General features: G+C 41.0%; 29 protein-coding genes across 55 annotated transcripts; 15 read left to right on the forward strand and 14 right to left on the reverse strand.

Annotated features, from left to right (window-relative positions):
- Window positions 1–4,893: 4,893 nt before the first annotated feature.
- Window positions 4,894–7,592, reverse strand: lyrm1 (LYR motif containing 1). The gene is made up of 5 exons (XM_026316492.1): window positions 7,261–7,592; window positions 5,947–6,137; window positions 5,810–5,870; window positions 5,572–5,603; window positions 4,894–5,469 (listed from the first exon to the last, which is right to left on the reverse strand). Exons 2-5 carry the CDS (start codon window positions 6,103–6,105, stop codon window positions 5,356–5,358), a joined length of 366 nt encoding a protein of 121 aa, XP_026172277.1. The 5' UTR covers window positions 6,106–6,137; window positions 7,261–7,592; the 3' UTR covers window positions 4,894–5,355.
- A 133-nt stretch (window positions 7,593–7,725) lies between these two features.
- Window positions 7,726–14,572, forward strand: dcun1d3 (defective in cullin neddylation 1 domain containing 3). The gene is made up of 5 exons (XM_026316491.1): window positions 7,726–8,059; window positions 9,046–9,129; window positions 9,983–10,033; window positions 10,203–10,743; window positions 12,554–14,572. Exons 4-5 carry the CDS (start codon window positions 10,307–10,309, stop codon window positions 13,095–13,097), a joined length of 981 nt encoding a protein of 326 aa, XP_026172276.1. The 5' UTR covers window positions 7,726–8,059; window positions 9,046–9,129; window positions 9,983–10,033; window positions 10,203–10,306; the 3' UTR covers window positions 13,098–14,572.
- Window positions 14,573–14,683: 111 nt separating this feature from the next.
- Window positions 14,684–29,640, forward strand: katnip (katanin interacting protein). Of its 2 annotated transcripts, XM_026316489.1 has the most exons (29): window positions 14,684–14,840; window positions 15,406–15,521; window positions 16,596–16,684; window positions 16,938–17,110; window positions 17,521–17,633; window positions 17,755–17,856; window positions 18,007–18,156; window positions 18,381–18,621; window positions 18,887–19,018; window positions 19,198–19,349; window positions 19,656–19,762; window positions 20,044–20,140; window positions 20,239–20,448; window positions 21,035–21,172; window positions 22,051–22,906; window positions 23,033–23,800; window positions 23,893–24,101; window positions 24,363–24,441; window positions 24,530–24,707; window positions 24,811–24,976; window positions 25,463–25,629; window positions 25,725–25,789; window positions 26,331–26,441; window positions 26,594–26,733; window positions 26,841–26,942; window positions 27,028–27,188; window positions 27,504–27,530; window positions 27,850–27,935; window positions 28,025–29,640. In XM_026316489.1, exons 2-29 carry the CDS (start codon window positions 15,504–15,506, stop codon window positions 28,078–28,080), a joined length of 4,893 nt encoding a protein of 1,630 aa, XP_026172274.1. In that variant the 5' UTR covers window positions 14,684–14,840; window positions 15,406–15,503; the 3' UTR covers window positions 28,081–29,640. The 2 variants fall into 2 exon arrangements, with proteins under 2 accessions (XP_026172274.1, XP_026172275.1); XM_026316490.1 differs by lacking the exon at window positions 27,504–27,530.
- A 120-nt stretch (window positions 29,641–29,760) lies between these two features.
- cox6b1 (cytochrome c oxidase subunit 6B1) lies at window positions 29,761–31,936 on the reverse strand. Its single transcript, XM_026316493.1, has 4 exons — window positions 31,780–31,936; window positions 30,988–31,101; window positions 30,596–30,696; window positions 29,761–30,026 (listed from the first exon to the last, which is right to left on the reverse strand). The coding sequence occupies exons 2-4, from the start codon at window positions 31,091–31,093 to the stop codon at window positions 29,973–29,975; spliced, it is 261 nt and encodes an 86-aa protein (XP_026172278.1). The 5' UTR covers window positions 31,094–31,101; window positions 31,780–31,936; the 3' UTR covers window positions 29,761–29,972.
- A 1,203-nt stretch (window positions 31,937–33,139) lies between these two features.
- On the reverse strand, window positions 33,140–38,537 carry fam234a (family with sequence similarity 234 member A). Of its 5 annotated transcripts, XM_026316340.2 has the most exons (13): window positions 38,206–38,407; window positions 37,963–38,102; window positions 37,214–37,519; window positions 37,021–37,131; window positions 36,719–36,901; window positions 36,228–36,346; window positions 35,910–36,045; window positions 35,443–35,575; window positions 35,210–35,347; window positions 34,903–34,984; window positions 34,632–34,784; window positions 34,419–34,521; window positions 33,140–34,331 (listed from the first exon to the last, which is right to left on the reverse strand). In XM_026316340.2, the coding sequence occupies exons 3-13, from the start codon at window positions 37,482–37,484 to the stop codon at window positions 34,120–34,122; spliced, it is 1,641 nt and encodes a 546-aa protein (XP_026172125.1). In that variant the 5' UTR covers window positions 37,485–37,519; window positions 37,963–38,102; window positions 38,206–38,407; the 3' UTR covers window positions 33,140–34,119. The 5 variants fall into 5 exon arrangements, with proteins under 5 accessions (XP_026172125.1, XP_026172128.1, XP_026172124.1 ...); XM_026316343.1 differs by lacking the exons at window positions 37,963–38,102; window positions 38,206–38,407 and adding an exon at window positions 38,484–38,537; XM_026316339.2 differs by having other exon boundaries at window positions 37,963–38,407.
- A 162-nt stretch (window positions 38,538–38,699) lies between these two features.
- luc7l (LUC7-like (S. cerevisiae)) lies at window positions 38,700–45,148 on the forward strand. 4 transcript variants are annotated; one of them, XM_026315277.1, is made up of 11 exons: window positions 38,774–38,910; window positions 40,212–40,282; window positions 40,597–41,439; window positions 41,677–41,775; window positions 42,137–42,247; window positions 42,361–42,504; window positions 42,621–42,797; window positions 42,980–43,068; window positions 43,240–43,269; window positions 43,384–43,545; window positions 43,986–45,148. In XM_026315277.1, the coding sequence occupies exons 4-11, from the start codon at window positions 41,680–41,682 to the stop codon at window positions 44,125–44,127; spliced, it is 951 nt and encodes a 316-aa protein (XP_026171062.1). In that variant the 5' UTR covers window positions 38,774–38,910; window positions 40,212–40,282; window positions 40,597–41,439; window positions 41,677–41,679; the 3' UTR covers window positions 44,128–45,148. The 4 variants fall into 4 exon arrangements, with proteins under 4 accessions (XP_026171060.1, XP_026171062.1, XP_026171063.1 ...); XM_026315278.1 differs by having other exon boundaries at window positions 41,345–41,439; XM_026315275.1 differs by lacking the exon at window positions 40,212–40,282 and having other exon boundaries at window positions 38,700–38,910; window positions 41,345–41,439.
- A 39-nt stretch (window positions 45,149–45,187) lies between these two features.
- On the reverse strand, window positions 45,188–53,855 carry LOC113135332 (epidermal growth factor receptor kinase substrate 8-like protein 1). Of its 2 annotated transcripts, none has more exons than XM_026315274.2 (19): window positions 53,787–53,855; window positions 52,799–52,843; window positions 52,530–52,688; window positions 52,252–52,401; window positions 52,053–52,135; window positions 50,863–50,975; window positions 50,565–50,623; window positions 50,364–50,487; window positions 50,141–50,229; window positions 49,984–50,058; window positions 48,691–48,839; window positions 48,233–48,365; window positions 47,633–47,679; window positions 47,442–47,550; window positions 47,149–47,277; window positions 46,877–47,027; window positions 46,358–46,523; window positions 45,993–46,125; window positions 45,188–45,624 (listed from the first exon to the last, which is right to left on the reverse strand). In XM_026315274.2, exons 2-19 carry the CDS (start codon window positions 52,826–52,828, stop codon window positions 45,538–45,540), a joined length of 1,986 nt encoding a protein of 661 aa, XP_026171059.1. In that variant the 5' UTR covers window positions 52,829–52,843; window positions 53,787–53,855; the 3' UTR covers window positions 45,188–45,537. The 2 variants fall into 2 exon arrangements, with proteins under 2 accessions (XP_026171059.1, XP_026171058.1); XM_026315273.2 differs by having other exon boundaries at window positions 46,877–47,030.
- A 545-nt stretch (window positions 53,856–54,400) lies between these two features.
- LOC113135694 (sodium-dependent neutral amino acid transporter B(0)AT2-like) lies at window positions 54,401–62,593 on the forward strand. 3 transcript variants are annotated; one of them, XM_026315909.1, is made up of 12 exons: window positions 54,401–54,506; window positions 56,302–56,521; window positions 56,686–56,843; window positions 57,306–57,426; window positions 57,550–57,725; window positions 58,730–58,840; window positions 58,958–59,199; window positions 59,385–59,568; window positions 59,681–59,882; window positions 60,409–60,568; window positions 60,652–60,814; window positions 60,922–62,593. In XM_026315909.1, exons 2-12 carry the CDS (start codon window positions 56,302–56,304, stop codon window positions 61,168–61,170), a joined length of 1,986 nt encoding a protein of 661 aa, XP_026171694.1. In that variant the 5' UTR covers window positions 54,401–54,506; the 3' UTR covers window positions 61,171–62,593. The 3 variants fall into 3 exon arrangements, with proteins under 3 accessions (XP_026171694.1, XP_026171695.1, XP_026171693.1); XM_026315910.1 differs by lacking the exon at window positions 54,401–54,506 and adding an exon at window positions 55,419–55,476; XM_026315908.1 differs by lacking the exon at window positions 54,401–54,506 and adding an exon at window positions 55,442–55,522.
- An 8,908-nt stretch (window positions 62,594–71,501) lies between these two features.
- LOC113136024 (vesicular glutamate transporter 1-like) lies at window positions 71,502–77,244 on the forward strand (the record flags this gene model as incomplete). Its single annotated transcript, XM_026316472.1, has 12 exons — window positions 71,502–71,765; window positions 71,892–72,010; window positions 72,108–72,222; window positions 72,308–72,395; window positions 72,644–72,730; window positions 73,246–73,382; window positions 73,933–74,082; window positions 74,222–74,354; window positions 74,939–75,049; window positions 75,195–75,322; window positions 75,892–75,961; window positions 76,169–77,244. Coding segments are annotated over 12 exons (1,692 nt in total), but the record flags the coding sequence as incomplete, so codon positions are not given.
- Window positions 77,245–80,668: 3,424 nt separating this feature from the next.
- On the reverse strand, window positions 80,669–86,999 carry LOC113135953 (uncharacterized). Its single transcript, XM_026316338.1, has 8 exons — window positions 86,882–86,999; window positions 84,193–84,231; window positions 83,807–84,022; window positions 83,418–83,699; window positions 82,795–83,073; window positions 82,423–82,647; window positions 82,004–82,120; window positions 80,669–81,910 (listed from the first exon to the last, which is right to left on the reverse strand). The coding sequence occupies exons 1-8, from the start codon at window positions 86,934–86,936 to the stop codon at window positions 81,390–81,392; spliced, it is 1,734 nt and encodes a 577-aa protein (XP_026172123.1). The 5' UTR covers window positions 86,937–86,999; the 3' UTR covers window positions 80,669–81,389.
- A 4,645-nt stretch (window positions 87,000–91,644) lies between these two features.
- On the forward strand, window positions 91,645–126,203 carry LOC113135912 (SH3 and multiple ankyrin repeat domains protein 1-like). Its single transcript, XM_026316262.1, has 27 exons — window positions 91,645–91,695; window positions 101,690–102,285; window positions 105,077–105,280; window positions 106,788–106,859; window positions 106,954–107,062; window positions 107,201–107,352; window positions 107,644–107,811; window positions 108,080–108,121; window positions 108,819–108,935; window positions 109,052–109,129; window positions 109,306–109,372; window positions 109,604–109,779; window positions 109,919–110,049; window positions 110,647–110,786; window positions 111,209–111,322; window positions 111,910–111,988; window positions 116,393–116,475; window positions 116,643–116,767; window positions 117,450–117,585; window positions 117,764–117,844; window positions 118,414–118,440; window positions 118,535–118,591; window positions 118,736–118,857; window positions 119,587–119,713; window positions 119,797–123,013; window positions 123,100–123,996; window positions 124,243–126,203. Exons 2-27 carry the CDS (start codon window positions 101,794–101,796, stop codon window positions 124,289–124,291), a joined length of 7,062 nt encoding a protein of 2,353 aa, XP_026172047.1. The 5' UTR covers window positions 91,645–91,695; window positions 101,690–101,793; the 3' UTR covers window positions 124,292–126,203.
- A 1,498-nt stretch (window positions 126,204–127,701) lies between these two features.
- Window positions 127,702–133,391, forward strand: LOC113136022 (protein kinase C and casein kinase substrate in neurons protein 2-like). Of its 4 annotated transcripts, none has more exons than XM_026316460.1 (11): window positions 127,702–127,899; window positions 127,989–128,250; window positions 129,317–129,387; window positions 129,513–129,669; window positions 129,912–130,147; window positions 130,281–130,436; window positions 130,800–130,975; window positions 131,060–131,180; window positions 131,799–131,866; window positions 131,982–132,061; window positions 132,595–133,391. In XM_026316460.1, exons 3-11 carry the CDS (start codon window positions 129,331–129,333, stop codon window positions 132,705–132,707), a joined length of 1,164 nt encoding a protein of 387 aa, XP_026172245.1. In that variant the 5' UTR covers window positions 127,702–127,899; window positions 127,989–128,250; window positions 129,317–129,330; the 3' UTR covers window positions 132,708–133,391. The 4 variants fall into 4 exon arrangements, with proteins under 4 accessions (XP_026172245.1, XP_026172246.1, XP_026172247.1 ...); XM_026316461.1 differs by having other exon boundaries at window positions 128,028–128,250; XM_026316462.1 differs by having other exon boundaries at window positions 128,048–128,250.
- A 1,769-nt stretch (window positions 133,392–135,160) lies between these two features.
- Window positions 135,161–143,547, forward strand: LOC113135260 (circularly permutated Ras protein 1-like). Of its 2 annotated transcripts, none has more exons than XM_026315124.1 (21): window positions 135,161–135,277; window positions 135,565–135,670; window positions 136,335–136,580; window positions 137,521–137,745; window positions 137,851–137,967; window positions 138,058–138,132; window positions 138,237–138,310; window positions 138,601–138,786; window positions 138,884–138,925; window positions 139,147–139,236; window positions 139,428–139,579; window positions 139,695–139,776; window positions 140,277–140,407; window positions 140,840–140,924; window positions 141,039–141,145; window positions 141,227–141,339; window positions 141,949–142,066; window positions 142,527–142,667; window positions 143,003–143,096; window positions 143,187–143,213; window positions 143,322–143,547. In XM_026315124.1, exons 2-21 carry the CDS (start codon window positions 135,580–135,582, stop codon window positions 143,409–143,411), a joined length of 2,286 nt encoding a protein of 761 aa, XP_026170909.1. In that variant the 5' UTR covers window positions 135,161–135,277; window positions 135,565–135,579; the 3' UTR covers window positions 143,412–143,547. The 2 variants fall into 2 exon arrangements, with proteins under 2 accessions (XP_026170909.1, XP_026170910.1); XM_026315125.1 differs by having other exon boundaries at window positions 138,061–138,132.
- Window positions 143,548–143,999: 452 nt separating this feature from the next.
- Window positions 144,000–147,399, reverse strand: znf668 (zinc finger protein 668). 2 transcript variants are annotated; one of them, XM_026315127.2, is made up of 3 exons: window positions 147,234–147,399; window positions 145,343–146,664; window positions 144,000–145,306 (listed from the first exon to the last, which is right to left on the reverse strand). In XM_026315127.2, the coding sequence occupies exons 2-3, from the start codon at window positions 146,654–146,656 to the stop codon at window positions 144,671–144,673; spliced, it is 1,950 nt and encodes a 649-aa protein (XP_026170912.1). In that variant the 5' UTR covers window positions 146,657–146,664; window positions 147,234–147,399; the 3' UTR covers window positions 144,000–144,670. The 2 variants fall into 2 exon arrangements, with proteins under 2 accessions (XP_026170912.1, XP_026170911.1); XM_026315126.2 differs by having other exon boundaries at window positions 144,001–146,664; window positions 147,234–147,397.
- On the forward strand, window positions 146,658–156,237 carry znf646 (zinc finger protein 646). Of its 5 annotated transcripts, XM_026315122.1 has the most exons (5): window positions 147,766–147,904; window positions 148,498–150,725; window positions 151,200–151,287; window positions 151,493–152,572; window positions 152,885–156,237. In XM_026315122.1, exons 2-5 carry the CDS (start codon window positions 148,694–148,696, stop codon window positions 153,777–153,779), a joined length of 4,095 nt encoding a protein of 1,364 aa, XP_026170907.1. In that variant the 5' UTR covers window positions 147,766–147,904; window positions 148,498–148,693; the 3' UTR covers window positions 153,780–156,237. The 5 variants fall into 5 exon arrangements, with proteins under 5 accessions (XP_026170905.1, XP_026170906.1, XP_026170907.1 ...); XM_026315120.2 differs by lacking the exon at window positions 147,766–147,904 and adding an exon at window positions 146,658–147,053 and having other exon boundaries at window positions 148,498–151,287; XM_026315121.1 differs by lacking the exon at window positions 147,766–147,904 and adding an exon at window positions 147,276–147,367 and having other exon boundaries at window positions 148,498–151,287.
- Window positions 156,238–156,400: 163 nt separating this feature from the next.
- Window positions 156,401–163,285, reverse strand: si:rp71-1c10.7 (tumor necrosis factor receptor superfamily member 12A). The gene is made up of 5 exons (XM_026314970.2): window positions 162,902–163,285; window positions 158,759–158,857; window positions 158,528–158,671; window positions 158,336–158,384; window positions 156,401–157,973 (listed from the first exon to the last, which is right to left on the reverse strand). The coding sequence occupies exons 1-4, from the start codon at window positions 162,981–162,983 to the stop codon at window positions 158,344–158,346; spliced, it is 366 nt and encodes a 121-aa protein (XP_026170755.1). The 5' UTR covers window positions 162,984–163,285; the 3' UTR covers window positions 156,401–157,973; window positions 158,336–158,343.
- A 1,846-nt stretch (window positions 163,286–165,131) lies between these two features.
- Window positions 165,132–174,893, reverse strand: rnf40 (ring finger protein 40). Its single transcript, XM_026314969.1, is given in 20 exon segments — window positions 165,132–165,308; window positions 165,526–165,627; window positions 165,761–165,901; window positions 166,516–166,641; window positions 166,740–166,952; window positions 169,151–169,300; window positions 169,396–169,513; window positions 169,762–170,027; window positions 170,169–170,290; window positions 170,680–170,815; window positions 171,048–171,227; window positions 171,408–171,527; window positions 171,657–171,731; window positions 172,305–172,451; window positions 173,119–173,240; window positions 173,438–173,638; window positions 173,958–174,021; window positions 174,023–174,268; window positions 174,484–174,651; window positions 174,756–174,893. Coding segments are annotated over 20 exon segments (3,012 nt in total).
- Window positions 174,894–175,584: 691 nt separating this feature from the next.
- Window positions 175,585–179,343, forward strand: phkg2 (phosphorylase kinase, gamma 2 (testis)). Its single transcript, XM_026316381.1, has 10 exons — window positions 175,585–175,812; window positions 176,043–176,154; window positions 176,250–176,425; window positions 176,529–176,583; window positions 176,687–176,752; window positions 177,201–177,364; window positions 177,492–177,582; window positions 177,713–177,866; window positions 178,082–178,207; window positions 178,308–179,343. The coding sequence occupies exons 2-10, from the start codon at window positions 176,060–176,062 to the stop codon at window positions 178,551–178,553; spliced, it is 1,173 nt and encodes a 390-aa protein (XP_026172166.1). The 5' UTR covers window positions 175,585–175,812; window positions 176,043–176,059; the 3' UTR covers window positions 178,554–179,343.
- cfap119 (cilia and flagella associated protein 119) lies at window positions 178,888–181,777 on the reverse strand. 3 transcript variants are annotated; one of them, XM_026316382.1, is made up of 9 exons: window positions 181,362–181,771; window positions 181,230–181,264; window positions 181,050–181,115; window positions 180,734–180,897; window positions 180,314–180,384; window positions 180,108–180,224; window positions 179,903–179,966; window positions 179,602–179,685; window positions 178,888–179,508 (listed from the first exon to the last, which is right to left on the reverse strand). In XM_026316382.1, exons 1-9 carry the CDS (start codon window positions 181,377–181,379, stop codon window positions 179,462–179,464), a joined length of 666 nt encoding a protein of 221 aa, XP_026172167.1. In that variant the 5' UTR covers window positions 181,380–181,771; the 3' UTR covers window positions 178,888–179,461. The 3 variants fall into 3 exon arrangements, with proteins under 3 accessions (XP_026172167.1, XP_026172168.1, XP_026172169.1); XM_026316383.1 differs by having other exon boundaries at window positions 181,564–181,770; XM_026316384.1 differs by lacking the exon at window positions 178,888–179,508 and having other exon boundaries at window positions 179,617–179,712; window positions 181,362–181,777.
- A 1,801-nt stretch (window positions 181,778–183,578) lies between these two features.
- LOC113135330 (tubby protein homolog) lies at window positions 183,579–186,971 on the forward strand. The gene is made up of 11 exons (XM_026315269.1): window positions 183,579–183,777; window positions 183,896–184,126; window positions 184,270–184,407; window positions 184,571–184,702; window positions 184,792–184,952; window positions 185,054–185,215; window positions 185,312–185,424; window positions 185,991–186,105; window positions 186,194–186,292; window positions 186,419–186,590; window positions 186,712–186,971. The coding sequence occupies exons 1-11, from the start codon at window positions 183,582–183,584 to the stop codon at window positions 186,843–186,845; spliced, it is 1,653 nt and encodes a 550-aa protein (XP_026171054.1). The 5' UTR covers window positions 183,579–183,581; the 3' UTR covers window positions 186,846–186,971.
- Window positions 186,972–188,876: 1,905 nt separating this feature from the next.
- On the forward strand, window positions 188,877–192,517 carry LOC113135327 (interleukin-21 receptor). The gene is made up of 8 exons (XM_026315266.1): window positions 188,877–189,277; window positions 190,276–190,405; window positions 190,545–190,744; window positions 190,839–190,996; window positions 191,193–191,370; window positions 191,525–191,630; window positions 191,736–191,814; window positions 191,889–192,517. Exons 1-8 carry the CDS (start codon window positions 189,157–189,159, stop codon window positions 192,309–192,311), a joined length of 1,395 nt encoding a protein of 464 aa, XP_026171051.1. The 5' UTR covers window positions 188,877–189,156; the 3' UTR covers window positions 192,312–192,517.
- ube2ib (ubiquitin-conjugating enzyme E2Ib) lies at window positions 190,914–198,090 on the reverse strand. Of its 2 annotated transcripts, none has more exons than XM_026315268.2 (7): window positions 197,934–198,090; window positions 196,494–196,572; window positions 196,288–196,371; window positions 195,861–195,933; window positions 194,655–194,764; window positions 193,748–193,827; window positions 190,914–190,971 (listed from the first exon to the last, which is right to left on the reverse strand). In XM_026315268.2, coding segments are annotated over exons 2-7 (414 nt in total). In that variant the 5' UTR covers window positions 196,560–196,572; window positions 197,934–198,090; the 3' UTR covers window positions 190,914–190,970. The 2 variants fall into 2 exon arrangements, with proteins under 2 accessions (XP_026171053.1, XP_026171052.1); XM_026315267.2 differs by lacking the exon at window positions 190,914–190,971 and adding an exon at window positions 192,605–193,396.
- Window positions 198,091–198,980: 890 nt separating this feature from the next.
- On the reverse strand, window positions 198,981–213,939 carry kctd5b (potassium channel tetramerization domain containing 5b). The gene is given in 7 exon segments (XM_026315554.1): window positions 198,981–201,954; window positions 204,187–204,312; window positions 206,808–206,903; window positions 207,006–207,097; window positions 207,310–207,418; window positions 213,614–213,882; window positions 213,885–213,939. Coding segments are annotated over 7 exon segments (777 nt in total). The 3' UTR covers window positions 198,981–201,924.
- A 414-nt stretch (window positions 213,940–214,353) lies between these two features.
- On the reverse strand, window positions 214,354–222,243 carry pdpk1b (3-phosphoinositide dependent protein kinase 1b). The gene is made up of 14 exons (XM_026315866.2): window positions 222,074–222,243; window positions 219,806–220,096; window positions 219,561–219,603; window positions 219,293–219,430; window positions 219,001–219,145; window positions 218,805–218,902; window positions 218,578–218,653; window positions 218,379–218,447; window positions 218,114–218,210; window positions 217,778–217,951; window positions 217,412–217,629; window positions 217,096–217,153; window positions 216,667–216,819; window positions 214,354–216,530 (listed from the first exon to the last, which is right to left on the reverse strand). Exons 1-14 carry the CDS (start codon window positions 222,095–222,097, stop codon window positions 216,417–216,419), a joined length of 1,698 nt encoding a protein of 565 aa, XP_026171651.1. The 5' UTR covers window positions 222,098–222,243; the 3' UTR covers window positions 214,354–216,416.
- A 276-nt stretch (window positions 222,244–222,519) lies between these two features.
- tsr3 (TSR3 ribosome maturation factor) lies at window positions 222,520–225,333 on the reverse strand. Its single transcript, XM_026315168.2, has 6 exons — window positions 224,888–225,333; window positions 224,405–224,615; window positions 223,901–224,094; window positions 223,628–223,795; window positions 223,107–223,161; window positions 222,520–222,877 (listed from the first exon to the last, which is right to left on the reverse strand). Exons 1-6 carry the CDS (start codon window positions 225,006–225,008, stop codon window positions 222,748–222,750), a joined length of 879 nt encoding a protein of 292 aa, XP_026170953.1. The 5' UTR covers window positions 225,009–225,333; the 3' UTR covers window positions 222,520–222,747.
- A 14-nt stretch (window positions 225,334–225,347) lies between these two features.
- On the forward strand, window positions 225,348–229,195 carry gnptg (N-acetylglucosamine-1-phosphate transferase subunit gamma). Its single transcript, XM_026315167.2, has 12 exons — window positions 225,348–225,506; window positions 225,614–225,668; window positions 225,741–225,808; window positions 225,932–225,986; window positions 226,087–226,170; window positions 226,261–226,354; window positions 226,529–226,643; window positions 226,734–226,816; window positions 227,052–227,180; window positions 227,286–227,367; window positions 227,450–227,679; window positions 229,060–229,195. Exons 1-11 carry the CDS (start codon window positions 225,440–225,442, stop codon window positions 227,527–227,529), a joined length of 912 nt encoding a protein of 303 aa, XP_026170952.1. The 5' UTR covers window positions 225,348–225,439; the 3' UTR covers window positions 227,530–227,679; window positions 229,060–229,195.
- On the reverse strand, window positions 228,886–236,448 carry chlsn (cholesin). Of its 3 annotated transcripts, none has more exons than XM_026315171.1 (6): window positions 236,375–236,448; window positions 235,969–236,121; window positions 235,781–235,879; window positions 229,931–230,142; window positions 229,481–229,562; window positions 228,886–229,249 (listed from the first exon to the last, which is right to left on the reverse strand). In XM_026315171.1, the coding sequence occupies exons 2-6, from the start codon at window positions 236,104–236,106 to the stop codon at window positions 229,070–229,072; spliced, it is 711 nt and encodes a 236-aa protein (XP_026170956.1). In that variant the 5' UTR covers window positions 236,107–236,121; window positions 236,375–236,448; the 3' UTR covers window positions 228,886–229,069. The 3 variants fall into 3 exon arrangements, with proteins under 3 accessions (XP_026170956.1, XP_026170954.1, XP_026170955.1); XM_026315169.1 differs by having other exon boundaries at window positions 235,781–235,882; XM_026315170.1 differs by having other exon boundaries at window positions 235,781–235,882; window positions 236,309–236,425.
- Window positions 230,626–233,145, forward strand: LOC117152777 (uncharacterized). The gene is made up of 2 exons (XM_033325749.1): window positions 230,626–231,083; window positions 231,547–233,145. Exon 2 carries the CDS (start codon window positions 231,600–231,602, stop codon window positions 232,581–232,583), a length of 984 nt encoding a protein of 327 aa, XP_033181640.1. The 5' UTR covers window positions 230,626–231,083; window positions 231,547–231,599; the 3' UTR covers window positions 232,584–233,145.
- On the forward strand, window positions 233,568–235,787 carry LOC113135277 (G-protein coupled estrogen receptor 1-like). 2 transcript variants are annotated; one of them, XM_033325747.1, is made up of 2 exons: window positions 233,568–233,802; window positions 234,356–235,787. In XM_033325747.1, the coding sequence occupies exon 2, from the start codon at window positions 234,523–234,525 to the stop codon at window positions 235,720–235,722; it is 1,200 nt and encodes a 399-aa protein (XP_033181638.1). In that variant the 5' UTR covers window positions 233,568–233,802; window positions 234,356–234,522; the 3' UTR covers window positions 235,723–235,787. The 2 variants fall into 2 exon arrangements, with proteins under 2 accessions (XP_033181638.1, XP_033181639.1); XM_033325748.1 differs by having other exon boundaries at window positions 234,361–235,787.
- Window positions 236,449–237,350: the final 902 nt, after the last annotated feature.

Here is a 237,350-nt window from a genome sequence, read left to right on the forward strand (position 1 = left end):
TAACCCCCCGCTCCACCCTCCGCCCGAGGAGGCACAACAGCACTCCATTGAGTGAAGATGTAAACTAAGCTAGCACAACACCAACACAGCCTCCTCCATTATTCATCTTCCCATTTAATGAGTTTTCCATCCGTCTTCCTGCATCTACTGAAGTTAAAAGAAGCACTTATTGTGTTTGATCACTTTACTTTCATTTAACTATTACTTTAGATGCTTTGCTATGTGTAAAGTAGATAAACTAAGAATGAAAGAAGCTAATAATGTCATGTTTTTATTTATCTGTCCAAAGTAATCTAATTTAGTCACTAGTGTGCTTACTTTACAGAAGCCAAGCTGTGTTCTAAAAAGTGCGTTTGCAAAAGTGCAACACTCCTAGCAGTGCAACCTTGAAGAAATTAATTTGATAATTAATCCTCCTCTGTGATGCTCTCTGCCTTTTACACTGAAGAGCTGTCTAAGCTTTCACTGTCGTGCCAGGCCAAAATATCGCATGTCAGCCACACAGATAATATGTTTGTTTACATACCGTGATCATGAAAAGGAGGCTTGTTAAATCTTTAATGGCTTCTTCAGGTTACCCAGGAACAGTCACCCTGTGACCCGACACAAGAGTTGCACCTTGGCACAAGCAGTCGTTGTTAAACACCTCTACAGAGCACTGGATCACATTTGTGGCCGCATGACTGGTTGGCAAATAATATAAAGCACTCTCAGGCTTCGTGCTCTCTCTGGTCTCTCTGTACTGGATGCAGTAAAGACTCTTAGCAACTAGTGGTCCTCAGTGTACCAAGTATCATCTCATTCAGTTATAGATGTTCAGCCGCAGTGTGTGAGGTGATTTTAAACCTTTAAGATTCCAGTCATGTTATTTATTTATTTATTTATTTTTTTACTAATTTCTCTTTAAAAATGTAGACTAAGCTTGACTGTTTAGATACTCACTCCCGTTTATTACGGGTTAACACCCCAACCTCACTTTGACTCCTCAACACACTTACATACATTTCACACACTTCCCATGTAGTGTCCTAGTGGACAGAGCTTAACCAAAGCTGCATCAGCAGTTGTCTGTACTCTCCATACTGCAGGCGTGCAGCGATCGCCACTATTTGAGTCAACCCACACACACCTCAGTCCTTCTCTAATCTCAGAGCAGCTCCTCTGTGAGCGGAGACAATGTGAAACGTAAAGTCCAAAAAAAAAAAAAGAGAGAAAGACAAAGAGTGAGTGGGACAGGAGTGAGCAAGAGAACTGGAGAGGAGACAGATGCTTGAGGCAACACGCAAGGGCAATTAAGTGCTTAGTCCTGAAAGAACATCTCGTCCTTTTATCGCCCATGTTGTGTCACTCCAAATATAACACTTTAAATGTATGACATATTTTATCAATGTGAATCATTTCCTTTTATAAACACTGTCTCCTTTGAAAAGTGTACCTCAAGATGAGCCATGGAGTTGCAGTTATGTTTTTTTTACATTTGAAAGCATGACAGGAAAGAGAGGACATATCAGCTGCTGAAACATTATGGCTGAAAAATAGTTTACAGTACTAGAATAGATAGAATAGCAGAATAGAAAGAAGTCAATTTAACTGCTTTAGACCCAGCTTTAAGCTTAGCAATAACTATACCTTTGGTATATTGAGGTCAGTAGACTGTGTGTTTTAAACATGACATTACAGTAGCACTATTATTTGCCGTATCTTGTGTGTTTTGACCATATTATAAAGTGAAAACAAGCTTGATATTTATTTAATGATGGTTCAAGTGCTGTCAGGAAAGCTGATAATGTGATCTGCAGCACAGCATTAGGGCAAGTTGACCAGACGAGGAGATGGATTTCCCCCATTTACAAGCATCTAATTACCTTTTCTTAGCTTTTTAAGTACAACATTAATGTCTAATTCCTGCATTATTCTTTAGCCGATCCTTTCCCTTTTTTTTTCTTGCTCCCACTGTTTCTTCCATCATATTTCCCCCAGGGTTTCTCTGAAACCCCTAAATAATGCACACCGAGTGAAGCCCTTAAAGGGGATGCATGATAGATCACTCTTCTCTTTCTGGAGCTGTTGTACTCTTCTTACGCTGAAGCTTATTTATCATTTCCATAATGACACTGTTCTCAGGTGAATCTCTAAACATCTATATTTACACCAGGCAACTTTTTACAAAGAAACACCTTCTTTTTTTTTTTTTTTTTTATATGATCCAGTTTTTAGTTCATGATCTCATAGTAAAAATGGGTCACATGCCTGCTTTGAGACTTTTATTTTGAAAGCTTATTTACAGACGGCCTGAAATCAACAATATGCCAGTGATTGTATAAGTCTTCATTTTGAGTGACATTTTTATATGAATTCTGTTTGTAATAGGGTTATAATACAAGTGTGAAAAACAGTTTTAAAGCATAGGGGGAATATATAATAAATAAATATCTTCATACCAATGAGCACTTTATACAAAGTGCAGCTGAGGCTGATGTGAATGTGGAAATGATGTGAATAACATGAGTTCCATAATAATTACAGGTACTGGACAAGTTGATATTTTGTCTTTGCTCTGTTTACTGAGTCAGATAACTTATATGCTATGATTAGTTAACATATATGTACCGACCCAGGGCCTTGGTCTTTAACTGATTGAAATCACGTCCCAGCAAAAATTCTGAGATAAGATGATTCATTGTTAAACATGAATGCTCTGTGTGAATGCAAAGAATGAATCACTACTCAACTTTAATGTTAACACTGCTTTCTGCTGCTGCATCGTTGGTAATTATAGTGAGGACAGTCACTTACCACTGAGGGAATGTAATCTGCAAAGAGAGCAGCAACAGCCCTGCACTGTGTTACTGTGCATCAGATAATTTAAGTGGTAATAAATGCAGCACGGTGCTCAGAGGACAAAAGAATCTGATTATTTTTTGTGGAAATAAATAATATTTTATGCTGAGTTAAAGTTAAAGGCTGCATTTCTGATTCACTGGCTGGTTTTCACTTCTCATCAAAGTGCATATTTTGACCACCTTAACACCAAGCATCAGGTTTCTGTCACCTGAGAGATTTTGTCACAGATACTTCAAATGCCTGTGGTGCACCAACACTGGTTATGGTTTTGAGGAATGAACTCACTGACATATACTATACAAAGCTTCAGTACCAAATATGGTGTGCCCCCTGCTGGATAAATAGAGCACAGACTGTTTTCAGCCATTCCTGAGCTGTTTTAAGTTTGTTTGCCTAGTTTTACACATTCATATTGCACTTCACTGTAAAGCAGAGGATCCTTCCAGTGTGGCCATTCCCAAGGTTTCATTGTGAGACCATAATCTATTAACGCACTTGCTGTTATGTCATACAATTAACCAGTTTATCTGTCAATCAACCAGTTTGTCAACTCAAACACCAGAGCTGGTGTCCAGAATTTATCATGATAGTACTAATAGCCTATATATTTATAATAATTCCACTATGAATCGTACTGATTAACATTAGGTCTACTTTTTCTTTTTGTAGACAACCCAGTTTTGGTAGTCTTGATGTCAATGCAGGTTGGTCTTCCCACCGTGTCTCCTCGTCTGACTGCTTGTCATTCAGGAGATCATCTTGTGGACACACTCTTTTGAGGATTTCTTTACTTATTTTCTTTGTGTGTAACTCATTAGGTTCAATAGCTCTGTGTATAATCTGTCATGGAAACAGTAGCCACCGTAATATTTGAAGAAGCTGATCGGTGTGTGTTTATTTTATAATCAAGCAGGAAGCCACAAATGCTCTGTCCTTCTTAAAGCCAGTGTCAGTATTTTTTTCTCCTTCATATTTTTTATATTAAGACTTTTCTGTGCTCTTCAGTGGGAACACAGACTATTACTTATATAGGACATGTTATTTCCATGTTCCATACCAAGGACATTTAATTCAAAAAGGACTGTTCCTTTCTGAAGACACCACAGCCCTTGACGCCAGAGGCTGGAGTCTGGTGTGTCAGCCACTGGACTGACGTCAGCCAGTAAAACATGCACATTTCCCTTCACCCTGCATTCACTGGGCTCCATCATGTGGCTGCATGCAGACCAATGTGGTTCTGAAGGACAAAAAAACAGTGACCTCAAAAAGTCCTAAAATAGAGGAGACTGTGTTTGTTGAGGTGACTCAGCCAAATTGTAATGATGTGATAACGAGCTCTGGGGCGTTGCAGCTCAGCGATATATAGCACCGTAACACCAGAGAACAATGCTGAACTTTAAATGCGTGCCACACTGAGATTATGAGAAATGTTTGCTGTGCTACATTTTTGATTTTCCAGTCATTTCTGGAAAGTGGAATAGAACATAAAATATACTGTATACCCTCACAGCTGACAGGAGCTGTTGAAATACACTCACTGACATGTACACATTTTTTGAAGAGGTGGCCTATCACTGCAAACTCTGAGTTACCTGGCTGTTTGACACTGCTATAGCTTTTAATTATTGGTGGTCTTTTAATAATTACCAATTTAGGGAACAAATTAAATCTAAGAACATGTATGTTTTAGCTAACTCTAAATTAGAAATAATAGTGATTTTTCTTTTTTGCTGCCTATGCAACTTTAATCACTTCTCTTTCAATATTAATTGAAATTAACATCTTTAAGAGCCAGAGAGAACATTTGCCCCAAAATTCAAAGTGCATTCAGTGCACACATGTACTGTATATATTAAGAGTACATTTATGTTTAAAACACAAGTGCCATTACTTGCTATCACAAAGATCAGGCCCAAAATGAAATAAAGAAAGAAAAGAAGAAAAAAATTAAGAAAATGCAGTTTAACAATAGACATTAAATGAGACATACAGACATTTTAAAGTTTTTACATTTTAGTGCCATGTGTGATTGGTCTGCAGCAGCAAATACTGAGCTCAGTTTTCACTATGTTTTAATGTGACTTAAAATAAATATGAATCATCGACCACATCTGTAGAACAGTATCAGTTTTTCAGTATCTGAATGAATCAACAGGTACATGAGTAAAAAGCTGCTTTCATCTCCGATTTCTAAACAGAACTGAAAGATATGCAGCTGAACTCTCAGCACACTGGTCAAACTGAATTGCACAAAAGAAAAATCAACACAAACCTGATATTCTATAATCTGAATTTGGAATAACTGGTGAGATTTATGGACAAAGACACTCCTCAGCTAAGTAGGAACTTATTTTTATGCTGTTATCAGTGGGGACAAAAATGCTTTTCCTAAAAGATGTGTGTTCCTGTACTAATGTTTACAACACAGCCCATGAGATCAGCTTGTGACTGCACTCTAGTTTGCTGTCCTTGGTAACTTGAACCCTTGGTGACGATCAGGGATATGGAGCATCAGGTCTCATCATGTGACTGTAAGTAAATTGGCTTGGCCTGCTTCCTTAGGCGCTGCTGTACTCGCAGCTTCCTGCCCTTCTGAGTTGCCAGTCCCAGTGGTGGTAAGTAGGTCTACAGGAACATTCAGAGAACAAATGAAATGAATAATATGTCTCAACAACACAATAACCTGCAATACTGAAAGAAAAGGTTGCTTGATAAATGGCAACTTACAGCCCTTGGATATGGGTTCCTGTAATGCAGACCTGTGGGGAAAAAAAACAGATAATGTTGGCAGGAACTGTCAATATCATATAAATCTTTAAAAACATATCATTCTTTCAAAGCAGATACTACATTCCTGACAACAAGACAAGACAAAAACCCAGAAAACATCCTGAAATTCTTATTTTTTGTGCAGCACAAAACTCAGAGCAGAGGTATGTAAGCAAAAATATCTCTCCATCCTTACCTATTTCTATCCTTGCTTCACATTCTTCTATACACCTCTTTATTGATTCTTGTTCTGTGAGCTGAAAGAAACATAGAGAAGAAAGAATTAGTCATGAAACTGTGAAACGATGGTGAGCAGAGTATTGCTGTTCACACCTGCTGGTTTTGTCTGAACAGTGTCCGGGCCTCCTGAAGAATGTACTTTTTCTCAACCTCTGTGTCACTTGTCACTCCACTCTGTGCCTGCCAGGTACGGGCAATACGAAACACCCTCATGTACAGTGACAGCACCGTCCTGCGAGTGGAGGCCGTCATCTGGGATGAAACTCTGAGGAAATGGCAGATACCTGCACAAAAGGTAAATTACAAACTCTTTATAAAAAGTATTACTTTTTTAACAAGCCTTCTGGGTTGGACTAATCTAAAATTCACAAACAAAAATGTTCTCTTTAGGCCCCACTGATCAAATGTTCCACCTTCTGAGTTGTACGGTGTCACCTCCAGATTTCATTCAATGAAGATGCATTATTTTTTACCCAAAGGAAAAAGCTCCAGGTTTTTGTGTCTTCATTACTGTGACAGTCTGATTAACTGAAACTTCATGTGCCCAAACAACAGCCAGGTTATAACACAGAGTTCCTGGCTTATTACAAGAAGGGGACACAAGAAGCCTGCTCTAGTCAAAGTTGCACTGTAGTAGTGCAAATTATACAATGAATCTAGAAATTTTGGGGCTTCGATTAGTGGTTGTCACTGTTGCCTCACAGCAAGAAGGTTCCTGGTTTGAAATCCATCAGGGACCTTTCTGTGTGGAGTTTGCATGTTCTCCCTGGGCTTGTGTGGGTTTTCTCCAGGTACTCTGGTTTCCTCCCACAGTCCAAAAACATGTATGTCAGGTTGATTGGTGACTCTAAATTGCCCATAGGAGTGAGTGTGAGTGTGTGAGGTTGTTTGTCTCTATGTGGCCCTGTGATGGACTGGTGACCTGTCCAGGGTGTACCCCTGCCTTTCACCCAAAGAGAGCTGGGATAGGCTCCAGCAGATCCCTGTGACCCTGGTTAGGAATAAGCAGGTAAAGATAATGGATGGTTTATTATGCAGCTTTATGGTGTTCCCATTATCTAACACTAGATGTCACTAAACCTACACATAGGTGTATTTCCAAACATAACCTTAACTTATTTGACTGTTATATGACTGACTGTAAGATATGAATGCTGTTCTCAGATAATTGTTGAGATAAGAATAACACATTTATCGTATCTGCATTAAGAGAAAAAGCTGTATTTGGCATCACCCGTACAGATGCAGCTAGCTATCACTGAGCCTTGTCCTGGCAGCTCAAACTGAGGATCTACTGCTAAGAAATTGAGTTAAACTCGCAGCTGGACCAGTGTCGCTCACAGCTACTTGCATCATTGTTCTCGGTAAGTTTAGTTTTACAATTTAACACAACAGAACACTCCCTACCGACTATTTCTGAAGACGAAGCTAGTTCTCCAGCCGTTCGCTAGGACAACAAAAACACACGTGTCGCCTGATGATGACGTTTCAGACAGCACTAGCTTTTAAACGGGGGAGGTTGCAAAAAACCCAAATCACAACAAAACAACCACAGAAAAAATAACAAACAAATAAAACACACAACGTGCTTCTACTTTTCATTGTACATAAAGTTGGAGATGTCTTGACTCTTTAAATTATTTTCCTTATTTCTACACTTTACTATTTATAGACCGAGTTTAAGTCATTTCACAGTAGTTACCAATTGGCTTTGGTTACTTTCACAATATTAATTTTTCTAACAACATATCTACATTATCTGGTCTATATTAGTTAAAATTAGGAACCGAGCTTTTGTCGTTGCCTTCTCTGGGACGAAGATCAGCTGCTGGTTTCTTATAGGGAGGAAGTGATGCAGGAAAATGCCCATAATGTAGCTACACTCAATGACTAAAAGGGGGAAGCACAAAGAAATAGGCTGGTTTAGTCCGAGACTCTCTTTAACTCACGACAAACCGCGTACACCATCTATAATGCTCTGAAAAAGCACATTCCGGCTGTTGGATTTTTACTTATTTTTTCTAAAAGCAGACTAGAGTCCGATATTGATGTGGAAGTTTTAGTCAGCTGCCAGCTAGTTAGCTAGTTAGCTAGTTAGCAGCCTGAGTTAACGCGACGAGTTTGCCTCAGTTCGCTTCTGCTGGTTTACGCGACTTATAACAACTTAATGTGTACTGGCGTCCCAGCAGTGATATGCACAGCAGAGGTAAGTTTGTGGTGTTTGTCTGTGTCTTCATCGGAAGACTTAGCTTAGCCGAGAGCTAACTTTGAGTTAACTGATGCTAGCTAGCTGTGGCGACGTTGCCAGGGCCAGGCAGTTTTGATGTAAATGGCCCGATGGCGACAATTTGTTGTGAATTATTCATATTATAATTTAAAACGTGAGGTGTGAATGAGTGTCAAAACAACGTAAACGTGACATTTTGCCGTGTTGTGCTCGTCCGTCCCGTTTGGCTCAGCTGATCTTCGCCAAAGAGCATAACGTTAACTAGGTAAAATAACGTGACTGGTAACTAGTATTAGTTAAGGTTAGTTCATCTGACTTTAACCTAACCGAGGCTGTGCATTGACAACACTGTTGTACATATTCCCACATTCATTTTTTTAGCTCAACTTTATTTCTTGTCTGTGTTTGGACTCTCTAAAATAATGGCTGTATGCTGACAGTGTGTGCTCACCTGGTTTTTTGCAATATTGGACAATAATTATAATCGGTGGGTTAATTAATGAAAAGGCCTTCAGAAGTAAGTTACATTAAATGTTAGGCGAAGTTGGAAAGAGTGGACCTGTGAGAGATTTGCCTCTACATGCCCAGTGCAGTGATCAGTCAGGCAGACGATTCGCTCCCATGCTGAACATTTTCTACATTATTGGGAGAGAATAGCTGTGGCTTCACAAAAAAAGGGTTTGAGAAGTTGAGCTCCTAATTTGTGGTTTAGGACTGTGGGAGAGTATCTGTGCCCTGCGAGAGGTTCCTCGCTCTACATATAACATCAGAGGTCTGTGAGCCCTGCTCAACACAGCTCAGTGTGTTTTCAGTGCAAATGCTATGAACCATCCTTTGCAGTTTGTTTTGCAGTGACTGAATATTCATGAAATAAGGCAGGCTGTTGAGAAAAATGTGTTGTGCAGGCTGGGGAACGATGAGCTATCACTTTCTGCTTATGATGGCAAGATAATGTGTCTTTTCAGCTTTTGCGGATGTCAAGGTCACAGTGATGGAGCAGCATAGGAGGACACTTTGATCTGTGGCCAATGCCGTCTGAGGGACTGTCTGTAAGTAACCTCCTAACCTGCTACTCTATCAGTCATCAAATGCTTCAACAACTTGTACGTTTTATAAGCGTGGATTGGCAGCAGAATGATAAACTGCATTAACATAGACACATGAAATCAGCTCATTTTGAGTAATTGGGAATGTTGGAAAAAAAAAACATTTTACATATCCTCATAGCCTAATTCGTTATCTTGTTACTTTAAAAAAAATCACTTTGCATGCAGTTTGGTCAGTAATCAGTTTGTATCCTCCATAACAGTGTCTGTCATTACCTGCCGGTTGTGTGTTATCCACATTAAGCTCTCATTCTTCCTTATATTATCTTACTTGCCAATCTCAACCATAATGTGTGGATATGGATAAAATTTCCAACAGTGATGTTTCCACTCAGCATAACATTATTTTCTACATCTATTCCAAGCTTGCATGTGTGCTTTAAAAATACCTAAAAAGCAGCACAAACAGGCATAGTAAGTTGATCATTTTTGTCACTGCTGCTATTACTGTCTGGATTTTGAAGGGGAGCAGTGTTTTTTTTTTTTTTGTTTTTTCTTTTTGTATTGACTACTGCACAATCCAGTCAAACTTCCTTTGTCAGGTAGGAAATGTATGGTAGAACATTTTCATTCTTGATGCCATGTAAACATAAACACATGTACACAAGCCATTTATGGAGAAGAAGAAACCCTAAAGAGGGCATGTTACTAATAGTGCCTGTGTGTAACCAAACCGATTCTACCTCAGTAGCTTTCGCCAATACAGTGTTATTTTAGAAGTGTCTGTGGTCATTTGCACCACGTACGCATTGCATTTACACATATAGACTGTTATTTCTTTGTTCTTGACTTTTAGGTTTTTTAAGTCTGGCAGTACAAGACTTGGATTGTGGCAGATTTGGCACAGGTAGCTTTGCTTCTTGACCTTCTGTTAAAAGAAATGCTAATAGTTTCATTCATTTCTGCTAAGATCGACAGAAATGTGGATCTTGACCTTTTGATTGTGAGTAAGATTGTTTCAGGTATAAGCTACACACTTTCTGACAATGAATATTTGTAATTGTTTTTACCCTCAGGCCTGAGGGTATGTTGAGGCGTCTTGCCAGGCCAGAGCAGAGGCGTCTAGGTGGTTCGGACGGGGACTGAAGGCGAGGAGGAAAGACAGACGAGGGAGGAAGACATGGGCCAGTGTGTCACTAAGTGTAAGAATCCGACGTCCTCACTCGGCAGTAAGAGTGGCGACAAGGAGAGCAGCTCCAAGTCCCACAAGAAAGGTGGCAGTGGTGCTGGGGGCCACAAAGAAGAGCATAGTGCTCCTTGTAGCAAAGGCACCAGTGAGCTGTCGAATGGCACCAAAGCGTTGGAGGTTACAGTGGAGACACCCGTCATCCCTGCAGTGATCGGGGAAACGCGCAAGGATGAGTTACTGGATGGAGACGGGCTGTCATTGCTGCGCATCGAGGAGCTGTTCGGCTGCTACAAGGATGAGCAGGAAGATGCCATCTTGGAGGAAGGCATGGAGAGGTTTTGTAATGACCTCTGCGTGGACCCGGCAGAGTTTCGTGTGCTTGTTCTTGCCTGGAAGTTTCAAGCAGCCACCATGTGCAAGTTTACAAGGTAAGGTGACGTCACGGGGACTAGAGCGTGCTGTTTGTCAGGATAAACTGGCATAATTACTGCATAGCAATCAGCCATAGGCGTGAAGAGAAAGTTTTGACACATGTATTTCCTTATTTCAGATGACTAAAAAAATATGCTTTGAGTAGTGCCTACACTGATTTAATTTTCCAACATGCTGGTGTTTGTTTTTGCAATTACTCATTGTGTCCTGGTGTTTAGTAGTTAGGACACATACCATATTACCTGAGTACCAACTCTCTAGCCAAGCATCTTGTCTTTATGTTCACTCATGGCCTTTTCAGTTGAGGTAAAATTGGAAAAAAAAAAATCAGTTTCCCCTTTTAAATCTTGAGGAATTTTCCAGAAATAAGGTCTGTAAGGACATTGTTATTGTTACAGCTGTATTGTACTGTGTTCATTGTAACCAACCCATATGTAACCCATTTACTACATGCTCTCCTTGCACTTCATAAAATATTAAAACCTATTCCTAACACCCAGCATTGCAGTGACACATAGTGAGCAAAGCCATTTGTAGTTAAAAAAAAAAAAAAAAATCACTTTGTTTTATTGAGTGAAATTTTGCAGATCCATTGAGCTTCTCACGTGTTAGCTGGGAACTGTGATTAGAATTGAATATTTTGTTCAAAAGAGGTGAGGTCCAGATTTCCTGACACAACATTATTGACTTGCACTATGTACACTGTGTACACTATATGCTGTGTAAAGTTATTGTCTGTTTAAAATCATCTTTACTAAAGCAGATTGACTTACTATAAGTTCTGAGTGGTGTTAGGACAGCCCCCTACATGTTATGACAGACAGCTGACACATCTCCACATGACCAGCATTATGTGCAGATTCCTGTCGGGTTACACATTAGTGAGAATATCATCCCCTTTCTGACCAGTGGTGGTGCTGCCAATAAGCTGTAAATAAAATTTAGACAAACCTAGAAAAGTTTTTAAGATTTCTTTAAATTGTCCCATTGAGAAGAAAGTTTGATGTAGCTGCAACAAAGACCACACAGTTTTGCTTAACTTTTTCTGATAATTTTAGAATGGCTCCTGATGTTAACTTGTTTTTAAAATACTGTCTTATCATGCTAACCACAACATTGTGCAACCCTAGTAAACAGCTTGATACTAAACATCTAGCAATGTTAATAACAGCAACTGACCCTCCCTGTGCTACTCGACCTTCAAATTGTCACTGTCCAGCCATTCTGTTTCAAATACTGATCAACTAGAGACACGCACACATACGCACACACATACCGTTTCTGTCAGGTAGGGTGCACAGAGGAAATGAATACTACTCTACAGTTACAAATGAATGGTGCTGCCTGGTGGCTGGGTCACTTGTCACTGATCCCCCTCTCTGATTTTTAACTCAGCACTTTTCTATCCAGAGGCTTTGGACAATACCACACTCTGGTTACAAGCATGTTTCATTGTCACCTGATGCTTACTGATGCTCTTTATGTTACATTTGACTTTGAAAGCCTATATTGTTGTGGGGCTCAAATAACAAGTATATCTGCCTGGTTTGAAGCCCACAACACTGAAGTGAAAATACTGTTTGTGGAATTCTCATTCACAGAAAGAGCAGGTTTTTTTCAAGGTATTCCTAATTTCTTTGCTGTGCCTCCTTTCTCAGTGATCTCAGTGCTGTTAGAGACACATAGCCTTTTGTTTGAATTAGATCATGTCATGATTTATTGTTGCTCTTGTTAAATTTAACTGTTGAAATGGTGAAATAGTCCATTATCATTCTGACATCTGGTCCTCTTTTTTTGTGTCAACAGGAAAGAGTTTGTTGAGGGCTGCAAGGCCATCCAGGCTGACAGCCTTGAAGGGATCTGCTCACGTTTCCCCTGCATGCTGTTGGATGCTCAGGGCGAGGAGAACTTCAAGGACCTGTACCGCTTCACTTTCCAGTTTGGCCTGGACGCTGAGGAGGGCCAACGCTCTCTGCAGCGTGAAATCGCCATCGCCTTGTGGCGCCTGGTTTTCACTCAAGACACACCCACGATCCTAGAGCGCTGGCTGGACTTCCTATCAGAGAACCCTTCAGGTATTCGAGGCATCTCAAGGGACACGTGGAACATGTTCCTCAACTTTACCCAGGCAATTGGTCCTGACCTGAGCAACTACAGCGAGGACGAGGCCTGGCCCAGCCTTTTTGACACCTTTGTGGAGTGGGAGTTGGAGCGTAGGAAAAAGGAGGAGGAACAGGCACTGGTGGCAAAGGAGGAAGAGGGCAGGTGTACTGAGACAGAGTGTTCTCCCACCACAGGTAGACTTGAAACAGAGGGAAGTCGAGGCTCACAGACGTGGGGGGGCCACTGACTTGGAAACAGGAAATATATTGTGAGGGAAGAATACAACATATAAGTGAACTGTACATCTGTGAATCATTGAATGAATATTAGTATTACCATTACAGCTGTTCATTTCTCTCTCCTTTTCAGTTGGGGTGGGATTCCTGCTTTTGCAACATCTTTTTGTTTTTGAAAGGGCTCCAAAAACTGCTAGGTTTTAAGCACTTCTGTTTAAGTTATTACTTTGCTTTTTTCTCCCCCCACGTGTGTTTTTAGTGATCTGACATGGATGTGGTTCATTTTAACCTACCTACCATAACTCAGCGAAGTAAGTAAAGACTTGGTTTTTAAAAACAGGCAACAGAAAGCCATAACCCTTTCCCACAGTTAACTACTGCTATGTTTTATACACGAAAAGACTTAGTAACAGTAAAGTAAAAAGGGAAATTTGGGCTACTTGTCTAAAAATACATTTTTACTACCAAAATTGAGATTTAATACAAGGGTCGGGATAAGTGAAAACATCTCCAGTGAGCTACTCTTGTTGGATTGTTTGCTTTGTATATCTTGCAGTGCAGTGAGGTTGACTGGATTGCACTTTTATTGCCTTCACAGCTGTCAGCCTGCAATTACACGGCAAACAATAATGGATTACAACTTTGTCACAAGCGCATTTTATCACTGCAGATAGTACAAATGAGATTTGTAACTTTAATTCATCAAAGTTTTAATATTCTTTTAATATCCAAGTTGTTTTCCAGTGTAACAGACCCACCCTTTCTTCTGTGTTGAGTGTTTTTGAGTGCTACTAGTGCAGTGAGCAGCTTGGCTTGTTTAAGCAGCTGACTGTGCCCCCTTTTAACCTCTAGCATCTAAAATTTTAATGTCCACCTACTTTCAAGAAGCAGTTAAGTGTCTACAACACAATGATGCTGGCTTTTCTCAGATGCCTCGTTGATAACGTAAGAAGTCTGTAAGGACAACGAATTGGCAAAAATTAGTCCTGGTCATTTCTGAACAGAAGATGCCTAATCATACATCAGAGTACTGTTAAACTGGGCGTTACAAAGCTTACATTGTTTACTTTCAAGAGTGTAATAAGGGTCTTCACACCCTTGAACTGCTATACAAAAAATAGTGTGTGCATTTCACAATTAATGTTGATTGCTGCTGGTGATGGATTGCACAAAGACTAATGGCATGTTAAGTCATTGTACTTGCAACTTGCTTTGCAGAGAGATTGATGTCAATTTCCATTTTAACCCTTTTCCAAACTGTAGATTGATCTTAAGTATATACTAGGGTGTTTTGGAAGTTTCTGGAGTGTTAACTATACATGCTGGCTAATCAAGAGTCTGTAATATGGGCTTAGTGTGATAAGAGGGTGGCCATAACCTGATCTGTTTGGTTTACATCTATAATGGTTTTATTTCAGATCCCCTTTGTCCTTTTTTATATAAAATGTATTGATTTATAATAATAAAAACAGTGTTGAACTTTTAATGGTGACTAGGAAAGTGTGTGATTTCTTCGTACCTCACGCTTTGCTCATGCTAAATGGAGTCCCAAGCTCCAGAGGTGCAGGTTTTGCAGCGCCCGGATTTGTGCAGGCTGGACTGGGAGCAGCAGGCAGGGGGCGTGTCCGACCCCGGTGCGGCTCTTCCCATTGGTGGACAGCCGTCCTGGTTACCAGCCAACAACACACTGGGCACATGAGAAAACAGCACAGTTTTAAAGCTAACGGCTAATAAAGTACCGTTTCACATTGACAGTAAGTATTTTTCTAATATTTTAAGATACAAGATGAAAAAACAGTTTTGTGTCTTTTCTTGTTTTTTTTTTTTTACATGCTAAGTCGTTAGCCGTTCGCTTTGTCGTTAGCTTCATTGCTAGCTTAACCTGCCGCTTGCTAGCGGTGCTTCTGCTGTAAACCCGGAGTGAATTTATGCGACAAACGAGTAACCTAATGTTAACTAGTAATAGAAAGTGACAGAAAGCCCCAGCAGCTGCAACGTCAACACAATGGACAGCGGCTAGGATGTTAGCTATTGGACGTTACCACACATCTGTAAACTCCCTGCGCGTACCAGGCATGTTAACGTGCTTAAAACGGGTTTTATCAAGGCCTGGGTGAAGTATGATGGGGTCAGTTTAGGTTGGAAATTGCGTCTTGTGTACTCTGTGTGTGTGTGTGTGTGTGTGTGTGTGTGTGTGTGTGTGTGTGTGTGTGTGTGTTTGTTGTGCTGAGTCGCCCGGTGGGTGGGGCGACGTTTTAAACGAGCTGCATACAAGGCAATTTAATGTCACAGGTACATCTCATGTGTGTCCCTTTGCAGTGATAATCAAACACAACACAGATCTTAGCGATGTCTTTTGAAGCCCCCCTCTGAAATATGGGATAGGAAATGTGAACAGCATCACCTGCAGCCAGACAATGGATAACGTCAACGAGGTAAGCAAGGACTGCTTTATGTAATAGCTCATCTGCTCTGTCAGTAGTTTTATATTCGTGTCATTTGTTGTTTTACTTGTCATCAGACACTATCAGGATGCTGGCTTTAAATTTCAGAGCTTTAATCGCAACAAAGCATGACAGATTTTATAGTAGGATCTGAGCTGTCACCCTGTTTCTCTGTGCCCTGTCACTAACACGTTTTCTATTCTTCCTTTAAATGTCTTTGCCTCTTCTGATCCTGACACTGACAGATGCTGTAGCCTAGTTGACTTGTAGAAACTAAGTAAGAGCTTTGTGATTTCTTTGCTTCTCTTGCATGATGATTAATGAACATGTGGCATGAGCTGTTGGTGACTGTGTCATGCGACCTGCATGAAATTCTCCAAAGACACTGAATGAGTGTTTTAATGTTTATTTATTTATTTATTTATTTTTTTTAAATCCAGTCAACTCTACTATTGTATGTACAGTACAAAGTGCTTATTATGAGGATGTGAAACAGGTTTATGCATTTTGTTTTTGCTAAGTCTGGAGGGTTTTAGAGTTAATAATGTCATGATCCTGAAATCACCATGAAACAAATGATGTGTTTTTGAGCGGAGGTAGAATGAAAAACTATAAGGATCCACACATGGGTGCATCTGGACTCCACTGTTAAGGTTTGCAGCAGTGTTACAGTGGTTAGCAGTTCTTCTTTAATGTGTTTTTAAGAAAACCTTTTCAGGATTACATTACATTTATAATCTCAGCACTGACAGTGGCTGGATGTTTTTATGCGTTCTTGTACATTCAAACAAGCATATTTGCCACCAAAGGCCTATTTTTATAATCATATGCCATAAACGTAACATCTTGACATGCTGCATGTGGTGTATCGCTGCTTTATTTATACAAGTTGTTGAGGTGCAAGTCTGTATAAATTTGTGATGTACAAAATCAAGTGGGAATTGATTGTACTTCATGAATGTTAAGCTGTAAACATGTTTTCCTCAAACAGCTGACGTAGGCTTTTCTGACTGCCTTGTGTATTTCTTTGTGTGTGTACGCGTGTGTGCGCTTGCGTTCTTGAAGGAGAGCAAGACGTGCCAAAGAGAGAAGCTTGCCTTTGCTCTGGATGACACTGTGGATGAATATTTAATCGCCCTCCAGCACAAAAACAGGTGAAGTGTGAGCACAGGCTGTAAGGGAAGAACAGATTAGATTTCACAGAGGAGATACACAACTCCTCTATGACTTTCAGTGCTGTCTAATATGAGCACTGATTGGTTCCTTATTTTGAGACAAGAAATGTGTTAAATACAGGAAATATGAGTCCCAAATCTTGATTTTAGCTATCTCGAACCAATTATACCATGTTTACCAGAATTCTATTCATATTTGCAGAGGTATTCACTAGATTTCTTTACTCAATAGGATCCTAAAGCGCCTTAAAGTCAAAGACCCCAGGGAAATTGAATTGGAACGACTTGAGCAAGGTTTTTCCATTTATCTTAACGGAGCCAATGCTGAAGCCAGTAGGAAGCAGGCCAAGAGCTCCAACCACAAGTCTGTCTCTCCACCTGCCTGGAGGCCTACATGTACAGCAGGTATGTTGTTGTCAGACCATAGCAAAACTACACATGCTCAAAACCTAAAAGAATATACAAGACCTCATGTTTTCTACCTCTCTATTGTGCAGGGGGGGAATATTGTTGATTGATTGTTGCACTGAAATGAAAGGTACTGCCTTATACTCTATTGTTGCATTTGTCATCCCCAGACCATATGGAAACCAGCTATTAGCCACCACTCCACAGCTTGTAGTTTGCATGGCATGATCCCATGCCCAGTCTCAGTGAATAAATGATAGTGACAGTTGTAGCTGGCAGCCGGTTTTTCGTTCTTCCTCTATGTGCTGAGGACCATCTGTGTATGTGACTGTGTGTTCCTTCTCCTCTGAGGCAGTAGTCTGCTCCTCGCTGCTCATGTTCATTTCTGTGTTGTGACTCATCGGCAGATGCCTGTAGAAGCGCCCACCAGCTAACTGAAGATAGCTGTAATCTAGAGCAGACCCAGAGGAAGAGGAGCTACACTGCCCCAGGGAAGGTCCAAAGGAAAGAATGGGTGCAGGTAAAATGATCCTAAATTTTTAATATTTTTAAAAATTGATTGTGTTTGATTAAAAAAACAATGCATATTTTAGAATGAAAGTACACATATTAAATGTATCTTTTTTTTGTCATGTACATAGGATTCTGTCAAAATTCGAGCAGAGGAAGGACCAAGTTTGATAATATCTCCAGAGAAGCACTACTGGGAGGATTTTGAGCCATATGAAAGCGTAGACATGGAGGTAGAATGGAGGCCTTACAATGCTTACTAAGCCTGTGTGTGTGGGTGTTTTTTAGGGGAGGGGCTATGTGTCAGTTGCATCTGTCTGTACTATTTAGTGTCTTTCCATCTCTGCTATTTCTCCTTTTTCCATTTGCCATGTTTTATGCAGAGTTCCAGTCCACGCTCACCTCGTAGTCCCTGCTCCCCAAGGGACACCTGCAAGGTGTCACGCTCTTTCAGCTCCAGGCCTGAGATCCAAGGAGGCCAGTCAGATCAGGAGCACAATGAGAAGGTGCTTCTCAACCTTGAGGAAGTGAAGGTTAGCAGAAAAAAGAAATATGTACATTATTTTATCTCACCTTGTTAAAGTAGCATGAGATACAGTGAATCATCTAAATGTATTACTTGCTTGTTGTAACGACAGTTTCTCAGTATTAGTCGCACAAATCAAGCATGTGTGTGGATATGTTAGTGTCTTTGAGTGCTTACACTGATGGCCATGTGCACCGATGTGTTCTTAATTGCTGACCTTTTGTAAACTAGGTTCTGCGTCGAAGCCTGGAGGTTAGCATGCGACGGAGCAACCGCGGCTCAGCGGGGGAGGAGTCAGATGAAGAGTGGGTGGAGGAGCAGATTGAAAGGGAGGACAGCATCGAGAGCCTGGACGAGCTGGGGCTGCCCCTCTCTTCCTCCAAGCCATCCTCTAACTCTCAGCCCAGTACCTCCCATAGCCATTTTGATTCAGCAAAACTCATTGTCCTGGACTTTGGACCCTCACCCACAGGTAACTTTTAACATCCACTTTAATATGTAAATTCATTATGGATTTTTAGGATGAGTCTTAATTGTCCTGAATGGTTCCATCTCCTGTTTAGCTCATTTATCAGCACTGACCTGTATACAAGGAGAATAGGCGAGTACATTAGCTGTCTGTGCAGTTCAAGAATTAGCCAGCACATTGAATGTAGAAGGACACTGACGTTTATGCTTGCTGCCAGCTACTTCTAATATCAACATTTTCCCTGCATTTGCATTCTCCATTGTTTCAGGCCGTAAAATTGAACGCTCTCTGTCTGCAAAAAGGAAAGAAAATATTGACACCTTTATACCCACCAAGCCTATGATGGTGAGGAGCAAAACACTGGACAGACCATCTTCAAAGGAGAGCTGGGATGGTCAGAGTAAGTCTTCTAACCTTTTACAGACATGTTCTATGCTAATTGTACATGTTTTAAATGTATAATCTGAGAATCAGGGTTTAAGAATGCTGATTTCCCATTTTGAGAACACTTTATACAAACTCTTTGAAAACTGTGTGTAAAGGTTAGGAAGCTGAAACAATGTGTGCTTCTTGCAAAAGGGCCAAAGAGTCGAGTGGAGAGGCCCCTGTCTGCAGCCAGAAAGCCTTCTGTTGAGGACCGAGACTCAGAGGAGATGGCATGGAGAGTACAACAAGCCATTCAGAGAGAAAATGACCCTGTGCGGAGTCCGGAGCTCCTCAACCGTAACATGGTCCACCTGCCGCACAATGCACTTCACCCACTTTTTACTCAATCTTGGATATTACATATTAGAAAAAAAAAACTCTTAACTTTGTCTCATGGTGATCCAGAACATAGAACAGTCTACTGTATATTCTTATAGCCTGATTTTTTTTTTTTTCTTTTTTTTCTGTTTACTGTGTCCAATCAGAACTCTACATATGTACTCTCTGTGCTCCCAGTTTTAATATTATGACAGTGTTCTGGATTTGACAAGCACATAAACCTTGTCTCTAAAGCTGTTTTTCTCTGACACTTTTACTTCCTTTTCATCCAGGGCAGGGGACATCAGATGATGAATGGCTTAGTGCATGATCACACTCAGGACAAGGATGAGAACAGTGTCAATTTAGCCATGCAGAGGATCACACTTATGGGCCCCAGGTATGCTGTATATACATTATACTGTATACACATTCTGTTTTCAGGTGGTTGGAAGACACCCGGTACTTGTGCTGATCTTCATCATAAAGTGTCAGACCTAACATAACATTGTTCTAGAGACATGGATAGGAGCAGAAATTTATGGTGCATACATGGTGTGACTTTGAAGAATTATTTATCAGTGTAGATTCCACAGTGCTCAGCCGTTCCACACCAATAACGTGAAGGTCAGGGACAAAAGACAAAGCAGCAGAGATGAGGATGTCATCCTTCTGTTTTAGGCAACAACAGAAACTGCTGAAAGCCTTGGAGAAGCTTGAAGCTGGACCAAGCTACAATATTCCTCATGGTGTGAAAGCAGACTATAGCAGGCAGCTGGTGAGTCAGTAACACAGTCTCAGAGTCCAGAATCAATAATCCTTATATTGCTGGGAGTGTAATTGTGAATTTGTGAATGTTTTGTGTTGTCGTTGCAGAGAAGGCAGTCCTCAGCAGAGGTCACTCCTGCTTTATATGTCACCATGGAGATCCTGTCAAACTGGGGGAATGCTTTGCAGGTCGGGCTAACTGAGTTGCAGTTTTCCTGCCTCAGAAGCAAGAAGCTGTATGTGTCACCTCATGACCTAGACATCAGAAACGTCGACTATCCCGGGAATCTGGGGGCTCTCGTCAACGGAAAGGTGAAAGTAAGTCTTTGCTGCCTCAGCATCCTACTTGCATGATTCCTGCTGGTTTGTAGCCAGAAATTAAATTTTCACCAATTAAACTCTGTCCTCTGACATTTGAATATTCCCAGCCTTGTATAGCACATTGTCCTTTGTGAGTCCTTTCCATTGCCCAGCACATTTACATATTTGTACTCAAGTGTGTCAAAATGGTATTTAATGCTTTGTCTTACAATAGTTACACATATATTTTACGTTTTTATCTTTAATATAGTTATATTTACAAAATGAGCTTTGTATGAATTGCTTAAATGTGTGGTACAACAGACTTCTTTCACATTTAGCTTTGTCATAGCAACAAAAGGAAAGCTGTAACTAACAATATTAATTATGGCGCTGCTCCTTTTCGTTTTCCACGACAGTAGAGTAGCGTCCATAATATCAAGACCCTGAATGCTCAAACACATTAATAGGATGCAGCTTACATCTCTGTAGTGTGAGAGGCCTATAAATTACAGGTTTGAGGTGGTTGACATTTGTTAACGAACTGCATTATTTATTTTTCACGGACAAAGAGTTGATTGTGTCTTTTGTTTTGGGCTGACAGACCACCAAAGAACGTCACATGTGGACGTGTCCATTCCATCCTCCCATCCAGCTCTATTTCATCATCAGGAACACAGAGCGCTCCCCAGACTTTGGCATATCTCGCATCAAAATCTGGAACTACAACAGAAGCCTCAGTGTATGTGTTCTTTATTTGTATGTGTTTGTTACTGTTTTTAAGTTAAATTGTTCCACACATCTTTTGATTTGTACCTCTCGAGTTAATCCAATGTTAATTTCTGTGTCTATAGTGACCCCATATAATCCAATATGATTGTGTGTTTTCATAACTGTATCGGTGTGGTTACGTCAGTGGGTGTGGTTCTCTTTAAGTAGGGGCTGGCTGAGCTTCCTGTCAGTCTGTCCAAATGTGGAACAGTAAGAGATTAGCCTCAGGAGATTAGTCCTAGGGAAATGTGTGCTTCTGCCTTTCTGATGTTCATATAGGGGTACAAAGACCCCTATTTCTCAATCTGTGTTACTCTATCTACAATACTTGATGTCTTGAATCTGGAAGGTAAGTTTTTGTTGGTAGGAAATCAGTTCTAATCTGACCTGGGTTTAGAGCAGTTTTCTGTCTGGAGGATTGAACAGATTTGTGTTGGGCTTTAGCCATTTCTCCAAGGCAGCTATGACTTTAAAATGTGTGAGAGCACTAATTACTGCAGGTTTGACTCTGCGTTCACACTTAGGTAATGAATCAATTTATCGTGTGGTTATGAAACTTCTCAGGTGATGTACTTTTTGCACCTTATGCTTTGTTGTTTTGCATGAATTAATACTGTTCAGTGTGCTAAATGCTAATGCTGCCCTGTAATACAATTTAACCTTAAATCCTTTTTGTTTGGTTTATTTGCCTGAATATATAGGATTTCTTTTGTATAGCTTTAGGATATTAAAATGAATAATGTGGACATAAGTTAGCACAAACTGGTACTAAAATCAAATGTTGTTAAACTGTTAAACATGGGTGTCATTTCAGGGTATGAATGTAAAAAGGCTCTTTTTCTTCTTCAGGAGCTTGACATTGGTGCACGGCATATAAAGCTTTACCTGAACAGCACGTTGGTGTTTGAAGGTGAGCTGGAAAAGGGCTGCGGTAACCAAATCTTCGACTATAGCACCACAATTGACCTCCAGGATTTCCAGGTCTCTGATTCCTTGTATTCCAGCCCTGTGTCTTCAGGACACAGCCTGCGGGGTGTCAGTCCCCAGCGTCATGAGGACAGGAAGGGTGGGGAGGGCACCCAGCGACACCACATTTTGAATCCACAGACCTTTGACACAGCAGGCCTGGCTATGATGGACATGCAAGAGAAATCACATACACCGCTACCACCCATCACTCCTTCAGCAGTGGGAGTTTCATCCTCCACTCGTCACTCATCCACACACAGAAACTCTTTTGACCTCCCTGCCTCAGAAGACCCCCTCTCTCTTAGGCAGCAGGTAGAACAGCAAGCACCCATGGAACAGACAGTCACCACCCAGCCGTCGTCTTCACGTGTGGCGCCTCAGTGGCTGCAGCCCCTGAATAGAGGAGCTCCAGAGGGCTGTGAGGCCATTAGGGAAAGGCCCCGGTGGCTGGTGCCTCAGCACTCCACAGAGCCCAAATCACCATCAGCCTCATCTTCAATGCTCTCGGACCTGCCATGCAACCCAGGGCGGGTGTGCAGAGGAGTGGAAAAGACAGTGAATGGGGGTCAGTGGAAGGCTGACTCTCTGAACCTGAGCTGTGATCTGCTGGAGGAGCTCAGGGAGCAAAAACCAGACAGGCCGATTAGTGGACGCAGGAGCTCATTCCGAAACACTGCAGTAAATGCTAGGCAGGCAGAGGAGCAACAGCTCAGAGTCACTGCATTGTCAAATACAGGTAGGGCAGGCTACTAGCCCCCATGTGTACGCTGAAACAAACTGTCTTGGGTTTTTTGAGATGTATTTCACTAATATGTTTTCTTTGACTTGTTAGTAATTCCTAACTAATGTCTGTATTTTCCAGAGGAGCCGATGTCATTGGTAAACAGCAGCAGGAGGCAGTGCTCATCTCGGGCCCAGTTGCACAGCCAGCAGGACAACACCCTCATGGAGTCCTGGGACTCCCTCACAAAGTTTAACCAGTGTCAACGTGGACGGATCTCCAACATGGGTTTTGAAGGTGACATCTTTGACGAGTTCCTCCAGCGGCAGGGCCGTGGTCCAGCCACAGTCCCACTCAATGCCTCTACAGCATCCAGGGTCCTACTTTCCTCCCTCTCCACTCAGGGGGCAGAATGTGAAGGCCCTGATGATGATCCGTCCATGGAGCGGGAGGATGAGTTTGAAATCCCGGTGCTGCCACAAGGCCAAAGACTAGTCATCAACATCCTGTCCACCTGGGGTGATCGCCACTATGTGGGCCTCAATGGCCTGGAGGTGTTTAGCTCTAGTGGAGAGCCCCTTCGACCTGCTCACATCCATGCTGACCCTCCAGACATCAACATTCTCCCAGCGTATGGCAAAGATCCCCGTGTTGTCACCAACTTAATCGATAGCATTAATCGTACCCAGGATGACATGCACCTCTGGCTAGCACCGTTTACCCCTGGTTGCAGCCACACCATCTTCTTAGACTTTGGAGCTCCCTACCAAGTGGCCATGATCCGTGTGTGGAACTACAACAAGTCACGCATCCACTCTTTTCGAGGGGTGAAAGAGGTGGAAATGCTGCTTGATGGCAGGTGCATATTTAGGGGAGAGATTGCCAAGGCATCAGGGACCCTGTCTGGAGGTACGTAAATAAACCAGCCACACAAGCATTTATGCTGCATCATGTGTCACGTGATCAACATTTCCATTTTCTTTAACCTTTTGCCACTTCAGGACTGGACCAGTTTGGGGACACTATCCTATTCACTACTGATGATGAGATCCTGGAGGCTATGTCTCGATATGATGAAACCTTCCTTAGTGAAGCTGAGGGTCCTGAGAGTCTGGTGTATGAAGAGGAGCTTCAGAGACCGCGCACTGCTGATGGAGAGGGAGAAGAAAGACCTTTCACGCAGGCCGGTTTCCGAGAAGAAGACCTCACTGTAAGTAATGGCCTAACCAGCAGCAGGTTCAGGTTTTTACAGAGGTTTTCATGAGATTTGAATGTCAGTCAAATGCTTGTAAATTTGAGCACCTTATTCTCAACTGACTAGCCAAACACAAACCAGGACATTTCATGTTTTTCATGAGTGATGGGTAGTGATATCTCATAGTCTAACAGGCATGAAGAGTAAGCTACGCATCACACCATCATCAGGACAGTTGTAATACAGTTGTGCTTAAATGAATTCACGTTTCCGTAGTTGAAACTTCACCTTAACCCCACTGTGAGCCAGTCTGAGGAGAGCATGGAACATATTCCTGGGATGTACACTGGAAAGTGTGAGTACATAAACAGTAGTATGTCATTGTTTCGTCTGTTCTTGCCTCAGCTTTGGATAGTTACAATAAAAACGTCTGCTCATCCCAGGCCTTAGACTAGAGCTGGCATTGACCTGGGGGGACTCCCACTATATGGGCCTCACTGGATTGGAGGTGGTGGGGAAGGATGGGGAAAGTGTATCTTTAGACCTCAGTATGCTGGCTGCCTCACCAAGGGACCTCAACGACCTGCCTGATTATGGACATGACCTGCGCACACTCGATAAGTACGTCTGACACAAAATCTGCTATATGTCCCGTCACAATCAGAATCCAGAATCATCATGATTGTTTCAAGTACAACATTATGTGTATGCTTTCATTACCCAGGATTATAGATGGGCACAATATTACCACTGATGACCTGCACATGTGGCTAATCCCTTTCTCCTATGGAGAGCCCCATACATTGAACATTAACTTCAGTAAGGCCCAAACCATCGCTGGGCTTCGTATCTGGAACTACAACAAGTCTCCTGAGGACTCTTACAGAGGGGTGAGACACGTTAGACAGTATTTGCTATAGTTTCATGTAATTAATAATAATAGTCCTTCTGAAATTATGGAATACTGCACATAATAAACTGTGAAAAAAACTCAATATTATAAATAGATGTCAGTCGCTTTTAGATTGGCTTAAAGAGCAATTGCTGTTTTTTTGTTTTTTGGTACAGAAAACATCAGATCAGAATACAATTCACCCTTTAAAAACTACTTCTATGAATATTTGTAATACCCCAGGCTTTTAAACATGCTCAAACATGCTACTACGAGGAATGAATTAGTTATCACAAGCTGTTATGTTTGACCAAAAAATGGAGGAGGTTGACCTGTCCAGGGTGTACCCCTGCCTTTAATCCAAAAAGAGCTGGGATAGGCTCCCGCAGATCCCTGTGACCCTAAATAGGGTATTGATGATGGATGGATGGATGGATGGAGGTTGTATACAACATGTAAATGTTACAAATCTCTACATGCTCAGGTGAAGATGATCCATGTGTTCATGGATGATGTCGCAATCTCTCCAAGGGAGGGGTTCCTGATCAGGAAAGGACCAGGCAACTGCCACTTTGACTTTGCCCAGGAGATCCTTTTTGTAGATTTCCTCCAGACGCCCACTGATATCAAGAGTGCTGAGGACTACCACAAGTAGGAGTCTAAGTGTGAACTTCCTTGTACTGCTGTTTCATGAGAATGTTTGAAAATTACATTCCTTAAAATATCTTTTTTATTTTCTAATACAGAGGAAATTCTAGAAAGCAAGAGCAGGCCAGCATGGACTATGAATCTCCCATAATGCCTTGTGGCTGTATCCTTTCATGTACTGATTTACAACTGAGGTATGGTGTGGACAGCTGTGTTTATTGGTCCTGTCTGTATAGTCAGTGCAAAGGTAATCTTTAGATATGTGCCAATAAAAACATCAGATTTGCGGGTTCTGGCACCATTGACCCATCTGCATCAGTGGCTTTGGTTACAACATGCACATGTTCACTAACAGGTTTTTTTTGTATATCAAAGCAAAGCAGCAGGTTGTAGACAGCAGGGTAAAGATGTAAACAGTAATGGGTGCACATCCTGATCATTTCATAGTGTAGTAATATTCAGCCACAGTGCAAAAACTCAGGTGGCGCTGTGGATACTGTAAATGCAGCTATGTTTTAGAGGAAGTGTCACAGATGACTAACAGGCTAACGGCACTGCGGTTGTAACACTGCTGCAGCAGTATTTTTGTAAACTGAGTTTTTCTTTATAAGTTGGGATCGGCCAGTCCAACCATAGCCTGTGCATGATTATGAATTAATCAGAGGTGACCCCATGTTGTATATTCCTTGAACTTCACCTGTCAGTCATTTTTCAGCTGCAGCTGTTAACAACCTGGGGAGATCCATACTACATCGGTCTGAACGGCCTTGAGTTTTATGACCAGAACCATGAGAAGATCCATCTCAGTGACAACAGTATCCTTTCAAATTGACCTTCCTGTGTCTTTCCTCACAAACCTGTACTCTCAAATGGAACTCATGTTTAATTGGTGGTAAATTAATAGCAGCTGTTGAAGGATTAGAGTGGGTATTTATACACGTCTGTTCCTCAACATTACGTCCAACAGACATTGCTGCTTTTCCAGACAGTGTGAACGTACTGGACAATGTGAGTGGTGATGTGAGGACTCCAGATAAATTAATAGATGGCGTCAACAGTATCCACGATGGAAGACACATGTGGTTAGCCCCTGTGCTCCCTGGACTGGTGAGGAAGTGTGTGAAAGAGAGAAATGAGAGGCATCACTCCAGTCAGTTAATACGCCCGGATAAAAGCTCGCAGCTGGATTCAGTGTGTTGTATGTTCCTGTGTAGGTGAACCGTGTGTATGTCATCTTTGATCAACCAGTGACAGTGTCTATGATTAAGTTGTGGAACTACTCGAAGACACCACAGAGAGGAGTGAAGGAGTTTGGGGTAAGCCACTCCCACCTGTGTTGTGCATTCAGGTCTTAAAAGTTGCACCGTAAACGGTGAAACGTGTAAGTCTCTGTGTGTACAGCTGCTGGTGGATGACCTCCTGGTGTACAATGGCATCTTGGACAGTGTAAGCCACATGGCGCGAGGCATTCTGCCTACGTGTGATCCAGTCGTGCCCTATCACACCATCCTGTTCACAGACAATGCCTACATTGCACATCGAGAGAGGAACACTGTCATCAGGTACTCCACCTTTTTTAGGAATTGGATATTTCGGTTTTCCGACTACTTGGTTTATTAGCTGATTGTTATGTGGTGCCTTTTGCAAAAAACATAATTCCTATTGGCCATGCTTCTTTTCCAGAACATGTTGCCATTTAGTAATGATGCACCTTCTGTACCAGTTTGGAAATTAGATGCAAATCATGAATTGCTGTTAATTGCTTCACAAGGCAGTCTGATAGAGAAACTAATGTCTTGATAAAGAAGGTTGGGTTAAACCCCAATGAACCAGAAAGTGAGTTGTTTTAAACAGAGCTGTGCTCTTCTCCACTTCAGCCCCCGTGGCAGCAGACACAACAAACAGTGAGTAACAGACCCTGTGATAGCCCCGTCAGCACCTCCCTGTGGTCAGTCCCTGTGTTCAAGATACCTCCAGTGCCCTCAAATGTCCCCCAGCCATGCCACATCCTCCTTACCACTCGCTTGACTTGTGATGCCTCAGTCCGTCCTTTCTTCCTTTCTCACCCTGTAGCTCCTTTTTTGGTCTAAAGTCCTGGAGCTGCTGGCTTTAAGCTTTGTTATAAACCCTCCATTTTGTGTTATTGGCTGTTCCACTTTCATAGGTGCAACCAAGTTAAAATAAACGTATCTGCTGTGTCTTTGTTTTCTTGCTGTGTTGCAGTAATTATGTGGAAGACCAGGATGTCAAAATGACCAATGAGAATCAGATAGTCCATCATAACAAGAAGAAGCAGACAGCAGATCCAGGTAAACCAGGCCTGCATTTACTTCTTAGGTACATATACTAATTAGTTTGAAAATGTTAATGTAAAACTGTTTGTTTTCTCTCTGTGCAGCTCTTAGGCCTAAAACCTGCATGACTGATGGGAAACATGGAAAGAGGAGGTACTGACAGACTGCACAAACAGATCTGGATTCAGTGTTTGTACAATGTTACGGAGTTGTAGGGAGAAACTATGGCTGACTGTTTTTACCCACTTTCTAATGGGTGATTATTTTGAAAACCTCCTTTACATTGAGATTACTGGCAATGTGACAGTGGCTCCCATGGTTGTATTACGGTGGGTTTACACACACACATAGGATTCCACTTTATGGTTGGATTAGTCCCTCTCCCTTTGCTGTGCAAACACAGCCACACATACATGTAACCCTGAACACATACTGTATAGTTGCTCTAGTTGTCCCTCCCATTGTGCCAGGATAAACCTGAGAGGCTGCATTTTTATCAGCCTCATTATTGTGCCTAGTACTTAACACTTTATCTGTGGCTGCTACTTGTGATTTTTGTGCTGCATATATATTGAATTGCTGCTTGTGGCATGTAAATACTGGGAAAAAAAAGCTCCAAGGCCACAGAAACACACTGTCACATCAGGATGTGGCTGATGCTACATTTATTAATGAATTTTATCCACTGACGAGCTTAGACCATCAGCTCTTTGCCTAATCGGTATGAGAACTGACTAACACTCCACCAGTGCACCAACCAACACTAATGCTATGCAGACACTAATTTCTATCTATTAATAATTCATATCTCTTGGCTTATATGTTTCAAGGTCTAATGGTTTCACTTGTGGAAGTGCTTCCAGAGAGGCTTGCACTTTTGGAAAATTTATATTGATGGCTAAAATGGTAGTTGAAAACATGGCCTAATCAGATGTTTTTTTATAAATCTCAGCTTGAATAAAATGAAAACTGATGCTGTTCAAAGCCTCAGAGGATGTTAACAGAAATCAACTAGACTTTTTTTGAAATACTCTGTATTTGGCTTGACAAAATTAGGTCAGGATATTTTTTTTTTCTGCTTAGCATCAGGTAGAAAAACTTTTGCATCAAAGTGACCTTTATGGAAGTTGCCATAAAGCTTTTTGGAGGCAAACATTTGTTGAACTGGCAAAGCTGTTTTAGGAATTTGGTTGTAAATAGTAGAAAGTATTTGCCAGTTTAGATTTTGAATAGATTCAGAAATAGGCAACTTCTAATATGCAAATACTATAATCTTACCTCAAAGTAAAGCTTATCTTTAAAAAGGGAAAAAAACTTCATTAGTATAATTGGTAGTTGATGTTGTATTAGTCATTTATTCAATATTTAACTTACTGACTTGCATGGGAAGTTTCCTCAGCATTAGCTGTCACCATCTAAACTGTTAGGTACTTCTGTTTGGAGAAGTTTTTACTGCGTCATTGAGCCCCAATATAAACTATTTCATACTCCTTACACCTGATGGGAGTAATTGTATATGAAATGCAGTTTTATGTATTTAATTTCAATATGTCCTGCAGCAACAATAGTCATTACTCTGTATCTCTGTCTGCTCTGTGGGGTGGTGGCTATTTTTGTACATGTGACATTTAGTGATTTGAAATATTTAATTATTTTTCTAATCTTGATTAAATCTGTATATTTGATGTAGGTTTATTTGGATGAATAAAATTGTAAAAAAAATATCTCCCACCAGTTTTCTGTAAATGATAAGCTTGTTTTTTTTCATCTGTTGTCATGAGTGTTCTCAGCTTTGCACCCCAGCTAATGATAAAGAGAAAAAAAAACAAGATAACAGTGCTCCATAAATATATCCTGAGATATTTTAATGCAGAATCTGCTATACATTTTATATTTGTTAGGAATGACCATTCATTTTCGGTGTGCTCATAGGACAGAGCAGCAATAGTGGAAAGGTGTTGATGGAGCATGTGGTCTCCCACCACATATACAAACATTTAGCTGAAAAGATTGCATCATCTTTGCAGTCGAACGGCTTTGAAGATGGCAGTCTTAGATTTTTCCTGGGAAGGTTCCCTCTGCTCTCTGGTCATCCCATTTCTGGATCTAAAGGAACACAGTTTTGAGTCAAACGTACTTTGTAACATCAATATAGCTTACTTTTGTTTTGTTGTTGTTCAGAGTCAAACTTTTTACAAATAGCATAAGTTTTTGCTGTGACCTAAAGTACAACATGCATGGAAGTTTCTGCCCATCAAGAGAAATGCCCCAGCAGTTTTTCTACCCACTATAATTATGCGTTGATTTAAGAGCCCATATAAGAGAAGCAAAAGCATAACAAGCGATTCTGTGTAATGTATGAAACATATTACTGAAAGTGGTAATGTGGAAAATCTTGTACCTAGATTCTGGCTTAAGAATACTTAAGCTGGGTTTTTTTTTATAAGGGGGATCTCCTATCTCTAATTTTGGACTCAAACTCTTCCTGTTGTTTTGATTCTCAAGACTTAGCAGAGACTCTCAGGAATGTGAGGACCGATAAAGTTGTTTGACCCCTGCTAGACAGACTCAGCCCCTATCAGACGGAATACTGTGTAATCAGCAATTACTTTTCAACTGCATGCCTTTGTAAAACAGCTTATATCAAGAAGTTTGAGATGTGATGAAGTATTTACCCAGGACATGGGGCAAATTGATTTGTAGACCCTCCTGTACCATTCGCAAGGGGTGTTGTCTACTCCTTTAGCATCCAGAGCTTTCTGGCAGCGGTGGTAGTCTATTAACAGAGAGACCACAACAATGAACTTTAAAAAAGACCATGGTTTCAAGGGGAAGTATCATTTCAGCCCAGTCAACACACTTTCAAACACCTTAGTGGAGAGGCTGTATTGGCTTTAGACAAGAGTGTGTTTTACCTGACATTTAGGAGTATTAAGTAATCAGGGGTATAATAATAAGCTAAATAGAGCAAAGTATCTTTTAAAGGTTTTTTAATTGGTGTTTTACTTTTCATTCAGGAAGGTCTGGAGCCACTGTTGACTGTTTTGACCTTGAGGTGCAGTCTTACCCAGATAGTTGGACCAGCAGTTTCTGGTCTGGTTCTGGTTGGGGAATCTGGCATCAAAGGGAGCAGTGCGGTAATTCTCTAGTTTGGCCTTAATGTCCTCAGCCATTTTCACCTCTGTCAAGAGAACATTAGTAGATACTGTGAGGTGCCAAACATAAAGCCTTTTCTGCTTTAGTGGTTAAGTTCAGACATAGTCAGTCATGAGTCAGGTGTTTTCCCCACATACATCAGTACAGCTATGGATAGGTACCTCCTGAGTACGGCCTAAGGACTGACTTCAGATCTTAGCTGGATTGTTGAAGATATGCACCGACTGTGGAGGACTGGAGGACTGCTGCATACAGGGCGACTATGGTATAATCCTTCACTGAGGAAATCTATACCATAAGACTATAGAGCTACCAGTCAAGGTTCTCATATGTATTTCAGACGCAAATACGTAAATAAAATTAGCAAAACAAAAAAAACATGTTAACTGATATTGGCAGATAGCTTATCAATAGCTTCGATCATTCGGCCTTCATTTCCTCATGACACAACTCAGTTTCTCTTTTTTTTTCCACACACACAGGTAAAATCCTGCGTTGTTATTTCATTAGTCTGATTATTATTGTTCGCCTACACGGTGAAATAAAGTCTGAAATGTTAATTTATAAGCGCAAATTAATGCAATTTCACCGCGCGGCGACTGAGTCTGTCTGGTAACTGTATCATCACATATGTGATATATAATATATAATATATATGTGTGAGTAAAAAGAGCAGAGATGGAGTCGTGCAGGTGGACGGTACCTTTGAAGCAGCGTTGGGCTCGAGCTCGCGGTGACTTTCACACCCGACGGTGAACGTGGCTCGTTCCGCGCGCGCCGGGCTCTGAAGCTATTGCAGCCGTGCAGCCCCTTCATAACGATATGGCGGACTCAGGTCACATTGGAGAGAGAGAGAGAGGCGCCCGCACGGTCCCGCAGCTCCAGCTGCCGACACCGCGCCGCTTTAAGGGATGTGCGGTGTGTGTGTGCGTGTGTGAGATGGACCTGAGGGAACCGCGGTTTATTTTTAATCGTGTTTTATTTCACATTTCTCTCAGATGTGAACTTGTCCCGTCGAGGCGGAAGTATTGTGCCATTTATTGTTTTGTGTGTGCGTGTGCGTGCGTGCGTGTTAATCATTGATAGATGCTTACACGGTGTTAAAAGTATCTCCAGTGCTTTGCGCGGAGCGGACTTCATGAGGCAGCCGCTCGTCGTTACTCTGCTCCCGCAGTGACTGAGCTTTGGATGTGGAGACATGGTGAGAGCAGACGCTCCGTTTGGCCAAAACACAGTCGCTTTCTAGGAACTACAGTTATCAGGTCATGTGAGGTGGAGCGGCGACGTGTTGTTGATGAGGCGCGCCAGGTGCATAACAGGGACCAGAAGAGCTCGAACCTAATTACAGCAGCCGCTTGGTTATGCGGAGTATGTGCCCTGATGAGCAGATTGACGAGGCACTTTCACACTGACTAAAACCCACTGAAATGGTAGAAATTGGGCTTTATGTGACAAATTAACGCCGCTGTAGTGGAGGTTTGTCGTCATGACGACCCGGCAGCGTGCTGTTTGTGCGCCTTTGCGCGCTCCATGCGGCTCCAGCCCCGTCCCAGAGCCTTTTCCTGCCGTGCGCGGTTAAAACCAGGTACGGCAGGGGGTACGTGCCTCGCGATCCAGCTATTTCCCTACAAGGACCGACTTTCCATTCCCCAAAATTAATTCAGGAAGGCTGGAGCCTGTCGGCAGGCGTGCGTCACGGTGAACAAATGACGCGCTGAAATTATTTGGGGAGTGAACTGTACGTGACTGACTTCACTATATCCATGGACCGCACATCAGACAGGAGGCAGGATGCGCTTTATTGCGCATGGCAGCTAAAGCATTTTCTGCTGCAACGCATTTAAGAGTCTACATTACAACACAAGAGGGCAGCAAAAGGGTTAATTCCATAAAACTATTGTTTTATTTATTTTTATTGTCCACAAACTATTGTTTCCTGGATATATGGGGTTACAGAATAAAATTATCTTCTTGCTTTTAGGCTTCCAACTTTCATTTCCACTAAAAGAAACATGTGCCTGGTATTTTATACAGAAGACAACACTGCAAATAGACAAAAGCAGTAATTTTAAAATTGTTTAATAATGCTCGAATTCAAATTCAAGTCAGAAAAAAAGCCAGTTTCAGCTTCAACAAAATGCCCTTCCCCAGGTTCAACGTATTCATGTACAGCAAAAACAAGAAATTCATCTTCACATATCTAACTAATAAAACTCACTAAGAAAAGAATCAGCCATATAAGGAACTGCATATTCACAGCAACAACACAGTATTATGGTGAATCAGTGATCACTGAGTGGATTGAAGGTTTACTCGGTGTGCCTCAAAGAGCATCATCAGTTACAGCATCTTGGATTAAGTAAGGACACACAGATCTTGATTATCAGCAGTATCAATAACTAAAAGCCTGCCTTTCGCATACATTTGTCAATAGGATTTGTAAAAAAAAATGTACCCACACGGTGTGTACATTAAGGTTGCAAACATTTATCGTATAGTTGTAAAAAATGTACCAAGAACAAATGACTGACTGTAAAGCTATTAGGATTTGAAACACAGGAGCTACCACCTGTGGTAGGTGTTTGTTATTTTTAAGTGCGACATACAGTTGCATAGATCCAAATAATAATAATCCAGCCTCTGCAATCAAAAATATAAAAAAACAGCACAACTTGGATACATGAAAGTGCTAGAAACAACACAGCAAGGTGTGTCCTAATGATCTCAGCAAGAGAGCAAAAATCAGTCTGAGGTGATTGTCAGGGAACAGTAGCCCTTTGGAAACTGGATAAAAATAAACTAGTGATAGTGTTTATGAAGAGGGTTAATTCCCTGCTTGTCCAGCAGATATGAATAGAAGAATCCTATCAAATAAAGATAATCACATGCCTCAAGAAAAGGGGATTTTTGGTTGTCAGCAGTTGTATAGTCATAACTAGTGTACAAACTTTGGTTAATAAAGTCGATTTAACCCCCCGTAAGGTACACTGTGCCAAAACAGTTTAACACTGAGGCTGTACTGTACATGTTAGACTTGGTCCTTTCACCAGTCGCTGAAGCGGAGTCGGTTGAAGGCCTCTTTGATGTCTTCGTTGGTGTCTGAACCTCCGTCGGTGCCGATATGGATCACTTTGCTGTCAGGGACTTCCTGCTTCAGCTTCTGCTTACTGAGGACAACGGTGCCTTCAGCTCCTTCTGTGCTAGGACCTGTCAGCAGAATGTAGGCAGCATGACGCCCTCGCTCCAGCAGTGTGGCTGAGATAAAAACACAAATACGGTCACACATTGTTGTAGTTAAAAGATATGATTTCAGAGCGTAGGAAATTAAAAGGCAAAAATCACCTTTAAATGTTACGATGTGATCCATGACGCTGTTGGACTCGAGGAGGACTTTTGAGTAGAGAGGATGCAGCATGTAAAAACGTCGGTCACTAGTTAACGGTACCTGGAAGGAAACGTTTAAGTCATATCAGTGTTCCATAAATCTTTTAAATAGTTAAAGTAAATGAGTGAGAAATCTGCAACATGCATCTTTCCATAAGGGAGTGTACTTACTGAAGAGTTGGTCTCTGAGGGAATCAGGCCCCAAAAGACAAAGATTGAGACAGAGTTGGTGGTGTGTATTGAGGCAGGTCTTGGTGAATTAGAAGGGACCAAAAAGCTGACTTCCCACAGCACCCCACCAGACTTCCCATCCAGAATAACCACCTATATTAACAGGGGTACACTTCATGTATGAGTCATATCAAACTCCATATCAGAGGATCTGGACATAGAAAATACAATTTAGGTATCACAGCAGTGTTTGTACATAGATCCAACTTACCTTCTTTGTAAAATTGCCCACATCCTCCTCAATTACAATATCAAGTAAACCATCTTTGTTAAAATGACCAAAGGAGGGCGCACTAAATAAATGAGAAGACAAAGAGAAGATTTATTTTATTCCACTTAAAAACAAGTGATGATGGTATTTCTGGCTTTACAAGGAATGACTGTGTGCACTATTTGATTCCCATCCAGAAACACTGTTTTGGTTTTTGATCTGTTGTTTCATGAGTAAACATTTTAAAAAACACAACTAGTATATTCATTTTTACAGGGAATATAAAACAAACAAACAGATGAGTTACCTGATGACTGAGCTGGTATTGAACCTCCACTGCAGATTTTGTCCTTTAATTAAAACAACTTCCCTCTCAGTCACAAGCAGCAGGTCAGATGAATCATCAGTTTCTTCTGTTCTTACCACTTGTTTAACTGAGTCAGACCTACGAAGTACAAATATTAGCCAAAACCCTGATAACAACAAGCAGATTTGTGAAATATGTGTTTGTGAAGTAACACAAGCTGAATGTAGCCTTACTTGTAGATAGGTACAAGGCCAGATCTGGCACTGGCATTTTTCTCCCAGTGCTTATCCTTCTTGAGACCAACCTCCATCCCTGCTTTGGCTTTCGCAGCAATGCTCCACAGTGCCAGTCCGTACAAGCCAGAGTCTGCAAATTAACGTTCTTAGGACAGACAACCGCTAACATCTGTGTACAATAGTTGTACCAGAACTTGAAGTAAGTTTACTTTTCCTTGTCCTAGTATCAACACAGGAAAACCAAAACCAAGCTGCTTAAAACTGTGTAAACATAGAATATAATGTAGCCTTTTATTATAACAATAGTGCTTCACACGGTTATGAAAAACAAATAATAAGATGTAAGTCATCTTCGTAAGTACTTTGATAGAGTACGGCACTCCACCACTGAAGACTGTTAAGTTGCTCTTAATGCAGATATGCAGTAACATGTGAGACTGTTAAAGCTAATTTCAGATACTAACCTTGTTGGAGCAGTACATAGTAAGCTCCATCTGTCGTGCGATGGAGAAGATGACCGATGGCTGGCTCTGCGGGATCAAGAACCACCACAGATCCAATCTGGACTCCCGTCTTCCCTGAGAGGAATACCAGCTCAGTCTGCAGTTACGAAGTGAGACATACTCAATTTAATGCTTTTCATTTTGCAGCTTCTTCAACAGATTATTTTAGTGCTGAATGTTTTTACTTGAATATATGAATTCTGTTACAGCAGATACACAAATATAATGCGACAACAGCAAACAGCTGTAGTTGTAATCACGAACATCACTCCAGCGTACCCGCGTGTCCTTTGATGCAACTAGAGCCACATCTCCGACTTTGTCCCCATCCATATCTGGGACACTAAGAACAGGCAGGGAGCTGTTCAGACCATGAGGCTGCTGCCACCTGATTTCACCTGTATACCAACACACCGCACAGCAACAGAGCGCTCAATCAGACTGTTGGTCTTGATTTGATATCAAAAGCTTCAATTTTACTTTAATATAAAAGTTCCTTCTTTACCAGATTTGACAAAATAATTGTAACTCAACGTCCACCAACTAATTTTTCTCTGAGTATATTGAGATAAACTACAACAATTTTTACAAAAACATTAAAAAGACAAAAAAAACAAAGCAGAGAAATGTCAAAGGTTCTATTCTACACACAGAGGCTAAAAGATTTATATGTGTAAAAGACAACAACTTAAGTGTTCTGTCTATTATACATAATGAAAATGTGATGTAATTTATACTATCTGTAATAAACAAAGTAATGGGTGACAAACCAGAGTATTTGTCGATGGCTGTGAAATGGTCAGAATGGGACAACAGACAATCCCAGTTTCTGCCTGTTTCTTTCTCCAGACCACACTGGGCCCAGAGTAACTCAGGATGCACTGGACGTTCCCACAGGGTCTCTCCATCTGTCCCATCCACTGCTAAAACAAACACACACGGCGAGGGCAGGCCTGGAAAACACACAGAGTGCTTTTGAATTATAAACAACCGGAATCACATAAAGCCCCATAAAGTGACCAATCCAACTCCTTTTCCTTCATGCTTAAGTAAAATCCAAACCGAGCGATACCTGCATCAGCACACGTATTGTTCTGACTGCCTTCTCTCATTCTGACGACAAACAGGACATCCATCACCTTGTCGTCACTTGCACGTTCAATAGCTAAGAAGTCATAGGTTACTGCGGCAGAGAAACAGAAAAATGTAGTTAGCCCCACATTTCAGGTGCTACTGAGCAGTGAAAAACACACTGTTGTACACACCAGCTTCAGTGAAAGTCCTGTTCCAAGAAATGAGATACTGTGGTCTCACAGGACACGGGATGACGAAAGAGAAGGAAAACACTATGGTGAGGCAGATGAACAAGGAGAGGAAGAAGACTGCGGTTCGCCAGTGGGTCAGTTTGGCGAAACCCAACACTTCCTTACAACTCTTCTTCTTCAGCTCCGTTGGTGATGGTCCCGATCCTGTCTCCACACCGTCCTCTCCCCTCTTCAGTGGGTCACCCTCGGTGCCACGGTCTGTGTTCTCCATTGTGGCCTCAGTACATTACCGACCCAATGATCTACCTTTCAGGGCAAAGAGCTTAGATTAAAAGTCTGCCTTGACTTAATGATAGTCTTAAATTGGACTCTACAAACACGATTTACTAGACAGGGAATATTCCCACTGTGGTGTGTAGTTTGCTCTGTGTCTGTTCCAGTGTGACCTCCAAACCTCCTTTATGTGTCAAAATAACCAACAATAATAAACAAAAACTCGCTGGCAGTGTCAGTCCAGCTGTTTGTGGATTTGAGCCTATTCAGACGTGCCAACTGTGACTCCAGAGATTTCACAGCACAAAAACAACAAACCCATACTGAACAAGCACCATGTCCCACACTCTGCCGCTTGTTGTCTGGCCACAGGCATATTGGTCCACTGCTAATTATTAGCAATCACAGCAAGCATACCTGATGTCAACATTAACATAAATAACCAGCAAATAATAGTAATAAAATAATAACCATACGGTGTTAGCTAAGAAGCCCAAGGTTGATGGTTTCTGTGAACAGGTCAATGTCGGATATCCGGCTTTATTAGCAAGCTTTGGTTTGGAAAGTCCACGGTCAACACCGGGTTATCTAGTTTGCTAACTTGTTGAACAGAAGCCTGAGCATAAAAGCAGAAAAAATGGGTAATGTTATCACGAAAGAGACACCGTTTGAATTCCAATAATGAGTTTACACTTGACTAAGTTTTTGTTTTTTCTTACTTTGCCCTCCCCTGTCGTCTCTTGGTGACTAGCTAACTTCAGGTAGTAGGCCTGACACATATCAACAAAGCTAAAGTTACGTAAATACATCATAGACAAGCCTACTTTAAACTAGCGTTTTAGTGCCCTGAGTTATGTATAGCAGGTAGCGCGCTCTCGGGGTCAAAGTTGAAGATTTTTAGACTCAAACGATATCAAAACCCTGACGTACGACACAAACATTAACATTAATCGAATCTAATCTATTTCAATATTAAATCTATAGTTAGAGGAGCTACCAGGAGATGATGACACGAGACTGGCTAATGCCTGAGAGATTAATTTCAGGGCAAAATAATAATGGTTGAGCTACCGGATGGTTCACACCGCTCTGATTGGTTAGTTTACTTTGCAAAGAAGCGTTGTGATAGGCTGATTGCAGGCTGATGGCCCGCCCCTTAGCAACAGTTAAACGGAACTTCCAAACAACAGACCCTCTCGTCATTTCCGGCGTATAAAACGGAAACTGGCCAGTCCACGAAATTGAGAAAACCAGCGGGAGGTGATGCTTGGACGAATAAATAATCAAATAACCTAGCAAAGACACTAAGGAACTTTATTCAGCTGCTTATCTGTGTAGCGCTATCGACGGAAGACCCACAACCATGTCTGCCCAAGCTCAAATGAGAGCTTTGCTCGACCAGCTGATGGGAACAGCAAGGGACGGTGAGTCGCTGTAGCATGCTAGCCGAATTAGCTAGCTAGCCAAGATGGAGCCACTGCTGAGGTTGTGGCGGCGTGTGATGGACAGAGCTGCATGAATGGATGTGTTGCAGAGGGCTGTGCAAACACTGTAAGCTTAGATTAAACTGGCCTTTGCCGATTAAAGCCAGGATTTAATGTTTGCATCCATGGTGGCTACTTTTACTTCAACGTAAACAACACATTCAGTTTGGTTTTTGCCACTTTATCTGTTTGTTGTGAAGTTATCTTACGGACGCGTTACTGCTATAACCATTTATTAAGCACTTTGTTTAATCCATTTGTGACCTTCCACTTTTTTCTTTTATGACCTTTCACTTTTTTTCATTTCGCACACTTATTCAATTCAATTCAATTCAATTTTATTTGTATAGCGCCAAATCACAATACAAATCATCTCAAGGCACTTTACAAAAACTAAAACTAAAAACCCAACAATTCCCTTATGAGCAAGCACTTGGCGACAATGGAGAGGAAAAAACTCCCTTATGTTTTAATTAAAATGTAGTAATTTATTAACCTAGGCTGTACTATATTTAGTTTTTTTTTTTAAACTATCCCATATGAAATGACTAAATATTAAGTAAAATTACATGCATGTTTATGCAAAGACAAAAATTAAAATTATTAAAATAAAAAACATTAAGCCTTATTCTATTGGTGATAGATTTAAGGCAGGACCAATCTTTTCAGTATTATATCGCATATGTTTATCATATGTTTTGTATGTATAATAGTGATTAGTGAACTGCACCTCTTTAATAAATGTAAGGTTTAGTACAGTCTCACGGTATATACAGGTATGTCCAGTACAATCATAAATACAGATCACTGTTTTGTTTGCTTAATATTTAAATATTATTGGAATTTAGTTTCAAATTGTTTCTGTGACCCATAGTGAATCTGACATATGCAAATTAGATGAAAAAATATAATAATGTGGTTCTCCTGCTACAACTTTAGTAACAGCTACCAGCCATTTGGATACAAACATTAAAAGTAATATGTGATTGTCATTGGCTGAAAACGGCAGTGTATTGCTGTCCTGCCCGTTTATAAATTTGACGTTCATCCTGACAGTTTATTTGAATAAAATTGCAGCCCTGTGGATGGTCTTTTAACAAGCTAAGTCGATCTGTATAGTAAGAGTGAATTTATGTTGTGAGTTTGTGGGTGTATGTGTGATGAGATTGATAGCAAATTCTTCCCATACATTTGTTGCATACAAACTGAACAATTGTGGCCCCTTTATTTTATTCATTAAGGTTCAGTGTATCTTTGCCAGCCTACATCAATCTGCAAAGGAGTTGCAGAAAAGCCTCATGTTCATCGAGCCGTGAGTCACACATAATTTTTAAAGCTGTTATGATGAATATCCAAAAGTATCCAAATGTTTGCCTTCCGGAAGTTATTTTAGCCTTTTTTTAATCACACAAATGGGTAACTCTTCAGTGGCACTAGAATTACAATTTGGAGTAGTGTTATCAGCTTGAGCTAAAACGTCTGATCGCGCTGAATCCAAACGAACAGTTCTCAGTGTTCCATTAGACGTCTGTTTTCAGAAGGCAATTGTAGCAATCATCGAAACAAAACCTTTGCACACATCATTTACAATCTGACTTGTGTATGACTCCCAACTTCTTACTACAGGTATGGGCAAGAAAACTGTTCCCATTTATACTTTTCTTCAGCGGGTTTAAAATTCTGCAGCTGAGGTCTTGAAGATGCAGAAGGGTACAGTATGTGGTGCAGATCGCAGTGTGTATAAACACAATTTATTTCCTTGGATTACTTTTTGTATTTTTGTTTTCAGTTTTTCATATTTTGTAAAAGGCCTGGCTGGAACATTTGTCTGAATTGTTTACTTTTGTTATCACAGTCTGCGTAGTCCATTTCCAAATAATGTGGTGACGTGATAAAAACAAAAAGTAGTTTGCTAGATAACTGGAACAACAGCTTTAAAGCCATTTTCAGTGTTGTGCCCTGACTAGCTTAATCCTTTGATGCTCCACATCTACACAAATCTATTAAGCCTTATCACAAGTTAAACATTTCCACATTTTTAGTTCTTGATTGGGTAAGGTAAGCATCATCAATAACACATTCATTCAGAGCCACATGGAACTAAATAATGAACGCAGTAAAGACAGTTTCTCTTTTACTGGTAAATATTATATTACATTAATGAAATATATAAAATAGGTTGACAATTCAAAATTTAACATTTGGTTTTCTCTCATTTAGCTGGGTGCAAAAATCTATATGCAGTTATTGTGACACATGTCTGCCCAATTAATGTTGTGTAATTAGATTAATATATATTAAAGCACTGGATACCTCGCCTCTGCTATCAAGTATGTGAGGTCTTTCTCACTGGTTGTATTTTGTACTGTTTCAGGGGATGAGACGCGGCAGAGGGTCAAGTTCACTGATGAGCGAGTCTGCAAAAGTCATCTTCTCAACTGCTGTCCACATGACATCCTGTCTGGAACTGTAAGTAGGCTATGATTTAGGTCTGACCTAACAAAATGGTGCTAACATCTAGGTGTTTAAAGTTTTAAACAAAATTTAATTCTTTACAGAAGAGACTGTATTCTTGTCAGTAAAATACTGAACACAAAGAAATCTGCATATGTACTATCATCTAGTGTCATGAATTATTCACTATTATTTATTTGTATTGAAGTTTGGGCGGTTTTGGTCATGTGTGTGTTTGTGTTTTGGTGGTAGCGTATGGACCTGGGAGAGTGCACGAAGATCCATGATTTGGCACTTCGGGCAGATTATGAAATTGCCTCCAAAGAGAGAGATCTGTTCTTCGAGCTTGACGTAAGTGAAGCTTCTCTATAAGTAAGACGTGAAGATTGTAGAATTGTTAGTTATCAGAATGACTGGCGGTGTAGGGGGAGGGGTGCTTTACACGTGCTGTATAATTTTGCTTTGAGTATTGAGTATTGAAGCCTACCTGTTTTGGCTACTTTAATAGCACATAGACAAAGTATACGCAGAGGCAACTATAAAGTAGAGCACTGAAAGCGTCCCCTCTGCCTTTTTGAGAATTGTCTATAATGCTCAGTCAGATGATTATTAAAAAAATCAACATAGCCCAGTGGGCTTATGAAAACATATCAACATCAAGTCTTATTTTTTTGTTTGGTTTTCTGTTAATACATTTTTCTCACTTCCGAAGGCGGTGGATCACCTGGAGTCATTCATTGCTGACTGCGACCGGAGGACAGAACTAGCCAAGAAACGCCTGGCTGAGACCCAAGAAGAGATCAGTGCGGAGGTGGCAGCAAAGGTAAGTCATAAAATATTTTTAGTCCCACTGTGTGAAGTGTCTCTCAAATTTTTATGCACCATTCAGTTTGCTAGATTAAAGATGTGAATTGTGTTGCTTCGTTTGTATTACAGGCAGAAAAGGTTCATGAGCTGAATGAAGAAATAGGAAAGCTCCTGGCCAAGGCGGAGCAGCTCGGAGCTGAGGGCAACGTTGACGAGGCCCAGAAAGTGCTACAGGAAGTGGAGAAGGTCCGCACTCGGAAGAAGGATGCAGAGGTGAGGCAGGAGCACTTGGGAATTGCTTCAGTTTAGTGCAGTTCAGTGTGGTGTTTAGGTTTGTATTGATACGTCATCTTCCCATGCTTTAATGCCTCGGTTTTGGATCTCCTCAGGAAGAGTACAGAAACTCGATGCCTGCCTCCAGTTTCCAGCAGCAGAAGCTTCGGGTGTGCGAGGTGTGTTCTGCTTACCTGGGCCTCCATGACAATGACCGTCGTTTGGCCGACCATTTTGGTGGGAAGCTTCACCTGGGCTTCATCCAGATCAGAGAGAAACTGGACCAACTAAAGGTATGGAACATCTCACTTCACCATGTGGACTTCAAACCCATTACTACAAAAATCCTACTTGAATTAAAAGAATATCTGGAAGAGACCATGGGCTGATTATTACAAAACATACAGAAAGAAAACATGGTCTGGATAAAGGTGGGTTTATGTCTAAGTAGGTACTGTGTTTTTATTCTGCTCAGAAAACTGTGGTCGACAAACAGGAGAAAAGGAACCAGGAGCGCTTAAAGAGACGAGAAGAGAGGGAGAAAGAAGAAAGGATGAGGAAAAGGTGAGTAAAAACATTTCAAATCTTAACAGTCGTGTAGTTACATAGATAGATAGATACTTTTTTCATCCCCCCATGGGGGAAATTCAGAATGAGTTTTTTTTATTTATTTGTTGTATCAAATGTATTTTTGGCTGTTCAAACTTATGGTTTTGCCACGTTCTTATTTTATAGGACCAGATCACGAAGCAGAGAGCATAGAAGGTAAGGATGACACCTCTTCTATCTCATCTTTGTAGACTATCATATTATTTTAAATTAGTGTTGTTCTGCGAGATTCATTATAAACTTAAGAGTTCTCTTTTTTTCTTTTTTCAGGTCTCGTTCTCGTGACCGTAGGAGGAAGCGCTCACGCTCCTCATCACGAGACAAGCGTCGCACACGCTCTCGCTCCAGGGAGAGGAGGAGGCGACATCGCAGCCGGTCCCGCTCCCGCAGCCGCGGCCACCGTCACAGCCATGAGCAGAGCTCCAGACACAAGTAATTACACAACAAATGTCCACAGAATTTTCCTTTAGTTTGTTTTACCTAAGGTCAACATAGAAAATCTGCTGTCCTGCTATATTCAGACAATTAAAAATCTGAAATGTGACAATTTGATTCTTGCTAAAACTTCATAATAAACTGCCATTTCATATTAGACTTCATCACTCAACACTCAGTCTCACATGTGATATAAATAAAAATCAATTAAATAATTGGAATATGGTAGTATTTATTTTTTGGCCAAAACCTTCCAAGTGTATTGGCTTCCTTTAGAATATTTCACATGTATCTTGTTAGGAATTTAAAATGAAACCCCCTTGAGACTGATCTGACCCTGAGGATCTTCATCCCATTGCAGCGTGCACATCAGTTGTCTACACTTCCTCCTGTGTTGTATTCATTATCTGAATCTCTTGGCTGGTCTTGTCACCCAGGTCATCCAGGGACCGGGAACGCTCATCCAGGGACCGTGAGCGTGCGTCCAGAGACAGGTCACGGGATCGAGACAGGAGAGACGGTATGAATGGCAGGTCGGACTCCCGCCGGGCAGATGACAGGGACATGGGAGACCTTTGAAATCCATCCACCATTATCCTACAGCCTCCTACTGTCTTTCTCACCTGTCTGTTCAATTATAATAACCCAATGTTACACACAGTCCTTGCCTTGACCCCTTTGTTTCCTGTCTCCTGTCTTTGCTTTAACCGTAAATGCAGCTGACCCAGAGTGTACACATACCCACATACTGTATGGAGTAAATTTTCTAGCATCCAGATATATTGGATTCTCTTTGGATGGGGGGGTTAGTTCTTGATCAGTAGCAGACAGCATTGTAATACCCACGTCTGTAATTCAATGGACATCTGTATTCAACACATACTGTGTCTTGTTATAAACTGCCCTGCACTAATTCCAACAGAACAAGCAAACAAAGTAATGGTTTCCTGGACTGATGCATAAAATCAAGCTGATTCATATTCTTTTATTATTAAGTGGTGGTCTTTTGATACAGAATCTCTGTAAATATGTTTTTGGATGGACTGACTCGTCATGGTCTGAACACCCTCGTACTTTCAACTCTTCCTCCTGCTTGAGTGCGGTTATTGAATGTCTGTCCTCATAGTTTGCTGAAGCCCAGTCAGAGTGTTAGGAGCTCAGTTCAAAACCTGAAGGTTTTAAAGTTGCTAGTTTTAGTATCAACCTTGTGTGTCCCAGTTCTACTAAATCATTTTTATTTGATGTTGCCACCAGTGAAGGGAATCTGTTGGGTTGAGTTTGGTCAGTTTAAGTAAATGCTTGTTTAGACTTGGAACGGTGGCAAGTCTTTTAAATTAGTTTTTGTCTTGGTTTCTTTAATTTAAAACAATGAATATAAATGGTAACTTCAGAGTTAGTGTTGGCATGTGAAATAGTAGATTCCAAAATGATACAATGGACTGTACACACCTTTTATTAGTCACAATTCTGGCCCAAATTGGACAAATTCCTTCGAATAGGTTTATAATGGATACAGTACTTTTCCTCATGTGTGAAGTCATCTGTTTATGTTCTGCTGGAAATCTTACTTTAAAGTCTCAATTAAAAAAGCTTCCAATGATTTTATTTGTACGTGTTGACCTTCGGTGTCGAGGTGTAGTCATTGTCAAGCCGCTTTAATCAGATTTCAATTATTACAAGTATTTTACAAAGATAAATACGTGTCATTTAAGTTAGTCTTTACATACTAGGCAGAAATGAGATGGGTAAGAGAACATTTACATTAAGGCTACATTGCAAATGGTGTACCTTAATGTTAACGTTGAACATGCACAGCACCGGTTCGCATTAAAAGCCTCAATTTCTGATCTGTCGAACACTTTGGTTTTAAGGTAAAGATGTCAGAGTTCATAGAAAAATGTCTGATGGTCAAGTCACTGTCACTTTTGTTCTCTAGTAAATGTAACTAATGTACGTGACAGCAGTAGAAGAAGAACTCAGCGCCCCTGCTCACAATGTGCTGCTCTCCACTTTCACATCGACCTTCATTTTCTGTTTCTCCATGATTGTCTCCAACTCTGTTGCCCTTTTGGCGTCCTGTAGAAAAGAATTAGGACAAGTGAAGCTGAGGGTGTCCATGTTTTAATCAGTAGATTAAAAGACGTAGGCGTTGCAGAGATAGGTTTTAATGTTTATGTTGGTGTGAAGAGAGGCCTTGGCAGTTAACAATTTATGACACAAGTACATAATTTAACCTGCAGCTTTCAAATGACAAACTAGTTCACTGAATACAGTTTTATTCCTCGAAATGAATACTGGACTTTTAACTACCGATCAGTTATTCAGCTGTACTGTACTTTTGTGCTTACTCAAAGATTTTATTATTGATAAACCTGCATTAAAAAAAGGAAAGCAAAAGAGAAATCAGGCTCATCTTGATAAGTAACAGTTTAACTTAAATTTACCTCCAGCAGTGCTTTCTGCACAGTGAGCTGACTGTACACTCTGGCGCCCTCATCTGGAATCACAGCTCGTAGCTCGTCCTTGTTGAGGGAGAAGAGCTGGGCGCCTGTCAGCACTCCCAAACATGCCACCGTCCTGAGGGACACAAAACACTGAGGACTCTGCTGGAGCTGCTACACTACAGACTTTCCAACCGTGTAACCTTTGCATGTTGGTAACCCTGTGCACTGATACACAAGAGCTAACTTCCATTTAAATTAATGTTAATTGGTGATTGCCATTTATCTGGACCTCTTCGTGAATGCGTAAGCAAAGTGGCAGCAGGATGTGATTCAACAGTGTCAGCCTGAAGGTGTGATTTACTCACGGTTCACTGAAGCCTTTCCCTCTGAGCCATTCAGCCACTTCCTCTGGAGGAGAGTGATAGTCCAGAGGGGCTGATGTGTCTGAGGAACGAGGGATGACCAGAGGTTTGTTCAGACTGGCCTTTCCATTAGTCAGCCTCTGGAGCAGCTCGTCATTCACCAACATCACTGAAAACATGGATGATGGGGTTTTTTTATTAAACTTACTGTACTGCAACATTTTTGGCCATAAATATAACAGGCCACAAGCGATATGCTTTTATTTACAGATCTATAAAGTGCTCTGAACATTTGAACTTAAACATTACAAGTCAATGACAATTGGACAAACTCTTGAGTAAGATTGTGTCACATGCTCAAAAGATCCAGAATGGCTAATAAATGAACCTTGTGTTCGTTTAAGATTTTCTCAGCTGTTTTTATTTAGTTTGAGCCCTTGAGAAACATTATCTGCTCCCTGTACTCAAGCCACCTTATGAAGGGATTAATGCTACACACCCAGGCATCCCACAGTTTGGTACCTTTATCTGCGTCCTCTGCAGCTGGCATATGTTGGCTGTATGCTGGTAAACTCACTGGGCGCTTGGAAGTGTGCGCAGGGGCCTGGGGCAGATTAGGAGGGCTGGGTGGGACTACTGACATTGTCTTGGCGAGTGGAGGCGGGGCGGGAATCTGCTGGAATGTAAAGTGGAGAGAATCTAATACTGGAATTCACTCAGGTATGAAGAGGTGAGAGCATACCTCTGTTCTTGCATGATTCACGTGTGTGTGCGCGGGCGTGTCTGTGTCTTACACTGGCAGGAGGTTTGGTGACGACGGGGCTGTCTATGTGAGCCACGGGCTCCAGGATATTGAAGGGGACAAATCCAACCTGGCTGAACCGATTCCGGCACTTCCACCAACGCTTGGAGGATTCAATCACCTGTTAGACAGAGGACTTACTGTCAACACAGCACACCCATGCGTGCATCATCAGCAAATGAATACAGTATGAATACAATATGATGTTGTTGCTATTGGGCAACACAAACACATTAACTGTATAATGTATGATGTAATTAAACATGAATTCCTTCACTTTGTTACCTCCAGTGTCTCCCCATGCTGCACTGAAAGCTCGCTGTTGTTTCTGGCTATGAAGTCGTAGCTGCAGATATAGAGTCTCTCCGCCTCAGGTGGTCGTGCGCTGCCTTCTCTGAGAGGACAGGAGGCAGGTGGTGTTATCACTGAGTCAGGGTAAGCACGACCTAATGTTCTGCTTTTTGAAAGTGACTTACGTTTCAGCACTGACGCGCATATCAGCTGGACCGACCGGCTGTTGCTGCTGTGGGTGAAAACAACGTGGACTTAGATGAATGTGGAAAGGACGCACAGACGCCGGTATAAACAGGTAAGCCATCATACACAGGGATGGGTGAGGTTGACAAAATAGGGCTCAAACATTTGAGAAACACCTGCACTGCTTATACAGCAAGAACTTTCACAGCGTGTGAGCTTTCCAAGGAACAGTTAGGCATCTAGCCAAGAGGGTAGAGATGACTCAAGTTATTTTCCTCAACCCGATGCTTGAACTTCAAGTGCACTCATCAGCAAAACAAGCCTTACTTCTAGCAGCAGGAATACTGTTAATCATAATGTGCAAAACATAAGCTCGAGCTGAAGTTTGAATTTACTGCCACTTTCAAAACAGCCCATAGCTCATATAACAATAAATTCGTAGAATAGTAGGCTATTTGCCTTTTATACATTATTGCTTGTCTTGTGTTTAATCCCTGTTATAGTTTTACACACTTATGTTTTCAGTGCTTCTTTTAACAAACAGTCAAGAAAGCGTCAAGCCCAAATCATGTGCAGGTATTGTGTACGTCATGCTTTACTTGGAGGGCTTCTTGTTTGTGCTGTGACTCGACTGGATCCTCCCAAACCTGCCCGTTTGCCCTCGAGGCTTCCGGCTTCCAACCGTCCAAGAACACAGGGGTGTACGGAGCTATATGCTCTCTGAGCTGAGACCTGACAGAGCACAAAGATTTGTGAAGTGCAATAAGTGCGAGATTTTTTTCGGTATTAAGAAGCTCCTTAAAATCAAAATGCAAGTGTGGTCAGTGAAGAATCTCCATCATATCACAGCTAAACAGATATTTGAGATATTGTTGAGGAAAATGAATCTAATTATCTGATGGGATACGTTTAAAAAAATGCCTTAATTAAACCAAGAAATGTGCAACTTTTTCATGACCAGAGTAAAATAGGGATCTCATCAGAAGCCAGGCAAAATAAAGTGAAGTAGGATTATTACTAGTGATATTTTGTATCACTAGTGCCTGTTGGTACTGACCGTGGGAGCGTCCAGTTAGGACCCAGCGATGTCCACAGCTGCCTCTCTCCCTCATTCAGGTTTTGTTGTAGCAGGGAAACAGCAGAGCTGGTCAGGGCAGGGCTGGACACTGAGGCTCCGAGACCTGGTCCCCCCGTTGTTTTCACCATCTGTACACACCCAGATACGACAGAGCCCATGTTCATCCTTTCAGACTGCACACAGCTCTGATATTCACAGCATCCAACGGTCACTGGAGCTGATTTTGAGTGTGTACATCAGTATCAGGCATTGGTTGATGAATTTGCACAGGCAGGCAGAACTTAACTTTGTTTTTCTTTTAGAGCACAGACAATCAAAAGTACGGATACACAAAAGCCAAACGAATGTGACCACATAGACCAATGCAAACATGCAAACACACAAGGAGCAGTGACATACACAATCCCAGAGATATGAGGCTGTGTGTTTCCATTCAGGTGTGCCTGTGTACACAAATCAAACACACCCATTCCACCCTTTGATTCTCTTTTGGACTGATTCATACCTGAACAGAAAAATTCAGGCACAGGCCTTTAATGTTATATCAAACAGACACACCTAGCTCCCAGTTTTCCACCTAGACATGCCATATATAATGATACACACTCATATCAATTTAGTTTAAATATTGGCATTTCATTAGAGGGCAATATTAAGACTGAGGGTATGTTATGGACATGTCTTTGATGAAAGGTAAATGTTATTAGAGCTTATATTTTTTGTTTGTATGTTTCTAAATCAGCATTCAGCAGAATAAAGTCTTTCTGGAAGGAGCTGTTTTTTTTTTTACAATACACTAAGTGCAGAGACAAGCTCAAATCTAAACCAAATGTGTTGAATACACACACCTGCCGCAAAAACAAGGTCAAACTAATTCTGCTTTGAGTCTCAGTCGTGGTTATCACACAGGGAGTTGCCCTGAGTAAACTTGAAGTTTCTGGCAACACTACTCAAGTACACTAAACGGCTTTTCATTATTTTGACATGACACACACTCTTTTTTTTTTTTTTTTTGTTAGGTCGTGTTCAGTGCCAGTTCAGGGACAAATATACTATCTATATCATGGCTATTCACCTTTATCCTCCAGCCCAACATCATAAACAATGTGTTATGTGTCTACATTATTATTTTAAGCTGTTCATCATGTCCTAACCCTGCTTTTTTTTTCCATCTGTGTTGCTGTAAAAGACGAAGCCTTGTGTTTACATCAATAGCAACAACAGGTGTTGTCCTCATGCCCGGTGGACGTAGAGATTATAACACCGACTCACCATATCCAGTGGTTTGAATACATGGTGGACGAGCTCCTCTGATGAGGGGTTGGTGATGGCTGATTTCAGACGGGCCTGTGAGGAAATAGTTTTTTTTTATAAAGAAACACAGTAAGGCGAACCAGAATACTGTAATATGACCTGGCTGAATGCACACCAGCAGGCTGAAGCTATATTTGAACTTCTGGAAGATATCGATGAATTCCTCCTCTGGTGGGGGTCGGGCCTTTGCAGCAAGTAAATCATCTGTTGTTTAGAATGATACACAAAATACAACAGCGTTAACATGACACACAGCTGTTTTATTTCAATGGGGATATATATATATATATATCCATATATATATACTATAGTATATATACTATATCCTGTCTTTTTACCTTCAGCGCTTTGCTTTTTACTTCTCTTCTTTTTCTTCTGGTTCAGCACCATCGCAGCCTCTGCCGTCTGCTGCAGCTTGGCCATGAAGGTCTCAATATCGTCGAAGCAGTGATTGAGGATCGCCTGAGGAAGGGAGAACCAGTTTGTTATGCTGTGATCAGATGTGACTGTAAAGGTGCAAAGTCGATGAGGAGGCGTACCACTTCTCTCTCTGCTCGCAGGAAAGTGATATCAGGCCCGCTGTTCACAGTGTTTGCTGCTGTAAGGGGGGAGAGGAGAGGTTTCAGTTCATTCACTCCAATTCATGAGTCTGATCTCAACTGCCCACTTTCACCCTTGAAACTGACCCCTCCTTCCAAACACTAACAGACAAAGCCGTCTCTGTGCTCCTGAGCCTCTCACTTTAAATACCTAACTGTGCCTCACTATTTAGTTTCCCTCAAAGAGTTTTATAGTCATTTCCAGACATTCATGTGAAGAGAAAGTCTTTTCTCTTACCTCTGGGCCCGGGGTAAGGTGGAGGGTTGGCTGGTGGGGCATTTGGTGCATGTGCGACAGGGAGACCTGGGATTTCGTGATGGTTGATCATCTTTCCCCTGGTTTGAGGAAGCCTGAAGGATGAGAGGACAGTGTCAAACCCTCTCACAGTATTAACATCCCAATAGTCTGCTGCTCACCCAACACCATCCCAAAAAAAAAAAACATTCAGTGAAGGCTTAAAGAAGATTTTGACTGTTGGACAGGCTCGTCCTCATTCTAAGAGTCTTGAATGGATGTGACTAGTTATAAAAGGGGAATCAGAGAATCCAGCCAAACAACACAGTCCTCTCTCAATAGACATAAGATAGTGTCTCTGAAATTCAACCCAGCAGCCCTTATTCCGCTGGTAAAATACAGTAAACAGAAAAAAAACAGACTGTGCATACTCACGGCTACGCCCTATACAACAATCATCAATCTAAATTCTCCTTTAAACAAATGACATAACGTCAAACCCTACAGTTTGCTGTAGGTCAAAATATCTGTGTACTTGCCTACTCTTGTCCAAGCTACAGAACAAGCTACTAGTTCAAGAGACTTTACTGTCATTTTATTGAATCAGCAACTAAACACAAAAATCCAAGCCATCTGTCCATCTTACCACAGGTGTCTATCCTTCACGCCCCTTAAAGAGAAATATTTCAGAGCAGGTATTCCGTTCAAGCTCTGGGCTGCTACTCCACCACCGTCATCTCTCCTCTGTCCTCTCTGCTCTCTGTCACAATGGTCTTGTTATCTCTGTCACACCTTCATAAGTTATGCAGAAACCGGTAAAACAAGTTGCTCTCTCAGCTGTTTATACTGTCCTTTCTCAGACAGGTGGATGGTGACACCAGGCTGCTTTGATTCAGTGGCAAAATGAGACATAATGGAAGTAAAAGAGGAAGAAAGCAAGTATTTTAATGGGGGATGGAGCTGAATATCATCTATTATTTGTGTGTCTTCTGTTTGTTTGCTATTATTTGAATGTTACCCAGCGGGCTTTTATATCATATGAATGCAGATGTTCACTTTCTTTCATTAAAAACATAGAACATGGAAAACGGACACTATAGTGAACCAACATCAACTCAGTGGCTTTCAGTTTTCAAGCCTTCATAAAAACCACTTTGATGTTTTTGTGAACTTGTGACCATGACATTCAGTACCTGAAGGTATCAGGGAGCTTCTCGCTCTGGCTGGTGGAGGAGGCCGAAACCATGTGTGTTATTTCGTCACAGATCTTTTCTGCCTGAAAGATTACGAATATAGAAGTGGCATCACTTGTAAAACCTGAATGTGGCTGACGATTCAAACTGACACACTGAGTCAGGCAGGACGAACTGGGAAGCAAGTGATATTACTCACCCTCACAGCCTCACAGTTGAAGAAGTGAATGTCTGGCTTTTTCTTATCTGCAATCTGGCAGATTAACATGAGGAGGGATGGGAAGTGTTTTTCAGTATTAATGGCACTGCAGCGGTAGATGGACTTAAAAGTGTAGTTCTCCAGTTCATCCTGCAGGGATAGATGGGTTACTATGCAAGCAAATATGAATGAAATTTCTCAGTCAAGCACATGAAAACCTGTTCTTTATCCATCGCTCTCCATCTACAGCCCTGATGACCGTCATTATCTGTTCTCACCTGGCTCTGAATGTCCCGTAAACAAATGGCCTCGGCGCCAACGTCCAGGAACATCTGTTGACTCCACAGTTTTTTGTTTGCAGCCAGGAAGGAGAGACGTGACTGGGCTTCCTCCACGCTCTGCACATCCCCGTCCTGGAGTGAGAACGTCAGCAGATGCTGCAAACAAGGAGTGAGAAGTGACGATGAGGGCGTGAGGAAGACTGCATCTTAAAAGAACATTTTTGAGGAAAAACCTTGCGTTAATTTGTGCAGCAGTTAAGACTCACTGTAACAAGATGCCGTGAAATGTTTGTCATCCTTTGTGCACTGCCCTGGTGTGAAAAAATGAGGATGTTTAAGTCAGAGCAGCCTTCTCTGAATACACACCTGGAGAAAGGACGTCAGAAAACATTTAAGGTGCAACTACAAGAGGTGTTTTCAAAGGACTCACATGTAGTTTGTCTTGTACTTGTGGTGCTGATTTAACACGAGCAGCAGTTTAATCTTAGCTAGCGTTTTTCTAAATCAACACATCTTGGGCCAGTACCTATAAAAGCAACATCCTCATTCAAACATTCCCTCACCCTGTTTCACTCTCTCGCTTTCTGGGATTTACACGCTGAGTGAGCCGCCTAACCAGTCTGACCACAGCAGGCACAGTGTGTGTCACCATTCAGTCTCTCTGATCTTCTCTGACCATCAGTACTGGCGTCACCGGTGTCAAGACAACAAATGTCCGCTGTCACTTACACTTCCTCATGACTAGTTTCATCCGAAGTACTTGACCAATGTTTTGAAATTACAAACTCTATGTGTATTTTCAAAATAAAACTCAGACATTGCAGTGATATGGCAATTTGTGTGTATTTTTCAAGTGAATTAACCATTTGATGAACACAAAAATGTGCTTGGGTGCATCAAAATTCCGACACTACTTTGTGTGAAAAACGCACACATTATCAGCCAGATGTACACTTCATATTTCCTATGACTGACTTGATTCAATGAAGATGACAGAGTTTTTTTTCCTTTCAGAAAATATTTATAAGCAGCTTGAAATGACAAATATTGAATTAGGCATGTGTGTTTTTGTTCCAGGTTGACAAATCACCATACATAAATACTAGAGGCAGAATAACATATTCATCATGTGACTGTCACACATCTTTCGGAACATTTTTTAATAGGTGCTTACGCGCCCAAAATCAAAATACCAAGTTTTTAAGGTTCCAACAACTAGAGAGGTGACTGAAAATGGATGTTGGATCCACTTACCAAGGTTGGTACTGGGCTTCTAATACTCCTGATGTTAACAGCTGTGCGTGCGTAAAGCCTGCTCTGTGTCTCAGTGTGACTGCTGGTGCCTCAGCTCCTCTCCTGAGCCTTTACAGTGCAGAGGTGTGTCACCTTGTGGAGTCCTGCCTAGTCTACCACCCCACCTTAGAGATAAACATATTTGCTCATGTTCATACTAAGTGCATAATACGCATGGAGAAAAAAGAGCAGGGTGAGTGTTTTATTGCAGTTTCTAATCTTTTTATGTGGAATATAAACCTATTTAATTAGTTAATTTATAAAATATTATTTGGGAAAGGATGGTGAAGGTTTTCAACAACATACAAATATTAAAGTTAAAATATTATTGGAACAGATGTCTTGTGTTTGGGGATTTCAGCAAGTTACTGATTGTAACTTCATAAATAAAGTGAATAAAAGAATGAATAAAGTAATCATCCATACAGGACACACACACACACACACACACACACAGACACACACACAGACACACAGAGCAGGTTTCGGTTGTGTGCGGGTCGTCCATTTGTAAATGGAAAAGTAAGGTGTCACATTTCATAACAATGACCAATTCGTTTTATTCTCCAGGCTCCACCGAATAGGCGGGGTTTGGTGAAGTGGCAACAAGCGCTTTGACTTTGGTTTAAGGACACTTGGATTACTTTTATTTGAGAATTTCTACTATTTTCACATCAGAAGGTATTTTTCATTTATTAATATGCTGTTATTTCCCGGATCATACTGCAGTGTTACAGGCAGCGGCAGGATCTTCGTGTTTTAGTTGTCCAAGGCAGGTACACGTGGCAGACCTTGAATTGTATCTGCGACTAAATAATAAGTGTCAGTGTTGTGAGTGTGTATAGATGTGTGCAGAGAATCCTGAAGGACTAACTTTCTTAGGCTTCTGGATCTGAACTTTGATGCTGTTAGAGCACAGGGACACTGATAAAAAATCATTTTAATAACAGGATCATATCACCAGCTTAGATTTATTTATTCTTTAATACAGTTTACATGGTAAAACTGGATGGTATTGCACAGGCGAGAGAGTGACTGTTTGCCACGTCCACAGGGAAACGTGGATCGAGATCAACTGCGTCAGCTTTGACAAATTTACTAATCAAAGTGTGTTAAAATATTAGACGACCAGTGCTTTAACCATCAATGGTAAAGACTCCCACCCAATCCTGCGGACTATTTAGGTTAAACTACCGGCTGAAAATATAGTAAACATCAATTATCATAATCATTTTAATTGCAGGGTGGAGTTTGAAGGATATGTCGTATTTCTACTTTTACTTATGTAAAAGATCTGAATCAAAGTACTGGCTCAAAAGTAATTAATAAAAAGTAAAATGTCATTTTTCAACGTTATATGACATTCAGTTGTTTTTTAACAAATGTCATAGTTTAGACGTTTACGTCTAATGCGTGTAGTGGAGGAGGACATGAGGATAGTTGGTGTGGGTGAGGAGGATACAGAGGATAGGGTTAATAAATGGAGGCAGATGAGGATTCGCTGTGGCGACCCCTGAAGGGAGCAGCCCAAAGGAGAGGAAGACGTTTACGTACGTACGTGCTGACGTAATTTTCGGGTACATACGCTCAGGCGTTGAATGTTACATCAGATATCAGACAAGACAAGCCCCTCGGTTTCCACCAATAAAACGTGAGTAGTTATAACTGGGCGATCGAAGATTTATTATATTTAAGCGGTAAGTATTAGTCTGTGCGTCTTTTTTTATTATAGAGGGTTTAATGTGGGCGTCAAGGGTGTTATGTTTGATTTGAGAAACATTAAGGGGTGGTTGACTTGGCGCTAGAGACGGAGCATCAGCCACGTGTGCTCGTTTTGACGGGAACTGAAAGTGACAGAAAGATAAAAGATTATTTCCCGCCATTCTTGTCGTCTCTTCTATCCTTTTGTTGTCGACATTTGTTGGTGCACCGGTTAATTTGGTTCATAGAGGTTTTTTCTTCTTCGTTAGTGAGTCCCGAAGAAAGCGCAGTTGCTATCGCTAGCCACAGCTCAGTCCTCAAAACGAAGATGTTATGAGCTTTTGTTAGGAACTAAACCCTCCTGGTAATGTGAAGGCCTTATTTAACACCTAAAGGTCATTAAGTGGAATTGACCACCTGTTGTTGGGAGCAGCTGTTTACTCAAATGCCAGTTTATTCATAGCACCTAGCTAAGGCTCATTGATTAGAGTGGACAGCTTGTTTCAGTCCAGCAACACCAACACTGCCGCCTTATAAACTGTACACAAAGTGAGTTACAGTAACACCAGAGTTAGTGAATTAGTTAGTATGTGTAACAGTGTCATTGCTTGTAAACTCAGAGAAGTATGTTTATGGCTCATCACAAATGACAACAATCTGTTCATCTGCATAAAAGTCCTCAGGGGCCATGTCTGGGTAGTTAAATCCACCACAGCCAGGCTTCATGGTCATGTGCTTATGTACTGCTTCAATGTTTTCTCCCCTCCTGTGGCAGATGGAGAAGCAGCCACTGCCAGCTGACAATGAGATGACAGGAGCTGCGGCGTCAGAGGTCAACATCTATGCTGAGGAACAGAGCCAGGAGGCGTCTCCTGAGCCTGCCGCTCGAGCAGGGTGGAACAGTAAGATGGAGTATTTCTTGGCTCAGGTGGGATTCAGCGTTGGGCTCGGAAATGTCTGGAGGTTTCCATATTTGTGCCATCAAAATGGAGGAGGTGAGTACCTGTAAGTGTCATCTGTATTAGATTAGAGGCATTTTCGTATATAAAGTAAGAAACAAACTTAGCACATGCACCTGCTTCTCGTTTCCACAGTTTTTGTTTCGAGTATCAAACTGAGGTACTCATTGACCAACTAATTGCTGGCCTTCTGTCCTCAGGGGCTTTTCTCCTTCTGTATGTGCTGCTGATGCTGATTGTTGGCATTCCCCTTTTCTTCCTGGAGCTGGCGGCTGGTCAGGCCATCCGACAGGGCAGCATCGGAGTGTGGAAGTACATCTCACCCAAACTTGCAGGGATTGGCTACTCAAGCTGTGTGGTAAGATAACAATTTGTGAAGTGGTTGACTCACCTTGTTATGCTATTAGGTTGTTCACTGCTTGATGTTACATACCTTCATGCTGTCAGTTTGTGTTTGCCAGAATAACTTTTGCCTATATAAAGAAAATCCCATTCCTAGTGCTGTATGTGGAGGGCAGGGAGCTGTTGTGTATTTAATTAATAGAAACTCTTTGGACAATAAGCTGTCAAGTGATGAACCAGTTGTTCAGAGTAACTGGATGATGAAGTAACTGCCAAGAGACAAGCTGTTTATTTTTATCACTATCATATATCAGTGCCATTGGTTGGTGGTGTTTTCCTCTACCTCTTGAATATCGCTCTGCAGCTGTGGCGTGACTGGCACCACAGTAACGTCGACAGGCATTTTTGACATATGGTAAATAATATTTGTACAGTAAAATACCAAATTTTCTTATGAACCTGTTATGCATGTTCTCAGGTGTGTTTCTTCGTGGCTCTCTACTACAATGTGATCCTTGCATGGAGCATTTTCTATCTTGGTAATTCATTCCAGTTCCCATTACCTTGGCAAGACTGTCCAGAACAGGGGAATGTAACAGGTAAACACTTATCATAAAGGTTAAAAACTGACAAGACATGGACATTCGTTAACCTATAACCTATAATTAGCTTTATGTCACATGTAAGACAAGTCGTTTATCTTTTGTATTCCTTTTTTGTAGTACAAGAATGTAAAAAGAGCTCTGCCACGTCATATTTCTGGTACCGCAAAGCTCTGGATATCACAGACTCAATTGATGAGATGGGCTCTTTCAACATTTACATCGTGTGCTGTCTGCTGGTGGCCTGGACCGTTGTGTGCCTGGGAATGTTCAAGGGAATTAAGACCTCTGTCAAGGTAACTGCATCAAGTGCTCAGCTAAGAGAGCTTCACTGTTTTTAAAAAAAAAAAAAAAAAAGGTATTTTTTTGTTAAAGTTAACAGCTCTCAGAGGTTTGAGGAGAGTTGTGATAATCAGAATCTTTTATTGTGCCTACTGACTGAGCCATCCAGTCCATTAATAAATGAGTTAATTCAGACCTCACGGTTTTTAAATGAGTCAGGATTTATGGGAACAAAAGGTGAAGGTACAGACGGTGAAAGATATTGTGAAGGAGGGGAAGGTTTTATTCTTTATGTATTTGAAATAAATAATTTCGAATAAAGAGAAAAGTTTGATATCTAAAACAGCAGTTACATGATTTTGATTTAAAAGTAACTACAAGGTAAAGTCAAGTAAAAAAACACTGACTTGTTGACAAAGTTGCTAAATTGTCTGGATATTCTCAGATTGGTCAAATCCCAGTCATATGTTGGTCTTAGCTTTCAGGGTTGCTGTGCTCGGTAGAATCTCTGGAATGTCTGGCTTAGGTGTCGACACACTTCAAATGGCAAAATCCACATAATGTGTTAAAAGTATTATGGGTGGTTTGTTTCTCCTAACGCCAATTAGCCAGTCCCCTCTCAGCAGAGTTATACACTGTAATGAACAGCAAATAGTTTGAGACAAATATTTACTGGATGTCTGTCTAGATAACATTAGTATTCAGGTTTACTGAGAAAGCACAAGAAGTTTATCGTGCCTGGAGTAAACATGTTGAAAGTGGAGTTCATGTTTTACTGTATTTTATGTTTGAGTTAACATATTAGGGCAGGTTCAGTCCCACTCTGGCTGACACCAGGTGTTTGATGCAATTATTGACTATAGCACCTGGTATTTTAGGAAATAATATCTAAAAAACTGAGAGTTTTACCTTAATAACCAAAATGTGCACAGGCCATGCAAAACCAAATAATACACTTCCACTGATAATGCCACCTGGATTAACTTGGGAGTGTAATCATTTCTTTCTTCCTTCCCAGGTGATGTATTTCTCCTCCATCTTCCCCTACGTGGTGCTGTTCTGCTTTCTAATTCGAGGACTTCTGCTGGATGGGGCCTCAGAGGGAATCACCTTCATGTTCTACCCCAGGGTAAATACAGATAAAATATCTGGTTGAGTGTAGAGGAGACAGGCAGATGTGAATCATAGCCTGTATTTATGATGTGGATTTTACCCTGATGCACCTGTTCCCTCGATACATTTCTAGCTGGAAATTTGGGGAGACATACAAGTTTGGCGGCAGGCGGCCACACAGGTTTTCTTCGCTCTGGGCCTTGGCTTTGGGTCCATTATCGCATACTCCTCTTATAATCCCAAGAACAACAACTGCCACCGTGATGCCTTCACTGTCTCCTTTATAAACTTCCTCACATCTGTGCTGGCCACTCTGGTGGTGTTTGCTGTGCTTGGTTTTCGTGCCAAAAAGAATGTCACAGACTGTATAGAGAGGTATGTTTAAATAAAACGTGATATGTGTTTGAGTTAGACACACCACAGTTTTCAAAATACATTTTCAAATTCTTACATTGATCCTACAACAGTTACATCTTGAGGCCTCCCTGCCTCTGATCAGATTTTTATATGTTATTAAATATGTATGTTTACAATTGTACATTTTCTTGTCTTGTTCTTAGTAATCTGAAGTTGCTATTGGAGCAGTTTTACAGTGGCAATGTGGATGAAAACTTGATGCCAAACTTCAACCACTCTAATCCCAGTTCTATGAGTGTAAAGGACTACAGGGCTTGGTTTCAACTGCATGGAAATAGCACTCCTGCATATTTAACAGACTGTGATCTGGAGAAAGAGATGCAGAAGGTAAAGACTGTTTTTTTGTTTTTGTTTTTGTTTTGTTTTTTCTGTGTGTGTGTTTTGTTTTGTGTGCTGTACTGAGAAGTGAAAGCTGACACTCTTATGTGTGTGTGTTCAGGGTGTGGAGGGCACAGGCCTAGCTTTTATTGCTTTCACAGAGGCCATGACACACCTGCCGGGCAGTCCTTTCTGGTCAGCGCTCTTCTTCCTCATGCTGCTCAACCTGGGACTCAGCACCATGTTTGGCACTATGGAGGGCATCCTAGCCCCCCTCACTGATCGCTTCAAAACTCTGGCCAACAACAAGACCAAATTTACAAGTAAACACCAGTTTTATCTTCAAGTGTCGTTTTGTTTCTTTTAAGGATGGGAATGCCAATCCATTCGAGTCCTGATGCCACATTATTGACAAAACTCCAAAGTAGCTAGCTAACTGACCAGGACAAAATATAACTTGTGTACCTTCATAATCCTTTAAGAGATCCTTTCAAAATCTTATCTCTTCCAATTACTTTGTTAGAGATGTACATTCTGTTAAAATGTCAGTCAGTTTTATTTTGCCAAGAAAGGACTGTTGGACAGTTATGTCTGTAGTCACTACCCTGCTGGCAGGCATCTCATTCTGTGAAGTTACAGCCAGGACATCAGTGTCATGTCACATGTCGTTGAGTTGACGCTAAAAGCATCTCCTGCTAACCTAACAATCCCTCAGCTGATTCCACTGACACTGAGAAGCAGAGTGGGAGCGAACAAAATAAATGTAATGTTATTCAGGACAAACACAAATGATTGGTCCTTAATGTTCGACTGTGTGCTCTTTATTCTGACATGTCTGTTCTGTTGTAGTTTTCAGCTGCATCGTTGGTTTTGTGATCGGCCTGCTGTTCACGCAGCGCTGTGGGAACTACTTTGTGTCAATGTTTGATGACTACTCTGCAACTCTGCCCCTCATCATTGTGGTGGTGTTTGAGACGTTCAGTGTGTCTTGGCTGTATGGAGCTGATAGGTGAGACATATTTTCAGACTGTTTAATTCATTTAACTCTTAAACTTGTAAATGTTCTGAAAGATCAACACTGTGTTTCTGAAGGTTTCTTGATGACATCGAGGGAATGCTGGGCTGGCGTCCCAGTGTGGTTTACAAGTACCTGTGGAAATACATTTGCCTGCTTGCTATGCTGGGGCTATTGGGAGCCACTACAATTCGTATGTTCATCAAACGCCCTACTTATATGGCCTGGAACCAAGAGAGGGTAATGGAAATACTAGAAACAAATAATCTCTCTGCAGTTCACCTCGATGATGTAAAGCAGTTAAGACAGGTTAAGTTCTTGAGTGAATAATTTAATTCCTTTTTCAGGCTTCTGAGGAGACCCTGGATTACCCTGGCTGGGCTCTGGCAGTTCTGGCTCTACTGATCATATTTGCTATGCTGCCCGTCCCACTGGCCCTTATCCACGCCGTTCTCCAGGGTAGGACAACGCAAACATCCAGAGAGTTAGAGACCGTTCACTACAGCGTTGTAAACACTGATGACAAGTGTGAAACTCCTATGAGTGACATGTCTGACCTGAACCACGGGAATGGGTCCCCTGCTCCCCTTTTGTAAACTTTGGAGGTGAAATGTTACACGGTGGGGAAGTGGCCTTAGTATCCAGTCAAAATTGCACTGGTCCATTCTCTGGCAGTTTTGGGATTGCGCTTTTTAGGGTGCAGATGTGGAACAAAAACATCGTTATTTTTAATATTGTAAGAGACCTATTTTATAAAGTTAAATGAAGACCAGCCATATCCAGAGGATAACACTTTTTAATTAAAAAAAAGCTGCTGTTCAAGTACAACGTTCAAAATGTGTAACATGAAACAAATAGTTTATTGTTGCGTACCAACGTAAAGGTCAAGTTTCTACTAGATGTTGTTTTTAGAGTTGTTGAAATGAGAAACAACTGTTTCTCAATTTTCAAGATAAAATGCAGACATATCATAAGTTTATATCTATCATTCACTTGTCTATTTATCTACAGTTTTCATTTGAGTTTTTAAAACTTTGTAATGTTGGTGTTGGTTAACTAAGCCATACGGGATGAATTTCCCAAACATGTTATTAAGTTTTCAAAATCAGCAAGGTTTAAGTTTTTTTTTTTGGTTGTTTTTGGTTGTAAACAGAATTACAGCTTTGCACTATTATGCCACATACTTCACTGAAATATAAGAAACATGATTTGTAACTTTTCTGTAAAACTGTTACACCAGCGAAGAGTTACTTCAGTTATGCTGAGGTTAAGTACAGTTGTTAGGTACAGTATTAATGCTGCTCATTACACACGAGCCATATAATCATGATTACAGCAAAGAAAACAAAACACTGTGGCCTGAGACACATCGTTGGTTTCACTGTTTCATTTGCTAGTGTCCAGGTGTGTTATGTCGTTACACTATCGTACTGCACATGTATGTTAACTTTATGTGTTCAGACACACTCTCAGTGCAAGTTTACATCATCCTGCCATGCTCATTTCTGTGAGCACATTAAATCTGTAAGGACTTTAGCAACAACACTAATGTACTGGGCAGTGATTGACAATCATTTACCGTGTTTGTGAAACAAAACAGTGTTTTTTGTTTGTTTTTCTCCTTAAGTGGTTGGTCACGTGACAGCATGATACAAAAACAGGGAATAATATTTGTAATGTAAATATGTATATAATACATGTAAAAACAAATTGGTAATCAAATATGCATGAAGCTTATTTTATATTTTCAGTGTATTACCGTCCAAATGAATTGACCTTATGATCTGAAATGCTGGTGACTGTACAACTGTCAGTCATTCAGTCAAGGCTAAATGTTAAAAGCTTCCCTACATATGTACAGTTTGTAAAAAAAAAAAAAAAAGATTTAGGCAGATTCACTTTTGAACAGTGTATGTAGTCTGTATAAAAACGAATGTATTATATTGTCACTGCTCTGTAATATACATTGCCAATCTTTTGTTAAAAACTTTAAGCACAAAATTAAAACAATCTTTTGTCTGGTAAAGCCTTGACTATTTACTAATCCGACTTCTTATGAAACTTGGGGTGTTTGGCAGTTCCATTAAAAAAGAAAAGTACACATTCAAAGAAGCAGAGTTCCATGGATAGAGGAAACACTTAAGAAATATCTTATGTCGTAAGTTATGTCTAATTCAGAGAAACTGCAATTGTTTGAGAAAGTTGGCTTGTTGAAGCCTCTGAGCAGCTGCACAAGGTCAAAATGAAGCAGCAATATGAAGATTTGTTTTTCTTTGTGACCTGTCATTATATGGGTAGTAAATGAATCATGGGATCCCAGTTCTGACTAACTCTGTAGAGTTTGTGCGATAGTGTCTCTGTAAAGATGGGACTCATTGCATTAGCTTTAGACACTGCCAGTTCTTTCACATTTAAGCAGTGCATTTATGTGTCAGCAGGGAGCTCTGTTGCACAATTCTCTATTTGCTTAACTGGCTTCTAGTTTCATTCAGAGTTGATTTTAAATTGTTATTGTTTGTTTTTAAAGCTCTCAATAGCCTCGCCCCACCCTGTTTAACTGAGATTCTGGCTCTTTGTCAGCTAAACGGCCCCAAGGTCAACAAATCAACTTTTGCTGGAAGTCCCGAGGTCAGTGTAAAAACACTGGACTTTCTCTGTTACTCTGGAACAAGCTTCCCCCTGATATCTGCATCACTGACCTGGGCCTTTTTAAGTCCAGGCTTAAAACACTTATTCAGCCTGTAATATGTATTATATTACAGGCTGAATAAGTGTTTTAATATAATATAATATCTAGTAATGATATTGAAGAAGAAGTACTTTATTAATCTCCAGAGGAAATTCAGTTGTTACAGCAGTTATTCTAATTTAAAGTTATTAAATTTGTTTTTTTAATTATATTAATTCATAGTAATAAATGAAGTAATAAAGTAATTAACTTGTATGTGGAAAAGTAATAAAGTGTATAATAAATGAATAAATAAAATAACTTTGTATATATACTTGTACACTAAGCTGAAGCAGAACTAGCTTAAACAAAGCGTCTGGCACACACAAGAATTTTCTGATGCATGAATTAATTTTTTTCCTTTATTGAGATTGTTTTGTCTTGCTGTTATACTGCATCTGTGTAAGCCACTTTCAACATGTGTGCGCTTGTGTGGAACCGCACTCACAGGTGTCCCCTTGGACATATTAGGTGCCTGGGGACTTGAGTTGTCTTGGATGCAATCTTCCACTTGAGCCAGACGGTGAAGCAGAGAGAACAGGACCAACACCCGTTAAAAGAGACGCAAGCCATCCTCTCTTCGACTTCAGGTAAACGCAAATGACAAGATCCATTTAAAATGTTCCAGCTTTGCTTAGCATAATGTGAATGTGTGTTTTTGTACATCATAGGGAGGTTGCTGAATCATTTCAGGTGCAGTTTTTTAGGACAGGACCTGGTGGGGTTTGCTGGGTACAACTGGGAAATTCCAACTATAAGGTATGAAAAACAACTACAGTATTGTTTTGAGGATTACTGAGTTATGTTGCTACTTATGGTGAGTAAAGTAAAGACTGTCAAAATAAAAACACTTTAGTTAAATATACATGTGTTTTTGTTTTTTGTTTTTTTTTTTGCTAATTAACCTTCAGTAGCCAGTCAAGCAGTGAATGAACTACATGGCGGGCCTGGCAGCTCTGTGCCTCCTCTTGGTGTTTCCATTGAGCAGCTCCCAGAGCACCCTGCAGTCTGAGCAGATCAACGCCCAACAGGCTCCGGCAGCACCACCTCCCCCACCACAGATAAGGGACCTTCTCAGAAAAGAGGAAACCACAAATATAAATGCAATGTTGACATGTAAGTCTATTAACAGAGATCGACTGATAAACTGGTAAGTGTGAAAACTCTAATCGTGTTGGTCTTTGCCATGTGTTTGTGCCTCTGCAGATGCACATGGAGACAAAGACAATGCCAAAGTGCTTCTGTTCGTTGCTGCGGCCATGGGAACCTTCGCCCTGATGGCTGCGATGTACTGCATCTACAACAAGTTCTACACCAAACAGCAGTACCTGCACACCCAGCTCAGTGACGACCCAGGTAGATCAAGATCTTTATTCAGCTGTTTTTAAAGCTTCTCTGAGTGTTACATAAGGAACAACAGCCATTTAGCACTAAATGAAATGACTTACAGAGCATCTGACACCTTACTCTCTCTTATGGCCATATTTTTACACATGGAAAAATACACATCACTTGTATTTCCACACTACAAAACTGTCTAAAACAAAGCTAGAAACGTACAACCGTGGGCAAAGAAAGTTGTCTCACAAAGTGACAACATGATGCTAAAGATCGAAGTACAGACTGTCCAAAAAAAAAACAAAAACCTAATCCTCCTGCTTATCAGCATCAGCATCTTTGTCCCATCTGGTCTCCTCGGTATCGATCGTTAACTGGCTGTTAAACATGAGCATGCTGTGTTTACTGGCAATCGTGCAACATGACTACTGGATACTGAAGCACTTCCTCTTTACTGCCATTTAGAGGCACCACGGAATGATGTGGGACTGCTTTAATAGTAAAAGTAGCAAGTGTGCATATACAGTAGGTAAAATAAATGTTAAATATAGACAGAAACTTTGTGCCTTGAATGCAACTTGGTGGCATTTAGAATATTTAAGAAGTATCTATACATTTGAACTGCAAGTTTCTTATACAGTATCTCCATTTGCAGATTTAACCACAGACCCCATGGACCCTCCCCCCGTGTTTTTCCATGCCTCCATTGGCTCCAGTGCAGTAGATGTGCGGAAAGCCGGTTACGGCTCGCTCTCAGACACTCCATCGATCATCTCTGTCCCACCCAGTCTGTCCCCCCCTCCCTCTGCCATGCCCTTCCCTCCCCTCTTCCTCTCCTCTCACTCTCTGAGAACTATATCAGCTAAGGATCTGGAGAAGAGTTGCATCTGATGCTGAATGTTTAGTGAGCAGTTCGAGTGACAGTAAAAAAGTAGTTGTGCCTAAAATGTGCACGTTGTTTTCCATTATCTATAGACATCAAAGTTTTGCCGAAAATGTTTTATAGTAAAAAATAATGTGTCAGATTCACATTCAGGAGGGGATTTAGGGAACAACCCCATCCAGTCGAGGTTTCTGATCAGTAGAAAAATGCAGAAGAAGAGAAGGGACCTTTTTTAGTTACAACTGGTGGCTGTACCCACAGGAGAGTCATGTCATGTGATTGCTGTGATGAAAGTATCTCGTCCACCTGCCTCTGCTGCCAAATCTGTCATTTAGTGCCGTTGCCTGTGACCTCATAGCCCTCTCACCACGAATCTACCCAAACATCTGCCTGTGCATCCCAACCATATGTATGAACTGTAGTCATTTGTGCCGTATGTTTGTACTTCCACAACAAACTATGTCTTTCCCCCACCTTAACCAATTAACATCTATCCTTTCAGTAGATTTCCACTATACTGCCAGCAAAATAAACTGTCCAGTGATGGGAAAAAATGCCGCCTTGCTTGTTTCTGCTCCTTAGGGCTGATAGCTCGGACATGTTGGCACAATGCATACTTCGATCTGGATTTGAAGGGGAAACACACACACACACACACACACACACACACACCTCCACTGAAATCTTTTGCTTCATTCAGTAACATATTGAGATGACCCTGTGGTGACTATAGAGGTCTTTATACATCATTAACCTCTACGTCAATACAACACTAAGGAACACAACGGCCTGTGATTTGACTTACTGTAGTTAAACTTGTCGAGATTATCAGAGAAAGCAGATTGCTATTAGGTTTGATTAGTGTTATAGGTCACGTGTTCCACATTACTGAAGGTAGGGTGTATGGTGGCTCTGCAGCTGTTGGTATGAGGCACAAGGTGCATAGATCAAACCACAAGTCTGAACCAGCCTTATCTGTTACAAGTAAGAGTAACATTCCCTGACACAGCCCCTTTAATCTCGATGCTCATAAAATAATCGACAGTCTAACTGAGAGTCTGCGCTGGGAGCAGCCCGCCCCTCCCGCATTACAAATACCTGGGAACTTTGTTAATATGCTTCGATCGGACAGCGTTTACTCTAACAACCTCCATTCAAGGCTTGTGCGTTCCAAGAATAGCTGCTCCTTGGATAGTCAGGGCTTAAAACATCGGGCTGAGTGGAAGGAAGTGACATCCTACCTTCCACTCAGCGCACACACTTGGAGAGATTAGCGCAGGCAGCGGTAATCTGGTTTCAGGACCACGGCCAGAGGCACCATGAATCCGGTCGAAAGTTGCTTCCAACGCTTGTCGGACCTTTACGGACACCAAAGAGTGTAAAGAACTTCATTTGGACATTAAGGTCTCTGGCAAAGAGGGACTGAAAATGATTGTTAGGTCGATTTTAAATAAAGGAAGTTGAGGCAAATTAAATCTCTGGATAATCAGTATCGCCTAGAAGAAATCTGACCTCGACAGGAAACCTGGGGTTAAGGTGTCTGGTCATCAAAGTAAAATCAAGATATTTTTATGAGCGAGTGAGAAACACCAAGTGGAGGGAGTAGAGGGGAAGACGGTGCGCTCAGGCGGGAGCGCGTAAAGATTGCGCATTGATCGGACCGTGGATTCGTGAGGATGGAGATCCGGCCGGACAGGTTTAAGGCCGTTGCAGCCAAGACTCTCGGGAAAATATACGGGTATGTAAAATCCCTTTGGAGAAAACCACTTCACTCTCGTGTTAAAACATGAAAAGTTGATTTTTTTGCAATGAAATCGCTACTAATGGCTGTTTTTACTTTGTGGTTTTAATGTGAGGATTTCTCTTAAAACAGAAGCAAACTGCTCACGTTAAGATCAAGACACTCAGTGACCCGGATTAGTGAGGGTTGTGTGACCTGGCACAACATCTGTCTCTGTACAGGATACTGAATAATAGCGATCACATAATAAATGTGCACACATGTATACACTTTAAAATGGCTTTAAAGGGCAAATAATGGGTGATAAAAAAAAAGTTGCCAATATCTTCTGTGAGCGCTCAGATGCTCTGACATTTAAAATGCGTCTCGCAAAGTCTGTTTCATGAGTAAATTGTCCTGCTGTGCATCTGAGGAACAAATAAACAGAATTAGGTTTCATTTTAGGCCCAAAGTGTACCATCAGTGTAAGGTGAAGCGTTGGATCGATGGCTGGGATTCATTTCTTCCAGGCTTTTGTGCAACGCTGTTACATTGTCAAATTACAGCTGCAGAGCCGCAGCTTTATGTGGATGTTTATTTGAGGTTTATGACTGAGCAGTCAAACAATGTTTTTTATCATAATAATGTGGTCTATGTGCGCTGTTATTCTGCCACACCTGTCATTATGGAACAGTGAGTTTAGGAAGCCTTCCATTAGCCGCCACTCTAAAGGCTGCAGCTGTTTCCAAAACAAAGAAATGTCTTTTGGAGTGCGGGTTAGACAGCGGTGATGATGGACTGGGGGATATGGACCGAGACAGGAATAGAGATGGACGGGAATCTGACGTTTTCCACGTCATGGGGCATTTTAGAGTCTCAAAACACTTGCGCACTGTGACTTTCTGAGAACTTCCACAGCTCCATCGGCAATAAGCTGCACATTAAAAAAAAAAAAACCTCCCCCAGCGGAGAAAGAGGAGTGTGTCTAGTAACGTATGTCTTAAAGCACTGAGGTATTGATGGACTCTCCGTTCTTTCTCTCGGGATTTGATGTAGCGTCTAAACACTTAAATCCTCTCCAGAAATAGCCTCTCTTCGTCCAAGCTGTCGGCCCACGTAAATCCCTGCAGGCCGTACACCTTGGCCACCTCTCTGCCTCTCTACCCCCCTGTAAGTAGCAGGCTAGCTCGTCATCAAACCCCCCCCCCCCCCCCCCATCCTGCACAGCATCGATGCGGCCATTGGACTCATTGCGCTCTGGATTTCCGTAAAGCGCACGTGGTACCTTTCTTCCGTGCCTAACGCGCACCGACCCGTTCCCCGGTCCTGGTCTCTGCACGCAACGCGACAAGCAGACAGCTCTGCTCATAGATGTGGTGACTCAATGTTTTATTTATTTATTTATTTATTTTATTTATGGTCTTAAACTGTATCCGTCTAAAAGCCTCCACACCTGATGACTTATTATTAGTCATAAGTAGTTGATAACATTTCCTTTCACTTGATCTAATCCCTGAAATATTTCAATGAATGAACTGCCCTCCCTTTAAAACTAAAATCTACAGATATTGACATATTTTTGATCCATAACCTTGTGCTTCGTTTTATATAGTTGGTCAGTGGTTCAAGAGAAGATTATTCTTTTATATTACTAGTACAACCAGTATATTACTAATACAACCAGTAGCCTATATTACTAATACAACCAGTAGCCTATATTACTAATACAACCAGTGTTGGAGGACAGTGTGAAGGTCTTGCTTACTAATGTCATGAAGAACTTTGTAATTTCTTTTTACCCTTTTGACTCAGCTCTGGACTGAGCAGCTCAACTTCCCTGACATTTGTCTTTGGGATATGAATTAACAGCTTATCTAACACGGGGGATGATCACTGAGCAGGATGTGAGTTCAGCCTCGTGAAATATTGTAAAATAACAAATATTAAATAATAAAATTGAGCGTTTTTAAGTTGGTTCACAGTTGGACAGAGACATTTTGCTCACAGTGTGATGAGGCCAAGAGAAAGAAGGTCTGGTAGCTTGTAAGGATTACATCAGATTTTCTTTAACTCGGGGTCAATCATGAAAAGTCACTGCAGCAGAGACTCTATAGTTTATTTTCTTGCATTTTGGCCAAGAAAATAAATTGGTGTTGAAGAAGGAGGGAAACTTGTGAATTGTGTGTGAGGCTATGCGTGAGTCAGGGGAGCTGACAGTAAAAGGCAGGGTTAAAGAAGAAGAAGAGACAGGAAGAATGAAGAGAGAGGCCCACCCAGACAAAAATAGTCCAACAGAGAGCCGGCGATATTAATAATTCAAGATGGAGAATCATTAATACTTGATCAGTGTCGAAGCCTGTTAGAACCTCTGCTTTCAGTAACTAATAGAGCACATATGTTTTTGTAATCGTGTTGCTGTTATTTATCCGTCAGCTTACACTTGGAGGTTTTAGTTGAACCCACTGAGCGGGATGATTGACAGGAACGCAGTCCATCTCTAGAGTCTTGTTGTTACTTGATGCATTATTTTATTTACAGGAAGTACATTTATTGTATAAGGATAAGTTTTGTTGATCAGCTGGTGCTGTTCAGTTGTATATCAGAAATACGATTGTCCTGGTGACACGTTAGAGCTTAAAACATTCTGCTTTAGAAAAACACAAATAAACCTTCATATATATCCAGGCTGTCATGAGTTAAATATGTTTATAGTGCTCTGGCTCATCAACGTGACGCGCACACACAAACAGGATGTCTGGTCCAACAGTGGTCTACAGTGGTTTAAAACTGGTAAGAGAGTCTATGCCACATGTCACGTTCTTATAACAGCTGCTGTCTGGAGCTGATGGTACAGGCTAATGCAGTTTTGACATGTTAGTAGTAACAGTTTAGAGCAATGTTTCAACATGTCATTGAGGATCTACAGAGACCTCCAGTCTCCCATTAACACATGTGGTTGCAGGGTTGGTCTGTGAAGAAATGATATAATGATGCAGAGGAGATTCACGTACCACTGTGATGTATAAAAGAAAGGATGAGACCCATTCAGTCAAACAGAAGCTGCTAACCCAGCACATATGCCAAACAAGTTATCTATCACCTGTTCACTGAAGACATCTAGTTTCATTTCGTTTCATTTTTCACCCTGTGATTGATAAATGTTTGTCATATTCATCGTGTCATAATGTAAATCCTAGCACACAGCAGTGTGAGTGCTCTTCCAGGTAAACATTTTCATCCAAACTATGATGAATGATCGTCTTGACCACTGTGGGAGGACTGTTCCAGCTATAAAATACACCACATAGTCCAAACAAATGACGCCTGTTCAAGCTTTATTCATTAGCGTTGTGGTTTGGTTCCATGCTGCAGGGCTGAAACAGTCATACTTTACTCAAGCACAACAAGCATTGTTGTTAGCAAACAGAGACAATAAGGATATTTGCCTTTAACTGCACCTAGAGATAGATATAGCAGGAATAATAAAATGGAATCAGTTGAACTCGGCGAACTCATGTTATGTTTAAGAGATGATTTACTACATTTAGATACATATTTGATGTTCAGCTGGAAGTTGGCAGAGCTCATGGTTTCTCAGGGTTTCTAAGCATGCCGAAAAACACGTTATAAATAGAAAGGAGAAAAGGGGCCATTTATAGACCAGGATGAGACGACACTGTTGTCTTTGACTCACACTCTAGCTCTCACTATCAGTCAGCTCTTTCAGGAGATGAATGTTTGCACTACAAAAATGCCCAGTATATTAACACCTAAAGAAGACAGAGCTGTGCTTGCAGGGTTACATCAGCAGCCTCTGGTGGCTGTAGGCTGACAGGCACCGGTGCTGACTGTGTCTCATTAAGGCACTGGAGTTTCCAGTCAAACTGACAGTGAGAAATTCTGTCAGAATATTTAGCTCTGTGAGCTTTTATCAAGCCAGTCTGTCAGACTACAACAAGATCAGTTTTCACTGTGCCAACAAGAGCCTGGAAAACCTGGGGCAGCTCACTGACTGACTGCTTCACAACATAGACAGGATAGTTTTTTGTTATTATGGAGGACTCACTAGCTGTTATACTTCCTGTGATTTGGCAAATGTTTTGAGTTGTTCTTTTGCACAATACTACACCTGCCTGTGTGGGGATTTCAGCTCACTGGCATACCCGACAACCACACCATCACAGGCTGACATAAAGGAAAGTATAAAGAGTTTAACATGGAATATTTTTCATTCACTCACCTTTGGGGTTTCTGATCTCTTCTTGACAGAGCTCTTGAGAAGAAGCAGGAAAATGGCGAGACCATTGAGCTGTCGGCAGAGGGCCGGCCGGAGCTCATGGAGGAGAAGGAGTTGCCTGTGGTGGACTGCACGTGCTTTGGACTGCCCAGACGCTACATCATCGCCATCCTTTCTGGTATCGGCTTCTGCATCTCCTTCGGTATCCGATGTAACTTGGGCGTGGCCATCGTCAGCATGGTCAACAGCCACACCATCTTTAGAGACAACAAGGAGGTCATAGTGGTGAGTGGTGATGGTCTAGGATTTGTTCAGTGCCCCTTTCTTCCATTTTAGGGAACTCTTTAGGGTACAACAGTGAAGACTGTGCTCCAAACTTGTCTCAGTTAACTGTCATCTGTGTCCCAGCAGAAAGCTCAGTTTGACTGGGATCCAGAAACAGTGGGAATGATCCATGGATCATTTTTCTGGGGATACATAGTAACCCAGATCCCAGGAGGATTCATCTGTCAGAAATTTGCAGCAAACAGGTCTGTTGCTTCATTGTCCTGTTCTTCTTGTTTGAAGTGCTTCTATACAGTAGAATGGAATGTTAATTTTCTGTCTCTGTTTATTTTTCTTATCCAGAGTGTTTGGCTTTGCTGTTGTGGCCACATCCTGTCTCAACATGCTGATTCCTGCAGCAGCACGGATACACTTTGGCTGTGTTATAATCGTCAGGGTGTTTCAAGGACTTGTGGAGGTGTTTGACACTTCTTTTCAGAAATCATATATTTAAAACAGTTTATCATGGTTTAAATTCTTATTTTTAACTCTTTATCCTGCAGGGGGTTTCATATCCTGCCTGTCATGGTATTTGGGCAAAATGGGCACCACCTCTTGAGAGGAGTCGCCTGGCCACCACAGCCTTCTGTGGTACGTCCTTTGTCACATTTATGTCTGTGACACTCATTATTGTTATTATTATTATTAATATGTATTTGTTGGTTCCAGCTTTTCAATCATGAGGAGTTCCAGATTTTTGTTGCCATATATGACCGTATATAAAATGTCTTTGTGCTTTGGACTGTTGGTCTGACACAAACAAACAATTTAAATAGATAACCTCAGCCAGCAGGAGAGTGTCATGGCAGATTAATTAAAACACATTCCCTTTTCTCCAGGTTCTTATGCTGGTGCTGTGATTGCCATGCCATTAGCTGGAATCCTAGTCCAGTACTCAGGATGGTCATCAGTTTTCTATGTCTATGGTAAGAGACCCTTTACCCTCACGCTGGAGGTAAAGAAAATAAAACATATACCCTTTAACTATTTGTCAACTTATTATTTTTGAGTTTTTAAAGGTTGAACCATTTTGAGACTAAACTACAACTTGGAAAATTACACATTATCTTCTTAATGAAATACAACACAGTGTGATTGTTGCCATAATATGCAGGACAGCAGCTCTACAGTAATACATAAAAACACTGACTTCAGTACTTGTGCAGACAAGGCTGTTGCTCTGCATGGTATATTTTAGCACAGTAAGTTCTGACACATACTGAAACTGAAAGAAACGGCATCAAGGGCAACTCAGGCCAAAAAAACAGAAGAAAGAAAATAGCCATCACCGATTATGTATGAAGTGAACTTTCAAGCCCAGTCTGTACTGAGGCTGCAGCTACAGGCAAAGTTTTTTGCTGCCTGTTCTTTTTGACATTTCTTCCAGGTTTGACACCTGCTCTTGCCTGTTTGCCTATATGTTTTCCTTTACTGCCGACAGGAAGTTTTGGGGTCATGTGGTACTGCTTCTGGATCTTAGTGGCTTATGAGAGTCCAGCAGCCCATCCCACAATCACAGAGGAAGAGAGGAAATACATTGAAGAAAGCATTGGCGATTCAGCCCAACACACAATATCGGTCAGTACAGACGGCACGTTTCCTTAGGTACACTTAATCACTTACTGTACCAAATCAGGTTGGCCCTGCCATTGCATTTCCACTTCCTTCTATTCAGGTAACTAGTTTGCAATCTAAGTCTCTAAGCTGGTACTTTTTATGTATTATTCTAAATGTTAATATGAGAATGAGATCACATGCAGATTTGAACAGTGTAGTGGTCTACTAGCAAAGCCAAGTTAGAGTAGGAAGAAAGTTAAGTAGAACTTAAGGGAGTGTCAAACAATGTTATGTCACAAGCTTTATCACAAATTCTGAAATACCATTAACACGCTATCAACATAAAAGCACAGCAGAAAAAATGAGCTATCAGTGCGCTGCTGCTCACTCATGCATTCAAGCAAAACAATGTACTCCACCCATCACAATGACCTGGACTCTGATGTTTGTTTTTTTCTAAATAAAATCTTAAATAAAAAACAAAACTGGTCAATAATTCAGGTAAACAACTTTACATTTAACATTTCATTATAAAATCTGTGAAATAAACTATGCATTTTTTGGGTTGCAGAAATTCAACACACCATGGAGGGCCTTCTTTACGTCCATGCCAGTGTACGCCATTATTGTGGCTAATTTCTGCAGAAGCTGGACTTTCTACTTGCTCCTCATCAGCCAGCCTGCATATTTTGAAGAGGTGTTTGGTTTTGAGATTAGCAAGGTAACAGAAATAAATATTAGCGGTTTAAAGGTGTTGTAGTGTACCCAGAGCCAAAAGTTTCCAAATATGTAATACCATGACACCGCACAGCCACAGTCACAGTCACAGAAAATCATGCCTCTCTCTCTGTTCCGGCTAGGTGGGCATAGTTTCTGCACTTCCACATCTGGTTATGACCATAATTGTCCCAATCGGTGGTCAGCTCGCCGACCATCTGCGCTCCAACCAAATCATGACCACTACTAATGTCAGAAAACTAATGAACTGCGGAGGTAAGACAGGACCAAATAGAACAGATGGCAGAATTACCCTTACACAAATGAAACACATGGAGGCAGTATTAAAGAGGTATATCAGACTTGCTGAGCCCAGACTGGCTGATCTTTCACATTCAGAAGCCTAAACCAACATACTCACAATCTAACATATAATTTTATCAACTTTTCTAGAGATGATTGACGGGATTTTCCGAGTACTTTCCTTTCAGACTGAAGGTTCAGTCATATCAAAATGAGACTTAATGGTAACCCACCAACTCCAGTATTTAGTGGCATGAAGACATTTACTGCACTGTCAGCAGAATGGTGATTCAGTATAAAGCAGAAGCTCTACTGCTGTCTGCTATTTTTGAACTACATGCGAGAGATCAATAGCAAAATGAAATGGAGAAGTATGTAGTGCACATTTCACTGTGTGGGAAGCTATGTCATTATTAGGGTGAAATGAGGTTATTGCTTAGCCTGCAGAGTTTTATAAAAGGGAGAAAAAAGCAAATCAAAATGGCCATTATTTATTTAGATAAACATATTTTTTTTTACAAACCTCATGCTTTCTTTGTTTCTCTGATATTTCACAGGGTTTGGGATGGAGGCAACCCTGTTGCTTGTGGTGGGTTTCTCTCATACAAAAGGTGTTGCCATTACATTCCTGGTGCTGGCGGTGGGTTTCTCTGGGTTTGCCATTTCAGGTATACTACATAACTGTGATATATGTTTGTCTCTTTTCTTCTGTGGAGTACTAAGTGTGACATCAATAGATTTTGAAGCTCTGATGCTTTATTAAAATTCTGACTAAAATACATGATACTAATAATTTCTATTCTTCCTCATAAGGTTTCAATGTAAACCACCTGGACATTGCACCACGGTATGCTAGTATTCTCATGGGTATCTCCAATGGTGTGGGCACTTTGTCTGGTATGGTTTGCCCACTTATAGTTGGTACCATGACAAAGCACAAGGTGGGAACTGACTCTAAATATCTGTGATTCTCTAGTTCATAAAAACACTTATTTGCTCGGGCAGTGAACATTAACTAAAAATATAACTGTAGAAAGAATCTGATTGTGATTGGATACTGAAAAAATTTACTCCAAAACATTTTTTCTTTTATTTATGTTGTCTGAAGATGTACTGAAGGTTGTTTTTTTTTTGAAGACTAAGTGTGGTAATCTAAATGGTTTAGGTACCCATGACAACAGCAGAAGGGTCACTTCCTCAAATTCTTTTTGAGGAAGTGACCCATTTAGCATTTGCTATGTCCATACAGGCTTATCACTTAAGAGGGACAAATATTGCTTTCATTTGCACTGAGCGGAGCTCAACAGATCAAATGTATCTAGAGTTTAAAAACAATTATAAAAGTCATACAAACCTGTCATGGTGTGATTTAATGTGTGAATACCTTATCTTGAGCTTAATTTCACAATAATAATGGAAAATTTTAATAATAATTGAAAGTTTTTTTTTTCATATTCATCACTTCATATTTATCACTATGTTTTCTTTCTCACCCACCCTTATGTGGTAGACGCGGGAGGAGTGGCAGGGTGTGTTTCTTATTGCATCGCTTGTTCATTATGGAGGTGTTATATTCTATGGTGTGTATATTTTGTTCTGCATTTTCTACCCATTCTTCCAAACTGCATTAAGATGTTATGCAGTGATATGCAGCAAATATGCAGCAATCTATGTGTTGATCATGGAGCAATCAAACAGAAGATTCAGTTAAACATAGTAGATAGTATATTTGTTGTCTGTTATAAGTCTGAATGATCATAGACTTATCTTGTCTGTCTCTGCTACAGGCATTTTCGCTTCTGGAGAGAAGCAAGCTTGGGCTGAGCCAGAACAGCTGAGTGTTGAAAAATGTGGCATCCTGGATGAGGATGAGCTTGCAAATGAGACAGAAGAGCTGTATCGCACGAGCGGTGGGACAGGCTACGGAGCCATGAACCAGGGAGCAGATCCTAATGGAGGTGGGGGTGTGGGAGGAGGACGCTGGGTCTCAGACTGGGACAAAACTGAGGAGTATATACAGCCAGCTGGAACCAATAATTACCTTTATGGAGGAGACGGTGACAGAGAAGTAACATAAAACCAGCAGATCCGCTGAATGTAGCCGTTAGTGCGGAAACAGTACATCTGCAGTGTGAAGGTTCACCTGATTGCATGAAGAACTTTAAAAGTGCGCATTTTATGAAATGCAGGAAGGGACAATTTTCAGCAAGTGTGACTGTATTAATATAACTGAACTGAATTCAAAGAGACTGCACAGTTGAGATAAAGACAATAGTAAATGTAAAATGTGTGTTGTGTGTGACAATTGAAATAGTGTTTTAGTAACCATCAGCCTCCTTGTGATCAGTGGTGGAGAAGGGATGTGTTTTAGGCCTGATGTGGCTTTCTTTGATGTTTATCTATTGCAATAATTGTAGAAATGTCTAAATTAATTGGCAGCATTTGAATTTCATCTTTACAGCTCTCATTTATACTTGAAATGAGATTGAAATTATGAATCTTTGGGCACAGATTGGTCACAAGCACATTTGTGTTGTTGGAGTTTTTCCATGAATAGTTGTAGTGTTTTAATGACACCTAGCAGTGTATGCACCTCTTCTGAAATTAAACTCACCAAAAACATTTCTAAAAACAATGTTTTGTCTTTGATGTGCACACTTTTAAGATAACACATCTTGTGCCAATACATCATAATATTTTGTTCTATAGTACTGGCTGAGTTATTCAGTAGGAAGTAACTGAAGGCCTGCAAATATTATCCTGCACAGCTTTCTATGAATTTTACATAGCTCATACTGACATGTTTAGATGCAGCAATTTGATTTACTCATGCAAAAATGTTTTATATACTAACCCAGTAACCTGTATGCCTACTGACAAAATAAAATAAATACATAAAATAAATTATAAATAAAAATGCCTCATACAGGACTACAACAAATGTCAGAATCCAGGGAAAAAACTATCCTATATTAAGTAGTTCGCACCCACCCCTTTTTCCCCCCAGTCTCTTTGATATTGTTTTTTCAAAATCCAAGATCTGACTTTTGTTTAATTTGTTTAACATGCAAGGTATTTTTCAGTCATGTCATTCTGTGGTATTACTGTTGTATATTTAGGCTATTCATGATCCAAACAAAAACATCTGAAAAGGCATTTTTAAGTCACAATATAAGGTAGGAATCCTAACACCTGCCAGTCTCCAATCTCTGTCACACAAAAGAAACTCAACTGCGGCTGTTATGTGCCAATTTTGTAGCATATTTAAAAAACTGAAAATTTACTGAAACTGTAAGTCACATTTAACCATAAGATACTATACATCGTAATCTGCATTCACTTTATTTTGAAGCTATATTTAATGATCAGTAACCTAAAGATACATTAAAAATAAAAAGCAGATAATAGATAACAAAACGAAAATATTACACTGTAAGAGTATATATGTTTATGTATGTATGAGAAATTCATATTACTTTTGTCAGTAGATGTTGCATCTAGCTACCTGAATTTAAGGATTAGAGTGAAAAAGTATTGTTTTAGGTCATGGGATGATATCACTTTGGCTTCATTTGTAGAGTAATATTAAATATTAGGTTTTTTACTGGTACTTTTTCCTTTCATTTTATTATTAAATGTGTTGTTCTGGATTGTAAACTGCAAAAGTACAGTATCCTTCATATTCATATGGAAAATACTGGCTACAATAAAACCTAGGGAGGATAATTCTTGTATAACAATTATAGATATTCTTGACATTTTATGCTTATGATTTGTTCTGATTTTATATTTTAATATTTGTTATTAGATGGTACATAAACTATCTTGCTTTATATGTTATATGCTACACCTGTTTTTTCTTGTCTGAGCTGCCCTGCTCTCTAAGATTAATAGGCTTATCCTGCCTCCAGTTAGAGAACAAGCCAGAGAGAGAGAATAATATTAGTGATTTCTAATAGTACTGCAGTAAAGCATTCCTGGCAATTTGTCTGTACTTACATTCTGTTACAAGATGTGCAGGGGCAATAAACACAGTGAAAAAACGGACAGAAGAAATCAGGTGGAATCAGAAGAAGGACGGACATAGAGTAAAACAAGCTGTCGATTTAATGGGCCAACATGAGCTTTCTAATGATAAATTCAAATTCATAGCGTGTTAAACAATAGTTTGTACAATATAAAATAATAAAGTTAATACAAAAATAAAAAAGTTAATATTGACACTTAAGTTTTAATTAATTAGCTAGTTCATTCATGAACCTGTTAAAGTTCTATTAAAGCAGGATTTGAATAATGCCACATGGCAACAACCATGATTATTATATATTCCTCTCGATTTTTGGCAACACCCTATGTATAAATACTTTCAATTAAATACTTCAATAAAGACATCGCACATACTCTATATTTAACATGATATTTATGTTTTGTTGCGGTGACTGTTAAAACAACCATGTATGAAATATAATGGCGAACAAAGATAATAATTCCCAGCCTAATGTAATTTTACTTTATCAGCAGCACTAGCGTTAGCATTAGCTTGTATATTGGATGAAGCGGGGTTACCGTGGTAACGAAAAGCTAACGCTAGCCCTGTTAGCTCATTGCGTCGTCTTCGTATTTAATATCTTCTCTATTATCGTTAAAGGGGAGATTTTTGTTTTGAACATACTTCAAAAACACAAATCTCAATAAGTTTTACAGTGAGGCTAAAAAAGTATTATGTTTATTGTTCAGGCACATGATGGAAGCCTTAGAAAGTCGCCGAATTCTAACGTCATCCCTGACAAAACCAGTTTGTGGCTTAGCGTTAACTTTTGTCTTCGACTCCGTCCTTTGTTACATTTTTGTGGACAGGTGTGCTGCTGTCAGGAATGCACCACACAACACTTACACCGACACGTCAGCTAAACTCATGGGGTGAACTGTGGACGGCGGACGCAGGTGCGGTGGTGTGGGCTGAAGCTAACGGCCATGGCTAAAAGCAGCTAGCATGGCAAACAAAGCTACTAACCACAAACGGACACTCTGTCGCTAACAGGCTCGGATTGAAGGGAATTTCCTTACTTCATTAGAAGGTAAATCGAAAATAACATCACCAATCCCCATTTGTACTATTATTTTTTGTCCTTTATTTGACGTTTATTTAAGGTTATGTGCAGACTGCTGTAACATACTACCAAGGCCCTCCAATGTTACCGTGCACAGTTGTTGGATTCTCACGAGATTTGCAGTGTCAGGTTAACACCAATGTTTTTTTTTTAATAAAGAAGTCCATCCATCCATTTTCCATCATTTATACCTGCTTATTCCTATTTAGGCTCCCAGGGATCTGCTGGAGCCTATCCCAGCTCTCTATTGGGTGAAAGGCAGGGGTCCACCCTGGACAGGTCCCCAGTCCATCACAGGGCCACATAGAGACAAACAACCTCACACACTCACACTCACTCCTATGGGCAATTTAGAGTCACCAATCAACCTGACATACATGTTTTTGGACTGTGGGAGGAAACCAGAGTACCTGGAGAAAACCCACACAAGCACAGGGAGAACATGCAAACTCCACACAGAAAGGCCCCTTATTATGTGCTGGGTTTTGAATTAGGAAACGTCTTGCTGTGAGGCAACAGTGCTAACAACCAATCCTCTGTGCTTCCTCATTTGCAGAAACAGCTACTGTCATACAGGTACAGTACATACAGTATATGAAAGATTATGTGCATGAAGTCAACAGCGGATGTGCACAATGCAATGCATTTGCTAAAAGAAAAATGGTGTGTTTGTGTGTGTGTGTGTGTGTAATATTAAGAAGTAGCCACATTGCCACATGACTTTTAAAGAAGTGTGCATGGTTTTCTAAAATGTCCTCACTGAGAAGAGTGGTAGTATATCTAGAAGCAAACAATAATGTTCAAAGTGAGTCTAATGTGTGGAAATAAAGTGATGGTTCCTGGCCCAAAGTATTCCCTACAGACTATTGCCTGATCTTGTTCCAGAAAATATTCATGTGCTCCCCTAAACTGAATTTGTCTCTACCTTGGTCACTGCTCCCAATAGATGATGAATTCACTTTATGCCACTTTTTTTTAAAGATTAGCAATAACTTCTGTAAACCCCTTTGACCTTTATTTTCTCCTCTGTACTACAGACACCTTACATATATAATGTGTGGTGCCTTTTTTTCCTAATGGCTTTGGTTTGATATTTAATTCACTGTACAGATGTTGATCACTTTTCAACTTACATGATGTGATTTAAGTGATGGTACCAAAGAAAACAAAGCAAAATGATACAAAAAATAGTTTTATTTCAGCACAGCTTCCATCTTAGGGTACAACGCTTTAATGAATAATTAGCTACAAGTTTGATATCTTATCATGAGCATATGCATATAAAGCACTTTGCATTTGTATTGCAAAACAAGAACTTTGCAATGTTTAGTTTCACATCGTTATACAGCATTGCAGAAAATGCTAGTAATGCAATTCTTTTTTAAGAAGCAAAATCAGATCAGATTTCAATTCTTCTCTATCTCTGTACAAATGACATTATGTGACCTCAGAAGGAAACATAATCAAAATGCATTTTGGCTGAAAAAAAGTCCAAGTTCTGATCCTTTCCCCAACACTGGAGCTCATTCTGAGAATTTGATCAAGCACTTATATTTAAACTTTAGAAAACAGCCAAGTCATTATCATGAGAAAGTTCAATCTGACAATTTAGCTTGAGTGAGTTATGAATAGATGTGTAATGCTGTCAGTGCAAGTAAATATATGAGGAGTGTCACTGGCATTAGTAAAAAATGGTGAGTATAAAAACCTTTTGTTAACAAACCCAAACTGTAACTTCCCTATATGGAGACACATAGTCTTAGGAAGGTAAGTAACTTGCATTTTCTATCCTCTCTTCTCTCATCTTCTTCATTATCACATATTCTTTGTTGTTGTCCTATCCTGTTTCTTCATATCCTTTCTCTCCTCCACCTGTGCCCTCTGCTTCCAGAAAGTATTAAACCTCCTCTTTCATCCCCTCGTTTTTCACTGCTTCAGGTTTCCCTTCTCCTGCTTCTGCTTCCTCTGATTTCAGGGTGTGGTATACCCCCTCCTTCATTCCCTCTTTTTTCAGTGCTTCGTATCCCCCCTCTCCTCCTGCTGCTCCCTCTGCACCCAGGGTGTGGTATACCCCCTCCTTCATTCCCTCTTTTTTCAGAGCTTCATATCCCCCCTCTCCTCCTGCTGCTCCCTCTGCACCCAGGCTGTGGTATACACCCTCTTTCATTCCCTCCTTCTTCAGTGCTTCATATCCCCCCTCTCCTCCTGCTGCCCCTTCTGCTCCCAGGGTGTGGTATACCCCTTCTTTCATTTCCCCTGTCTTCAGTGGTTGATAGTCAGCCTCTTTCTTCTCTCTACCAGATGCTTCTGGGTGAAGGGTGTCATACTCAGCCTCCCTTTGGGCACCAGGTCCTAGCATCTCATATTTGTCCTCACCTTTTTCTCGTGACCTCAACCCCACATCCTCGTAAAGTGCTCCTAAAAAAAAAAAAAAAAAGATGATATGTGATGCAGTGTGTAAGTCGTTACAGAGGACTCTCCAAAGGTGAACAAGATAAAGTAGCTACCCACCTGTGGCATTTCTCCGCTTATACCTGAAATAAGCAAATGCTAAAATGATAATCACCACAAGGCACGCTGCCACAACCAAGAACAGGACTAGTAGAGTGGATGTGTCCTGAGGTTTATCTGAAACAGAGACAGAACACACATAACATTTTGTGGATATCTGAAATCCTGGTGACCCTGTGATAGTTCATATTAGCTGAAGCCCTTCTAGCAGCTTTTCTCAGTGTAAGACAGATCTGGCAATCAGTGTCAGGTTATTTTTACTAGATGCTGCCTCAACGGTCACTGAAGACAGTATACAGCAGTCATGACTAGCTGAGGTGGGATGAGTACATACTTCATGATAGGTTGACTTTTTTTATGTGTATTAATATGTCAAAGGAATGTGTTGCATTCCATTAGATCTTATTGCATGAACTCACAATCCATAATGTTGCTGAGAGAGGACCTCCAATTTTTCCACACAGCTCTACATGCATAAGTACCACTTTCTTCTGGTGTGATGCTGTATTCGCTGGATTCTGTAGGGCCCCATTCCTGACCAACTTTTCTGTAGTACTGATAACGACAGAAGGGATCACTGGAGCACTGTTCACAAGAACACTGGAGATATCTTTCTCCAGAGAGAACTGCCTTAACAGGAGGCGCTAAAAAAAAAAAGAACATATTAAAAGATGAACAGTTGCGACAAATGTTTGTTTAAAATATACTGTATCACATAAAAGAGAAATTTCATCCATTTCACCAACAGTCACTGCAGTGATAGACAAAAAGAGTTAGTGGAGTATGTATACCATGGACATAAATATCCTGATCTTCAGATTCCACTTTATCCGGGGGCCCTGCAGTGTAGCCAGGATATACGAAGGTGGCACGACATTTATAACGTGCTTTATTAGATACTGCCATGTTAGGAATCTTGTAGGTGTTACTGGAACCAGTCTGAAGGACTTTATCGTTTTCGTAGAAGACAGCTTCGCGAATTTGATCTGTGCCCCAGGCAAGGCACTTGAGAGTCAGGGCCTCGCCCTTTACAGCAGGCAGGGAATATGCTTCCAGTGCCACTTGGTTCTCTGAAAGAAGAAGATGCAGATAGTTCATTGACTAAATATGGATTATTTTACCCCTGTAAATTAAAGACCTTAAATGAAAATGAAGTTTCTCAAGGAAATATACAGAATAAAAACCATTTTTTCAAGTGGTTAATTCTGGCATTAGCTGCATTTCTGTTAAAATTAAACCAGGTCCCTAACAGACATTGTTAAATGAAAGAAGATAGAAACTAACAAAAGATATGTTGGAAAATAATATGAAGTAAAATTTGAAACCTTTAAAGTCATGCTTTGGAATAGCATATAACAGTGTTTATATTCATCTGCTATGGTACAACAGAGCATTAAAAGAACAGTGGACCTACCAGAAATCCTCACTGTGACTTGGTTACTTCTTTGGTTTTGAGTGTTATTACACCAGAATATGGTCTCGGTGACATTCAGTGGTCTGGGTTCAAAGAGGTGAGTATTTGTTTGATTGTTTTTCAAGCGCAGTACAATCTTCTTAACCTTGTCACCTCCCCTGTAGACATAGCACTTCCATCCATACAGACTTTCATCAGCCTGAAGCTGCAAAATAATCGACGCTCCAGGCTGCATCACTGGTTGGCCTGTCTTTATGGTGAGTGAGGCACTGGGAACATATTCTGAATGGTAAAGAAATGAATGAGACCATTATACATATGGATGGCGTATCTCCTGTTACGTATTTTGGAATCCAAACTCTAATAGTATGTTCTTGTGGTAAATTTACCGAGAACATCAATCGTGAGGTTGTCACTCTTTTGTCCGTTATCCTCACAGTAATAATCGCCTGAGTCACTGCGAGAAGCAAGTGCAATCTTGAAGATTTTGTTGCCTGAGCTTTTGTCCTCTTTGATGTACCATTTCACGGTGCTCCCACTGGGGTCACATCTCAAATAAATTAGGTCCCCAACAAAGATCTTACTTAAAGGGGGAAACATAGAAACTAAGGAGGCAGAAGGACAAAAGAGAAGATGACGTAGAGTTAAGTTTTTGTAGACATGATAACACTTCACACAGTTTGTGTCATTTCTGCAAGAAGCTACAAAGAACTGTACATGCTACAAATGCTGCCACTTGTTGTCTGACCCATTTGCATGTGTGAGCACTTATTACCTTTGGGCTTTTGCTGACATCTTACCAGGAGCAGACATGCTGTAAAAAAAATTGACAAAATGTTATATTTTAGTATAGATTACTTTTCTCTCTACATTAGTCTCTTAATTAGAGCGTGGCATTTCAAAAAGGTAGCCACACCAATACATAAACACTGAATACAACTCACCAAGCCTACGTTTTTCTTTTGGTGGAGTGACTTAAGACTTGTTTACTCAGCGCTCCTTTTTCCCACAGTCTCCCTCTGTATTTTTTTCTTTAATGTGAAGTGGTGCGCTAGCCCTTTAAATTCCAGGCTGTACTACACAGCTGTCATAGTCATTTGTAAACTACTACTTTTCATTCCGCCAGTTTTACTTGGCTATTACTTACAAATTTCTTCACTGCACTACATGATTAGAAGCCTGGAAATTAAAGGTTCACCAAAATGATTTAATTTTACTAATTTGAGAGCAAATAAGTTTAAGTGGGTCACCTGGAGTAATGTGCTAGAGAAAAAGTAAGAATTGACAGAAGTTAAATTCATTGTAAAGTAAAATGAACTTATTCCACTTGCTTCCTCATACATTCTTAATATTTTTTTTATTTCTGTATTACTGTATTTTATAGTATACCAGAACACTGTGAAATCCTACAGGATTTATTCTTAATTTACAGGGAAAATCTTTGTGTATTGATGGTGCACAAGCAACTCTGAACTATAGCCTGCATATACTGTGCATCGTGTACATATTGTCTAGCTGTATCCCACTGTTATGTAGATAGAACGTCTCAAATGCCATGTAGATGCATCTACATTAAATAAGTGGGGTTACTACATAAAGAATTTATCTGAAACTTTGCACATATATCATATTTTACATTGTTTTTGTTTGCTTTTTGTGTAGCTGTGAATGTCTTTTCCAACATGTTTTCAACATCTAATTGTTTTGCAGGATATTGCATTTTAGTTATTTAAATTATTTATTTAAATAATTAGCTAAATATCATGTTTTATATTTGCAATTAAAAGTGTTGATGAATCTTTACATATACATTCTGCAAATTTGAGGAAGGATGCAAAATTGAATAAATAGCCAAGCCTTTTCTTAACATTATTATTAATTTATCAATTTTCTACATGAAATACTTTTTTCAGTGCTTATTTCAATGCATTTTTAAAATCATTATACAAAATTTAAATGAACCCTAACATGATGAGTTGAATGTAGGGTTAGTGTAGTTAGCATTCAAAGACATGCAGGTTGGGGTTGGGTTAACTGGTGACACTAAATTACCTGTAGGTGTGACTGTGTCTCTGTGTGTTAGCCCTGTGATACACATTTGTCACAGTGTGCCATCTTAATGCCAGCCGGGATTGGCTCCCGCCCCAAACTCGAAATTCATTGCATTAAAAGCTGCACATAAATGAAATTCTAATGTCGAAATAGAATGTTAATTGTGTTAATTTTTTTTGTTTTTATTTAAGAGTTACTCTGTATGATCACAAATTGTATTTGTTTTCTGATTTTAAATTATTTATCCTGGCTAGAGACAATGAAAATAGGTTCTCATCAAACACCTTCCACACATCCATCTTCTTCCGCTTATCGGGGGCTGGGGGGCAGTAGTGTAAGAAGGGATCAAACACCCTGCTGAGAGTAATTATCACTGAGGAATACATGCCTTGCTAAAGGGCAGCTCAGTGGTAAAATCAGGTACATATTTTCCAAACTATGAGTCGCACTTTTTTACTCCTCTGGCTTGTCGACAGTGAAGCGACTCATATGTGTATATTTACTGTATATTTACAGGCATTTTGTCGAGCAGTCACTAGTGTTTGATGGCACTCTGGACTCAACTGAAGATAATACTGTACCACTGAAAAAGTAAGAACATTTATGATCAGGCTAAACTTTAACTAGTGTAACACAAGTGAAAGAAAGAGCTAGACTGCAGACATTAAAGTGCAAGTAATGAAGTCTGCAGCTGAAACATGAGTGTCAGCATTCATTCAACCCACGAGATGTGGGTGGGGACACGCTCAGTGCAGTTGTTTAACATTGCTTGACACAGATGAATTAATTCTGGAATGCACTTCTGCCTAGTCTACGTTCTTCGTAGGTTAATTTAGACTATAAGTCATTTAATTAGAAATGCAACTTATATATATATATATATATATATATATATATATATATATATATATATATATATATATATTTTTTTTTTTTTATATATATTATATATATATATATATATATATATATATATATATATATATATATATATATATATATATTTTTATATATATTATATATATATATATATATATATATATATATATATTTTTTTTTTTTTTTTTTTTTTATTTATTTTTTTCAACAGGGCTGTTTTTACTAAAATCAAGTTATAGCCCGGAAAATACATCAGTTTTAGTGTGTGCACTAAATTGCATATTTGATTAAATATCACTTAAAGATAAGACTGGACCCCACCCAAGACCTTGAATTTAGTTTCTATGCTATATTAACCTTCATACACTGCAAAATGTGAAATGTGGTGCTATATTACATCAATACATAAATATCTGCATCTGCATAAATATCTCATTAAAGTCCAGTTGAAAACATGACATAAATATAATAATACTAACAAAAAAGTAAAAGCTTGAACTGCCCTACTTAGTGTTTCATACAGACTGTCCTACCTGCCAGAAGCAGCAGATGTTTTACTCCCCCCATTGGATTACCAGAATAAGACATAAAAGAGAAACTGTCACTCTGACTGTTATTGCCTTAGAACTGACCAAACCCACGCTGGTTGTTTCAAATAACCAGTTTTGCTGAGGAAGTTGGTGGTGGGGAGGAGAATAAAGGAAGGATGGACATGCCCTTCTGTTGTTTTCCTAGTAGCCCTAGAAAAAACAGTTCTCACATGGAATTTAACTAGCATGTTTGACATTGTGACATATCAAGGAAGAAGGTAAAAAGAACTTTGCCTCAGAAAATACTGGATACAGTAATAAGGAACTTGGTTATTACTTGTGATGTAGTACTCAAGCTAATGGTTAATAGTGAGTCCAAAACAAATAAACATAAAAGATAAAGAGAAAAGGGAGAAACTGGAAGTTCATATATCTTTACAGAGCACAGTTCAAAGAGGCCTGCTGCAGATGAACTAAAGGTTAACAGAAAAACTATGAAATAGAGGATTACTTAACATGGCAGAGATGACAGAGAGGGACTAAGGAGTACTAACAACCAGAGTCCTAGGTTCATATTAACTGAGCCCAAGCTGAAAAGAAAGCAAATGTGAAACTAAAAGGAGACCAAAAAAAAGCCTCAATCTCTCCTAGTGAACCTGTAGAGCTCACATGAAAGTCACAGAAAGAGTTAGAAGTCACTCTTTAGTAGCCAATTACTGCATCGTGATTGTGGGGCTGGATTCTTTGAATTATAATGATAATGGAGCAAATGCATTAAAACTAGCTCAGGTACTAAATACAACATAGATATGTGATGATCTGGGATGATGTTTTCATGCTTATATGCAGTGCCCGTTATATACCATCTTCAAAAACAATTCAGCCTCAGTTTACGTCCACAAAGACAAGGATGTTAACCAGCTCCAGGGACGTCTTTAAGCCCCACTGAGCATTCTGCATTTGGCCTTTGGAGTCATCTCAGCTGGTTGCCCACTCCTCGCTCAGTCGCTCAGTACTATACCATATTCATTTAAATCATTTTCCCTGCCATGGATGAATATTGCAATTCTTTAATATTACTTTGTAACACTTTTTAAGTTGTGTGCAAGCCAACTATTTCTGATCTAAAGTCAATTTTTTGCAAATAGCAAACCCGAAATTTTGAATGTTTTCTACCTTAGCCCAAAGTTCCAAAAGTTGCTTGTTGTATTAAACTTCTGTTTATTTTTTAGTTTTCTGAGTAAATGGTTTCGGAGAAAAAAAGGAGAAACTGCTGTAACTGCTTACCACAACTGCTTACCAGTGCTGAAACCAAATAAGCTGTATGGCTGACCACTTGTTGCAAAAAGTGTGTGAATCAAACTGCAAGTAGGTCTGACGCTAAAATAAGAAAACGGTGTTGTGTTAAAATGACATGGCAATAACAACATATTCAAGATAGGACACTTTTAAAGCACTTAGTAGTGAGACTTTAATGTGCAGGTCATTCCAGGAAACTGCTGTAAGGAGATAAATTCTTTTGATTTCTGAAGATAAAGATTGAAGGAAAATAATTACAGTAACTTCTGCTTTTTGTGCAATGTAGTGTGAAAGAAAGCAAATTTTTTAAGTTCTGAAATTATAGTGGGCAGCTTTCTGTCCTGCACCTGAAAATGTTGCATAATAGATTATGTCATGAAAACAGTATGCTGATGTCTGGGCTTAGAGCTAATCTTCAGAAAATTCTGGCATGGTGTGACACGTTACGTAACCACAGTTGTTTAATTTCTGAGAATTTATCCCGGAAACTGTTTCACTTTGCACATTGGTGAAACTGTAGACTTCAGTTAACATGAATGTAAAAATATCTATAGAAACATACAGTACGTGCTTGTTTACAGTGTTGTGAAAAAGTATTAGCATTTTTTATAGCTGTTATAGCAGCTTTTAAAATGATGATTTCCTTTATTAAGGAGAAAAAGCTGTCCAAATCTAAATCATAGGGGAACTGTGATTAGCCACATTGTTTGGAAAGCTGTGATCAATTTTACTTGCTGTTTTTACAGCCCTGTGCATATGTGGGTATATGTAACTTTTATTAGAGGAAGATAAAACCAGCTCACGCCACAGTATGAATACTGAAAGAACTATATTTAAAAAGGTAAATAGGAAACAGTAAAACTAATCCACAGTTATAAGAGCAGCAACCTGAGATCAGTGTTTCAGTTACTTCAAACAACCACCAGAGTCCAGCACTGCAATGATTTTCAAAGAGAAAATATTGCATGAATGAGGCGGCACAACTGTTCAAAAGCCCGTATTTCACAGACAACACAAAGGTAAGATTGCACTTCATGTAACGTAAATAATGTTTGGTCTCAAGACCGAATAATTGTATTTAGGGCTGTAAATTTCCAAACCACTCTGTAAGTGCAGCAGTTACATGTAGTGCATCTCAAAATGTGGTTGCATTGTTTGAGTAACTTTAATATAAATTTGGTTTTCAATCATATTTTTAACAGAATACTCACACTGAGAATATCATTTTTTATCAAGCCACTGATACATAGTCTGCTTAACAGTTTCAACTTCAGAAATCAATAATGTCTCACTCATACTGCCCTCTGCTCTATTCTCATCTCATGCCTCTTGTGTTCCTTCTCATTCTGACTCTACTCAAACTAAACTAAAACCTAACCTGTCATGTTTAGTGTATTTAGCTGGTTTTTAGTTACTGGCCCCAGCAGCCTCCACTGTGTTTATTTGTTGTTTATTGCTGCTGTTCTTTTCTCTCTCCTCTGTTCACTAACCCCAACAGGTGGAGGCAGATGGCCGCCCCAAACTGAGCCCAGTTCTGCTGAAGGTTACATTAAACAAAGCTTTTCCTCTCCACTGTCACCAGGTTCTCTATGTAAAGTACCTTAAGATCATTTCTGTTTTGATTTGGTGCATCCAGGCACTATATCGAAGGTTTGGTGGAGGTGAACAGTGCGGTGTTGTCATATAAAAACCCCAGGTTCTCTTCCCCTTAGAGCTCCAGATTTTGCTGTGTAGGGATGTAATTTTTAAGAGGCTGTGTCAATAATTTGAGTGGCCCCTGATGAAAATTAGAAATGAGGCTGGAGCTCATTCACATATAAATGCAATAGTCCAAAGTTGTTCATACCTTTCAGGGAGAAAATCAACTCCATGGCAACGCACCTTCCCAAGTACCTCTGTTGACTTGATGTTCTGGGGATCTCACTACGATTTAACGCAAGTGAGATACTACAGAAACATACAGTACAGTATAGCTGCAGCTACAGGGGTAACTCTGCATTACTTTTATTTTACTGGACCAGTGACTGGATCGGCTGGACAGGAATGGACAGGAACCTGTGAGTAGACAGGCTGGACTGGCACACAGAATTAATTGGCACAATAAAAGTCCAAATCAGGAAGTCTGTGAGAGTCCTGATAGAACCAGCATGTTGTTTTTACTGCTCCATGCTCTGTATTTGTCCATGACCCACTTGTCTGTCCTTGACTTAGGTGTGAGAGGGGTTAACACAGAAAGTAAGAGAAAAGCTACTTTCTCAGAATAAGGACTTTGGGCAGAAAAGGCAGTGGAAGCACCAGCGTGTTGAATCTACACCGTGGAGTGGTGCACCATTAAAGAAGAGCACCCACTAGAGCTCTTATCAAGGGTTACAATGCCGGTGTGTCGTCCTTAAGAGGCTGGATATGGCAGGATTCATCTACATCTCCTCTTAACAGAGTGTATTATTATGTGCATTAATGTATTTGAGCTCACCTTTCTCAGTCCTCCGTCTTTCTCTTTGATGGATTATAAAAGCAACCACCACACCAGGGTTTTTCATTCAAACACTCTAAATGCAAAAATGCTGTTCGCAGAACCAAAATGATACATTCCCTGAACTTCCTGGACTTGGTACCGATACACATGTCCAACATTAGACTCCTGAATGTATCATTCCCTAAGTCATTTGTTTATGGAATTAGAAAAAACAACACAACAATGCATTAATCTTTATACTGCATAGGTAATAAAGGCACAATTTAAGGAGTCAGTGTTATAACCAAACCAAATTAAAAGCATTTTCTTTATTCTTTATTCTGTGGTGACCTCTGAGGATCAAATACACAATAGAGGAACAGCGAGCTGACCTGAATCCACCTGCTGTACATGTGAGATGGTTAAAAAAAAAAAAAAAAGAGGGAATCATCACGAGACGTGTGTGAGTGCATGTGATTGATGGAGTGACAGAACTCATGAGAGAGAAAGGGTGAGAAAGAGAGAGAGGGACGAGAGGGTGGAATGTGGTGGAGCGTTGAAAGACAAAAAGAAAGTGAGACAGTGTAATGAAGAATATTGAGGATAATTGAATAGAAGAGCACTTGGGTGTGAAAAAAAAAAGCAGAGAGAGCGTCTGATTCAGAGCACAGTGGAAGGAGAACGAAAGGGAGAGATCAATCTGGCAGCTGAAGTAAGAGAGAGGAAGGGTACGCTGCGCTGGAGGGGGAGTGCGTGAATGTGTGTGCAGTGTAGAGAGAGCGAGTGAGAGGCGGCTGTATCGGAGCTCAGAGCAGGTGAAAGTGTGTTTGTGTGAATGAGAAAGAGGCTGCATAATACAGAGAATCAGGCTGGCTGACATCGATGCACATGTTAAGACTAGAAGGCGTGAAAATGTGATTTTGAGAGAGAAAAAACAAATCACTGTCTGGATGTTTCTGTTATTTTCTAATCCCGGTCCTTTTTTTTACTCTCTTTGTGGTTTATTAAGGAGGTCACTGCGGATACAACGAGGAGCAACACCGCCTGAACTGCAGACTAAAAGGTATTTACTTTTTATGCCCATTTATTCTCTAAATTTTGACCTGAATTAACCTGCATGAGAACAGATGCTGTGTCAATGTAATCTAAAGTGTTTAAAATCAAAAAATAGAAAGACAATGACGATGAAAGGCTCGTGTGAATGAACTACGTTTTGTCAATGAAAGACATGAAATAAGAAGTATTGGACACACAGGAAGGAGAGAGGATCTTTAGCAGCAAGGTGTGTGAGAGTGGAAGTCACAGTGCTTCACATAAAGAGGTGGGTGCTGCTGAAATTTTGGCAGGAGGGGGGTGGTGGAGGGGTGCATGTTCTCTGAAGTCTGATTCACATGTTTTATGGTGCAGAGGAAGAGCAAATTGGGACGGAGAAAGATTTGCAAAATCACAAAACCTTCAAAGAAAACTTAATTGCTCGTATCCACGCAGCATAAGGCACCTGTGGTGAAAGTTATGTAGATTTGTTTGCTAGTGGATAATGCAAAATGTTCAATTCCAGAAGGACACACTGAGGTGACATTCTCACCAAGCGTACAGCTGCCAGATGTTCTGGACCGAACATGGCAGGCATTTCATTTCTCCAAATGAGGCTTTCCTGCTAAATGCAGCTTTATGGGTACAACAGAATCCATTGTGATTAGTTAAGACCCTGTTTCATGTAGGTTATTCCATGTTCATAATGAATCATAGTTGTATATTGCAAAATGTTACTGCTATTTTGCTGCTCCCTTAGTTACAAAGTAGTTTGTGACCTTTTGTATCACAGTGATACATGCACAGAGGTAATGGGGGAACAAATGACATGGAAAATATAAGCTAGAAGTCAGTCTAGGAGTTTGGAGGGAAAAAAGTATTAATACTTGCGCTTATGTAAAACCCACATTTATGTAATATCTATATTAATACCAACAAGACACTTACAACGTTGTTAGTGGATGAGTTTAAAGAGAAAAGGTGTTGAAATGAAAAGGTGAGCCGAATCAAACGAGAGCTCATCAACACCCACATTTTGCACACTTCTTTTGCTGCAACTTGTCAAAATCATTATCTGCTCACAGTATTTATGGTGTCAGTTGGAGGAAAGGTGGAAACCCTCTAAGGACCCCAGACAACTGACTCACATACATACAACCTAAGCGCCTCATTTATTCCAGGCCTGGTTGAAACAGGGTGTTATAGAATTACTGTAGTCTTTGCACTGTGCACCAGTGGTGTGTTCCTGCTCTGTGCACTTTCATCCTACAGATACAACATAATTGACTTTGCACAGTCTCCTAAGACCTGCCCCACACAGTGTAATGCACAACAAGCAATACTGGTTCTAAAGGCATATTTTTTATTGGAGATAGGGCACCTAGGGGAAGAGATCTGGAAAAGAAAGAAAATAAACAAACTGGGCAATTTAGAGCAGAGTGGGTACACTAAGATTAATGGCTCACAAACAGAACAATTGGTCGTAATGGAACAAAGAAAGCCGAGTGACGTTAACAATGCCAGAGAGAGACTGAATGATTATACGTAATGTGTGGGTAATGCCAAAAGAGAAAGTGATTATGAAACAGTTGAGTGGAAGATAAAAGACATGAAATATACTAAGCTGCCCAGAAAACTTGATGTGTCAATTGAAATGTGTCTCTTTTATTCAGAGAAGAGAGACTCATCCAGTCCTGTCTCATGCTGTTCTCTCCTGCCCGGTCCTGTTGTGTCCTGCCCGATCTCTGCAAGAAGAGCAGGACTCAGTAAACAGGCCGGTCAGTGTAGCAGATGTGACAGTGCTATATGGTCCAGTAATTCTCCTGCGTTTGGTATGGAGAGAGCGCAACAAAAGACAGACACTCTCAGCTCACTACAGCAGGCCTCTATTAGCTTCACACTGCTACTGTATCTATGAAGCAGAAATGCAAAATCTTCTTCATATCACTCCCATAGGAGTATTAAACTGGGTTGCAGCTGTATGGCACCATGAGAAACCAACATATAAGCAAAATACACACGTGCACCTTCAAATGCACACGCACGTTTATTAGCTTTTTAATTCAAGGAAAAATACCAGCAAATCTGTGCAAAGAGCCACAGAGCCTCTTCTGGCTGATTTAAAGTGACAACTTTAGATATCTTTGATTCATGTTTAAAAAAAAAAATCATCATCCAGCATGGTTTTTAATGACCTTCTAATTGTCACTTGTGGTACTAAGAGTGTCTCATCGTTGTGTTTGTTAAGATGGAACGAAAGAGAAGAGCAGTTTTTCCTGACTCTGCAGGCTTTTCGTTATTATATACAGGGAGGTTTCCCCCAGGGGAAAGATCTGGAGGACAGCCGTAAGCCATGAAAACCGCAACACATCCACCATTATCAAGCACTCAGATTGCTCCAATTTTACAATTTCTGAACATAACCTCAAATTAATGACTGAAAACTACAGCTGCACTCTTCTTGCACAGATAGATCAGGAAACAACAACTGGATTTTAGATGCATCAATTCCACTGTCCTTTATCAGAAAACACTACTGTACTACATGTACTTCACAAGTTATGTAATCTATCTAAAATATGTAAATCTTCAATGTGACATGCACAGGGAGTAATATATCATATTACGATAACGCTATAGCACAAGTAGGTGTTCATACAGCTAATTGCCTCACCTCATTAACCTTACAGTTTGCTGATGTAATCCTGTTTCTGCCGTAGCTGAACAGCCTGTTTCAAGCCCACAAGGTCAGATGGCCCTTTTGGTTTATTTTGGAGCTGTAACCAGGTAGTGAAGCACTGATTGGTGTTAGAGCAGATCTAAAGTACATTCTGTATTTTTTTGACAAAACATCATGGATATAAAGTGCATATTTACCACCTTCATTGTTTTTTTGTTTTTTTTTTAGTTTCTATATATGTGTGCTTTATAAATGGTAATGATAAATATCAGCGTTTACTACATGTATCTGAAAATTTCCTAACATTTTATCTTTCCCAAGGTTAAATGATGTTGGAGAATACAGCGTCAATAGTAGTGTAAAAGCCATAAGTACTGCATAAAGTTGCAGGCAATGTGAAGTGGTTCCTGTATGGAAGCACTCGCACACCATCATGTAGTAGGTGGACCAACTGTAATGGTGCCTGACAGGCATTAACATGGTCCTCACTTTGTCAGCCGTGTCTAACAGCATTTATTAGTGTCTTGTTGACTTTTGTCTCTCAGTGTTACCTTTATGTCAATGGACGTGCAAGGTAAGTGAAACTGTCACTGCTGGACAGTCTATTTGTGGCTGTTTATCTGCCAGAAAATCCACCCTAAAGCCTTAAACCCTCGCTCATCTTTGTCTGTCTGACTAGTGTGTCTGTGGCTGGTGTTTATTATATTTGAGGCTTGTGGTTTCTAATCAGAAGCTCCGGTTCGAGCATAAAAAGTAAAAGCAGTTCGGGAAATCTATAGATTCTCTGGTTTATTAGAAATGTTTTGATCCTGCATCTGCCCTCTGCTCGTTTTTTTTTTTTTGTTGGCTAGAGAAGGAAACCTTCTGCACAGCTGCCTTTTGAAGTCTCTGTTTTCATAACATTTTAATGCACTTGTGAAGAGTAGAAGGGAAGTGTCTGTTATATGAAAATAAGTCATTTACAAAGGAGAACAGATCCACGGTTGAGACATCACCTTTTCACAGTAGCTTACCATTTTTATGTATTTTAGATGATACAGTCAAAGCTATTTAGAGACAGGGCATAATGCACTGACACACACTGTTTGATGACTTCACCGCTCCTGCAGACGTGTAAATGGACCTGGGATCTGGTATCATATAAATCATTGCCAAAGAGAATGCTTTATTATTAAACAAACAAGAAGAAAAACATTGTGTCTCATGTAATGGCCCACAGAGACTAACTCCTTAATGAGCAACAATAACTTCCAGTAACACATGAAATATTAAGCTGTTCTCCGATGTTAAATCTACTTCATTAATATTCAATGAAGACTAAAGGTGCAAATGAAATCATGTTTTACTAGAAGACAACTTGGAATACATTTTATTTTCTGTATCATCTAATTAGATCTTGGAAATATAGTACAAAACTATACTATACTCAGATTCAGAGAAGTTTAGGTCATCTGAAATCTGGGGGGGGGGTCATCATCCAGAAAAGTTGAGCATCCATAATTCAGGGATTTCTGTTGCGTAGTCAAACAAAGAAACTTTAGCTTTTGAATCAAACAATGTTTATAGGAAGGAGGAAGTCTGAAAAATGGTGCACCCCTAAGTGTGTGCTGCATTGAGGTCTCCCAGCCCATTCAGCCAAGTTTAGCCAAAGCTAGACCATCAGCGCACGCTGCACCTGACCCACTTATATCCAGTCTGAGGGGAAAGATAGCCCAGTTTGATCCACACGGGCTAGCTGGTCTGGCACTTACTGCTGCTTTCTGCTTGACGTTTTTCCAGGCCAGATGTGTTTGAATGCAGCTTAAGTTTGAGTGTGTGTAAGATCATAGAGCATATGTAAATAAATGTGTATACACACGTGCTTGGAATCCTCAGGCATCAGCTTGTAATCTATGAAGCAAGTTGTGGCCCCTGAAAAAAAAAAAAATATATATATATATTGTCCTTGATGAGGTTGTGATGGGGAGGATTGAGCTGGAATGCAAACCAAAGGAGCAGGATGTTTACTGCAAAGTGGAGAGCTGGGGGTAATTAGTTTAATCATCCACTCAATTACTGATCAGTGGGGTTATCATTTTTGTTTGATTAGCATCAGAAATGCAGTTGATTAAAAAGTATCTGTTTGTGTCAAATAGACAAATGTCTCTCCATGCTGAAGGAAAAGCCAGAATCTCTTGGTGCATAGAGGATGAATATTTTGCTTGTATCCTTATCTGCGTATAATTAATCAAGGACACCATGATTGTCAATTAGGCATTTGCATTTCATCTGATGTTATCAAGCACAAATTTATTTTACACTCGAAAACTGAGCCTCATCATATCAACAAGAAAACATGCAAATAATATCAAATCAATTTTGACGTTTAAATCATATTTTTACATACAGAACACAGACATCAAAAGGATTTTCCATCCATGGAGTTGACTTCAATGAGTCCTGATGCATTATACAGCAGGGTATCTACTTACCATACCCCAGCTTAGCTCTTCCCCCTTAAACTCCTACGTCACGGCACCACCCCCGGACTCAGTGGCTAGTGACACACCATTCATATTAAACTGAGTGGCCTCTCCCCCAGTTTAGTGACTAACCCATCCATCCTGTGTTGGAAAAGGCCTAGACTGTTCTTGGCAACTGCTTGTCACTGGTAGTGTGAAAGAGACTGAAAGGTGGAGACCCAGTGAAGGCGAGGGATATAGAGGACAGAACTTGGCCGCTCCACTTTTGCAGGACGTAAAAGTGGGACAATCTGTTCCTTGGATGATCTCCAATTTTACTTTCTGGGGACCAACACACTGAAAATATATCTGTACACATGCTCTGTCCTACATAAGGAGAGAGTGACTGAGAGAGAGAGAGGCTGACAAAAAGAGATAGAAACATGAATATGAGTCAAACTGACTGTCCAAAAGGTCTTTACAGTACATTGTGCTGGGACTGTATTTAAAATCTGTTTTTGAGAAATCCTCTGAGACTGGTCAAGAGGAGAGGGAGGAGAGGCAACAAATTTCTATTACAACGAACGAAGAGTATAGCTAGATCATTTATGTAGCAGGATATTTTAACAGGAGATATAAACAACAAGATGACACAATCCCCTGCAGATCCACCACTGGTTTTCATTGTGCATAATCTGCAATACTGTAAACTCAAGTTTGACTTATTAGTCCGAAACATGCATAATGTTTTGTTTATATGGAACCCAAAGGACTAGGGCAACTAACTGTGCCCCAAAGTCATTATTGGAATTTAGCTACACTTTGCAAACTAAAAAAAAAAGATGTTGAGAAAATGTGTCTATAAAGGCAAAGATGGATGAAGACAAGTGATTGTGACCCTGATCCAAAAACCTCACCAGCCATTCATTTTTGCTTTCCAGGTGCTCAAGCCTTGTATGCATCTCTGTCCTCATTATCATGATTAATCACTCCCTGACTCTTCATCTTCATCAGTTTGACTTCATTGTCTTAGTGTCTGTGGACCCCCCTCGACTCCGAGCTACTGAAATTCTCTCTGCGTGGCTTCTGAGCATTGAAATTAAAGCTGCTAGCTGGGCTTCCTATGGGCACAGCAACCACCAGGCTCCCAAGAGGAAGAAAAGTGAAGCTTAGTTGGAGGAATGATGGGCATCATAGGGAGAGCCAAATACCTGGCAAAAGGAACTGACTAAGTCTCTGTTGTGGCAGAGTAGGAGTTGAGTGACATGATGGGAAAGGCAAAGTTGAGATGAGCTGCAACATCCACTGTGACTGAGGAGAGACTTTTAGGAGGTGTGATTTGAGTTGCCATAGTTAGAATATGAAATTAAACACTTTTCCTTTTACACATAACTCCTCACCCTGTTTTTAAGCTCCATGTTACTGTTGATTTGGGTTTCGTTCTCCATTCTTTCTTATCTGTCATCCAGCTGCAGTTGTCCTCATACTTCCCTTTTTTTCTCTCAGTCTGATTACTCTGCTTCATGTAAACTACGGCTATCTCCGTTTTCGTCTCTTGTGTATTCCTCTTTCGCTTTTACATCCCAATTATTTGGCTCCTGTCTACTCAGCCTGTCCTTCCTGTTCCTTATCTTGCCTCATGCAGACTCAGTGTTGTTCAATATTTGATGAGTCTTTGTTCGTAAATCAACCTCCTCTGTTCCCTTCTGGTGTACTTGAATGATAGTGTTAATCTCCGAAACCGTGTGAGCGCTTTGTCAGTTTTTGATAAGAGAGGGTTTTGGCCTCAGATTTGATATATGCTGTACGTTTTGGATGAGTAAATCACAAAACAATGCCTGGAGGTGGATTCTGTAGTGTGCTCTTCCCTCTGGTTAAATGTACATCCAGTATGAATTTGAAGCCACCGATAATTGAACAGCTTTGTTCTATAGCTATAAATAGGCAGTGTGACCCTTAAATTTACTAGCAGCACTTGTGTGGTATTTATTTCAGTGCCCATTCATTCATGAGATCATTTCACCCTAATGCTTCCTAAGTGGTTAGGTCCCTTTTCAACTGGTTAAGTTTTTTTTTTTTTTTTTTTCTAAATTTGTCCCTGCTATTGTTGCCTTCGTTGGTTTACTTGCTCTGACAGACACTGTGTTTGTGTTGAAGTGGCCCACCCTGTCACTCTGAGAGTGTCTTGGGGAATCAGCCATGGTCAGTACTCTTTCCTCTTTGCTATCCTGTTTTACCCAGAAGTGCTCAACTAGCAGACACAAGCAGACCAGGCGTGGATTGCTGACTGTCAGTCATTCAGACTCTGCTGTCCAGTTGTGGCCTTTGAAATATGGTTGTGTAGAAAGTCGTATTTGGTCTGTAGGATGAACTAACCACAATAGTGCAAAGCTGGGAAACTCAATTTCTAAGATAGCATTTCTCTGTCAGTCTCTCTCTCCTCATGGTTTTACTAAGTTGTGAAACATTGATTAATTGAACTTAAAAACTAACAGCAACCTAGTAGTTCCCAACCTGCACATCAGGAGACGAGTAACAGTAGAGAAAAACACTATAACCGATGATGAAGGGTCACAATTAGGCATTGCTTCATTTTTAAGGTGTTTAAGGTGTTGCTCTAACCCATAATCACAATCCTGAGCCTAATCTTACTTAATATATGAACTCTAACCTCAACCAACCAGCCAGCTTTCTACAGTTTTCTCCAGTATTTTGTGTAGATATTTGGTTCAGGTTCCAAGGCTTACAAACACACACATTAACACACACATTTATAACTGCAGTCAAAGGAGTAGCCAACCTCAGCAAACCAGAAACCACTTGTCACAGTATTTAGATTATGGTTATAGTGTTGTGACCTCATTGTCAGATGTTTATGTTGGATCTCTGGCTATTGGCTAGCTTCTTCATCTCTCCATTATTATTTATGTCAATTGCAGGCCACTGTACGCTGTGCCAGACACCTCTTGATGTTCCTGGTCACCGATAGAGGTTGATAAGTCCAAAGTCATAGATCACTTATTTTCTCTTTTACCTCCATTAACACCATTTTTCCTGCATATTTTATTATTAACCGATCAAGTCTAAGTATCTGCATGTCGGTAACCTGTGACTGATTGAGTTTAGATTTGTCCTAATTTGAGTTTGTTGTCATGAGTCCCATCTGTCCATCTGAGCTTTCTGATACTCATCTATTTCAGATTGCCAACTCATATGATATTCTGAGCACCAATCTGCCAGTAAGAAAGTGGGAGATTCCCTGCGTCATTCACCATCATTAAGGCAGCTGCTGGCAATGGTCCAGATCTGCATGATGGCAAAGCCCCTGTAGCCAGACTTCACCACAGAAAAACCAGGGCAGAACATATGGAGGCACCAGTATGCCAAGACTGAAGCACAACAAAGAAATGAAACAACCTTAAAGCAAAAATCCACCCAAAACAATTAGTGTTGGTGATGCAACTTGTATTTTTGGTCCTATGTTGGTGTTTGATGGTACTTTCCCCTCCCTGCAGCTAAAGGGTTAGATGCATCAAGTCAGTCAAGATATTGTTTTACATAATTCTAGTTAAGTTTTGCGGTACTCAATGTTTAAACCAAAACGATGACAGTAATAGTCATGTTTCAGTGCCCTGTTCATAGATTTTGAGCAGACGTTCATGACGGAAGAAATCAATTTGTACATAAAGCAATTTTTCCACTCAAGGGATTTCAGTAGACCAAAGCAACAGTCATTGGGTTTTAATCAAAGTTCGTGACTGTTGATAGCAAGAAGCATTTTTGCAGTAGCCTATACATCAAACTAACTCAAATTTGGTATATTTTCAAACAATTCATGTTCCATTTGAACATGGAGGAAACGTCAGTGTACTCAGCTGTTACTTCCTAGAATTGAGTTTACTGAGTTGTGTAAATAGAACTAGAACTGACGACATACTGGTGGAACTAGACTGATTATAAACAAACCCTGGATTTGTTAATTTAATGGTTTGCATTCTCACTGGGAAACTTTATGCAACTATATGTAACAAAACATTTCTCACCAAGTGCAGCTGAGGTGGAGTTGGACGGTGGTAAAAAATTCACTGTAGCGTGTGTGAAATATTCTTTTTTTTTGGCTTTCGACACACCAAAAATCAATTTGCTTTTGTTGCGGATCCACTACGTTGATTACGTTGCTTATGTAAATAATAAATTTATTTATTTATATAATATGTCCTAGCACACACAGACAGCCAGTGCTAGCCGTGCTTATTTTGTGCAACAAGTTCAGGCAAGTTTCTAGAAGTTGACATGAGGTGTCACTTTTCTGAACCATGGTGCCATGATCAAGGCAGACTGGAGAGTTTGGAGGGGCAGAAAGTACACCAAGAGGTTAATCTCAGCACCTCACTTAAAAATAGCACTTGCATCACCTTAATCATTAAGACTGACAATGTACTGTGTTATAGTGGACAAATAAAGGGTGGAATTTTCCTTTAAGGAGCTCACATTTACCTGTTAGCCCTGGATTGTACCTCAGACATAGACTGCTCTATTATCATCAAGTTGCGGTGATCTTGACCTCATGTGAAGCTAAATTGCAGAGTTCTGTCTTCCTTTCTTTCTTGCTTCTACAAAGAACCTGTGATGCAAATTCACAGAGTTTATATATAGCCCATCTTCTATCAGCCTGTTATTCCCCAATGCATTCCCAGTGGCTAAATGGAAAATGTAGACCAGCTCTGTGCTCATTCACACATGTGGACTTATTAGCATTGCCGGTGGCTAGTTTTTTTTTCTATTATTGCACGTGCCTTTTACACATTCTAATAACACAGATTCAAATTCTTTAAAACTCTGTCAGTGAAGTGATAAGAGTCAAATGACCAAAGTTTACTCCCTTCTCTACCTGTTTCCCACAGCATGTTTCTAAGGATGAAGCCAGTCTCATGGGATAGCCATGTTTTGTCTCCATGACAGCTATGTCACTCAGCCCTCTCTGCAGTGACCCCTGCACAGCAAAAGGATGCTGGGAAATAACGAGCACTTTTATCCCGGTCAGGATGACAAAGATGGGGAGGATGAAGAGGAGGAAGAGGAGCAGGGAAGAGAAAACGGAAAGGGAGAAGGTGGACGTGACACCGAGAATGGAGAGTTAGAGGGTCTGGAGGATAAAGAAATGATCGGAGGACGACAATCCTGGGAAGGGAAAGGTGGCGAGGTGATGAAACCAGCAGCTATTGTGGTCGGCAGACAGAGAGCAGACCGGCCGCTGAGGCCGGGCAACCTGGGCAACCGGGGTATTGCTTACATGTTCAATCAAGCTCCAGTTCTCCATCCAATAGCCAATAAGCAGCATCTCAGTGCAGCCAATCAGCAGCCTCATCACCCAGGCCTGAATGCACTGCAGAAGAGACGAGCTCTCATGGAGCGCAGCATGACCACGATGGCCCCACTAGAGGACACTTTCCTGACCATGATGGTGTTTCGTATTGGAATTCCTGACATCAAACAAACAGTAGGTGCATGCTTGCCTCAAGAGCACTGTGACGATGAAGTATGTGTGAATTACAGAAAATGTAGACACCTAGGCCTATAGTTTGTACTCCGATTACACAGGCAGTTCATATCTAAAAACTAAAAATTCAAAAGAATGAGAAAATCTTTCAAGCCAACAATGAAGCAGGAACAGATTTGTCTAATGTAACTATTACTGATGGTTGTGCAAAACATATACAGACAAGATTTCACTGTTTTTTTTAATCAATACCTCAGACACTGTTATTCTGGTACATTTGCTAGTACTGTATATAGATTTGTGACAAAAACCCTGACAGATTTTTGGTGTACCACCTTGGGCCTCAGTGGTCCCGCGAGGCCCCTCAGCAGGCATATCAGGTCAGCAGATGGTTGCTGTCATTGCTGCTGTTTTTAAGTTTCCTCTGACTTTGCTGAGGCATGCTGAAAGGAATCAAACCTGTTTACCTTTTAAACCTAGCATTTTGGCACCCCTACATTTTTTTTTTTTAGTCATTTCACTGCAGAGTTGACTCTACATCTGTTTCTAATAAGCCGTGGAAAATAACCTAGATGTACTTGATGAATATAGATTTTTTTTTACATTACACCAATACTACACACAACTGTACAAGCTCATCTCTTATTTCAAAGCATTTTCATTCCAGTCAGCCCACAAGCCCAGAGATGTGTCCCAGAAGAAAGTAGGAAAAAAAATACAGAGCTTCACTTGTGTTGAGCAACTTGCGAGTGCAAACATATTCAGTCAACAACACCATGTAAACCTCTGCCTTAGGTCAGGTAGAGTCCTAATTAGTTTCCAAAACTGAAGTTTGTATCAATTCACACTTGCGGCAGCTCTCAGCTGTATGGTGACAGCAGGCGAGAATTGGCCAGCCCACAAACACCATATCCAGGTGAGAATGGGTGCCCCGCTGTAAAACCTCCCCCCATCTTTCTTTCTCCGTTTTCAACTCCCTGAACATGCACACTGTTCTACATGTCAGCTAATCTGGCCTCAATATAACAGTAATTGCTAATTATCTAATAGGTTTTTAATGAGTTTGGGGAGAGCTGGGGAAGTGAGTGACTCTGAAAAGGAAAGAATATGTGGAATGCATCTCTGTTGCTCTTAGGTCTCCATCAGCCACGGGCAGCTCTGCACAACACTGACAAAGACTGAGCGCCCCAAACTTTGCAGCAGAAAAATTGCTGAGCTGAATTAGAGAGAGGTGGAGAGAGAGAGAGAGAGTGAGAGTGAATATTAGAGGCTACTTAAAGAGATTGAGAGAGAAAGTGAATGTTAAGAAGCAAGAGATGTGGAGTGAATAAGCAAAGAGGAAGATCTATGCATTTGCAAAAGCTACAATACTGCATGGCAAAAGTCTAACTAAGTCTCCTGAGTGGGGACGAGTACTGCCTGAAAGATCTCAGAAAATCCTTGATTGTATAAAACAGAACGATGGGGAGAGAAGTGCCACTGTAATATAGAGTTTACATTATATTAAGCTTCTCTCCCAGGTATTAGCCACTGAAGTTCTCCTCTCACACACACACATACACACACACATACACACATACTGCAGGAATATATACACTACACTGCAGTTACACTCCCATAAGAACCGACACACACATATTTTATAGCTCAGTTATATGCGTGCACATGCACACGCACATCCTCATCATGTGGTTTACCTCCCAGGGACCGACAAGACATTGCTACGGCAACGGGTGCCTGCCTCCACTAACGAATTGGTTGCCATGCCAATAGAGTTGGCTACACTATCAAATAGTGCAACCTAGCGGGGGGGTGGGGGGCCCAAAGGGGGGGCAGCAGGGACTTGGAAGTGTGCTGAGCTGTGCAATTTTTACTTACAGTTCTCTGAAATGGAACAATAGCATGGATGCATACATGTCATTCAGACCTCTCAGCCCTGTTGTTGAAGCACTACTCTCAGTCATCTCTGTCCTCCAGCCCCAGACTTCTATAAGAAAAGGACGAAAAAGGTGGTCTTCCTGTGAAATGCAAATAAATGGGATAATATGAGGAAATGGGCAGTGCACAAATCACTGTGAAATCTAGTTAGGCATACCACACACACACAGTGCATCCAAGGTATTTTTTCATTAGGGTCAGTGAGCCTCTAGTGTATCTTATACACACACACACACAGTAAGAGCCAAAGGATATTTCTACTCCAAGCTAATGTATTCTTTCTCTTCTAGATTGTGGTGCAAATAGGACATTATGTATGCAGAGATTAAAGAAAATAACAAAAAGGAAATCTTTATACCAGTATAGAATTTCTACTGGTTTATTGGATGAAAATGTGGCGTGAAAATAAGTCTGAGCTAAACCCAAATATCCTGATGGCATAGTCTACAAGGGTAGCATTAAATCATCTATTCACATGAATGTGGCATATAATTAAATATTAAAAGGTAGCGCATTCATATTCTGCACACACCATATTCTCATGCATTCATCATTCACCAACTGATGCTAAAGCTGTCATGCTTATTAACCCATAATAACAAAAGGCCTGCCATTGGCCAGGTAATGCTGTTTTAGATGTAAACATTTCATTAAATTGTTGACAGGTGGCCTTTGACTTTGTTATTTTAAATTTACACAAATATATTTAGTCACTTGGCTACCAAAGAGCCTTCCAGGTAACTAAACTACTACTAACAACTTTGTAACTATCAGATTTCTGCTTCCAGGGCAGATGTAGATGAGAGAAACACTAACAATAGCACATCACTCTGCCCTGTGCTCTATCTGTCAGAGGTGTATGCAGTTTGACCAGGACTGCACGGTGTGGAGCGCCAAGCAGCAGATCATCTGCTCTCTCAGTGAGTCGTTGTGGGACGCCTACAACTACGGCCTCTTCCAGCCGGCTGGAGATGGACGGGATGCCAAGTTCCTGGAGGAGGAGCGGGCCTTGCGAGACTACTCACAGACCTTTGAGAAAGGGGTGCCTTACCTGGAGGTATGGAGGTAGAGATGGAGGAGCAGTGACAGAGTGCAGGTCCCGTAACGGGAAATATCTCCCTAACACCAACACAACCTGGGAAATTTTCACCAGGCAAAAAAAATAAACAATCCAAAACAAAGATTGTTTAAATATTCAAAGCATTTATATTGCTTTTTATAGTTATTTTAGAACAAGCAGTTCAGTTGCATTGTTGTGCATTGTTTAATATTGTACATATAATTCATTTCTTGCATTCAGAAAGAAAAAGGTCCAGAACTGTAAGGAATACATGGCTGCAGACAAAGTACTGTTTACTTTCTGTGTAAGAATTCCCATAATTGAAACTCATAAATGAGTTGAGTAAGATACATCTTCACCAAAACAATATCCAGAACATGGATGGATTTAATTGCATTATGTTCATTATGTAACCTACAAATTATATTTCATTACTTCTGTGGGTTGTCTATGGTTCGTGCTGCGGTACCATTATCTGACAGTGCCCTCTGGTGGTCCAGCTGCGGTAATGTTAATGAGTTTGGTGTGGCTGAAACAATATCCTGCACTCAGGCTTTGGCTTCAACCCAGAGGGTTTACATTCTTCACAAGTTTCCAGATGAGGACATGTCTGCTTGCTGATGAGACCTTGAAACTAGATTCTGCTCCACAGCAGATCTCACGGCACCATGAGTGCATGTATTTAACATGAGTAATGTTAAGTTAGATATGAGCTTAGAGCTCCAGTTAATAATTTGTTCTCAGTACTGTACTGATGTGGAGGCAGCACTTCTAGTCAGGTGGTTTTCATTGACGCAGCCTCTCCTGCGAGAGAGGAAGTAGAAGGTAAAAGGTAAATCTGATTTCAGTTTACTCATTTTTGAGGCTCATTTTATTTATGAACCATGAACATTTGAATAATTTTTCTGTAGACATTATTTTCAGCCAGTTAATTTAATTTCCTCACTTGATGTTTGTTTTCCAGGCAGAATAAATAAAGCTCTGAAGCCTGTTCATATTATCATTTACAGAAAATAAAACAAAATAATTGACAGACTTTAGATTTTGACAGTTATTTATAGACTTTTAAGGACATCCTAAAACTATAAATATGAGCCTTATGCCAAAACTAATTTACTGCAAATTTTTTTTGCTGCACTTCACATTTTTCACATCAAATATAAATGTGTGTTTTCTACTTAACACCTTCAGGTTAGAGAGTGATTTTGTGCAAAGAAAGAGAGAATTTAGCTGGCACATGTTGTTATTTAGAGCTGCAATGCTACAATGAACAAAATTTAATTATTTGTCCAAAAAGAGCAAGCCAGCACTCTATAAATCTAAAAACTCCTGTTTAAATTCATTTTGATTCCCAGTTTTGCTCATATTGCTGGACTACAGCTTTATAATAGAAATAGTAATGCTTTATGGTTATTTTCACGATTGTCGACTGTCCGTGTTAAACTTAACTGTGTTACAGTAAGATGATTCACAGTTTTCACACATATCTTTTTCTGGTCCTCAGTTCAGGTACAAAACCAGAGTTTATAAACAAACAAATCTGGATGAAAAAGCTCTCGCCAAGCTCAGCACAAAGGTATTTCTGCTCTTATCTATTAGACGATACTGATGTACCGTAGTCATTTCTACTCGCTGACATCCTTTTCCTATTTCTCTTCTACCTTTGTCAGGCCAGTCTGAAGAAGTTTTTGGATTACATCCAGACTGGTGCAATTGAGAAGATGTCAAAAATCCTCGATAAAGGTCTTGATCCGAATTTTCACGACCCTGACAGTGGAGGTGAGTTTGTCACATATTGATTAATTACGTGGTTTTACAAAATTATATTGATAAGTGATGATATCAATTGGTGTGAGAATTTCACTTTTACCTTTCTTGCTGCCGTCCTACCTGACTCCACCCACCTCTATGGGTCAGAGACCCCGCTCTCTGTAGCCGTGCAGTCCAGCCTGCCGGTGGAGGGCATCAGGGTGCTGGTTCAGGGTGGTGCTCATTTGGACTTTAGAAGCAGAGACGGTTTGACAGCGGTGCACAAAGCTGTTAGGGCTCACAACCATGCTGGGCTGCTGGTGAGGACTTCAGACTAAAGGCGCATTCTTACAGATTACAAACACACTCCACTGGGTAATATGGAAATAAATTTAATGATTATTGTTAACACACATTAATTCATTTAAATAGTACTTTGTAAATGGATTGATAAGCAGCGATAAGGTCTTGCCATATTCCCATTCTCTTCTTCCTCCTTTCTCAGTTTGTCTCTTATTATTATATTTTATGTCTATTTCTCATCACAAATCGAATATGCACAATCACACCCATCAGGAAAACAGTGCTTTTCTTTGTTCTGTTCTCTCCAGGCTCTCCTCTCCTTTGGAGCATCTCCAAACTACAAAGACCGCTGTGGCCTGACCCCCCTGTACCACACAGTGCTGGTAGGGGGCGACACATCCTGTTGTGAGACATTGCTGTACTACAGGGCAAGGCTGGGGATGAGGGATGAGAATGGCTGGGATGAGTCTCATCAGGTAGAAATGGGCAGTTTAATGTTTCAGATTTCTGATAAACTCACCATCGGCCTACTGCATCTGTCCAGCTTCGATGCATTTGTTCCCATACATCTCATGGTCTCCTTTCATATTTTTATGTAAAGCACCACTGGTCTTTGTCTCACGCTCCGTGCACCTAAGCAATGCACCATCGTCAGTCTCACCCAGCATTTTCTCACACCCTTCTCGGCCTTCCTCACTCATCTCTCCATTCTCTCCTTCCTCCCCTCCTTCTCTCTTTTCATAGCACAGGGATGAAGAGGAGTTTGGAATGGAAGAAATACATAAGGTACCCTTCATCTTGCCATCTAACCATCCATATCAGCCTTTCAGAAGCAAAGGCTCTGTGAATCATATATATCATATATAGTGTACATGCAAATACACTGAAGTGAATGAGGCCAGGACACAGTTTCCTTAAACCCCATCAAATCTGAGTCATTTTGAGCTGAGTTCAGCGTAGAAAGAGAATTGGATATCATCTCTTTCTTACTGCAGATATGGGTGCATTGCCTACATTTACATCTCTGTGACAGTCTGGTAAATTTGCGTTTGTGCTTCGAGCCGGTTGTCATGGTATTTTATTTTGGTTTACCCGTGCTCTGTGTTTTCTTTCTTTACTTTGTGCGTATCTTGTGATATTTTCATCCCTGCAGAAAAATATGAGGAAACCTGACGCTGCTGACGGCTCATTTCTGTTGTTTTAATGTTTTTGTTTTCTTCCTTACCATGGTGGAATGTAATTGGCTCTGGCCTGTTTTTTTTTGTAAGAGTAATTATGGATCTAAATGTAGATGGAAGACATATTATTCCCATTCTCTTTGTGTGTGTGTTTTGCAGTATCTTCCTTTTTCTCCCCTTTTCTAATTCTTTTGCACCAACATCATGCTATATGAAATGATCCCCTTCACTTTAACTTGTCTCCTTCTGTACTTTATAATGTCGACAATTTATAGATATTTCTATCACACTCTTGACATTTAAAGGCCTGCCAAAATGGCTTTGCCCAGCACTTGGAGCATCTGCTGTTTTATGGGGCAGATACCACTTCTCAAAATGCCTCAGGGAACACCGCACTTCACATTTCTGCCCTGTACAACAAGGCAAGTATGGAAACAGATTAGTTATGAAAAACTATTATTACCATAATTACTTTTTGTGGGTTTTTTTTTTTTTTTCAAAAGGTGTTAATGATCATTTTCCCTCTCTGAATGACCAGGAGAGCTGCGTCCGCGTTCTTCTGTACAGGGGCGCCAATAAGGAAGCAAAGAATAAACATGGTCAGACCCCTTTTCAGGTAAACGGTTTAACAGCTCAACATTAAGAAACAGCGTTTGGCATTTCTGTTATGTTTTTAAAGTAAAATTACATTTCTACAGTGGCTTCAAAACAACAGCTTTGTTGTAGAAAGGAAATGTAGAAATAACTATAAATGTTAGAACAATGATCTAATTTTGTTTTCTGTATTTGCAGGTAGCTGTAATGTCTGGTCACTTTGAACTCGGGGAAATCATTAAAAACCACAAAGATTGTGACGTAGGTAAGCTTTCATGCCAAACTGCCTCTCCTGAACAGGCTACTTTTACATCAGTTCCCAACACCTGCCTTTTTTGGACTTTTCTGAATCTGACATTAATTTGCCCTTACAATCTCTCATCTTTTTGTTTGATCCTAACAATCTCCCCTAATTTCTGCCTCCATCTCATCCTGTCACATCCTCATTCTTACTCCTCATCCAAAAACCCCACCATCATGCCTCCACCACCTTCAGTGCCCTTTTTGGAATCGCCAAAGTACGTTCCCAAGAGAAAAGAGAGCGCCCACACCCTGCCTCTCCCCTTGCTTCATTCCCACCCCCTACTGCGTGCTAACAGTGATAACACCATGACCCAGTCTGACCCTCTGGTCCTGCCCAACAAGGCTGCAAACAATCCCAACCCAGTACAGGTACAGAAAACCAATAGGTAGATTGCCATCTACTGACCTCTGTGTTGTTAGACGTGATTAATGATGTTGCTTTGCTTCTCAGAATTTACTGAAATATCTTAGTCACACAGTCTTTATGGAATTTGATGTGTTTCTGCAGGCTCAGCGCAGGGCCTCCATAGGCTTGAGAAGCTCCAGCAGCCCCAGAAGTCGTACTCGCTCCCCATCCAGAGGGAGAGGAGGCCAGAGTGACACAGAGGAGAGGCACCGGCAGCCACGAGGCAGACAGGGGTAAGGAGGAAGCCGTGCTGAGGGAGTGTCATGGGTTCATATTCTTACAAGTTCCTTTAAGGTCATCGACTGCCAGGGAGTCACTAATCTCCAGATGCCATCAGCTATATGTAGATAAAACACTATTTGTGTCTCAGTTGCATACTGTATACTATATTTAACTGCAGGAATGTCACATATTTTAGGTGTGGTACGGGTGGACAGTGTTGTCCTTCAGAGCAGCAGAAATAGATGTGCTATTCACAGACTGATAAAAAGTTAAAAAAAAAAAAGTCCAATGGTGGCGCGCTAGCTCAAAGGTAACTAACTATAAGTCGATATGCTGATGTATACCATGTTGACCATTATTGATTAACACATTAATATGTTAGCGTTGCACTAGAAGCACACTGACTGTGTTAGTACTTTCTACATACCTGAAATACCCATGTACTGAATGATAGACACTGCTACTAAATACAAGACTGGTTTGTGTGACTCAGCTACTGATGGAGCCGCACAGTCTCACTTGGTCTCACTTGTTTTTCCTCAGTGGTGGACACAGTCTTATCTCCTGGTTTTCCGAGAGACTCTCTCTTTGTCTTTCTCCGTCTGTAGTGCAACCTCAGCGGGGAGTGGGGGAGGTCAGATGAAGCGTATGTACAGTGCTGTGCCAGGGAGGGTGTATGTGGCCACCCGTGCCCACTCTGCCAGTGGAGACAGAGAGCTCTCTCTTAACAAAGGGGACAAAGTTAAAGGTGACCAATCCAATATTTATTAATATGAGAATATGACAATTTAAACATACATACATACATTGGAATAAAATACACATTTCATATCATTAGCTAAATGTCAACTGCAGATAATTTGGTGTAAAGTTGAGATACTTCCAGAAAAATGTGTGTTATTGCACCTAAAATATCTACATGAGAGAGAAATAAGGATAATGAACAAAATATATGAGAAGCACCAGCACACACTCAGCGCAAAGCAATACCTCATCTCAATCTCTGTGGGTTCCACAGTGTTATTAAAGAAGTTAGCTCAAGATAAATAGTGAAGGTTGAGGGGAATATATATGTATTTATAACATGTATAACAGTGTATGTATATGCAGGAGTTGATTTACTACTCAAATTAAATTCTGTCCATTTATATGTGTGTGTATCTGTCTCAGTGTTAAGTGTAGGAGAGGGGGGATACTGGGAGGGAACAGTGAAAGGTCGCACTGGCTGGTTTCCTTCAGACTGTGTGGAAGAGGTGGGAGCTCTCGGCAAAGACAATCGATCAGGTAAGACAAGGCCAGAGAGAGCCTCACTTCTGGACTTGAGGATTTCATTTCAAGCGTCTGTTGAGAGATGGATTTTGTTGTAGTTTTATTTTTAAAAAATTGAAAAATCTTTTTCCAGATAGGAATGATATTAATTGTTGTGTGATTGTGTATTTTTAAATGCAATTCTATTGATTATTATCATAAAGTTAACAACGTTAAGGCATGGGTTCCTAAAAGACATAATAATCATAAGAAATCAGACTTAGATTGGAGAAAGGGTAAGCTGGAAATTGGGTTGCATGCTCCCTCAGGCTGGCATTATCCTTTAAGTCACTATAGCATCCAACGCATGTCACACTCATGTTTACTAGCAGCTCCTACAGTGGCACATGCAAAGACATTCACTTTTCTTCTATTTGCAGAGTTTAACTGTTCACCCAGTAAGCACACCATGTGCCATGTTGAAGGCACCAAAAACAGGGTGAAAATATATTTGATTTGTTTGTGCTGAAGACACAACACCTCTGCAAACAGCCACAGCAAGTGTCATGACAGAAGCTGAAAGTTTAAACTGAGCATATGTTTTGTCTGCATTTGCATTTCAGAGACGCGCAGTGAGAAAGCCAAGAGGAAGCTTTTCCGCAACGTCACCGTTGGAGCCTACGATGGGACTGATGGTCCCAGGTAAGTAAAGTTGCTCTGCGATCAATCAAAAGAGTAGTACATTAAAGTACACGTCAGTAAACCAAGCTGCGTCTAAGGAAAGCAGTGGAAGGTAAAGGCTAAATTGCTGGAAAAACATAAATGTGAATAAATTCTAATAAAATTAGAATTAAAGCTGGTTGGCTGTAGCGCCTGAGGACTGTCACTGACCTGTCTGCTGGGTTGTTATTGTAAAATAAGGCTGTGAGACCAGTCAAGGTGACTGAAATAGCTGACACTGTTTTGCAGGTAACAGGAAGCTGTCATGCGTGCATGGCCTCGCTTTGCTTCACCTATTATGTTTTTGTGTCTTCCTGCTTTGTGTGTCTCTTGTTTTCTGCTGGTCCTGAACGGCGCTTGTTCTCTATTGTTTGGCTGTATGAACATGTCAGCGCTGAAAGCACAAAGAGCAGCCATGTCATTTTCAGCTCTGCCCCTTTTGGCTTCATGAGACAAATGCACTTATCTCTTTGAAACCTCCATCTACATGCCTGATTCTCCTTTTTTGGCGCTTGTTTACACTGAATACAATAATGCTGTAATGAGAGCTGTTCTTGTGAAGCTCCAGGCAGCTGAAATAATGTATTATGAAACTAACTGTGCATGGTTTTGAATTGGAGTGCATGTGAATATGCCTGTGTGTGCATACATCATCCTGCTGGTGAGTCAGGAAGAGGATGAAACATCAAGCGTTGGTTACGTCCCTGGGAAGACTTCCCAGTGGCCACCCTGGGCTTTAACAGCCTCTTACAGACTGGAGCTGACATTACCCTTGTGCTGATCTGCTCTCACTGTCATTCAAAATAGGCATTCGCCTTAATGCAGCCGCACTTGTGTTCTACATGGAAATAGCAGCCACTGGGGTTATATTACCTGTGTTAAGTTGGTTAGGCATAATTTCCGCGCTGTGGTGAAGTGGTGCTCAATTAAGAGCAAGGTGATCCAGAGCATGTTACCTCACTGCAGCTAAGCATTTGAGAAAATGTCAATTACTATTTCAGGGAGCGACAGAGAAAGGAAGAGAGTTTGTTGGCGTGTATGGTGATGACAGCCCTGCATCAGAGGAGAGGAGGGAGAGGGAGGAAAGTTGGCAAATGTGTGTGTGCGGTGTGTGTGTGTGTGTGTGTGTGTGAGAGAGTGTGTGTGTGAGTGTGTGTGTGAGTGTGAGTGTGAGAGAGAGAGTAAATCCAGGCTGGGAATCAGCTGTTAATATATCTGTGATGTACCAGTCTGTGGATAAGCAAATACGAGCACTGTCTCTCACTCTCTCTCTGTCACCTTACATTTATACCCATCCCCCGCATACCCACCCCAAGAATTCATCTCTCCGTCCCCCTGTTTTTGCAACCAAAACCCATTCATGTCATCCACCATCACATACACCATACACCACACACACCCTGTTGCGATAATCGCTGGTATTCTCTTCCCCTCTTTTTCTTTCTTTCATATTGTCTTTCGTTTGTCTGAAGTATGCGGGGTGCAGATCAGCATGCTTTCTCTTTCCTTCTCATACCCCACCTCTCTCACTCTCTCTCCTCTGCTCTCGCGGCTCTCATCGGCTGAGCTCTCGCTGTAAGACCAGGAGGAGGAGGGAGGCGGGAGGAGGAGGAGGTGGTGGAGAGCATGCAAGAGAGAGGAGGGGGGGACATGGCAATGGGGGGATGCGGAGAGAGAGATTTCTCTCTCTCCCTCTCTTCTTCGTGGCCGTCACTGGGCCCCAGAAACAGGAGCGTGTGGTTCATTTACAGGTAGCGGCTGTTTCCTCATTCATTGGCTGGCTATGGATGTGAGGAGAGGACAATGGAGAGAGGGGAGAGGTAGATGATGCTATTGAGAGGCCTTGCCTTTTCAAAGCCAGAATAATAAGCTATGTATTCTGTGTGTGTGTGTCTGCGTGTGTGTGTGTGTGTGTGTGTGTGTGTGTGTGTGTGTATGTGTATCTTTGTGTGCGTGTGCGTGCGTCCGAGTATGTGTGTGTGTCTTAAATTTGTTTTTTTTCCTATGCATGTGAATATCTGTGGGATGGAAGTGGCTATTGAATGGAGACTCTGCAGCATGTTTATTTCTGTGTCTTCCTCCCGTGTGTCTCTGAACGCCGTGTGCGTGTGTCAGTGTGTGAAAGGGAACACATATTGATGCATTTCAGTCAGACAGTGTGGGTGTATTTCATTCTCTTTAAGTCATGATTTTTTTTTTTTTTTTTTTAAGCAGCTATTTTCCATTCACCAGAACTTCCCATTTATCCCTGCTCCCTTAAAATGCAGCCCATATTTTTCATTGTATTCCATTGTATCATCAAGTGTGTTGTATTTTGACTGTGCAGATGGACGATTGCAAATAAGTCAATAAGTGGCAAGAATGCGGTTTGTCAGTTCCTTTCAAGGTCTAATTTGAGATACCGGTCATTTCTGTGCATGTCGGTGTGTGGCTTGTATTTGTGCTTGTGTGTGAGCATGCAGCCATATACACAATGAAATACATGTAGTTGTCACATATAAGTGTATACAGTACGTCACAGTGCTTGATTGCTGTAGGAATATCTCTCCTGTACATATATCTGCATATATGTACAGTTCATCTATCTCCATCCACAGTGGGTGTCACTAACATCTGTCAGGTGCTTCACTTGTGGTGTGTGAGTACTGTCCCTCCATAGATAGTCGATCTGCATGTACATTCAGCATGTAAATGGTTAAAATGCAGCTTTTTTTTTCTCAGTAATTGTGGATAGAAGAGAGGATGACTCAGGAGGGCACATAACAACGCCTATCTCTTAGTAGGCTTACAGCTCCATTGCAGCCAGTTCAGAGAGAGTGTGTCCTGCTAGTCAACAGAGATTATCCAGGGACGTTTGTGCTTTTTGTGGCCCTAACTGGTCAGTACAGTGGTCAGCATGGTGACAGATGAGCTGAATAGCCTCATGTGTGTAATACTAAACCAGTTATGCTACTTCAAGCCAGAAACACACCTATGAATCACCCATAGGACCAGCAGTGGACATGTGGATTGATGAAGAACCTGATGGATCCGTCCGCCTACTCCATGTTACTTTGATCCTCAGAGAGGGAAAGCATGATGGAGGACAGGGTGAGAGAAAAAGGAATGAGGTGTGAGGAGCAGATGGCTGGAAGGCGGCTGTGCGTTGGCGAAACAGTAACATTGATGGAGAACACACAAGGGATGGACCTCAGTAGGGGAAACTAGCGATCGTCTGTTCAGCGCTAAAGTTACGGCTTGGTGTCGAAGTCTGGATCTTAAGGCCTGTATGCCAATGCTCGTGACTCCGCTGTGATTCCACAGCTGTGAAGACATACTCTGTAAGAACTCCCTCAGTCCGTACATGAAAACATACTTTGGGTCATAATATTTTATGGTTTATGTTATTTTAGTACCAGTATATACATGGGTCTAGGGTTGAATCAGAACTAGTAGAGGCAGGATGAAGGATCCACATCTTCTTCCTAAGATCCAGCACAAACTAACACAGAAATGAGCTGCCTAGGAAAGAAGTATCTGGAATTCCTCTTAAATCATACAGCTCTGCTCAAGCCCCAGGGTCTCTGACAGAAGCCGGGTGAATTGACATTGTTAGAAAGTCAATTCCAGAAATGAGTCATGAGATGTGGCTGTGTGTGGCAGTGTAGAGTCTATTTAACTAGTCCCCCACTAGAGAAAGGGTTTTAAAGCGGCTTGGCCAAAAGTTCCAGACATGATAATAGAATAATGAAAGCACTTCCTGGACCTGCCAATATCCGACTCCAACTGTCTCACAATGCGATTGTATTACAGATGTTTGTGGTTGCTGTTTCTGCCCTCCCAGGCTATAGGCTTTGAACAGGAGGAGCAATGTAGGGAGATTGGAGGCCTGTCTAACTTTCTCTTGTAAATAATTTCAAGTGTCATGTATGACCGATAGTGGTACACTGCAGTTAGTAAAGCAGTATCCTTGCAATAGCTGCCAGAGGTGGTGAAAGCTAATACAGCGATTTAGGTGGATTTGTAAGTTTCCATTATCAGTGAAGCGTATGTGCACATTTTTCTAATGTGTGGTTCCTCCTGGCCCAGTGCTTGTCAGCTCTATCTGGACAAGCCCATAGTATGGAATGTCATTTCATGTAGACTTGGTCCCATTGTGACACTAACTATATACCCGCCATCAACGCTTTTTACATGACATTCTCAAGACTACTGATCTATTGCTGCAATGTGATTTCATAATGTGATTCAGTATGGATGTTTTTCACATTCAGAAAATGCTTTATTTGCATGACAATACCACTTTTCTGTTGCTATAGAAGTCCTATAGCGCTCTTCGGCTCCAGTTTTCTTTTTTCTCCCTGTCTCTCTTCATCCTCTTTTCCCCTTCTCTGTGCTCTCTCTAAGTGACTACATCATTAAGGAGAAGACAGTGCTCCTACAGAAGAAAGACAATGAGGGCTTTGGCTTTGTGCTTAGGGGAGCCAAAGGTGAGCCACTTCTCCAAAACTCACCACATATTCCTCTGTCTCCATAGATTTCTATTATATGCTATCCTTATCTCCTTTGAATTACTTTGTCCCACTCTAATTTTCAAACCCACACTCTAATTATTTGTGTCCACCTGTGCTCATTCTTGTTGCCTTACCCCCTTTAGCTCAGACTCCTATAGAGGAGTTCACTCCAACACCAGCGTTCCCTGCGCTGCAGTACCTGGAGTCTGTCGATGAAGGGGGCGTGGCGTGGAGGGCAGGCCTGAGGATGGGGGATTTTCTCATCGAGGTAACGACAATTGGTTCATAAGTCAACGACAAGTGCAAACTGCAGGATATGCACCATAATGTTTTGAATAGTGGGTTTGGAGATGTCATATACTGAATGCAACAAGTGCAGCCATGTTCCTTTCAAAGTGTCAAATCTAACATCCTAGATTGATATTTGTGGGGTGGACAACAGAGAGATCTTACAATAGAATAGCCCTACTGTAAATGTCAATTTGATCAAGCACATTTTAGCTTGAGTTTTTTTTTTTTTCTTTCTGGCCATTTTGTACCTTTAAAAGTTCATGTATGTCGCCTTGAACACTCAGCTCTAAAATTGTCAAACCTCTATTAAAGCTGACACCTACAGCTAATTGGTATTCAACCTAATATGACTCACTTTACATAGCTGCCCAAGCCTTTCTAACTGTGATTTACTGTAGTCGCTGCCTGGATTGCTGGTGCAACCATCCAAAACACTGCAAATGTATGTACATTTGGAGCTAAGTCTTAAAAAAAAAAGCAGTGCAAAGCTACATTATGTATCAGTGGTCACAAGTAGAGCCTCACTAACTCTGTATAGCACAGTACTGAATATCTGTGCCCACCCTCTGTAACAGGAATTGCTATTTCATTTAAATGGAAATGAATGCAACATATCATCTCATTCTGCATTCAGCCCTGTGTGTCTTTGTGTCTGTCAGGTAAATGGCCAGAATGTAGTGAAGGTTGGCCACAGGCAGGTGGTCAACATGATCCGACAGGGCGGCAACAGTCTCATGGTGAAAGTTGTGATGGTTGCTCGAAACCCTGAACTGGAGGACACTGCTCGAAAGAGAGGTAAGAGTCCAGATTTAGCTGTATGTACCTTCCATCCTGTGTTTATAATGTGAAGAGAAGTCTGATTTCATTTTACTTCACCCTAAAAGCCTGTTGCAGTATGGTTGCCATTGGTGACCGCGTGTTTATACAAGAATACTAAACATTAAGTCTGCATTTGGCTGGCTTCCCTTGGCAGCACCGCAGCAGACTAAAAGACTGACTCCTCCTGCCATTGCCCTGCGCTCCAAGTCAATGACATCAGAGCTGGAAGACATGGGTAAGCCAATACAGGAGAATAAAGACTGAATGCAAAGAATGAAGCAGAGGGGAGAGCTGGAAAGATCATATAAAAAATAAATGAAATTTAAGACTCCCACAGTTTTACTGTAGGGTCACACTGAAAAGATTCTTTTAGGTCTGTGACTTCTCTGCAGGTTGATGATACAATACAGTGATGTTATTATGAAACACAACATTAAATATTGAGGTAGTTGCATACAGCAAGGCAAGAATATAATTAGAGATAATATAAAGTAGAGAGATATAGAAACATTTGCATGTTGTGAAATGATACTTGGCTGATGCCGACAGTCACAAACTGCTCCTTGTTTATCTTTCTTCTGATCCGACTGTGCTGCACACAGTGGACAAAGGTGGGAGAATCATGGATTTGTGTGCTCTCATTATCATTTCTCTACCCATCTCCATCGCTCTCATCACATCAACATTCACACCATCACATGTGTCTGAGTATGTATTTCATCCATTTCATTTGCTTTACACACATGACTACACAGCGGTTCTAGTCACACTTAATTTCTCTTTCCCGAATTTTGTATGCTACAGCTGCCTCTCCATGGAAGAAGAAAGCAGGTGAATATCGGCCTTTATCATTACCCCCATCAGCCTCTGAGCTTTAATTAAAAGTCCGCCAGTTTGATGGTCTTTTTTTTCTCCTCCTGTTCAGAGTATGAGTCCTCTCAGGGTCCTGATAAGAAGAGGACAGTCTATCAGATGGCACTAAGTAAGAAATCACCCTCTCACTCTCTTGTTGTACTGTAAGAGGGTCTTTTTAATTCTTGTCCTCCTTTTCATGTTTCTCCTTTCATTTTAGGCTCTCTCTCACTACCTGTCTCCACAAATTCTCTCTCTCTGCTTTTTGTTTTAGATAAACTGGATGAAATCTTGGCTGCCGCCCAACACACTATTACATCAGACAACCAGGGCCAGAGAGGTCATGGGGGCAAGAGGGACCGGAGCAAGAGCATTGTTCCAAATGTCTCCACTGAGGTACCGTTGGGACTTGGAAGAAAATGGTCCTGGTTATGGACATTAGCATAACTTGGGATCCTGTTGGCTTTTTAGACTCCATTTCTTGTATAATGTAATAATAATTAAATAATAAATAAAGTAGCCCTGTGATGGACTGGTGACCTGTCCAGGGTGTACCCCTGCCTTTCACCCAGAGAGAGCTGGGATAGGCTCCAGTAGATCCCTGTGACCCTAAAGAGGAATAAGCAGGTAGAGATGATGGATGGATAATAAGTAAAGTAATAATAATAATGTCTCTCTACCAGCAATACCAGATTAACATATAAGGCAGAGTTTCTCCACTGCTTTATGTATATATAGTCAAGTGACTAAAGCTAACAAAAAAAGAATTATTCTTATCTGTAAATCAGCTTGAGCTTCAGCTTTTTTTAGTCCTGTGTGTTCTCCTGGCCTCACTGCACTTCAGAGAAAATGACTGACAATGGACCACCCACACCAAAACATTTGTTTAACCATGAGTCAGGTTCTGTCCATTCATCTGTTGCCTGATACTCTAACACTTTAACTCCCTGGTTCCTCAATATGGCATTATACTGTACATCAAGTCAGTATCAGCTGCACAGCCAACAGACATTTTATTTTATTTATATCTGAGCAAATGTTTCCTCTATTCTCTTCTCTCCCTCCTTTGCTTCACATTCTCTTTTTTTCCCTTCTCTTCTTTTAAAAACGTTTCGACGCCTGAAGCAACCCTATGAGCAGCAGTCATCAGTGAGTATGGTGCAGCCTGGACCAGGTTATGGCTACAACCAAGCTCATTTTCAGCCAGGCCACGGTCATCAGCATGCAGTCATGATGCGTCAAAAGTCTATTGGTAATGGAAATTATCATAGACAGATTTCTGCCATCCCAATATTTGAGCATCTGTTTGTAACTGTTTGTGTCCCCTGTGCTCAGGTGTAACAGAGGAGGAGAGGCAGTACCTCCACCCACCTGCCATGAAGCTGGCTCGCAGCCTGTCAGTGCCAGGACCGGAAGAAATTCCTCCACCCCCTAACACATCCGCCCCAGAGCCACCTTTATCTGCAGGCCCTCATCCTGTGAGAGGGCCAGCTATGCCCATACCCCCCGTTTCTCAAGCCCACTTCCAGCTCCATACCCAGCCAGGGCATTCCACTCAAGCAGGCTGGGAGAGGGGAAGCCCTGGTGGGATGAACCAGCAGGTCATGGTTCCCACGCTCCGGAGACAATCAGAAGGACTGTGTGTCAGAGAGCCAGAGGCACCCAGGAGAGGTGGTGGCAAGATGGGGGGCTTAAGGAGAGGCTACAGCAGCGCTACACCACCAACAAGTGCTAAGCCTAAAGCCCAACAAGCACCACAACATCAGACCCAGATGGCTAACCAGCAGGGTGGAGGGGTTGGTAGGGGAGCGGCTAGGAGGGGTGGTCGAGGAGCTCTGATGAAGCAATCAAAAGTAGAAGATGGCTTGCGACAGCACAGAGGAAAAGGAGGTGCAGCTAAAGAGAAGAGCTCCATCCCCATCCCTACTATCATTGTCAAAGCGCCTTCCACCAGCAGCAGTGGTCGCAGCAGTCAGGGTAGCAGCATGGAAGCTGAGCCCTCACAGGATGTGGAAGACCACACCTCAGCAGAGACAACCCCAGACAGCCCCACTGCCAGTCTGCCCTCACCACTCACCCCTTCACCACCTCAGCCCCCTACGTCCACTTCCTTACCTTCATCAACTGTTGCCCATTCTGTTTCCTCACAGCAAAACTTAGAAAACTTGGACTACACTTCATCATTTGGTACAGGCTTTGGGGGAGGAGGGGCACGTAAGGAAAGAGAACGTTTTCGAGATATGAGAAGAAAGAGTGCTTCTTTTTTCCTCTCATCTGAGGAGGACATACAGGGAGAAGCAGGAGGAGGAGCAGGAGAGGGAGGAGGTGCACTAGGGACAAGAATTCAGCCTTTACAGGGCTCACAAATGGAAGTACCCACCCCCCGACTGCGACCATCAAAGTCTATAGATGAGGGCATGTTTTCTGGAGACAGCTACGTAAGCTATTCCAGCAGTATGCCCCCAGCCTTTGGCCTGCCTGAGTATTCTTCCCCTATTCTCAGTCAGGATGGGCAGCCCAAGTCAGCTCCCTCACTGTACGGCACCCAGCCGGCTACTACCTTCATCCATCCACTTACAGGGAAAGTTCTAGACCCCTCATCCCCACTTGGCCTGGCCCTAGCTGCAAGAGAAAGGGCCCTGAAGGATGACCGCAGGACACGCCGAGAGGAGAGACACTTTGGTCGGCAGTTGTCCACAGTAGGAGCATTCCCCACCCCCGTTCAGACCCCGACTCCTTCTCTTTTTGCAACCCCAACACAATCGGCCTACACTTCCCCAGTATCGCTCCACCTGAGCTCCCCCACTACTACCATCTCACCTGCGTCTCTGAGCCGGCCACAGTCACCAAGGATATTACGTTTGGGTGGAGGTGGGGAGAGGATGGAGAGAGAAAAAGAGGGAGGGCCTAGGGAGGGTCTTAGAGTTCGCTTCTCAGAGGACAGAACCAGTCAATATTCAACCCATTATTACCCACAGAGCCCCAGGGAGCGAGAAAGAGAAAAGGAAGTGTACGACAGCAGGCCTGCTCCACCCATACACCCTCCTCCACCCCCGGCTCAACCTGCCCCTCGCAGACCCTCTTTTCTGCAGATGGATAGTACACCCAACACCACCTATATCCCTCAGTACACTGTCCCCACAGCTCCAGCGCAGGCACATGAAGCTATGGTAGAAGAGAGAGCAGGGGCAGGTGGAGGTCTAGGACTGATGGTTCTTCCTCCACCAGCTCCTTCAATAGACGCAGATGATGAGTTTGTCTTTGCAGATCCCTTGCCCCCTCCTTTACAGTTTGCTAATGGTAAGAACGAGAGAGTCCAGAATTTTATCCAGCAGCACCAACACCCGGGTCAACACTCTGCTGCCATTGTTCCACCACCTCCACCCCCTCTTCCATCTCCCAAGCCCTCAAATGCCCCACAACCCTCTTCCCAGGGTGGCGACTCTGCTGCCTCCAGCCTTACCTCTTACGACAGCGAGGTGGCCAACCTCACCCAATCAGCTCTCTCTCCGTCCTATCCATCCCCACAGATATTTCCCTCTTCCTCCACCACCACAACCACCACCTCTGCTGCTGCTCTGCCTCCCACGTCACTACACAGACCCCAGCCCATGTCCCATTCTCATCCTTATTACAGCAGCCCTAATGACCCCTCAATAGGTGGTCCCACCCCAGGCCAGGACAGAGGCACAGCTGTCCTCACCACCACTATGACCTACGCTACCACTACCATGACAGCCACTGCTGCTGCCACCACCACAACGTCACCAGCATCCTCTGACTACAGCATGACCATGGCTGGGCCCAAGGCCGGCCTCAGCACGGGGGGCAAAGCTGACCACACTCATCATACTACTATTATATCCAAGAGTGGAGACTGGCAAGATGCTGTGGTGGATTCTGGGATTGAGGAGCTGGACAGTCACAGCAGTAGCGACCACCATCTAGAAATGCTGGGACTGAGTGGGCTGAGAGGAGAAAGGGGAGGGGTTGGAGGAGATGGACAAGGAGTGGAAGGAGAGAAAGGTGAACATCAAGATCCTTGCACTACCTACTCAGTTGGGCAAACCTTTGAGGTGCACAGCACCAAACTGGCAAACCCTGTGTTTCCAAAGATGACTCATTACAAGGAGGGGGGAGGGAGGGGTCCGCCTGTAGCACTACGTAGGCAGAACAGCACCAACCCTGCTCCCCTGCAGCTGCAGAGACAAAGCAATCCAGAAGACATCAGGTTAGATGGAGTTCTCGCAGATGAAAGAAGGCATAGGCAGAGTCGATCCAAATTGGAGGATGGCTTTAGCTCTGCTCTGGCTGCCTGCTTAGAGAGGCCGATGGACACTCGATCAGTGGACTGGGGTGAAGTTGAGGACCATGACCAAGGAGGAGGGGTCCAAAGAGGTAGTATAGTTTTGGAGGGGCGCAGGCTGCACTCACCTCTCTCTGGTGTGAAGGCCAGCATCATCAATGAACTAAGCTCCAAGCTGCAACAGATGAGTAGCATGAAGAGCATGGATGACTGGAGTCACACTCCCAAGTCACCCACCATGCATAGGTTTGTTTGTTGGCATATCTACTTCTTTTACCTAAATCATGTTGTTAGAAATTAAAATTCACAGGTTTGTTCTGTGTGTCTTTCAGGTATTCAGCAGATTTCACTGATGCATTTCACAGCCCTCCAACTGGACGCTCCACCTCACCATTACCCACCTCCTCCCCACAGCACCGTCAGATCCTAACACCCAACCTATCGGCCACCCCATCTGTCTCCCCTTCCCCTCAAGTACCAGTTCAGAGCAACTGGACTCGCTCCCCTTCTCCACAGATGCCTTCCTCCCCTGTTCACTCACACCCGCCTCATTCCCCAACTTACTGCCCGTACCCAACATCACCCAAGCATCGGTCGAAGTTCCGTAGGCAGACTTTTGATTTCCAGTGCAGCCCCACTAAGGAGATGCGGTCTTCAGTTTCCCGGCGCCGTGCTCCAAGCCCTCTTATCTATAACACTGAACAACCCAACCCATCTCCTCCCCGACCCTCCTCCCTCCCCATCCTTCCCAGCACGCCTGTCTACAGCAATCCCTTCGACTTCCCTGGCCCCCTCACTCCTCCTTCCCCAGGCCTCCCTCTAGGAGATTCCTTCAAGGCTTCAACTCCTCCACTGTTCTCCCCATCTGGTGTACCGAGTCCAAACCCTCTACTCGTTTCCCGCTCTCTTTCTCCCACTCATTTTCTCTCTGGAGCCTCCTCCCCCATGCACTTGCCCCCCAGCCCTTCTTGTCTCAATTATCCCCATCTCACCCCTCCTCCACCAGCCAAACCTTTCGCCGTCAAACCCCTGCCATACTGGACCAAGTATGACGTGGCAGACTGGCTGGCTTACCTAAACCTGGGTGAACACAGAGAGCGTTTTATAGACAATGAGATAGACGGATCACATCTGCCTTCGCTCACCAAGGACGACTTCTTGGATCTGGGAGTGACACGTGTGGGCCACAGAATGAACATCGAGAGGGCACTGAAGAAACTCACTGACAGGTGAGGGAGGACTAATAGACTCTGGAACACATAGAAGCAACGGGGTCAAAAAGGAAGCAAGGAAAGTCAGAGTGTCTCATTCCTGGCATACAAGTTAGCTGGGTCATCCCGTTTCTTCATCCCCTTAGACACATATAATTTGATAAGTTATCCCATCTTCCCTTCATCCACCTTTTTTAGTTTGCACCATCTTTATTTCATTTCCATCCATTCTTATTCCTTGATTTGCCCTCCTTCTCTCCCCAGGCGACTTTCTCCTTTGCATGTCACTACTTCTCCCCGAGACACAGACTGAGAGAGTGATGGGGTGAGAAACACATTGACAAAGGTGTACAATAGCAGAAGATGAGCACCAGAAGAAGTCTGGACATCAACAGGTTGAGCTGAACTAAGGGCTGGAAATGGGGGTGTAGTTTGTCGTACAAATTTGCTACACATGTAGACAATATTGTTATGAAATATGTGTGGAATGACTCCTGGGCAAGACTATGAAGAATGTCATGAAAATGGCTATCTTCAAATCAAAATATAGATTAAACTTGCTATGGACAGGCATTTAATTAACACATTGTTTTGTGCAGTAAAAGACAAACACGCTCACACACACACGGACAGATGGATCCTCACACCATCTGCTGCTTAGCAGCACTGAGAAAACTTCAGCCTGAGTTCAACCACAAGTTGCAGAGTTGCTGCTTAAAGGGTAACCCCAGATAAAATGTTTCTGATTATGACTGAGCCAGAAACTGGTGAAAATAGGAACATAAGCACCACATCTTAACATCCATTTTGTAGCTTTAAGCAGGTCAGAGTATCAAATGGCTGTGAATATTGGAGCCAAAGTCTGAATATGAGAGAAAAAGTTTGTTTGTAAATGATGATATCAAAATGATAGACAATAGTGTTCTTTTTATATATTTTCCATATTCCCCCAGAGGATGCCCCAGTATGCTTTGTATGTGTGTACTATGCGAAAACTAAATATATCTTACATGTTGAACAGGATTCACTATTAGTAGAATCATTTGTTTTGTACAAAGTGCAGATCGCAGTCATTCATTTCGAACAAATTGTTTGAATTCAAGTGGTGATTAATGAGGACATACAAATATTGAGAATATGTTGTGAAATAACCTGTTATCATTTTCCTGGTTCTTCTAGAGAAAGGAGAGCTAATCCTGGTGAGGAATTGAAAAGTGTTTGCACATCATTTCAAACAGCAAATCATCTTTTCTTAGATTTTATTGGTGTTTATGGCCATAGCACAGGTCAAAGGATGGAGCCCACTTCTTTGATGCCATAATGTTAACCGCTCGCTCACACAGCAGGTGCAGTGATCAAAAAAGGGCTTTTTACTGCTTCTGTGTCTGCCTGACTTCCTCAACCCTCAGCCTCTGTGAGTCTGTGCATCTGATTTTGTGCGTGTGTGTGTTCGTCAGCCTGTGTTGGTGGCCAAATGCTTTCCTTGACCGACACCTTTCTCTTTCTAATGCCTTTTCTAAAACATATTGATAATGGTCAGAAAACTTTTTTTTTTTCTTTTCTCACCAGTTGACAATCCAAACGTGACCCTATTCCACACATACAGTAAAACCTCAAAAATAAATACTCTAAGCCCACTTTTTTTATTTTTTTTTTTTTTTTTCAGAGTAACAAACAAAACAAATATATATCTTACATAGAGGTCAACATGCCCTGGATTTTTTTGTTTTCAACATATCACTTTAGCCATTCCCTGCAGTCAATTCAACTGTACGGCGAAAACCCATCATTTATAGATCTATATGTAATGAGGTTGATGACATCAATAACATAAAGTATAGTACAATAAAGATAATAATATTAGTTATGTAAACATTTTTAAGAATCTCTGTCTTCCAAATAGTGTGGACAAATTCTTTGACGCTTTGTTTCTGTTTTATTTGGGGTTTTCTGTAAATGCTTTCTATACTGCTCGCCCTGTGGTGACCCCCAGTGAAGCTGACACACATTAGTTAATGCATATTCTCTCTGTGTGAGTATAAAATTTTAACACTGTATTCTTACGCTGAGTTACCTCAAAGCTACGTCACGGTGGATGCTACTCCGAGAAGTAAAAGGACTGAGCAGTAGTGTAGAAAGCATTAAATACTATGATTTAAAAGTGTATTTTAGGTCTAGTGAAATGCATAATGAGTATGACTACATACAGTATGAGCATAGGTATGCCGAGATAAAAAGGTATATATATATAAATATATATATATATATAGTTTTGTTTTAAATAAAATACAGTATATACTGATAAACAATGATAGAGGTACAACTAAGGTGTTGAAATAAATGCTAAAATAAACTCTGGCCCTGTTGTGATTCTCATTTCTCCCCGGATTCACTCTTCTGACAGATTCACATAATGATCCAATTTAAAGGACTGTGTTTAAATTGAGTCATTTAGCAACAACCAGTCTCAGCCCTGCTGTGGTTGAACACAACATTGTTTTGTTCAGGTCCAGGATTATTTTCCCATCAGACTCGATGAGCTAATAGGACAAAAGAGTGGCGCTCTTGGGGAGGGAGAAGATGAGATGGCTTAATTCAAAACAAGCGGTGGCCGCATTAATGCAGCGAGCCCAAAGACGCCTGTAAGGCATGAAGAGCAATGGAAAACAACTTGGTAGAAGACAAGTGTGAGATTGTTTGCTAACATTGCGGCCTGTTTAGACCTATATGTAGAAACCCTCACAGGGAAAAAAAAGAAAATCTAATTTTGTCAGCTTTCTTTATTTTACTGACTTGGTGAGTTGACTTTTGTCAGGGACTTTTCCTTCATGCAAACTCCAGATGTGTGACAAATTAAAGGAGAAACCATCAAGTGTGGTGCTGACAATGTACACTATTCTTTATTAAGATATTTCCTCACTGTTTACTGTTTAAAGGATGGTGATGGAGAGCACTGTCTCCCAGAGGTCTGAGGCTACAGCACATCACCATCAAGCATCTGCATCTGTTGTTTCACTCATTTAATCATTTAATTTTTCACTCTTCTGTATTTTTGGTGGAAGCTGTTTACACCAAGGCCCATCAAATATGCACAGCAAACAGGGACAGTGGCTCTGGACACTGATGTTCCTTTTGAAAATTTAAAATGTCATTTTCCAGTGCTGTGAGCCTCACAGATAACACCTCCTTCCTCTTTCATTGTTCTGGGTGAATGCAGATGATTCAGGGACAGATATCTCAAAACCTGGGCACAAAAGGAAAAACTGTCTGCACGACTGGATTCCCTTAGTTAAAAGTGAAGAAAGGCATGTTTTTGTAAAGACCCTGATGTTATCAAGTATCATTTTAGCATAGTTCCGCTAAGATTTGTTCTTGAGGTAAACAGATGCAGGAGTTGAAGTGACTTCATACTATGAACCTGCTGTGTACAGTACAGTCTGTGGTGGGCTCTATTTCAAGACCTGACCAGAGAGGGAATGACAGGTCACAAAGGAGCACAGGCCTAACATGAAAGTTCCTGGGACACCCCTCGCCGTCCCCCTTTCGCTTTCACACACACTCACTAATAAGGTCACAAGACTCTGCGCCACAATGACATGATTCTGTGACCAGCGAACGGTCAAAATGAAAGTTCAGCATCTCATTAGCACCATATTGAGAGAGAGGCAGAGGGAGGGACGGCAGGGACAGAGAGAAGGAGGGGGGATTCTTCCAGCTGTTTTTCTAATAGCACAGTGTAGAGAAAGTCAGAGGGTTGATAGTCAAAGACGAGCAGGAGAACCAAACTGCCTGATAGGAGGAAGGTGGTGAGTTAATCATTGGGTTAAAGTAGGGAAACAGGAGAGAAAGTGGCAGAAAGGTTCAATGTAGAATGACTGTGACCTAGAATATCACATCTGAAGACTGAGGAGAGCAAGAAAGGTAAGTTTCTTCCTCCTCTTTGTTTGCCCTGGAGCTAATTACCAACAGAGTGATTACCAGGCAAATGTTGTTTTTTTCTTTTCTTTTAGTTTTTTTTCCCACCTCCTGCTTGCTTGCACTGTCTTCAGTGTTTCACGCCCACTTTCAGCTCAACAACGTGTGTGAGTGTAACTTTAAGTGCCTAGGGAAAATTGGGTCAGCAAGAGAGGGAGAGAGGAGCATGTGTTAGAGGAGGAGAGGCACACTGGGAGAGGGGGAGCCGGACAGAGAAATGGAGAGAAACCCTCAGCAGCCCTTGAACTACAGTAACAAGTGGTCACTTGAGTAATCACTGGTGATTCAGACAGAAATGTAAGTGCTGGTTGCTCACAGGCATGACTGCTCTGCTGCCACTTTTTTTTTTTTTTTTTTTGCTTCTTTTGGCTTGTGGATGGAGTGTTGTTAGTCTTAAAATACTTCGATACAAATGCTTCCGTTAAGTCCTGTTTTAAAACTCTTCCTCTCCTCTGCATGTGCAGGACAAAGACATGAAGTGACTCTTAAAGTAAAGCATTTGATAGTTCCACATGCAGAAGCTCATAGATAATGATGAAAAGATATGATAACGTATGTTTGACCAACCAACTGGGGGAAAGAAGGTCACAGATGAGCCTGACTCTCTGTCATGCTGAGTCTTGTGATATGTTGTGGTTAGTCATTTTCATATTACTCCAAAGGTCCAAATGTGACCGTGTCCTATGCACGTATGTCTGTGCATCTCCCTGCTGTTGTTCAGGCTGCCTTCTCCCTCCAAATATCTATCACATGTGACTATCTGTGCAAAATGCCTACTCTGTCAGTAGATGAATTTTAAAACGCCACATCAGAAATCTGCCCCTGTTGTGCTCTTACTGCCATGATCTCTGAATCATGGATCGAAGAGTCAGAGCGAGAGACTCTAATAGGCTTTCTATTAGTCAGAGTAAAGGGAAAGATGACCTTTCCCTGCTGTTTATTTTGGGAAGGCAACAGGAAGAATGCCGGAGCAGCTGTTCTATTTCTGCTGGCAGATCCCACCCCTGTGAATTCCAGTCTGCCACAGCAACGACACTCCCCTAACTCACTCAGCATGTTTGGATTTATCTGAGCACCATACAGCGTAAATAACACATCTTCAGTATTGTCTAAGTTGTTATGGCAATAACACAACACACCGCAGGGTTTCAGCCATCAATTATTTTCTGCCATACCGATGGAACAGCTCTGTTTTTGAGGAAATCAGCCTTCGCGTTACACAGTGCAGACATCTAACCTGTTGCATGATAATCAGTGCCTGCTGCCTGCCAATAAAAACTCTTTCCTTGCTTGTTATGCATCTTAACCAGTCTGGCAACTGTCTTGTATCACACAAATAGCTATCTTTTGCTTTCTGACACAGACACGTTCCTAATAATGGCGAGCCTCCCCAGAGAGCCACGCGAGGATGCCAAGAAACAGAGCTTCTGGATGGTGAGGATAATAATTATGATCAGATCTAAGAAAACTACCACCGCAGGAAGAGCTTGTTAATCCGAAACAGCACTCATATATGTTTGTCAGTGTTTGTCTCATCCTTTCCTCCTCTCCGCCTCAAGCCAGGGAATTATGTACGTACAGTGCACAGAACTGAACAGTCCTACCAGGCCTGCAATGACATTGTGGCCTGCTTCATGGAGAGAGCAAAGGTGGAGAAACAGTACGCCCAGCAGCTCAGTCAGTGGAGCAGCAAGTGGAAGTCCATAGTGGATTCTCGTAAGTAGAAGAAGCTGCCTGATGGTTTAAAAACAACATCAACATCAACATTAAAACAACAAAACATCTTAGCTGTTATCAAGTTCAATTTACATCTTTATTCTTATGAAATAACTGCATCTGTGCTGGATAGAAGTTTCCACTGAACAAAGCGAGTCATTATTCCTTTATTGGTTCCATGACTCATCTCTGTGCTCTTTGTTATTTTATTGCTCAGCCTGTGTATTTTTCGGCTCCCCCAGGGCCACTTTACGGCTCCCTCATGAGGGCGTGGCAGTGTTTCTTCAGCTCCACAGAGCGTTTGTCTGCGCTCCACAACTCCATCTCCCAGTCTCTCATCGCAGAGGAAGGGGACCGGGTGAAGACCTGGCAGAGGGAGACCTTTCCAAAGATAATCTTCTGTGGGTTCAGGGAGAGCTACGACAACAACACAAGTTTTTCACGAGCACAGAAACCCTGGTCCAAAAAGCTCATGAAGGTCCAGAACACCTTCTTCATTTACATGCATAAGTGTGTGTGTGTGTGTGTGTCATGGCAAGAAATTGATAAAACACATTTCTCAAAATATATGATGGAAATAAAATGCATATGGTTGAATGTGTGTTGTACAGCTGGAGAAGGCCCGAGTTGCATATCACAAGTCTTGCCAGAAGGAGCAAACAGCCCTTGAGAAAGAAAAACAAGCAAATGAAAATGCTGAGATGAGTCCAGGGAAAAAACAAAAGATCACAGACGCCAGGGAGAAGGCCACAGAGGAGAAGCAGAAGGTGAGGAGACACTGCGCCACCTCACCCATGTTGTCATCAGTGTGGAATAAAGGGTTCATTCAGAGCACATTTAAATTCCTCATCCATTACATGTCACAGGGTTAAATATGTCAAATTCCAAGTTTTTTTGGCTTGCTGCATGTAGTAATATTTATTCACTCGAGGAACTATCAACTCTAAACACCAGGCCAAACATTTCCCTTGTATGGAGATGTGTTATTGTTACTCTGCTCAGTGTTTATGGAGCCCAGCATGGGAGCAATGAAGATCGCCAGATAATTTATATATTTCAGGTCCTACATTAAAGAAACACCATAGATGTGGATGGTATTTTCATGCTAATACTGTCCTTATGTGCTGCAGACTAGAGAGCACTATGAGAACATGCTGGAGGACGCGACGTCCTACACACCTCGGTACATGGAGGAGATGGAGGCCATTTTCGAACAGTCTCAAGAGGAGGAGAGGAAAAGGATCAGCTTTCTCAAACAGGCTTTCCTCTCCATCCACAGACATTTGGACATCACCAACAACGAGAGGTGAGCAGCCGTTACGTACCCGGGGAGGTTAACACACAGCCAAAACGCTTATTGTGTTGTGACAGACTCTCTTTCCCTGGTTAGTGTGAAGGCAGTGTACAGTGAACTACACAACACTCTGATGTCCATCAGTGAGCAGGATGATCTCAAATGGTGGAAGAACAACCATGGCCCTGGTATGCCCACTGACTGGCCAAAGATTGATGTATGTTACCAAGTTTTACACTTTTTACAAAAATACATGCACTGTCATGACAACCAGATTAAAACATTTATACAAATATGGTATTTAGCACAACAATATGCTGCTTTTTGGTATTTCTTACATTACAAACATAATGAACTAAAGGTGGGCAGCCTGTTCGTTAGCACTGTTGCCTCACAGCAAGAAGGTTCTGGGTTCAAAACCCATCAGGGTCCTGTCTGTGTGGAGTCTGCATGTTCTCCCTGTGCTTGTGTGGGTTTTCTCCAGGTACTCTGGTTTCCTCCCACAGTCCAAAAACATGTATGTCAGGTTGATTGGTGACTCTAAATTGCCCATAGGAGTGAGTGTGAGTGTGTGAGGTTGTTTGTCTCTATGTGGCCCTGTGATGGACTGGGGACCTGTCCAGGGTGGACCCCTGCCTTTCACCCAAAGAGAGCTGGGATAGGCTCCAGCAGATCCATGTGACCCTAAATAGAAATAAGTGGGTGTAGATGATGGATGGATGGACTAAAGGTGATGATACTGAAAACCCATTCAAACATGGTTCTTGCAATGCACTCATCATTGTGTTCAAAGTGTTGATACATTTCAAACCCAAACTCTGATATCTTCCAACAGGAATGGGTCCCGCCTGTAAAAAAGCTAAATAGAAAGAAGAGAGATCAGAAAGGAAAAGAGAGCAGACCGTAAGTATCCAGTGCAGTGTTTGTCAAATCTGATAAGTAAATGCGTTAAAAAGACTTAACCCAGGGATGACCACAGATGTATCACTGTCACAACATGCGTTTCTTCCCCTGTCAGTGTGATGATTGGGGGTGTGAAGGTGCGAGCTCTGTACGACTACACGGGAGAGGAGGGTGATGAGCTGTCCTTTAAAGCAGGTGACACAAGTGTGATGTTACACAAGTGCATTGTGTTAGACATTTATGTCATTTATTTCCTAATGTTAAATCCAGAGCAGGGAAGATTTTTATACAAAACTGTATTGGTTTCATTAGTATAAACCTGTTCTGGAGGACAGAAGTGCAGCCTGTGACAGACAGACTGGTAAACATACTGCACTGTGTGCAGGTTACTGATGGTATTACATGATTCCTGAAATGGAAAGAAAAATACATGACAGGTCACTGAGTTTGTGTTTTTGGGGGGGAAACCAACTCTTGGGGAGTTTGGCCAACATCTTTTGTTTAGAGCAGTGCCCTTAAGAGGAAGTACACCTTAAGGCACTTTACATTAATTTGTTAGTACTTCTAGTCAAACTAAATTAAAACTGACTACACCAGTTTGTGAAGTATGCAAATCATGACCTGCTTTTGTTGAACAAAAGTTGTCAACATGTTGACTCACTGAAGCAGTATACTGCATTTTAAAAGGCTTTTATTTTGGTATTTTGTTTTATTTCCTTTGCTTTCAGGCGAAGTGTTCCTGAAGGTCGAGGAGGAGGATGACCAGGGTTGGTGTCGAGGAGTCCTGAGTGGAGGGAAGGAGGGCTTCTACCCGGCCAATTATGTTGAAATTGTTGAGTGACATCACACTGTCTAAAATATTGTGTCCTTAACCTATTTATCATACAGTTTTTAACTTTCCTAAAAACAAATAACAGTTAACATCAGATATTTTCTGTTTCCAGTCAAATGTAAAAGTTTGAGGCCTTAATATTCTAATGGACTCAATTAACTTATCAAAGACACAATGTATTGTGCAGGAGCTGTGTGTGTATACACTCAGTTGGCTGTTTATTAGGTACATCGGGCTAAAACTAATGCAGCCCGACTCAGCAGTCATGCATTCAATCTTCTCTTCATGAAGGCGATAATGTTTGGTTTGTGTTCAAGCTGTTAAAGAGGTTCAACTGTGCGCTCATACTGGAGGCTGTCGTTTGTGCCGCTCTTGCTAAGAGAGACCTAGCCTCATTGATGTAAATGGAGTGGACAAAACAACAGAAACACTTGCTGTGCCTCATAAATTGCCAAATCTGGGATGTACAGTATGTGTGAATGTGTACGTGTGTCTGCATGCATGTGTGCACAATAAGCAGACACAAACAGGTCACTGTAATGAAGATAACTGATAGTGATACATGAGGTTTACCCATGCACAGGTTTACAATGTTGTGTGCACACAAGGGGTTACTGTTTACTTAATATGTATTACGTAGGAGTTACGTTGACTGAGCGAATGGAGGTTCAAAATAAAAGAGTTTGTGTTTTGCCTGATATTTGTCTTGTTGACACATGCTGACTGTGTTGGTCTTTGGATGACCAGTCCATCACTTTGGTTCAGATCTCAGCAACTACAATGGATCGTCCTGAAATGTAGCCATTATTGTACTGACCCACTGGCTTTTCTTACAGTGCCATCATGAGTTTGGCACTTGTGGTTTTTTTAAATACTGCATATTAACATTAATCTAAGATCTACCAAGTGCAACACTGAAAGTAAAACAACAACTGATGGGACTGTGGAAAACAACCCTAGTAGCCAACCTCAAGCCGATAGCACAAGTCTCCATCAAGTGCGGCATCTACCAAGGAGATGCTCTGTCCCCGCTGCTGTTCTGCATAGGCCTGAACCCCCTCAGTCAGATCATCACTAAGACTGGCTTCGGATACCGACTGCGAAATGGGGCAACCATCAGCCACCTCCTGTACATGGATGACATCAAGCTGTCAGTCCTACATAGAACATATTTCACTGGTGAGCGTCAGAGCCACCATCCAAGATGAAACAGCCAAGATCCATGAGTATATCAGGAAGATGGCCCCAAGCGATGGAATACTTAGTGAATATCTCAGGCAACAGAAGCCTGATGCAGAGGAAGAAGAGCGAGAACCATCATGGCAGGACAAACCCCTGCACGGCATGTACCACCGACAGATACAAGAAGTGGCTGATATGAAAAAGTCCTACCGGTGGCTGGAAAAAGCTGGACTGAAAGACAGCACAGAGGCACTGATCGTAGCAGCACAAGAACAGGCCCTGAGCACAAGATCGATAGAGGCCGGGGTCTACCACACCAGGCAGGACCCCAGGTGCAGGCTGTGCAAAGATGCCCCTGAGACAATCCAGCACATAACAACAGGTTGTAAGATGCTAGCAGGCAGGGCGTACATGGAACGCCATAACCAAGTAGCCGGCATAGTGTACAGGAACATCTGTGCCGAGTATGGGCTGGAGGTCCCAAGGTCAAAAAATGGTACACACCTCCAAAGGTGGTGGAGAATGACAGAGCTAAGATCCTGTGGGACTTCCAGATACAGACCGACAAACAGGTGATGGCTAACCAACCGGACATAGTGGTGGACAAACAACAGAAGAAAGCCGTAGTGGTAGATGTAGCGATCCCAAGTGACAGCAACATCAGAAAGAAGGAACATGAGAAGCTGGAGAAATACCAAGGGCTTAAAGAAGAGCTAGAAAAGATGTGGAAGGTGAAGGCAACAGTGGTCCCCGTGGTAATCGGCACCCTCGGGGCTGTGACCCCCAAACTGGGAGAGTGGCTCCAACAGATCCCAGGAACAACATCAGAGATCTCAGTCCAGAAGAGCGCAGTGCTAGGAACAGCTAAGATACTGCGAAGAACCCTCAAACTCCCAGGCCTCTGGTAGAGGACCCGAGATTGAGGAAGACACACACACCACCCATAGGGGTGAGAAGGGAAATTTTATATATATATATATATATATATATATATATATATACTGTATAATATATATATATATATATGTATACTGTATAATATATATAGGAGGGTGATGGTGATGATATATATATATATATGTAATTTATATAAATTACCGTGACCCTTGACATTTTTACTGCCTGCTTTCAGCGTTACTTCCTCCACACCTCCCTTTTTATTTACATTCATCATTATTTAACTAGAGTTAGATAACGTGACAAATGTCTTACTAACCCCGCGGCTCTTTGAACGCACCACACTGGTATCATTGAGAACTCCTGAAAAACCTGTTGGATGAGACACAACTAATGAATAACCTGATGTCAAACAGCAGTTGAAACAGCTGCGAGATCTGGGAATACTTCCAGTTTATGGTTGTACTTTCTGGTCAGCATTCAACGGACTGTGTGTATGGGTAAGTACATTTTAGATGTGCTTATCGTTAGAAGGATTGTTTGTGTAATATTCCAGATACAATAGACATTGGCTGGGTTAAGGGTCCTTCACAGGAGCACTTTGAGTGTTAATATCCTACAAGCTGAATGTCCGCATGCTCTCCAGAGAAAATTGTACTGTAATTACTCTCATTGCTTTAGGTTGGATTTTAATTATTGCCACTGTGTTAAAACAGTAATCTCCCACTTTATTTTGTTATTGGGTGTCATGTTTTTTAGTTTTTTAATCCTATCCTTTCTCTCGCAGGCAGGTAGACTCACAATGGAATTTGCTTCTGAGTTTGTTTATGTGCCACCGTCAGCAAGTCAGAAGGACGTGCAACGATTTAATGGTCATGTCGTAAAACGCTCAGGTTTGATTACATTTGATTATTTTCAAGCACTCCCCAGCATCACGCGAAACAGTCTAATTTCACACTGTAACACAAATACTCATGTCAAGATAAGGATATCACATTTCTGGGTCTGCTGCACGTTTAGTTATTTATATTTCCTGTGCGGCTTTAATTAATATGATGTTTAAAAGTCTAAAACATGATCATGAAACAGAACATTTCAGGTTCAGTCTCAGTTTTAAAGACCTTTTGGTCCATTGTCTGGACAAAAAGCTTTCTGGGAATTGTTAGGAAGTTATTAACTGCAATATAAATCAAAAGGTTAGTAATTTCCAGTAATAAAATCACAAAAAAACTGTTAATTTTCTTTGAATATTTAAGAAGGTCATGATAAATAACACTGTGCATATATCTGCTTTACATTAGAGTTTTCTGTTTGGTTCAGTAGCGTTGTGTATTACACAACCAGCAACACACACAACCTGTTTTTCTTCAAGGAGATATTCCTTTCAGATACGCCGCTTTGCTCGGTAAAAGCCATCTGCCATCTGAGTCATATTTCTTCACAGCCCAAAGATCATCACTGCACCAGTTGTTTTATCTTTGCTCACATTTCTCTTCCTAGAAATCAAATTAACTGCCAGTGTATACATTTTTTTTTTTTTTTTTTTATCCCTTTCAGCTCTCCTCCCTCCTGTTAACTGGCTCCGTCCTCGAGTTCCTCCCCCTCCTCCTCCAACAGCAGAAGCCAAAACATCTAAATCCAGCCCATCTTCCCCAAAGATCAGTGAACGTCTGGACAAGAGCAAGGAGGTGAAGAAGGTTGAGAAGCTCACAGTCTTGGAAAAAGCAGAATTTCACAATAAAATTGGTGCAACTTCTTCCATCAGTACAGCACCTGAGCAGACAATGCCATCTCGGAAAATAGGTACTGTCAATGTGGCAAAATGCATGTGCACTAATAAAAATGTAGAGCTGGACACATGCAGTGTCTGTATTTTAAAGGAGTAATTCACTCCAAAATTGTGTTTTCAGTCAAACTCCACTCACGGCTACCAAACAAACAGAAAACATGGCTGCTGGAGTTATAATTTGAGTTATTAATATTAATGCAGATATGTTTCAAAAAGAAAAAAAGTTGTAATGTTTTGTTTATTCTGTAATGGCTCACTCAGACTCACAGTTACACACATACTCCTGGAAGCTGCCCAGTGTGACCACAATCTTATCTGGTGATCAGTGGAGGTCAAGGTCAAAGAGCTTCAGCAATTTGTTTCCTTGTAGTTTGCCATATGCTGCAACCCAAGAAAATGGGAGTCATGTAGTCGAGTCAGTATACAAAAAATGTGTATCTTCACATTACCCCTACTGGTATCTAATCATACAGAAGAGGTTATGGTGAAATTGAGGCAGAAACCACAAGTCCATCTAAAAATCTGAACGTATTTAAACCTATTTGCTTTGTTACAACATCTCAACCTTTTCTCTCCTGATACTGATTCTGATGCTTGTCACATGGTGCTGATACCAGTGCTTTCTTCTCTGAAATGTAAAATCTGTAAATTAACAGAATTTTATAATGACATTGGCAAAGAAAATGTATTTAACATGGTTAGGTCAGACACATATGGCTAATACCTAATGCAGTATCAGGGGAGGTGATGCAGTATATCGATCCATCCTTCCCCAGACAGAGAGAATATGTTTTTTATTAAAATTTGAGTAAACTAGTCCTTTAAAGCTGTATTTTTAGGACGCAGAAGCAGATAGGAGGCATGTCACTGTTAGCTTTTCAGTGCAGTCGTGCTTTCTGTAGCCAAGGAGATGAATGATAATTTCAAATCTTTTCACTTCCCTGTTTTATGCAGCTCTTCTTCCACCACACATGAGACATGCGTCAAACAACCAGACCCTTAGTTACAGCCAGCCGCTCAATGACAGCGAGGCATTACCTTATGACGTGCCAAGGAGTCATCCGGATTCAGATGCCCATCCCTGGGACCCAGATTACTGCTACACCACACCAGAAGGGAGTGGTGGTGACATGAAGCTACCAGATGCTGATACTAACAATTTGCCAGGCCATACACCAGGTAAACAGACATGCTGCCTCTTTGTATTCAATTCAATTTGATATGACATGATGCAAGCCAGAAGCAGCTCATCCAAGTTTCTTCTGCTGCTGTCTCAAACCCCAGCCCTCCCTCCGAGACCTTCATTCATGAAGTCAATTCCAGACTATGTGCTGGTGTTACCCCCCTCTTCTCTATCCTCTCAGAAATCCCCTTCGACCTCGTCGCCTTCACTGTCTCATGGTAAAGACAAACATAAATGGTCCCTGACATGCTTAAAATGGCTAATATAGATTATTTTGAATGCTCATGTTACTCTTGACTCGTGATCAGCAGATAAAGGGCCTCTTCCAGGGAATCCTAATGTGGTCCTTGTCAGTTTAGGAAAATTAGTCTCAGAGGACAGAGGTCAGTAAACTTTTATCACCACTATTAAAATCTAATTATCAGTCATCTAGTTAGTGTTTCAGCCCTATTAGCTTATGATGGTGATTATTTTTGCATATTTCCAGTGCAGCCCATACATGGAAAACCCACATCATGCTCCCATTGTGGCTCTGTGCTGGACTCCTGCTATCAAAATGAGGTAATTGCATCCTGACCTTTATTGCGACATTGATAAGTGGCAACATAATTAAGACTGGTTGATTTTTAAAGTGAATAACAACTGTAAATCTTCTCATAATTACTACTGGGAAAGACAGGCCATGACAACCTCTTAGGGGCAGCATAAGAATTATTGATCACAACAATGGGTGATTGGGATTGATTTGATTGATTCAGACTGCAGGCTGGTTTAGTCTCAGTGAGCGACTCAGCTAATGTTGGAAATGTTTCTCAGCCACGGCGATGTTCTCTCTTCATGCTGACCTTCAGGTTGGCAGGTGTTGCTTCTGTCAGGCCTGGGAGTTGACCAGCAGACCCAGTAAACCACAGAATCTTTCGAGAGGTTACCAGGACGGCCTTTTTCTCCTCAACCCCGATGAAACGCCCCAGTGTGACGGCCATGCTCTGGTGCTCTTCTGCATCGATATCTCAGGCTCCATGAGCATCACCTCCCAGGTAGAGACACACTAACGGCACTGTTCTCTTTACTCTTTTCTGACATTCACAAATACAGCCTGTGGCCATTTCACTCATCAATCTCTGTCGGTGTAAGGTGTCGGAGGGAGAGCACACTGTCCACAGAACCCGCCTCCAGGTGAGTTTTTTTCTCATTTCAAAATGTCCCTTTACCCTTTGTGCAACTGAAAATAAACACAAAGTCTAAACATAATGTAGGTTTATGTGTTCCCAGGAACACAATATTAAGTTGACTGGAAAATTAACTACCTGCTTGTGTACATGTAAAACATAAAATAACCAGCCCAGACATGCTATCAAGATGCCTACTGGTGATAAAAGCAATTGTGTTGAAACCAGTTTGTCCAGGAAGCCGTGCTGCAGTGTGTCCAGAGACTAAGTGAAGAACAACCTGACATAAGAGTGGGGCTCATCACCTTCAACTATCAGGTACATACATGCTCTAAATGACTACCAGGCAGCAACAGCTATTTTTTCTTTGATTCCTCTACATATGCTAATGTCCCACCTTTCATTATATACTGGTAATGGTATCCTTATTATTATATTGATTATCTCAGTATGAATAAAGTTGATTATTGCTGTTAATTTTATTCATCGCCTGGTGTTTGTGCTACCAGGTGACTCTGCATGGACATGAGAATGCCATGTCATGTTTCATCAGTGGTGCTGAGTTGACCGATGTAGATTATCTGAAAGAGGCTGCAGCCAGTTTCCCCAGTCCACCGCCACTCTCACACACCAAGGACCACTTACAGAGACAAATAACTGGGTAAGAAGGGAATGAATGACTTTTGATTAAACTGTCTTTTGTCTTTTAATATAGGATCTACAAGTTGTATAGTAAAATTACAAAAATATCCTCTTGATTCTGTGTTTTCAAAAAGATTATCTGAGAGTGGGACCACAGCTCTGGGCCCAGCTGCTCTCTTGGCTGTGTCAATGGCCTCCAGACAGCCTGGCTCAAAGGTAAGTTTGTATTTTATATTTTGTTTTAGCTCATATATGTTGCATGTTTCTGCAGCCTGGGCATTTAACAACTATCTACTCTAAGTATAGAGTCAACATACCTCATGCACATTATAGAGTCTACGTGTAAGGTGTGTAGACTCATAAATCAGGATTTCCAATTCTTCACTTACTATAATTCAATATTAACCTTTCCTTTGTTGACATACATCAGGATTTTAAATTATTTTTTCCTGATTTTATAAGCCTGCTTTAATTTCCACCCAGTCCTGTGCAGAATTCATTTATAACTCTGTGTTTTTTGGGTGAAAGTTACATTATTGTGGTGTGGTACTGCAGAGCAGAGCGTTCAAATCAGGCTGCACTTTGAACTGGGTGAGACATGATGTAAAGCTTGTCTTGCTCGTATTAAATGGGCAGGGACCTTTGCATACTCCTAAAGCAAACATACATCTTTTTTTTTTTTTTCTTAGAAAATAACAAATTCTGATCTCTCAAAGGTGATTATCTGTACAGATGGGAAGGCAAACACAGAGTTAGGAAACCTGGAGGAGGAGGATATTGATGCTCGCACACTCCTCACATCCACCATCTTTTACCAGGAGCTGGGGGAAAATGCTGCTAATCAGGGGTTGGTACACATGGCCTCATCAGTGTCAAATACTCACAAGCCTTTGATTTGGTGATTAGTGCAGTGGTGAATATGTTTCAGATGGCAACATTTAAACCTCAGTGATACAGTGAATAGATCCTCAGTTCTTAAACCACCATGAGTTGTAAACGTTGTGATGTTACATAAGGCTGTTGGAACAAAACCACGGTTAATGCACTCCATAATCAAAACCAAATGCAGCCCAGTGAAATATTAGTGTGTGAGTTTGTGTTTGGCCAGGCAGTGTATCATTCTGCTGCACAGGCAATGAGTGAACATACACATGCAGCCATTTATGTATTTGAAGTATACTGTTGCTTCTTAGACAAAAGCAACACTAGTGCAAACAGCATGAGTCCAGTTGTTGAGCTGATCTAAATGTATCATACTGAAATATCCTTCTTCCATTAGTGTGACAGTCTCTGTGCTGTCCATAGAGGGAACAGACTGCAGGCTGGATGAGGTGGGAAGGCTCGCTGATCGCACTGGAGGGCAAGTAAGAGCTTTATTGCGTGTGATTTGTTTCAACCATTGCGTCAGTATTTTTATTATGTATATTAATCATCAAATCTTGCATTTATAATGTCATTTGTGTGTGTTGCCTCTCTAGGTGGTAATAGCAAGTCCCAATAGGCTGCACCCAGAGTTTGAACAGATCATTGAGAACAGGACCATAGCTACACACTGTACTGTGACACTACTGCTGCCCACATCTCTGTAAGCAATATTTGTACCTCAAATACTAGTGTTTCTCAATGCTCCACATGAATCAGTGACAGGAAGATGTTTTTGTTTCAGGCGTTTGAGAGGGGAGAGGGAGGCAGGACACAAAGGGACCAGAGAGGTGGGGAATGTGGACCCCAATATAGAGATTACCTTCCAGTTTGGAGTCCATGAAGGGGACACAGAAGGTGAGACAAAAAAAAAAACAGTTTTGTTACCACTAGCAGGAGGATGGTATTGTTTTTTTCCTGTTTCATTGACAGATCTACTGGCTTTCTCAGTAATATCATAGGTGGATGAGTGATGTGCTGCCAGGGTTTGCAGGATGGTAGTTACTGTTTATTCCAACCAAAACAAAAACCAAAAAAAAGATGTCCCAACATGAGATTACTGTGTGTTTTGTGAATTGAATTAGAGCCAGAGTCATTACATCTGAAAACAATTAACAAAGCTGGACTGCAAAACAAGCAAAAAAAAAAAAAAAAAAAAAATACAAAATTGGCACAGTCAAAAAGCTGTTGGGCAACAACAGAAGTCTGTGTTTCACTTCTGGTGAAACAGAAATATTACATGTTTATCTGGACACACGTCACGCTACTACCTGTGACTTTAATCTGTCAGTAAGAAATGGATTTCCTCACTCTAAAATCAAACTAACTTCTTAGCTGATCTAGTGATGGTCATGTCAATCTGTCCTCCACTTTGACTGAAATATCTAAACAACTGGATGGATTAAGATGAGCTGTTACGCAAACATTTAAAGTGCCCAGGGGAGTCATGCTCGTGTTGTTTTTCAGTGCCTCCGCCATCGTCTGGCAGCTGTGTCCCCATCCAGCTGCAGATCAGGTACAGGCAGAGGAACGGACAGAGAATGCTCCGAGTGATAACGTCAGACAAAGATGTTACAGATGACAGGTGATAACAACATTTTTCTCTCTATCTTTCTTACATACACATCACTGCACTGAGCTGTCTGTATGCTTGTGGCCTCCTTGTAAGCTTAAACGAGTCATTATCTTGTGACATCATTAATCGACAAGGCGTTCTCACCCTGAGGACGACTATTTGATTAGGGGATTATTTTATATCGGACTCAGTAAGCCTTTAGGAAAATCCAAGAAGGCTGTTGCTGAGATACTGGGGCCTTCACATCATGCAGAAAATGATCGCACCATGTAAATCACATTCCTCATGCATTTTTAATAGTCACGCAGTAAATGACCCTCTCAGCTCAGACTACCTGCCTCACAAGGTCATCGTGTGAGCCTTTTAAAAGTGGCCTTTTAAGTGTGTTTATACAGAAATAGAATATCAAGGCTGGAGCTGTAAATGTTGAGAAGCACTCTTGTGATAAAAGTTCTCCCCTCCTTCGCAGCTCAGCAGTCCTGTCCTCTCTGTCTCTGGCCATCATCCAGCTCAACTCATCACAGGCCAGCGCCGCTCTGGCCGTCAGAGGCCGCTTTTTCGACGCTGTGAAGGAAGGAGAGCTACAGAGGGAACTGATCGAGAGAGCAATGTGAGTTACAGGAGCGACGGGGGGGGGGGTGACTGGCAGCAGGATTAGTGTGTGGGCAACATGTAGAATGAGAGCTAAATGATGACGTTCACACAAAAAGACATCATCTCAGAGTAAAATTCAAGCAGATGGAAAATTGTAAAGTAAATTGTTATGAAACAACTGCATCTATTTATTTTAGATGTGGTTTTGAGTTTAAGCTTTTTTAAAATTTTAAAATTTTCAGTAAAAAGTCTAAAACATGTCTGAAAGCTTGATGTTCAGTAGGTGTACAGTCCTTTTAGTATGCACTATACTGCTATTGCACTCTCCTAATAGTGTGTGTCTGTTTGCAGAGAGCATAATCGCAGTGCAGATGACAAACAGACATACCAAGACTGGGTTAAAACCATGGAGCCAATATACAACAACATACACAACTTCACAAGGGTGAGTTTCCACTGTGCATTTATTCCATTCAGTGCCTCAAATTGGTCAGAATCCCCACGCCTAAACTCCTAACTCTTTTGTGTTTTCTAGAGAAAATCTGTCATTTCAGACTCACAGGTAATTCATGTCACATCTTTAAACCACGTAGCATTTGAATACTCACTACATTACCCATTTTGCTGAATTTAGTTTCTGATAACTCTTCTATTCTTCTCCTGCCACCAGTCTCTAACAGATGCTGGTGCGGCACTGCTCTATACCATGAAGCACAGCAACAGGAAGTCCATATCACTAAAGAATAAACACAAACTCTAACCAAGTGTCAGCCTGCACCTTTTGTTGGCGGCAACACGGGTCATGAGGGACAAAAACAAACACTTCAGTTTGACTTTAAAAAAACATCCTTTAAGTATTTCACAATATAAATAAATTTAATAATTACTGCAAATCATCTGCAAACACCATCATCTGTGTCATTTCTTGCTGCGACATTAAATAATCCCCTTCGGTGTTACATATAAAATCTGCTGATAGTATCCAGTGTACATGGAAAGACTTGACACCATCCCTGCAGCAGAGATTGTGTTTAAAACACACAGGAAAAACCTGACTCAGACACACCATCATGTTTCCACTGGTGTCAGCAAAACAACGTTTCACAACATATGTAATCCTCTAACATAACACTTCATAGAATTTTTATGATTATGCATTTATGTCTTAATATATGGAATTAATTTGCACCAAACCTGACGACACAACAGTACATGGAATCACGCAAGAGCAGCTGAGCATCATAAACATAAGATACATGCACTGAACATTATTTAGAAGAATGCTAAGGACATCCGTAAAGTTTAAATCTCTGTGAAGATTTATGAGTTTTGGCCCTGGTGTCTGTGACCTGAGCCTCCTCTTGTCCCCGACCCTCCAGCACCACATCTACCTTCACCTGGAATCTCTCCTGGGCCAGGTTGTGCAGGTGGGAGGCGAGTGGCTACATGAGCAGGACCGAGAGGATAACGGGGCCAATGAAAAAGTTCCAAGCCACCATCAATTACACATTTTTATTGATATAGAAACTGAATTCCTCTAAATATTTTGGAATTCCACTCACTTTTTTTCCACTTGATAATTATAGAATTTAGTATTATTACACAGTAAAAGTTACAAATTGATTTGACAAAATGTAAATTTAAGCTGTAATTAAAAATGTAATACAAAAAATGTTTACCATAAAACATTTTAAGTGAGATGTCACAATGATCACAATATACTGTGTGCTTGCACACAACCTTTTATGGATTACAACATATAATATTATAGTTAGCTACTCAAAGTTCAGTATATATTTTAAAACAATTATAAGGAACATCTTTCAAATATCATGTTAATATAAAACAATGACAAAGTGCTAACAGTTAACATGTAGGACACTCCATTTTTTAACATTTTGAAGGATGTTAATTTGAAAACTTGAAAACATTTTTGCAAAATCTGACCAGTCATCTGAAAAGATTTAAGGCCACTGGCTAAATATTTGGGGAATCGAAGTTCCAAAAAGAAAAATAAACTTAAAGTCCCTCTTCTTTCACCAAGTACTCTGGCAGAGGCTGAAAAGCAGTCACAGGTACAGTCACTGGAACCGTCAGAGATATGGCACTGGGTTCAACAGTGGAGGGAGGAACCTCACTGGGGGGTGGAGGAGATGGAAGTGGGTCAGTGTGTATAATGTTTATGTCACTGATTTGATGAGAAGCGTCTGTGTGAGTCCGTAAGTGCTTGCGAAGGTAGGCAGCAAACAGAAAGGCTTTGCTACAGTGGGGGCAGCTGTGAGGTTTGCTGGTGGAGTGGATCTTCTGGTGTTTACGCAGTCCAGATTTGTTAAGGAAGCCTTTGCCGCAGCTGTTGCAGACATGAGGCCTCGGTTTGGGATGCTGCTTCTCGTGCTCCTGCAAGTCTTCCAGCTGTGCAAACTCTGCCTGGCAGGTTTCACAGACATGTGAGCCCAGTGGCAAGATTTTGGTAACAGTCGCAGAAGCGGAGTTGATTGAGTGAAGATTTTCATGAGCTTGAACTTCATCCCAGCTTCCAAATGTAGCATCACAGTGCGTACAGGAGAACTGAGGGAGAGTCGTGTGGGCAGTAAAGCCTGATGCTGACCCAGCCTCTGTCTCCTGTTGTTGCTGTTGCTGCTGCTGCTGCTGCTGTTGCTGCTGTTGGTGCTGCTGCTGCTGCTGCTGCTGCTCAGACTGCTCAGCTAAGTGAGTTCTCTCATGTTTGCGCAGGCTTGAGGACACAACAAATGACTTCAGACACTCCTCACATTTGAAAGGCCTCTCTCCAGAGTGTACACGCCGGTGCTTGTTGAGGCTGGAGCGCTCAGCGAATGACTTGTCGCACTCAGTGCATGAGAAGGGCCTGAGACCTGTGTGGACAAGCATGTGGCGCCGCAGATCCCAGGATGCCACAAAGGCTTTGTCACAGCTCTGGCATTTGTAAGGCCTCTCTCCAGAGTGAACGCGTTCATGCACAGCCAGATCAGCTGGCTGCCTGAACCTCTTGGAACACTTATCGCAGGGGTAAGGCTTAAAGCCCAAGTGAGCTCGCTGGTGGCGACGAAAACTGGATGGGTCAGAAAACATCTTGCCACACTGCGGACAGAGGAACGGCTTCTCACCAGAGTGAGTGCGCAGATGAGATTGGTAGGAGGACAGCTGAGTGAATCCTTTGCCACACTGCTCACACTGGTAGGGTTTATTCTGGGAGTGAATGCGCTGATGGCAGGCCAGAGAGGAGGAGCGGGAGAAGGCTTTGCCACAGTCTGAGCACAGGTAAGGCTTTTCTCCAGTGTGGGAGCGCTCGTGGTTTTTCAGGTCTTTCAGCTCTGTGTATGTTTTCCCACACTCATCACAAACATATGGTCGATGGCCCTGGTGGTTCCGTCTGTGTTTTCGGAACACAGAGGGGTCTGCAAAACTCTTACCGCACTCAGCACAGAAGTATGGCTTCTCTCCTGTGTGAGAGCGCATGTGCACCTTCAGTTTAGACAGGGTGGGGTAGCTCTTGGAGCACTGACGGCAAGAGTAGGGTCGTTCCCCACTGTGCTGTGTCATATGGATCCTTAGGCAAATAGCCTGCATGAAGGCCTTACCACATTCTGTGCACACGAAAGGTTTTTCCCCAGTATGAGAGCGGCTATGGTTGCGCAGCTCCGTGGGTGTCTTATAAGCCTTGTGGCAGTCGGGGCACTGAAAGGGTCGCTGGGCTGAGTGGGTGCGCTCATGCTTTGAGAGCTGAGCCTTGCTGGAGAACGTTTTAGCACACTGAGAACATGAGTGCTGCTGCTGGCGGTCCTTCACGTGTGCTGAAAGCTTGTGGCTCCGCAGAGCTGACAGACTCCTGAAAGCCTCTGTGCATGTACAGCATTTGAATAAAGGCTTGGCTTTCGGAGGCCTGCCTCTGCCACGTTTTTTAGCAGGGTGATCCCTGACCACTTCTTCCTCTTGCTGACTGTCATCTTCTTCAAGAGGTGGGATGCCCGGGGGTGAAGAGGCCATGTTTATATCTGCAAAGGGTAATTTAAAATACCTTTTGTTATAATCATGTAGCTAAATAGATCAGCAGCAGCATAAAGGACATGAGACTCAAAGATCGTTTCACAGACATCAAGTAAAAATCCGGTGAAAGAAATAAAGTAGGAGAGCAGGTCGCCAGAGGCAGTGACGGATGATGGACCAGAGAATAATGTGCATAATAACATCACAGAAATATGTGGGTGTGCATTAAAATCACAAAATGGCTGGCATTAGGACCTTAGGGACAATAAGCTAACCGCTTTGATGCCATAGGAAGCTGGCGATGCAATGCCAGAAACCACTGTGTGAATGACTGACATGGACCCAAGGAGCAAAGATCACAAGTCAGTGTGTCGGCGTTTACAGCCGGACACGACATGTGAGTATTTCTTTCTGCTAGCTTGCCTGCTAAATATTTTCACTTACTCAAAATGGCTGGCTTTAGGACCGGCTGCCGCAATTCACTCGATAGTGTCATCGTCATGACCGTCATTATACAGGATGGATTTAGCTAACATTTACACACTGCGTGCCGCAGAAAAACAACAGGTGCTCTTACCTGGGTTAGGGCATTAATAGCTGGTCGATAACACCGGGAGCAGTTCGTAGGTGCAGGACAGTGTCTGGTGCTGGGTGTCTGCAGGGAGTGGGTCGGCTCTAGGACCATGATGACGAAAGCTCTCTGCAAGCCAAGTGTGCAACATTTTTTAATGCGCTTAATGGTTAAAAATATCAAGCTAGGACCAGTAATACATGTATCTAAACCCCTGCTGAATCATGGTAGTTGTAATAAAGTTGGCAGTTTTTTAATTAATAAAAACATGAGAGCCAGTTTGAATCGAAGATCATTTAACCTTATAATGCTAAGCTAAGCTAACTGGGCTGTTTAAGTAGTTTGTTTGAAAAGTAGCAGGAATATCGTGGGATGGACATCTGTATAAGCTTTTGTTTTCATTTGTGTCCAGTTTGCTTTGTCACTATTTTAATGTCGTGTATAATTTAAAAAAAACACTCAACTTTTCATTTAGGTTGCTAGCTACTCGAGAGAGAGGGACGTCTTTTTCTGCTGCACATTTCCTGTTTCCTAGCAACAAGAGCAATGTGGAGATGGGGATGGAGGAAAAAAAGACAATTAGAAAAAGGGTTGCCCTTTATATAAAAGTGGCATTTTTAAAAATACCGAATGACAGAATTTCTTCGGAGACTTGCGTCGAATCCGTGCTGCTGCAGGTATTTTGTTTTTGACGCATTTACCGACGTTGTAGTTCCGCGTGTTAAAACGACTTCTTGGCTTTTTGGTGCAATGTTTGTTTAGCTAGCTAGGATGATGCTAGCTGGTAGCGCGGTAACGTTAGCTCAGTGCTCTGTTACAAACGTGCAATCTGCCTGCTAATCCAAAGAGGACGAGTAGGATTTATTCCGGTTTTAGTTTTTAATGCCGAAGAATATGGGTATTTGCAACGGGATTATATTAGTCGAGGGAGGCGTTTGTCTCCCGGTTTATTGACATAGCTAACGCTAGCTCCGTTAGTGTGCTGGTGCAGAGATGGAGCAAAATGTGACAGGCTGTGTAGCGTTACTGTTTCTAACTAAGCTCAAGTCTGTGTGGTTTGTGTTGAAGAATCCAGACCTTGTCAGTTTGTCTTGTAGATTGAAGAAAAGACTAGTAGCTTTAGGAAAATCGGTTATTAGAAATCTGTAGCTACGTGTGTTGTATTCATCACTTGATGCATAAAGCTGAGTACTGGATTGTCATAACTGAATACATATATAGTTAATGTACCTACAACAGCTCTAACTGGCATCTCCCCTTTCCTTGACAGCCCTGTTTACCTGCTTCTCCTAAACTCAAGTCATTTTCCTAATCGTGTGGAACTGCTTCTCAACTTTACCTCCTTGGACAGTCTTTGGACCTTATTATCTTCTTTTTATATGAACAAGAAAGGCATCTAATGCATTTCCCTTCTGCATATTTATACACTCTGTGTCTGGTGCACTTAATTCAACCATTTAATTGTAATGGCAGTGCAAGACCCTGGCAGGACAACAGGATTTCCCTGCAAACAATGTGGTATAGTGTTTCCCAGTATGCCCAGTCTGCTCGAGCACATGGATGCTCACCTTCAACAAGAGGAGGAACGCAAATTTAAATGTGATCAATGTGGGCGTGGTTATAGGCATGCTGGTAGCCTAGCTAACCACAAAAAGACTCACAAAGTGGGTTCTTTTCAGTGCAACATATGTGGTAAAGAGAACTCCAACGCGTGGGCCCTGAAGAGTCATCTGCGAAGCCACACGTCACAAAAAAAATACTCCTGTGCAGAATGTGGGAAGGGTTTTCGCCTGGCGTCACAGCTGGCTACACATGAGAGGGTTCATCTTGCCAGGCGAGCAAAGGAGCAGTCATACAGGAAGCTAGACATGGAATATCTTACACATGAAATTGAAAATGATCACCCACATCATCTCAATGAGCATTCAGCCAGCGTTGGGATTTCTACAGAAAACAGCCCAGCTGAGAACGAGATGGAAATTGTCTATAATGCACAAACTGAGACCTCTGATGATGCAGCAAATCGACCTTTCAGATGTGATTTGTGTGACAAATCCTACATACACCATCGAAGCCTGACCAATCATAAAAAGACTCACCAAGTAGGGATGTTTGAGTGCACCGTCTGTTTCAAACTGTTCAATAACATGGCTGCTCTCTACAGCCATCAGAGAACTCACAAGGCAAGAAGTGGAACAGACCCTGGTTCACTTGGTGGGTCATACACGGGCACACCGCCAGACCACCAGTTTTCACCTCGGAGCCAGAATGCTCCAGTAAATTTCTGCCACTTGTGTCAGGTACTACTCCCCAACGATGAGGAGTTCCAAGAACACATTCAAATGCATAACTCTTCATCTGTGTCATTTGGACTTCAAGATGCCTTGTTAGAGAAACATAATATATCATATGACAACAGTATTGCTTCACCTGAGTCTAATTTTTATGCATCTCCTGTAAATAATGTTCCTTCAGTGTCATCAATTGATAGTCATGGTGGTTTTGATCAGCAAGAGGTGCAGTTTAGAAGTAATAGTCACGTGTACTCAGACTGCTCCAATAATCAAACCCCATCTTCCAATAGCACTCAGGGAGAACCCCCAATCATAGACGCAAACGTTCTCAGTCCTGTCCTGATGCATACACAAAACACTGACAATGCAGCTGAAATGGAAGAGACTTCAACTGTAGATTCTGTTGAGCGCCCCTTCAAGTGTCAGATCTGTAGTAAAAGCTACCGGCACTCTGGAAGCCTCATTAACCACAAAAGGTCACATCAGGTTGGGATTTACCAGTGCTCCGTCTGCAGAAAGAGTTATCCTCACCTGGCTGCCCTCAAAAGTCATCTTCGTCTCCACAAAGCTCAGCCATCATGTTTTCGCCTCAACACAGAGGGAGACTGGCTCTCCTCAGAGCCTCTGACTCTGGACAACCAGCAAGGCTGCTTCTCCCCTCAGGAGGAGGAGGAGGACAGCGCTCATCCTGTGCTTGGTATTGATCAGGAGAATGGTGTTGACCACAGTAATGGAGTGCTGTACCATGAGCAGTTTAATCAGGACTTTTCCCAAGATATGACTGTGCATCTACCTCCCAATGAGCACCTGATGCAGAGGCACATGTGTGCAGACTGTGGTGAGACATTTGCAGATATTGCAGGGATTAAGTCCCACAGTTGCCCGTTGCTACAGCAGCAACATGACACTACTAGCAGTGACTATAACAGTAATATAAGCTTCCAGATCAGTAACGGTCACAGTGCCATTGGAAACACGGGGAGTAATGTAGAGTTCCATGGTGTGAATGGTAGCCATGACCAAAGTTACTTTGAACAGAATTTTCATGAAACTGTAAACTGTGATCAGCTGAACGGCAGCAGGGAAGGTGACAACGCTGAAGAGGATGATGATGGAGATCTTTATCAGTGCTCTATATGTGGAAACAACTACACCAGCATGAGGGCTCTCAGGAGCCATCTCCGAGGGCACACACATTCCCAAGGTACTCCTGCAAGCTCAGGGCCTTCTTCTATGTCCTCCCACGAGGAAGTGAAAGATGATGAGCTGGGAGAGATGATGATTTGTAGTACATGTGGGGAAAGTTTTGCCAGTAGGCAGGACTTGATTACCCATCAGCTTTTACACAAGGACCAGGTAGATGGTAATAATTTACATATGAATAACAGTGATGTATCTGGAGACAAGGATGTAGCACACAGTATTATCTGTGGTAGTTGTGGCATCTTCTGCTCAAGCTACCATCATCTTGAGAACCATGGCTGCACAGCTGAGACAAAAGATGAGCTGATGCATGGTAAAGAGGAAATGAAAGTGAGTGATGTGGCTCAGCATGAAGACATGAGTCACATCAAAGAAACTGCTGATATCAAAGCGCGACAGTACAAGTGTGATCAGTGTGGGCGGTCGTACAGACACGCCGGCTCCCTTCTTAACCACAAAAAATCTCACAAAACAGGTGTGTTCAGATGCCTTGTTTGCCAGAAACGCTTCTACAACCTGTTGGCCCTCAAAAACCATCAGAGGTCCCACTTTGATATTAAGAGGTTAGTTGCAAGAATGCCCTCCATTAATACATGTTACAAATTTAATGTTTGTTATTAATTAGGTCTTTATAAGCAACAATTACATTTTCTTTCTAGAGTCTGACTGTGTGTAACAGATATGTTTTGTCATCATGACCCGTTGCTTGTGTAGACTGTTCCCTGTTTAGTAAACTCGGAGACCTAATCATACCTTCTCTTTCCCCAGGCACACTTGTCATGAGTGTGGGAAAGCCTTCAAAATTCAGAAGCAGCTATTGAACCACCTGAGAAGGCACAAAGAAAACCAAGCCAAAATCCAGGAACTCAACAACCAGATCCAGGCCCTCATGCAAATGAATGGGACCAGGTCAGATGGAGGAATGCGGCCCTTAAGTTCAAATGCCAGCCAGGCTTCTACCACTGCTCAACGTTGCAAGCAACTGCCTGAAGGGAAGACAGAACAAACAAAGTCTGAGACCTTAGTGAAATCAGAGGACACAGGCGACCAACGGCCTTTTGCCTGTGACCAGTGTGGCCGTACATATCGCCACGCAGGAAGTCTGGTCAACCACAGGAACTCTCATAAAACAGGTGAATATTACTGTTCTGTTTGTAACAACACTTACTCCAATCAATTAGCAATGAAGAACCACTTGCGTACCCACTTTGCATATAGAAAGCACTCTTGCCAGAAATGTGGAAAAGGTTTTAGAGGAAAGAAGCAGCTAATAGCTCATGTGTGTGCAGACCTCAGAAAGGATGGGGCCACAGGCAGGAGGGGCCTGAAGTCTAGACCCTTTAAGTGTAAGGAATGTAAACAGACGTTTCTCTCTGTTGACCAACTGGAAACCCACACCTGTGAGGGACCTTCAGGCAGTAGTGATGCACAAACAAATATGTCTTCAAATAAGGAAGAGCGACCCTTCACGTGCAACATATGTAATCGCAGCTACCGCCATGCAGGCTCACTCCTGAACCACAAAAACACCCACAAGACGGGACACTTCAGTTGCACCTTCTGCTCTAAGCCTTTCACTAACCCCATGGCTTTACGTAATCACACACGTATCCATACACAGAAGAAAAAATATGTGTGTCTCACATGCGGAAAGGCCTTCCGCCTCGCCAGTATTCTGCACAACCACCAAAAGGTCCACAACCGGGTGGCGAGTCACTTCAGGTGTCCTGCATGTGGAAAGAGCTTCCAGGGCAGGTCTGGTCTGAAGAGACACCGCTGCTGCAAAGGTCAGGAAAACTCAGCAAGAGCTGGAGTCCCACAGTCCGAGAGAGGAGACAAGTGCTTCATGTGAGTTGGTGTCATGTGAGTCATGATTGGTGTAGATTCTGTATATTTTCAGATAATAACAAGCCAACATATTATGTCAGATATATGTCAGTGTATTATCCTGAATAATAAATGTGCATGTTTTGTTAAGGCAGTATCCTTAAAGTATACAGAGAATTATTTTAATACAGTAATGTTTAATAAGAGTAAATATAAGGATCATACATAAATAAATAGTCAATTTGCATTTTCATATGTCAGTTACAGTTGGTTTGAATGATCTGGTGTGCATTGTATTATTATGGATTGAATATAAATATCTTCCTTCTGCAGGTGTGACCTCTGTGGGCGCTCCTACCGCCATGCTGGCTCCCTCCTCAACCATAAAAAGATGCACTCTGAAAACCTCCACCACTGTACTTTATGTCTCCAGACATTCCCTGATCCTCTCACTCTGCAGATACACTCTCAGATGAGGCGTCACTGCTGCCCCGAGTGCGGGAAGACCTTCTGTCTGATCACACACCTGCAGAGCCACATGGAGGTGCACTCTAAGGAAAGGGCTGTGGTCTGCAGCCTATGCCAGCAGAGCTTTCCTGACACAGCCAGCTACCAGCAGCATCACGACATGCATCACAGGGCTCAGGACCCCTATCAACAAAATGTGAATGAACCTGTAGATAACAACCCTTGCTGGGACTCAGGAATAAACCAGACCATAGGGATGGACAGGGTGCACAAGCAGGTTCCACCACCTCTGTCCCATATTCCAGGAAGCATCACTAATTCACAGAAGAGTAATGATGCTGCGGGCACAGAGGAGAAAAGCCACGTCTGTGAGCACTGTGGCCGCACTTACCGCCACGCCGGCTCCCTCCTCAACCACAAGAACAGCCACAAGACGGGCTCCTTCTTCTGCTCCATCTGCCAGAAAGAGTTCACCAACCTCATGGCTCTCAAGAACCACCGGCGTATTCACACAGAGCCCAAGCGCTATCAGTGCCTGGAGTGTGGTAAAGCATTTCGTGTGTCCACTCAGCTCATATGTCATCGAAGGATCCACACCAAAGAGAAGCCCTTCGCCTGCCTGCTGTGCAACAAGAGCTTTTCCAGCAAGTCCAACCTGCGGCACCATCAGAAGATGCACCAGAACACCCAGACCTACGACTCCTCTTACAGCATGGATGCTAACACCTTCATGGACCTGGACATGGAGTCTTTCCTTTAATGTAGTACTCCAGAGTGTACTGTACAAGAAAAGAGGACAGGTGGCCCTCATATTTATCTGTTATTTATTCCTCTATCAGTAATTGTAAAACAGTATTTTTTCAGAAAGTGCTCTTTGGTCCTGACAGACGCTCCTTTGAAGACGCACATTTCATTACTGACTTCCAGTTTTACCTCCAGAACAGATGGCGACAGTCTCCAGAGACTTCATCAGTCAGCATGTAATAAGGCCTGAATGTTTTCCACGAATACAAAGGATCCCAGAATACAGAGCAGCTGATGAAAACATTAGCTGCCACTCACTCCTCAATGACAAACCAACCAACCAAAGCATACAGAAGAGTGCAGCCCAGGTCCACAAAAGAGCATTACATGTTTTTGTAAGACAGTACTGTTCTAAGGATAATCTCTCCTCTCTTGCTATGTATAATTGTGTTCAGTGCCTCTGTAAGTTCCTTAGGAAACAAAATATACAAAGTATTTATTTCTGACTCCTTTTGTTAGCTTTGCTGTCAGTGTTGAAGGACTGCTCACTTTCCTTTGGGATATCACATAGGGCAAGCCTGTTATTATTAAGTCAAATACCTCTGGGTGTGTCCAAAGGTCAGTGGCAAAGTGATTTACTGAAATCTTATTATGAAGTAAATAGTCGCACAGCTAACTATATTCACATGGAGTGACAGTGTATGCTAAAATGGATGTATTTAATAATTTATTCCTGTTACTTTATGTGCATATTTTAATAGAAAGATGATGTAAAAACAGTTTCTAAAACTCATGTAGCCTTTAAGGAACTCCGTAAGTCGATTTGTTCTCGGTTACAACAGGTAGGAATGAATGAGCCAAGGATGATGTGTTTTTGGCAGCACTCGGGGGAAACCTTCAAAAGGTACATACCTGATGTGTGAGACATTGTAGAGAATCAGTTTCTGAACTGAGCATTGTGCCATCTCACCACGCTTATACCTTAGCTCATGTAACTTTTAGTTGCACCTCCTCATGCAGTACACGCTGTAACCCATAATGGAACCTCTGAGATGCATCAGTAATGTTGAAGTGCCAGTGCCTCAAATGTAAATTGATTGTAGCAGTTTAATGTGAATTTATTATACTGTAAAAGACAAAGTTTGCTCTTTTAATTTTTGTTCTAATTAGAAAGTCTGTTCAGCCAGAGATTTTTAAAAGGTCATTGAGCTGGTCAGAAACTTTCACTGTCCTAAGGTGAAATCGGTTCTGTTCTTAGCATCTGTTCCCATGACTTTTTATTTTATTTTTTTTTTTTTTACCCCTCATGAATGCTGTGTATTAAGCAAATAGAATGACCTATGTATTTTCAAACAACCGTGTTTAAAATGCCTCATTCCTACTAAGCACAAGTATTAAACAAACATACTAGAGCTTTATGGATATACAATGACAAAACAATTTCATCTACAATGTCAAAATTCATGACCCCCTTGATGTTCAGTGAAAAATGTGCAATTATTGATTCTCTGGGGTTTTGTTTTGTTTTTTTTTTTTGCCAAGTCGTCTAATGTGCCTGGTGTTCTCGTAGGGGTTTCTTTTCACAAATCAGAAATCCAGTAAAAGTGAACACATGGCTGTTTTTGCCACAGTCTAAAATTAGATTTTCTTTATGCCTTACACATTACATTTAATGTACTAGTATGTTTGGCACTGGTCAGTATGAAATACCTCATGGAAAGCCCTGCCAAACTGGCAACTTCTACTTGATGCCTCATGCAGCTTATTTGTAGAGAATACACTGTAATCATATACACTCAGATAGTTATCAATTAAAAGACATATAGAAAGGACGAAGCATCAATTTTATGGTTTTACTTTGGAAAAGCTTATTTTCACCATGCAGGTGTTTGGTTTCAGAATTATCTTTGCACATATTAAGTTAAGACACTTGTAGCCTAAAGAGGACAGGAAGCCTATGACGGGTGTGAACAGGCAACAAAAACAGCTGCTTCACCTGAGCTAGTTTGCGTGTCCTAATATTTAAGCAATATGCTGAGAGTAGTGCATGAACTGAGTACATCTCATTTGCTTTGTCTTCAGCCTTGCCATCTGCCATTTTTCTACATTATTTAAAACTATCTGTATTAACAGTAATGATTTAAAAGATCACTGTAACATATTTTCATATGCCATGGTAGCCTGCGTGCACATTTTAGTTAAAACTGTAAACTGACTTATTTTTGTACAACATTCACATTTTCCTGTCATTGATCACAATCACAGCCTGGTAGTTGTGGCATGTGTTAATCTCAGAGCTCTTTCTGTAAATATTAGAAGGAAAATATCAGCTGGATCTCTGTACATTCAAGGCAAGCTTTTCTTCATCTGGAGAAAACAGCTAGATTAGCTACTCTGTAATAAAAAGCATATACCACATGTTGATTTATTGGAATTTCAGTGCTCAAAATGTCTGCTCAGTATTTAATTCATATTTATATAACTATTTTGTCACTCTGAAGCGTAGATTTTTACTTCTTTGTTAGAATTTAGCTTAGAGTTTAAGGAAATTATTGATAAAACTAGTTGAAATGAATTAAAAGACTTGGAAAATACAATGTTTGTTTCTTCCATGTTCAAGAAATTAATGAGTACGTCTTTTATCATTAATGAAAGTTGTCACTTTTATTGTGAAAATACATTTGGTACACAAAGCAGTTAATAAGATAGCATTAAGTAAGGGAAGCCAGTGTATGTACAGTATCTACAAGTGAAAAACGTAAGAAATAAGCAGGAAATGTTAGTTATTGCTCAGTAACGTCGTTGGCTGGCCTGGTGGAAGCTTTACAAAAAAATCTTCACTAGAGTCCCTTTAAAAATGTGCTTGTTCCTTGCAGTTATTGCAACGCAACACTGCAAGATACTTAAAAAATAAATAATATAAACATCTAAAAAAATAATGAAAGAAAGGAATCAGGTATGTGTATTTTGAGTCCCCAAATTCTTGCCAGAGGGCAAGTAGTTTACCCTTATGCAGACAGGTCCACAATATGACCTGAATCAACAAAATACTACGAGTCTCAATACCCACATATTGCATGATGGGGTAAAAACATTTTGTACTATCTAAAGTGGAAAACAACAACCCTGCCCATTATGTTTGTCACTGGTTTCAGTGGCCACAAAATTAAAAACAGACAACTAGACAAAAAAAAAAAAAAAAATTTTTTTTCTTTGTGGCCTTGTTCCAGATCTGAAAAGATTTGACAGGTCAGGATTAGCTCCACCTAAAACACTGTAGCTGAGATTTTCTTCGCTATAGGACATTCCTGGCAACATTCCCGCATGTTAGCGGTTTGGAATCACATGTCTAGTGTTTTAAACATCCTGTCCTACGCATGATGGGACTGTAACGTTGTGAATTCTGGAGCTGTAATAGACAAAAAACCAACATCTCTTAAAACTTTAGTAACATTGAAACAGATAAGACACTATTGAAATATCCTGCAGTAACGGGTCTGTGTTGGTCTCAGGAGACCCAGTAACAGTGTATTAATCAAAAGCTTTATCACTGTATCAGGCTACTAAAAAAAACAGGTACGAGGAGGTCCTGAAAGGGAATGAAGGCTGGAATACATTTCATCTAAAAGTAGCTACATTCAAACGGCCTTAATGTGCCCAACTATGTCTTACCCATGCGATTTGTCTTTAAGAGGCTGCTGTGCTAAATGACCAGCAGAGAGACCCCATCTAACCCCGCAGAACAGCAGGGGCTCGAGCTGCAGCCCAGCAGGCAGCAGTAGCTGTGTTACATTCATGGAGTCCTGCTGAAAAACAGCACAATGCAACACAGGAGCACGGACTATCATTATTTCTGCATCAAACACCTGTAAACCCACAAAGGTCTTCCAGATCAACATCTTATCTAAGTTGAATATAAAGGCACAAAAAAATCGGACAACGATAAGACTCTAGTAAAATATTGTTACTATTCCTACGGAGGTGTGAGCGTAGCTCGTTGTAAGTCCTGTAGTCACTATGGGACCTAAACTGAACGTGAGAGCTGAGCAAATCTCTTCCCTCGACAGTCTAATAAATTAAAATGGTCCAAATCTGGTCAGGAGATACCCTGCAGTCAGAGTATACAGTTCATGGTCCAGATGTTTCAACGTCAGGCTCTGAACCAGTCACTCGTTGGTTCGGTCACATCTGTTTTCAGAGGATGATGAGGCTGTGGAGGTTAGGAGTGTGTTAGGACCACAAGGACATAAAGCATTTTATACCAAATCATTTTCTAAATTCACATTTATTTTTTATTTTTTAGTCCTTGAGGGGAGGAGGTTTGTAGTAAAGGCCAAATCCTTTCCAAAACATTTTAAAATGACATGATTTCAGTTTTTTTCACAAGCAAAATGTTTGTAAAAGTGTCGTCACCATAGAAACGACAATATTTTACATTAAAAACATACACATACTTCATATACTGACACTGATTTTACACACTGGCTCAACTAAATCAAATCCCTTCAGATCAAATCAGGTTTTTGTGTATTGGTCTAATCAGTGTAATGACAAAATGAAAATTGTACCTACTGAAATGTTTAAGCTTGATAAAGTGGACCCGCAGTTTCTTCAATGGGTTCTGTAAAACAGGTAGAAGGAGAAACATAGAACTTTGTAAATAAATCACTAATGTACAGAGAATTGAGAGAATCATGGGAAACTCAGGCTCTGTGCATGTTCACAAAGACTAAGTCCATTTTTAGAGATTAGAGAGAACCTTACCACGTAGAGGCCGTTTGTGTGACTTGCGTCGATGCACCATGACCCCGATGATCAACGCAGCACCGACCAGCACCACGGCCAGCACCGAGAAACTGGTGATGGCTGCCAGTTTCCACACATCGGTCGTGTCTTCTACAGGTTTACCTATTGATAAAATTAAAAACTCTTACAAATGCAGCAATGAAAGAAACGATGTCTGTGTATGACTCAGTATCTGAGTCAGTGTCTTACATGTGTTGCATGAGGGAGTCTTTGGGTACTGCTTGCATGATGCACATGGCACGCAAACATCCAAATCTGAGTTCCAAAACTCTGAGCTGCCACACTGACCTGCACACAGAGAAACAGGAGAGATCCAATCTTAGTTATCATAATTCATACATCGCTGGGAGCCAGTTTGTCAAAGCTGGGCCCTGGAGAGTCTCTGGATAAAACGTTTCTCGTGATTTATAAAACATTTAACGCTCTTTGTCTATAAAATATTACGACCTGCTGGTAATATCCATAAACTTCATTTGAAACTGGTGCAAATGTTTTACAAACCAACCACAACTCATACAATAAAGTCATATTCAGGTGACTTGCAGGAGAGTTTCAGCTCAAATCAGTTGCTACAGATTTGAGGAACTTCGTGGTTTGCATCTTCTTATAAAATGAAACTGGGAAATTCCTTTGAGTCAGCCTGCTGATGCAAATGAATCTGCCTGCGAGAGAATTACTTAGTATCTTTGGGCGCAGGAGCAGATCTGTGCTGCATGAAGAGCAGGATGTTTTCACAGAGAGCTTCCTCTGAATTGTTGTTGCTGCTGTGTACATGCGCGGGTTCCAGAGAATAAAGTGAATGTGCCTATGAGAAAGAGGTTGACAGTGGTTACACTCAGAATGAGCGTCAACCTCTGCGGGCACGATGGAAACCTTCATCAGTTTTATGGCAGCCAGTCCACAGAACAATTAAAGCTGTATACACAGTCACAGATGTTAAGGAAGACTGACAATGTGGCAGCAGTTAATACCTGCAGCAAGGACGTCACATCCACAGGGGAACCAGAGAGCCCCCCCCCCCAAAAAAAAATCAAATACCTCCTTCAGCTATAAGAAAATAAATGCACTGACCTTCAAAAGTGTTAAACTGAATGTTCACTGCATGTCAATAACAGAATGGTCAGCATGTGCCAAAGGATTTCTCCAGTCCTGCACCCTGATCTCTCAGTCACTTATTTTAAATTTAAAGTCTGTTCCTGCTGCTTATCTCTGCGTCTGAGGATGATCTGAGTTTCGCCCTGTCACTTTTTGTGAACGAGATCTGTGGTCGACATCCAAACCAAAAACGTCACTTCCTACCCCGTAAGAAACTGTCACCAACACCTAACAGCTTTCAAACTGTTCAGCATCCTTTGCAGTTTGAAGGTTACAAGGCTGTTAAAAAGTTATGTATTTAATACATTTCATATTTATATTACCTATATGTCTTTTTTCCTTCTCTGATCACAGGCCCAGGGGCCCAAAGGGGGTCAGGGGGCCCCTAGACTAGAGAACCATAAAAGGACTGTTAACCTTTCTGATGTAAAGTCAAACAAATGACTATGTAATGACTGCAAACAGACACAAAATTAGAAAAAAAAATAGATGTGAAAATACAACGAATGACTAAAAAGAAACCCAAAACAACACCAAAGAGGAACGCAACTGCAGAAATCTGCTAAAAGCCTGAAGAAAGGACAAAAACGTCATCTAAGTGGAAGATGACTATAAAGATGTAAAATGAGTAAAAGTTGAACAAAACAACCACATGAAAACACAAAGTGACTGCAAGTCATGTGGTTGCTCAGTCTGTGAGTCTTGTTCTGAGGAGTGTAGGCGAAGTGGGGGCCTCTTACATGTCTGTGCCCAGGGGCCCATTGTTTCCTAATCCCAGCATAGACTAATAAACAATAAAACTCTCCATTCATGTTTAGACACCCCCCTAAACAAAAAAATCAGAATGAGGATGTCGCCTTAGATCAATCTGAGCGCAGAGGCTGTTTGACTGCTTTAATAAATAGCCTGTAGTTTTCTCTGCAGGTTTGACATCCTGGCTTTGGTTAAGAGCCATGCTTGCAACAAAAAGTCGCCCTAATGGGACGAATGAAATAATACCAGACACGGAAACAGTTTCTAAATATCTGATAGTCAAAATGATAGCAATCTTTCTTCCTTCTCAGGACCACATGTGTATTTGCATATAGGCAACTTCTTTTTTGCAGTTTTGTCCGCCCTGAGGCTGAATGGAGTCATCATTTGTGGTAACTAGTGTGTCATCAGTGAGAGTTTTTAGATACCAGAGGTGTGTTTGACAAGACCTCCGGAGCCGCATGAATAAGTGGGAAACCACAGCCGCTTCAGTGACAAGGACAGTAGTTAATGACTATTGTAACACCAAACAGTGAGTGTGGCTGGAGACTCAACTGTAACACGTCTACAACGGCCTTTGTTTACATGTTGACACACATTTATTCTACATCGCACTTGTACGATACATCCAGGTTATTTGGATTTACATGTCAAGGAAACTATCATGAAGCACAGTTTTCAACGCACACTATAGATTTTTGTGGGGTCAACATTTCTTAGCTGGCTCATGTCATATTTTTCTGTCTGGGAACACGAAGACAAGCTGGACGACCCTGAGATGGATCTAAGAACAATAACAGACATGGCAGAGTTACAGATAAATCCAATGAGGAAATGACCTTTGTTTGATAAAGTGATGAACATCGTCCTTTGTTCAGACAGGTTTGAACATAATTTATCTAAACAGCCAGGCACATGACCTATATATGATTGTGTCAGTGTTTTGGGGACAGTATGGAGAAGCACTGGTCTAACCTTTAATAATCTGGATGTATTTCATCAGTTTATCACGGGATGTTCCATTTTCTGCTGCTTAAGATTTTACAGTTTCCTTAAAACCTCAAGTCCAGAGGAACATGGGCTGAACTCAGCTGCACTGTCTGAGTTTCTACCTGCTTTTACACAGGACAACCAATCAGCAGAGCTACAGCCACAGGGCACCTGCTGCAGAAGTCGTGTCTGAGGCATTATGACTTATAACTCCGTGGTTCTGTTCCAGCCACATGTTCAGGCCCTCAGAGACTCTCAGAGAGAGAGAGAGCTGGACTGAGTCATCTTATAGCCACGGTCACAGTAAAAATGTGTCATAGTTCTTGTAAGCATTTCTCCTCATGGTTTCAGCCCTGCATCATCATCCCCAAAGTCCAGCTGCACTCAAGCTGGAGGGTTCAAAAAGTCACTGAAAGGAACTGAACCTTGACTGCCGGGTGACCCACATGCACACCACATCTGAGAAGCTGCGCGTTTGTTGCTGAAACCAGAAAAAAACAAAGCCTGAAACTGCTGAATAAACCGATAACAGCATCTCAACCACATTTCTGAGCCTGAATGAAATTTGAAGGTTGAAAATTGACATAATTATATAAAGGGAGTCTTTCGTTTGTTGATTTATTTATATTAAACAGGTTCGACTTATTTTCACTCATTCATGAAGTGCAACATCTGCTTCAGAAGCCACAGAGATAATAATCATTCACAAAGCAAAGCATCAAAGGATTTTCTGTGGTTCAGCGTCTAAAATGTAAGGAAAGAGAACATGTTTGCAGCATGTTACCGTCGGAGCTTGGCAGATCTCAGCACCTACTCTGACAGAGGGTGCTCTTGGGCGTGGGGGTGCTCTATTTTGTCATAAATTGGAAAGGGTGGGTGGACCCACAGATGATGTCCAGATGTGAAGATGGCTTCACACGGATAGAGTCAGGATCAAACGTGTTTTGAGTTTGGTTTGTTAAGAATGCATTCGTTAAGTTTAACTCCTGAGGAAATGATCATAACTCATGCCATTAGTCCAGACTTCTCTCAGTGCAGCCCGGGTCTGCTGTGCTCCGCTGGGATTAGACCTAAACTTCAAAGAGCTGTGGAAAAGAAGTCAAAAGCTCTTTTGTTTCTGTAAGACCGTAAGGAAAAAAAGTATCTCCGTGCAGGCGGTTCACCCTTTCCATGTGGCCTGTCCTTCTCACCCAGGGGCACGGATGGATGGGGTGAAATAAGGCGATCGGAATGCGGAACCGGTGAGAAATGCAGCTGGTAAAGGAAGCGGCTTTGTAAGCAGACCCGCTATCTGACTCCATTACAGGGAGACCACACCACCAGACTCGAATCCCCACAGAGAACAGGGACACCAACATTTTCTTACAAATCCAAGTGAGAGACGGAAAGAAAAGCGACGCAATCGCGGCCCCAAGTCACACAAATAACTCTTACGTTGCACATTTACGCACAGTTTGAATCATCATGCGGCTGAAAATTACTTGTTTTACTTACTTTTTTCTGCGCTTACACCATGGAGAGTGGTCACAGCCGCTATAATAAGTCCGCACAGTGCGCAGAGAGCGTTTGAAGCCATGATGTCTGCGGGGGAAAAGCTGCTCGCTGTCGGCTACACAATTCCCGAAAGTTCATCTGATTAAGAATCCGTGCTGGTTTTTCAGCATGGAAAAGCGAGCATCAGAGTGAGTCACCCGGAGGAGTCTGCGCCTTGTTTTAATAGCGCACACACCCACGCTAACAGTTCAACTCCTATGAGTCATTTCCTATGCGCTTGTACCGCTCGGATTCTCTGTGCGCACTCCCAGACTCACAGGAAACTCCACTACCATAGTATGTGGTTAGGTTGTTTCAGTTGAAGTGAAAGTTTCAATCAAACCACTTCAGGTAAGAGACTTTCAGTGCAGATATATTTTATTTTATAGCCACACCCTGCGAGGTTTTTTTTTTTTGTTACAGGCGAGTCTGTGTAGTCTGGACTTAATACTGTTCTCATTGTTATTACCACGCCTGTCGACGTCATGCGCTCGTTCCTGCCAAAAGACACAACTCTCTGGCATGACTCTGGGTCCCATACACAGAAAAGGGGGAAACAGCAACTGAGGCAAAAACAGATGACATTCACAGGAGAAACTATCTGCTTCTCAGGCCTTTTGGGAAAGTCTGCTGTTAAATAACCTTGATCTGTGCAGGAACACTATAAAAAAAAAATAGAAAAACAACAACAACTATGACGGTCTTGCTTATGGAAACTGACATGACCAGAGAGTGTCCCTGTTAATAACAGACGGCCTGGGTGTAGTCTGTTGCTGCAGAACACAAATATGCAATAACAAAGCCAGTGGACGCATGCCTGGAGTGCTATCAGGTTGGCCCATGTCACAGCTTTGCCTCATATATAATAATGAAGACCATCAGTTACTACAACAAACTTCATACTGCTGTACAAAATGATCACTGAGCACAAAGTGAAAATTACTCATTTATTTATGACAGGTTATGCACGTTCATATGAATAATCGACCACTGCCCATGTATTATTAACAATAAAACTATTCTTCTTTGTGCCAGTGTTACAGCCAATTCCTGGGGGGGGACTCTTAGCTAACTTTTCCCAAATGCCTGATAAACTTTTTCTTTTTTAAATGTATGAGCTCTTTTTTTTTCTCTCTCTCTCTGCAGCCTGGAACTTTTTATGTGTGCTACATGGTGTGAACCGCCTTTCCCACAAGAACTAACGTCAAACAGACGCGAACCAACCTCCCAGTGAATAGTTCACATCATCACAGCAGAGGAAAAGGGGTTTCACTGGCTCAGTTACGTTAGAAGCATGTTGTTAAACAGATGTTTTTGTACTCAACTGTCACGGCTAACCTTTAGGAAAGAAGCCTAAGAGGACCTGGATCAGCACAGCCCACTAAGGACACCCATATGAGCTGACTTTCCAGTGGAGTGATTTCATCAGTAATGAGGCACTATAAGCTGCAGATGTTGTGTCAAACTCTCTGGTGGGAACCATGGCAACAAGATGAACACACACACACAGAGGACCTTGCCCAAGGTGATCCAAACACTCCTGTATGTGCTGACTAAGTGCCAAACTAGCTGATGTCTCTCAGGCATTGTTAATAATATAGCCTCACCAAAGAAGTTCAGACAATTGTGGCTGTTGTATTTTATATATTAGAAACAGATTTCGTTTTACACTCGCAGTCTTTAGGTCTGTAAGGGATGGCTTCTTTTAATTTCGATGTTTAAATTTCAGCTTCACTGACTTTTCGGGATTTGTAAAACCAGCAGGACAAAGAAATGCTTCGGGGAAGATCAACCATACACCACTGCTGTTCCAAGTTCTTCAGTACATTAAAGGAATATTTTAAAGTGGACCCAGTCTGTCAAAACATGGCGAGAAATGACAGACAGAAAAACAGTGCAGAGCAGCTCGACATCAAAGAATATCACAGTGCACACAAACTCCTGTGTTTATTAACTACAGCACAACACACTCAGTCAGATGTGTCACTATCTGGTTTGGTCACCAAGTTAATCACCAACTGGCAATGATGCGGGAAACGAGTCTTTCCAAAGAAAGATTAAAATGGGGAAACAATGTTCTCCCCAAAAAATGTCTGCCTCTGAATAAATCTTCAGTTCCTGTGTCTTTTCTCTATCCTCGTCTCTCCTTTGGTTCTGTCTACCTTCTGCTTTTTTCACCTCTCTATGTGAATTAGGTGATGTAGATGCGGTGAAAGTCGTTGGCTCCGAAGGCACAGTTGCACTTGGGGCATTTCCTCTGTCGGGTGTCATAACGCATCTTCAGACACTCGTAGCAGAATACATGGAAACACTTGGTGAGCACCGTCTCCTTGTCCCGTGTGTTGCAGCAGGGGCAGCGCAGCTTGGCCTGCACACAGACAAACACATTCTATAGGGGCCAAATACCAACTTTCCAAAGCTGCTGTTATCTCCGTCCACTCAGTGGTGAGCAGCAAATACTTGACAGCGTAACAACATTCTTGACAACCCCAAAGCACAAAGTAACCATAATATTTGTAGAGATTTGAGCTCAAGTCATATTTTGCTGTAATGTAACACAATGTAAGTGTCTGTGTCTCTCTTACCTTGTACTGGTTGATCTCCTCCTGCAGGATTTCGTCAGCATCTGAGTACACCTCCACCTTCTTCTGTTTCTCCAGCTTCCGTCTCAGCCTGGACAGCTCCTCCTGGGAAGCATCAGGAAAAGGGGACATTTAACACACATTCCTGACGCCACCTTCCAATTAGAGCATCGGCAGCAACTTGTGTGAGCTTGGACAGAGTTTGGAGTGATACCGCCAATGCTGAATAACAACATACCTGTGCTCGTTTCAGGTTGCTGCTCTCCCTCTCCCGGGCGGTTCGGTTCTCAGCCACAGAGACCTGGATCTCCTTGAGTTTGGCCTGCGTGTGCTCCAGCTGCACCTTCAAGTCCTCTGCCAGCTGGGCAGCCTCCACCGCCTGCAGCAAAGGGAGGAACCGGACACACTCCATAAAAAACCCAGTGATGAAATTCCTGAGCTGTAATGTGCTGGTGGTACAGTGAGTTTGGATAAAACCTGACATTCCCAGTTGTGGAGTAACTTTAAACAGCAGTTAAAGTATGTTTTCAGTTAAAGAAAGCTGCATCTTTTGTGGTTTCTGTTTTCATTTTATTATTCTGGTTGTTCATAAAACAAGATCATATGTTAAAAAGTATTTCTAGTATTGTAATGTAGTCATAAGTGACTTCATTAACTTTACCCTCCTCCACATATTCGCAGTCTTATCAGGTACTTCACCAGAAATCTGTCACACAAGTAGGCACTTCTACAAAATGCATTGTGGGAACTGCTCATTAATTCAACATTTTGTGGCAACCACCCCCAAAATTCTGGGTCTCTGAACTTTTCACAAGCACCTGACAACATTAAATTGTACAAGCACAACTTATGGCAGATGCCATTACCCAGATCCTGTTCTAATGCGGCTCAAACTTTAGACCACAGACATCTGGCAGCAATCGAATCATCCTGTGATTAGCAGAGCTCGAGTGCATAAGCCCACGGTGTGATTGATGGCCTCTCTCTGCTCACCTTCCTCTTGTTGAGCTCTAGTGCTTGTGTCCGGACTGCCAGCTCTTTTTCCAGGGTGGCCAGTGTGCTCTGGAGGACGCCCTCTTTTTCCTCTAGCTTCTGCACAACCAGCAGCTGAGCATCAACCTGACAGAGGCAAAAACACAACCAGTTGACTTTACAGTGCCAGTGACACAATGAAATCACTCAGTATTGCATTTCCAGGATGTCAGATTCCACTTCACCTGGGTTTTGAATGTGAGGACTTGGTCAGCCAGCTCCTCCTTCTCCTCTTTCAGCAGCTTGTAGATCTGGTTAGATTTGATTCGCTCACTCATCAGCTTGAAATTGGCATCGTCCTTCTCCCGCAACTGCTGCAGCAGCCGGCTGTTCTGTTCCTGCATGTCCTCGAAGGCCTGGCCCGTCACATCCATCTCACTCAGCAGAGCCTCTTCCTCCTCGAGAGACACATGGGTGTGAGTTATTAAAGACAATGTCTTTAGTGCTGTTTCTAAACTCCAGTTTCAAAACCAGATGGGGCATCATTTCACCACCGTTTGGTGTAGACATTCATATAAAATAATATTCAAACAAATACTGTGGCCACAACTGAAAATAGCCTAAACTAATCCATGTGTATAAATTATGTTTGCAAAAATATTAGGACTTCTTTTGCTTTTATATGGATTCAAAAAGGAATCACCAACATCTCTGCCTAACTACATCCAAATGAACCAAAAATGCACATCATTACACACAGGAAATATAATTTCATTGCACATGAACACAGTATTTGTTTTAATAAACACATGCATCTATCTCTTTGAATCACAAATAGTGCTCAATCTAAGTAGCGTTCTTTAGCATGAGGCATCATAGAAGTGAGCTGTCATCACATTATGTGGTGCAATTAATTTAACTGCATCTTTATTGACCTGTTTATGATTATCCATCCCTGGGTGTGCTTGCACCTGGTTTGTTTTCCGGGCTACAAATTCTACTTTGCTGCTTCATTCTGGTTCATGGTGCCCACTTATAAGCCAGCCAGGGCCTATAAACAAGTCTCATGAGCTCACAATTAGTTTGTTTATGGGATATTTTGCCAGTATGTCATTCTGTGAAGTTAAATTATAGAGAGGAACAAATGAAACACATCTGGGTCCAAAACTGCACAGCCACTGCACCTAAACACCCCAGATAAATAAGCAAAAGTAAAGAATACAACATTATCAGTTAAGACTGTGTTTTCCCATTTGTTAATCATGTTCTGCTCAACCTCTCAAGCACAAAGCGTCAGGCTATCAGAGGTCAAAATTTGCCTGTTGCTCATAAAATGGTAGAGACAACACTTAACAACTTGAAACACAGTTGGAACAATATTACATTTGGTGTAATTTGCTGTACTTGATTAAATAACCATTTCAGTGCAACTGAACAAAGATATGCACTTTAGGTGGTGTTAGCACAGCTGTTAGTGCTGTAGTTCACCCCTATGGTGGGCTTGGTCAAAATGACTCATTTTAAGTGATAAAGATTTAAGATGGATCACATTCAAGGTATCAACAAATAAATGAATATTATTGCTACAAAACAGACGTATTACATTATCTAATGTGGGTGTGTCCGTCATTTATGCAAGTCACGTTTTAAATTTACGATGCCGTTACTTAACCCTCATTTGACCCAGGCCAGATAACAGTCTTATATTTTCCATCTTATGAAAGTCTGCTGTTACATTCCTTCTGTAAGTGTCTCATTAAATTGACAAGACGACACAGCTATGTGAGTGAGCTCAGCTCTGACAGTTTTCTACATAACTTATGATTTGTCAGGGTGGCTAACCCAGAGAGACTTGGCTCACCCAAAAGGTTTTCTGTGTATATTTCTTCACCCTTATATGTGAAAATATAATTTCTTATCATTCCTCCTTCAGGCTTAGGCACCAAAGATTTAAGACAGATTTAAGATTCATTTCTGTGTCTGGATTAAAGTAGCAAGGCTGAAATGATTTTAAGCAGTAATACAGATGTTTTAAATGCCTTTGCCTTTCAACTTACAAGGCCTTTTACAATCTCAACAGATTAACAGGGGGAAAAAAAAAAAAAAAACAAAAAAAAAATCAGTTAAATCGAACACTGGCAGACAAATAACAGCAAAGCAATGGTGATGAAAAATGAAACTTGAAGAAAAACAACATGGCTTGCATGGAAACGATTATGAAAGCTTTGAGTTGCTGCAGAAGATCAATATACAGTAACCAAGATAAAAAAATTTTAAAAAAAAATCTGTCAAAATGAAAAGGTAGAAAAAGAAACAGAATTTTCCAGCATCTTATCGAGAACAACTTTGAACATTATGAAATGTAACCAAAATACAAGAAATTATATTTAAATAAGAGGCCACAGCATCAGCTTTCAGTTCCTCTTTAGTGGTCTAAGATTAGGAGAAACTCTGTCTTACGCAAATGTGAAACGCATTGCACTACTCTAATTTTAATACAGCAGGCTTGATTATATGCATTTATGTTGCCGTCAGACAGTAACATAACTCTTCCCCCACCCCCCCAAAAAAACTCCTCATGATTAGTCTTTCCACCTTTGGTCCAACTTGACTCATAGCCCTGATATGTTATGGAGAGAACACCACACGCAGATACCTGTTTAGTGGCAGCCAGTTTCTTCTGCAGATGCTCAATGGTCTCTTCTGCAACTCTGATCTTCCTGAGGGCATCTTCATCAGCCAGCTTCTTGCTTTCCTTCCTCTCTCTCTCCTCTAGCTCTCGCACTCTCATCCTCAGCTCATCCACCTGATTTAAGACAGTGAAGAGCACCGTATGTAGCTAGCACTTTAAGTTTTAAAGAAAGAAATGGTAAAAGAAATGGCAGAGAGGCAAGAACAAACCTCGGCTTTAGATTTGCGCTCAGCTGCCATGAGCTGCACCTTGTCCCTCTGCTCCTTTGGGGCTGACTTATACATGTCCAACAAGAGTTTCATCTCTTTCTGGGACTCCTGGGCTTTCCTGGTGAGTTGGAGAAAAAGAGATCTCATCAACATAAGCAGTCTCATCAATGTGACTAGTTGATAGGTTCTAACACACTTTCTTAATGACAACAACAAGGCAAACAGATATTAACTATACAAAAGAGAACAGTATTACACTGTAAATATAAAATTTGGTATGAGGTCATACAGCAAAGTATGAAGAAGACCAGGTTAGATTTTTATTAGAAAGGGAGTTAAGAAGGGTGTTAAATATTAGTTTAGTACTTGAGTTCGACTCTGAGCATCTTCAGTGTGTCTGAGTCTTTTCTCTTCAGCTCGTCACTGCGCTGCCTCTCTCTCTCTCGCTCCCTCTCGCGTTCTCGCTCAGCCTCCCTCTCCCTTTCTCTCTCCCGGGCCCGCTGTCTCTCCAGCTCCTTCCTCCTCTCCTCCTCCTCCTCCTGGTCCTCATCCTCCTCTTTCTTTACATCGATACTGTCACTTGTCGTCTCTTCTAGAATAAGAACACCCGTGTCGCCACTCTGACAACGCAACTGTCGGTAAAGAAAAGAAAAAACAAAGCTGCTGGTTATAGGAAATGTATCACTATTAACGTTCGTTGACCGAAATAAGGTTTTGCTCAAAACAGCCCAGTAAAACTCTAAGAAACTCTAACACTCAATCACGTCATTTACCTTATTGATCTCCATCTGTGTCTCCCGCAGCTTCCTCTTGTAGCGCTGCACGTCACCTTTCAATTGCAAGTTGTGGTTCTGAAGGCTGCTGATTAAGTGTCGCATCTCCCTGTTGATTGGTCCTGAGAGAGGAGACACCAACGATGAAAGTGAAACATGCACTGAGCACAGTCAAGGTGTGATTTGGTTCTGAGTCATAAAAAATTGCCTGTTTTTGAAAATGTAAAGCACAACTGCATGTTGTACATGTTACAAAATTACATAATTTGCCGTTACTATTGAGCTGACGGCTAATAAAATTGTGTTGCTCTGCTAAAGTGTATGTATTCACAAATTATAATTCACACAAGAGCTTGCACTAATTTAATAACTGAGCCCTGACGTACATCAAACATCTTAAGAATACAGTGACGCATCACTGGAAAAAGTCTGTTCTCCACAGTCTGGCATCACTTCCCTTCCCTCTTCAGAGACGAACTAACTGATGTGTGCGTGTGTTCGAAGACGGTACCTGCTTGCTCGTTGGCTGCCAGGTTCTGCTCAAACTCAATGCGCAGCATCTCATACTCTTTGCGCACCTGGGCCAGAGTATCCTCTAGCTGGATGACCTCAGTCCGCAGCTTCTTCTGAAGGGACAGCTCGTCACTCTGAACAGTTGAAAACACACACATTGTTGATGTCATTATTGCCAAGCAGCAGCAATGGACCCAGACTAAAAGTGCTGGGTTAAAAAATTACAGTACACTGTAAAATTAATTTTGGGAAAGCAACAAAAAGCTAAAGTCAATATCCAGTTAAGCATTTAGGGAGTGTAATGTTTTCTCTTTTTGACTTCATGCAAATAACTTCACATAATTGCACAAACATAGCCTCAGTTACCTCCATGTGCTCAATCTGTCGGAGGTGGGCGTTCTTTGCAGTGAGCAACAGGGCCCGTGCCTCATCCAGCTGGGTTTTGACCCCAAGAGACTCATTGTACAGCAGGGAAAACTGAGACTGCAGACATTTGTACTCTAGAGTCTCTTTCACAACCTCTTCTGGAATATTACGCAAGTCCATCTGAAAAATTAGGACACAGAGTGAGAGGAAGGTGAAGGGTGAACAAGGTCAACTTTGAACCACATGACCGTAATACACAACATTTCACTTACAGACCAACAGCAGCACTTGTCTCAAGTATATGGTGTAGTTATAAAGATGCTTCTATCCTACTCTCCTCTCATAACACTTTATCTTTACCTTGAGCTTCTCACTCTCCCTCACAGCCTCCTGAAGCTCCACCTGCAGTTTCTCCAACTCAGCCATGCGGCTATTTGCTAACTCCTGATTGTGCTCCAACTCTGCGTTTAGACTCTCAAACTAAGACGAAAGCAAAGACATGTTATAGACATGACAACATGCATGGAAAACCCAGAAGAAAGTTACATGCAAATAAACATACAATGCACAAAACTGATCACAAAAGGGGTACTTCCTATGAATGCTCACCTTCTGAATGTTCAGTGTAATCTGCCCCCCAGCTAGTCCACCTGAGCTGCCAGTGCTGCTGTATCCAGACTTCAGCTGCAGACAGCAAACACAAATCATAAAAAAGAGCAAACAAGACAGAAGAACAACATGAAAGCACACAGCACACCAACACTCGGCTGGCAGTTTTTTACATAGACCAAGCTAAAATTAATGTAGTCTAATACAACAGTCCTGCAATAAATCCTCCCTTCAAAACTGTATAGAGAGAAGTGAAAGATTCCCAGAGAAACTGTAATGTGTGCTGCTGAAAGGTACTGCATTATACCAACACCTGTGTCTGATATTTAGCCTAGCTTCACTGATATAAATGGAGTTGACACAATAATACATACGCATTTGACATTAACATCTTATGACATCGCCATGACAATACTTATTTTCTTCATGATCAGATAACTGATGCAAATAGCACCAGAATCTCAATGCACACATCAACAGTGGGATGTACATCAATATGAGCAGCTGGCTTGACACGCTTTGACACTTACAGCCTTATCACTTTCAGCAAAAGCAGACACCTGCTCCTCATGGACAGATAAAATAAAGGACACACACAATGCAGAAAGAGACTCAAATGCAAACACAGACAGGATCATAGAAATGTACCTGCTCCATGGCCTCTGCTAGGTGTTTGTTGAGCTTTTGTTCCCTGTTGCGGAGTTTCTCAATGTCCCACTGCAGATCCTCCACTGTCGTCTCCATCTCAGACACCTTGGTCTCAGAACTGGTCACCTTGTCCACCAACTCATTGTACTGCAAGACAGTGAGACATTATCCCAGCTGTTTTATCTGTGACAAGCATACACAAACAGCTCAATATATGCTACTTTCTCATTCACATTCTCCATCAGTCTGTCTGACACACAAACTCATACCTAGGGATGGGAACTGATAAGATTTTATTGATACATTTGTTTAATTTCTATTACTTGCATTATCAGACCTGCTTCGCTTAGGGATTATTGTTCCACATGGACCGTAATCACAGTCACACAACACATTTTAGTATCAAAAGTTGGCGCTATGGCAGAGAGCAAAACCGTTTGTAAAGGACAGAATATGTGGGAGCATTTCAAACTTAAAAAAGATGAAACACTGCGCAATGCGTGTATTGTAAAGTAGAACTGGCGAACCACAACAGCACTTCATCAATACTTCAACATCTGAACAGACAGTATCCAGTTGTGGACCAGACAAGCTCACCCAGCAGAGCCATCACAAGGTAACATCATTTCAAAGAAACCTATCATTTCTGTCAAGTATTACACAACAGTATTATTGTTTAAAAATGCAAAAGTCTATTATTTCTGATTACTCGAGTAATCTCTGAAATATTCTGTAGAATACTCGACTCCAAAAATGATCGATAGCTGCAGCCCTACCACAGACACCCACAAACACAGAGAAAAGGACATCATACCTCCATGGACATCTTATGGTGTCGTCCCTGAAGGAGAGTGGCCAGGTCCCGCAACCGACTATTCTCATCCAGCAGAGTATGGTTCACACTGACGATGTCAGACTGGCTCTCGTTCTCACATGCTGCCAATAGAGATCAAGTCAGCAGTACCCAATAAGAGCAGAGAAGCCCGCTTATGTGCATGTAGTCAATAAGATATGAAAACCAATTAGTAACAAGTAATCAGTTTTAATGTAGAATATAAAATGTGCTGTATGTATGTGAACCAGTGGTTTATCATATACGAATTTGTCAGTAATGAGCATGTCTCCATAAATACCTGCATCTTGGATCTGCTTGCACATATCATCAATGCAGCTGTGCAGCCTGTCAAAGACACAAACCAAGCATCCGATGGCCTCTTTGCTGAACTGCATGCGGTCCTGTAGGTGCAGGGTGAGCTCCTCCTCGCTGCTGTGCTCCAGCGTGGCCAGGAAACCCTTGGCATTCTCACTAAGCGGAGGAGGGGGCGGCAATCCATCTGCACACATTTGGAAATGGTTACGCAGGATTGGTTATAATAAAATGACAAAACTCATAAACCTCAATTTCTAGAGAAACAGAAACTGTGTCTACCCTCACAACAAAAAAATCTGTAAAGATAAACTGAATTGGTGCAGCATCTGAGTGAGAGCTTGAGCTTATACAGACTTAGACCATTGTACGTTTATTTCATGAAATGCTTAAGATTTTCAAAAGAAGAATCTGCCATGAAATATAAGAGAAGGTTAAACAGTTGCCTTCATCACACCGCTGTCATTTCTGGTAGGTCTAGCTTTGTCACAAAAAACCCTGCTTACCTGTTGTTGAGCCCAGTGACGGTTCTGTCGGTGTCATCATCTCCTCTGACCTAGCAGGAGGGGGGGGGCTGCTGCTCTTCTTGATGCTCTTCCTGCTGCTCCTCCTGCTGCTGCTGTTCTGCCTGTTCCCCCTCAGTCTGGCCCTCTGGAAGCGGAGGAGGGGGCACAGCAGAAGTCGGTGAAGCCAGATTGACACCATCTTCTTCCATTGGTGTTGGTTCAGGGAGAGGGGCAAACGGCGGGGCAGGAGTAGATGTCACAGGCGTTTCTGGTTCAATACGTTTGCGTAGAACGTACACATTGTCTTCCAACTGCAAACCAGAAAGAGACGGATTGAAAGAAGTGTTAAACTTACACTAACTATTACAGTGGTGTTTCCACAGACTGAGCACTGCTAAATGGCTACTTTACACATAAACAAAATCCAAATATCCTTTATATTAATGTAGTTTAGCAAGTTAGGGCCGACAGCTGAGTTTACATGTACATTTGATTTAAAACTATTTAATCTGATGTGCAGAAGTACCTGTGACCAGTAGCGGTTGACAATCAGTAAGGTGGTGTCATCAGTGGCTTGTCTCTTCTCCAGCTTTTCAATTTTCTCTCGTAACTCATCCTCCATGGCCTGCCTCTGCTCCAAACGCTCACACAGCTTCTTATTCTTGAACTGGAGCACCTTCATGTCCATTTCCTCCTGCACACACCAAACACAGACACAGAGGTAAGATATTCTAACTGGATGCAGCACCAGATGAACAACAAATGCTGATTTGTGAGGGTCAACTTCAAATGACTGACCGTAGAAGAGACACCAGCTATCCGTATTGGCTCAATAAGAGTGGTAGTGGTCTTCTCCTCTTTTTTGCTTTTCTTCTCAGGTGGGCCAGGGGGACTGTCCCCTCCTGAGGGACGCTTTCCTCCCCCAGCACCTGACATCTTTCCTTCCCCTGCGTGAGATCAAACATGACATGAGAGCTTTGACACACCTTTAAGGAATTAATGACCAGCTCACAAACGGAGAACTCATTCATTTAACTCACTCAGAATACTACTCTGCTATGGTCCATGTGAAAATGTGTATTCCTAAGCTGTTGCACTGTAGGTTTTGTATAACCTACTACTCCAAAAGCCACAGACAATCTTTAATTCGGTATTTCTGCTAAGAAATGATAGCTATGCTAATGCTAACGTTAATTCTCCGAGACCTGGTTAGCTTCACCGCGCTTTTTGTCCAGCGTATTTAACGACTGGAGTTCGGAACCCGGCTTCATCGGCCACCACTACAAGCGCAGGATATTCTGTACATAAGCTCTACTTGCATATAAATGTAAAAAATAATTTCTGACAAATATTCACGTTACAAACCTTCACAAGGACCGACTGAAAATGTAACTCAGGGCATCAGAGAAGCTATAGGAAATGACGACAATGCACTTCCGCATAGTGTCATTTTTTTTTTGTTTCCCCGATAAATATTTTTATTGATAATACATGGTAGTATCGTGCTTTAAATATAATTTTATTATTTGTACTGTCACCAAAGAGTCATTACAATATTATCGTCGTGTTTTTAAAATATCAACCCTGTTACAGTCCCCACTCCGACCTCATGGTGGCAGGAGTGCGATAGTCAGTAACGACATGCTCCAGGTTGTTTCGAGGACTGGGACCAGAATGTAAACAGGCTTCAGGTTGTGGCTGGCTGTTTTTGCAATCATTAGTGCTGTACCTTGGTACGGGCGCCGCTAAACCGTACACCGTTATGGCCTCATGATCGATTCCTCGATTTAGGATGATAATGTTTTACTGATCCCGTGGGTTTCTTCTTCCTTTTTCTCGTTTGATCGCATATATGGTGAGTAGCATCCGGTCCGATCATTGAACCTGTTTTCAGCTAGGGCAAAGCTAAGTTAGCTAATCACGTCAAGGACACATTTCAACAACAGAAAGTTTTGCTAATGTTGGTGACACTGAAGAAAACCCAGCACGTCTTTGTCAGGGGCTACCTTGTAGTTCCTACGCAAATCATGCAGCGTTGTTAGCATTATTACTAGTATTGTGACCGAGAGTGTGTTGTTGTTTCAGATTTATTTACAGTCACCATGACCAAAGACATCCTAGTTGGAGATGAGTTGCCAGATTGGGTGGGGGCTACAGAGTTTTACCAGAAATATGACCCCAAAGAGGTGATTGGCAGGTGAGTCAACCAAAACAACTAGAAATGTAATCTCAGATCTCTGTTGGTGTGATTTAAAAAAACAAAAAAACAAACAATGCTATATTTTGTCCCAGGGGTGTGAGCAGTGTAGTGCGCAGGTGTGTGCACAGACACACGGGTCAGGAGCTGGCAGTGAAGATTATTGAGATCACAGCGGAGAAGATGACAGTCCAGCAACTTGAGGAGGTGAAAACCTCCACGCTGAAAGAGATTCAAGTCCTCAACATGGTCAAGGGACACTCCTCAATCAGTATGCAGGAATTTGACTCTTTTACACTTCTATCCACTACTGATTGTCTGTTCTCGCATATCCAACAATGTTGAAACTGTTTTATATCTTTGATTCCCTTTAGTTACTCTCAATGATTCCTATGAGTCTGCAACATTCATATTTTTGGTGTTTGACCTGTGAGTATGAAGTCAAATAGAAAACATATCATAATCTTTCCAACTCCATCCTGAAACTTAACATTTGAGAAGTCATTGTCTAACTTGATATGTTTCTTTTCAGCATGAGGCGAGGAGAGCTGTTTGACTACCTCACAGAAAAAGTTACTCTGAGTGAGAAAGAAACCAGGTGAGCGTCACAGCATCACGCCCCATGAGCTAACTGAACGTGTCTTTCCTTTCCACCAGTTCAATTCTACTCTGATGTTTTTTGTGTGTTTCAGGCTGTCATACACAATCATGTTTTCATCTGATCCCTGCTAAATATTTCCAAAATGTATTAATGGTTGTATGATTCCTTTCAGGCTGCTGTTACTTTTTTGCAGTATAAAAATGAACTTGTCAGTAAAGCTCTGAAACTTTTTGTTGTCACAAATCAAACCCAATGACAGAACAGCATTTACTGTGATAGATTATATTCAATCATATTCCATGTTTCTCTCCACATCCTACTGAAACCATCTGAACTCAGAGTCATGCTAGAACAAAGAACAAATGATTTCAAAACTCTAACCAAAAAAACTACTTTAGAACATGTTCAGCAGTAATGTAAATCATGCATTTTCCATACCCTACAGGAGTATAATGCGAGCTCTGCTGGAGGCGGTGCAGTACCTCCACTCCCTCAACATTGTGCATCGGGATCTGAAACCTGAAAACATTCTACTGGATGATCAAGGGCACATAAAACTGTCTGACTTTGGTTTCTCAGTGCAGCTACAACCTGGAGAGAAACTTAGAGGTACTGTTGAATAAAACAGATAAATGCAAATAAGAGTTAAAACATACATTTGTATAAATTTGTCTGTATGAGTTGTCACTTATACAGACAGAGATCTAAATATATTCCTTGTCTTTGTTATATTTAGAGCTTTGTGGGACACCTGGTTATTTAGCCCCTGAAATACTAAAATGTTCCATGGATGAAATGCACTCAGGCTACAGCCAGGAGGTTGATCTGTAAGTCTTTCGTCAATTACACAACATTTATCTTTATATGTATTTGCAAAGTGCCATCCTGGGTAGTTTTTATTTTTCTGTCATTTTACTGATATTCTTGCCTACTTGTTTTGATGTGTCTGTTGGTAAGCTGGGCATGTGGAGTGATCCTCTTCACCTTACTGGCTGGCTCACCACCGTTCTGGCATCGCAAACAGATGCTGATGCTGAGGATGATCATGGAAGGTCACTATCAGTTCAGCTCCCCAGAGTGGGATGACAGGTCTGACACCGTGAAAGATCTGGTAAGCTGAAATTCTGTCAACTGAGTCATAATAAATCTTAGCCTTTATTCTTAATATTGTACTCCAATTTCACTGGAGTTTAAAAGTATACATATACAAAGTTTCTATAGCGGGGACTGTTTTAACTATAGCTTTTTTCAGAAGGTGAGTTTCTACAGCATCACACTACTTATTTTCAGTTTTATTTTTACAATCCTTTTGCTTGTCATGGTCAGATATCCAGGCTTTTGGTGGTGGAACCAGCTGCCCGTCTCACTGCTGAACAAGCCTTGGCACATCCTTTCTTCAGACAGTACCAGAAAGAGGATGTGCGGCTCTTTAGTCCCAGAAAGACATTTAGGGTGAGTCACATTCTTGATGTCAAATTATTTTAGTCCAGCTGTATGTGCAGAAGCAAATAACCTCTGCGTTTTCATTTGTTTTTCTTTCTTGCATTCTCAGGTGTTGATAGTGAGCGTGCTGGCCTGTATCAGAATGTACAGCCGTTATAGGAAAGCTCGGCCATTGACTCGGGAGGTGCTGGCCAGGGATCCTTATTCCCTCCGCAGTGTACGCAAACTCATCGATGGCTGCGCTTTCCGTATCTACAGCCACTGGGTAAAGAAAGGGGAGCAGCAGAACCGAGCTGCCCTCTTTCAGAACACAGCTAAGATCATGCTGCTGGGCCTGGAGGACTTTGAAACATAAAAAATCAACCTCATTCCTACCTACCTTGATTTTATTTAACAATTTGCATGTTCTGTAATGTCTGTGTTCGTCTTGTCGAGTTACTGTTTAATTTTAAGATGAGGAATACAGGGTCTGGGACGTTTGTATGCCTTAATATGCACCATAGTTCTGCAAGTGCAAGATAAGCATGCACAACCTAATATTCCTTATCTGCCTTAGGATGCGAGTTTGTGGGTGTTTGAAACTCTTCTTGTCAGTTCATCATGTTTTCAGTGGACACAGTGCAATCATTTGATAAAACTCATTGGTGTTGATCTGTTGATCTTCAGTTGTAACTGAGAGGATAACGTTCTAAGCACTGTGATAATTTAATAGAATTATATAAACACATTGTATTTAAACTCAAATTTACAGATATTCTAGTGTTACAAATAAGTACCAGAGGATGTGTACAATATTTGACATTTATGACCAGAACATTCAAGTGCAGTATTAGGTTTTGGTAGAAAATAATTCAGCCATCATGCATGCAGACATTCCTCAATATGAAACCCACTTACAGCAGCTGTGGAGACCACTTGTGACTGTATGTTCTACTGAAACTAACCAACATCATTCCGTACACATTTCAGTCACAAAAGTGACACTTTTCCTGAAAGTACGTGTCTGGGAAACGCAGATATACATTGTACTGTATACAAAAAAGAAGGTTTTACTGAAAATAAAACATATTTGAATTATATTATGTTTTATGAGTGTGTAAAGAGAAGCAACAATTTGGTTGTTTGAATAAAAAAGCTAAAGGAAACGTACCATCTGTTATTTTTTGGCCTTGTGGTTGGACTGTAGAGAATTTAAAGAGCTGATGTGCAGATCTGCAATTTCTTTTATTTGCTGATCTAGTTGCCCAGACATAAACTTCATCTTCATCTGACTTCTTTCTCTACGAGTGTCTGAAGGTCTGATGTGGAATCTGAAAAGAAAAGAAAAACAAAGCATTTACAAATCATCATTTGACTACAAAAATATTTCAGCACAGTTCCACTGAGTCCTGCCATGATCTTACTTAATGTGGCTTCCTCTTCCTCTGTGGTGGATGATTGCTGCATTTCAGGAGACCTGTCTGTCTTTGGTGCTGCTTGTGTTTCCTCTTCATCATTTTAACATGCAAAAAATGCTTAACATTTTCAATAAATGTGGTAGCTCAAAAATATCAAGAGCATTCTGTGATCAATGTAAGTTGAAAAATGTGTGAAGTGCTGTTATTCAGTCCTATGCTGTATGATCTTTTGAAAACCTTTAACACATTCACCATACTACCTAGAATGTTTGTGCAACAAAAATTTTAAATATGTCTAAATTATTACCTTGAGAAAAAGGTGCTTCCTGGTCTGACATTCCAGAGTAAGTCAAGGACAAATCCAGTTTAACCTGTTAAAAAATAGGGAAAAGGAACATTTATTGTCTCCTGACACACAGTAGTTTCGCAGTAGTAAAATGAAGTATAACAAAAATAAACTAGCAGAATTTGCTTTAAAAAACAGTGTAAAATAACTTATGTCTTATTCTTACTTGTGGGGTGAAAATATATTTGTAGAGTTTGTAGTGGTTCATATAGCTGTTGTGGATGTATTCAAAGATACACTTCACCTCCCCAGAGCTGAAGAGTTTGATACTAAAGGGAGGTCGCTGTAGTATACAGAGACATCAGAATGAAAACAAACTTTATAACAATGGATATGTGTAGATCTTATAAGTAGTGACATTGTCGTACACACCCGGACTGAGTGACAGAGCAGAAGCTCCTTGCAATATTTGAAACACTGTTGTATGTTGTTGAGTGGCGTTTCTGCAAGAGAGGAGTTTTAAACATATCCCACACAATTAACATTAAAACTAATTTTATTCTCCAATATTTGTTGGAGGCAGTGGTGCAATTCACATGAGCTGGAGTGTAGCTCTAATAATTTCATTTAGTTGAGATTTGTCTTTGAAATGTATTAAAATAAAACATAGACTAAACAGTATATACTATATTTTGTCTAATTTAAACACCCAGTTCATTATGGAGTTGACAGACAGTTTGAGTTTGTACTGTAAATATAGTGTCAAGTAGGTCATACTGGTTTCACAAATCATCCATCTTCAAATCCAGTTCCAAACTGGTAATGCAGCAGTGATAGTCTGGCTTCACTAACCTACGTTGGCCTCATGAATGGACTTGATGATGGACAGGAGAGCAGAAGTTTGCTCCCTTTTGAAGCCACGCTCTCTGCAAAAAAGCACAGTCTGGACATACAACTCCAGCAGAACCCCTCTTTTTGGCTCAGGGAGATCAACTTGAAACACACTGCACAGAGCACTGTCACAGGGGAGAAGAGGTGCAACAGAAGAAAAAGTCAGTGTGTGTGTGTGTGTGTGTGTGTGTGTGTGTGTGTGTGTGTGTGTGTGTGTGTGTGTGTGTGTGTGTGTGTGTGTGATTTTGTACAGATAGATGGGTTTTTAAACAGAAACCTCTCAAGATCAGGAATGGTCTCCTTGCTGTCGATCTCGTCCATGTCATGGTAGCTCACATCCGTCCTGCAAACACCCAGGGAATGGATTCAGGAATAGACATGACATTTATTCTTACGAGGTGAAAATAAACCAAGAAATCAAAGTGAACATGAGCTATAGTGTAGACATAGCTCTTACCACAGCATCACTTTAGCTTTCAGGGCATGTGGCAACTGCAGAGCAAAACATTATATTATATGCAGTACAAGTTAAAAGATAGCTAAGAGATAACGCTAGATCCAGCAACCGGTTAATAATTGTGAAGCCTACCTTTATGTCCAAACTCATTTTTATTTCATCTGTTTGATTATATGCTAAAATCAGCGAGCTACAGTGGTTTGAGGTTTAATTTGATTTTATCCTGTCATAAAAAATACACAGCCTAACTTACGTGCCAGAATAGATTTGGTAGTTAAAAATGTAAACGCTAACTATTTTAGTATATGAAGATATTTTAATAGTTGAACCGTACACTGCCCAAAACAGGCTCCACTAACACCAGGTCATTGATTGTTTTGCCAACTCAATGTATCCTAGCAACAATGTGCCCCTTCTTTCCTTTTCCGGTTTTGCGCGCTGTGTCCGAAATCAACGACTTTGTAGTCCGTTCGCCATTTTGTAGTGCTGCCAGAATGTCGTGTGTAAACTTATCCAATGTATACTTCACTCAAAACTTCCACAATACGAGTAACAAAAACAGTGGTACACACGACACGTTCGCTGCTTTGTCCTGACAGTCCCACAATACAACGCGTTTTATCGGCGCCTACGAAAGGTCAATTTACTGCCCACTGTTGTGTTTACATGTGTGGAGCAGGGAGCGAGTCACGTGATCGGCAAAGCATCAAAGTATCTTTTCACACTTTTCACAGGAGTATGCATTAAAACACCTAGTCCATATCATTTCAAAATAATTAAAATAAACAATAAACACTCAAAAAATTAACTAGAAAAAATACAAAGACAAAATATCTATATATCTCTAATATAGGTCCTAGAAATATAACATGTTAGGATAAATGTTAGAAGAAAACGTAAATTGAGTTATGGTAACGCTGTCTCAATCACTTCATTCTGTTTTGGCTATTAATAAAATAATTAAACTACAAATATATAAATATATATATAATTAACTAAGTAATAATTAACTAATAACTCTGATAAAATTAAATATTGTAAAATTTAGAAAAAAACGTTGTTTGATGGAACATTGATAGATTATTTTTATTTCATATCCTTTGACAATCAAAATGGTCATTTGAGCCAGCTACTCTTCGCTACTATTTACTATTACATCCAACCATGAGCCTACGATAACCAGAACACTGCGATAATTATTTTGCAGCTGGGTTATTGATAGACTTAAGTTAAACAGTTCCGTGTAGTACAAAACGCCGATAAATACCTGTAAAAACTCAAAATAAATGTGACCATATACTGCTACTATTAGGCTCTGCTAATGAAGACTTGTGCACCTGTAAGTGAACTGGATGTGAGCGAAATTAAAAAGGTAAAAATCCCATCAGGCATCAGTGTAACTAAGGTCACAGGTATAGTAATGGTACAGACACGAACAATGATATTTTCAGATTAAAAGCACAGAGTTGCCAGTTCTTTTTGAATTTCACAGATGTCCATCGCTGCATGGTAGCAGTAACCATGGCAACGAGATAAAGCTGGCTGTGTTTCCCGCTAACAGCCAACGTCTGGCAGATCTGTGTATGTCTTCTGGCGTTTGGTTTGTTTAATGACACCCAGTGGGCTGTGTGGTTTGACGGTACAGCCCAGTGAGGCTCCCTGGAACAGTCAATTTGTGGTCGCTGCTTTTGTGTGTGGCTGGTTGCGCCTGGGTAAGTGATGCTGACTTGTAGTAATTTCAGTTGTTACATTAGGCCCGAGCATCTCCACAAAGCTCGCCTTGTACACACCGTCTGAGCTGTGCGGTGCAGTTTAAGAACATTATCCCCTTTTAATCCACTTTGCCTTCTGCTACCTGCAGGTGGACAGGCTGTCAGATGGAGCTGGACATTCAGTTGCTCTTTTAGTTTGAAGACTGGACCCTCTTATTTTTCTAGCTCTTGTCTTTGAAGATCTTTAATTATCTCCTGACAACTCTGTAATTAGCAGTGAGATTTTACTCAGACATGGAGGACCCCAATATACGACAACAGAAGCTGGACAACCAGGTAAAGATCACAATTATTTAAGGATTTTGTCTAATTCACCCAAGAAATAGCCCAGATATGTTTTTAAAACTGGTACAACAATTATTAAGCCCTTCAAAGAACCTACAATGACATTTCTTTTAAGTTGATAGGTGTGTTTATTAAAAAATAGGACTATATAATTATAATAAACATAATTGTCATAGTAGATGGTGCAGCAAATCCTGAATCTTCTTCCTTAGTTAGTTAAAAAGGGGTTGAAACTGAAGCAATAGTACTGAAAACAAAGTGTTCATTTATATTTTTTACAGGTATAGCCCAATGTATGAAGAATGTGTGTCTCATTTTCATTCCCCAACAGCGAACCCTTGTGATGAAAAAGCAGCAAAAGAAGAGAGCTGATTGTCAAATGGTGGTAGCCAATCGAGATACTCGCCAAAAGAACCGAAAACACAACCCTGCCCTCTCTGATGAAACGCCTCTGTTAATCAGCCAATCCCTGAGCAACACTTCCCTGAATGGTTAGTATTAGAACTTTTATTTTACATAGCAGAACTGCAGACAATCAAAAAAAAATCTATTGTATAACATGCTCAGTTTCTTAATTTTGTTAAATGCACCTTCTCCCCCCCCCTGGAGATCAAGTTGAACATGCTCATGACAACCCTTTGGATGAGATCACACTGGGTGAATGCGACATGAGAGCAAGCAAGCTGTTAAATGAGGTGCCTTTGGAGAAGCCTGTTCCTCCCAAGAAGATGAACTTGGAGATCGACCAAGAGCCTGAGGTGAAGTGTGACGTGGAGAATGAAGTTCAGGTGGAGGGAAAAAAGACAAAGAAGAAAGACGTGAGGAAGGAAAAAACCAAACGTAAGAAACACAAGCCTCTGGGCCCTAGATGTTCTGAACTCCACATATGTGTGTGCACGTTCTGTTTTTACACAAACTAATGTGAGGCTAGAAGACACTTTGCTTTAATAAATTATTCATCAAGCAAATCACTGCTTTTTCAGAGGTGGAACAGAATGAGGAAAAAGAAAAAGAGCATGACAAGGAGAAAAAGGAGAAAAAAGCAAAGAAGCACAAAGAGAAGGACACGCAGAAAACAAACAAGACAAGCAAACAGGAGCATAAAAGTAACATCAGTGTTGGTGAATTTATCATCAAAAAACTGCATATTATATGTACTGTACCACATCTAGTATCTAAGGAAGAAAACATCTTCACTGTACTCCACATTAAACTGTAACATTATGCTAATTAGCTTCCCCAGCATTTAAGTGTTTACTTTTTCAGAGACGCCCTTGAAGGAAGTGGAGATAGAGTCAGTGGTGGAGGCGACAAGTCCAACGAAGAATAAATATGTTCAAAGTGACGATGAAGAGGAAAATGAAACCCAGAAACCAGGCCCCCAATTAGCAAAGAGGAAAAAACAACTTGACACATGTGAGTGATTGTTTGCATCAGCCAATTATATCCTCTGTAATACTGTGAAGCCTTTGCAAAGAATAATTCTGCGTGTGTTACCTGCACAGCCAGGTGCCAAATAAGTGATGAGAGCAAAGACGAGGAAGGTGAGGAAAGGGAGAAAAAGGAAAAAAAGACAAATAAAACAGAGAGAACTACAGAGAGTCGAACTTCACTCAACTCTAACTACAGGAGGAGTTCATCTTCAGGCAGCGAATCTACTGAAAGAGTGAGACATCAACATGGGAAATACCAAACAATTTAGCATCTTATTTTCAATTGTCACAAACAGCATATAAAAATGACAAACTGAAGTCTTTCCCATTTCAGTCAGCCTCTCCCATGTCGGTGGAGGATCTTCAGAAGTTTGCTTTACGTCCAGCCCCCAGAGATGTAACGATCCAATGCAGGGTCACCAGGGACAGGAGAGGCATGGAAAAGGGCATTTATCCGACATACTACCTCCACATGGAAAAGGAGGATGGAAAGAGGGTTGGCACATTTTTAAAATATTGTTTATCAAGCTGTCAAATTACTAAGTCATTTTAATTCTCTGCCATAAAATTCCCTTTTTGTACTGCCATCAAGGTGTTTCTAATGGCAGGCAGAAAGAGGAAGAAGTGTAAAACATCCAACTATCTCATCTCCACCGACCCCACAAATCTGTCCAGAGACACAAACTGCTACATAGGAAAACTAAGGTATGCTGTTTCACTTCTACGTTATGAAGAATGATGACACAAAATCAGTTATCCTTTTTTCTTATAAAGCACAAATTTCATTATTGGGGAACTTTATATTGTGATTTAGATTATATTAAACATACACTGTCACAAGGGTAAAACAGTCACTCTTAAACCTGGTATTGATTTTTAGCAGATATTTTACTTGTCACTGCAGGAAAAATGATAACACGAGCCTTGACTATGTTACATTTGAGTGGTCCATTCAGCCCTATCAGAGCCAGCATGCACAACCACAGGGCAAATGCATGAAATTTAATAAAGCTGTATTTACACTAGTGATTTTTTTTTTCCTGACAAGGCAGGTAAACATTTCTGCCATGCAATTTTTTAGCTGCATTAGCCTGTCATCAAATATAGGACTACGTAAACAGGTCCTTTATTAGTGAGAAGAAGAAAATAGCTTTTGTTTTTATTTTACATCACTGTGGTAAACCTGCTGTACATTCAGTTTCATATTCTTTCCTCAGTTCCTCCTCTATGGTGAGACCACTAAGAGATTACATTACTTTCATCTGTTTCAGGTCCAATGTTCTGGGTACAAAGTTCACAGTTTATGATGGAGGAGAAAACCCAGAGAAAAAACCCTTCATCAAAGAGTGTGAATCTGTACGGCAAGAGCTGGCAGCAATTTGCTACGTGAGTCCAAATATATATGTATATATATCCAACTTTCAACTAGTGCCAATAAATTAGTCCTGTAACACAATCATTCATTATGTTCCAGGAGACAAATGTGTTGGGTTTCAAGGGTCCAAGGAAAATGACAGTGATCATTCCTGGCATGCTAGAAAACGATGAAAGAGTGTCCATTCATCCAAAAAATGTATGAACAAAAATATATATATATATATATATAATGATAATAATAATGATCTGCTTAGAAGACCTGTGATGATGTAAGTAAAGTTTGAAAAATCTTTACTTAAACCAAAATTTTATTTTATTTCAGGATCTAGAGACTCTACTGGTCCGCCATGCAAATGGCAACACAGACAAACTGGTCACCCTGGTGAACAAATCCCCAAGCTGGAATGAACAGACTCAGTCTTATGTGCTTAACTTCCATGGCCGTGTTACTCAGGCCTCTGTCAAGAATTTTCAGATCATCCACCCAGACAACGGTAAATGTGACGGACGTATCGGTCTTCTTTATCCCTGAATAACCGGGAGAAAAAGGTCTGTCTTGTCTTTATTCTTAACTTCGCTTTCTTTCGTCTTCTCTGCTCCTGATGTCTTTTGCAGATGATTACATAGTGATGCAGTTTGGCCGTGTTGCAGAGGACGTCTTCTCCATGGATTACAGTTTCCCCATGTGTGCCCTGCAAGCCTTTGCCATCACCCTGTCATCCTTTGATGGCAAACTAGCCTGTGAGTGATGCATACTGGTGCACCTCAAGCACTTAACTAGATCCCTGATCTAGACAGAAACTTAGTTTAACTTCAAACTATACCCATCATTTTTCACAGGGTCATATTGATGTTGTGTATCCTGGTGCGTTGCAACACTGTACTCTGTAAATGTGGAAAAGATGCCACAGGCTTAGGTTTCTAACGGGAATTGTTTTATACTGCAGGTAGGACTAATTTAATTAATACAAGTTAATTTAATGGTATTTCTTTTTGTATTTCCACGATGTATAAAGGACTCATCAATCAAAATCAAAATGTTGAGAACAACTCTGTACACACTATCAGTGAAATATTAAATGATGTTGCAGCATTTGCGTGAATTTTAATTTCTTTAAACACGAAGATGACACAGTGTTCATTTGATGAATTTTAATATTATAATGTTTTTATATTTGCTGGTGTTTCTTTTTTACAATCATAACCTTAAGCAGTGGAAGACTTGTCCAAGTCACTGAGAAACACATCTTAATGCTGCTGCGCTCATTTCCTCAGATCTTTATAGTTCAAGCCAAAAGTGATTATCTTTAGCTGTTTCCTATGATTTTAGGCTCTTTATCACAAAGAACGAAACATTTTCATCAAAGCACTAAAAAAATACTCCTATCAGATGCAGAGGCACTGAGACAAGTTGCAGAAAGAACTAAAGCGTCACTGCTCATCTCAAACATATTAAAGGTTCACACAGCTTCACATTAAGGAACAGAAAGCCATTTAGGTTTCATTGAATAAAAATAGGCTTCCGTTATGTTCTGTGGTAGAGTACGATCAGATGTACACAAATAAATACAACGCAAATTTAGATGAAACTGACAAAGCTGACAGTGTGCTGTTTCCTGTTCCTAAATGCTCTCACTCTCTAATGAAGTTACAGTAAAACAACAAGGCCTTGAGAGTTTGCCTTCATAAACTTTAACCTTTAGTAGTATTTGCATTAACACCTCACTAGCTCGAACCACAACTGAACACTCTTGTGAAATGCATGAAATTTTTCCTAATCAGACTGAAAATGCTTGACCACAACAGAACTGGCGTAGTTTCCGCTCGCTCATGATGAATACCACTTAATCTATTGCTAAGATACTATGCACCATGTACACCCTCACACAAACACTAATGCTTCGGCTTGTATGTTCCAAAACTCTACATCAACAAAATCATGAACCTCAGAGGAAGACATGAAGTTCACTGTCAGCTCTTATCTTTTACAGAATCACTACAACACACAACCTACGTTCTGCTGAACGCCTATGTTCACTACACATTGCACAACACGCTTGTAGTTTGCACAGTAATTTATACAGTATATTCCAGTTTCCCTCCACTCAGAATTACCTACATGTTTCTCCTACATATTTTGACAAATCAGATGACATCAAATCACCTAAGTAGATCAGCATGAAGTGAGTTTTGGCAAAGTAGCCAAGTTAGGATGCACTCACATCTGCGATTTGTCTGCGTAAGACACTTCAATAAAACCTTAAACAGATGTGTTTGTTAAAGTGTCACATGGAATGACTGAGTTGAACCCCAGGGTTGGACTAGTGAAGTAATATTTTTATGTCAGCAACATGAACAATTTATTTGTTAAAATACTTTACAATGTGATATTTTGGACATTTGAATGGAATTTGTGGTTAGTCATATTTCAGACACATCTTTTTTGAATTTGTACTATGTAAGGAACCCGAATGCTTAATATACATTATTAGACTTCCTGGTCTGCGGATTTATTTTAGTTGGGTGATTAAAAATGACATGCAGTACATGTTGGTCTTTTTTGGGGGTGTGTGTGTCTGTCTGTCTGTCTGTCTGTCTGTCTGTCATTGAAGCCACAAAAATGAATCTTACAATCCAAAATGACATCTTCTAGCTTCAAGCCTTTTCAGTGGGTTACAGAAAGAGAAGAAGTGACCATCACAGCATTTAGATGTACCTTGGTTCACTATGATCACATCAGATCAGATCATTCAGCTTTATAAAGCAGTTAAAGCAACACTACTGTTCAACCAGTTGTTATAAAAAAAGACCAAACTCAGCCCACAGTATGAGAGGGGCTATTGTGGTGTGGTCTACATTTGACTAAACTCTTATCCCCTTTACACTACTTTCCTTTTACAACTGCTCTCTTAAAAAAGCACATCCTCTACCAGTGACATGTGAGTGATACCTATCAGGGCGAAAAGACTATCTGATACCTCCCTTGTCAGTCTTCAATAAACACCTTACAAGCGCTCAGAGGCAGCATAACTCAACTCGACACATTTCAGGACTAAGGTGATGTCTGGGCTGGCTGGTGCGATGGATTGGAGCTTTATGCCGTGGCTCAAGCTGGTGCTGCTGACTATGTTTCTGTCCATGTCTACTGGTATCATCTGCCTGCATGGAAACCCTACCACAGGTTAAGTGTCTGCCAGTACTTTCTGTTTTGAAAACTGAATTATGGCACCAACTGATGAGAGAGGCGTTCAGCTATGGTCTAGTTAACCTTAGACCTTTGAGGAGAAGGCTGACATGCAAATTTAGATGTTTGGGGGCCTTTAAATGTTGCTTTGTTTATTTTACAAAAGCAGTAGGGAGCCTGAGTAATCCTGATAATACTACAGAGGATGTCCAGGGCAGCTGAGACTTAGAGTGGACTGTTCATTAACCACAGAGCTGGTTTGAATTTTCCTCTATCAGCATTAGTGAGTGATTTAAAAGTGCATTGTTAAGCACTTCATCCTTTAAGGTAAAGAGGCGCTATGTGTGTGCAGTGCATCCATTCACCACTTTCACTTTATCTCCATATTCTTATATATAGATAAAACATTTTTATTGGTTTTGTAATTGAGTCTCCTGTCCAAACCAGCCCTTCCTAAAGTAACTTTAATAAAGGAAATGGAGTCCTTCTGTGCAAAAATGTAGAGTTCATCTAACGTGAGAACGCGGCTCCAGCAGTTGGAAAATCAAGTGCGTATTTTGCATTTTAGTTTTTAGCATTTGCATTTTTAGTTATTTGTGTTTTTGTTTAAATATTTGCTTCAGCTCCAACAGAAGCTTTTTTTTTTTTTTTTTAAAGAATGACGTCTGTAGATTCATTTCTTACATTGGCACTGCTTTAAGACACAAACACTTTGTAGCCAGTATTGACAGGAGAAACAATGACAGCAATCACATTCAGTGTACAAACAGTACTATGTACTCTGTAGTATTTTCTAAAGCCAAAGGTCAAAAAACGTCTATTATAGCATCTTGTCACTGAGCCTAAAGGATTAAAAATAATTAACATATTAACTATAAATAACTCAGTATTCTTTAGCCTCTGTGTGTGATTCGAGAACATTTGCTTTGGTTACAGTTATCACACATAGTGACACCTGGCAGTCAAAATAAAACACTGCTTCCTGTATTTTTTAGGTGCCCGCAATCTTCACTGTGTGACTGACTATCTGACCACCATTGACTGCTCCCTGAGCATCACACCATCGGAAAACTCCTCAGACAGAAACGGCTCTTACTTGCTCATTTTCACAAAACCATATCAAATGTGAGGGATTTTTTTCACTTGCGTATATTGATGACAAATAACCTTAAATGTGGTGGTGGTGGTGGTGGTGGTGGTGGTGGTGGTGATGATAATGATGATGATGTGTCTCATTGCCGCATCTCCTCTCCTCACCGTGCAGGACGACGTTTGTGTGTAAGCTGACAAACACCTCTGAGAATTTTGTCTGCTCTATCAAAACATCAGATTCAATGCCGGACGACGATTATTCTGAGACCTTTATTGATATAGATACATTTAAAGTCTCACTCTGTCCCAATCAAGAGGAAGGACAGGATAATTGTGAGGTGCTGGACCACAACTATGCCCCCGTTGAGAACAGTAAGCAAAAATAATGATTCTGATCTGTTCTATTAACCGTCATTATTGTGGTTTTGGTGCGTGATGTTTTGTCTGTAACGTGTATTCTCATCAGTTAAGCCAAACGCACCGTGCTGCCTCGCAGTTAGCCACAACTCAAGTCAACACCACTTCACCTGGAACAGCACCTATGAGCAATACAGTGCTTTCACCGAGCTAGACGACAACCTCAAGTATCAGCTTCTTTTCTACAAAAGAGGAGAGAAAGATAATGTAAGCTTTAATAATAAGTAGCCAAGAACAGGATTCGTTTACTACAATAATAAAGTCCCTAAAACTAGATTTTGACACAGGAGTCTTCTACCAAACAGACGCTAAAGATTAAATAATGATGAAGAACTGGTCCTAGTTGATATTGTATATAGGTAACTTGTTTGATGAAATGAAAATCACTCATCTTTTCTTCCAGGTGTTATCACATCTTATTAACACATACAGCACAAAGTATTCTGTGGATGATCAGAAATTGGAGCCAGGCACTAGGTATGCTGCCAAAGTGCGCTCCTGTCCAAATCTAGCTCTGTACAAGGGAGAGTGGAGTGACTGGTCCCCTGAGGTTCACTGGAAGACACTGTCGGCTATGAATGGTGAGCCCCATCCACAGCAGAGAGTAAAACTAATTTTACTGAAGTGCATCTTCATCTAGGAAGAACCCTGATGCAACTTTTCCTTTTGCATCTTAGTTAATTCGCTTTCACCCACAATTTTGCTACTAATTTCTTCCACTGTTTCTCTGCACAGCTCTCCCTTCAAACACAGTCATGTCTGAAGTGGGGAAGAAGGTGTTCATCCCGTTATGCGTGATGGTTACACTCACCCTGCTGTTGTGCTATGCCCCTGTTAAAAAGTAATTTTCTTTGCCTTTGATTCCACATCAAATCCAAAACCAGCAAATGCCATTTCCTACCACTGCTTTCTCAGAGTATTTTATGTAAATTCCACACACTTATAGGTGGAAGCAACGGGGCTTTATTCCAACTCCAGCACCATATTTCCACACACTGTACAGTGACTGCGAGGGGGATTTCAAGGTAATCCGTCACACAACATATTAGAAATGATCTCATGATATTGTCTCTAAGAACAACTACAATTGTGATTATAGAGCTGGGTGGTTAAACGAGAAAACACAGCAGGCACGCTGCAAGTGGAGGAAGTGCTCCGCATTGACACCGTGACTAAGTGTGCAGATGTCCAGGAGGAAGAGTGTGAGCCCCACTTTCACCACCAGGTAATGGAGAGCAGGGTATACAGCAACATAACTGACTCAGTCTGCGATACCTCTGTCCTGGGCCTCCCTTACAAAACACCTCCACCAACTCTGGGGAGCTCACCAAATAGTCTGACGTTCAGTTCTCAGCCAGGAAGCCCTGCTGAGGGAGACTCAGGGTGTTGGCTCTACAGTGACGGGTCCCTAGAGAAGGACCCTCCCTGGTACTGTAATGACTACTGCATCCTCAACTCCTTTCAGCAGTGCAGTCCTATCACCACAGAGCACCATGGGAGCTCAACAATACCTTTACCATAAGAAATGATCCGAATAGATGCCAGCACAGAATAAAATGATGCATTTGGCAACTAGAAAACTTCACAACCACTCTAAGGTGAAAATAGCTCCTGTAAATGCTTGTTTCCACAGCACAGCATTATGATAAGCAGAGAACAATACCAGTAGAATATATGTTATGTAGAGGATATAACTGCATAAACGTTTACTTGCATTGAATGTGTGAACTGTATAATCAATTTTTGACCGATGTGCTTATGAAATTTTAGCAGCCAAGATGAACTTGTATATTTTACTTAAATAAAATGCAAAAATTTTGTAGAAAGTTTTATTTACGCCAACACATACATGAACAAAGCACCATATAACCTTAAAGTCTGATACAGAAATAAGCCTACCTGCCTCAGTCATTGTGGCCATTTTTATTTATTCCATAGCAAACACTCTGAATAACAAAAAGACAGCCAAGGCAGCAGATTCTATCATATATTACAGCATGCTGAATAGAAAACCTGGGAAAGAGAATTAGACAGAGCCATCTAGAGACACTAGTGAGATACAACAGTATAAAAGTGCCATTCATTATACAGCAGTGAAATACTGACAATGAAATAAGCTAATTTTACATTTACATTTTACATAAATTTGTGGAAAATAAAAAGGGGGAAACAAAGGAATAGACCCTGTGAAAGAGCAAAATAAAACAGACATTTTCTTTCTTGAACATTGATGACAGCCATCTTGCATGGAGTTGATGAAAATGGTACCGAGCTGTGTCCCTTGCACCACATAAGACAATGTTTAAAAAGAAATGACCGGGGTGCTAAAGCACCCATCCCCTCCCAGCATTATGTGCCAACCGGCAATTAAGAACAAAAACGAATAGGTCAGAAGAGAGCGGATGGCAGAGAATGTGTGGAGTTTAAATAGAAGTCTTTAAGCAAGTCCTGATGTGAGAGGAGCACATTCATTGAGAGACTGAGCGGGGAGGTGATTCTTGTTAAACCCATTCCTTCTGCCACAGCGGAGTGAGTCTTCGCCCTTATGAGGGGGAGAATTTTTTGGCTTGTGCTCGAACTCTTTTTTCATATTCTACTCTGTTTTGGCTGGAAAGTTGTAAAACAAAGCAATTATCATGAAGGTCAAAGGTCGCTGAACATGCCTACACTTCAGTCACTATTTGTTATATGGCAGATTTTTCAGTTCAAGTAAATGTTTTAAGGTTTTTAAGAAGCCTCTCCTATTGATCTGCACATTCCTAACTTGTTTGCCTTAAACTGACCTCTTTAGGATCAAACTATATATATATATATTTACTTGAGCCACAGGGAAACAAAGTCACAGCAGGCAACAAACAACCCCGTGTGGAAACATGAACAATTATCACCTTTTGTTTGGCAATACAGTACAAATATGACTCCTTAGTTTTAAATTAAAGAGTTTTGTACTTTACTCACCAGTAGATTGTGTAAGCCTCTGCTTGGGCTGGATCCTGGATATTTGGCTCATTTAGGAGTTCCTGGATACCTAATAAGATCTGCAGGATTAATGGAACATGAGAGAAAATTATTTTATATTGGCAACTCATCTGTTTTGTATTTTTTTTATGAAGCTGCTTCAAACTGTTGATTAAAAAATATATATGGGTACGTGGCTTCGATAAGTTATAGTTCAAACTAAACAGCAGAAAATGTTCTAAACATTAACCACACTATCATCCAGTCTTTTTTCAAAAACTTTACCCTGGAAATAAAAAAAAAATTCTACATTATCATAAACACCAAAAAACAAAAACAAACTCATTTCTAATTGTATTAGTAATACTACAGTAATTATGTTAAATTATGTGATATTGCATGTATTAATCAAATTTAATTTAAATTTCAGTACCAAATGATAAAAAAAAATTCATTGAGTAACTTTTGCCACATTCTGTTTTGGTAATTTCGGCTCGTGCTCTGAATGACAACTCATTCAGCCTACACTGTAAGCAGAGCAAGTCGTGTGTGAGATATGTGGTATTTAAAAATCTGTGCAAGTGAAGATGGTGAAAGGAGAGCAGTAGCACTTACTCAGCAAAAAAAAAAAAAAAAAAAGTATAACCAATTCTATTTTCTGGAAACAGTCTGGACTTGAGGATCTGATGTGGATCAGAAACGTGCAAGATTTGATACATGGTAGTGTATTCATCACTCGGTTAAACAATAGGTCTTTTTAAAATCACCTGAAGGTGTTTCAATAATTGCAACAAGTCACTGAGTTACTGTGTTAAATAATGACCAAAATAATTCTGATTAGGATTTTTCCCATGAACAAGCAGCCCTATTGATAAAGCTCAGAAAAATAAATTAAGGCAATCCAAACCTGCTTTATTGTGATGGCTGGTCTCCAGTCCTTATCCTCCTCTAGAATAGATAGGCATACTGTGCCTGATGGATACACATTTGGATGGAAAAGTGGTGGCTCAAATTTACCTGAAAACACAATAAAATGTTATTTGAGAAGAAAAGTCCACAAATGTCACTGGGCTTTTACACATTGTTAACTAACTGCCATTGAAGAAAGCAGCTTCACACAAACAGGGCAGTGACAGTATTTTAATTAACACTCAGACACCCCCAGTAATACTGCTCAAGTCCCCTGCTGGTGAAGACACATTGTACATCACAGAGCCCTGACATTGCCCACTATGTTCCTGTGGGTAAGATGTTCAGTCTTCATCAGCTAAGTTGTCACAACTGGTTTGCTGCCATTTCTGTAGAAGTTCTACAGAAGCATTTCTGCTAAGCATTTAAGACTGCAATGATTTCAGGTAAAATGCTTCACAATGTTGTAAAATGTAGAGTGAAGAATGCAAATGTGAAAGCACCAACTATTTGATGGTGCCATTTAACATCCAAATCACCTTATGAACAATGGATGAATAAAATGACAATGGATGCTTACAAATGAATGACAATCGCATCCCCAGGCAAAATTTGAGATTAGCTCAAACAACTGAGCGTTTAGAAGACTAAAAGTTTTCAAACTAAAATAATGGTGTGGGAAAACATGTATGCCACTGCTGTAAAGGGGACGACACAGGACATCACAGCCAAGGTGTCAAGCAGGCCCAGCACTGCTCAGTTTTAGTAAGCAAGCTTCAACATCTGTATTTTGTGTGGCCATGTGCTGAGTGAATGACTGGATGTCTTATTTGGCCGTTAGTTTCTGGATACACTGGCAGCTCTACCACCTCTGTAGTGACCGAATTAGGGAACTCAGAGGCTCTTGACTTCATCCACGCCAAAATGGCTGGTCTTCATTAAATGTGATTGTGAGCTAAAGATCAAAACAAGATAGACAGCTACTCTTGCCTGCTTCAGGATATAACCTATGTCTGGTGTCACAAAAAGTCTTTGAAGAAAGTTGTACCGTAGTGTGAACTTCATTTTACATGCAATACTAGACGAAGCACATTTCTCTGGAGTGTTCATTCAGTCAATCTACTGACTGAATAACGCATACAAAGGAAGGGTTACTGTGTGTAGTAATAGTTCCATTGACAATGAACAGGGGTCAGTAACTCACATTTTGGAGGTGAAGAAGGATAGTCATCCTTGAACAACATGCGCAGTTTGAAAAGGCCTCCTTCCCACGGAGTCTGAGGACACACAGTCATTAAATTATTAACAGAGGGTCAGGTCAGATTCAAACACTTCTGTAGAAAAAAGGACCACTGGACCCTTATTGCCTATTTAATTTTGAAAACAGGTGTACTTTAAAAATGTTATCACGCACCCTTGTTGCTAAACATTACTTATGCAGACAGAGTAAGAAAGGCAACACAACCTTACAGCTGTATTGTGTAATAGAACTTCATTTAAAAAAAACAAAAAACACATGGACGTCTGCTACAGAAACATCCCCGCCCTATCAGGCTCTCAGTTTCTGATTAAGCATTGTTTTTATACAGAGGCAAGGATGCTTTGGAAACAAACACACTGAAATATATTACCCCCTTCTTCCCAGGAATAGCACATTCCCAATTCATGAGATTCATGGTCCCATCTGGATTTTTTGTTGGTACAGCAACAAATCCCTGGAAAATTAAATGTGGACATTGCAAACAGTTATGACATTACTGTTTATTAAAGGGCTGAACACTAATGATTTCATTCACTCCAATTCCAGAGCAGGTGATCCTTCAAAGACACTACTCACAAAAGGATGATCCTTCCGCCATGCTTTGCGCTCCTGGGCAAGCCGGCTCAATGCAATGCCTGACATGATGTGTGGACTCCTGTAATGGAAGAGAGCTCCAGGTCAATCAAAAATGAACCACCGATCAAACATAAAACACTATAAAAGAAAGAGATGCAGTGATTTGATGCTTTTCTCTGCTTTGTGTAATAAACATCTCTGGGTTTCAGACAAAGGTATTAAAAAAAAAAAAAAAAAAAAAAAAAAAAAACGGCACACTGAGCTTCAGGATTGGGATTTCAAACAATTACCAGAAAAAAAAAAAGATAAACTGATAGGAAAAGCCAATGCTATGGCCCCACAATCGGTATACTGTAATGTTCAACTAAATTTCTGCACACCCTTGCTTGAGAGGTTTGCACACACAAGTGGTTTTTACTTTTCTACACGACTGATTTTTTTTTTATCCACACAAATTAATCAATTAAACGCCAGCCTTCAGATCCAGGTGTGATAGCTCGTTAGCCTTAAACCCATTACACAAACTACTCACTGAGCATCATTAGTTTGCCGGACTGGCCTCACTTCCACTAACTTTTGGACACCCACTCTGATGTTGCCCGTGCGCGTCAGTGCTAACTGTGCGCTCCGTATATTGACACCTATGGCAGCGACGTTTTGGAGGTAATGATAATGAGGCGGCGTTAAAGAAATAAAACGATACTAAAAACAACTAGAAAATATTGACGCACATGCGAGCAGCTCTGTTGTAACGTCGCTGTATTCAGTGGCCAGCTCAAGTCGTAATGCCAACTGGTTTTCATGAAACCAAACAACTAAATAACCAACACGCCTGGGAAGCTAAGTGAGCTATTAGCCAAGTTAGCCAGTGGTGATAACATGTCCATAAAAAACGCTTTTCTTACTCTTTAAACGCCTGTTTTGAAACTACGCGAGGTCCAGAAACGAACAGCATTAACATTTTATTTGCTTCATGTTTGTTGAGCTTCAAACTTCATACTACAAACGCCCAAGAACTCAGTCTCAAAGGTATCTGAACAGCAAGCTAACCGGTTAGCTTCTCAAGCTAACTCATGTGCGCCAGAATCGAGCTAACGTAACATCCCCAACTAGCGCTGGCGCAGTTAGCGTCCGACACGGCCTGATGCAGCACAAAAATGCGCAATTGCACTTGATTTGTACATCCTTTTAGAATGGAAAAAAAAGTGATCACCGCCTTTCTTCTAACGCTGAATAATATCCACTCTGGGTTCGCTAACAGGGATGTGAAATATTGTACAAGGATAAACTATATCATAAAGAACAGGGACAAAGAACGCCAGGGCTAAAGGCGCACATTTGTGCATTACCAAACTAGCGAAAATGGCGCAAACTGCAGCGGGTAAAATATCATAATACACGACAATATTAGCATGTTCCCTAATGAAGGTCTGTCCCTACCTTTCTGTATGGCTGCACTGGCTCTGGTAAATTAGCGAAATGAACTAATCGTGCTCGAATCCCGTTAAACCTTGTAAAGTTTCCCTCCCGAAAAAAACCACCCGCTCCGACACAAGCCGCCAGACACAGAAACAGCGAAGCGAAACTGTCATCCGTCGTTCACTTCCGTCTTCGCTTAAATACCCTCGAAGGGTCAGACTGAGCGATGATCTTTGACGGGTCTGGGTTTCTGAGTGTTGCTTCGTAACTTTCCTGGGTGCAACTGAAACATTCATCGGGTTAGTTGTCTATTACTTTAGATTTTATCTGAGCAGCACAGAACTTGCTAATACAGCCCGGAGTATTTACCTTCAAGCTAATAGCGAATCAGGCTTTGCGGTTGTTGCTTTTCGCTCATACACCGTGCGGCTGTTTACGTTACCTGTTCAGAAAGTGGAGCAAGAAAAGGCCACATTTTTAAAGTATATGATACTACATTGGGTTTACTATTCAATAATTTATCAATATGAAATAAAACAGTCTTTCTCATATTTCAGACATCACGAAGGCGCAAGATGACCCATTCAAGCAAGCACAAACAGATTTCTCTCTTTACTTCTGTGACATCTTTGGCTAACCTAAAGACCACTAACCCAGTCGACTATGTTTGGCACATTAAATGATGCTATTTGTACAACTATATTTACGAATTGAGATTAAACTGGAATGAATGTTTTGGCTATAAGACACATATTATCCAGTACTAATCTACAAATCTCCTGTAAAACTCGGAATAAAAACTTTTAAACCAGGCATTTTTCCGGACACCTATACCACTGCGACTTTTGAGAAACGACACAAGAGGTCGCTCTTTATAAAAAAATAGGATTTGTTGTCACGATTTGTCCGATCCTACTGTCTACATGCTTAAAGGCTTCTGTGTGATGTCTGATATTATTATGGATATCATCCAATGTTTCCATTTTATTCAAACATTAAATAAGCCTTAAAAATTATGTTGAATTGTCATGGGTGAAATACTCTGAAAAATAAAAGTACACACACACGTGAATGACAACATTTTTATTGGATTTACCTTATGCAAGACCATACAGCGCTACCCCTTAACCCCATACTTTGTTTTACATGTTTAACATTTGCATAAGATGGATATAGAAGTGATTGGTGTAATGATATGAGAACCTTATTCATTGATGTAATTAAGATTGAGGAAAAATGACATTCATTCCCTCTGATTATAAGTATGATCATATAAATCATGCATTACAGTGGTCTGTGGCTTCTGACTTGAATGCAAAACAAACTGGGCACTTAAAAGTATTAGGCTACAGATTTGATAAGTTTGTCTATCACATCAAATGATTATCAATGCCAAATGGTCAACCAGACAAGCTGTGAAGGTAAAGGTGTTAAATGTAACATACCTACTAAAGAACAATTCAGACCAGAAATAAAGGAGGTAACAACTGAACCAACCACATCAAACACAAAAACAATCTCCTTATAAGAGAAGTTTCATCCCAACTAAAAGTGATAATCTCTTCCATCAGAGAGGGCAGAAAACAAGATTGTCTGCAACGCTCAAGCATAGGCTTTCACAAATGGATGGAGCATCTTAGATGTCTGTGTGAAGATAAGTTCACATGGAGTGGGGAGTGCTAGTTGCCAGTGGTGCAGTCACACAAGTCAGATATGTTAACATGTGTGAGGGAGTGCAAGACAGTACATAACTGGAAGGCTTCAGAATACTATAGCAAATGTAAACATAGCCTAGCTCTGGCAGGAAATCCAGTACACTTTGAAACTTTGCAGATGTCAAATTTTGCACTTTAAAAGCCCTTGTGTGTATGTGTATATATATTTTATATATTTGTGAATATCAATATTAAAAACATGCATCCATACTTTATTCCCCAACAATATAAAAATTGTTTTAGTCAAGTGTATATGTGTACATGTGAGTATATGGAGGTTTTGTGTGTCGTTAACAAGTATATATGTACAAAGTGTGCCAGCATGAAGAAATGTTAGCTCATCCCTGACACTAAGTTCAATGTGTACAATACACATAAGACATTGGATTTTGGTCATTGGGAAAAAAAGGCAACACTAAACGATTATTTGTGAATGAAATATCCAACCTATCAAAAACCACACATCAAACCTGAAAACAACTTTCTATAAAAAAAGTGTTCTAAAATGCATATATTTACATTAACAACATTACAGGCTGTAAGCAATGTGCACAGTGTTGTTTTCCCACTGTAGTGCTTGTAATGCTGTGTACGAAATCTACAAACTTCAAAATGCTTAGAAGAATCTATCACACTGCAGGAAAAAAATACTTTTTTTTTTTTTTTTTTTAAATGTAACAGTCAACTTCATAGCCAGCCAAGTATAGCTTTGTTATTGGTTCATCAAAACATGTTCCAGGCATGTTCTCAACAAAAAAAAACAACAAACAAACAAACAAAAAAAAAAGAAACGCATTATTTAGCATCAGCTGTCTCAATCCAAACTAAGAGATCTCTAAAGTCCTGTACAAACAATGCAAAACAGAAGTTAACATTGTCAACATTCTCATTTTTAAAGATCCAGTATAAACAACTTCCATTTGAAGCTGTGTTTTCTATACAGTGTACAAAACGTGCAGTTTCAAGAGTTTAAATATTAATATTGGATTATTTACATCAAACAAAATCCCCTGGATATGAACAGAAGGTCCTTCACCAACTCTTTCAAACAGTTCCTGCCTACAGACCTGAAACACCACAAATATTTCCCCTCAAAATATCTTAAACAAGATTTTCCCCTCACACATACAAAATAAACCAGTTAAGGAAAACACATAAGTTGGTGGGAAAAGAAAAAAAAGATGCCATTGTCTCAGTGTTTCTCCTGACAGGAAACAGGACATCGTTGGAGGACACGGATGTTGGGGAAAAAAGAAATTAAAAAAAATATATATATTATCACTGTTATAAACAATTCATTCCTGAAACAACTTTGATTTTTCTGGCAGTTAACTTCAGATTTATGAACATGAAGATGTCTCAAACAAACTAAACGTTTAGAAAAATGTCTGACTGAATAAACCTGATATAAATCTGAACATTTAAAACATTTAGAGAGCAACATTTTGGTTCCTTGCAGAAGCTTCAGAAACATTAGGAATGAACATTTATGGTTAAATCTGTTCTCAACAGTTCCCAGTTTTATCCTTAATTGTACAGATAGGGGGTGGTCCTGAAAATAGTATTTAATGACTGCACACAATGACCATATGAGGAATTGGGTGACAGTGATCAACTGCATAATGCCCCTTTACTGCTCCAGTCAATCATGGTGAGTAAAAAGTAAAAGTAAAATGCTTCCACATCTTTCCACAGTAAAATGTTTAGTTGAAACTCTCATGATCACAAATCACAGTTCAACTGTTTCAAACTTTTGAAATATTCCAAATTGTTTTGGGGTTGTGTTTGAATTTAATAGCCCAACTCTTTAACATGCACTAAAATGCACAATTCCCTTCTTAACATCTCTAAACAGTGACTGAGTTTTATACTTTTGTGTTGTAAAGACCATACTGATCCCCTACCAGACCCTTAAGTTGGCAGGTTTAAGAATTAACTCAATAGATGACCCTGAGTGAATCCTTGGCCTCATATGATGACGGCCATATTTTGTAGCATAACATTTGATTATTACAATTTCTTACTTTCAGTTCGGAAAAAAAACAAAACAAAACAAAAAAAAAAACCTAAAAAACAAAAACTTGCCGCTGATTCAAAAAAGGTCCAGTTTAAATGTACAGGCACAAATTCTCCATAAACAGACTTATTTACATCAAGGAATAAAATAGAGGGAAAACACAAAATAAATGCACCCACCCCCCCCCCCCCACCTTTAAATCTCCATTGTGCCCAGCGTTCTTCAACAAAGATGATATGTTTGCATCATAACACCTGGAGCTCATAATACTGAGTTCTCTTCACATCCGGGATCCTCTTTCCTGAAGAATCTGCAGAGACAAACATACATACAACATGTTCTGAAAATCATTCTGCACTCGCTCTGTATGGGGATGAGCCCTTTCAGTAGCAACACTTTTTTTTTTTTTTTAAGCTCTTAATCCTGCCACTGTGCATACTTTCCCCTCAGTCATATATTTACTCCACATGCTGGCTGAATCAAACCCACTGAAAGAGGTAAGGAAAGAGTGAGGAATAAAAAATATTGTGCTACAAACTATGCAGGAGGTGGTTAAAGAGCAGGTTCTGACTGAGATCACAAAGCAGCAAACCCACGTTGATAAAGCGAACTACAGCACCCTGAGTGATTCTGCGATCCATCCACTGGCTATAAACTTCTGAAGAGATTTAAAGCAAAATTCAGGTCTGAGAACTGCATTTTAATTTTATTCGAGCTTTCCATGTTAAATATAGCACACTGTCAAACTAAAAGCACATTTTTTCCTTCAATTATTAGTTCTTCACTACAGTTACTATGCATCTTCTCTCTCTTTTGGGACTTTGTGGCTGTCAGAAACAATTTAAAAGAGAATCTCAGGAATTTTCCCCAGGCTTTGTAACCTAATTTAGTATAGTATAAGTGAGAAAAAGCTAAAAAAGTGTAACTGAAAAGTATAAAGGATTGCTTTAGTTAACAACGTGCATCTTTACTGAGAGAGCTGTTTAGTTTCCTAATGTATGTTTGGCATATGTTTGTATGTTTCCTATATATGCAAATGACAACTACAACTGCTACTACTTTTTACAATGAAATGGACAGAGTACCATACCCCTCCACTCCCTTCACAAGGTCCTTGAATGAGGGACAAGGAGTCAAACTGCAGCAGCTCATGACTCAGCATGTCCCCTCCTTAACCAAAGCTGCAACAATAATTACAAGGGTCTTATTTACACTACTGAAACAAATGGAGCTTTTTTCACTTGGTTTCAAAGAGAGATTCAAATGCAAAGGTGCACTCAACCAATAATCAGCAGGAACCATCAGGTTTTTGATCTAGCTTTGGCTTGTAGGCTCAGAAGGTGAAAGATTTCCAACCAGGATCCAGTCACTTTATTCTGGCACAAGTATCTTTTAGGTTTCAGTAGTGTAAAAGGCATCAATAAGGGAAAGGAAAAAAAGGACAAAACTAGGGAGGTGTGGTGGAGGGATACGAGCAGTTGAGCGCTCACCAGTGAGTTACAAGTGCTCAACACTAATCAGAGTCATTCATTTCATAATCCGTCTCTTCGTCCTCGCTCTGAGCAACATGCAGCATGCAGACAGCACAGAAGAAGACAAGAAAGGCATGTTGTAAAATAATGGAAATGAATGGAGATGTAAAACTTTGGAAAGAACAAGGAAAGATAAAAAGTGATGGGTTGTGCTCAGAGGGGACTAATATTCACAACCATGTTTAGTGTCTATGCAAAACACAAAGGCAGAAAACACTGAAAAAGATATACACATTACCCAAAGGCACCTTTTGACCAAGCTCAATTTGTTAGACTGAGAAATCTGACTTTTAATCTTGTAGTGTACAGAAATCCCAATCAGTGCAGTGCCCCTGGAAACAAAGTCTATTCTTCCTCTGCATTTGCTTGAAAGATACAGTAGCAGTGATCAATTTTTCTATTAAAATAAACAGCGGCATGAATGCAGGTGTAACGGTGTGTTCCTTCATGTGTAGTTGTCTTCAAGGAATGGGGCCCCCCCACAGGGATATGCTGATGGGACTTTGAATTCCTCAGGGTGTGCCTTCTGCTTCGCTCCCAAAACCCTTGTACCAACTAATCAGCAGACCTGCGCTCTCCTAATACCCCTAGCGTGAATTACACCGTTTAGGGTTTTTTTTTTTTGTCCAGATCAACTTTAAACTCTGGACTTACTCCAGTGTGTTAAATATAACATTTGTGCTGCCCTGTAATCAACATCTAAATGAAAAGGTGTGCTGTTTCTGCCTGAATCTACAGAGGAAAGCAAAGTTCAAAAAAAAAAAAAAATTAATGCTGCTTTGCTTTTCTTTATCATCTTTCTTTTTCCACATGTAGTTATAAAAGCTACTGAAGCACTGAATATTCACAATGTTCCCCTTCATAGAGGTTTCTCATCAATAAACTAGAGGTGCTCTTAGTCCCCTGGTGGCGTGCTCATAAATGCAGTGCATTTAAAACATCCTGCACAGGCCATCATTCACAGATGTTTGCTATGGATGGATTTTCAAGAGGCCTTTCAACACACTTACCTTAGCCTTCTCACTGGGCTCGCTGTTTGTCCCATATGATTGATTGTGCAGTTCCTTGGAGACTACGCACAGGAACTCGGCTTGGTCTTCGTTTCCATAATTGTAAGAGGAGCCTATGCTGACAAGCTGGTGAGACACGAGAGCAGAGCACAGAGGAGGGATTAGACTTGGACACAAGAGCAGAGGGGGTTAAAAAAAAAAAAAAAAAAATGTTTGAGGTTGACAAAAGGAGCACAAGAGTCTTTACAGGTTTGTGCAACCTAAACTTAAGGTTTCTAAGTGTAAATGACATTTTGGACCAAACAGGACAAGTTTTACTAATTAGACATAACCCAAAACAGTAAATAGAGATCAAAAGAAAGTTAAGGTTTTTTTTTCCACAATTGATTTGCATTTTTTTTGCTTTTAGTCAATAGATTGCACAATACCATGATAGAAGAGAACATAGGGAACCTCTCAATCACTTTAAACCAGAAAGGCAAAAGGAGGAGACATGTTAGAGTTAATTACTAAATTAAAGTGCTTTGAGTATTTTGAGTCAGTTATTTAAAAAACTCTATTCAAACTGAATATTTAGAACTTGCAGACATATCAGCATGGAAATAAAGTGCTGGCTAAGACTGAAGGGCAAACACTGGGTTTCAGAAACAAGGTAATTGTAATAAAAGAAACGGCACAAAGATACCACAGAGAGAAAAAGAAGATCAGCAAACAGTGCAGGGACTCAACCACGGGAAGCAAACATGCTGGTTGAAAAAAAAAAAAAAAAAAAAAAAAAAAATCAATGGGAAATGGTGGATTTGCCTTGATATGATGATGCTTGTTAAACTAAAGCTTTGAAAAAACTATTATCTCCTACACAGCAGATAAACAATCAAACGATTCAGCTCCATTTTTTAGCTCTAGGACTTGACATTGGGCTCTTCATGTTACCATGATGCAGATGGCATGTGTAGGATTTTCTCCATTGTTTCCATTTTCAAACCACTTGCAATCAATAGAACAACAAATTCACTGAGATGAACTGAATGAATAACAAGCCTTTTGTCGTCGTATTTCATTGTATGCACCTGCTACGGACATTACATTGAGCTGGGGGCAACCAAAATTCAACCAAATGAAAGCAGAGACACTTTTACCTTCTAACATCAGATCATGCCAGAAAAGAAGAGGATTGGGGTCGGAAAATGACACCTTCAAATACATCTGAAAAATGACTTGTACTATCTGTTCCCAGTCAGATCAGTCAAAATAAAAGACAGGACAAGGATACACACAAGGGGACCAGACCCTTTTTGGATCCTTATGAACTGCATGTACACCTTGAAAACATGAGAACAACTAAATAAATAAAACAGCATTTTCTGCTCCTGTGTGTGTGTGTGTGTGTGTGTACTGCAGGTTACATGTATACTGTCTGTACCCAGGTGTGCATGTTCAGACATGTATTGCCTCATTAGCCACTGCTGCCAGAGACTTGTTATGCGAGCTCTCTTACATTGGGTATTAAAAAATAAATGAATAAAACAATCCCTGCTAGCTAACAGGGGTTTCACTTGCTTAAGAATTAACATAAACAACATTGTAATTGCAAAATCTCCAGCAGCGCAAACACCTTAATAACTAATGCTGTATCTGAAGTATTTAAGGTAGGAGTAGGTCATTAAAGCTCATCCTCCTGAGGTGGCGACCGAGCTTAAGGCTTTGCATAAGGAGTGTTTCTAGGAGTTTCCCATCTGACCTGTGTAAGGAGATTAGTGAGGGTTCAGCTCTGATGGGAGATCCGGTGATCCCTTGTCTCAGAGACTCATTCACACATAGCACACACCTCCAACACTCAATCATGTGGTTTTACATTAGAAAAAACAAGCCTTTGGCAGTTTTCAACTAAACACAAACTGTGTGTCATGTTAACCTGAAACTAAACCTCACTCTTAATATGTTTTATTTCCTGCTAGAAAGATTAAATAACATTTTCAACGCTAAACAACCAGTACTCTCTTGCAGCACAGCCCCCAAAATAGCCAAGTGGCTACATCAAAGCAAAACACAACAAGCTGATGACAAGCTTACAAATTGTGAACGCTGAGTGGACAACAATAATAAAAAAGATGAAATAAAATCACAGACAAAAAAGGTGTCATGTTCTCTCAAGTAGTGAGCAAGCAATAGAAAAGAACACTGAAAAGAGTCAACTCAAAAAATAACCAACAGCTGTGTGTCTACTTGGGACAAACAATGGCCAATGGGGTGTGTAGAGACAACATGAGGACCATGCAGTGACCAGCCCGTGGACAGAAATTTGTGGGACACACCTCTCCGCTGTTGTTTGGCAAAGCAGACTCCTCTCCCTTCACCTCCCTTGACACAATCAGCAGAAACTCTGACTGGTGGGCCCGCCCGTAACCTATACTGACAAGCTGCAACAACCAATCAGAGCACAGAAGGGATGCCCGGATCATGTATGCGGACATTGAGAAAGATGTGATTTGCTGTTTGGTTTTTTTTTTTGCCATTTCCAGTATTGAGGATTGGACTTTCTAGGTCAATGTGAGCACAGCGGGTTGGGTGAAGCACATGAAAGGAGGAATGCTGCGGTCATTACGCTGGAAGAGATTTACCTGTTCAAATTTCCAGCCATCAGACATGGTGGACACCATCTGTGTCAGCTCTTCCTCCTGGCACTGCAGCACCCGGTACACATGCTTGACCGGGACCTGAAAGGATGAACCAACACATGACGGAGGCAGGAAGGACAGGGAGAAATAACATAGTTCACAATACGATGTCATTCACAGAAAAACCTAAACTTCAAATACCTGTGATGTTTTGCAGTCACGTTCCCTGATCTTGTCCTTGATGAGCTTTATTAATGATGTGATGTTGTAGAATTCGGCTTCTTCTAACACACCTTGAAGTAAAAATAAATAATTCAGTTTTTCAGGCAGGCACATCCTGCTAATACAAATAAGATCTGATTTAGCTGTAAATAATGTGATCGACTTTAGGTCTAAACTAGAAATTTTTTTTTCCCCCAGTGTATTTCATGTGTTATGAAATATGTGCAGGTATTATTTGGAAAATATGATTTAACGTTCATCTCATACTCCAAAAAGAGATTACCTTCCTCTGCCAAATCCCTGTTAAGCACCAGTTTGCCATGCCTCAAGTAGTTAAGCACTGGCCCGAAGTACGTGGGGTCTCTGTCTATGAGATAGGCACCTGTTTCATCCTGAAAAGCAAAAAGAAAAAAGGAGTGGTTAATGAAATAACACTGCATTCAGTTTGAAGCAACAGTTGAACATTTTTCTTTATGTCAGGTCAAAACCACACTGGTGTAATTGTTTCCATGAATTTTCTAAAATGTCGCTGTTCCTTTTAAAAGTGACACTTGATGAGCAGGAGAGTAACCTTAAGCAAAATGTATTTTGAGGTCATGAGACTGTGCATCCGTGAACACGGCTTAAGGGATGAGAATTACGAGGTCAGCTCATGTGCTGATAATCTCTACAGGATTTTAGACATGCGCACACAGAATCACGCATGTACAGCAGCTTTGGGATATCACTTCGCTACTCCCACAGGCCTTGGGTTTGATCCTGATTCCTTCACAACCACTGAGTATTCCCCTATTTCTGTAAGCGCTGTGATTAGACCATCTTTGTCTCATGGGGAAACAGGAGGCTGAAACAATTAGAGCAGAACAGAAAAAGATTTGGAACTGCAGGCTGAATCCACCAAGGGGACCAGGAGAAAGCACCTTCACTTAACAACCGACAATCCCCCTGGTCTGTTACATAGTTGGCTTTAGAAATGATATGGAAGTTAGTCTGAATAGCTGTCCAGCTACTGCAGCTGCTATCGGTTTAATATTAGAAATTGTTTATCACAGTGTGACATTTTGTCACTCAAATGCACATGACAGCATGCATGACATTAAGTGAAATACTCAACAGGAAAGGCCTTAAGCAAATTTGGTGCTAATCCTCAAATGCTACAGGGTGTTTGATTTGTCATCAGTCAAGTATATGGTTTAAGGATAAATCTTATGTCACAAATCAGCAGCATTACTGGTCTGTGCAACTTCTGAAATATATTTACCTAAGCGCACAGCAATACTGTCATACGCTGAAGGCCAGGAGCAAACTCATACAGCCAGGTCTTCACTGACAAACACGTACACATTCATAGTTAGCTCCACTCAAAACCTATTAATCTTTCCAATAATGAGAAAAGGTCCCAGTGCGTTTTCTTTCGTAATGAAGCTCTGAACCCTCCTGGCTGCTTGACCTCCTTTTCAGGGCAAAAAATATCCCACCGGAACCCAGTGGAGCTCTATTCCTGTCTGTACGCCCTGCGTCAGTTCCTTACATTTCCATAGTCACTGTCGCTTAAGCACAAACACAGGTGGGCCTGCATGGAGGAAATATACAAGGCCAAAGCTGCACAAGTCACCCTATTAAAACCCACACTCTACATGACAGGGAACTTTTCATATAGAAGATTACACTTCTATTCTTCACCTGTATTTATTCTTCTAAGCATTTCTAAAGCTGTCACACACTGACAATTTTTTGTTCATACCAAATGGCCAGTGGTTATCAGAAAACCTCATGTCACTTGTTTAGTACGACATTATGTTTTCTGTCTGAATACATATTTCAAAGACTAGTAGCTTTACCAGCAGCAGAGCAATATTCGTTCTTCACAACTTCCAAATCTACTCGATCCATAGACATTTTTCACAGCAGGCACTGTGACCTGCCATAGCAGGAAAAACAGGAGCGGAAGGAATAACATTAACAACAGCTGGATTATTGTGTTTGACAAGTCAAAATGTCTGCTTTGACAAAAGGTCTATTCAGCTCCTGTTTCACTGCACAGTTTTACCCCTGGACATGTGCAGCACCACTGCAAATGGCTCTGCACGGGACCACTGCTCTAACAAGAAAATAGTGAGAGCCAGATGGAAATTATCCCTATTCTTTACTTTACTTTAAAAAAAAAAAAAAATTAAAATAATTCTGTTGCTAAGTTTGATATACATATGATACAAAAGTTGCCAACACAAACCCCCCCCATTTTTTAAAATTGTTATATTTCTGTGGGTGTGAGTATTACCATGTCTGGTTCTAAAGTGTTTTGATGGGAGTGAAAAGCAGTCCAAACAACATGAGTATAACTGCTTTTCTTGGAAGACATTTTTATATGTTACAGTAGGAAAAACACTGTAAACAAAATTAATTACAGCTGATTTCCATTTAGCGCTTTGGTTTCTGGGTTCCTGGTACTGTGCATGTTGGCTCACACTGGGACACCTGAATAACAGCACCATTGTTAGTGCTATTAGTAACACCTGTGCTCATCCTGCTGTGGTAATATGTAATAAGTCAGAATGTCTGCTTTGGGAAAAGGGCAATTGTGGTATACAAATAAACTATTGTATACTAAAACTATGCCATAAAACTTGCTCTAATCAAACATGAAAAAGGTATCAAGTTCTGTAAACCAGCCCCCTGGTCATCCATATGTCTGTGGGGGACAAGGAGTGACCTAATTCAGAGAAAGATTATTAAGGGGGCTCTTATGTGGACCTATGTACACAAAGGGGACAGTGTTTTTAATTAAAAACAAAAGGCTCTGTCTCTGGGGGCCCAGGCTGGGAAGCACTGGGCAACAAACAGAGGGGTGGGGACAGTGAAGGAAGAGGAGGAGGGATGGAGACAGGCAGGAACACAGGCCAACTGAAGAGAACTAGTAAGAAATGCAGCCTGAGAAGCTCAACATTTGTGTAATACTGTCAAGGTTTTGAAGAGTAACATCATAGGTCTACCTGGACACTAAAAGGCAACAACCACCTTTCTTGACAGACATTAAATCTTCACTGACACCCTATAGATGTTTTGTAAAAACGCTAGACCTACAATGGACAAAAAAAAAAAAAACCAAAAAACTATTAAACCAAGGAGACTGGTTTAAAAAAAAAAAAAACTGACAAGTGTCAACAACCGCCTACAGTAACTACTAAATATAGGCCAGTTCACTGTTGGTCAGGCATACTACATTATATTTTGTGGCTAGGCCTTGCAAAAATATTCAAACTGTAAAGCTTTTCCGTACACAGAAAGATCTAAACAAAACTGGAGTGCAACTGAAGACAACTTAAAATCTAGGTAAACAAAAGTCAATTTGAAGGGTGGGCCTCACAGCAGAGGGAAGTGTAGTGTATTAACCTTATCATTCTTCACCAACACACAATATACAGGAAATACCATGGTGGCCCAGCCCTGAAGCGTATGATGTCCAAAAAGCTTTTTGCGGACACATTAAGCCATTTTTTCAGTTGACCCAATTAACAAAACATAGCATCCAACACCATTCACACCATGGAACCATTTAAGACATATTCACTGCAAAATCCCAGCCTCTCGCATAATGGGAGACATGGACATGACACGCAACATGACAAAAACAATTATGGAAACACCACTGCATGAAGGGATTCCCATTTACCATACAACGAAAAGAATGGAGGCAAACACGGCTTGGCCTTCACTGCAGCTGAGCTGAGTACAAGCCCTCTGCAAAAACAGCACTAAAAGATGTTGCAGTAGATCTTCAGAGTCACATGACCATAGCTACTTAGCCAAGTGGAAGTCTGATCCTTGTAGAGTAGGAGTCAGAAGTCCCTCTGGAGTACACGCAGTAATGGCATAGTCATCTACTGCTTCATCTTTTAAATAATACACAATCACATGAGGGCCACATTTTATCAACTTATCTCCTATTTCAAAATATTCATCACTGTCATTTGAATGAATATTTGGCCTTTCACCAAAGATGGGAGTAACTTTCCTTTCTACCGTTTTCAGCTCTGCGAGACAATACCATTCATGTGTTTTGCAAAACAATTTAGGGTGGAGTGGCATTACACACTAAATGAACAGCTCCTGTTGAAACCTGGAGCTGTCTCTAGGCAGAAAGAGAAATGTGAATTGCAGTAAAATAAAAAGCTCCAAATGAAACACTGGTCCTACTGAGGACTGAAATTCTGTGCATAGTCCAGTAACAATTAAAGATGCCTGACTTTTATGGATTTTTAGATCGATATAGACTTTAAAATCAGCTGTGAGTCCTGTGAGTCAGTGCATGAAAATAAAGCAGGAGGAGATGATATCGCTTAAATATTTACGTTGCTTCCCACAGTGTGCTCAGGCATGACACAGAACCTGAATCCGGCACTAAATCCGGCCATATTTCTCTCACACACGCCACAGAGAGAACTGCAGTGTGCAGCAAATGGATATGACTATGAAAAGAATAAGATGTTGAAGGAACAAGAATCTTTTGTGATGGGGTGCTTAAAAAATTCATGCCATTCTCAAAGCTAGAAAGCTGGGTCTCTGCTTGAGTGGCAGTGAGCTGAGAAGTCTGAGAGCAGAAGTCTGCCCAGAAAGATAGATTCTCTCTGATGTGCATCTTTCAGCTTATTGACTGACCAGCTGGCAATTTTGAGAGCAATACTTGCTTATGATCCTGCAGCATGAATTAGTCACTAAAGCCCAACAAACCTAATAAGACTGATATCATACTAACATAATCGTAATGGGTGTTAGTATCATTATGGGATAAACACTTTAGGAAGATAACTTATAAATACAACGCTGCTGTGGCTGTGCATGTGACGGCACTTCCGCCACTTTCTCCCTGGTCTGCCACAGTGTGCAAAACAGGCTCCAGTCAACAACATGAATAATGCAGTTCTCCTCAAGAGTCCTGCTGAAGCACGTCAGGCTGCGTGACTGAGAAGTGAACCACACATTTCCTTGGCTGAGAAACACAACACTGCATTTGCCCATAAACAGAGCTCCTTACTGATATGTCACTCTGCTGGACTTCTCATTCACATACAGGGTATTCTATATAGTTTGAGACACTGCAGGAAGTGAAATAATATCTAATAATATCCCACTCTTCAGACTGACACCAGTAATGGCTTGAGAGCCTGATACACTGTTAAGACAAGGGCTTGAGATGGACCGATCCTTACTTATGGGAGGATAAATTGACAAAAAAAAAAAAAGCAAGCTGGTTATTTGGAGATTAAAATATTTGCATGAAAACACAAGATGAGCCATGGTTTTAGCTTAGCATAAAGGCAGACGTGTGAAGATTAAAATATGCAAGTAGATAGAAAACAATGAATGGGGAAGTAAAATGAAGAATAAATAAACAAGCATATTACATGCATGCAGACACTAATAATGCGTTTGACAGTGCTGGAGGGGATCTTATAGTGTGCACACACAGCTATTAAAAGTGGCAGATGAACAAACAGAGAGAACCCCGCTTCTGGGGCACTGAGGCCATTCAGGGAGATGAGTGACTTCATCCCAGGCTCTCAGCTGTCAGCAGCACCTCACCCCACTTGGCAATGACTTATGTACTCATTAGGGGAGACTCACCACCAGCATAGAGGCTGATTACTGCGGAGCAAACAGAACCAAGAAACAGACTGACCTCAAGAGAGAAGTGGGTAAAAAACACAAACTGATCAAGCAAAGTCTTAGGAGGGTAGGTAATTTGGCACCTCTTGAATACAGGACTAATGGATGGCCCAGGGAAGATCTATAGTGTATCAAATAGCACACCATTATTATATACATTTCATTTTCATAGTTTCAAAATGCATACTACAGCAAAACTAAAAAAGACTTCATACAATATTCTGCATTTATTTTTACTTGAAGAGAAAGAAGATAAACCACCCAGGTCCAATTTAATCTCAGTGTAGACTGGGTTCTATGTTATTATAGCTTATATCAGGTTATATTGTCTACGTCGAGGTTCGTAGTCTAAAGGAAACCGTTTTGTCACTATTGTGTAGGTTGAGAGAGAAATTAGTCTGGTTTCACCTACTAAATGAGGTTTCACATCTCAGAGGGTGCAAAGCAGTGTATCGGCCTTAGGGAAAGTTTCCAACCACGATGGCGACTTGCCATTTACACACATAAATGTATAAAAAAAGTGTTAGCATAAAGCACTACACTTATTTCGCCAGAGGCTGACATTTTTAAGGACACGCTTCGGTAAGAGGAGAGCCTGGTAGTTATCTGATCTCAAAGATGAAAAAGAGCGGACACAAGCTAGCAGGGAGATCCTGTGTCATGTGGTGACTGTCGGAATCTAGCTAGCTTAGCGGGCTAACGCTAGCTAGCTACCCAAATTGAGTTAGCGCTAACGGTAAGTATTGGACTAACACTAATTTCCACTGCGGGTCCAACTAATACTAATAGCAAGAGCAGCCGTCAGTCATCGCATTAAGCTGTATTTACAGTAAACAAACAGAAGCAAATTTAGGGAAAATAAAATGAAGTTAACCAAGTACGCTCCTAACTACGGTGCTAAGTAGCTTAGCATTTACTACCTTGTCGGAGTCGAGCTCGGGGTCAGCTTGGCTCAGTCTGTACAGAAATGATTTGGGATCTCGACAAAGCGTCTGTCTCGTTGTTAAAAAATATGTCCCCCCGACATTTAGTCGAATCCACTTCGATGCCCCGACGCCGGCTGAAAGATATCTCTCCGCCGGCGAAGTGGCCAAACATCTCCGGTGGACGGAGCCGCTCGTCTCGGAGATATTCTCTGCCATCCCGCTCCTCGTCTCCTCCACCCTGGCCTCAGCTCTTCTCTGCGCCGCTGACGGGAAATATCTGAGCTGCAGCCACTACCGTTCACTTTGAGTCCACGACTCATGCAAAGCAGGCAGTCGGCTCCTCGGCCACTCCTACCAACCCGATCCACTGGCACAGACTCTTGCATAAATTATTGCAGAGAAAGGGGCCTCCCCAGCTCAATATGAAGCAACGACCTAGTGACAGTGAGAGTCTGGAAATGTCATAGCATGTGGAAAACTCAAATGATTATCATAGGAGTTAGGATGACAAGCACTCTATTCATAGTTTGAGTACAGTATGTCATTGTTATACATAAAAGTGTTTTAATATTTCTCCTGTGTTGCATTAAAGTCATTCTCACCACACAAACTCGAAAATAATGAGCTGGTATTTTATTTATATGCTGCAAAATGTGAAGGAACATTGCCCCTGAAGGCTGCTGCTGCTTTCACTGTCATGATGGTGGATGTGAACAGAAGACAGGACACATGGCTTTATTTGTATGCCTAAATCCCTACATGCTTTAATTACTGGACTACCAAGCATTAAGTGGAAAATTCATCATTCAACATCTACTGACCTAGCGCACAATAATCAGAGAGAGAATGAACAGATTCATTAAATTATCAGAATATGATTAAATCACTGAGCAAATAGAAAATGTATGATATAGTAAGAAAAAAGCTGTAAAATATTATAGTTTACAATAATTATTCACATTCAAAGGCTTTACATCTCAATACATACACAACATGGCCCCTGAACATGACTTCAATCCAAATATGATTCATATATTAGAATTTAAATAACACAGAATGAACTAGAGGCTAAACAATAGCCATCAAATAACCTTACACAAGAATAAAAATACAAAAACTGTATCCTAATATCATTGCATTACTTGCTTCAGATTTTAATAATACATCATCTGTACATCACAGTTCTAGTCAGTTACAAGCCAGGTAGAGTATTCCATACACAATGTAACCGACTGCCATCGACTTGATTCAAACAATTTTTCTAACTATAGATGAAAACACTTCCCTAAGTGCTTTCTCAACTTTATAGACAGATACAGCAATTTCAGCGGTTATTTGGATCAAATAGATATCCTTTAACTGACATCCAACCACATTGACCCCCAGGCTCTAGGGCCAGCGGATCCAATTCACTCCAGTCACACACTGCACACAGACTCAGCTGAAGGAAGAGGGCCTTTGGAAAGGACCTTAAGGTAATATGTCAAAAATTAAAAGCACTATGATAATACATATTGCTAAAACAAGAGCACAAGTTAAATCAATCGCTTTAATTTCTATTGGGCCAAATATCAGAATGAAAACAAAAGAAGTTGGGCCAACGAGCCCAATGAGGAAGTTCTGCCATTTTGTCCAGGGACAACAGCTGTATTGTGATTGCTTCCAAGAATGATAGTATATGTATATATTTCTATTGATGAAGGTTTTCTGTTCAGCATGGGGTGGTCAGCACTTAAGATTTGGTTTTCTATAGAACGTACTGAAGATGAGCCGACTATCCCACCAAAAATAAAAGAATTCACACCACAAAGAAATAGCCAGTGAATGGTACAGAACAGCCAAATCATCCAATAATAATTGCTACTGATGCCAATGCAGTCAAAAATACCCACCTTTAAACTTGAATAAACTACATTTCCAGTGCCCTAGGAGAGAGAAGCGGACAAGGCTGAGCTACAAAACCGGCCATGCAGGAAAGATTAGCAAGTTATGATTAGGAGGTACAAGCTAGTGGCATGTTTACCCGTCCCCTGTCAGCAATACATCCTCAGTAACGGCTATGGAAGGCTCACACTTATACACAGACGGATTCAGACCCATGTCTCACTGCAGACCGGCACTCTGGTTTGTTACATAGACTTTAATTGGACTGCAATAAGCAAGTACCTAGACTAAAAAAACAACTCAAATACCAAGGGAACATCTGCGCTCTGACAAAAATATAGAGGATTTGAGTTGAAACATATGAGACTGAACCAGCTTACAGTATCTGTTACAACTAGGGAGTATTTGCACTAGAAGTGGGGCTTGACTGCAGCTTGCACATATGATGTAGGATTAGGATGTGGTTTAACTAAGAGATCAGGACAGGCTCTCGCTCACAAAAGCTAGATTTTGTGTTATGGTATAATTGAAGCAGGAAACCCATCCTTGCACTTGAGATAGTCCTAGCGGTACCCAAGCTTGTGTAACTCTACAGGACAAGCTTGCCCTTCTTACCCCCCCCCCCCCGCAGAATGTACAAAAAGCAGATGTGCATGGTGGCAGTCTTATCATCCATACATGGAAAAATGCAATAGAAGCCTCACAGAGAGCACAAAGAACAAGCAAAGCAACCCTGAATCCAAAGTTGTATTTTTCCCATGGTTCTACTCAGGAAAACAAACAAGGTCTAGATGCCAGCGTCTCTAAGAGTTTGTTTACATTGCGGTGATGAAGGGCACTAAAGAGGGTGTTAACTCTGCTCAGTGATTGGCCTCAGAGCTGAAGAGGATTGGCCACAGGAGGAACTGAGCTCCTATAGACCAGGGTTTTGGTGCCTTTGATAGATCTTTCTCCACACTTCCTGAATCTTCTTGCACCATCTGTCAGCATTTCCGCTGGGGTCCATCAAATAGTATGTTCGGTTAGGCTGCAAACATCACAGGAAAATGGAGAGACATATTTAAAAAGTGAACAGCATAAGAGAACAGATTCTGAACTGTGAGCAAGTATCAACACGCCCCTGAAGGAAAATATACTGACAAACATCAGAAATAGTGACATACTGTGTGAACAAAGAAGGTTTTGAAGTTCTTGGCCTCAGGGCGTAGCTCTAAGGACCAAGGAATCTCCCCTTTCAGAACCTTGTTGACAGGATCCACGTAGTACAGGTGTGGTCCTTCAGTTAGAAGCAGCTGTCTCCGTCGAGCAAACAGACCCTGCAATAGAATGCCACATGTCTCAAGACCCTTAGTTCACCAACAGAGGGGGCTGTTATACTGATAGTTTCCACAGCAGGGAATTCCCCTTCACATCCTATATGCTAGCAGTCAAACTTCAGTGGATTTCTTACTGGAAAACCTAACTGTATTGTTTAGCTGGCAGTAATTTCTTTTAACTTATAAACAGGTTTAACTTAGGAAGGTTTGAAAACTATACAGCAATATAATAAAGTCATATAAAGGTTTTGAAAACATGGGCTAGGAACCACAAACCTTTCGTTTATCCACTGGGCCCATTTTCAGGATCAGGTTATTCTCCACAAACTGGTGCCTGTGTAAATAAGCACCAGCAGATTACAGACACCCACTCCCTTTTTCCTCAGTAAACTACATCAGCTGCTAGCAAAACAAATACAAACTAATGTTATAATTTAGCATTACACAGTAGTTGGACATCAACTAGAAACTACAAAGACCCAAACCTGGAAACTTTGATTCAAGGTTGATTCGGATTTAAGTACTGTCATTACCAACACTATGACGGGTACACTGCAGCATATAAAGGTGAAACATGTAGAGAGGGTTTTACCATGGGTTTCCAGTGGTCTGTTTGTCCAACAATAGCTGCTTCTCCTCTTCAGTGAACTGCAGGTCCAACTCAAAGGAGTTGTTATCCAGGTCATGGATGTACTGCTCAATGTTGCTGCTGGATCTCTGTGGGGGTGTGGATTCATGTGGCGACAGGGAGTGTGATGAACTGGACTGCGCCACCTGCATGCTGCTGAACTGGCTCAGGAGGTCATCATACTGAGGATGGAAAAAAAGACAGGTTTGGCTAAAGATTTGTGGTCTGGTCAGGGTTTGGGCATCACACTTGAGACTGACCATGAAAAAGCAAACCATGGACAAAAATAATAAAAGACCACGATTGTTATAAAGTCAGAAAATATCTTACATTTCCATAGCAGTCCTCATCATCCTCAGACATGGCTGGGAGGTAGGGGGTGAGCTTGGGAGGTGTCTGTAGGTGTAGGTCACTCCACGAGATGGTGTCGAAGAAAGGGTGCTGCTTTAAAGGGTCATACCCTCCCATCTCCTCACACCCTAGACGCTTGGAAGGGTCCAGTGACTGAGAGGAAAACAGCAAACAGATTTAACATGTTTTTAGCAGAAAAAGTTGCACTGTGACCAACCACCACAAATAACTAATACAGCCAATAAATGTTTACACGAGTATTAGTAACATTCAATTTCAGCTTACATATAAAAATTACAGCTAATGGCAACCTACCAAAAGTTGTTTGACGAGATCCTTGGCTTTGGGGAAGAATTTCTCTGGGAATTCATACTCCAGCTTTATTATCTTCTGGAATATTAGGTACTCATTTCTATAACATATGAAACACAATGGGAATAAAACAAAAAAGAGACTGTAAGAGAAATGTAGCAAAAATGAAATGTGGTTTTGCTAGATTAATTACTGTGACAAGGTACACTTCAATAGATATAATTGCAATGTAACATGATCAGCATAGAATCCCTCCTTTGGTACTTACCCAGCTCTGAACGGTGGTAAACCAGCTACCAGCTGATAGATAATACATCCCAAGGCCCAGAGATCAGAGCTAAGACAAAAAAAAAAAAAGGAAGAAAAGAGAACAGCATAAGTCATCCAGATCACACAAACAGTGATAAAATGATAGATAAAATGATTACTAAGTCTATCACAGTTACACAATGACCAAACCGTATTACCTCTTGCAGGCTGATTTCTCTGTTAGCAGCTCTGGCGACACATACTGTGCTGTTCCAACAAAGGAGTTTGCTCTCGCTGCCAAACAAGACAAATAAATGGTAAAAAACAGAAAGAAATTTACACAGCTCACAGAAAAAAAAAAACCTACATTAAGTCACTAATATGTTTGGTACTGTTACTATACTTAAGTTCAGAAGTACACATAAAACCAAGTTTGTGGTTAAACCTTGTTTACTGTCTGATGATAACTGTTTTGCTGTCCCAAAATCTGTTATCTGGATGTGCATCTCCTCACTCAGAAGAATATTCTCTGGTTTCAGATCTCTGAAATTAAAGAAACAGGTTGTAACTTATGGGTTAAACACACAGTGGAAAATTATATTGAGAAAACAAAAACACCAATTAAAAAACAAAAGTCTTACCTGTGTATTATCCCCTTATTGTGTAAGTATTCAAGAGCACAAACTATTTCAGCTGAGTAGAATCTAGTACATGTCTCATCAAATGAACCAATTTTGCGAATGTATTTCAAGAGCTCTCCATTCTTAGCATAGCTGAGACCAAAATCTAAGACAGGTTTGTTAAGGAAAAGAGTAATTACTAAAAATTAAGTGTTATTAACTAGCATGAAAGATTTTTATTTTAAACACAAAACAAAGGAACTTTTACTAATGTACAACATAGGTTGAAAAATTGAACTTGATGAAAGGATACACAACTTTTCATCATCTTGAAATGTGAAGTAGAGCTTCACGAAGAATGCGTGATCTAGATTTGACATCAAATCCCTTTCTCTTTTCACGTACTGGGCTTTGTTCTCCTTCATAATATGGCGCTTCTCTAAAATCTTAACTGAAGGAAAGAAGAAAATTTCACTACATAATAATAATAAAAAACACTTAAAAAAAAAAAAAGACTTTTCAGTCTTGATTATAAAATGTAATTCACTGGACTCACATAAGGCTGATGCTTTATTACTTACTTGCATATTCTTTTCCTGTTACCTGCTCTCTTGCCAGGACAACCTTGGGTTAAAGAACAGAAAAAAATAATGTAACTTTGTTGTCAAGGGGGAGGGGGACTAGTAAATCTTAGGGCTTGTTTTGTCAGTTCACCTCAAATGAACTTAGTATGACTCATCCCAGTATATTAATCAAAAGAATGCTAGCATGTAGCAACACCTACCCAAGCCCAATTCAGAAGCTAAGTGGAATGTAAGTTACATACCGTCGAGAAGGAGCCCTCTCCCAATATCTTGCCAAATTTGAAGTCCTCTGGCTTCTTTTTGCGTGGCTGAGGAGCCTGGACAGCTGGCTGTGTGCGGAGGTCTGAGACCTGGCTGTTGGCCGAAGCGCCTACAGCACATGCCTCTGAGGCGGCACCCTCCATGCTGGGACAGTGGCTACTGCTTGCGCCTGGGATAGCAAGTGGCGAGCAGGAGTCAGGGTGGTTTCTTACCATTGATGGATGCGAGCAGGAACAGATGACAAGGTTGGGCTGAATGGGCACGACATCATACTGGAACATGAGAGTATTAAGACGTATCGGTCAGAAAGCTGATGCAGTTCTTGTTTAAAAAAAATAAATAAATAAATGCCATGTCCACGTGTGGTTCATGTCACATGAAATATAAGGGACTCTGCATGATAGACTAAAACTGTCAAAACACAAACACAAAGCAGTCAATATGCTGAGTTTTTAGACCAACCATATCCAGCAACCATGTGCACAATGAAAATAAATACAAGTATACTGAAATCGAATTGTATCAATGTCTCTAAAGAATATCTGTTTATGGAAAAGGATATGTTTTGCTGTTCAGCACGTGGAACAGGGGCATCTGAGCATTTAAACTGGTAGTTGTAAGTTTTGTTCATGATTCAATGAGATTTAGCAATTACTTGGCTACAGTTCATAACAGAAAAATGGCACTTTTACCCCCCACCTTACAAAAAAAAAAAAAAGGTGACAATAGTGAGAGGGAATAAACAGCAAATACTGACAAACTGTGCAATAAAAATAAAACGTAGGACAAAATAAGCAACCTTTACCAGACAATTTCTATGACTATGGAAATGTATGGACTTTAAAGATCTGGATCATATACAGTCACTTTCCAAAGGTCACCAATTTAGGATACAATGAAATAAATATACAATTACAAGCAAGCAGAGTTGAATTGATAAAGACATACAACCAATACTGAAGAAGCTGACTACTGAGCCTGGTGGTCCCACCCTCCAGTACTAAAGTTCTAAATAGTTTAAAGTTACTGCTTTCATGTGACAGCTGTAATTACCATCACGACTGTACTTAACTCATCCCATTTGTAAGTAAATCAACAAACAGAGGCAGCTAAAGAAAAAAAAAAACAAACAAAAAAACAATGACGAGAAACTCCACAAATGATTGTTGAAAACTGAGAGACAACATACAGCCACAGACTTTGCTTTCCAACAAACCGCTCGGTGCTTCTGCCAACATTAGTTATTTTTAACCTAGCTCTCCTGAACTACTGTAACAGTCGCTGGTAATGTTGATCAGCTTACATCTCAGTTAACGTTAGTTAGTTCAGCTGGCCTAGCTTCTTCTCATTCAAAACCAAGGTGTGGCCATTTAGCTGTCTTATCCGGACTTGAGTGTATGGTTGCCAGCTGGCAAAGTAACTGTCTCCTGAGCCATTACTATTTGTTTGAACTACTGTAATGGTTGATAGAAAGCCTCAGCTAACGTTAACCTAACCCTCAACAACAGGCCTGGGCGAACTTTATTTGCTAACTTACGCCTGTGAGCAGGCTAGCGTTAGCTGATGCTGCTGCCTTGTCAAATAATGCCGGCCATCGCTGACAGCGACTTATAAACTTAATGCTAACAGCTAGTCAATTAGCTAATGTTAGCCGGCCAGGTGATCGACAAGTAACTTTAAAACATTGTGAGTTTTTCGTGTAACGTTACTTGGTCGTGGTCAAAGTCAGTGTGTGGATATTTAACGTTGAAATGTGAAAGTTAATGGCTTGACAATCGAATTACACAGCGATAACCTTAAAAAGCTAACGTTGTCTTCTAACCACCAGAGGTGGATCGCAGTGAAGCTAACGTTAGCACGCAGGGGCATCGCTCGAAAGCGCGAACCTGTTCGGCTAATGTTAGCCAACAAATACTGTGGAAGAGAAATGGTTATTCATCCTCAAAAACTAACAGCGAGCCCGGATAAATGCTAAATCGGAATCGAATATTTCCAGTAAACTTTAATAGTGACTCAAGCAATGAGCTGGACAACCACGATAAACGTAGCAAACAGTGGGTGCTGCGTTAGCCAACATTAGCGTGCTAACGCTGCTGGCTAGTGAGTCGTAACGTTAAACGATCTTTAGCGACTAGCACCGCTCTTCAGACGGAGGCCCGAGGTAACTATTTGTTGTCAAACAGCCGCCACATTACATATTCAGAGCACCGGCTTCGAAGTGTTGTTCGCGGTAAAGTTGCATGACTTACCAGCTGACTTGTAGCTCTTGCCATGGGAGTTTTCCGCAGGTATTTATTTGGAATAAAATAATTAGAGAAGCTCCGGTAATGGCTGCCTCTGCGCCTTCATTTTCGAGCTGTGACGTCGTTCCACAACAATGTTACCGCAGGACAGCAGAGGAGAGTCCCGCTGTGTCCGCCCCCCTCGCCACATTTACAACCTACTGAACTTCAGCTTTGATGGAGCCGGAGTCAGGCGGCATCAGTCCTCTATACCCGGACACCACAGCAGACCTGCAGTCTGTCCTTGTGCCAGTCTGGTTCATACAGACTAATAGTACGATAAACGCGTCTTTTGGCGTTTTAATTTCACTCGTGTAGATACAGCCCGCAATTCTGTAATTATCCGTCAATCTATGTGTATCCCACTGAAACTGTGCCCACCCTGCATCCCAACATGCACCTTAAACCGAACATCATTTACAAATATTAATTTATTTAGTTTATGATGACATATAAAACATACACTTTATCATGAGATGGTCATGTTGTATTTGGATGTTTTTTGAATACAAAACTAGTTAGGCCCCAGAAAAAGGCTTTTTCACTTAGTGTATGAGGAATAACGAATGTTAACAGAAGTTTTTCCTGTCCTTATATTAAAAGGATCCATAGTTAAAATATGTTTTATCATGATTATTCATTTATGAGCTCTCTTCATCATGATGATATGACTCTGTTCTTGACTCATTGTTGCTTTCTGTGTTTTCATCTGCTTCCTCTTCATTATCCTCTGAGGTGTCTGTATCGTCACTAGAGTCATCTTCAGGCACACTAAAAGAAATGACAGTTTGATTTACTTAGTCGGCTTACGATACCCATAGAAAACAAATGCAATACAATTAACAGATATGTTTAAGAATATCTGCCTATAGCTTGTGAGTTAAGTAACATGACTTGATCAGCATTAAAATTCATTTATGAGCATACTCAAAAAAAAGTGTATCTGAAGTACCACCTCAATGAGAGATTACGTATTTTATGAAAAATATTCAATGCTTACCACTGACGTCTGTTGAGATTCCCACATTCTACTCCAGAGTTAACATCAAAAGGATCTGTGAACAAGTCAGATCATGGACACTCATTAGAAAGAAAATTGCATCAACAAATATTGGCAGTCATATCTTTGCAATACCACATCTTTTGCAAAAGGAAGTTTCACCAAGATTCAGGAAACAACTGGTTTCACAATTCTGAATTACTCTGATATATATGAGTAAATGAAAATCAAATTAATTGGATTAAATGAACAAAGTACAAATTAATAAACAATTCTGCTGTTTTATAATCAAATTGGTAAACAATGTAATGTTTGCATGGTATTTTATGATTCTCCACCATAATAAACTTTAGTGAATATGGATGAATACAATTTTAGGGCTACATGTTGAAGCCAAACCAAGAATAAAACAAGAACAGGTGTAGGACTAAATGACCAAAATTATCCCCCACCACTGCTACTACACAAATATGTGAGAAAAACACTGAATGTGATGCCAATTTATTTGTTCCCCAATTTACCAAACTCCTCCTCCTCTGGTTTAGACATAAGAAACTCCTTCTCTACAGAGAGCAGCTCTTCCTCTGAGTGGCATGAAGCATAGCGATCCAGGAGAACTTTATTGAGGTCCAGGAACACTGTCCCCCACTTGAATTTCTTCAACAAGAGTACTGCCAGTTCTTCAAAACCTGAGGAACCAGATACAGAGAGTTTCAAAACCATAACTTATAATCAGATATGAAAAGTTGTCCAAGACAATATAGTACATGACCCCTGAATAACTAAAGACCTACCTACAATACAGAATGTAGCAGCAAAAGCCTCAACACAAGATAACTTGCAAGGCTTGCCGTAGTTGACGGGGTTTGCAGCTACAAGGTATGGCAGTAATCTGGGATGAGTTCCGACCATCTTACTGAAGGGAGTTTCCTCCAGTTTGGCCCAAGAGCAATCGATCACTGCTAATCCATTCTGAGCAACAATCTCCCTGTGCATAGAGTGTTTTTTTAACCACAAACTGCCATTCATATTTAAAACAAACTCCAAGATAATAAGAATAACTCAACATAAAAAAACATTTGTTAGGGGATAAAACACTTTTCTTTCTTATCAACTATTGGCTGTAGTAAGTAATCTAATAAAATATATTATTGTATTATTAAACATATGCTGGTTTGACAGGTTAAAAAAATTATTATCTTGATGTTATGATTCACATTTATATTAAAAGAATAGAGATTTTGTTGTCAACTGGCAGTGATTTTAATTGGTGTAATGAAAAGGAAGATTCAACACACCTGTCTGCTGGTGTCACATACTTTGTGCCCATTGGACTCAGTATGAGTCCATTAAATCTCTGATTGAGGCGCAGGTTGCGCACAAAGCCTTTTCGTACTAGCTTTCTGCCAGTACAACGCTTGGGATCACAGTGACCCAATTCCCACATGGCAAGTGGGCAAGGCAGTTTAATCTGCGGGCCCTCTGCTCCTTCCTCTAGGTGAAGACTTGCTGAAAAAAATAAATTGAAATAATAAAAAAAAAGAAATCAAAGTGACTGATGTGTGTATTATTATATGAATATGAAAACTCTTATTAAAGTATGCTACAAGGTACTGAGGCTTCCAGGGTTTCTTCTGTATTTCAAGTTTAGATACTTATTGTAACACTTTACACAGGAAAACGTTCATTCATAAATATGTTTGTATCCAATAAGTAACACAATGTAATCATAAAAACAGCTGAAAGTCTTTTTGTATTATAAATAGTCGCAGGATCATTACCTTCAAAAGCAGTGTGCATTTCTTCTGTAAAGGCCTCTAAGGACTTCCCCTTCATTTTATGCCGTTTATCTTTGCCCTTGTTGTCAGAGCGTACGAATTTGCCCTGTTTCTTTCGTCCCATGATGCACCACGTAAAAAACCAGCTAGCTAAGTTACTGTCACCTTAGTCTGCATTAAAGCTAACCATTACTTATTGACGTGACCTAACGTGACGCTGACATTAGCCAGATAGCTATCTTACTGACACTAGCGGCTCAAATTATCACTCGAAAAGTAAGTAAGAAATGCTTCGCATTGCATCATGTAATTTATCATAACACGACTAAGTTTAGCTTCTTCCACTGCTTTTTTTTTTTTAAATCGTATTTTAAGTTTATTTGGTTTTAGCTACGTAGTATCGTGGAAAGCACGTCGTCGTTCAACAAACAAACCGCGCATGCTCAGGCTTTATTTTGATCATGTGACCCGTCACCTGATGTATTACAAAGAAAACAGGAACCGTAGATAGTACAGTACACCTGATAACACGTTTTCATCGTTGAAACAAAAAACATGTACTGTTTTTCTAAGGGAATATTTAGTTTACTGAGGTTGTGGATGGTCTATATGTCTCTTTTCAGTAAGTACTTCGTCCCGTGTAGCTATTTTGATAATAATAGCAAAGCACATATGCCACATGCTGCTGTGTGTGAGCTGAGATGAATCTGTTGTCCTTTTCTTAAACAGTACAACAAGGAATCGCCGGTAAAATGAAGATAGTCGAGGAGCCAAACACATTTGGGTACGTTAAACAAAATCGGTGTGCACTTTTTTGTTAACTTCAGCTCCTTCCTGACTGATTTTCTCTGTGTAGGCTGAACAATCCTTTTCTGGCTCAGGGGAGCAGACTCCAGCCTAAAGTGACTCCATCTCAAGTGTCTGGTAAAATAGTCTAATATAATTTAAAGCCCACATTTGATTTAGCCTGCGTTTAGATGCCCTAAAGGAAGAGTTCACCAAGTCTTGTTCGTGGATTCATGTATTGACAATAATGTCTTCTTCAAGGTCCTGCACATCTTCATCAGCTGGATGGAAAATGTTTTAGTCTCACAGAGGCAATGTGAGCATTTAACTCAACATTTTAGCATTTGTGCTTATATTAATCATTACGTTTGGCTGGCTCTCTGCTACTGATGCTGATTGTCACTGTCACTTTGCAGGTATAAATACGAATTCTGTCCATTTCACAACATCACCCAACATGAGCAGTCATTTAGGTGGAACGCCTACAGTGGAATACTGGGGTAGGATGCAATTACCTCGTGTTACCTAGTTTCTTTTTATTGACATGTGAGGGTTTGTTGTGAGATCAGCCTAGTGTCTGTTCCCCACAGGATCTGGCAGGAGTGGGAAATGGCAAATAACACTTTCACAGGCATGTGGATGAGAGACGGGGATACTTGCGGCGTCAGAAACAGAGAAACAAAAGTTAGTATGGTTTTAAAATACAAACTTACTGGTTTCTTTCAATGTCTGTTTCTTAAATAAAATACCAATTAAGCAACACTGGATGAAAAATGTCTAAAATCAACACCCCAAAATAAGTCATTATTAGAATTAAACAATATGAACACTAAGAAATGTATTGTGTGACTTTTGCAGGTGACTCTTGTCTGCAGTGAAAGCACCAAGCTTGCTCAAGTCTCAGAGCCCAGTACTTGTGTGTACTCTTTAACCTTCAAGACTCCACTTGTTTGCCATCCACATTCTCTTTTAGGTAAGACAGAAGAAGGCAGGCATCTTATTGCACATATGAGCCAGATATGTCAGCGGTAACAGACATTTCTTATCATTTGTTCTATATAAGTTTACCCAACGCTGACCGAGGAGCTACAAAGGGAATGGGATGAAGCTGAACAAGCTCGTTATGAAGGTCTTATTACTGATCAAGTAAGTCTGACGGAGAGATGACACAGCATGACTGGCTTGATCCTTGTTTATGCCACTTGCAAGATGATGAAATGTTCAAACATGCTTCTATCAAATACCCAGAGTGATTTAAACAGTGACATGTAGTCACATGTAGTTCTGTTTGCATTGAAAAATATATTGTTTATAAGCTTCATTACATTTGGAAATCTGAAGGTCTCGTCCACTAACAGCACATGATGAATGTTTGGTGCAGGGCTATAATCATCTTTTAAGGGATATTTTTGAAGAGGCTGGTCTTCTCAAGAGTCAAAAAGTAAAAGTCAAGCTGCCAGAGGTTGCAGCTGATTCCAAAATACACAGCTCTCTACAGAAATGTACAGAGGTATGTATTTACATTAAAACAAAGATTTTAAATACTCTTCTAAATAGTAGCCTACAAATAGTGGTTACTTATTATTGTAATATTATTACGACACTGCTTGTACAGGACTTCAAAAAACAGAGAGAAGAGATTGCAAGACTGCGTGCTCTGCTCACTCAACACAATATTCCTTTTGATTCAAAGCAAAGTAAGTAAGCTAGGCTGTCTATACTCATTTAACTGTTAAAACAATATGTAATAACAGAACTTTGATTTGCTCCTTGTCGCAGATGAATCAAAAGGTGCAGTGACTGTAGCAGCTAAGGATCAACACCTGAGGGGAGACACTGGCCTTATTGATCTGCAGTGAAAACCACCTGCAGCAAGTCACGGCCTCCATATGAATACACCTGGCAGGATTTTGAAGTTCTTTGTCAGCACACGCTACACAGACAGAATTAAGTTACGTTTAAACAAGCAGCACTGAGCGAATTACCTGTGGATGTGGATTACCAGCTCGGTAGACTTCTGCAAACCTTTTTTTTTTTTTTTTTAAAGAGGAACTATAAGATGCAGCTGTGTCTCTAGTGGACTTTTAACATGAAGGATCATCTTGTTACATGTTCACATTCTGTAAGCATGCAACTTGTTATTTTGAGAGAAAATAGAAATTTTTGAGAAGGGTAAAAAGTTTAATGAATGTAAAAACTGAATACTTCTTCCTTATTCCACTTTTTAAAAGTGGTACACTGAAGAACCGGAGGCCTTGTGGCAGAGAGAAGACACTATAGGAGTATATCTACAAAGGGCATACTAAGGCACATCCACAAAGCCTAGTCAATTCCAAAACACAGCCAGAACATATGACATCTTATTAAATAACAGTGGCATAATGTGTGTGCACCGAACCAAAAAGCAAAAAGAGTTATGTTGTTGAGTGAAATGTGGCTTGATACTGTGACAGACGAGTATTTAAATGATTGTTCTACTGGGTGTGAGAGTCATTTATTTATAAATTCAAGAAGTGAGTGTCACCACCCTACTTGCATACAGAAAATCGGTTTCCTTCTTGTAACCTAACTTAAGAGTCACAACATGTGCTGTGGTGCAGGAGGCCTATGTCCTGCTCCTGTACCTCTCTTACTCTGTAATAACATGTACAATTCTAATTAGATTATATCCCTTCAACCTTGATGGGTAAAATTTATATGAATTCCAAAAATAAACACATCAGCAGAAATCTTAAAGGCACATGTAATGGGACTCGGACAACTGGTTTGGATTAGGCTTTTGTCACAAGTGAATTTTCACTACAAAACATGTTATGTTATGTTACAAAACATGGTTATGCCCAGACTGGATGAGAAGAGTTATTCTCATCAGTGACTTCACTGATTATGGGCCTTGACGCGTGCATGAACATGTCTTGACTATAAACATTCCAGAGACTTAACTCCAAAGGTCTCATCAGCTTTCTGTTTCATTTGTGGGAACTTAGATTGTTCGTCATCTGTCCACACTGAAACTGGACACTGTTCAGAAACGTTAACATTTAAAGTAAAAAATAAAGAAGCAATGAAAATAAACTACCATAAACTATGTGTAATGTAAAAAGACGTAATAAAAATTGTAACAGTTCATATTTTAGAAAATGGGTCAAGCAACTGACTACTATCAGGCAACAATGCACACAAAGTGTAAAGAAATGGGGCAAAAAAGTAAGATATATTTGAAAATGTAAATAATTGGGATTTAATAAAAACTCATTGTCAAAGGACAATGATTGAATACTTCATATAAAATAACAGTTTCATTCCAGGCCCCTGATCAGGGCAATTATTCAGTCCTGAGATAAATAAACAGGTTTCTGTGTTCTACTGATTGTGAGATCTTCCTGCAGAACTAGTTGGTCATGAAAGCAGCTGGATAACTTCTCTGGCTCTGTGCGCCCTCTGCTGGACAGCTATGTCCTCTGGCGCTTTTCCTGATTCTTCAACCAGAGCTAAGGCCTTTTGCACCGTAATGTCCCTCGCCCCTCCACGAAGTCCTTCCAGATACTGCAGCAGCACCAAGAAGTTCTCATCAGGAATCTGAAAACAAGTGTTATTTCACCGTGTGTGAAACTTTTTCAGATTTAACTTATTTTTTTGATTTTACTAAACATTTAAAAAATGTTAACCAAGTCCTGAAACCTTTTGAATGGCGGTTAGAGAGTGGGTGTAACTCAAACTAATTAAAACAGGAAGACCGAGGTCAACAACACAACCCCCACTCTAAACCTCTGCTGAGAAAAAAAAAAAAATCCCTGTTATGAAATTTACCTTTTCCAAGTCGAACATGTGCTGCAGTAACCATGTCTGCCTGGTCTTCTGGAATTTCCACTCGCTTCGATTTTCAGCCCAGCTGCAAAGACAATTTGCAAGCAAAGCAAACACTGTGTGTAAAGCAGGTGGTAAACAATATTAGAACACAACTCAGAACAACAGCACTTCCACTAAAACATTTATGAGCATTACAATGCTGGATTGTTGGTGATTTGTCAGAAAGATGACAGTTTAACAAAGGGCTTATAGAGGTACCCCAGTGATCTAGTGTCATTACATAAAACTGTCACACAGATTAGAAAAAGAATAAAGTTCAATATTAAATAAATGAATATCCAAACATTGCATCTTTGCAGTGTTTTTGTGCTGTCTGCTCACTGCTTGTAATCCTGGGGTTGCTCTGAGCCTGTGACTTGACTAGGACACCACCATGAGACTGCCACCTACCATGTGAGGTAGTCTAAGGCCTGCTGAGTTGGGGTGGGTCCAGATGTTTCTGTTGTCTGTGGAGTCTCTCCCTCAGCTTTAAGCTTCTTCTTTGCTTCCTTTTTCAGGATCTTCTTCATCTTCCTCTCCAGGACCCGTCTCTCCTCAGGACTCAAGTCCTCCTCTCCCTCTAGCTCATGTGTTCCCTTAGGGCGACTGGGTGGTTCTGAAATCTGTCGCACCAAAACAAAACAAAGGTCCATGGGTGTTATCTACATTAGCAGGCCTTCCTTATCAGTTTGTGTTTATGTAAAACTATTATAGGACATCCATATATTACTCACACTAACCTTGATTGAGTGATAAGAGAAGATGTTAGGACAATAATTTCCCTTTTTGTGTACATTAACAACCATTTCCAGCTTTGTGCTGCATCAAAACTCAAACGCACTTTCTGGGCTTGGATCACTTCCTGTTGAGGGACGTTTCCTGTTATCGACAGCATATGAGGTCAGTATCGTATACATTTATTCTGTGTGGTAAAGTTAACTATGGTGCACGACATCCCTTCAGCACTGCACTCACTTTATTCGCAGCACATGCCCGCGCTGCATGCTCTGATTTAAAAATAACCATCTGCTTTTTTTTTCTTTTTCTCAAAGAGAAGCCCCAGAAAGCAGGTGTTATGTGAGTGCACACAATGAAAGTTTCATGACTATCTTTTCTGGGAGACAACAGTAGCACAGAAATGGAAAACATATCATTTTCACTTTGAAACAGTCTCCACCTTAACCGCCTGCAGAATTATTTGATATTTGGAAACTTTCTCTAAACAAAAATAAAGAACCAACTTTTCACTCCTGCAGCCTGTAACCACAGCTCCACTTAAACACCGTATTTAACTCTCTGGGGAAGTTGAACAAGGGATGCAGTATGCAGAGTCTGACTTAACACAATCAGCACACTGATGAAAAAAAAAAAAACGGGGGAGGGGAGGAAAAGATTTTTGATCACATGGCTAAGAAGTCATTCTGAAAGTATGCTAGTGGGGTGCTGCCCACAGGACTATAAAAGCTCCACAGTGAGCAGTCGTGTCCATGCGACGAGCATCATTTTCAGAGCTTCGAATCAATCGGCAGCGTTGGGAGACCAGCGGGTGACAGCAGCGAAAGAGGTAGGTGGAAACTGTTTTTTTTCTGTGCAGGCAGTTCCTCAAAGGGGAGAGCAGACAACGGCTGATCAACAGTGACATGCAGCTGTAGAAAATATTTAGAAAGGAAGCTATCCTTTTTTTTCCATTAAGCATTATATATTTCTTTTAGAGCTATAAACTCATGATTTCTCGTGATTTCTATTCAATTTGAGTTTATTCAGATAGAAAATCTAGTTGAAAACATTCACTGATCCATAGGCTCAGCAGCAGTAAGTAAAGAAACAGCTGATGAATCAGTTAGATTCCTGAAGCAAGGTTCCTCTTATTGTACTTGATTTGGTGCACTTAGAGAAGCTGCTGATTTACAGGAAAAAATATTTATACCCAAATGATGTGAACTTTGCTGAGAAAGCACTTCATAAAGTGGAGGCTGGCGTTAATAAGGAAGACCTCATCAGTGGGTGTTTTCTCTTTTCCTTTCCAGGCTGTGAGGAGCAGCTCACCATCCCAGCACCGTTTTCCAACAGTTCCACCATCATGAATAACTCCACGTCAAGACGCTGCAATTGCTCTGAGTTAGTAATCGCAGCCAACGACATAACCTCGAGAGCCAACTATGTCTACAGTTTCTTTGCAAGTCTGGCCTTCATCGCAGGCTGTTTCCTGTTCTACAGCTTCATTCAGACCTACAGAGCCCACAGGCGACTGGCCTGGCTCGACTGCCTGCTTTGGGTCTTTTGTGGTTTCCAGCTGCTCATCCTGCTCCTCTCTCTCCATGCTGTAGCCTACAGACCCAACTGTCTGTCGGCAACGGCCCTGGGCTGTGCTGCTCTGTCCTTCTTCATTAACACTGCCTCCCTGTGCAGCTTGTTGGTCTTAGTGCTCATGGCTTATGTCCTAACCCTCGATCCGCCATCCCATGCCCCCCTGAGGAAGCCCGCGGTCTGTGCAGCTATAGTCATCCTGACTTCTGTTCTGATATCTCTGCTGCTCGCTGGGCTTCGTGGCAATTATCTGCAGGACAAGCACATATGTTACATGGATCCAGCTGGTTCTGGTGTTTCATATGCAGCTGCAAAGATGTGCCTGGCTTTTTTGATTCCCTACATCCTTCAAGCAGGCCTTCTAATAGGTGGCTGCATCCGGCAGTGGAAATCTAAAGGACGTTTCCTCTCTGGTTCTGAGGAGGGTCCCATGTTCCTGACAGTCACCGTGGTCATGTTTCTGTGCCTGCTGTTCTACAGTATCACGCTGGTGAGAGGAGCATACCTAGAGAAGACGGAGAAGCTGAGCTGTTCTGAGCAAGCGTTTCTGATCGTGGCTGAGTTTGTACTGTTCTCAGGGAGCAGCGTCAGCCTGCTGCTCATGCTGGTCATGCACAGGCCGTGTCGAGAGAATCTCCACGGAGTCTTTAGGCAGCTGAGGGACTGCTGTCGACGGCCAGGGCACGTACAGACCAACAGAAACATTATAGCCCCACACATTGAGATCACAGACACACTGCAGGACATAGAGTCATAGAGGACAAACTCTCATCTATGAGGACAGAATTGTCCTCTGATGCACACATTGATGTGGACATTTCCTTAATCTAAGTTTTAACATGCTTTTGCTTTTTGTTTTTCTCTTACATTATCACGAGTGTTTCTACAGACATGCATTCTTTGTTTTAGTATCTGCAGAGGTGGAAACTTGAAACTATTCTTCAAAAATGCCAGTAAATTCTTATTTTACAAAAGTGAATGTTTTGTCGTACAGCCTCAGAATTGTGCAAACTATTTGCATAGACTTTACTGCTACAATAGCAATGTGTTTATCAAATAAGACAAAAGAGATTGTCGTTTGGTGCTTGGTAGTGTGTGTTCCTATTGCTTAGACACACTTCTGTTCTTGGAAACCAGATTCCCTTCCATACGCACAAGTTTCACAAAATGCCTGGAAAAAACTCTTCAATTCCAAGAATGCCACATGGGAAACATGCAGTCCTGGAAAATAAAAGTCAGGGACTATGTTTAAGCCAACGGTGTCAATATTCATCAGGTAAATATATATATATATGCCAGCACAGAGTGGCATAAAACCAGGAAACAGTGTTATCATTAACACATTAGCTGGGCTGCATCAGTTGGCATCATGTGAAATGTCAGAGCTGCTTCACGCTAAGCAAACTCATAACTCACAACAAGGGTCTAAGATATTTTACAGAAGTGAAAGCCATGGTCACACCTTTGCTGTTAAATGCTGTTTCATGGGGTCTGAAATAAGTTAAGGCAAAGTAAGACTATCCCTGTCTGTCCTTCATCTTGTTTTGTGTAAATATGCTTGTTAGTCTGACTTCAGTATATGTCCCTGACTCCCATATTTATATATTTTAACGTTACACAATCATAGTCATGTTCACACATCAATGTGACAAGTTGAATTTATGCTCCCCCTTGACATAAATTGTTTATGTAATAAAATATATTCATTTACAAAAACAAAGTTAAATATACTTGTGACTTTGACATGACTGCTTGCTGTACTGCTGCAGAATCAAAGTGAATCTACTGTGAAAAACTGTGTTTTTATATTTGGGTAAAAAGACAGAATTGGTGCATGCGTGCCTGCATTTGTGTGTTTTGTGTTTCTTGCTGTAAATGGGGGGTGGCACCACAACACCTCTCTGGATTCACTGTGACATTGGCTTTCGTAGTCATCACCAAAGGACAAGGACCACTAGAAAGACTGCAGGCAGCGGGTAAGTCTCAGCTATTTTATATATGAATTTATATTAAATGTATGACAAATTCATTTATAGCAAAACTAAGTGACTTATAGTTTTGTCAGATGTACAGGATCATAAACTTGAACAACAGTTGTTTTTAATTCAACCCAAAATAAGGGCACGGCTTCACTTTAAAGCCTGAACGAACTTATCTAATGAGACTTGTGGGCTGCAATTGCTGCCAGAGTACTAAAACAAAGGTATGAATAATTTTGTAAATCATAGATTTCAGTTTTTGACTTTTTAAAGAATTTATTACATTGTTTTGTTTAACTAAAATGTTAGATTTGTTTTGTTTCCCACAAAGCAACACTCAGTAACCCCTAGCACCAATTTTATCTATTTAAAAAATGAAGTCTACAACACATAATGAGCACAAAGTCAGGGAGTGTGAACACTTTCTGAACCAGCTATATACTAAGTGTTGTCAAATATATGATTGAATTCCTGTGCATTGAATTCCTGCCTACTGAAAGTCTATTTATTAAAAAGCTGAAAACTTCCTGCATTTCTCCCCTTTGTCTAGAACAGACAGTGGGTATCAGCTTTTCTGTCTCTCCAAAAAGAGCAGGGCACAGAAAGGAGAAACAGATGGCACCTCAGACTCTACATGGGTTACCAACCCTCGGAAAACTAACGACTATAAGAACTTAAAGGAAATTACCGCTGGCAACAGATCAACACAGAAGTGTTATGGTCATGACGATGTTAATGGACTACAGAGAACTTACTAATATAACCAGGGAGTTATATAACTATAAGTCACAGTATAACTTCACTGTGCAGATAAATGACACACATTTATCTGTGGCTTTAAACAACCACCAGCATTACATCCTTAGCCTCATCCTCTCCAGTCTATACACCATATTCCTGTTCCCTGTTGGCTTCCTTGGAAACATCCTCATCTTATTGGTCAACCTGAAGCACAGTGGACACTTAAAAGCCCCGGATCTCTACTTTATGAACCTGGCCATGGCCGATCTCGTCCTTGTGGCTGACTCCCTGATCGAGGTGTTCAACCTGAAGCAGGGCTACTATGACAAAACTGGCCTCTGCACCTTCATGAACCTGTTCCAGCAGGTCAACATGTACAGCAGCGTCTTCTTCTTAACCTGGATGAGCTTTGACCGGTTTGTTGCACTGACTGGCTTTATGGGTCACAGCATGCCACGTGCGCGCCTCATCTGCTCCCTCATCTGGGTATCCTCATTGTTGCTCACCCTGCTGCCTTTCGCTATAGCTCAAATACAGCATGCTGGAGAACTCCACTTCTGCTTCGCCAATGTGACCCAGATTTTGTGGCTGGAGGTCATGCTGGGTTTCTTGGTGCCTTTCTGCATCCTGGGTCTTTGCTATTGGAGAATAGCACGGGTGCTCCGGCGCAGCCAGAGAGAACAGACTGACCCACAGCAGACGCCTCGCAGGCAGAAAGCGCTGAGGATGATCTCAGCAGCTGTGTTAGTCTTCTTCATCTGCTGGCTCCCGGAGAACGTGTTTATCTGCGTCCACCTTCTGAGAGGTGACGCAGACGGCGGCACACTGTGGCAGGACTACCCACTGTCAGGTCATGCTGTCAGACTGGCTGCCTTTTCTAACAGCTGCCTGAACCCACTCATCTACAGCTTCCTTGGAGAAACCTTCCAGGATAAAATGAGGCTTTTATTTCAGCGGAAGAGCAGATGGGCTAAGCTGAACAGGTCAGCCTTAAGAAAATCCATCTACCTGCCAGCTGCGAACACATGCAGCCATGTAATATGCAACAGATCAAGTCAGTCCACAAATACATGCTCTGACATCCCCCCAAAAACTGTTATACCTCCCCATAAAAACCAACAGCACACAGTGGCACATCACAAATATATGGGCCGTGACTTTGAAGACAATCAATAATGAACAATATAAAACAATACTATAACAAATGCATTTAATAACACATTAACAGTCTTACCTCAGTATGTTTGGTCTCAGTTTGCATTTGTTTCTTTTTGCATTTCTTGTCCTTCTGTTTTTTATTCTCTGCTGTCACTGTCACAATCTGTACCGGAGCCTCCTGGATGAAATAAACACACTCAGTATTTTTGATTTCAGGCTGTGTTATCTAAAACAGACGCAGGTAAAAGGGGCTGTGCAGCTCACCTCCACTGCCATCTTTTTCCTTTTCTTTTTTACTTCAGACTCCATATGTTCTCCCTCATGAACCTCGTTGACATTTAAACTCAACTTCTTCCTTTTAGGAAGATTAGATTCGGATTTTAAAGACTTGTCTTTGGCCATGAGGTTTCTTTGCGCCTACAAACAAAAACAAACAGATGATGCGTTTGCAGGATTAGATGGAAAGACGAATATGTGACCTATATCTCCTTATTTATTCTGTTTATCCGTCATATTATTGCTGATGGTCTGATGTTGCGTAATTAAAAACAGGACTATACTAGATCCCTCCAACTAAAAGTAAACTTTAAAATGTCAAACATACCGAGTATGACAGTTTCACAAAAAAATTGTTACATGATGCCACAATCACTAAAAACAGTTAACTTACTCAACCCACGAAGGAACGTGCAGTTTTCGCGTGAGCACAGCAGCATGGGAACTCAACCAGGAAGTGATGTCAACCCACGCCGAAGCGTGATTGGACAGGAATCGCTATTCTCTTTTGTGATTGGTTGACGGGTGTGAGTGATTCAAAGACCATCGACAAAAACAAAATTCAGGGTCTGTTTCTGATAAAGACAATCAAATTATTCAAGTGGGGAAAATGAATTCAGAAACCGAGTGTTTCAGGAATTATTTTAATAATAATAACAATTCAGCATTAAAACATAAATTATACATTTTTCGGGATTTGCTGTAATTTAAATATACAAAATCACTAATTGGTAGAAAAAACAATAATTAGCGGAAAAGCAAAAAATAAAAATTGCTGTTATAGCCTTAGTAACAATGTTTTGTCAGTAGATAAAATCTTTTTTCACGAAATAATAGTCACATATAGGTGGAGGATTTTAAGTACCTAGGGTCAACAGTCCAGAGCAACGGAGAGTGTGGAAAAGAAGTGAAGAGACGTGTGCAAGCAGGTTGGAACAGGTGGAGGAAAGTGTCAGGTGTGATGTGTGACAAAAGAGTGTCAGCAAGAATGAAAGGAAAGGTGTACAAGACAGTGGTGAGACCAGCAATGTTGTCTGGTTTAGAGACAGTGGCACTGAGACAAAGACAGGAGGCAGAGCTGGAGGTAGCAGAGCTGAAGATGGTGAGGTTCTCTCTGGGAGTGACGAGGATGGATAGGATCAGGAATGAGGACATCACAGGGACAGCTCATGTTAGATGTTTTGGAGAAAAAGCCAGGGAAGCCAGATTGAGATGGTTTGGACATGTTCAGAGGAGGGACAGTGAATACATTGGTAAAAGGATGCTGAGGTTAGAGCTGACAGGAATGAGGCCTAGAGGAAGACCAAAGAGGAGGTTCTTGGATGTAGTGAAGGAGGACATGAGGATAGTTGGTGTGGGTGAGGAGGATA

Source organism: Mastacembelus armatus, chromosome 19 (assembly GCF_900324485.2).
Source record: "Mastacembelus armatus chromosome 19, fMasArm1.2, whole genome shotgun sequence".
Classification (NCBI taxonomy): Eukaryota; Metazoa; Chordata; class Actinopteri; order Synbranchiformes; family Mastacembelidae; genus Mastacembelus; species Mastacembelus armatus.

What these genes read in the sequence shown, in the direction of transcription:
- lyrm1 (XM_026316492.1), bottom strand. Translation starts at nt 6,105, where the DNA reads ATGACGGCCTCCACTCGCAGGACGGTGCTGTCACTGTACATGAGGGTG. An exon ending in TGTTCAGACAAAACCAGCAG is followed by an intron (nt 5,871 to 5,946) that starts GTGTGAACAGCA and finishes TGTTTCTTTCAG; the next exon opens with CTCACAGAACAAGAATCAAT. An exon ending in GGAACCCATATCCAAGGGCT is followed by an intron (nt 5,470 to 5,571) that starts GTAAGTTGCCAT and finishes ATGTTCCTGTAG; the next exon opens with ACCTACTTACCACCACTGGG.
- dcun1d3 (XM_026316491.1), top strand. Translation starts at nt 10,307, where the DNA reads ATGGGCCAGTGTGTCACTAAGTGTAAGAATCCGACGTCCTCACTCGGC. An exon ending in ACCATGTGCAAGTTTACAAG is followed by an intron (nt 10,744 to 12,553) that starts GTAAGGTGACGT and finishes TTGTGTCAACAG; the next exon opens with GAAAGAGTTTGTTGAGGGCT.
- katnip (XM_026316489.1), top strand. An exon ending in TCCCATAATGCCTTGTGGCT is followed by an intron (nt 25,790 to 26,330) that starts GTATCCTTTCAT and finishes TTCACCTGTCAG; the next exon opens with TCATTTTTCAGCTGCAGCTG. An exon ending in GAAGCAGACAGCAGATCCAG is followed by an intron (nt 27,936 to 28,024) that starts GTAAACCAGGCC and finishes CTCTCTGTGCAG; the next exon opens with CTCTTAGGCCTAAAACCTGC.
- cox6b1 (XM_026316493.1), bottom strand. Translation starts at nt 31,093, where the DNA reads ATGGCTGAGGACATTAAGGCCAAACTAGAGAATTACCGCACTGCTCCC. An exon ending in CTGCTGGTCCAACTATCTGG is followed by an intron (nt 30,697 to 30,987) that starts GTAAGACTGCAC and finishes CTCTGTTAATAG; the next exon opens with ACTACCACCGCTGCCAGAAA. An exon ending in CAATTTGCCCCATGTCCTGG is followed by an intron (nt 30,027 to 30,595) that starts GTAAATACTTCA and finishes GTGTTCCTTTAG; the next exon opens with ATCCAGAAATGGGATGACCA.
- fam234a (XM_026316343.1), bottom strand. Translation starts at nt 37,484, where the DNA reads ATGGAGAACACAGACCGTGGCACCGAGGGTGACCCACTGAAGAGGGGA. An exon ending in AATACCAGCTCAGTCATCAG is followed by an intron (nt 34,985 to 35,209) that starts GTAACTCATCTG and finishes TCATTTATTTAG; the next exon opens with TGCGCCCTCCTTTGGTCATT. An exon ending in TGGGCAATTTTACAAAGAAG is followed by an intron (nt 34,785 to 34,902) that starts GTAAGTTGGATC and finishes CTGTTAATATAG; the next exon opens with GTGGTTATTCTGGATGGGAA.
- luc7l (XM_026315275.1), top strand. Translation starts at nt 38,850, where the DNA reads ATGTCTGCCCAAGCTCAAATGAGAGCTTTGCTCGACCAGCTGATGGGA. An exon ending in ATGACATCCTGTCTGGAACT is followed by an intron (nt 41,440 to 41,676) that starts GTAAGTAGGCTA and finishes TTTTGGTGGTAG; the next exon opens with CGTATGGACCTGGGAGAGTG. An exon ending in CTCGGAAGAAGGATGCAGAG is followed by an intron (nt 42,505 to 42,620) that starts GTGAGGCAGGAG and finishes GGATCTCCTCAG; the next exon opens with GAAGAGTACAGAAACTCGAT.
- LOC113135332 (XM_026315273.2), bottom strand. Translation starts at nt 52,828, where the DNA reads ATGACAAACATTTCACGGCATCTTGTTACA. An exon ending in TGCGAGCAGAGAGAGAAGTG is followed by an intron (nt 50,488 to 50,564) that starts GTACGCCTCCTC and finishes TCCCTTCCTCAG; the next exon opens with GCGATCCTCAATCACTGCTT. An exon ending in AGCATGGGGAGACACTGGAG is followed by an intron (nt 47,278 to 47,441) that starts GTAACAAAGTGA and finishes TCTGTCTAACAG; the next exon opens with GTGATTGAATCCTCCAAGCG.
- LOC113135694 (XM_026315909.1), top strand. Translation starts at nt 56,302, where the DNA reads ATGGAGAAGCAGCCACTGCCAGCTGACAATGAGATGACAGGAGCTGCG. An exon ending in TGGAGAAAGAGATGCAGAAG is followed by an intron (nt 59,569 to 59,680) that starts GTAAAGACTGTT and finishes GTGTGTGTTCAG; the next exon opens with GGTGTGGAGGGCACAGGCCT. An exon ending in CAACAAGACCAAATTTACAA is followed by an intron (nt 59,883 to 60,408) that starts GTAAACACCAGT and finishes GTTCTGTTGTAG; the next exon opens with TTTTCAGCTGCATCGTTGGT.
- LOC113135953 (XM_026316338.1), bottom strand. Translation starts at nt 86,936, where the DNA reads ATGTCTTATTCTGGTAATCCAATGGGGGGAGTAAAACATCTGCTGCTT. An exon ending in ACATCTGCTGCTTCTGGCAG is followed by an intron (nt 84,232 to 86,881) that starts GTAGGACAGTCT and finishes TTTTTTTTACAG; the next exon opens with CATGTCTGCTCCTGGTAAGA. An exon ending in CCTCACGATTGATGTTCTCG is followed by an intron (nt 83,700 to 83,806) that starts GTAAATTTACCA and finishes TTTACCATTCAG; the next exon opens with AATATGTTCCCAGTGCCTCA.
- LOC113135912 (XM_026316262.1), top strand. Translation starts at nt 101,794, where the DNA reads ATGCTGGGAAATAACGAGCACTTTTATCCCGGTCAGGATGACAAAGAT. An exon ending in ACAACCATGCTGGGCTGCTG is followed by an intron (nt 107,353 to 107,643) that starts GTGAGGACTTCA and finishes TGTTCTCTCCAG; the next exon opens with GCTCTCCTCTCCTTTGGAGC. An exon ending in GAATGGAAGAAATACATAAG is followed by an intron (nt 108,122 to 108,818) that starts GTACCCTTCATC and finishes TGACATTTAAAG; the next exon opens with GCCTGCCAAAATGGCTTTGC.
- LOC113136022 (XM_026316460.1), top strand. Translation starts at nt 129,331, where the DNA reads ATGGCGAGCCTCCCCAGAGAGCCACGCGAGGATGCCAAGAAACAGAGC. An exon ending in AGAAACAGAGCTTCTGGATG is followed by an intron (nt 129,388 to 129,512) that starts GTGAGGATAATA and finishes CTCCGCCTCAAG; the next exon opens with CCAGGGAATTATGTACGTAC. An exon ending in GAAGTCCATAGTGGATTCTC is followed by an intron (nt 129,670 to 129,911) that starts GTAAGTAGAAGA and finishes CGGCTCCCCCAG; the next exon opens with GGCCACTTTACGGCTCCCTC.
- LOC113135260 (XM_026315124.1), top strand. Translation starts at nt 135,580, where the DNA reads ATGGAATTTGCTTCTGAGTTTGTTTATGTGCCACCGTCAGCAAGTCAG. An exon ending in CTACTGCTGCCCACATCTCT is followed by an intron (nt 141,146 to 141,226) that starts GTAAGCAATATT and finishes TTTTTGTTTCAG; the next exon opens with GCGTTTGAGAGGGGAGAGGG. An exon ending in CCATGAAGGGGACACAGAAG is followed by an intron (nt 141,340 to 141,948) that starts GTGAGACAAAAA and finishes GTTGTTTTTCAG; the next exon opens with TGCCTCCGCCATCGTCTGGC.
- znf668 (XM_026315126.2), bottom strand. Translation starts at nt 146,656, where the DNA reads ATGGCCTCTTCACCCCCGGGCATCCCACCTCTTGAAGAAGATGACAGT.
- znf646 (XM_026315120.2), top strand. Translation starts at nt 148,694, where the DNA reads ATGGCAGTGCAAGACCCTGGCAGGACAACAGGATTTCCCTGCAAACAA. An exon ending in TCCCACTTTGATATTAAGAG is followed by an intron (nt 151,288 to 151,492) that starts GTTAGTTGCAAG and finishes CTCTTTCCCCAG; the next exon opens with GCACACTTGTCATGAGTGTG. An exon ending in AGAGGAGACAAGTGCTTCAT is followed by an intron (nt 152,573 to 152,884) that starts GTGAGTTGGTGT and finishes TTCCTTCTGCAG; the next exon opens with GTGTGACCTCTGTGGGCGCT.
- si:rp71-1c10.7 (XM_026314970.2), bottom strand. Translation starts at nt 162,983, where the DNA reads ATGGCTTCAAACGCTCTCTGCGCACTGTGCGGACTTATTATAGCGGCT. An exon ending in GACTCCCTCATGCAACACAT is followed by an intron (nt 158,672 to 158,758) that starts GTAAGACACTGA and finishes TTTTATCAATAG; the next exon opens with GTAAACCTGTAGAAGACACG. An exon ending in ACACAAACGGCCTCTACGTG is followed by an intron (nt 158,385 to 158,527) that starts GTAAGGTTCTCT and finishes CCTGTTTTACAG; the next exon opens with AACCCATTGAAGAAACTGCG.
- phkg2 (XM_026316381.1), top strand. Translation starts at nt 176,060, where the DNA reads ATGACCAAAGACATCCTAGTTGGAGATGAGTTGCCAGATTGGGTGGGG. An exon ending in ATATTTTTGGTGTTTGACCT is followed by an intron (nt 176,584 to 176,686) that starts GTGAGTATGAAG and finishes GTTTCTTTTCAG; the next exon opens with CATGAGGCGAGGAGAGCTGT. An exon ending in CTGACACCGTGAAAGATCTG is followed by an intron (nt 177,867 to 178,081) that starts GTAAGCTGAAAT and finishes TGTCATGGTCAG; the next exon opens with ATATCCAGGCTTTTGGTGGT.
- cfap119 (XM_026316382.1), bottom strand. An exon ending in AAAGCTAAAGTGATGCTGTG is followed by an intron (nt 181,116 to 181,229) that starts GTAAGAGCTATG and finishes GGGTGTTTGCAG; the next exon opens with GACGGATGTGAGCTACCATG. An exon ending in CATTCATGAGGCCAACGTAG is followed by an intron (nt 180,385 to 180,733) that starts GTTAGTGAAGCC and finishes CCTCTCTTGCAG; the next exon opens with AAACGCCACTCAACAACATA.
- LOC113135330 (XM_026315269.1), top strand. Translation starts at nt 183,582, where the DNA reads ATGAAGAATGTGTGTCTCATTTTCATTCCCCAACAGCGAACCCTTGTG. An exon ending in TAAAAGTAACATCAGTGTTG is followed by an intron (nt 184,408 to 184,570) that starts GTGAATTTATCA and finishes CCTTGAAGGAAG; the next exon opens with TGGAGATAGAGTCAGTGGTG. An exon ending in GCAGCGAATCTACTGAAAGA is followed by an intron (nt 184,953 to 185,053) that starts GTGAGACATCAA and finishes TTCCCATTTCAG; the next exon opens with TCAGCCTCTCCCATGTCGGT.
- LOC113135327 (XM_026315266.1), top strand. Translation starts at nt 189,157, where the DNA reads ATGTCTGGGCTGGCTGGTGCGATGGATTGGAGCTTTATGCCGTGGCTC. An exon ending in TTCACAAAACCATATCAAAT is followed by an intron (nt 190,406 to 190,544) that starts GTGAGGGATTTT and finishes CTCACCGTGCAG; the next exon opens with GACGACGTTTGTGTGTAAGC. An exon ending in GACACTGTCGGCTATGAATG is followed by an intron (nt 191,371 to 191,524) that starts GTGAGCCCCATC and finishes TTCTCTGCACAG; the next exon opens with CTCTCCCTTCAAACACAGTC.
- ube2ib (XM_026315267.2), bottom strand. Translation starts at nt 196,559, where the DNA reads ATGTCAGGCATTGCATTGAGCCGGCTTGCCCAGGAGCGCAAAGCATGG. An exon ending in GGCGGAAGGATCATCCTTTT is followed by an intron (nt 196,372 to 196,493) that starts GTGAGTAGTGTC and finishes TTAATTTTCCAG; the next exon opens with GGATTTGTTGCTGTACCAAC. An exon ending in GAGGCTTACACAATCTACTG is followed by an intron (nt 193,397 to 193,747) that starts GTGAGTAAAGTA and finishes ACAACTTTCCAG; the next exon opens with CCAAAACAGAGTAGAATATG.
- pdpk1b (XM_026315866.2), bottom strand. Translation starts at nt 222,097, where the DNA reads ATGGCAAGAGCTACAAGTCAGCTG. An exon ending in CAAGAGCTACAAGTCAGCTG is followed by an intron (nt 220,097 to 222,073) that starts GTAAGTCATGCA and finishes CTCATGTTCCAG; the next exon opens with TATGATGTCGTGCCCATTCA. An exon ending in ATCATCAGACAGTAAACAAG is followed by an intron (nt 218,654 to 218,804) that starts GTTTAACCACAA and finishes CTTGTTTGGCAG; the next exon opens with CGAGAGCAAACTCCTTTGTT.
- tsr3 (XM_026315168.2), bottom strand. Translation starts at nt 225,008, where the DNA reads ATGGGACGAAAGAAACAGGGCAAATTCGTACGCTCTGACAACAAGGGC. An exon ending in TATGTGACACCAGCAGACAG is followed by an intron (nt 224,095 to 224,404) that starts GTGTGTTGAATC and finishes CTCTATGCACAG; the next exon opens with GGAGATTGTTGCTCAGAATG. An exon ending in AATCTCAACAGACGTCAGTG is followed by an intron (nt 222,878 to 223,106) that starts GTAAGCATTGAA and finishes CATTTCTTTTAG; the next exon opens with TGTGCCTGAAGATGACTCTA.
- gnptg (XM_026315167.2), top strand. Translation starts at nt 225,440, where the DNA reads ATGTACTGTTTTTCTAAGGGAATATTTAGTTTACTGAGGTTGTGGATG. An exon ending in TCAGAAACAGAGAAACAAAA is followed by an intron (nt 226,355 to 226,528) that starts GTTAGTATGGTT and finishes TGACTTTTGCAG; the next exon opens with GTGACTCTTGTCTGCAGTGA. An exon ending in AAGGTCTTATTACTGATCAA is followed by an intron (nt 226,817 to 227,051) that starts GTAAGTCTGACG and finishes TGTTTGGTGCAG; the next exon opens with GGCTATAATCATCTTTTAAG.
- LOC117152777 (XM_033325749.1), top strand. Translation starts at nt 231,600, where the DNA reads ATGAATAACTCCACGTCAAGACGCTGCAATTGCTCTGAGTTAGTAATC.
- LOC113135277 (XM_033325747.1), top strand. Translation starts at nt 234,523, where the DNA reads ATGGTCATGACGATGTTAATGGACTACAGAGAACTTACTAATATAACC.
- chlsn (XM_026315169.1), bottom strand. Translation starts at nt 236,106, where the DNA reads ATGGCCAAAGACAAGTCTTTAAAATCCGAATCTAATCTTCCTAAAAGG. An exon ending in GGAAAAAGATGGCAGTGGAG is followed by an intron (nt 235,883 to 235,968) that starts GTGAGCTGCACA and finishes TATTTCATCCAG; the next exon opens with GAGGCTCCGGTACAGATTGT. An exon ending in ACATGTTCGACTTGGAAAAG is followed by an intron (nt 229,250 to 229,480) that starts GTAAATTTCATA and finishes ACTTGTTTTCAG; the next exon opens with ATTCCTGATGAGAACTTCTT.